Source organism: Corvus kubaryi, unplaced genomic scaffold (assembly GCF_017639235.1).
Source record: "Corvus kubaryi isolate FWS band 111438036 unplaced genomic scaffold, C.kubaryi_AGA036_p1.0 37398, whole genome shotgun sequence".
NCBI classification, from domain to species: domain Eukaryota; kingdom Metazoa; phylum Chordata; class Aves; order Passeriformes; family Corvidae; genus Corvus; species Corvus kubaryi.
The window spans coordinates 52809178-53057446 of NW_024581137.1; the positions used below are offsets into that span (position 1 = coordinate 52809178).

The 248269-nt window shown below is 41.9% G+C and overlaps 1 protein-coding gene and 1 long non-coding RNA gene across 8 annotated transcripts; both read left to right on the plus strand.

Moving 5' to 3' along the window:
* Positions 1-21533: 21533 nt before the first annotated feature.
* On the plus strand, positions 21534-24730 carry LOC121672018. Its single transcript, XR_006018725.1, has 3 exons — positions 21534-21621; positions 22687-23314; positions 23565-24730. It is a non-coding gene; the product is annotated as an uncharacterized LOC121672018 (long non-coding RNA).
* A 4962-nt stretch (positions 24731-29692) lies between these two features.
* PRKAG2 (protein kinase AMP-activated non-catalytic subunit gamma 2) lies at positions 29693-242535 on the plus strand. 7 transcript variants are annotated; one of them, XM_042044416.1, is made up of 18 exons: positions 81546-81692; positions 82621-83145; positions 83255-83311; positions 96274-96345; positions 107298-107577; positions 174930-175144; positions 195139-195220; positions 213746-213855; positions 226406-226487; positions 228027-228085; positions 229499-229544; positions 230232-230286; positions 232161-232287; positions 232969-233134; positions 233468-233505; positions 236702-236848; positions 238896-238989; positions 241419-242535. In XM_042044416.1, the coding sequence occupies exons 2-18, from the start codon at positions 83065-83067 to the stop codon at positions 241448-241450; spliced, it is 1743 nt and encodes a 580-aa protein (XP_041900350.1). In that variant the 5' UTR covers positions 81546-81692; positions 82621-83064; the 3' UTR covers positions 241451-242535. The 7 variants fall into 7 exon arrangements, with proteins under 7 accessions (XP_041900351.1, XP_041900354.1, XP_041900350.1 ...); XM_042044419.1 differs by lacking the exon at positions 83255-83311; XM_042044417.1 differs by lacking the exons at positions 81546-81692; positions 82621-83145; positions 83255-83311 and adding an exon at positions 29693-30356.
* Positions 242536-248269: the final 5734 nt, after the last annotated feature.

Consider the following 248269-nt stretch of genomic DNA (forward strand, 5'->3'; position numbering starts at 1 on the left):
AATGGCTAACATCAGCTTTGATCTCTCTCTTACAATAATTTAGCCCAAGGACTGCAAGTTTGTGTTAAACTCTTTTAGGTAAAAGCAACCTCAGCACATATGCTATCTGTTTTCTGCAGAACCATTATCCTGGAAATCCTTCTAATTTGGCCAGTTGTTGCCCACTTTGTAATTCCAGCTATTTAATCTCTTTTAATTCTTATCTATAAGAGTTTCCCTGGTACTTGGATTATCATTTTATTAATGGAATTAATAAACCTCTACTTTTTAGAGTAATTTACTGTAAGGTCTTTGAGACGTGTTTCACTTCTCAAAATTCCTGATAATAATAATCTGTTCAGCCCAATTGCTTAATAAGATCTGTAATAACTCCAAAGTGTTAACTAGTTGACCCACTTCCTATGTGCTCACAGCAAGAGACAAGAACTCATATAAAAGTCCTGGCAAGTAGCCATAACCCAAAATAATCCTGTCAGTGTGGGTTGAGGTCAAAATTTGGGTTCCCTATGTACTCAAGCACTGAAATTTCATGTCTTCTTCACTGTTGACATGTCTTGGACACAGAAATTATACAAGAGAAAAGGACAGTCAGTCACCAAAGATATTCTTTAAATCCTGCCTCATTTCTTAGATTGACCCATCTACCTCGTGAAAAAGGAGGCAAATGTCCTCAAAACCAAACAGAATTAACATGTATTATTTTTCCAAATCCAAATTGTTCAGAATAAATTTGCCCAGCTGATGTGTAGTGCTTGTTGACCAGGTGTGATAGAGAAGACTGGAGGAAACTCCAAGTGTTCTTTCAATAACTGAGAGGACTTGCATTTGTTTCAGTGGTTTCCTGTTAGAACTGTTTGCCTATGGGCTGTCTATGACTGAAGTCAGTCTGCACACCCCCTACTAGAGTTTCTAATTGGTTTTGGTTTTGTGTGGCATAAAAAAGCCCTTGTAAGTGCTGGAGAGTTTATTTGGAGTGTTTGAGGAAACAGGACATTTATCTGGGTGCTCTCAAACCTCTTCCTTCCTATTGTTACTTTTGCTGCAGACCACTTGACATGGTTTTTTGCCTGCTTTCCCAAGGAAATAAGGTTAAATGACAACTCAGAATATGTATATGGGCTTATCTGTTCTGCTGTCTCTTCTCAAGTACTTCTGAAATCTTGGGCCATATATCTCAAATTTGACAGTGGGTGGAGATGTCAAAGGGATTATATGCTAAATAGCTTTGCAAAAACAGATGTCTGAACAGGATAGATTGTTACCCACCACCAAGGAAAAGCCTGTAGGACAAGCTCACCCCACATACCCTTAAATGTATTAGGAGCACTCAGGAAAGAATCTTGCGGTTCATCTATTGAAGGCATCAATTCTGTGCTTTGGAGCAGGTGAAAAAGCAAAAAGGATGTTCAGTACGTTAAGACAGGAATAAAGAACAAGATGGGAAGATTTATAAAATCAAAAATGCTTGCCCATCTTGAATATTGTGTGGAATTCTCCCTAAAGCACCACAAAAGGTACAGAGAAAAGCAATGAACTGATTGGAGATCTGGAATGGCTTCCTTAAAAAAAAAAAGTGTTTGAATACACTTGAATGGTTTAATTTGGAAAAAGACTGTGAATGAACATGAATGTGATAATGGTCAAAAAAATCTATTGTAATAGAGAAAGTGAATTCTATGTTTCTTACAGCATTAAGATTTAGTTGTCCTGAGTGAAATTTCCAGGCAATAAATTTAAAAGAAACAAAAGAAAGTATGTTTTCTCTAGAGTTACAGTTGTAAATTGCTGCAAGTGTATTGGAGAGGCCAAAAGTATAAATGTTCTCATGAGTGGATTAGAAATGGAAATGAGAAAAATGTCAGTTGAAGCCTCTTAAGCATAATGCTAATGCAGCTGCCAGCTGAAGAAATCTCCAAGTAAAGGGGTGGATTCAGCCAGCAGATTAAGGCACCTAAATTTGGTTTTCAGTGTGTAGGTGTCTCCATGTGAACCAGATGTCTAAGCTCCCCTTATACTCAGCAGAGAATTAATGTGGGATTTAGTTACATAAATGCAGGCATCGAGTACCAGTTTAAGCACTGTGGAGTTTTCTACCTGGCCTCCTGCTCCAAGAAGCAGCAGGTATCCTAAAAAGCCTGTTCTGTCTGAAATCTCATGTGGAAGTCGTTGGTATCTCAGTCCACCACAGTTGTCTCTGAGCACAGATGGTTGGCAAGCTGAACCCTGCTCATGGTTGCACAGCAAGCTGTTCAGCCCACCTCAAGGCAGATATGTACAATCAGTGGATTCTGAACAGCTGAATAGCTCTTAGCTTCATCACTGTATTGAGTAGATCTGTATCGACTATAGGAGGAATTTGTACGCAGATGAAGACATCGGCATGGGGACGCTTCAGTCTAGGTGTCAGAATCTGTAGGCTTTGCCAGGCTGTACAGAGGGAATATTGCTTAGTTTTTAATGCTGTTTCCTGAAGTTTCCTTAGCTAGTCAGACCAGTGAGTTGATTCAGCAAGTATTGATTTAGGGGAAGAATCCAAGAGATTATGTATGAAAGAGCCATCCTAAAATACTCAGATCTGTTGGTAATGAGGCTTGTGTGAAGGATTAGTGACAGTGTGGTATATCATGGTACACGGATATGGAGTGACACGTGGAACACGGCTGCATGACGCCCTAAGCCTGGAAGATACCCAATGGCCAAGAGTTCTGGGGCAACCACAGATACTGCTGCTGACACCCAGAATGGCCAGTTCTTAAGCCATTAGATCCTGTAGCTGAAAGGGATTTTTATTTTTTCACAAAGGTAAATCAAAACCAATTTGGATGATGACAGGCTTTGCACCCTGTCATCTGTGAATCTGACCAGTTAGATCTTGTTAGAGTAGCAGAACTTGCCTAAGAAGAATTTAGGCTAAGATTCAGGGCAAAGAAATCAAAAAGAAGGATAACTAGAAAAGCCAGATGATAATTAAATGAGTTTTGGAATGTTGAATAAGTTTTTTCCTCAGTCTCTCATGCTTCAAATTATTTACATTTTCTTGTTGGAACTAAAAAACTTTTAGCACTAATGCTGTCCTCTTGGGCTGATGAAAATTCTAACAAAACAAGTCAGGAAGCTCAAGAGTTTCTTTTTTGGATGTCCTACAACAAGCTATGAAGGAGTGTTTGTGCTTTTCAAACTGCATTGGGCACCAGCTGTGCTCCTGCACATTTGCTGTTTATTGACAGAATGCCTTGATAGTGCAATAAATGATAAAAATAAAGACTCCCTTTTAGTATTGCTGGTGTCAGCAGAGCATCTGCACCTCTCAAATGTTGTGCTCAGAAAGAGACGAGAGTAAACCTAATATGTTACAATAAACAGGTTCTCTCCCTTTTCCCATACACAAGACACAGATAAGATCTACAAACCGTCTAAATATATGAACCCATGCTAATGAAGCAGGAAACAAGTAGTGAGCTGGAATGATGAGTATGTGTGATGTGTCCCTTAAATCCACAGGAATATGAGGAAGGAGCCAGTTGCATGAGATGCAGTGCCTGGGAGAATTCATAGATCTGAGGATCTTGCTAAGAGTTGTTTTGCCTTAGCAAGGAATTGCAGCACTGAGCATACAGAGTAGTATTGTCATGCTCTCTTCAATTCCCTTCACATTTTTTTCCTTCATTTTTCAGCCCAGGCTGTGTTATTTGTCTGTACTTCTTAACACTTCTTAACTTCTCCTGTAGAGTCTCTCCAGAACTGTGGAAGAGTTGTGTTTTATCTTCGAGGTGTTGCTGACTAAATTCCATCTGGTTTTCATGTTCAGAAGTTCTCACTCTTAAGATCTGGGAGTGAGATGCTACATTTTCTAGAATTTTTTTTTTACTGAAATAAAACTTTCCTTGGAATCTGTGGAGGGAGGTAATTGGCTAAACATTCTGTCCAGTGTTGCTCAACAGTGCTCAGATCACTTCACAGGCTCTGGAGTCTGGGCCAGCCTGGGCTGATTTCTTTTCCACTTTGGACTGTTTTGCAAAGTTTGAGAATGAAAACAATCCCATAAACCTAAGAAATCTCCTAATTCAATTGGCTTTTTACCAACGAACTATATTAGAACTCTACCAAGAGTTTCCTTCCATCGTTGTTTCAACTCCCTGATAAGAGAAGGAAAAAGGTTTATTTGCAGAGGAGCTGAGTCTCATTATCTTCTTTTTACAGATGTGGAAGTTAAAGCACAGCAAGATGAAGTTGTTTGTTCCAGGTCATCCAACAAAGCAGTGACAGACAAAAAAATAGAACTGAGTCCTTCAGTGCTTATTCTGTTGCATCACTCTGTCTTCCTGTTTTGATGAAAACTTCTAAAATGTCATTTTCCTAGGTAAGAATGTGAGAAATATTCAGACTTCCTGAAAAGTCTGACAAAACCTTTAGTTATGTCACATAAACAGAGGTTAGATAGAGTTCAAACTGAGACTAAGGCTCAAACCCTGAATTGTGGCATTTCTGTTATACAGGTATTTTTTTTTCTTTGTAATTTTTTCTTACAGCAGGTGTAATCTTTCATAAAAAGATACCTCAGCCTCTAGCCCTAAACCTGTTGTACAACAGGATGCTGAGCCCTTTTGGTTTTTTCACTCTACAGGGTTTTTTTCTGCATTCTCAGGGATGGGCTTTCACTTTTCTAGAACTGAGAAACGCGTAAAAAAAGGATGTATGTGTAACAAGCAAAGGATGACTATCCAGTAATAGTCATAGTTCCACTTGAGATCTATTTTTCCCACTGGTTTTATAAAATTATGCTGCTTTGTACTAACTAGGGGTAGTTCCTGCTTCTCTGTAGCAGTTTTGATCACAGAGTGGTACCCTTCTTTTTCTTCTACCTCCCCCCCCCCATCCAATTTGTCTTTCTTGTCTGTTTCTATAACACATCCTAAAAAAATTTCACAGCTTGACAATTTTCATGAACAATCAGACAGTGATTTAGAAACTTGTACTTTAAATAGTTCTTCTTTTTCAGGGGCCTGACATATGTTTGCAGTAAACCTCATCTCTGTATTGTTTTTTCAAGGAAGATGTGAAATTCAGTAGTAGTTACGTTTCCTACCTTATGCACATGTGAGAAACTGCAGAGGAAATTATATTCCTATAGCTAAGAGGACAAGAATTAGGAGAAATGACTTTCAAGGCACTCTTGCCATACATCTGGATTTACTGCTTGATGTCTTCATTTGTTATGTACAGTATGTTGATAAAATTCTTTCTCCCATACAGTATATTGATAAAATACTTGCCTGTGCCTACTTAATCTGTTTAGATTAGAACCACTTGCAGCCAAACACAGTTTCTTGTTAGACAATTAAATATCACTACAAGCAGGGATGCCTGACCTCTCTCAGAATTCCCAGGCAAATCAAAAGCAAAACAAGGAAAAAGAATCCCCATCAGCAACGTACTCTTTGTTGCATCACTAACTTGTGGTTTACCAGAGAAATATGTTAAAGTAGGCTGTAAAAAACAGTATTTCTAAAATGCAAGTTTTAGAAGTGTCATAAACTTGATTTCAATAAATGATGAAAATGAAAATAAGTATTCTAATTGGTCCATATAGAACCCAAGAGCTGTGCAGTTACGTATAAATTTACTCCTTATTTTAGCATGAAAAAGATCTGTGTGATTAAAATGCTTAAGGTAATTTGGGGGCCTATTAAATTAAATTAATGACTGGAGGGAACCATTATTTCCCTATCTGAAAATTTCAAGCTCTGAAAGAAGTGAACTGCCTAAGGAAAATGGTGAAATTGGAAGATAAATACGACAGAAATCTATCCTGAATAGACATTGTGCTGTTTTAGGGAACAGCATGTTAATAGCAAGCGAATTCTGTGCGAGCTGTGAGATGCCCCCTGGTGTATTTCTGCTGAGACATTGTACATGGTCAGAGCAGGACAAAACACCAGGACAGAACACCTGAAGCACTGACAGAGGATAAGAATGTGTAAAAGGTACAGGAAGCTACGTAAGGACACAAAGCTCCAGAAGAGGGATTGGTAGCAATGTCATTTAGCATCTAACGGCCATTTGCAATAAGCAGAATTAACTGTAAGCTACTCAGGTTTAGGTAACATTTTCAGTAGTATTAGAATTAGCTGAATTAGCTGTAAGCTACTCAGGTTTAGGTAACATTTTCAGTAGTACGGGTTAGAGGATGCTGTATGGTGATGGGGATCCAGCTGGGGAACTGCTCAGCAGCATTTTATAGATGCTATAGATGGAAGGGAGGTTGGAGAGGCTTTGGAGAGCCACAGAGAACGGAGTTCCATTTTTCACCCTGATGTCTCTTTGATAGAGAGCATTGTGAGGGTTAAGGGACCCCCAAATCTGCCTGTGCAGCCCTGTTGGAATTCCTGTCACCACAGGTCACATCTGTCTTCTTCCTACTGAAAATTCTACTTGTTTGGGGCTGCTAAGAAGAGGAAGAAGCAGGGAGGGGACAGGAGAAAAGGAACTATTTCAGCAGAGGGGAAGGGAGGAATGGAAGGCACTGAGCCAAAGAGGAAGGCCTTAGAGGGCAAGGATTTCTGTTCCTATTACTGGGGTCAAAAACCACTGCTCCAAAGCACCAGTGCCCTGACAGTAATACCTGCTCCCTTTACCTTCAGGGACAGCAGTGGCTGGGCAGGTAGAAATCAAGTATGGCCTTTGTGCCTTGATGCTTGTGTGTAATCCAGAACCCTGAGCAGAGTCCCTGTGTCCCAAGTAGCAGTGCAGTGACTGCTGGGACATGCTCTTACAGCAGCCCTGGATTTCAGGTAGAACTTTAAGTAAAGTATCATTTGTTAGAGAAATGCTAGCAAGTAGCAATAGTATCTTGAAAAGGATAGAAGAGAAAGAAGTGGAAATATTTCAAGGTCTGAGATTAGGCTGGTTGGCACAAGGAGGATTTAGAAAAGTTGAGATTTTCTTGGAACAGTCTTGGCAAGGAAGAGAGAAGAAAACTGTGATTGGGGTAAGATAAATTAGAATCCTGTTGCCTCTAAACTGGTATGGATGGTTCTTCTCCAAACTTAAGTGGCAGTTCTAGATGCTAGGAAGTTGTCCTGTGGTGTTGATTATCCAGGACTTTCCAATGAATAAAGTCACATAAACCATGTATGACCTAAATATGTGTAGACAAGAGCAGAATCAAAAGCAGGTGATTTGAAGAGTTTGGCGGGGAGCTCCTGCACTATAAATTACCTGTTTAAACTGGATATTTAGTATTTGCAACTCTCTTTTGGAGGATGACTGAACAAAATGTGCTTGTTGCTTCATTCAAGCAGAAAAAGAGTATTATAAACTATTTTCATAAGTAAATTAATACCAAAAATCAATCCTTTTTGTATGCCCTTGTGATGGAAAAAAAAAAAGAGTATATAATTTTTTATCATTAAGAGAAAATACCAGTGGTTGAGCAAAGTATCTGATTTTAATGTATACATATTTTGGCGATCTTTTACTAATGAAAGTTTTGGTTCTCTTGTGGATTAAATAAGTGAGAACAGGGAAATGAGGAAATGAGGGCAAAATCCCTTTGAAGAGATCAATATTGGCTGTAACAAAATTTCATTTCAGCACTTCATTGCACAAAAATCTGTTGTAAACCAAACAATCCTGGTGGTGTTCTTACAACCTTTGTTGCCAAAAGAAAGAAGATAAAAATTTCAGCTTTCATTGTAATGAAAACCTCCAGTCCTTGTGATCGCAGGAATAAAGCCTTAAAGATTTGACAAATACATAAAATGATGGCTCATCCTACAGAGTCAAATTAAAAATAAAAATAAATGAAGAGACAAAGGGAAATGTCTTCTAGTATTTTTTAACAAACCCATTATTTTGTTTTTACAAAGACCAACTCCAGGTTTTGTTAGTGCTCAGGCTGGTAATGCTGAGCAGAAGTCCCAAATGTCGTCTGGCAGTGCACCAGTTTGAGTTAAACCAAAATGTATTAATCCATTCTCCTAAATGCAAGCTTCTGCTGTACCAGATTTTGAAACCAAGTTATCTGAGAGTTACAAAGCAATACCAGATGGTGACTGTAGGTTGGCTGGAATTTGCGGTCTCTCTCGTCTTGCCACGTTTCACCACTTGGAATATTCTAAATTATATTGTTCAGTTATTTGTCTCCTTGGCTCAGTTTTTCCTTTCTTTCATGTCCTGGACTGGTGCAATTCTTCATGGTTTCACTAGGTGGGTCCCCACAACAGCGCACTGGGGAAGCAAATTATTGAGTAGCCTGAACACACCCAGGTAACTTTATCTCCCAGTCAGCTTTATTTCCACTTTCTTTGGCAGAAGTTCAATGCACCACGTGTTTTGATGTACAATCTGGTGATCAGAGTGTTGGGAAGTTGTCATAAAGGGGCTGGTTCTTCCTAGGACTATTGCATTTCTAACTTGCCTATTTCAAATGGAATTTAAAACCAATGTGGGGTTTTTTACAGCCAGTTAGGTTCAGTCCTATCAATTTTTACAATTATTTTACCTTTCAAAGGTTGATCAGCAGTGTTACATACACCCTTCCTTTCCAAAATCAAGTAATCTTTAATGTTTTGATACTTTCTATACTAGTCAAAAACAAACAAAAAAATTCCTTTTCTGTGTGTGTGAAGTATTAACTCGATGCCTTAAAGATCTAGGCATAAAAGAACACACTTTCAAGACAATAGTAGTATAGGAGGTAATATAAAGGCTGGTCTTTATTGGAGGCCTCCAAGGGGCAGATATGGAAAATGCCCACCCCTGCATGGGGTGAATACAGTTTTATAAGTTTAGCAAATTAGCATAATTTACATGAATCACCAATTAGAAGCATAAGTGATGAAGCAATTCCCCCTTTTTGGTTCCACATCTTCTGTAGCCCCCCTTTAGATAGGAGCTGAACTTTGTTTATGAAAATGTGTATTGAAGAGCTGGTTTCTACCTTGGCTCCAGAGAGCCAAGATAGGATAGGGACCTTGGACCCCTGGGGTTTGGAGCCTCTGGAATGTGTTTTGTCTTTCTGCCTATCAGGGTAGGGAAGAGTTAGGAAAAAGTACTGGAGCTAGCTACGAATACACTAATAGGCTACAGAGCTACAAATATGTGTGTAAAGAATATAGAGAATATATAAAAGAAAAAAAGGCAAAAATCAATTCGGCATCAATTGACTACTGTTAAAAAGAAAGACGTTTTAGCTAAAATCTTCAAAAATTTTCTTTCCAAGTGTTTTGTATGTGTGTATTTAACACAGAAAAGTATTTACCCCCTAGACCTGACCAAAACTCAACACAAAGCTTCAGATCTCTGTATCCCATAATGTCACATAAAGAAGAGAAAGGAAAAAGAAATCATATATTACCAATATTTTTAATGTCCATGGTGCTCTGACTGAGGAGGCAAGTGTCTTCTTTACTGTTTCAGGTTGTCTTCATCCGGCAAAGAAAGAGGATCCTTTAACCTGCAGAGAGCTCTGTACTGTCATGTCCAGGCTGTTTCTGTCATTCAGACTTGTACACCAAAACCCCTGTCCCTTTATAGTGTAGTCTGTCTTAACTGACTTAACTTTGAATAGTTAACTCTTACTCTGGGAGACTTACCTAAAGATAATTTCAGTGCCCACTTCTCATATCTTGTCACTTACGGAATGAAATCAAAACAGACAATTTACATTATTGTGAGGTTTGGGATTACTTTTTCTTCCTCCTTTGTTGCCTGCTTATCCAGACTCACTAAGTGAATCTATTTCATCTGCTTATTTGACATGATTAGACAATTCATGTGGAAGCCTATCAAGAAGCACAAATTTTGATTGAACTGAAGGTTTTATTCCCTGTGATTTATGTTGAAAGGGCAAAAAAAGGTATAGAAAATTCTTACATTATGTATTACAGAGATAAACTGAAAATTAAAATTGATTGTTTTCTTGGTCAGTAACCAAATCACATTAAATAAAACTCATAGTCATTATTGATTATATTTAAAGTCAGAAAATCTTGGTTTGTCAAATGGAAGATGAGAAAGGCTTTCATAGTACAAACAGACATGGTAGTACTTTATGTCAGAGATCTGGCTCAAAATTCATCCTCAGGAGTGACTATAACATCTGATTTCTTGTTTTTAGCAAGTAGGTAGGTAGAAGCTTCTGTGTTTTACCCAAACCAGTTTTAATGGTCTGCTTGTCCTCATTTTGATGGCAAGACCCAACTTGGAAAAAAAATAGCTTCTGTACTGTTTTAGTTGACTTATGTCTCTGAATGGTGGTTGTGAGCTCCAGTAGTTCTCTCTCCATTATCAAGCTTGCATCAGTTACAATCCCCCTTCTTCAACTGCAGTCCAGATCTCCATTTTAGGCTGAGTGCAAAAGCTCTAGGAATCCCAGGCAATGAAGAGTGGTGAGAATTCCAATAAAACCCTGACTGATATTTGGAAAGTGCTTTTGTGTCTGAATCTGAAGGCTCGATGTGGGTAGGGGGATCTCATGCTCTCCTGGAGTAGAGTCACCCTTCTGTGTCCCTGGGCAATGACCGCAGTGTGGTGGGAGTGCTCATCATTTCAGCTTGCAGAGTTACAAACCACACAGCCAGACACACTATATGAGGTTGGTCTGCTCACACTTGTCTGGCACCATCATTTCCTCTGGGAAAATGGCAAAGGCAAATAGCAACTTGTCTCTTTGCATGTAGGCGTGAGCCTCCTGAGAATGCAGAATTTGGCACCGTGCGCAAGCGAAGTTTAAACGTCCTCAAGCTATGAGTTGTTGACAACTTCTCTCAGAATAGACATAAACTACTTAAAGCAGTTTTGATGCTGCCTTATCTCAATATTACCTTCAAAACTTATCATGATTCCCAAGTCACTAAGTCACCCTGACCGGGAAAATGTGCCTGTGGCAAAGGGTGTTAACATTTGCATCGTCCCACTTGTCTGCAGGCAAAGGGAAACAGCACTTACAGCCTCATCGGGATCCTGGGAGAAGCAAGGCACACTCCATTAAATGCTTATGTCTTGCTGCCCCACAGTGGCTGTGTTTACAAAAGGAATAGTCCCCACAACAAAGGCAAATGGTGAACATTTCAAACAGCAGCAGTTTCTCAATGAGATTATCAGCTCTGCAAAACAGGCATTGCATTTGCACAGTTCCATGTTTGCTACACTGAATTTGAATGCAATTAAGCATGGCTGGTGTTGTCACACCTGAGCTACCAGTGAGGGACCTGTCCCTCCTTTAGAGGAGGTAGTATAGAAGTGCCAAGTATCACTCTTGGAATGAAATCAGGGGAGGGTAAAGACACCATATAAATATTCCAAGGCCTCTTGAGGCTGAGAGTCAGCAAGCAAACCTTGGCTACAACACTGAAATTCTGAGAGTTGTTAACGGAGGATTAAAGTGGCAGGCATCCTCTGGGCTACAGCAGGATTTAACAAATACCTGTGAATGAAACGTTCGAAAGGGACTCCAAGGCAAAGCTCGACTGCAACTTGGAGTGTGCACAGAGGGAAAAGAGAAAGCAGTCCAGGATCATGTTACTCATCTGATTGCAAAGGGCTCTGTTTTCAGCACTGCCCCCAGGGCTTTACCTGATCTATCCAAATAAGTCTGCCCTTCCCACCCTGCAATCATTCATACATAAACAACTCTAAATACTTTTCTGACTGTTCTGCCAGCTTCAGCTCTTCTTGCTTATTCAGTGCCTGCTCTCCTGCCAAAATAACAAACTGAGCTCATGTGGGTTGTGGTTGGGGGCAGAGGCAGGCAACAGTGGTCTGCTCATTTCCTTTGTTTTTCATGTTTCTCTTTGGCCTTTCCTTGGGTAGAATCCAAGGGATGGATCATTGCTGGTTCCATCATGATACAGAAGGAACAGACATCACTTTTCAAACAATGACAGCTTTATGAAGCTTAACAATCTCAGCCAAATGATGCTATCATCAGTCATGTCTTTCTTCCCAGTCCCTGCAGGTGACTGCAGCTGGCAGGAGATCTTTTGACAGTCAGATTCTCTATGTTATCTCTTTTGGACCAAGCCTTTTAATAATTGGACAGGAAGATCTGGGAGAGATATGCTGTTTCAAGGCATAAATAACATTGTGCTGAGCGCTACAGAAAGCTTTTATTTAATGTAGTTTGATTTGGTTCAAAGGTGGTCATCTGGTTTGGGTTGCAACCATGGTTTCTGTAGATTTATGCTCAGTTTCTTCTTAGACTACTGACTGTCATACACAAATCATTTCACTGTGCCTCCTATTCCTCAGCTCTTCAGTGGGAATAAGAAGATGTTCTTGACTTACAGGACATGGAGATAAAGAGTGATGGGACAAGGAGTTTGTGAAATTTTCTGATTTTCTAGTAATAGAGATCCATATACACGGGGCTGAAATGCCAAGAGTCTTTGCTACTAACAACAAAGAAATGTGGAGAGTATTGCTGGTACCCTGCCATCAAATCATGTGTTCCACCCCTATGGAGAAAGCCAGACCATGCAAAGTTGAAACTATTTAAGCTCTCAGAGATTGAGTGAACTTAAGTTTTGGGTACTGTGTCTGACAAAGTCACTGTGATGATGACTAGTTATAAGGAAGAAATGTTTTACAATGAGGGTGATGAGGCACTGACACAGGTTGCCTGGAGAGGTGGTGGATGTCCCATCCCTGAAAACATTCAAGGTCAGTCTGGACAGGGCTCTGAGCAACCTGGCCTGATTGAAGATGTCCCTGCTTTTTTCTGGGGCTAGATAAGCTTTAAAGGTTCCTTCCAACCCAAACCATTCTATGACTCCGTGGTTTAAAGAAATTTAATTTTTCAATTTCCTTTTTGCCAATTGTGATGATTACTCAGACCTTCATTTTAGGTCACAAAGTACTTTTGATAGTGATCAAGTTCACCTTTTAATCCGCAGTTATTAGCCCAAGGCTGTTTTTTTGCTTCCAACACACCAAAAGTATTTACCTAAATGAAAAAAAAAAAAAAAAAAAAAAAAAAAAAAACCTCGACCAAGGACACAAACACATTCATGTTTGCCTTTTTTTATTCTGCCACCCTTTTTCACAAAGGGGCAATTGCAATGGCCTTTTCTGGAATGTAATCTGGGAGGTGATTTCATTTTTGCTGTGGTAAGAGGAACAGCACAGTCCTAGCAGCAACAGCATCCTGCCAGCTAGTGCTGCCACCAGAATATCAGCAGGAACCCTCAGCCTGACCATGAGCAGTTCCCCAACAGCTACGGATCAGGGGTAGCATTAAAGAAGCATTAGATGGTTTGACCTATGGCATTTTATGATACTCACTTGCTTCCCAGAAGTCTGGGAGGCTCTGGATTCCTTGGCGTCCAGCTGAAGCAGGAAGATAGATTAACTGAAGGACTGTTACTGTTTTGTCTTGGGTGAGGCCTTGTGGGCAGCCAGCTGTTTTATTTTGTGTATTGCACAAAAGGTTCCTTTAAATCTGTGTATTCTAGGGATGAAAGCTTGGAAGTGAGAGGGTAAACTGGGATTTTTTTGTCTTTACACAGCAGGCTTCACTAGCCAACACTGTTGGCAAAAGCATACAGAAGAGAGAAATTCCCTCAGAGCAATGCTCATGCACACTGCCCTGTCATGTAAAGTTTAAACCAGAAGGGTCAGTCCAATATGGTGCTAAGGGCCTGGTTATAAAATTCTCTTGCTGCCTGTCCCTAGCTGTTACAGGTCACTGTTTGAGCCCTGTAACATGCTGAACATATTAAAGTTCTGAAAGTCAGGATCCAAAAGTCTAATGCTGTAGCTGGACTAAAATCACCATCCTTATGTGTACACAGGGGACTCTGCTGACTTCAGTGGGTTTCTCCATAGACAAAAGTGTTCACCTAGAATTAAATGCTTATCTGTTTGCAGATATTAGATGATGGGTGTCCTCCTATCAGGAGACAGCCTGAACAAAACCAGGAGATACTGTGGGGTCAGAGATATTTGTATAAATGACACAGAGTGAGCTTTCCTGGATCATCCTTTTATAGTGCCATGTTCTTGTTACACAGTTCTTACTTTCTTTCACATTTTAGAACAGAAAAATTATTGTGTGCTCTCTGTACTACAGCTCTTTCTGCCAAAGCTGCCTCAGAACAGAAGGAAAAGACAGCTTTGATTTTCCAGCTATGGCTTTGTAAAACATTTTTGTCTGATTCAGTTAGGCTCCCAGAGAATGTTCCATGGATATGTAGCATATTATGTTATTGCTGCAGTCTATCTGTGCTAAACCCTTTATCATTCCACAGCCCTTTGAAATAGGAAAGGCTTGTAAGTCCTGGTTTACAAATGAGAAAACAGTAGCACAGCACTTAACCCCTGTAAGATTTCTCTTGGGCAAAATTCCCACATGGGAAGAGCCTGTTGCCTTCTTTGTTCTTGCCTCAGACCACTAATGTCAGTGATGTGAATGAACCATGCGGGATTGCGTCCCTGCTGGAGACAGGGAGAAAGAAGATATAACCAGACCAGCTCCCACATATTTCAATAAAAATTCTGAGCACACAGTACTCTGGAAAGGTGGGTCTTAAGTGATTTGGAGTAGGCACCCTCTAACTGCCTGTAAGAAAACAGCCAGGGATTCTGCTATTTGTGTGTAAGTCTCGACCTGTCTTTGTTTTCTTACACAGTAATGAACAAAATTTAAAATTGATAAGCATATTAATAAGTTAATGATTAACTTACTTAACAATGTTGGCCTTCAGATTGCCATTAGGAAGCATTTAAGCTAATAGAGAGGTCTCAGAATTCTTATTCTATCTTCTTGGCACACCTGTCTGTCTGTACTGATCAAATCTTTGAGGTTTTCCTCACAGCTGTTAAGAGATAGAAACTTTAATAGAATGTGTACATATGTTGTATGGGCAGGTTAAAGTCCATACAGCTAAAAGAAACTCAGGTCTCAGGTTTCCAGGTTTATATATAGATATTTTTCTGATGCAACAAAATGAAAAACAAACCCATAGAGCATGTGGACCCATACCAAGCTGTGGGTGAACACACTTTAAACCCCAACACAATGTAAAGAGGAAAGTGCTTGCTGCGTTCAGGCTTCTGTCCTAGATTCACCCAGACAGTTCCAAACTGTTTCGGTTTTCCTGTCAAGTTTCTGGATATATAACTTACATAACTGACATCTCACTAATATATTAAATGAGATATATACATAATATTAGAGGATCTCACCAGTATAAGTTGAGATGTAATTTATATTGTCAGTGTAAAAAATGGCATTGTAGTTGTGACTCTCTGTCTCCAGCCCCTCCATTACTTCACTGCTCACCACTGCTTCGACTAAAACTTGCTGAACAAGTGTAGCTTTTCACTCCAGGAATTTTTGCTGTCTGCCAATGGCTTGGGCCTTGCAACTCAGTCACAGATTTCCCTTGTGACTTGAGCGAGTCCCGCAGTTGGTGTGCAATAAGTATTCCAGGAGTTTCCCATTTACCCCCTCAAGGAACAGATCCGTAATGCTGAAAGGAGTGCTGTATTCATAGGCCACCTATGTAGAATCTGTTTTACCACTAGAGAAGATTTGGGGATAAAACAATACTTAAACCCACAAGATTTTCAATAATGGAAAAATTACAAAAATATACAAGATGGGTCACTAGGATTGTGTTTGTCAATAAAGTGCTTTCATAGTTGTTCCAACATCTCATCCAGTAAAAGGCTGACACACTGATTAGTTTCTGCTGTCTACATCAGTTGGCTCCCCTAGAAAACTTGAGAGCTGCCTTTTTCATGTCCTTGTGATAAAGAGGTTACTCAGAGTCTAGAATAGCCGCTCCAACCTGAAGCAGAATATCTCGTCACCAAACCCTGAGAACACTTTCCCTTATCTCTTACAATAGGGCACTCAGATTAATGAAGGAGATAAGGTTATTACTGTACTCTGTAAAATGCCTTTTTTTTCTGTTGTACGATTAGAACACATTCTTGGTTTCAGTTTTGAATTAGTTTTGGTTTTGTTTGGGGTTTTTTTTCTTCTACAGGTCCTTTCAGACAGGGTGATAATTTTTGCAAATCATAGCTTATAAATATGTGCAATTCATAAATAATAAATTACTATTATAATTCCACTTGAAAATGCAGCTGAAATTTGCTCATTTTTAGGAATTTGATGCAATTAAATTTTTAACAATTTAATGAAGATAAATGGATGGCAAAAATGGGAATTGAAGTTTTTGGAAAGATAGTTTCTAGGAACTCTTAATTTCAAAGGCCTTTTTCCTTCTTAGCCCCTCAAAACCCTGCTTAGCAGGGAGATGGGAGAGTTTAGCCACCAGATATATTAAACACAACACTCAAGTGTTCTTTGTTTCAGTGTGCAGGGTTATGTATGGGAGTGTAGAGCCCTCATCCCTCTATACCTCTGGTGCAACCTTTCTCAGGTGTTTTTACTTTGATGTGACTTTGAACTTGGTACAGAATAAATACGGTCTCAGCACGGTGTGAAGAGCAGTAACACAGCCCTCCTTGCATTAATATTGCCTGTACCAGACACAACAGTACAAAGTTCAGGCAGCTTGTTGAAGGCTGAGCTGGACTGTTCTGATACGATTTTCTTTATCTTATCAAAAGTCCCCCAATGAGCTGGTGAGTCCAGGCTGTTTCTCGGTCTCTGGTTCCTTGGCTCACTCTCTGTCTTCAGGCTACATGAGTCAGTTTGCTGTTCTCTGGCTACTGTTTTCTAACTATCTGCCTATTTTTTCTCTGGTAATTTTTATCTGTAACTATATGTTAGGAATATTTTGGTTCACAAAACTCTGACTTGCCTTAATCCATCTCAGAATAAAACATTTCTCTCTCACATTTTCCTAGTTCTGTCTCCAAACGTAGCCACAAAAATTTTGATTGCTATGTGTACTTAGCCAGGGCATTTGGAGTTCCCTGCCACCTCATTTTCTATGCACAAAATCGTATTTAACTTGTTTGCTGCTTCCCGACTTACAAATTCTACATCCTCAAAATGATGATTGGATATTAATTAGCAATTTCATTTTCACAGGGACAGTCAGAGCTGTGGTCAGCACCAGTCGCCTGAAGCCGTGGGTTGTAAACTTGGCCCATGACACTTATTACATCTCTCTAATCTGAGAAACGTTCAAATCACAGTTTAAGACCATTACAGACAGTTTGTCCAGACTGAAGTGAGGCTGGTGGGTGCATGTCAAATGCCAGCCTGGGACTACTACAAAATAAAAATCATTTTTCATATGTTTAGTTCCAGTTTTATTTCTCATGATGTGTGGCTAGTGGCTCATTTCTTCTGAAAGGCCTGTCTTTGGCCACTTTTCAGCTGACCTTATAAGATTGCACTATGTGTCTGAAAAACCAATTTAAAAAGAACTGAAATACACTTCTATTATATATTAACACGTGTCCTTGTAAAGAAAGGCCATGATCTGAGTATGCAAAAGCTAATAATTGACCAACTTGTGGTGCCATACTATTTGTTCTATTTATTTTCTTTGCAGAAAGCATGCAAACTCTTTGCAGGGACACTAAAAAAAATCTGTGGAATACCCACACCAAGTTTAAACAGGCACAATTTAAATGTTGAGCAATGATTATCAGTGTTTGTCACCAAGGCTGCAAAACTCTTCTACAAAAGAGAAAATTTAGATTTTATAGGTTAATAGTAGTGCATGAAAAATAGGTTTACTTTGGCTCATTTTAAGACTTTAAAAGAAACCCAACTGAAGATCTAATGTGACAAAGGCACATGAAACGACAGGTTTGTGGCTTTGTGTTACAAGAAACAAGTTCAGCATTTGACTTCAGGAAGTTTCTGAGGGCACTACGAGGTGTCCAGCATTTACTCAACTGTGTCTGCAAACCACTCGAACACTGAAGCTCAACAGTGACATTTGACTCAGAGCAGAAAGTCCTTGTGGTCACCTGGGGGGGGCAAAGAGGACAATGCATTCCTGTGTCAATTGTAGTGGCAGAGGGGACATGGTCTGGAACTATCATGTCCAGTGGCAGCTGAGAACTGATTTGGCCTCCACCCTTGTTTGCCTTCTTTAACTTATCTGCAGTCCTTTGTAATCCTTTTCCTCCAATGAGAACTGTCCTGTGCCCCGGAAATATTTCACTTCCACAGATTTCATACCACAGGACTATTTCTTCCCTAAACTACTTTTACCACAATAATCTTTCATAGAATCATCAGCATAGAATAATAAAATAGCCAGGGTTGGAGGGGACCTTAAAAATCACCCAGTTCCAATGTCTCTGCCATATGCAAGATACTTTCCACTAAACCAGGTTGCTCAGAGCTCCATCCAACCTGGCCTTAAACACTTCCAGGGATCCACAGCTTCTCTAGGCAACCTGTTCCAGTGCCTCACCACCCTCACAATAAAGAATTTTTTTCAGTTTGAGGCCATTCCCTCTTGTCCTATCAGTACATGCTCTTGTAAATAGTCTCTCTCCATGTTTCTCGTGGGCTCCCTTCAGGTACTGGAAGGCTGCAATTAGGTCACCTCAAAGTCTTCTATTTTCCAGTCTAATTGGTGTAATTTTGAGAATAATTTTGGGTTTCCACGCTCATAGTGGTACCACACCTTCTTTGGCTTCACGGTACTTCCACGTGATGCCAGAACCTCTGGAAAAGTCTCATAATGTTCAGAACTATCTCACAGTCTGTAGGACTTAGGTTAAAATTAGTCACTCTTGCCTTTTCTCAGTAATTTTTGGGAGAACTCACCTTTCCTTCTGGGCAAGGATGTACATTCTGGGAAAACATCAGAGGACTTGGAGCATTTGTATAGTAAAATTCTATCCACATTGTTGTAAGGGAATAAGGGTCTTTCACCCAAATGAGTACATTCTTTAATTCAGTTTATAACTCACAATGACCATGAGAGATGAGCTAATCTGTGGTGCTTCCAATTCCAGCTTTGTAGCTTGAGAGCACCAAGACTGAAGGGTTACATTTTATTTCTCTTACTTAGAATTAAGCTGGGAGCCGTATTTGAACAATGTAAGGACAGGGCAGACCCAGCCCTGGTATCCAGCTGAGAATTGGACACTAATCTTTTGGTAGTCATACCTTATTTGGCCTAATTCTGAGATTAACATTTACATTCTGGGTGGGAACATATTCCAGTCACCTGTTATTACCCTGTTATCATGCTGAATATAATTATTTTCATTAATATGTTGCCATTATCTTTTTTGCCCGTTTCTCATTGAAAATCTATTCCTTAACTTACTTGCTCTTATACTTAAGAAATTCTTCCAGTTCTAAATGTTTTCATGCCAGGTTTTTTTACATTTTTTCGTGCAGCAACTTTAGATTTCAGCTTAATTGATTTGACTGAGAACACTCTGAGTCAGGCTGATGCTTTTTGAACAGTTTATAAATCTGTAATTCCAGTGCTCTCCAGTTTTCTTCAAGGAGAAAGTACGTGTTTCCTCCTGCCCAGCAATCCTTTGATACCAAGAGCTACTTACTTGCTTAGAGCAATTCTTCAGTTTTGGGAGTTTGTTTTAATTTTGCTTTTGCAGCTTGAAATATGTGGCCTCTCATAGTAGATATTAAAGAGAAAACCAGCACATACTACCCAGGATCAACTTTGCTACTAATTGCTTACTCAGAGGATAAATAATGAAGCAGCTTTGCTGTGAAGAGAATTAATGAGGGGCATTATTTTTTTATGGATAAGAAAATTGCATCATTCACTCAACTTTACCATTGAAGCTGTAATTTTTTGTGTGATTCAGTGATAAATATTAGTGTGACCTTTGATGCGTACTTGTTTGGGTATTGGGATTCCCTCAGCTTCTCCTTTAGTGCTAATGAGCAGAATGCACTAAAAATATTTTTCCTGAACTTGCCCATGAACTTTCATGGGACATCAGTGCTCTATTGGGACTAAGCCTTTGCTAAGGGATTACTGTCAGGTTCTGCAGACATAAATGGCAAAAGTTGTTCTCTCATCTCCAAAAAGACTAAAATAAATTGAGTTTCCACTTGCAGGAATGGAAGTCTTGCTGATGAGTTGAATGACAACAAACCTCACGGATTTGAATATGAACGGCATAAATGTTTGTCCAAATACTAAAAAGTAAATTCTGAGTATTAACTGACTAAGAGTGGCATTTGACTATTCCATTAAATCAAACACATTGTACCAAGTACTTTGTATTTTATTTTGCCAGTGGGATAATATTTGTTTAATATGGATCCTCAAGTCCTGATAAAAACAAAACTTCCATTACAGTAAGATTGCAGGATTAGCCTCAGCTTTAGTAATTAATGGCCTGCTTCCAGCAAATTTCATATGGAATGCTTCAGACTGGTTTGAGAGAAATGTGCCACAAATGTTTATGTTTGCATATCAGCAATTCTGTATCTTTAAGATAGTATAAAATTAGACCTGTTTATGGTGGGTTTTTACATAGGAGTGGTTCTTCTATATTCTTAATTAGTTATACATTATTTAATTACTCTTATAGTGTATGCAATCAAAATACAAATGTATTACAGTTCTGATTTGAAGTTGCCAGACATAAAATGCTTGTCATGATAATCTTCTAGATATTAAATATCAGTTCAGATATTCATAATTCTGATAATTCTGAATAACTGATAATTTTATTCATTCACACAGTAGAATAATGTTCAGTAGAGCTTACTACTGTACAGTAAAAATATCTTCCACATGATCAGCCTTGTGCCAACAGGAGTAGTGTGGATGGGCATGAGGAAATTTGACAGGAGGATGACTGCTCTCTCTCTCCTTTCACCCAAAGCAGCTTATCAAGACACACTGGACTGCAGTGTGTACTGCAATACTGCAGCACTGAGACTCTTGGGACCACTCACCTCATGGTCAGCTCCCAGTGGACCTGGGTCTTGTGTAGACCACAGTAATGCTGGGCATAATGAATGTATTTCACTCAGCTTAGAGAGCCTCCCACATTTCCACCCACATTTTTATGTGTACCAGAAAATAAAAGAAAATAATTTTTTATTTCACTAGACAACCATAAGGTCAAGATTATACACTTTCTGTTGTCTCTGAAGCTTGCAGAGATGCTTGCAGAAATCATTTGCATCTCACCTGATCCAAGACTTCACAATTTTTCAAGTCATGCCCCTGCTCTTCACTCTCCTCCAGTATGTAAATCCTGTGCCATCCCTACATGGGATTCCTGACTTTCTTGCCCTGTCATCCAGCAGTAGCACTTTTTCACACTTTGTGGCAGACTTTCTTGGTCTGTAGAAGTGGATATAATCTTGACATCTGCTCTTTCCAAGCAGATGTTTGTATCCCATGTCTCATGATTCCAGCAGGCAATTGCACTGTATTGATGCTCACTTTCCCAGCACTTTGCGTGAGCTTCTGACTGTGTTCTCATGCACTAAAACAAGAGAGATTCCTGCTGGTTGCTTCTGTTTGTTTGGCTCTCTAAGCTGACTGTTGAAGAAGGAGTAAAGAACACAAATAGGGAAGTCAAATTGACTTCAAATAACCTAAATTCAAACTGTTGTTCTCTGTGCTCTCCCTGCAGAGTTGAGTACCCAGAGAGCTGAGAGGACTGGCTGCTTTCTGCTGGAAGTTAAGTTGGCCCAAAATGGGGACCTATCAGTTACTATCTACAAAGGTAAGAACTACTTTCATTTTATGGAGGATATTCAGCAGAAAATACTCTGATTGCATGGCCAGCATAACTCTGAGGATTCATGTTAATTACCTTGTACCCTTCATATGTAAATTCATGCCTATCTAGGAATATTACAACTATAACCTTTTCATCAGTAACAGAACACAATCAATTAATAATTTTGTTTGTTCATTTTGCCATCTGTCCTCAACATCTGGAAGTTCTCCTTGAGCCATTCCTTTTCTTTAACTCACTTTTTACCTTCAATGTATCTGAGCTTGCATGTCTCTCTAATGTTAACTTGCAATTTTTCATTTAAAGACTCTGAAGTCCACATACTTTGCATAATAAGACAATCAAAATTTTAATCAAGAATAAAATAATAATCTTAATGAAGCTACACTGAATTATATTAACTATTTTTTGGATTCACTGTGGGGACCACTTTTATGTTCTAGGGCCATTTCTAGATAGCTGTTGCTTCTAAAGATCTTCTGATAAGATTTTAGACCCTCTTCTTAAGAAAAACAATAAAAATAAAATGATTTTGAGGTATTTTGTATTTATAAACAAAAATTCTTCCTGACATGAAATTATGTTATTATAAACCTTTCCTTACTGTCATTTTCTCCATTTTCTAACACTGTTAGTCAGATCCAAAGCTATTCTCCTGGCTTTAGAATCTGACTGCATGAAATTTGTTAAATCTGCACTTGCTATGTTATAAATATATACTTATTTTGTAATTACATCAGTGCTATGGTTATGTACAATCTGCAGTCTTTAACTGGATATATCCATCACCATTCATGTGTCAGAATGTTTTGCTAATAATCAAGACCCTTGGTACCTTCATCATTGTACATCTGAGGATTCCTCCTTGTATGGCTCATTTTCTGCCAAAACCAGGAGTAGTATAGTGGGAAGGAACTGTGTTGGTCTCTTCCTATGGAAGTGGTCTCCTGACAGGCATTGAAAAGACTGAAGAATAACTTCAGTTTAGTTTGCAGAGAGCCCAGGCATGCAGGAAAGCCAGGAGCTAACATTTCCATCCTTTTGGAACAGGTCTGAGCTGCAGATCTCGGATGGTACAGCAAGGCTTTTAGGAAAACTCTTACCTCTCAGACAGAGCAGCCATGACCAAGCTTCCTACTGGCAATGACCCCTGACTGGTGTTAATTCCTGAACCATGCCTTGGCAGTGTCTTGGAGAGCTGCAGCAGGCAGCCTGAGCGAAAGCTCTGCAGGGACTGTGAATAATTTAACAATCAGGACAGTTCCAGGACAGTGCTCAGGCCTGTGCCCTGGTGCTCTGATTTGCTGGTGGAAATGACAGTTCTGAACCACCTTTCCAACCTGTCACCTTTTGTCCTGGGGAGATGGCATCTTGGATCTGCATGGATGCACACTAAACACCTGCTCATCATGATTGCCTGTGCCCATCACATCACACATGGAAAAGCATAAAAACAAATCCTGCAGCACCTCAATTACACAGAATAGGTACCTGGGATTAAAGAAAGTGTTGGCGTTGTTGCAAACAAGCCTACTTTGGAAAGACTGTGCTCTTAATACAAGAGAAATACGATTTATTTATGAAAACAAGGAGGAGTTGCCATTCACCTTTCATGCTTTTTAGATGTTTGGTTTTTGTTGAACACATGTTGTGATACCCATAGGTCCTGGATACCAAGGTGAGTAGCCAAGCAAAGTTTTGGTGCATTCTGATCCTCTGGAAGCCATTGTGCAGAAGAGGTTTCATATCACTCTGCTCTTTCTTCCTGTTTTTATTCAGTCCTCTGTCTCATCCATAAACTATCACCTCCTCATTGATCCTTCACACATAAGATGGTTCCTGGGGCTCTCCTGTTACGAGTTAATACCATGTGAGATAACATGTTTGGATTGTCTTACAGCTGTTGCAATTTTGCTTTCCCTAAACAGAGTCTTGCCACAGGTCACAGGTCTTAGCTGGAGGTCAAGTGGAGGAACACTGTTACAGGTGTGTTCTGGGACACTGTGCAACCAGTACCTTGCAGCATAACAAATTTGAAGTTGAACATGCAAAAATTATTTTCTTTGAGATCTTACAGACCATCCTGGAGTCGACTGCTTATGATTGCTTTGGAAACCTCACCTCTTTTTTCATCTGCACCATCAGGCAGTAACAGCTGATGTTTTGGGACAGTCTCACCCTCTTCACTCCAGAAGGAAAGTGGTGTTCCTGCCCACTGTCCTGTCTGAGGCCCAACACACTCCATGCCAAGGAATAAATTCTGGTATTATCACACAGAGAAGGCTCACAGAAAGTGTGTTTGTAATTCTTCAGCTCTCTGAATTCTTCCCAGTTCACTGGGAAGAACATGGAAGTACTTTCAGATTCGCGCTGCTGAAAACACTTTTTGTTCTTATGTCCACACATATCTGGTAGAACCACGTCTCTGCCTCCTTTAAATGTTCTTTTAGCTAATGTACTGCATTATGCATATTGTTGGAAAAGAAAATGAAAAGCAGACTCCTCTTGAATTCTATCTGTAATTCTCTGTGTTAATTTGCACAACTGACAAAAATCACTCAATATGGGAAATGAATCTTCTTCCACTGGTTTTGCATATAATCTGTTATATTAAATTTTGATTGAGGTTATCTGTCTAACTTGTAGGCCTATATATGCAAATCAAAAGCTCAAAGTATTGTGTTTGGCTAACAGCCAGAAATTCTGACTCACAATCAGTATAAAATACAAAAGAAATTTTTCTGTATCAGTAAGGAGGAAATTAGATACTTTAAAAAGGCTTTGTCATTTCTTCTATGACTCTTAAGCACTTAGAAAACTTCAGGCTGAACAGCATCATTCCAGTTAATGGAAATTTTTTTATATATAGAAACCAATATAAAAAAATAATGTCTCATAAGGTACTTCAATTATTGGAAGGCTCTCCTGGCTCTCAGAACCAACAGAGGTTGTGTGAACTTTGAAAAATCAGCCTCAAGGTCTTTTATCAAGCTGTTGTGGTTCAAACAAGAAATGTGTTTTTCATATTTGTACCTAGCCAGGTCTCCCAGACACTTTCTAGCAGAGATGACAGAGAGTATTATTCTTATTTTACTCTTACAGTGTAGAGATAAAAATGAGAAACAGAACTTACCTGTCAACATAGTTTACAGAACAGTGCTGGCACTAATGCAACCACTCAACGGGGTTCAGGTCACAGCACCATGCACCCATCTCATTTCCTGCACCTGCATCTGTTCCTGTGGGGTCAGTGCTCTTCAGCATGAGGGAAACCTCGTGGGGATTGTGGCTCTGGAGCCATGAAGATGGGACACAGTAAGGCAAGCACTGCAGCTTCCAAACAGGGAGCCTCCTGCTAATCCTTGCACCGGTGCCCGTGCCACAGCCTTCTGTGTACCAAATAAACCCATTCCATGAACCTACTCATTTTCAATGAAACTTTTTGATACCCAGGATCAGTTGTCAAGATAGAGAAGATCTGCAAGTGAAAAAGGAAGTAAACTCAAAAAACTGCCCCTTTCTTTGGCTGTTTGAGAGAAATCAACAGTCAGATTAAATTAGAGAAACAGCCTAGAAAGTTCCTATGAAACTGCTTCTCTCTCACTTCCTCTCCTCTGCGTTGTGGTCCGGATGAGAAGACATCACAGTGACTCAGTGGATGAAGCAGTGCAACAGCTCCGGAGGGAGTGACCAGCGCCCAGCAGAAATGGTGTGACAGGAAGGAGGGAGCTGTAGGGGAGACTGTGCTGCTGAGCTTCAGGTGACAAGAGAATTCATTGCAGTAACCACTCACGTACCAGAAGGTGTCTGACAGCCTGGAGAGGAAGCACAGCCATCCCTCCACACAACCTTATCTTTCAGCATAAACATTTGTCACTCTTTGCTGCTGTTATGTTCCTGGGGACCTTCTGGGGACAAGAAGCTCCTCTCATTAACCTCATTATCTCACCTTGCTTCAGCCACTCAGGCTTTCCTGGCAGACTTGCAATTTCTCTTGCAAATTTCCCCATGGAAGGCAATTTTAATTGCAGTTTTGCTGAAAACAATGCAATTTAGCTGTCTACAGGAATTTCCTCACGTTGAATCTATATTCTATTTGGCTTGAAATCTGTGCCCTGCACTGTGCTAAGTGTCAGCAGGTAGCAGGTGAGTGTGGGCAGACAGATGTTGGGGCTGTGTCCTCTCTGGCCTCTACAGAAGGCTTGTGCAGGGACTACTGCATCCCAATACTGCATCAGGTTAATTAGATTTTTCTGGGAATTAAGTTAAGGAGCCCTATGCAGCAGGGTCGAATTCAATCTAATAAATGTGTTGAACAGAAACTGAGCAATTGACTTCAAGTGCGCTCAAGGAACTGAGTGGCAAATTGGAGAACAGAGAAAGATGGAGAACAAAATCAGAAGGATGAGAACAAGAGATGAAATGTGAAAAGAAAGGGACAGGCGGAGGAGGAAGTGCAGAGACCAACATGAACAAATATTAACATAAGATGAGAATAAAGAGAAAAACTGCTGCAATGAAGCACAGGTAGGTGCTGGGATATTGGATGCCAGTAACAGCCAGACAAGGTCTTGGGCATCCAGATTTCAAAATATCTTGATTTTTACAGATTTGTCTCTAAATCCTGAAAGCATTTTAGAAAGGTTTGAAAGTCCCAAATAAGAATATATATATACATATCATTAAAAAATAATGTGGTTGATCTGAGAAATCATAATATTTATCCTGGTATGGAATATGCACATGGTAGGAAATTTAGTTCCCCAAAATGGGACTTCTGCAGGGTTTTGTGCCTAAAATATACCTACAGATTGCATGTGTGAACAATCTACATTAAATGCTCACAGTAAGATTAATATGTCATCTGCAGAGGAAAAATAATAGTTTTTTTCACAGATAGCTTTTTTTTCTCTAATACAATGATATTACTAACAACAAACTTTAAAGCATTACCAAAAAATGCTTGTTTTAATAAAGATTTAAAACCCACCAGCAACTCACATAGCTCTCTCCATTCACCACTTTTTTTAGACACACTTTTTCATTTAACCATAAAGTCTTTAAAAAATCTCGACATATTGCATGTGAAATCTCAGCACAAAAGTTTGCTGGTGACATATTATTTTCCTTACAGCAACTATAATCGATATAACCAAGGCTCAAAGCAAAGTTTTATGGCTATTTTATAAACTTAGGAATGTACTCAGGGAAATTTATTATGGAAAAATTGACTCAACCTGTATTTAAGGATTAACTATGGCAAGTCCTGTGGCAGGGTGTAGCCCAAAATGTGCTGCTTCTGCTGAGTTACAGGTAGGGCTGAGTTACAGTAATGAGTAGCATTCAGGTGGTGTAGGGGAGAGGCAAAGTGTGGCTGGTGTGTTTGAAATGCTGTTCTGCTTTGCCCCCCCGAGAGGTCATGAAACCTGTAAGTATTTGGGTGGTAAGTGTGGCTGCCCCATCCCTGGAAGTGTTCAAGGCCAGGCTGGGTGGAGCTCTGAGCAACCTGGTCTAGTGGAAGGTGTCCCTGCCCATGGCAGGGGGGCTAGAACCAGATAATCTCTAAAGGTCTCTTCCAATCCAAACCACTCTGGGATTCTATGATATTCTCCAAAGTGTTTTAGTACCCATTTGTCTCTGAAATTAGTAATTCAGATGCTTACCTGCATCTGAAAACATGGTTGTTGGTAGTCAAATTGATCAAAATAACTTTAAATCTCATTAAAAGATTACAGTGTTGTTTGTTCATATACTGCCTACATTTATCCATGAAAGACAAAAAGCAAAGAAAGATAAGAACATGGTGCCTTAATCTCTGAAATAATTGGTGATTATTTTATAGCAGGGTCTTATTAACACTTGATTTTACAAGGAGTCAAGGTCCTGAAGTCTAGCAGCTGTAGGAGGATTTTGGCTTTGTTTTGTTGTTTGTTGTATTTTTTGTGGTTTGTTGTTTTTTGGTTGTGTTTTGTTGTTTTTTTTTTTTAATGTGTCTCTAATCCTCAGAGCTGCAATGAAAAGTTTAAAAATATGACTGAAGGATCAAAGGTCATATTTGAGATCTTAGAGGGTCAAAGGAAAAAAAATAAGAATAATCCCTTATTGTGGTATTCTGAAAGTTATAAACATGCTTAAGGCAATATGCTGATGGAGAGAGGTTGATTTGTGGGTTTTTTAGGTTTGGGAGTTTGGTAATACTGTCTTTACGTCACTTTCTGAAGCTTCTTTTACAATAACCACAATTATTCATATAAACAATCTAAAAGAAGAAAAAAATAATTTAGATTTAAAACACTAAATGTAGAAAATAAATTATAATATTGTGGGAAACAATTTTGCATAAACAAGGGAAAGGACTATTTATATGGTAGATTCTATTCCACCTTGAATGTTTGCTAATTTAATGAAGAATGGCCAGGAGATCTGCTTGCTTGCGATAACCAATGCTAAAATCCTTCTAAAGAAATTCTACCCTTTTCTTCCCTAATTTCTTAACTTTCAAGACCACAGTAGCTAGAAAAATATTGTGACAGTTTTTTTCATAGGCACGCTTATTAGTAATTTTTTCATTTGTTTATTCCAGTCATTCCCATATCCCTTGGCAACAGCACTTTGTTGGCAGAGTTCATACAAATGCTGGGAGAAAGCAGGTTTTATAGACCCATTCACATCCCTTCCTGACCTGGTGTCAATGTTGTTAACCCCTCTCTCATTTCCAGGTCTGTTTCCTTCCATGATATCCTGTAGGAACCTATAGGACAGTTGTCTATTACATTAAGAAAAGGGGTCACATTTTTATTTAATTCTGTATGGTTTTAGAGAAGTGGCTACAGACTTCACACCTGACGGAGCTTTGCACCTGTTAAATACAGAGACTTCCATAAGGAGGGAAATAAATCTTAATTCTTGTATTTCTTGATGATAACCACTGCAACCCTGTATTTTTTCAGAAGATTTTTGAGGAAAACTCTTCCCCCTTCTCTCCTCAATCGTTGTTTTATAGAATCCTCTGTGATTTGTTGGGAGCGATTACAGTGCAGGCTTTGTGAATACATACACGCACGGCTTTGAACCCAGGGAAAATCTCAGTTTAAGTGCTGTGATCAAAGGTCTGTGGCTGTAACGGGCTTGGTCTTATCCTCAAATTCAGTCCGTGTAAAAAGGTGCAGAGATCGTCAAGGAAAGAGCCACTTCTAAAACAAACTCTCATATTTTGATGCAGAATGTATGCTTGTTTCTATGCGTATAGAAACCACCTGCTGTTCTAAAGAAAAGACACCTCTCTCTCTGCTGTCCCGGACTCTCAGCCCTAGTGGCAGCCTGGCACCAAGGGTGGCACTGCCCTGGGTCTGCCCTGAGGCAGCAGAGCAGCCACAGGTGAAGCTTTTCCTTCTCTGAGACTCTGTGACGCCAAATCCATTCGCCCGCGGGGGCCGAGCTGCCTCTTTCGCTCGGCTGAATTTGCAAGCGCGTTGAAGGCTTTTTGGAGGGAGGGAGCGGAAAAATCTACGATCAGGAGTGGACTGCGGCCCTCCTGGGCTTGGCACACGTTTCCTCTCAGCCCGGGGGGGGGGAAGGGCAGCGGGGGCTTTGCCCAGCGGGAATGAGCCTGGCGGGGCCCCCTCCTTGCCCAGCGCCATCCCGGGGCCGCTGCAGCGGGCGGGCTGGGCTGCGGGGAGCGCGGCTGGGAAGCGGCTGCCTCGGGGAAAAGAAATAACCCTCCCTGAGGGCACGGCCGGGAGAAATCCTGCGGGGCGGGAGGCGAGGAGACAGCCTGGGAGGTCGGGAGGGAGAGGAACCGCGCCGCCTTTGGGCGTTTTTGGCAAGGTGAAACCCAGCCTTTTCGCCCACCTCCGTGCTCCGGCAGCCCGGGGAATGCAGGCACAGCTCCAGCTCCTCTCCCCCCGCCAAGGGGCCGCCAGGGCGGCCCGGGGCGAGCGGCAACCGCGGAGAGCGGTCCGACTGCGGGAAAGTTGCGTGGTGCTCGTTTTGCAGCTCCTGGGGACCCGGCCGGGCTCTCGGAGCGCCCGGGCACCTCCTCCCATCCTCCTGCCTTCCTTCCCTCCCTCCCCCGCCCCCCCCGGCTCGGGCTCCCCGCGGGAGTCCCCGCTCTGCCAGAAGCGTCGCCCGCGCGTCTTCCCCTTTTCGGGGTTTTGGGGGTTTTTGGGTTTTTTTCTCTCTCTCTCTTTCGGTGAGAGTGCGACCGGGCTGGACGAGGGGAAGGAAACTTTCTCCCCCCCTCCTCCAGGATGCTCCGGATATTTTTGAAAGGGCGGAAGAGTGAGAAAGGGAGCAGCGTCTGTGAGGGCATCTCATGCTCCTGCGAAGGTCCCCCCTGACACCTCGCTGCTGGGATTAAAGACCGGAGCTGGAGAAACTCCTCCCCCTCCCTGGCTTTTCTCATCTTCCCCCCTCCGCTTGCCTCCCCCCCTTCCCGCTTCCCCAAATTTCCTAAGGCCATTAGGAAGGGGGGGGGGAAAAAAAAAAAAGAGAGAGAGAGGGAAGAAAAAAGAAAATAAGGAGCCTGGACTAACTGCGGCCCGTGGGACGGTGGGGAGAGGTGGAAGAGGAGCCTCCCTCTCCAGATCCATCGCTCAGCACCGCGCTTGGGTGAAGGCATGGGAAGCACTGCCATGGACAAGAAGAAGGATGCCTCCAGCAGCAGCAGCAGCAGGAAAAGCTCCAGCCACAAGAAACTCATGTTGCGACTGCACATCCCCGTAAGTGGCTCCTTGCTCTTCCTCCCTTTCGGCAGCTGGCGTGGCTTGGGCATGTTTTTCTCTGACATGGTGCGCAGCGAAAGGCAGGGAGAGGTGTTTCCTGCGCCGAGCTCTGGAGCTGGGGCATGCTGGGCTGGGGGTGCACTCCCGCAACAGGCGAGTCCTCCACATCTGGCGTGGGCTGAAGAGTGGGGTCTTGGCCCCCCGTGCAGTGCTGGGAGCTCAGGATGCAGTGTCCGTGGCACGGAGGAGTATCTTCACTATCCTAGTTTCAGAAGTGATTCTTACTCCCTGCTGTACAAGTGCTCATGTGCCTTGGGCTGTGGGTTTGGCTCAGTTGATCTCACCCAGTTCCCTCTCACACTCGCAGCACCGTTTAGCAAAAGGTCTGTTCACCCCCAAACTCCGGTTTCAACATTTCCAGGTTCGGCTCCGGGAACTGTCCCTGCCTGTGGCTGAACCCGGGTTTAATCTGACTCTTCCCTCTCTCTCAAAAGTAATCCACTTCTGAATTTCCCAGGGCTGGGCAACCCAGAGCTCGCTCAGATTTGGATCCAAGCAGTCTGGTCATTGCCGAAAGAGCAGGGCAGTTGTATTCACAGTGGAGCAGACTAGTGAGCCATGCAGTCTGTTCACCAGCTCTGTTTTGTTTTGTATATTCCACTATAAAGTAACACACAAGAAATTAGAGTATATAGATACGGAATAACTACAGATCAAAAGTTTCTATTTCTAGTGAGTACTAAAAGGCTGACTGGCTGCATCTTCAGAATTACATGCCTCTCAAAACTTAGGTTATTAGTTTTTTACTATTAGATTATTTTACTACTAGGTTGTTCTTGTGATCTATGTAGCTATTAGTTTTCTGTTCTCAGTCCTGATGTACTTTTGGTTTCAGTGCTTCTGGCAAGAAATGACAAAGTCCTTCTATCTTTCCTGTGCACTCTGTGTTTTATTGATTGTTGGTGTTTATGGTTTTTTTGTTTATTAGTTTGTTTTAAATCTCATTATCTCAAAGTGGGAAACAGTTCTACCCGTGTCTCTGCCAGGCCACCAAGGAGCAAAAAGATATTTCTGGTTGTAAGTTTTTCCTTTGTTTTAGGAAAAAATAAGAAGTCAAAGCAAATTTATTAGGTGTCTTGAGTGTGTGGAATAAAATGGAGGAAAAATACATGACTCTTCTGCAGATTTTATTTTTCTCTGGGGAGGAATGCAAGCCCAAGAGCACAAGCCAAACTTCTGGAGCTCTGAGTGCATTCAGTACTAGAAGAAAAGGGTCTGTTTCTGCTAACATGGGTGTTGCCTATGTATTTGTGACAGAAGATTTTAGGCAATAAACTTTACCATGTTGCCAGTAGTACTTCACAATAGGGATGTAAAATACCAGCAAATAAAATGTACCACACCAAAGCACCACTCACCCTGTGCTCATTATTCCTTCCCACCCTGCCTGCAATATTGTCTCTGCCATCTCTTTCCACTGCCCCCCCCCCCCCCCGACTCAGTCTAGCCAGAAACTCTTGTGGCAGCTGCATCCCCACTGCTGCTCCCAGGAGCTGCATTTTCTGCCTGCTCAGGAGCCATAGGTAGTTTTGGAGTGTCCTGTGATTGTTGCAGGATTTTACACCATCCAACTGGTGTTTTTGAAATCCCTGCTCACCACCAGATATCTGTGACCACACCAGAACTTAGAACAATTTTCCTCCTTTTATGGTGTGAACCTAACATGAAAAAAGTACCTAAGGAACTCCTTTGCACTAAATCATTATTGATAGAGGAATGCTAACGTTTTTGCCTAATTTTCTCCCTAATCCGTGGACAACCTTTCTTTATGAGTGTTGCCTTAGTTCTGTCTTGGATAGAGCATTTTTAGTAGTGGGTCATAATTTTTCATGTTCATCCATCTCTTGGCTTTTTGCTCTGCAGTTTGTCACCTGGGTAATGGCAGTGATTCAGATACAAGCCTGCAAATGCCTGATGTTGCACTGAAGTCAACATAAGTTTTGTTGTTCACCCAGTTGGAAGTGATTCAAGATTTAGTAATGAGATAACACCTTAAATCCTTCCTCTCCATCCCCAAGATATGATCCTTCTCTTCCATTCTACATCGTTCTAACATTCCTTAAATGGACTTTGGGCTGGCCAGGGTCTTTCAGGTTGTACGCACATTTTTAGTGGTTTTCTGTAATCTGGCAGAGTTTGAACATGGCTGTGCTGTAAGAAAGAACATTTTTCTCATTCTCTTTACTTGACAGTGGAATCTGCATTTGAAAAGATCTGTTTAGACTGTTTTTTTTTCTCTTTCATAACGTTGTCTTGGCTGTTGTTTTGAAGCATCATTCCTATTATTTCAGTGGCGCCTGTCAGTGTAGCTGTAGTTGTCAAGGGAGCTTTCACCAGACAGTAATTTTTATTTTGTTCATCCTCTTCTTTGTGTTTCTGAGATCATGTTTATTGCTGAGGCATGTAATTCATGCTCATTTGGATCTTCAAATTAGGAACAAGAGAAGAGCTAACAAGGTCTGAGTAGGAGAGGAGAGAGGAGTCAATTCTGAAAGAGAAAGCGATAGGACAGAGAGGTACTGTTGTGATGCAGGCTGGCCTAAAACATATTTATTGGTCACGTAGAAACGCTGACTGAAAAAGTAATACATATTGTGAAAAGAAAAAAAAAGGTGACGGATGCAAAATACACTATAATTAGGTTAATTAGAGGATTGTGGAATAATAGGGATTTCTGAAAAGAAGGTTGTACACATTTCTTCTCTCTCCCACATAGTTTGTTTTGGGTCTCTCTTTGACAGTGGGAAAAAATGGATCTGTTAAAGAAAGCTGGTTTGTGGTTGCAACACTCCGGGTTTTCTCAGGTACATCTTTCTCAAGGAAGAACAAGACATGATACAAAAAACCTGGGAACACTCTATTTTCACCTTCTTTCTGTGCCCAGTCTCCTTCAGCACAGGTGGGTGGTGCCTTGCCTGTCCTTCTGGGGGTGGTGGAGGATCACTAAGTTCCTGCAGGTTGGCTTTCCTCACTGCTCTCATCTTCTGTTCAGTAGCCAAGAATAAAGAAGGGGCCACTGTATTCTGTAGTGTGGCAGGGAAGTGTTTGCTGAATGGCTGGAATGATGGAACATCTTCTTGGTTGGGTGTTGTTTTATTTGTAAATACACAACTGACTTAAACTAGTAATTTAGATGGACAATAATATAATTGCAGGAGCCTTTGTAAAGGTCCTGTCAACCTCTGTCTGTCCCACCAGCACATTCAGAAGTCTTGAAATTAGAGATGCCTAAATGGAAAATTCTGGTCTGAATATCTTTGAAAGCTGCTACAGTTTTAAATAGAAACCTTTGCTCTCTAAATGCATCATATCTGTAATATGAAGGCATTAGCATTATAAAATTCCTTTTTAAGCCATTACAAGATAATGCTTGCACATTGCTTTGAACATTTTAAAAACTCTATTCTGAGATGGGATGCAATTGTCTGCTGAGTAGGAGCTCACAGCAGTGAGATCAGAATGTTCTTTTGTCATTTTGCAAAATCAATCTGTTCTAATGTTAACATTGCCATTGTAGGCCCTGGTGCTGCAAAAAAAAAAAAAAAAAAAAGAGATATTCTGCTCTTGTTTACTTTGAATTTCATCTGGGATGGTTCAGTCAGTACCAGCAAAGTTGTTGTATTTACATGAGCGCAACTGACAGCAGAACCTGTCTCAAGAGCTTCACTATGCCAGGTGCCAAGCACCCACTGCTCTTCAGCAGGTGGGAATTGCAGGAGCTTGGCACTTCTTGGATTTTTCTCAAATACATTGCAAGGTGACTTTTTATTCAAAAGAACAAAGAAATTTTGTCACAATAAGCACAAAAGTAACATCTGTGAATGAATATCAAAACATCTTCAGTTCAGTGAGGTCGCTCTTGCCTCTGGTATTTCAGCCCTGACAGCAGAGTTGATGCCCTGGAAGGATGTGGTGGGAGATCAGGATTCTTTGTTTTCAATGTCACACAAAGAAACATCTCTGGATACTTTCTCCCATTTCTTTGTCAGCCTCTGTGATTTTGAAGAGACTCCTCAATGTCAAAATTTATTGCTGTTTCCAGGCTGGGTGTTACGTTGGGATGCCAGGCTGAACATCAGATGGCTTAAATAGTTCTAACCTGATAGATGACAGTGATGTTCTGACAGCTACTGTTGGCTGAGGCTCTGCCCCTCCATCTTGCTTTCCACACTTGCAAAGTCATTAATGGCTGCATGCCTAATAAATCACTGTGAAATGATTTTGTTCTGTCACAGTTTTTGCAGGGTGCTTCTTGTCTCCCGGTAATTGCAGGGTGGGCTGATGAGAACAGCACTTCAGTCTAGGAATCGCTTTAGGAAGCTGCAGATGGGGAATAATCTAGTGAATTCTTTCAAAGGTGAAAAGAAATCAGCTTCCAGTGTGATCTAGGAATGAAAGAAATGTTTGTTTTCTTGGTAAAAGGCGGTGAAGGGAGAGAGACAGGGGAGAGAGAAATGTTTCTTGAAAATTAAATCTGCAACTGTTCTCCCTCTCGCTCTCACAGGGTGGGCTGTGAGTTGTCCTGAGCCTCTGTGGCCTTGAAGTTTAAATTTGGATTCCTTCCTCAAGGGCTGATATATTTAAAGACAGGAAGGGGCGAGAGGTATTTGCTCAGGAGTGTTAAGATGGCACTTTGAATTTATCTCAAGGATAAAAGAAAGGATTCATGTTTACAATCATAACAGCTAGCAATGCAATTAAGGGAGCTCTGAGTCTTTTTTGTTCTAAAGCATAACACAAACAGACCATCAGCTTATAGAAAAGTGTGGTGTCTTATAAAACATCACTTTTTGTAGTAGGAGATTATCCTAAATGGTCTCACCCAACCTCTTAGACCGTATTTGTTTATTTGTGAGCCTGTGAGGACTTTGAGCTCAGAGGAATGCGAATTTCCTTGGAGAAATCAGTCATGAATGTGGAAGGAACCTCACAGAAATGTGGATGGTGAGACTTTTGGCCTCAGGGAAGTTTACACCATGCTTGTATTGGGAATTAGTGGAACAGAAGAAGAGTCATGCTCCAGAGGGATCAGGAGTGAAGTTGAGGGTAGTGATCTCTACCTAGGAGGTTCCAGCACCTGTTCACAGACCCACAGGGTTCAGCTTTTGCTCAGCTTCACCTGGGCACCACATTGCATTCAAGGGAGCTACACAGATATGACTGAAACCAGAATTCAAACCTCATTTTGTTGATGGTATACGGACAGTCATGGAAGTAGGTTGGTGTGCCCAGGTGCTGGCTTGGCAGGGCTAATGGGAGCAGAAAGGAGCCAAAAACTGAGTCAGCATTGGTTGCCCAATCTGTGGACATTCATGTTGAGTGAAGTAACACAGGTGGTTCCCATCCCTTTGAAGAAAAGCTGAATTTCTGTCAAAAGGCATCCCATGCACAGGGAATAATGAAAGAGCAGAGTTGGTTACAAGAGAAATGCAGTATCCAGGAAGACATCAACAGCAGACAAGAGATGTCACAATGTGGGCTATTTTACCCTAGACCGATCACCAGGCTTTGGGAATTGGCTCCAGGCCTTGATCTGGTTGCAGGGGGCTGCTGTCTCAATTTTCTACTGTTGCTTGCACTGTAGGCACCCTTGAGAAAGTGTTACAGTCTCTCAAACAGGGAGACTTGTGCATGTCTTCAAAGGCTAAAAGTAAAAGATTTCAATCTTGAATGGAGTGTAGATTTTCTACTGAAAAGGAAAACATATGTACACACATACATAAGGAATATAAGATGCCATCAATAAATATAAACTATTATTGGTTGTTTGGTGACACAGTTCTGTACTGCTACTGAACTATTTCTCATACTAGCAGTGAGCTAAAACACTGATGTATGTGACAATTTCTGCTGCAGAATGATTTTTGTGTTTATTCTTTAGGTAGTTGTAGAAACTGGAGTGTAATGCTTCAGTTTAGTGTTTGCTTCTGTATTACTGTCTCTCTTAAGTTGCTTGCATATAAATACATATGAAAACTTTAAAGCATGAAAGCATTATTTACACAGTAGAGAGCCGAAACTTAACACAGTATTTCAGTTTTTGACACTGAGGATTCATAGAATGCTTTATAACATCCTTCAAATTTTCATAAGATTTAGCTTGACAGTAAATTACATTATGTAAGCGTGACCCAGTGGGATGCAGAGCAAATGCATTGCAGTGTGTGTTTCATGGCTGTCATTTATTTCACACACCGTGACTCTTCAGACCTTATGGTCATTATTGCAAAGGGTGCCTGTGACGTTCTGCTCCAAAAACAGAACCTGTGTCATAAGATGAAGACTTAATCTATTTTTGTGACCAGGGTGAGAGAGCTATATGCCTTTTTTTAAGCTGCTGGAGAACACATTCATACAACTGGCGATTCATTAGGTGGAAGTGTGTGCATTGTCTGCCATGTTCTGAAGCCCTTATCGTCATTTATTTACAACAGGCGTTGTGCACTTTTCAGTCAACTTTTCATGTCAGTAATGCTGCTGGAACAATGAAAATAAGAAAATACTCTGTTTCTGCAAGCTGAAGGAAGCAAGCCTCTCTGAGTGCTGCCTGACAACTCTACAAAACACAGGACTTCCAGTTACAGACTTACCAGGGGTCATTTATGAATGACTGAAGTTTGGGTCTCGTTTGTAGAAGCTACATGTCTGTTGTTTCCTTTAGAAGAGGTTGGAAACGTGTTTTCCATGGAATTGTAGAAATCAGTACCTGGTGAGCTAGATTGGGGTAAAATCTGAGTCCAAGCATGAAGTAACTTTTCAGTGAAGACAAGTTCTCCATAGAAATGGGATGGCTTTAGGAATGTGGTGGACTAAACAGGTGCCATAAGCAGTGCCTGTTGCCTGGCTAGTGGAAGAAATGGATTGTTACCTGCTTGCTATTTATTTTGAATGGACTGTACAAGGAAATCTGCAAAGAGGAATTATGTAGAGATTGCTCAAGTGTGTCACTCTATTTTTGCTACCTAGCCTTAATCCTTGGCAAATTTCCACTGGTACAGGACTGTTCTATGCCTTTAAATAGGTGTGCATTTAATGTGTTTGCTAAGCCTGTGTTGCCTTGCTTTTGGCCATGTGGATTTTAGCAGGTATAAGTGCAAACAAGTGTTTTTACAGAACCTTGGAATTGTTGAGTTTGGAAGAGAGAGAGATCTGGAGGTTGTCTAGTCCAGATGTTACTGCTGACCCGGTGGTCAGCTAGAGCACGTTGCTCAGGACTGTGCCCCATCAGATTTTGAATTTCCCCAAGGATGGAAACTCCCTGGTTTCACTGCTCTGACAAAACACACTCAGGCAAGTGAAAGTTCCTGGAGACAGACTATTGTTCAGCCACTACACAGGCACATGGAATTGAACTCCACAGTTGGTTGGATCTTGTTCCAAAGGCATAGAGTCAATCTGAGGAGTGAAATTGGATTTGACTAGTAGGAGTGTAGTGTAGAGACTTCTGGGAAAAGGATTCTCTGAGATGGATGTCGAAACTGGAGGCACAATAGTCCCAACAAGACTTGAGAAAGAAAGGAAGAGTAAGGACGAGGTAAAAAAAGGTGCTTAGTCAGTATTCTTATGCTGTGTATGAGTTTGCCAGCTTCTCAGTAGATCATTGCATGTTCTGGAATGTGGTTTTCATCATGTGTTGTCATTCCTTTTGCATAAATTCATTAGAGGGGGATTTGCTGTTACTATTAATCATGGCTTCCGTGTTGGAAGTGTGATCTAAACCAAGAAGCATGAGGAAAGACAGTTCCGGGCTAAGAGCACTAAATCATCAGCAGTCTGAGTCTCTATCTGCTGTATGGCCTGAGGGCAGAGGAGGCGTAAACTGTGCACTGATGAATGGCTGAGGCTTGAGGTCCACAAAGAATGAACTTTTAAAGTGTTAGTGTGCCACACTGAAACACCAAAATGTCTTGTGGGATCTTCTTTCCACCCATGACTGAATGCTGTTAGATGTCTGTACATATGTTGGTGAAGACAGACTCTCTGAAGAATTTTAAGCCTTGACAGATTGTATTGGCTGGAGGAGGTGTGAAGAAACAACTTCATCCCTGCAGTGCTGATATTCAAGGAAACGACTGGAGTTTAAGCAACTTTTCCCATGTTGTATAGCAATGTGACAGTTGGATTCCTGAAGTCTTCAGACCCAGTTCCCTTACCTTAATCGTAAGCCAAACCTTCTTCCTATGGTATTTGTTCCAGAAGGATCCATGTATAAGCTCAACCCAAGTCAAACCCATGTATAACGTTAACCTGAGTCAGCAGTCATGGGAAGTATTTTTCCTTTTGCTTTTTGAAAATATGTGTGAAGTGAAAGCATTCCAGTCTAATGTCTACAGACAGTCCTGCCATGTCTTAAAATAACACTCTTAGGCCTCTTGGCAGCCTGATCAGGAAGCCCAAGGATTGAGGATATTAGATAAATTAGAGGAGACTATTTTAATTTCCAGCATCAAAAGTGGTACCAATGAGTGTGCCTAATTATCACACACTCCATGTGGTTTATGTGGTTGTTGAAAGCTGTGAAATGTTAGTCTTTTTATTTTTTCTGTATGACTGGTGGCACATCAGTTGTAGAATTCTTAAAAAAAGGCATCTACAGCCATTTCACATGTAGTCATCTACATAGTCAAGAAAATGGGGTTTGGGTACACCTGAAATGGCCCTTTACCAGCCATGTTCAATCTACAGCAATCTCCAAAGAGTTTGCAGGCATTCTGTCTCCCTTCCTGCATTCCACTGACTTGTCCTTCCAGTTGCTGGAGCTGGGCATTCTCGAGTGCTGCTGTCAGCTAGAGCAGGAGAGACAATACCAGCATGGTCTCAACACCATTATTAGATGCTCCTTCCACTAATTCTGGATGAACTCTACATTTTTATGGGGAAATGGGGAGATTCTGCCCTTTGAAAAGTTGAGCCAACACTATACATAAACATAAAATTTATAGCCTGAAAAGAACGGGAGGTAGATGTTATTCAGCTGTTCTCTTTGCTCTTTATTTAGTGAGTTGGTGTTAAGGGTAAATACTAATTTAAGAGGCTTCTTTTAGTTGAGTGGTGATTAATTATACATTTTACTTATATTTTTAATGTGGTTTAGAATGACTCTATGTGCTTTAAGCTGCGCAGAGGCAGGAGAGTACATGCCAGCATTTTTCTTTATAAAGTAAATCCAGTAATTCAAAAAGTGCAATTACTTGAATTCCTTTTTTTTCTGTATTGTACTAAGAGTTCTGGCTCTTTTCACTGCTGCAGACCTGTGGACACATCATCAGTTGGCATCCAAAAGTTGCTGTTAAAGGACCTCTTCTCATTTCCAGCTGTAAAACACGAGTCAGTAAAAGAGGAAATGTCTTACTTAACCGTGTACGGGGTGGGCTCATCTCCATTACTTAGTCAGACAAAACTGTTTTTCACCAGTATTCCTCTGCTGTCCTGGTGGACCTCGACCAGTAGTTACCAAGGCAAGGGAAGCTGCTGTTCCCCAGCTGGATTTCCCAACAGACTGTGTGCATCCTCCCGTCCTCCTGCAGTGCTGAACAAAGGATGTTGCCTTACAATGCCTTCCCACTTAGCCAGTATGTTTTATTTTCATTGTCAGAGAAAATGCGTGGTAACTTGGTAAGCCTTGGTAACTCATTCGCTTTTGATGCCCATCTGTCTGTAGTCTCAGATCCAAAAATCTGCAAACAGCAGATGACTCAATTTACTTGAAATGCCATTCACAAGATTAAGCCTGGAGAAAAGAAAATAGGTGCTAAGAAGGCTAGTAGCTCAAAGAGATGAGATTTTCAAAGGAATTTAGGCATCTTAGGTTCCTTTACAGCGTTTGAAGATCCTGCCAGTCCATTTGCATCAGGATATCCTTAATTACATTTGAAAATTAAGCTTTACATCTTTCAAACTTTCAAGATGCTATTCTTCCCTCTTTGCTATTTATACCTGCATTACAAACAGAAGCTGCTTTCCTATTTTTCCACTTCCAGTAACATTCTCTTGTGCCTGATAGCTAAAATGGAAAAAACAAACAAACAAAAAAACTACAAAAAAAACCCCCAAGTCGTAAATTGTTTTTTTCAATGGAACAGAGATTGAAAGTAATACTAGGAAGCAATTTGGGAAGAGATAAATAGCAGCTGCTCTCTTGATGATAAAGACTGAAACTAATACTGATACTTGGTGCATTGCAATCTGTTGTGACACACAATAAAGTCCGTGTTTGTTTGTCTTACATTTGACTGAAGGGACCAAGTATTACATGTGACAAAGACTTCAGAAAGAAATTTCTTTTCAATGTAACTTGAGAAAAGTCTGCAATCATTTAAAATTGTGAGAGGATTTTTTATTTATATATTTTTTTACCCGGGTAAACTTTAAAACTTTTATGAGCATTTAATGTGTTTGAACTCTCTGTGGGTAATTATTTGAAATTTACTTTCAAATATAAATGTTTTAAAATGAAAAAAATTATATTTCATTGCCATAATCTGCATATACTGTTTTGTCAGCAAGTTTATGAAACAGAAGTATTTGGGTTGAAGTAATCAAGGAAGAGGCACACATGTAAAAGAAAAGGCTGTAAGATCAATGGCATTTTAATGGGTGAGAGTTGTGACACACAAGCTGAAATCTGGAAACTTACATCTGGGGATCAATCATCTTCTCTTGGAGGAATGATAAAATCGAATTTCTTGACTTCAGCAACAAAGTGAGAGAAGATACTAACTACTCACTCTATATATTTCTAAAAGTTCGTTTTCAGAGGGCAATAGGTTCCTTTGTTTGTGTTTTATGGTCTTGAATGTTCTGTGCACCTGACTAGGTTAATTTAAAAAACAGGTAAGGACACGAGACCATATGAAGTTCAACAAGGGGCTGGGGGTCCTGGTCAATGGCAAGCTGAATGTGAATCAGCAGTGCCCTGGAGTCACGAGGGCCAACAGTCATGGGGGGCATCAGGCACAGCATCACCAGCTGGGCAAGGGAGGGGATTGTCCCGCTCTGATCTGCACTGGGGCATCCTCATCTCGAGTGCTGGGAGCAGTTTTGGGAGCCACATAACAAGAAAGACTTTAAACTATTAGAGACCATCCAAAGGAGGACAATGAAGAGGATGAAGGGCCTTGATAAGAAGCCGTGTGATGAGCAGCTGAGGACACTTGGTCTGTTCAGCTGGAGGAGAGGAGACTGAGGGGAGACCTCACTGCAGTTACAACTTCGTGAGGGGCCAAGGAGGGGCAGGCACCGATCTCTTCTCTGTGGTGACCAGTGACAGGATCTGAGGGAACGGCCTGAAGCTGTGGCAGGGGAGGTTTAGGTTGGATGTTAGAAAAAGATTTTTCACCCAGAGGGTGGTTGGGCACTGAACAGGCTCCCCAGGACAGCGGTCACAGCACCAACCCTGACAGAGTTCAAGCGTTTGGACAACGCTCTTGGTAACATGGTGGAATTCTTGGGGATGGTCCTGTACAGGGCCAGGAGCTGGACTTGATGTTCCTTGTGGGTCCCTTCCAACTCATCTTATTCTGTGATTCTGTGAAGTTCAGAGCCTGTGTGTATGGAGGAAAGCTGCCCTGTGTGCAGCTGTTTGCTCTAAACTGAATACATTCCGTGTGTATAGACAAGCTGGCAAATTGCTCATGTTGCAGAGAAATGAGCCGTGATGGAAAATACAATAGATATTTAATTATTTCAGGGGAAAACCCCATGTTATGAATATCCTGTGTTTTCATGTCACAAAACAAACAGAGCAATGAGCTTGACCTTAGGCTGTTTTTATTTCTGGTGGTTTTTGGTTTACAAGGCTTAAGTAATTTAAAGTTCAGTCACCTGGGCTCTTGTGATAAGGGATTAACACATTTTGACTTGAGTCCTACTGTTCCAGATGTAACCAGGACTAACTTCTTCCTTGCCTCTGTCTGCTTCCCTGCATACAGCCATTGCTGTAGAAGGCCTCCAAGTCATGTCATGTCAAATAATGCATGGTCTTCAGAACTCACTGAGGGAGAGAAAAGTCTGGGAACAATGTGAACAGGCACAGCCAGGCACTTCCACTAATTGTTGATGTGGACGATGGAACACAAAAGCAGAAGAAGGGAGGGGGAAATGGAAATGTGTCTTGGTGTGGAAACGACTGTGTAAAAACAAATATGTCTGGACTTGCTTATTGGGAATGTAAATGTAGCACAGGAGAACTCCCACGACAAGAATCCTCTGCTTTAGTCTGCCCCTGCCAGATAATTTTAGAAGGTTTCTTTTTTTATTTATTTGCCGTAGAGACTTTTTGGGCTATTTGGGGTTGTGGACTTCAGCAACCTTGAATTGTAACAGGTAGTTGTATTTTACTGCTGAGCTAGCTTGAAAATGTCTGTGAATTTTTAGTTCTAGTTATTTCATATTGCCTAAGTATTGGAAATGAGAAACTTCAATGACTTAATAATGTAACATGCTAGTTGCATTCCGAAGTATATCATGCTGGAGTTAAATACATAAGTAACTCTCTTCCATATTGTGTACTCTAACCCAAAGCAGGGTGGAGTGATTTGCAGATCAACTGTATAAAGTAAATGAGGTAAAACTGTATATTTGGATGTGTGGGGAGGATTATTCATAATGGAAAACCTCAATTTCCTCTTGAGAACTGTTGTGCTGAAATACCTATACTGTATTTTCTTTAAACTCAGAAACAAATCAGGTAAGGCAGTGATGAAGAGAGTTGATAGGATGAGCCTGAAAATGGAACATTTATCCTATAGAATGGGAGCTATATGGAATTATGAGCAACTGAAAATGAAATCAGTAAATTTAGTGAGATTAATAAAGTAAAATGAGTAGATTTATATTTTGCTACATGGTGGAAATTTTTCTACACAGGTAAGCTACCAGCCCATGCTGAGATTCTTCATTCCCTGGAGATGTAAAGTTTTTTTTACATCAAGAAGGCAGAAAACACAGGTGATGGACAGGGCACTTGCATGTTCAGGCACATGCCTGAAGGATGATCCTACCTATGCTGAAAAGTAGATATTTCTGCAGTGAAATGCAACAGCTGCAATCAGCACAATGCAACACAACTGGTAAAAATCCAAATGCTTACTTTGTCCATTTACTAAATGAATTGCAAATGTCTGAGTGAACTGAGAGCTATTATGGAGGCAAGAGGAAAGGGAATAGCCAGCAGAAACACCAATTTGTTGATTATATAATGGATCTGTTATTAGTAACTTGATCATGCCAATGCAATTGCTTTTTCTCCAAGACAGATACTTGTTCTTACCAGGACTGATTGAAAAGCACTCTGATTATGCCAAAGTGTGTTTTAAATGGAAAGAGGGAGATGGAAAACTGTTTAACAGTAAAAATATGATTGCTGATAGCATTGCAGAAAAGTGACAATGCAGAAAGGTAGCATGATTTTATCCAAGCAGTTAGATTGATTCCTTTTTAGTTAGAAATACGTAAATGCAATGCTGTGAAAATTATCACAAGGACAGCTGTGAAGACCGATCGTGGGTCAGAGTGAAAGTGAGTTCATCCTGTGAAATTCATCACAGCAGTCCATTGTGGCACTTCTATTTCGACAGGCAGGATTGGCCTCCTAGCAATTACCATTGAAAATATTTATCATTGTAGTGTGGAAATCTGACTTCCTGGCATTGGGCTGGGAACTTCATTTCATGGTAATCTCCTGAACATCTTTGCTGACTAAGGCTGATTCTGAACATGTTGTCAAAAGATCTGTTTCTCCACCTTTTTCCCAGACTTCCAGTTTTCACATCAGATTTCTCTTTATTATGTGCTCCTATTTTTGTAATCCTGTGATTTCCAAAGGCCACTGTAACCTCCACACAAATAATATTCTTTATTTAAACTTCTTTATTGTGTGGGTGACCACACACTGGGACAGATTATCCAAAGAGAGTGTGGAGTCTCCCTCCATGGAGATATTCCAGAACCGTCTGGACATAGTTCTGTGCCATGTGCTCTGGGACAACCCTGCTTGAGCAGGGAGGTTGGACCAGATGTCCCTCTGTGGTACCCTCCAACCTGAGCTGTTCTGTGATTCTGTGAATATTCCCTTAGCAGTTTTCCCTGAGTCAAAGGCACTAGTGCTCTCTCTAGAGTTTCCAAAACCCACCACAATCACAAAATACAAAGAAAAAAAATCAGGCTCACAGAAATATATAGGATCTTTATGGAAGGGATTTTTAGATTTGTTTACATCCATGAGACATGGGCAAACTTTAGGGGTGAATATCTTGTTTTTCAGAATTTTGGTGACTTTGTCTGCTCACAGGTGGAGTACTTAAACACTAATGTGTGCCACAAGGTTCCTGCTGTTTCCTGGGGGATACCCACAATTATCATTTTAGGGGATTTAAAAATTACTTTGAATGGCTTAGGTAACCCGTTCAGCACAGAGCACGGAGGAAGATCTCCAGCTTCCTGAGCTGCTCACCACTACTATGCTGAGTGCCATTCTGGTGTTATTTGCTTTAGCAGGAATATTTTCCCTGTCATCACTGGAGTTGCTATGGACAGTGGGGTTGGAACTAGAGACACTATTTCTGCATGGGATGGAAGTGTTAGGATTTCATTATGGCTCTGTGCAGGTTAGAGGGAGGGGAGAAATAACCACCTAAAGCTTGTGAGTGTATAAAGTATAAGTGAGCAATATATGGTGTACCAGAAATATCATGGATACCAAAATATCAGTATTTTTGGTTTTGATTTTGCAGTAATTCCATTTGACAAACAACCGATTTTCTTCTAGTTGTTCTGGTGAGAGCTTTCTCTCCTTGCACACAAATTTTACAGCTCTGCTTACCACAAGTTTTACCACATGTGACGGGATTGTGCAAAGTGTTTGATATAAGAGAGCTGTGATGGAGATGGGGGAGTGAAACCAGGGAACAGTGGTAATATTTATGGCTAATGCTATGATGCACCCTCTCTGCTATTCTGATTGCGTTACAGCTCTAATTCTGTAGCTGTGGTCCAAACGGGGAGACAGGTAAGAGGTTGAACCCACTGTGAGCCAGGAAACCTACAATATCTCTTTTACTTTTGGCCAGATGCCCAGACCAGAATAAATACATTCAGTCTTTCTCTTTCACATCCCTGTTGTAGAGACAAAATACAAAAATGGCCAAACAAAAATCTGACAGACCATATTTTGTTTATACAGAGGCTTGGTAACTATAAGAGATGAAGAGACAGTTACAAAGCTAAGCCGTGTACTTTAAATGGATTTATAACAGTCATTTAAATAAAGTATGCCTTTGTGCTCAGGCTGAGAATTTGTAAATTCAAACTGGTTTATGCATGTTTGCATAATATATGAGGAGGTTTTATGTGTAGTACATATACTTGGCTAGATGTTTTTGTTGTTGGAATGATCATGGTGATTTAGTTAATGTTGTTTTCTTTTCTAAGCATCATCTCAGAATTTATCATTATTTCATTAATAGAAAAAACCCTTCTTTTATCTGTCCTGATTTGTACACAAGGCCAGTTTGAGGGAAAGCGTGACTTTTCTGAGAAGCTTTCAGGAGTTCCAAGAAGGGTTTATTTCCATCTGCAAATTAATTAAAAATAGTCCTTTAAAAGTTCATATTTTCTTTTCTAGGATATTCTGTTACTCAGGCCTTCCAGCACTGCTGTCCATGAGTCTGATGGTGCGTCACTTTACAGAACTGCTCAGAAAAAGATCTGTGACACCAGTGGAGGGACAGGACTTTCCTCTGATGGCTGGAGCTCGAGTTCTTGTTCCGGCACTTTGGTTGGGCTTCACAGGAGGTTTATAGCTTTGGGAAGGAAACTTAATTATATGTTTTGGCAGTAGCCTTAACATTTTCTTGCTCTTTTTATTGTTGGGAAATTACATGTAAAGCGACTGCAACGGGTGCAACGTATTTCTGTATTTTATGTATAACTTCAAAGAAGAGTGAGCACAAATGTTTATCTCAGCTAAGTGTTTTCCAAGTACATGTATTCATTAAGCTGACTGTAGAAATTCAGTCAAACATAAGCTCAGCTCTTGCTGGTAATTCATTAAGGGATTCATCTAAAACTTTGTCCAAAGCTTTAGTTTCTGAATCAGGTCATGAACATCTCATTTCCTCACCAGTCCAAAAATACACAGTCAATTTGGTGGTTAAAGCCAAGTTTAACCAGACTGAGCAACAGTGTAACCTCCTAACCGCAAGCTTGCTTTATCTTGGATCCATGTGTCAGGGCTGAGGAGGAAGAGGATATCCTTGGAGTGTGAAACATGGCAGTTTTGACCCTGACACCCTGATGGCTTTATTCTTCACCTTGAAGGGAGTGTGTAGCCCAAACCAAGCGCTCGCTCCACTGACCTTTGGGTGGTTCATTACTTGGCTGGGAACAGAGTGTGTAGAGTAAACTCTGGAGCTGATACAGACTTTTGCATGTGAGAAGCCCTGAAGTGCTTTAGGAGTTATGTTTTGTCATACATGACTGACATATAGATAGCTATCATAGATATCTGGGACAGAGATCACGAGGTGCTTTGCTGGTGTTTAGCAGTGCTAGGAACATTTATGCAGGAATTCAAGGAAGTTATTTCATCTGGAATACATGATAGGGAGGACTTTGCCAAAATCTGCCAAGTGTGGAACAGAGTTTGGAGTAAAAATGCATTTTCTGAAGGAAACTGTTGTGAGATCCTGAATTAACACAAGAAGTTTGCTTCTCTGTGTCTGGAGAAGAACATGTTTTTGTTCATTCCATGTAAACTCAAGTTCCTCTGTAGCACTTTGCCTGTCTGCACTGGCCCTGGTTTGGAGAGCTTCCTATGAACCCAGTAACATCAGTGCCCTGATCAGGAATCAGGATCAGGAATGTAAAGTATCACCAATCATTGAACTGTCAGTTCTTGGATACATGCAGGATCCTGGTTTTTCCCCAGTCTCATCTTGTTATCCACGTGCTATTCAGTTTATCCTCTGTAGATTGTAGCTCTTATCAGACAAGTGTGCCTTCTAATATCAACCTCCTGTGCACTCAAGCTTTCACTTACACCTCAAACACTGGGAGACCTGATTTATTTGCTCTTGCCAAAGAAGTGGACCCTTGGATGATATCCAGGTTATTATTGATGGGGTATTTGATCCAAGCATTTCTTTTAAAACTCTCCTCAAAAGAAAGCCTGGGGAAGAGCCAACATAATAACCCTAATGCACTGCCCCCCTCTGTGTCTTTCCTTCTGCAAATTTTTAAATGTTCAGGAGAAATGCTTGAGTTAATGTTGTCCTAGAAATATCATTATTTCTGATGTGAAGCTTGGAAAGCAAAAATTTAAGAAGTAATTTGCCCAAGACCATAGCATGCTGGAAAGTAGAGCTCAATGGCTCCCTAGTCTTGTAACTAAGCTAAAACTCATCATGGTTAAAGCCAGACCATTGTAGGTGATTCAGCACTGCAGATGTCTTGGCCCACTCTACTCCTGATTCCGCACTGGCTGTGTATGGAGCTTTCCCTATATAAGATCATCCATAACATGGCTCCCATTGGCCTCAGGGGTTTACCTGTGATGAGGTCTGTTGCCAGGCTCCTGTGTCAATACATTTACTGCCTTCAGTTGTGGACAAAGTCAATTTGACTCACTTGAAGCAAAATCAAAGAGCACCATGAGCTTATGGCTCCCCATAAAACATCCCTTCCCTACCATTCACCGTTGTTACGGCTGATGGAAATAAGCCAGTGTTAAATAAGGGGTGGGAAAGCATTGCCCTGCCTGAAACTGAGTACAGCTGCACTTTTGTTACTCAAGTTATATGCAAGGGCAAGCAGTGTTTTGGCATGCTCTGGGCTCCTAAAAGCACTGCTGGGGCAGCAACGGAAGTTACTCCCACTATTTTAAAAGGCAGGTCACCAGTCTCCCAAAGTTTCAGCAGCTGAAGCCTCTGGAGAGCTGCCTGTTCCCTAAGCCCTTGGGAGAGCTGAGGAAGAGCCTGTGCTGTGTAGTTCCACCGTGGGAACTGTGGTTTGAACCTGCAAGGTTCAAAGCAGTTCAGAAATCCCCCAATGAGGGTCTTTTATTGTGGGTTTTTTATTGTAATAAAAGTAGTCTGCCTGATGGCTGAGACAGGTGAAAGTTGGGATTGTGATGGTGGCTGGTCAAATGCTGGAAATACCAATGCTGTGTATTTCTAGGTGGCCTTTCCCATCCATTTTCAGGAAGTTGGGGTTTTTTTCTTTTCTTTCTCTGTCCTTGTTTACTTGTAATTTCATTTTAAAAGCTCTTCCTTCCTCTTTCTGGGCTTGTCTTTCAAATCTGTTAGAAAGAAATTTCTTTCAGATTCACAGAAACAGTGTTTGCTTGCTTGTATGTTTTCCCAGGCTGTTCAGTAGGTTACAAAGATAATTTCTTCTTGGTTAGTTTACATAGGTAGGATTCTCTTGATTCCCTTCTGGAGTCATTATACAACCCTTCATCAAAACTTGGGACATTTGAAACTCTTAAATAAGCAGATGATACATTTTTATGAGCAGTATCCCATGTTTGTCATGTATATGTGTTTGTGGTTGTGCCTGCACACACCCATATTTCCATGTGTATTTTTTGTATGTAGTCCTTGGGGCACATCTCATCTGAGGCTTTTGAGAATGACCGGAACTGTGGCATTAGGGAGCCAGGATTTCTTATGACAAGTCTGGTATGTTTTGATGCAGGTGTAGCCAAAGAAAATGGGTATCACAGCCTGAATGTGGAAAAGGCCACAGGTTGTGTACCAGGCTCTTTCCAGACTTGGAAAACAGGTCAGAATTAGCCTTTCTGAATCATTGTATATTTTTATGTCAACCTTCACATTATACATAGAATAACTCCTTTCCTTTGTCTGCAGCCCTTCCTCATCTTTCAGTCATTAGACATCAGAGCTGTTTTTCTTCTGGAGATTAGTCAGTTATTGGGTCTCAACAGAAGGATCAGAATTTCTTGAGCCTAGAAAAAAAATCCTAGAAATAATAATTATTTATTTCCTTTCTTGCTCTAGAGGATGCATAAAGCAAGAAGGAGCCTTTAACCTGCCATTTATTTCCTGCTCCTGTAGGAAAACCCTTTAGGCAGTACCATCATATCTTCCCTGCAATAAACTTCATCAGTCTGAAAAGTGTTGATGTTGCTCTCATTAGAGCTTTCCTCCAGAATGTCACTCTTTTTCCCCTTCCTAATTTCCAACCTCAATTTGTGCAAAATAATTTTCCATTTTCTAATTGCACCCACAAAGTGCCCTTTATCTCTTGTCCCTTGTTGATGTTTATGCACCTTATGTAACTGTGGAGAAGGATCACTTACACTATCAGCTGTCAATTGCAGAACCAAGTAAGCCAAGCCCCTTTAGTCACGTCCCACGAGAGAGACTCTCTGTTCTTCTCATCATCAAAACAGCCTTGTGGTGCACCTGTTGCCAGCTGAATTAATCTGTCCTGAGCAGATGACCAGAACTGTACACATTATTCCAGATGAGCTTTCACAGTGCTTATATACATCAGTATGGGATTAACGCTTTTTATCTGTTCTGGAGGCCTCATGATGCCTGTTCTGTGCTTTATCCATAGGAACATTACCATGATAGCTCCCAGTTAACCTTTTGAGACAGGTACACTTCAGTTTGTCTCTATCCAGCTGTTGAATGCTCAAGTTTTAGACAAAACTACAGCCCTTGAATACATAATTGCGGGATTAAGGATTAAACTAAAAAAATTAAATTAAATTGATTAAATTAAACTTATTTCTGTTCCTCCACTTGTTCATATTATCCAGTCCTTCCCATGAGAGATCCTCATGTTTTTGTTAGGGAGTGAGCCCAGTACCTTGGTATCATCACCAAGGTGCCTATCTTAGCTTAAACACACTGTTACTCTTGCTGTTTACCCAGGTTTCAGGAAATTGTTTCATGGAAAGATTATTGCTTTTCTTTGCACTTGGGACTTGAAATTCCTTGTTGTCCTCCAAGCTGCCCAGGATGTCAGCAAGAGAGAGCACAAGGGACTTCCCCTTTTCTCAGCAAGGTTAGCTGGCACTTGAGTGGCAAAGAAAAACAGCAAGAGGATGTAAAGTGGGTCACAAGGGTTTTCTGGGTGCAAACTAAATCTTGGCAGAATTATTAAGAAATTGAGGTGTCTCCCACAGCTGTCTGGTTTATTGCTAGGCCAGAGCTGGGCAGAGTCTCACAGAGATGGCACAAGACGTCTACCAGATTTCATGGTCATAGTGACAGTGACAGATCTTTGTGATTCAATATTACATTTTTTATTTGACAAATAATGTATTTTCCTAAATTTTCCTTTTTAATCTTAATTTTAGCTAAAATTTAGCTTAAAAAAATTATAAGGGAACATCTGTCAAAGTTTGTTGAATTACAGCCCACTAAGACGGGAGATGTTTTCTAAGTTATTTGTGTAGCCATAGGTTGTATAGCCTGTAGACCTCTTGTTGCAGAACTGTGAGTGAAAACAGATCAGTTTTGTGCAGGAAGGCAAAATAATTATCTGACCAAGTTATTAGCACAGTTTACATGTTTACATGTTTAGTTAGGACTACATCTGTCTTCCTTGCAGCAGTAAAGGATGATCTAAAAATCTAAAGCTGTCTGGAGCTTTAGATTTAGAGACAGTGACTAGAGCCAAGTGGATGGACTAGATGTTGGGTGGTTTGACTAAAACAACGTGACCTTTGGAGCTAAACCTGCTTACATTTTGTCTCCCTCTGTTTAGGGTAACCTGCTTTCCACACTTTTGTTATTGATCAGGTGTATATTTCTTGAGAGAAACTGAGCTCATGTAAAGTAGAAATTGCTGAGATTCTTTTTCAGGGTCTTCTTCAGCTGGCTTGAGAGGTGCTTGGAATAATTTTTGAAGTTTTGTTTCCTTTGTTTTTTATGCTACACTTTATAAACTTTCCTTATTCCCTGTTTCCCTGACCTATCTCCTTATTTATTTCTTAATTTTATTTTTGCTGTTTTCTCTGGTCTCTTTGAAGGGCATGAGCTGTCCTTTTTCAGTGGTGATACTCAAGGGAAATAAAACGTTAATACAAGATCTGGGCAAATAATGATTCATTTCCAACAGTGCTACCAGCAGAATTGGCTTTCAGCTGTGTTGTGTGCTGAAAACTGATGACTTACAATTGGCTAAAGCTGACGGTGGGGCTGGAACAGCTGTGGTACAGCAGGGCAGCAGAAACTTGCAGAAACAACCAGTTTTGTTACAGCTGCAAAAGAATGTCGTTTTCGTCCCCTCTTGTGTAAGCAGGTGCTCCAAAGGTTTTCTTGTGCTCTTAAATACCTACTGAGAAACAGCAAGATTTCAAGAACAAAGCTGTTTGCATGTATGTAAACTTACATAGTGAAATGTTTAGGTAATTGATTTGGTAATGCTTAAGCTTTAGTAAAGTGTGGGGTTTTTTCTTTTCCTCTGGACTTAGTGCTTGTGGTAAAATTACTGGATGAACAGCCCTGTAGTAGTCCATTTATCCGGGGAGCAGGTACTGCCTGGCCCCTGGCCTGGCATTTCCTTTGGCTCACCTCCCAAGATTCCCTGGAGAAGGAATCTGTCTGTCCACCCCACCACCATCTTGTGGAGGTCAGAGAAGTTAAGCTTTGCTGAAAGTTGTGATAGTTTTGTGTTGCGGACTCTGGACCATGCAAAATTCAACCAAGTACAAATTCATCTCGTGGCAGTGAAGCTGATTTACGAGGGCACTGTCAGGGAAGGCAAACCAGCTGCTGCTCCTGCCTGTTATTCCTACCAGCTCCTCTTTCTGCTCTGTTTCTATTAGGACCAATGTTCTAGCAGAGAGATAGAACTCTTCTTCTGGGAAAAAAATATTTTCTTCTGGGAAAATGCATTGGTTTGGTTTGGTTTTGTTTTTAGCACTACCTAGAGTCTTTTCATCTGTGCTGGTGATGTTACTGCTGCTTCCTCTGCGGCTGCAGCGTGCACCCTGAAATGCGTCAGTGTGTTGCCATAAATGCTGAGCGCTTCGTTGTTTCCTTAATCCGTGCTGACTCCATCGTTTCTGGGTATTATCGGGAAAGTGCTCACCTCGGTAGCAATTACACATGGTCCACTGGACTTCATGTTCTTGCCTGCGTCACCACATGAAGTGGTGTTAGAACTGGTGAGATCTTCCCTCCAAAGAGAGAAGAAAACAGAGGGGAAGGAAGAGCGTAAGTGGCTCTTATCAGCAAAAAAAGAGGATTTGTTTTCGAAGGCTAAGCTGCTAATGCTGAATGACATAAAGAAAGAGATAAGAGAGCTGCTAAGTCTTTGAGGAGGGTGGTGGAGACAACGTGCTCCCTCTAAGGAGGATACAAAAGACAAAACAAAGCAAAACTGATACAGTTATGGAAAGAAAAAGTAAGCCCCTCCAAGAGGAAGCTTAGCAGAGAAGATGGGCAGCAATCAGGAAAGTTGTGATGTCCACATCAAGGAAGCCAGGGCCAATAGAGGCTGGTGAAGATCGTCCTCCATGTAACAGAGGTAAGATCCATAAGCAGCAGGAGAAAAATTTAAAAGGTAAGGGCCCTAATTTTCCTCACCTTCCTCCAAGCTATTTTACTATAGCTGCACTGTCTGGAAGAATTACTGCATCAGGATGGGTTGTTTCCATATAAACTCCCCTGGCTTCCAGTGGTTGATAACAAATAAGCTTTCATGACCAAAGGTAAAAAATGTCTTCTACTGATATAATTTTTTCCAGAAACAGAAAGAAGTATATGAAATAGCAGAGAATGATATCCAAGACTGCATGTCTTTCTCAAGGAAAGGTACTGAAGAACCAATAAATGGATTTGAGTATTTAGCTGGGATGCCTAAATTACCTTCAGAAAACATTAGAAGTAAGAAAAAAATTTTGCAGTGTGATGAGATCAGATGAACAGCCTGAAGCAGAGGTGGCAGAGTATCTGACCTTTGTTCTTGGATAAGTAGCTGCCAGATTACCTGTGGAATGAGAAGCTTCCAGTAAACGCTGTGGTGAGATACCTTTTCGTTCCTGACAAACCTGAGAACTTTTTTTAAGAGTCAACCAGGATGTCTTGAGTAATGTCCTGATCTTTGATGTAGTTATGAGTGGGACTTGGTGAAAAGAACTGGTGGAAAAAGCAAGACCAGCTGGCTTTAGGAATTCACCAGGCTCTTTGGAGTTGGTGATGTCTGTTACTGAGCCATTTTACCTCATTTCCTAACAATCCTAGTAATAGTGGAAATGGAGATCTGACACAACACAGCCATACACAGCCTTGTGTATTTTGGTGTTTCCCCCAGATTAAGTTTATTTTAGCAGTCTGAAATTTTGACACGGGCATGGTCTATCCTTACTTTTTGCCATGGATTTTGCTGTATTTGCCATCTGAGCTTCTAGTGTGCTGGACAACACAAAGCATGGCTGCTTCAAAACATAATAGTCTACTTGTTATTAGTAGATTGTTTGTTTGTCCTCAGGCCTATTTATAAAAACAGCCCCAGGCAGGGAATTCTGCCAGCAGCCCAACCACTAAACAATTACAGATCTTTTCTCAGAGCTGTGTTTTCCAACCTATGCAATAATTCAGCAGCAAACCATAGTCACTGCTCACAAGTGTATGAAAGTAGCCATTTTTCTGTGTGGCACTGTTTTTGTTGGTTTTGAAAAAATAAAAATAGAGTCTCAAAAGGTATCCCTGTTCATGCTAAAAAAATACAGAATTTAGCTTACAGGTATTGCTGCCAGTTTAGTAAAACCAGGCCCAGCATGAGATGCAGAACTCAAAAATAAGTCAAAGTGGTCAAATAGATATTAATCTAAAACTACACATAGGCTGCAAACTCAGACAAGGCATTCAAGGGACTGGTGCTCATAAAGAACCAGGCTTTCCAGCTCCCTCCTATTAGGTTTGAGAAAAACAAAACAAAAAACCTAACAAAAAAACCCCACCACTACCACCAAAGCCCAAAAACAACTCTGAGGAAGAAGATCCAGGTAATTTTGAAAGGACAGTGTAATATCTGGTTTTACTGGTGCTATGCTATTTCATAGATTTCAATTCACAAGTGTGACAGGTGGTTGATTGGGTTTGCATGGTTAGTGGTGTAATGCGGATGAGATGCACCCTTTAATTAGTGGATATGAAACTATAGGGAGCAAATTATAGTCCCTTGGTGGCCAAAATGGGATAGAAGGAGGCCTAAACATTTGGTGTTGTTCAGACTGCTGTAACAGCATAGCAAGAGTATTTTGTGAAAATAGCCTGATAAACAAGTCAGTAGATGAGTCTGGTAAGTCTTTTGAAAGGTGGGAATGGTCAAATGAGGCTTTGGGGGGAAGTCCTCTCCAATGGAGATAACTTTGCATGAGGCTGGATCACTTCTCTGTACAAAGTTCAGAAGTCATGAACCAGAACATCTCTGCTCAGAGAATGTGGGTTTGTTAACCAGATTTGTTGTGTTTCAAGGGTTTGAAATGTTCTTTCTGCACTTGAAATACGTGTCTGTGTTTGCTAGATATGACGCAAGGTTTTGGCAGTTTTGTACTTGATTTGTAATTTAAGCCTTAAGGAAGACCTCGAATTTGGGATTTAACCCCAAATCACCATGAAACTTGTTAGGTTTTTAGATATTGGGTTTTTAAAAACTGTTATTTTATTATTATTTTACTTTATTCTTCCTTGGAGGGAAAAAGAAAGCTAATCTGCCTGGCCGCTGCCATGGAGAGGTGTGGCAGGGACAATTTGTTCTGTAGATAACTTAGGCCTGGCTTATATGAATACACCCTTGAAACGTTCAGTCCCTCTGCTGATGTCTCAAGATTGAGGCAAATCCTGAAGTAGCTTAAGATTCAACTCCTCTGCAGAGGACAAGGGTTGGAAATGCAGAAACCCTGTGTTTTCCTGTGTGCCTGTGAAAACATGATCTGTTAAAGCTATGACAGAAGCAGAGCCACTGCATCTCCAGCACATACAGCAAACTGTAGGGATATGGAGCATGGATGGTGGAAGCTCAGCGTTGTCTGCTGCTTGTCCCACACACCAGCCTGGGAATGTGGTTGAGAAAGGTTGTATTTTAGGAGGCAAACTCTGTCCACTCCTCAGGTTAACGAAAAAGACCAAATATGTCATGTTTTGGATGTCATGGCTCAAAATCTAGTCAACCATTACTGAAAAGTGTCTATGAAGTGTCTTGAACTAGGAGATGGGGGAGAGGGAGAAATCCTGTAGCATTTGTAGAGGCTTTTCTCCTATGGCTGGTTTGCTTTCTCAAATGCAAACTAGTATATAGTATTGTATTAAGGAGCAGAGGCAGACCTTTAACAATAAAGTTTTAAATTATGCAAAGTTAGCAGCCTTTTTTTTTTTTTTTTCTCCTTCCCATCCCATCCCCCCTGCCTTTTGCCTTGTCTTCTTTAGAGTTTAAAAACGGGGAGCAGCAGAATTGTAGCTTTCGGTCTCAGTTCCTCCTTTTTGCACAAAGCCCTTGTTGGATTGCCCTGATCTCCCTCCCTACAGAGTATTCAGCCACTCTTCTTATAAAAGGTTAAGATCTGATGGTGTTGAAACCTCTTGTTTACAATCATTGCAGAACTGTAGTATGGAAATTTCCATCTGCAGCAAGATTAAAAAAAAAAAAAAAAAAAAAATCCCCGCTGCTTTTGTGAACATTTGGATCCAAATAAAGAAATAGCGCCTGAATCAAGCATGTTAATTCTGATTAGCACATACGGTCTGTTCAGCCAAAGAGGTCTAAGGTAATATTCCCCATCCTCTGAAGAAATTACCTTGCTCTGCTCCTCCAGGAACCACTTGCAGAGGTACCTAAACTGCTCTGATAATCATTGTATTGAGGTCCTCTAAAGTGCAGTGCTGCCTTCCTTAGGGAGATAAGATCAAGGTAAAAAATTACTGATTTTGTTGCCAGCAGTGGGTTAATTTTTCTTGTTATTTAGCTCTTTCACCTGTTTGGGCAATGACATGTGCAAGGATATCAGTGCTTTTGGAGAGTAGTGTTCATAGTGCAAGATGCCTGTGACAGATTTAAGTCTATGATTTGATTGTTTTGGGAAGGAAAAAAAAATGTGGATCCTACAGGCCTTTTGGAGAAATCAGACAGTTAACTTCTCTAAAAACAACACCAGTGCTGCTTGTGTTTCACAGACTGTGTTCTATACATTTCCAGTATTACAAGGGGTGTAATTTCACGTAGGACTTGGATTTTCCATATCAGTTCTGAGCACACACAAATAAAGCACCCATTGCCCTTGCAGCCACAGCTGCCTCTCCTGCTTCCTCCACAGCCCAGCAGGGCAGCAGTTGTGTAGTGTTTACATTGGGCACAGAAGGGTACACTGCTTGCATTTAACACTTGCTTTGAAGACTTTGATATTTTCTCTTAACGCAGCAACAGTTATTTAAATTCTGGGGTTAAGTTCCTGACAGAAGCAGATGACGAAAAGCAGACTTTATGACAAAATGCAGGGTTGTGGTTTTGGGAAGAGGTTCTTTCCTAAGCTGATGCTTTTCAGTTGTGTGCATGTTAAGGTTTGTCACTGGGCCAGTCTGAGAAGGAGCATTGGATACGTTTGTGAAGCTCTTCTGCTGGTGCATGTGCTGCTGAGAGGCAGGAACTGACTGATCCCTTTCTTGTGGGCTGAGTGCTCAGTGCTCACTTGAGCACCCTTGGCCACTGCCTAATGAGCTCAGTGATCTCAGCATCTTCAGGCTGCTCTAAGTGACCGTGTTTTTTGCGTGAGAGCAAAATTGAGGGTGTTCCACTTCCTCCTATTTTGCTTTTGGGACAAGTTATAATTAATCTTCTCTTGCCTTTGTGAGCCCTAACCCAAAGCACTGCACAAGCAATAATAATCAAGGTTAATAATTCAACACTATAGTGATTTATATTTTCAGAGGCCTCTACTAGCATTACTCAGTTAACTGTCGCAATACTTTTATGTGTTTATTTTTTATGTGGGGAAACATTTTGCTGAAGTGCAGGGCTGTGTTGAAAGCATGAGGGAAACAAATGGTGGTATTGGGATGGATTCCAATAAGGCCTTTTGCCAGAATAAGGCAGGATGCCTTGAGTTTACCTGGCAAGGGAGAATATATGATAATGCATAACCTCTATACCTGCTGGGAAGAGCAGGCATCTCCCGACAGCATCCAAGGGGGCTGTGCTGTACGTGTTTTCAGCTGTGCACTGACAGCTGCAGGTGATTTCCTGTCAGATAACGTGGAAGGTGCCTGGCTGGCTCTCTGCTGCTGTGTTGATCACTTGCAGAGGTGTTCCCCTCGTGCTCATTAACTTGCTGGTGCAGGGCACGCTGGAACAGTCAGGCGGAATTTGTCTGGGGGAAAGAGGAAACGCTGTAAAAATCGGGATCAGAATTTACTTTTAATCTGACTGCCTTTGGGCTGCCAATCTCCACGTGAAACAGTATCTGTGGCACAAGGAACACTTCAGTGACTGCTTTTAGGCTGGTTGGTTTTGTTTATTTTCAGTCACAGAGTCGTTCCCCTGGCAGCATCCCTGTGGTAAAGGCAGGTGGACATTAAAAAGGAGAATGTGGATATACAGATGAAATGCCAGTGTGAACAGTATTCCCACCTTATAGCTTGGGTTCTGGATCTCTGGATCAGGTCTGCCCTGTCTCAGGGTGCTTTTCTAAAGGATGCTCTGCAAGCTCCTGTGTGTCAGGATACCACCCTTGTGCCACTATTGAGGTTGGACCAGGGTCACGCCAGCTTCACCAGTAGTGGGAAAGGCAGTGAAGTGGGAGGAAGGTTTCTGTATTCCTTGCTATTCCTAAAGCCATGGCTTCAAAAACAACAGAAAAATCCATTTCACAGGGTTTTTTTCCCAGGCTGTTCCATTGTTTTTGTTTGCATTCACAATCTTCCTAGTTTGTACAGAAAGAAAAATCTACAGTGGAAGAGAGAATATCTTAAAAATGAGAAAAACCCACACACAGCTCTGCGGGAGATCACAAAAAGTTTTCCAAGTTTAATTGTTGCAGAGAGATGCACTTGTAAGGTCCACCTGCATCTGCATGGGTGGCTTTGCCTGGTAAAACAGGGGCACGTTAGAGGCGGAATCCTGGCAGTGGTCAAGCCAGTGGGATTTTTGCCAGTGATTTTAATCAGAGCCAGAATTTCACCCTAGGTCTATAATCTTATGTAATCTCCCTTTGAAGTCACATGGATTTTTAACCAATGTCTTATATAACACCAAAGCAATTCACTGTCCACTCAACAATGTCTGTTTTCCTGCATAACCAAAACGAAATGTTCCAAATATGTCTTCCAAAACCTGAGATGAGATTGAATTTAAAACCGTTTGTTTCCCCCTTGTTTTTTTAAATATTTGGTGTTGTAGAGTCACTTTGGTGTTGTGGGCGGAGTCTTCTTTTAAACCCTTGGTCTGACCTCACAGCTAAATTTTAAACTTGAGGTTTGTGATAAACATGTATGTAGTTCCCTTCCAACCTGAAGTATTCTCTGTTCTCACAATCCTGCTTTGGATTTTAGAGAACTGCCTTTCAGGCTCATTTGTTGGTTAAGAAACTGATAGGCCGCTGAAAACACAGTTTGTCCCATTAAAATGAATATAATTATTAACCCTAATAATTCCATGTAAGAATTTGAGTTTGGGGGTTTTTCTCTGCATATTTGGGGTCCTGTAGCCACTGTCTGGCTCTGCTGAAACCTGAGGAAATTCCATTTCCAGTTTACATGGTCCCAGAATTTCACTCTATCATCAATGAAACATCTGAGACTTTTAAGACTGCAGATTTGTCTTGAGCCTTCTGGAGTAAAAAAGAGAAGGTGAGATGAAAATACGTTCAGTACAGTAGTAAAATGCTTCCATGCCAAAGACAATTAGAGGAGTATCACATAAACCACTATTTTGAGGCAAGAACTCCTGTGTTATTTTGAAATGAGTAGTTTCTTTCAGATCTTAAAAATTATGAATATCTGGAGTTTTTCAAGACAAGGCTGGCTAAAGCCCTGTGCACCCTGGTTGAAATTCCCTGTTGACCCTACTTTCAGTAGGAGCTGGGTCTAAAGACTTAGAAATTCCTTCCCCTTTGAATTGTTTTATGATCTTGAATCATGCACAGATCTCCTTAAATAAGCACTAGTAAATCCTTGTCAAACACAGACTATAAAGCATCAGGTGATAGTACACAGTTTGTCTTTCCAGTGCAGATTGTTTTTAAATTCTGTATTTACGCAGGACTGAAAGCTGGATTTTTGCTTTGCTTTAATAAAAGTCAGAAGGTGTATCAGTGACAGAGACAACTCTTAATTCCTGACCTGATGGCCTGATAATAGTCTTCCAGGACTGAGGAGTTGTAACCTACATCTGGGAAGATTTTATACTCCCCAACAACAGCATCTTAATTCACAAGTAAAATTGCTGTTGACCTGGTTTATATACACATATTTTAATTTAAAAACAGTTAAGGAAATCTTTCGAGCTGTATTAATCTATTTTTATTGTCAGTTTAATGAGTTACCTTTTTTACCTTACAGCAATACCTTGGTGGTTTGGGTTTGTTAAAAATAACCGGCTGACAGTTCCTGTTCTTTGTGGCTTCTTAATTTGTGTGATTTTTACCTTAGTAATTTTTTTAACTGTTCATTTCCTTTCAGTTCTTTTCTTAAAAGAAAAACCTCTGCAGATCAGTCAGGTTTGAATGAACTTGCAAGTATCTGACTCAACCTAAATTTGCTGTAAAGCACATCTTTGTAAAGCCATTAGTTTTCTTTATTGAGGGTTAACTTTATATTACTTTGATTTAAATGCTTCAACCTGGGAATTGTTTCAAGTGGCAGATTAAGAGGTTTGTCTAAAGTACTTAGGAATGCAGGATTTGCAGTAGCAGGGGAAATAATTTGTCAGTTAAGTCTGGTAACCTGCCTCCAGCAGTTGTCAGTCTCTGTAGCCTTGGTGAAAATTGGTTCTCTTTTTCTCAGCATCCCTTGTATAATTGGGCTGGTTACTTGTGTAATGCAGTATAGGATAACTGTGGGGAAACACATCGTGTTTTTAAAGAATAATTAAGCTATTTACACTGCAAATTTGACCCATATTTTAAAATTTTGAATTTGGTACAGAAAGTTTAAGACTGTAAACCTGGTTTTTGTTCCCCTTCCCCCAAAAATGGACAGAAGGCTTTACTCAGTTTTCTAACTTTTCTGAAGTAATGTATTTTTTCTATAGAAGTCAATATAGTTCAGAACAAAAGAGTGCATTAGGCTTAGTGATGTACCCAAGAACTACTTTAAGACAATAATTGGTAATCAATAGATGACCAGAATTAGAAATCAGTGAATCAAAATTTGTTTGGTTGAAATAAGGCTGCATTTCTAAATGAGAAGATGACCATGGACTCAGTACCACTTTTTGGGATCCATCATTAGTAACCTGAGAGTTAAAATCTGCATCTGATATTTGGGATTTGGAGGCCAAAGGAAGCATGTCCTGCTCGCGTGACTGCCAGCCCTGACCTGTCACCACAGTGGCCTTTCCTTTTTGTCATCCTGAGGCATGTTTTCATCAGCCTGTGACAGAAAAATGGACATGTAACATTATAATCTCTCTGTCTAGCTCCCAAATGACAGCCAAACAGGAAGGTTTGGGGATTTTTTTCCCCATTTCTCTTTTGTCTGTTCAGAGAGTGCAGGCTGTAATCAGTTATGTGGCTTTTCTTTTGCATCATGAATGTCAGCACCTGAAGGAAAATCTTAAATTGGCAAGCTCTGCTATAAGTTGGACAGGTTGTACCATGCCTGTGTTTCTCCAGCTAAAACAAAAGGAGTAAAGAATTGTGTTGAAATGAAAGCTTTACATTTTTGGCTGCTCACTTCTACGTTTGTAATAAAACACTTTTGAAGACAGTATTTACTGCTTTGATACTAATCAGGGCGATGTTTCTGTATCTTGAAACTCCAAAACTTGCTTAATTATTAAATGTCATACTATGCCGGGGTCGTATTTCACCCTTGCACTCTCAGCAACTCTTTATTATATATATGTTTTCACAGCAAGCCCACTGTGGTGGAACAGGGCTTTCCTCAGTGTTACCCAGACAGCGTGTGAAGGAAAATCCGTAAGCAGCAGAGCAGACAAGAACAGTGCTGGGATTTGGTGTTACAGTACAGTGACAGCCAGTTCACATCTTCCAGCTCCAGTCTTCAGCCAGTTCCATAACCCATGAGAAGATGAAGAAGGGTGTGTTGGCTGAGGAACATTAATGAGTCAGGCAGCTTTTTGCTCTTGAGCCTGTGATTGACTTTATGGGCACTCTGTGCTGTGTTCTTACTAAATGAAATGGAAAGTGTTTTTGCGTTTTGCAAGAAATGCTTATAGGTAGCTGAAGTGTTTGATGAGCAGCCTGGGTGGGATCTTAGCCTGCTTGGAGCATTTTGCAGTGTAAACATAGCATAAAAAATAGATCTGATCAGAAAGTCTACTTGACCTGTTTGTGAGTTGAACTTCGCACTTTTTCTGGAGCTCTCTTTCCTTCAGGTTATCCCCAAGTCTTGCTGAAGGGAAGGTACAGTTTCTGATTAAATTATGCCATGTTTCTGGTGCCAAACAAGAGGACTTGAGATGCAAAGGTTGGCACCTGCAGGACCTTACCCATTCACTGTGGGAGCAGAGGATGGCCTAACCCTAACTTCTGTCCAGCAGTCTCGCCTGAAGTTCTGAGTGCATAGGGAAGGTGGATTCGATGTGGTTGAAGGAACATGAATGGCTCTCAGTATGTTTGTGTCTGCTCGTGTGTTTCAGGGATTGTTTTCTTTGTTAATTATGTTATTTATTGGAAACTATAGACTTTGCATGGAGTCCTGTTTGTGGAACGTATGTATTCTATACCAGGAATAATTCAAATAGCTAAACACTGAATAAAAGGCAAGAAAAATTATTACAAGTTTTGTGTTTATTAATATATTGAAGACTGTAGCATGTGAGAGAGCTATTGGGACACTTAAAACCAGGACTATTCAAATATATATTTTTGTTTGCATTTGTTATATGGGGTGAAGGGAACCAGATCTGATGTTACAAAAATTATATTTCATTCCTGCTGTGAATCATCAGTTCATGATTGTCTGTTGTGAGAGAAAACAGTTGAAACTAGAGCGGATTCAGCCTCAATGAAATCAAAGCCAAGGTCTTAAGCCCCATTGGTGTGACACACCCTCTGGAAGCATTGGCTTCCCATTCTGGACCTTAGGAGATCACTCAGTCCAGACTCCTGCATTAAAGCAGGGTAGGTGGAGCGGGACTGGACTGAGGCCATGGATGGCAGATAGGTCACAAAAATCCAACAGGATCAATGAAAAGAGGGAATGCCTGCTAAAGCAGCACATGGTACTTCCACAACCAAGCCTCCCATCCTGGCCCTGCACACACACAGATGTTCAGGTTGAAGCTCTGCCTCTGCTGAATCCAGATGGGAGGAGGAGATAATGCTGCAAATTCCCTTATCCAAGACCACCTTTTCTGTGAAAGTGGGGTGTGTGGGATGCCACAAAACTCAGATGCAGCCTCCAAAGCTACCAGACCATCTCTAGATAAGCTCTTTTTGATAGAAGCTCTTTCTAGTAAGATCTACCACCTTCCAAAGCAGCAGGTTCTTCAGCATCCCTTGACTGTCTCTTAAACTTTGTGACGGGTTTGTGACAGAAAATTATCCCTGCTGTCCAACCTAAATCTTCCTTCCTGTTAATTAAGTTGATTTACCTTTGTTCTTGGGTTAGTGACCATGGAGAGTATTTGACCACTGGCATGTTTATTTCTTGTCTTCTCTTTCCTAGTCTGGAAACCCCAGTTCTATCAGCACATAGACCATATGTGATTGTCCTCCTCTGGTTCTCTGGACTGTTCCATTTTGGAGCACTGTGTTTTGAAGAAGCTGTGGACAAACAAGATCTAAAGTTAGACTCACAAAAGTCTTATGAAGTGGGAAAATTGCCTGTAATGCTGTCTGACAGCTCTCCTAGTAGTGTACCTATTTGGATACATTTGGGGTTTTTTTGCAGTTTCATGTCACTGACTCATTCTCAAGTAGTTTTCCCTTTTAGCAGCCTGGCTAATAGCCAGCTGTTCCCTGCTTCATATTTAGGTGTTGCCTCCCTTTTTTCTCTAACCTGTTGTAGTTTATAGTATTTCATTTCATGGATGAGGATCTTTTCTTGGTTTGCAAGATCACACTGGTTACTCTTGCTGTCCTTAAAAAAGCTCAGAAACCTCATGCAGTCTAAATAAAATTATTTAATAATTATTGTGAACTGTCTTCTCAAAGCAGTCATCCAGGTGATAAATAAAGCACTGCCTACAACCAGGCCAACAGTGATGCTATGCAGGAGACTTCCAGCCTTAGTGGCAAGTTACTAATCCCCCTGTTGAGGGCTTTTTGAGGGGACACTTTCACAGTGATTTCTATCTGTAGCTTATTTCTCTAATTTGGTTATGAGAGTTTCCTGTGTGGGAACGTAAGAAGTTTTACAGCATTCAAGGCATATCACATCTATTCTTCCTTCTGGATTCACAGACTGCTGCTTCAGATTACATTAGATGAGTCTGTGATTTACTCATAACCTACCTATGTAAGATATTTCTCTTACTGTCATATGGCAACAATTCACTGGTCCCTCCAAATAATCCTAAATTACAGAATAGTTTTGTGCCTCCTACTCTGTAATTCCATCATTTGGATAATCAAAAGTACCAGTCTGAGAGAAGAAAACTTCAGAGCAGCCATTTATTTTATTTTTTTTAATACATATTTTTGGAAGTTTTTGTTTACTGCCTGTATATAAATTGAGAAAAAAGAGTTAAAGATTTTCTCTGCAGACCTCAGTGGTCACACAGGTGACAGTACGGCTGTTACTTGAGTGGGCAGAAAGTGCTTCTCATACTGGTGGAGAGCAGAGCATTATTTTCTTTGGAGACAGGAGTGTTTGAGAAGCTTCTGTACACTTTGTTTTTTCTCTTTATGTGCTTAAGAATGACCAAGTTTCGTATTATTTATTATTATTTTGTATTATTGTTGCCAATCTAAGGCTGTTCTGTCATGTAACACGTCTCTAGAAATATTCTCTGCTCTGACACCTTACAGCATTTGTGTATAGATGATGTTTTCTTGAGTAGCTTTATTTTTTAAGGGTTGAGTACAAATGTGTGTTGAGTACAAATACAAATGTGCCATTTTTAAGTTTTCACTGGGTCCAGGTAAACACAGTAAGGGTCTTGAAAAGACCCTGTTGATTTGTGGCCTGGGGGATCTGGAATGTGGGAAAAAATCTAGAAAGGGGCTCTGGTGAGCAAAGGAGAGGAGAGCAGTCCTGTGCTAAGCAGGTAGGAAAAGTGGGGTTTGTGGAGCCAAAAGGTAGCTGTGGAGTCCTTCCTTGGATTGATTTGAGCATTTTTGGTTACAAAAAACCCAAAATAAGCACAATGCTTGGCTGTTACTGTGAACAATAGTTTGAAAACTGCTTCTGTGTGTGACATATGAACTGCAGAGCTATTCTGGCTGTGAAAGAAGTGTATTGCTAATCAAGAATATTCCCAGAAAGCCATTTCCCACAATCTGCTGGTGCATTTTTGTTGTGTTGAACAAAGAAATAAGGAGCATGTGTACATATTCATCCCTCTGGACAGTTTCTCAGCCTTCACAGAAGTATGAGCTTTTAGTTTGGTTTCTTTTTTTTTGAAGTCCATAATTCTGTAACAGTCCCTAATCCTCACCTTCCCAGTTATCCAGGTGTGACCATTTTTACTGATAGAGGCAGCCCTGTTAGCAGCAACGCTGAACACATAATATTTAAATTTCTCAAAAAAAACCATTGCCACAGAAAGAAAAATGTAAGTACAATTAAACTTCCTTGGGAAAGCAGCATCAGTGTGGGCAGTAAAGGAGTTGTTGAAGTGGTACAATGTGGCAAACGCGACGTTGATTTGATTTAAGGCTCTAATCACTTTCCCTTGCACATGAGTCTCATATCTGTTGTTAACTTTAATGAGACTTACGTGCCAAGCCTGCAAGGAGAATTGGTCCTTAATTCTCCTCACTGCCGCACTGTTTCATTAGGGAGCGTTTCCATGTCTTCCTGCTGAAGTTTCAGTCAGCGGCACTGACACAGACACAGTCCTGGCGATGAGGAATTCTCCTCAGATCTGGGAGCTGTGGTGAGAGAAGGGCTTGGGTAGATCCAAGGCTTGTGCCAACAAGTGCATGACTAAACATCTAAAGCTCTTTAGCTCCTGCTCTCTCCTGCAGTGACTCTGGGTGAATGACTTTCTTTGCCTTTTCTTTCCTTAGTTTCCAAAAAGGAGCAGGATTTGTCCTTATCTCCTAGATGAAGCTATTGGGAGGATGAATCAGGGCGTGTTTGCAGAATTCTGGGCATGAAAACTTTTATTTCAATGGTACTTCTTACTAACCCCACCAGCATTTCTCTGAACTTTGATGTTAAGCTTTGGCCTATAAATATTGTCTGTGATTGCATAAAAACGAATACCAGGTGAGCAGCTTCACCACATTTTGCAGTGGCTTAATGAGTATGTTTATAGTAATGATCTTATTAACCCAGAGTAATTGAACAACAAGCCACAAATCAGTCGCAGCCTGGAAAATCCTAATTTGGGACCATTTTCTGCCTCCATCTGCATAACATTTTTAATATGTTGCTCTTCATTTTCATGCTAATTTGCCCTGTGTGTTTCAAAGACTACTTCAGCCTGTTGGCAGCTCAGGAATGGGAGCAGGCCTGCTGCTCCTTGGCAGCAGGTGAATACCTTGGCCCTTGAAGAGCCTTCCATAGTCACATTTCCCCAGCAGCTGGCAGTTCAGCCAGGCCTCTTTGCTGCAGAGCTTTTCTGGGGGAAATTCCTGACTTATTTACAAACTTCTGAATAGCGTTTTGGCTTCAGAATTTCCTTCTTCTCCCAGCACCCTGAGGTTTTGTCTGCTGGGCTGCCTTGGCTCCAGAATTCAGATCTTTTTGGCTTGAAGGTAGCATTATTTAGGAATTACTCAAAAACCTTTCAACCATGTAGGACAAACAAAGAGAACCAAATTACCATTTTAAGGTGTTGAGGTACTGCAGGAAGGTAGGTTGTTTTTCCTGGAGTTGTTCTTCGTTGCTATAGTTGATGCAAATATTCCTTTAGTTTTATGTAATACTATTTGTGGTCAAAAATATTCATGGATATCAGTAGGGAAACATGACCTGTGTGGGGCTTGCTGTTGTTGGCAATGTAATGCAGCCTCTGGGTTGCTATTGATATTAATAAATGATATTGTTAGCAAACAGTATTTGAGGGTTGTCAGTCACTGGGAGGTCTGCTGTGGGTCATTTTGGGCTTTCTTGGCTCCTTCACTGGCAAAGCTCAATGTCATTTGGGATAACATTAAACTGAATTCTCTAAACTAACCCTGCACTTTTTCAAACTGAAACTGCAATTCCTGTGAGTTGAGCTGGTGACAAGTCTTCAGCAAAAACATGTATTCTGTTTTTCACTAATTACAAAGCTCTAAGATCTCCTAAGTGAAACATATTGAGTTATATATGGGCTGTCAATCATGTTTTCCTTTGCTCATGCTGCATTCCTACATAGAAAAATAAGCTAAATTATAGATTGTCACTTCCTTTAGTAGCTCTTACAAGAAATGTGCACACCTCAGTTGCTCAGCCTCTGGTCAGTAATGATGCCTCTAAAGCTTTACATGGCTGTCTGACATGTTTTTCTCACCTTGTTTTTGTGGATATGGATGGTAACTTTGGGATTTTGCCTTGTTTTTCTCATACACAACTTTACTGGGGTGTTTGGCTTACAAAGCCATCAAGAGGCAGGGAAATTCTGAGAGCATTTCTGTAACAGCTACTGGCGAGTACATATTGCAAATAATAAATGTGGGCATTTCAGAATGGTTTTGCTCTGTTGGTTTAGATCAGCGTAAACAGGGGATGGGGATGTGTCTTTGTGAGGACCAGTTCATGCGGTTGTGCTCGTTTTTCATCAGGATACAGAAGGAACCCCTAGAGTCACTGAGAGATACCTCTGTAGCATTCACTGGAATCCCCAATAAGACTCCAAAGGCAGGAGAACCTGGGATGCCGCTGGCAAGGCCTGCAGGAGTAATTCATGGGGTTCTGTTGTGCTGCTGTCAGGCTCAAACAGGAGTCAAGCTTAAGTAGCTGATGACTCCCTGACGTTTTTTGGTCCAGTTGGATGTGCAGACCTCCCGTGGTTGATGGGGTTCTCCCCACACAGCCCTCTGGAAGAAGGTGTGTGAGCTTGAGGTTTTAGGTGGTGATAAGAAGGACTGAGATTTAACAGGATAATCCTGCCTTTCAGCCCCTGAAGGACACAATTTACTTCATAGGCTTGACCTACATGGCAACAACGCTCACGCTGAGAAGAGATGTAATCATGCTGGAATATGTGCATTTTAGGATGTGTTTGGGGTAAATTGTATCGTATATGTGAAACTAGAGTGTGAGCCCAAGAGACAGGGAACAGATACCTAATGAGGATGAAGGTTAAAGACTGAGTTTTATATGTGTGTTAGTTGGCCAAGCAAAATTGTGAAAGGGCAGAAATAAGAGGAAGCAAAAGAAGTGGCAATTAGAAATGCAGGTAAATGTGTTATTGCCAAAAATCAGCCAGCTGAATTGGTTGCAGTGTATCAATAGTTTAGCTAAATAAAATGAAGTACTCCCTAAAGTTACACAGTTTAGTAAACTGCAGTGCATTGTAACCAGATGAAGCCAGTTTTTACATACCCGCTACTGGTTAAGGCAAGAATGGTATTGCTGAGATAACTTTCTTTCATATCGGAAAAAATTCCTGTATGATGCTGCTTGGAGACATCTGCTTTTGCACTGGGGGAAAAAATAGGTGTTTGCGAATGGAGTAATATAGAAGAGAAGACGTGTTCCCAAAGTAACAATACAATTTCTTAAATAATTGAGAAATACTAAAAGAAAAAAAAAAAAAAAAATTGAAAAATTAAAAATTCTTTTACAAGTTTGTAAGAACTGTGGTAGATTCATAAGACAATTGAAATATGGGAGGAAAAAAAAAAGGAGAGAAAAGAAAATGAAAGCAAATTTATTCCTGTTTTATCTTGGGATCCCATACTTCTCTCTTCTGTTGCCTGTTTTTTTATCTCAGCTTGTTCCTTCAGTGAAAGCAACAAATCAAAAAGTTTTGATTAGAAGAAATAGCAACAGAATATCAAAATCAGTCGAAATACATTAGATGTTAGTACAGTTTTGGGATGACACGCTGGCATTATCCTAGGGATATTGTGGATTTTTTCCCCCAAGGGCATCTGCTCATTCCCACTTAGGGGATCTGGTGTGGAGCTGTGAAGTTCTTACTGAAATGTTGTACAGCTACAAAACTGGGCCTAAAAAGCTGAGTTTGCTGAGATGGCTTTGATTTAACCTTTCTGTGTGTCTGGTAGAAATCATGATCCCCTGAGTGTGGAGAAGGTCATTCAGTGCTCACTGTGAGAGCATGGGATGTGTCTGACACGTGAGCACCCAGGCAGTGCTGCTCAGTGTGATGGGCTGAGGCAGAGGGACTGGGGCAGGCTGCCCTTTAGTGCCTCTGTGAAGATCCACACAGCCCATCCCTGCTGAAAAAAATACTGTGTCCCCTTGAAGGGGGAAATTTCGGCTTCCATTCCCTTTCACAGTTAGTCTCCTAGGCTCATGGTGGCTGGGATTTTTTCTGAGGTAAAATGGTAAGCGAGAAATCATCTGCATATTTTTTTCTTTTTTTTTCTTTTATTTTTTTTTTTTAAGCTAGCTGACAGCTGATTTCCTTCCTCTTTCTCTTTGAAGATCTGAACTCTTCTTTTGTAGTTGTTTGTTGAACTGCTGGCCGAAGGTCTGGTACAGTTCTCAAACCTTTGCAGCTCTGTGGTTACAGAACTTATTCTAAGATCTCAGGAACTGCGAACTCACGCCAGAAAGTAAACAGCTCTAACAGCAGTACAAAGAGCAGGGTTTTCTTTATTCTTTTGCACACAGATTGGTGATTGCCAAATATCCGCATCAGGTTTGGGGCCTGAATTGCTTGAGCTTGTGTTTGAGATTTCAAACAGAAACTGTTCATGATTAACATAGTGCAAAGCATGTATCTGTTTCCAGTTGTTGTCTTCACTAACCTTTTCACAGTGCTTTGAGCTTCCTCTTTGGTCTTCATGAGTTACACAAGGACTTCTCCGTTTGAATTCCTCATGGAGAGATAAACAGGAGGCAGAGAAATCATACTAGACTGGCCTTGCTCTCAGTGCCTTGCTATTGGATTTCATAAACCATTTGTTTAAGCATGTTTGTCTTTAGTGGTTACCATCTCTGGGGTTGCTTTAGTTGGCAGAGGTACCTATCTGTAGAGAACATGCTGTGCATTACGTATGCCTAGTGCTGTTTTATGGACTATCACAAATCAAAGAGGATTTGTTTGAATTTCATTAGATGCTTCTGGCTACCCCAGTCCAAATTCATGTATAAGGCCTTTATTTAAAAATATTCAGGAAGTGTTGAAAGAATATTGGTAAGGTTACAAAGTCAGTGCCTCAAAAGCTGGGAAATGTTTGGACACAAGTAGCTTGTCCAACTTAATTCCTTTCTTTTCTGCAGATCCATTAGGGTGCCCATTTCTAAGCCTGTAAGCTACCACTGGAGCTGTGCTAAGGTACCCTGCCAGACCTTCAGCTTTCCTCATTGACACTGGGATACTGCTGGTATCTTCTCTCAGGGCAGAGGAGAGGATATGTCAGTCACAAACAGTAACATCTTTTCTGCCAAAGGACTCCAGGCAAATGGGTGAAGTGTTCTCCCGTAGAGTGCAGGCCACATGTGGATGCTGTGGCAGATGTCAGTCTTGTGCCCTCACCTGTGCCATCTCAGATGGCAATAAGGACCTCTGTTTCAGCCACTGAATGCCACCCTTTGTATCTGTTTACTATCCTGGGAATTTAAACACGTGGTCATATGTAGGCACTTGCGGTGAGACACCTGAGCTTAGGTGTCTCAGTCTTAGTTGACTCCTGCCCATGATGTCAGTTTACCCAGTCCTGTTGCTTTCTTCAGGAGGAATTGATTCTGTTTAATCTGTTGGAGGTGGGCAGGAAGTGAAGTCTCTTTTGCCCATTCCCCATAAAGCTGTCTCACTCACATCCTATCCACTGTCTCTACCTCATGTCTGCTTCTTAATCCCACTTTCCATTCTGTGGGTGTCTGAACTCAATTTCAGTCTCCTTGTCCAGCAAGTATTAGATTCTATCCTCTTCTTCAGTCCCTTTCTCCTTCTGAGATATTCCCAGGCACCATGGCTGCTTACTAGTTAGACTGGCCACATTATCTCCCACATTTCCTCTTGTCTTATTTCAAGGAGGCCAGTTTTTCAGTCCCACTGCTGCCAGTGCTTGTCCAGTGTAAGCATGAAAGTCCCTGTGCAAAGTAGTTGAATTTAGGTCCATTTTTCTATAGAGAACAGAAACATTTGCTTTATGCAGTCTGTTCTGCCAAGTCATAACTCTTAGACCCAAACCAAGGAGGAGCTAGAAATCTCCCTCTAAAATTCACCTGAAAATTGTTTCTTATACAGAAATATTCTCTGCAACATTTTTTGGAATGCTTAAATATTTTGGCTGAAGTTTTCTCAGATAGTTCCTCTTTGGGCAGACACAGCTTTGGAAAATTTCTGCTCTTTCTCATTATAGTTTGGCAAGGCTTGAAGGCAACTTAAACCAGGTTGTTAAAATTGCAATTGCAAAACACTAGATTCAGATGCAATCCTTGTTTCGAGCATGTGTCCGTAGCTGTAGCCATACATCAAACTTATGACTTTACAACTAGTTTTGTAACATGTTAGAGGTACTGACTTGCTCTGCAGCTTTGTGAGTAGCTGGCACAGAAACTGCCTCTTAGTGATTTTCATAAGCTGGAGAAATTTAGTAGTGGAGTAAGATCAATATGGACTGCTCTGCATTGTCCTGTTACCTCATTTCCTCAATGAAAAAAAAATAAAAGCCATGAAATTGGCCAGAGAGCTTAGCTTAAACTGCTGAATGTTTGTGGTTATATCTGGAGGAACAAGCTGATCTGCTGGTTGCTTAGGACAAGTTGAATGTCTCAGAAAATCTGTGTGCAGTGGCACTGGTTGCCATGAGCTGCAGGTGTGTGCGAGGATGTTTGTGAGAGACAGAAACTTGGAGCTGCATCCCTGAAGTGCTGTGTTTGCTTTTTGTTCCATGTGGATGATGCCAGTTCTTTCCAGGAGGTTCTTCTCTGTCAGCATTGGTAGTTGCCATCTCCAAAGGTTTCGTGCTACAAGGATCTACAGAACATTTATTACACTCTATATGCAGGGACCCACTACAGTCCAGAGCACATCACAGCCTCCAGCAGAGTGTCACTGAAACCAAAAGCCACCACCATAATGTACTGCAGGAAAGGGGCTGGAGTAATCAAGACTGCCAGCAGCTTTTTATTCTGAAATTTACTTTCCCAGCAGAAAGACTTTGTTAGATAATTTTCTGAGGTGGCCCTGGAAACAGGACCACACAGAAAAAGATGAAAAACTACCAAACAAAGCACTTTCACATCGGGGCAGGAAGGAAGGAAGAAGAGGAAATCCTTTCTGTCCCAAACAGCTCCATTTGTTTTAACCTTGAGCATGTGAATCACCTTTTCTTCTCCCAGTGATCCAATAATCAGTTCATGCAAGAACATTATGCTTGTCCCTTCAGTACATGAAGCTCAAGCTCTAGCACTAAGTTAGACTAACCTCTTTGTTTTTGTAAACTTGAAGTGAGGAATGGATTCAGAAAGGTTAGCCATGTCAGAAACTAGTGGATGTTGTTGTTGCTCAGTTTTCTCTGGATGGTCCTGAAGCACTTGTCTGGGCAAGCTCTGGCTTGGAAGACCACAGCTAAATATCACAGGCAGGTTAAGGCTAAGACATTTTGAGGGATACTGGCTGCACTGGCTTTCAGCTGGGATGTAATCTAGAGTCTGACATGACGTCTGGATCATTTCTGACTGGAGTAAATGTTGGACTTGGACCCGGGGAAGGAAACTCCATCCTGGAAATGCACTGCTAATATCTCTTTGGTGGTAGGAAAAAATCAGCGTTCCTGTAGGCAGCCATATAGCCCCCTGCTGTGCTCCTGACAATGTTAGGATTTGCCCAGGCTCACTCTTTGGACAGGATGCCTGTTAGGAATACGTTTGTACAGAAGAAAGGGGAATAGTTATTATTCTTGCCTAAAAATAAGCACAGTATTGAGCTTCATAGTGCATTTAAATATAGTCCAGTCAGTGGTTACTTCCTTCTGTGCCCTTGAAATCTAGCATTTGAAATGGTGTTTTCCAGGCAGTTGTAGGGGTTTAAGTTTCTTCTTCCAGATGCTTTCTGCTTCCCTTCTTCCTGCCCTGGAGGAAATAAAACAAATTAGCTCCGTATCTACTGATGCTCGAGATGTTGTCAGTGTATTACACAAAAATCTGACTTCACAGAGTAGATTCCAAAGGCAATGCAAGGCTGCACTGCAAAGTTCAAGTTAGATATATTTCTTTTATTCCTTTCCCAAAAACAGTGCTTGCTGATAAACGTTCAGTGAAAATCTGTACTGATGCTCTGAAGAGAGGTAATCAGACTCTTAAAACTAAGGAATGAGTTCTGTATGGAGAAACCTTTAGTAAAAAAGCTTTAGCTGAGGTGGAAGCCAGTTTATTACACGTCTGTGTGCTGTCAGAGTTTCAGCAGGAGGTCCCTGAGGCCCTCCTGCAACTTGTTAAACGGGCATATTTCAGAAGCATTAGAGTGGAAAGGTGAGGGACTGAGAAATCTGCTTTCAAAAGCTGCTTTGCAATCAAGAGAGGCAGTGGTCCTGGAGAAACAAATATCTTGAGCTGTACATGGATGGAAATGTTTATTCTATTTTGGGACAGTATAACTGGTATTTTATGCCACCCTCATAATCGTTCATTTCAAGTGCTAGGAGGGGGTAAACCCAGGGGTATTTTTTAGCTGCAATTCCTCCCTTTTTTTCTTCCAAAATAGCTGACAACTTATGCATTCTTAAGAAATTGCTGCTAATAACACACAGAAATAGTAATTAACATATCCTAAAATAAATCAAAAATTTTTTTCAGAATATATTACTGGACTGTAGGGGAAAATTATCTTTGGCAAGAGCACTACAGAGGTATCTGACAACAAGGGCAAGGTTGAAAGCCTTTCTGGAGTTGTTTGCAGAGCCCTCAACCACTGGTTATCTGTTGATCAAGATCCAAAGCTGCTGTTTGTCATACTTACTGGTGGTGTTGTGGCCAAATGATCTCTCAGGTTTCTTGGTGCTTCCTTATTTAATGCCATATCATTATCTTTATATCATAATTTCAGTAAACAATAATTGTTACTGTATGATGTTCTGTTAAAAGGTGGTACCTCTGAAGAGAGTGTAGTCTAAAAAAACAACAAAGAATAGCCAGGAGGGGAGAAATGAAAACAGAAGAGATTTTAGGACAACCATTAATGATTTTTCCTTTTCATGATAAATAAAGAAGAGTTGTGGTTGTACCTGCTTGCTCTAAACTGATAATCCTGCATTTTGCAAATATGGCTGCACAGCCTGGTGTGGAAGAGTGATTCTTGCTTATAAATCAATGGAAGTATTATTAGATCTTGTATTAAGTCTATGAGATCTCATTAGACCTGCCACAGCAAAGCACATTTTTGCCCAGGACCATGTGGGGAGTCAGCTCAGAGATTGGGACTGGGACCCATGTCCACCACGCTGGTTCCCACTGGAAAATGTGTATAGGTTCAAAAGTACTAGGAAAAGAAGAAAAAGACATTTCATGGAACATGTAAAAATGTGCTTTGAATTACTGAATGTTGCCAAGAAACAAGATTTCAGTCTTCAACCTTCAAAACAGATGATCCTGCTGTTTATGGGACGTGTTCCTGTTCAGAAGCTGCTCTGGTGCTGACAGCTGGAGGGAAGTGGTTGGGCACTCGCAGGGGGATTTCTGTCAGCTCAAAAGCTTTTGGGCTTATGTTACCCAATGCAGCACTGTAACATAGTGATTAAAACAAACACTGTATAAATGTGGTATTTTGAGGTATGGAACTGGTCTTTCCAGGAGATTTTCAAGATGTGACTGGACAGGGTGCTAGATAATCTCGTCCAGGCTCCTTTTCCATGAAAGGTTGGTCGGGATGATCTTTTGAGGTCCTTTCGAACTTGGGCTATTCTATGACTTGGGGAAGGTTGGGTCAAATTGGTTGACCTTTTAAACTGATATGACATAATTACTGTTCTGATTGCAATCTGCAGTATTTTTGCAGCATAATTCGTAGAATCTCCCCAAAGCAGGTTTGGGATTTGTGGTGCTGCCCCCAGTGGAGTCTGGGGCGTTTGGGGCAGGTTTGGAAGCCCAAGTGTCTGTGGAGGACAACTTCAGTGTGAGGAGTCACACAAGTGATGCTTTGTGTGTAGGTTGTAGTTGTTGCTGCTATTTTATTTGTGGGTTTAGGTCAATATTGTGTCAAATGTACAAAGTTTAAAAAAAACACCATCGCTTTTTCTTCCAGTTCTACAAAATGCTGAAAGTATGTTAAAAAAAAAAAACAACTCTTCCTAGGTAAACCTAGTCAAGGTTTGATTGAGAGAAATGACCCATCAGCCTTCAGGGCTTGCTGGAATTTATCTACTGGGAATAGAATGTGGATACTCTGCCAACCTCAACCTCAAAGTCATCCTTCGTCATTTAAAATATAGACTAACAGGGAGGCCACAGAAGGTGGGAAGAACTAAAAATACTCACCTGCAACCATAGTTTTTATGTGTTTATATATATGTGTGTGTGTAATTTTTCAGATAGATGTACATATATTCACACACATTATCCTCCTATTAATCAGGATCAGGGTATGAGTAAAATTAATTGACTGACAGTTTACACCCTTTTTTTGTAAGGTGTAAAGGTTACAGCCTTTAAAAGAATTCCCCTTTAAAATTATTTCATTAACCTCTTAAGTGAAAAAAGCCTGTTTTATATACATGCCTGTTTGGGGTTAGTGATTGCTTTGTGTGCAATGTTGTCTTACCTTTAAAAAACCCAACGCAGACAAACAAAAAACCAAATGAAAACCAGAGTGCTGAAGAAATGGACATAAGTGTTTCTTCTGACATGATCATTTGTACTTGTATTTGATTTCTTAAAAGTTTTTTGGTTCTTTATTAGCTGGTTTCTTTACAATCAAATTGCATTCACTTTTCTTTAGGCAAATTTTGTGTCCAGGATGTATTTAAAGTGCTGTTGTCTGTGGTGAGAGACTTTGAGAGCACACTTCTGTTTCCGGTGTGGGTAGATTATTTTAAATTATTATTTACATGACCAAATTGGGAAGTAAAACCTAAACTTGTGTATTGTGTATGCTCTTACTTGGGGTTTGGTGTTTTTGTTTTGTTTTTTTTTTTTGGTTGGTTGGTTTTTTGGAGTTATTTTGCAAGTAAGTCCCTGTGGTGGTAATCAAATATTTGTTCTTAAAATAACTGCACTCTCACTGGGTGCATCCTATATGCAGAGTTGCCTTTGGGGGTTACATAAACACTGAACTTTTCTCATAGATGGCATCTATTTCAGAGCTTATCACCACAGGGCTTCCACTGTGCTTGTGGATGCCACAATGGAACAGTGGGGCTTTGCCTCCGAGCACTTTGCATCTTTTTGGGGAGGGGGCGTGGCTCTGCTGGGAGGGTCCCTGAGCTGCACCGCAGCAGAGGGGAGCCGGTGCCACCAGCCCCGTGTGACACATGTGCTCTGACACCAGCCTTGTGGAGCATCTTCCTGAGAGCTGGGCAACCACCAGTGCTGTGGGAGCAAATGAAACAGCTCTCAGGGCAATGGTCCATCTGTATTCCAGAAATCCCTGTGATCATCTCTAGCTACAGTCTGAAAGTCTTGACTGCTCATTCTGATAGGAACCAGTGTAATTCTGTGGATGTAATTATTCCTAGGGTGTTCATGCCAGTCTGCAAATGTTCATGTGGCTCATACCCATTAGATTCAGCCCCAACTGCTGCATGTGTCTAAATTAAATTGAGTGGATAAACTCATTTACATCTTTTTTTGATTAAGCTCACAAATTCTTTCTGGTGAATTTGTAACTCCGAGTCAGGTTCTGCATCACAATGTATTTAAAAGTATTTCTTTCCTGGCAGTGCTGACCTACTTTAAATGCTGCAAGGTGCTCTTACCTCCTTTTTTTTTTTTTAACAGCCAGCTGATACCAGCAGAGATCTTTGTACTTGAGCTGCTAAACCTTTGATGACATTTTAACTGTTCATTCCTATATGTAGGCAGCCACTTCATCCTTTTCTAGGTGGGCCTTTGCTTCAATTCAGAGTTAATGGTTACTATTTATTGCACACCTACAAAAGGTAAAACCTACATACAGCAAAGTTGCTACGTGCACAGAGTGCCTTAGAAAGCCCAGAATGCCTGACCTGAAGAACATACCATCCCTAGCCAGGCTGTGCAGAGATGTGAGGACGTGGGTAATTCACCTGGGCCCTGCAGGCAGGGGGACAACTTCAATGAAATAACTCAACATCCAGCACAACAGTCGAACCTAAGTCATGAGGTTCAAAGAAAATAAAACATGCTGTGAGCGTGCAAGAGCATCTTAATTCCAGGATGGGTGTGCTGTGATGTTATTGTAGCGGGATGTTTTCTTTTGGGTAAATAATTAGTGCTCTCCTGAGAGCTGCAGATGTGCTGTAGCATTGTATGTTCTCCACCACAATCTCAGAGCCAGTCTTAAAATGTTACAGGCTGCTCAGGTGTGGCTGGGTTTATGTGCAACTAATTACCATCTCCTTTTTCTCCTTCCTGCCTAAATTTTCCACCCTATTCCCCTGGCTTTTTTGGTACTGACTCCCCCATCCCTGTTTCTGGCACAGCCCTCAGCAGCAGTGTGTGTTGCCAAGGGAGGGAGCACAGAGCAGCCCAAAGGCAGAGAGATGGAGGAGGCAGCAGAGCTGAGGCATCTCCATTCAGCCATGTTGCCACTGCTGTGTCTTCATGGAAGTGCTGGTCCTTAGAGATCCCACTCTGGGACCAGTGAAGCTGAAAGTCATATTGGAGAATTCACATTTTCATAGATCCCAATACCCTTTGCATGCAGATATAAAAGGATTTTATGCTGAAGCCTGTGGTCAGAGTTCTTACCCATAACCCACCAGATCCTACTTTCCTGTGGTTTTCTCCCACTTCTAGATGCTGCAGTATCATTCTTCTGTTGTCTTGTGGGACTGTTTCTGGCCCACAAAGGGTGTTTCTCATCCAAGCTCTTAAGGGATACACTAGAAGCAAGGTAAGACCCATCCTGTGTCTTTCAAAACTTCTAAAAATCAGTGTCTTTGTAGAGAAGGTAAGCAGTGGGGGCTCTGAGCTGGTCCACAGTGCTTAAATCTGGTCATCCTGAATCACCAATTGCTACTGATTCAAAACCTCCCAGAGCATCACTGATACCAGTGTGGCAGCCCCTCTGAATGCCTCAAGCAAAGCTGAATGAGGCACCACCGAGTCACCACCAAGTCCCTGACATAAATTTTGCTTTCTGGTTTATTCATCCTCAGAGACCAGGACATCTCTGAGGAGTTTCACCCACACCACAGAGGATTATAGTCCAAAGTGTTGGTCCTTCACTCCCTAAATTATCGAACATCATGTCCTAGCTCAGACTTAGTAATTTTCCCCAGGCACCCAGAGACCTCCACTGACCCCAGACACAGCAGAGCTCTGCACTGGCACCTCTCCAGAAGTGTCTTCATCCACCTCCTCCCCACCATGATACAGGAAAGAGGCTCCATCCCTCCATCTGTGAGCTCTAGACTGGTGGGAAGGGCAGTGGGGTCCATGTGGAGCAGGGCACAAGGCTGCTGTTGTGCAGCCTCCAGTACTGCCTTTGTATGAACAGCTCATCATTTCAATGTCATTTGCATTTGGGTATATTTGCAAATGCAGAGGAAAAACCCCTCTGTGTGAGTCCTGCTGAAGAACTAGATTTGAAAATGCAGTTCTCCTGCTTTTGGTAACCAAACTGGCTGAGGCATCCCTGGTGCAGTGTGATCCATCTTCATTGCAGAGGCTGGCAGGGTACTCCCTCCCCCGAGAGAGATGGGTGATTGCTCACTGGGCTTTGATGTTTCTCACATGGATGTTCTCCTTCTGGCTTGTCAGCAGTGAGTCAGGAATCCCAGCTACTTGGTTCATTGCTTGATAGATCATGCCGAAAAATTGCACGGAAAAAACTGTGGCTGTTTTGAGATTAAAAAAGGAGTAAACTGGATTTTGTTTGTCATGGGGTATTTTTCTCTGCTCCTCTCTTTCCATTTTGTACCATCTCGATCACTCTTCTTTGCAGTTTTCCCTGATTTGGGGGAGTGGACTCCACAGTTCATCCCTACCTCTTACTCTTGGGGCTAAATGTTTTGGTTTTTTTCTCGTACTCCCTTTTGCAACTCTTGCAGGTCACAGCTGTCCTTTTCCAGACATCAACTCTTGAGGGACTACTTTGGGTGTTCTACTAAGAGCTGATGTAGTTTATAGTGCAGTTTAGGACTTTTTTCTCCCTGTTTCGTCTTCCCCTTGGGCTCTGCTGGTCTCCCAGCTGCTGCTGTGGCTTTCCCTGCCCTTCAAGGAGTTGCTTCTCTCATCTGAGCATTCCCCAGGTGCTTTGGCTTCTTTGCTGAAGGCTGCACATCTGTATTGCGTGTTGCTTTTGGTTGCTGCTCCTCATGCTCAGTAGGAGTGGGGATAGGGCAACCATGAATGTGATGGGAGTGTTGGCTGTAAAAATGTAAAACATATTTCTTAATTACACACTGGACAAAAGCCCTGCCCTGCCATGCAGAGCTCTGGCTCACCATGCACTTCAATAATTGCTGTATCTGCTGTGTTCTGAAGTGATATCTTCACAGACAGAAGCTCCATTGATTTCAAGGGACTGTTTGCCTTGTAAGAAAAAGAAAACTATAATGGAAGCTGGCTCCATGAACTCGTTTAATTTATTTAGTACTTACAAAACCACCAGATCTTTGTGGAAAATTATGGAATATAAATAACAACAACCAATAGCCAGACATTTTCAGTCTCTTCTGGGAAATTGTGGAAGGTTGCTGTACTGCCAGTTAGAAATTTATGATACTTTAGGCTTGTACTTGGACCAAAAAGACGAAATAGAGTTGGTGTTTTGGAACAGTTCAAGGAAATTGTGCAGGAATTATGTGCAGTCAAATCTGAAGTTGATTGAGAGGTCTGGCTCTGAATTTTTGAAAACCAGAATCATTAAACTCTTCAAATGGAAAAATAAACCAGTACAACAATGCCTGTTTCAGTTGGGCAAGCAATTCTGTAGCTTTATGCTGGTGAAAATGTGACAGTCATAAATCTGCTTTCCTCAGAGTTTGGTCTTTGGGCCATAAGTGAGTGTGTGATTCACAGACCAAGGCACAAGCAGGTTTTGGTGATTTGTTTACCCTCCAGCATTACTGCCTGGTAAAGTGTGAGAATCCTACAATCAGTCCAAATATATGAGGGATCTAGAGGTGCTCTAAAAGGAACTTTTTTAGAAAGACATAGATTTATATGAATAATGACTGCTGAGCTTGAGACACAAGGACTTAAGAATTGGGGGGGGGGGAATGGAAAGCATCTGAAAAATCTATTGTCATGGAAAGTTGAATATATAAAGCATTTTCTGGAACATCCTGAATTGCCCTTAATATATAAGGAAATGAAATCATGGAATTTTCGATCCCTGTTCATAGAGACTCATAGAACTTGTGGATAAAGTATGGTTGAAACTTTGTGTGATTTCCCATATTGCACCATCTTGTGCTAGATGATGGGCACTAACTCACTGCTGCTTTTAGTCACAGAGCCTTAGCATCTCTCAGAGGGCACAGGCACGTGAAATCCCAATGTGAAACAAGGTATTTATTCAGAAATTAGTTGGTTTATCTCAGATCTTCACCACTTGCTTACACAGCCACATATGAGCCCAGGTATTCAGGATGGAAATATTTAATAAAGAATATATAAATATTTACATAAATGTGATTTGGACACCTCAGGGCTGTAGATTCAAAAATCACTTGGACTGCTTCGGCAGGACACATCAACATAAATGCAAGTAGTCATTAAATAATGGTAAGAAATTATAGCAATAAAACCTTCTTGCCTATTTTTCATCCCAGAAGGGTGAGAGAAAATGGCAAATTATTCAATGTTTTTAATGGTTGTCAGAAACTGGACAGAATCCAAAACCTAGTTCAGCAAATATTTATGAAATGGTATCTAAACCATTAACTGTTCTGCTTATCTGAGATGTAGTTGTGCAATCTGTTTCATATTCCTTATCCAGAGGTGGGGAGGAAAAGGCATGTTTTTGAGGTAGAATTTGTGCCAATCAGACTTTGAGACCAGAAGCAGTTTTAAGATTAATTTTTAAAAAAAAACACTTTAATAGGTCTGGATGATTCTTGAAATTGGCTACATCAAACTGAACCCTGTGAGTGATTTGAAAGGGATGATTTAGAAATATGAGACATTTCCCTGGCTGTTAATGCCCCATTTTATTTGATCTGATCACTAATCAGAATAATCCTTAGAAGTTAACTGTACAGAGAAGCATTTGACCTGAACTGTGCTTTGCAGGAGAACCTTTTTTATTCCAATATGAATCCAATCCTCCCTTTTACCCTCTCTGGGTCAGCCACAGTTTCCTTCCTTTCTACTACAGCTCAAGGAGGAAAGACAAAATGGTTTTGCTTGCTCCAGCTGGTTGACTGGTTTCTTTTGTACCCCTTAGACAGAATTTAAGAGGAAGCTTGTTTATTTTCCTGAACTATTTGTACATGCTGCATGCGTAAAATATTCATTTAGCTGGGGAAAAACCTTCTAAACACTAAGTATTTGTTCATTTCGATGTTAAAAAGGGCTGCCAGTGATCTTGTCTTAAAATGATTCAAGTAATAGCTGCCATTTGTGAGTGAACACTATGTACCATTTTCAGCTTTTTTGCTCCCAAGGGCCTTGTGTTATCAGAGGCACTTAGCACACCAAAAGAAAGGAAAGCAGTGGATGGTTCCTAGGATGTGCTGTCTGCCTGGTGCACAAGGGATGTCAGCTGGACCTCATCTCTTTTGCTGCTCAAGAAAAGGTACTGCCTAGCCTCAGTGATATTTATTATTTGATGTAGACGGAATTAAGGGCAGTGTTGGCTGCACCCAGTTGCAAAAGGGTGAAGCATCATCCAATAAATGGGATTAATAGACTGAGTGATGTGTAAGCCAAGTCCACTTCACTGATTTAGTGACCTGGAGTCATCAATTAAAGCAAGCCCTCCATCTTAGAGAGTATTTCAGTAGATCATCACAAATGGTATTTTGAGATGACCAAGAAAGGATTGGCAATGCTCTGTGGCTCAGGATCTGGCCACCTGTTTCTCCAGAGAGGTGCCAGTTCATTGCATGGTATTTTGATACCTCTGTTCAAGTACTGGAAGCTGCAGGGATGACCTTTCCGCCTTTTGCTTTCTTCTGCTTTATTCTAGCAGAGGTGTCTTCATCTGAGCCAGCCTTTGATAGCATCTTGGCCAAAGATATGTCCCCATGGTCTGGGGAGTGTTTGCATTGCCAGTAAAGGACACTGTGAGACTGGTTGGTGAAGTAATCAAAGCTGAATGTGGTTATAAAAGAGGGATTTATCTTGATGAAGAAAAAAACTCAGATCCCCACCATCCCTCAGCTCCTACAGGGAGAGTTTGCATTGCTCTGCTAAGCACTTGCTCATGTGGTGTCCTTTCAAAATAGCTATTATCTTTTTTTTTTTTTTTTTTTGGATGGTGATACTTTTGATGATTATACTTTGTGCTCAGGCACTTTATTTTCCCAATGAGGTCTTTATAATAAATTAAAAAGTCAACCCTGTTTGTGCTGCAGATGGGAAAACTTAAGCCCAGAGAAATAATGTGACTTTTGTGCAGCTACAAAGTGGAGCTGTGGTTAAGTGGGGAATAGGGCTGTTATGGAGCAGCAGAGACTCCAGCCTTGAAAATGCATTTGCTGCTCTGTGCTTCCTTCCCCCAGGTATTCGATACTGATGCAGACGCAGCCTCAGTCATCTGAAACTTCTGCTATTGAAAACGGGATCTTTTTCTTCCCCCTTCAGATCGCATTAAAAACGCCTGCGGTTATTTGAACCCTCCGACTTGCCCTGTGCCCCCTGAACATTTCGCTAATGCACCCAAAGCGGTGCTTAATGACCTGCCCGCGCTGTCCGAGCGCTCCTGCCCCCGCCCGAGTTCGTGTGGCAGGTTCTGCAGCCGGGGGGGAATCGAGCCCTGCGGCGATGCCCGAAGCGCTCCTGGCAGGGAGCCCGCAGCCGGGAGAATCCCGCCCGCCTGCCTTCTCCTGCGGTACCCACGGCTCTGCCATCCCCGCGCCGTGCCGCGATGGGAGGCAGGAACACACCCAGCCCTGGTCCCCATCTGTTGCAGCATCGGCTCCAGTAGCAGAGCCCGAGATGTTTAAATGCGCTTGCCTTTAGGGAAAAGCTTTCAATGCAGTTCTTCGATGGACGTTTCCAGCCAGACTGCAGGATTTTTCAGAGCTGTAAGTCAGAGCGGGGGCTCGATTGTCGCTGGGTTTCTCTGGATTTGATTATCTTTATTGTTAAATTTATTTATCTTAGCACGGGAAAATAGGTTTTGCATTCATTTAGGTGGATGCCCGAGTGCACTGCAGGAGTCTGCCGAGAGGCAGGAATTCTTCAGGCTGTGTAAGAAATGCATGGTTCTTGGGTATTTTGGTGTTTTCATCGTGTTTTGTCTCTTTTTTATGCATGACTGGCACGGAGCTGTTGTACTGTTTTTAGAGCATTTAATTACAATAGATACTCCAAGGCTGAACAAAATGTTCTTTTATCTAGTTAAAGAATGTAGCTTGGGTTTGGGGTTGTTATTTTTTTTTTCCCTTGCATAACTTTTCGTTAATGTTTTGGAAAGAGAGATTATCATTTGGGGGGTGTTCATTTATTTTCAGCCTAAAACCATCTGGTCTCTGCATCCTGCAATGCTTGGTTTCTCCTACTGCTCATCTCAGAGCCTCCTGAACTGCTGAGCAACTAATTGCCATGGCTAGCCACTGCAACCCCAAATCACAGGTTTTCAGGAACTGCTGTTTTGCTTAATGATTTTAATTTGGTATTTAATGAGGTTTGTTGGGATAAAGAGATATATTACAGGCTTCATGTGTTCCTCCTTGCATTTTTTCCTTTTGATTACCAGAATTAATGCTGAACACATGCAATTTGCACTGCAATTAATGGATCTGTGAGATAATGAATGTCCAAAAGGGATGAGGCGACTCTGTCCTGGGATCAGAGCCTGGAAGGTTTAAAGATCCTCCTTTAGTGGGGTGATGGAGAATAGCAAATGAAATTTAATTCAGTATAAGATGCAGGGTATTTTGCCAGCATCTTGTGTGTTTTGCTTGTTGTTCCCTGTGTTGTGGGCCACAGGAGAGATGACGGTGTCAGCCTTTGGGGAAGAGATTTCACCCTCAGCTCTGTCCCCTGTCATGAGTCCAGGAGGGGCTGGAGAGCAGAGGTGGTGCTGACTTGGAGCAGCCCTGGGAGGTGTGAGGAAACTGGAGTTGCTGCAGTTGGGAGCCTGGGGGGCAGGATTATCTGATGGAAGAGGGAATGATGGGCAGCAGGATGAAATGGATCCTGCTGACAAGGGGCCAGCCCTCAACTCAAAGGGAAGAAACCCAGCAAAAGAAGACTTGGTTGTACTTCAATTTAGTACATTTTTATTACTGGGAGTGCAATACAAATGTATTTATTTTTTAAAAATGCCCCGGTTTGAAATAAACAAAAAAACTCACCCACCCTCCCAAATCCACCCCATCAGTCTGTACAAGCATGTCTGACATTCATCAAGAAGAAACTAAGAGAATTAAATGCAATATTGTTGCAAATCTTTAAAGGCAAAACACCGTGTAGATGGAAATCACCTGTAACCAGAGTTTGCTTCAGGCAGCCAAGAGCCCTCGGGTTTCCATCAGGAGAAACAAATGCTCCTGTCATTTCAGCCTGTTTTGCCACCCAAGTAGGGGCAGTGACAAGCTGATTTGAAGACAAGAAATATTTAATCATGTTACATTTAAAATAAATGGCAGTTAAAAAACTGTAAGAGCTTGTTACTGTGTCTGTATGCACATATGATTATATATGTTTCCCATATGCATTGCCCTATATGAGAGCATGTTTTAGATGTGTGTAAAAATACTGATGCCTTACAAGTTGAACTCTGTCACATCTACATCTGGGAGGACACAGTCACCAGGGGAGTTTGTTTCTGCATCTCAGTTTAGGTGTCAGTGCCTTTGCTTTTAGAACTGATGTGTATTTTGATGAAGTTACCCTTTTTGTGCTGATGCAAGAGACACTTTCCTAATAGGCATTTAATGATTTCTAGTGCCTGATTGTGGTTCTAAGTCCAATTTCCATTTCTAATAGATCTCAAAATAAGTGTTAATAAAACTTGGATGTAAATATATACTAATAGTTCTACAGCTGTTCAGTACATATAGATAGAAATTAATGTTCCTGATGAGAAAAAAATACCCAGTATTTTAGGGCCATATTACTGGCATGAACTTAATTTTTGGTAGTAATGAAAAATAAAATTGTTATTCTGAATCAAAATTTCCTGCTTGTGGATTTAATTTGTCTTGAGGGGAAAAAAAAAGCTTGGCTGTGTTTTGCTTAGTTTTGTTTCCTTCTTGGGTGCTCATTAATTTCATGGGAGGTTTTCAGTGATGCTCCTTGGCAGGGTGGGTGTCTGTGCCAGGCTGAGCTGCAGGCAGGGGCTCTCCCTGAGCCTTGGTTTGGTAATTCCACTGTGAGCTTTATTTTTTTGTGACAAACGGGTTTGGTCTGTCTGCCACATGGCTTGGAGCAACAGCCAGTTCTAAAATGGCCTCTCCCATGCCAGGCTCGTACTCTGCCCATCTGTCACCGTGTCCGGGGTGTCCTGCTAAGTTGGAAATGTTTCCCACACTCTCCAAGCAGGATCAAATGCTTCTTGACACATTTTGATGCACAAACTGTCAGCCAAATCAAATGCAGATTTGCCTGTTTCAGCTCACCAGTGCCCGCTGGGTTTCCAAGCCATTGCAGAGGGCAGAAATTACTTTTGGCATATGTGGATAACAAGCTTAAGTTTTCAGTTGGGTTTCTCTGAGCGTGTGTTTGCTTGTCCTTTCTCCACAGCATGTTCAGATTGGTCCATTGTAACTGTGGTGCTTAAATAACCTCATGAAGAATAGTAAGATGGCTAAAATCAGAAGACCCCTGCTAAAGGAGTCAGAATATGATATGGCTCATTTCTAAGGTTTTCTTCCCCACACTGAATCTAACCTAGGAATAATTTCTTGAAAAAAAAAATTTAATGAAGTCATAGTCTTTGAAAGAAGCCTGAAGTTTACTTGGGGAAATATCTTTCTCAGAATTTTAGTACTGCATATACAATGCTTAGAAAAAAACCCTGGGTATGTGTCATTTCTTCCCTTTCCATCTGAGGATTATTTCCAAACCAGACCCACTGCAAAAATTTATTTTCAGTGGTGGCTATTTCTAGTGTGAGTGAGTAATCCCTTTGTTGTGTTCTTCTGTTTGTCTCATTGTTCACAAGATTTTCCAGATGGGCAAGTATTTTATCCATATTTCTTCCAGAGATGGTCACTGGTGTCTTCTAACACCTTCTTCCAAGCAGAACTGTGGTGCTTTTTGAAGCACATCCCTTGAGACAGACTTTAACAAGTGACCAGGGCTTGGTGTGGGTAGGCCTGGAAGTGTGGTATTTACTATCCCTTGGACATTGCCAATTCTCTTAACAAACATGCTTTTTCTCAGAAGTTGTATAGCTGGCCTGTTTTCTTTAAATTTTGTGGGTTTTTAGTTGGACATGGTGGTTCCTTCATCTCACTCCACTGGACACTCACACCATCAGAGAGTTAACCCTGTTTTCTGCACAGCAGCCAAAGCTGTGCAAAGAGAATGTCATCTTAGTAACACTTGGAAGTGCCCACAGAGCTTGGGGCCTCATTATGCTCCCACTGCAGGGATGCCTGGAGCATGTCTCGACAGCGAGCAAATCCGTGACTGAAACTGGGCTGAAATGATCCCAGCCAGCCCAACACCGGAGCTCGGAGCGAGCTCTGCTGCCGGAGTGTTTGCTCAGCCTCCTGCGGGGATGGAGCAGCCTCCCCAGCCCGAGTGTTGTCATGGCTACGCTGGTACCGGTGTGTGGAGCCGGGGAAGGAGCCGGAGTAAAGCACGCTCGGCACTGCCGCGTACACCCTAGTAAGAGGCAGCCCCTTGTTTGGACAGCTTGCTTTCTAAATAAAGGGGGGGAAAAAACCCGAACAAAAACAATAAAAACCAACCAACCAGCCAACCAAAAAACCAAAAAAACAACAAAAAACAAACAAGCCCCCCCCCAACCAAAAAACAATTAAAAACCAAACAAACCCACAGCTTGATTCCCACTTTATAGGCAGTAAAGATGGAGAGGTGAGATGCACAGTTCACTTATCCTATGTTGAATCCTTCAGAGTATAAGCAAGTTGTCTGGCTTCTCCCCTACCAGGGAAACAGGAGCAAATTGCCCATTGGAGATGCTGGCTTTCACCTTCTCTCTAGGCTGGACAGAAAGTGTGGAGTAGATGACAAGTGACAGATACCCTTAATGCCTTCCCAGATGTAATCCAGAAAGCCAGAGCAGGCAATGAAGGCCTCATCACTGAAGTGCACTGATGAAGCTGTTCTGGATTGGATATGCAGTTTGTAAAGTGCTCTGGATTCCCACAGCATGAGTGATGTATTGTAATTTATCAGTGTGCATGGCACTGTTAACTGAAAACTTAGGAATGGCACAAAATCTCAGTATCTCTTAGCTCAGTCAGGGGTGGGACCGAAAGGACATGAAGGCTGGGTTTGGGCAGAATGCTGTACTATGAGTGTGATAAAGTTTTCTGGGTTGTCCCTGAGAATTTGAGCTTTCTTCTGTCCTTGGGGGCATTTTATGTTGCCAGCTTCAGCAAAGTGCACCTTTAAATAAAGAGTTCAGAGGGTAATGAATGAAGACATCCATTCTTTTGGGAAAAGAAAAACTAGTTCAGCTTACAAAATCAAGCATATTGTATTTATTGGTTTCTTTTTACATGTGGTGCTAAATCTGTAAAAAAAGCTGTAGCAAAGTGACTGTAAACTTTATAGATGTGAAGTTGTTCTCTGTAGCTGCAGAATGATATAGGAAAATGTGTCAGGAAAGCACCAAGAGGGGAATCTTTCCTCACCATGGACTCCATGTGCTGTCTCCCTTTGACCTCCCCCTCAGGTCTTCAGCACACGAAGCACAGAATCATCTTGTTCTTCCTTTCCTTCCCTAATTTCCTCTTTGCTTCTGTTTTTTTTCCCTTTCTTTTTTTTTTTTAGTTGAGGGACTACTAGGTCAGAGCAGGTCCCTCACTTGCCTGGCTTTCCAGCTGTAAGCTTTCTTCTAATTGTCAAGATTATTCACGGTTATTGACTGACAAGAATGGAAAGAGGAGACAACAGGCAGCTGTCTTCCTAAATGCAGTGAACTGGAAAAAATATTTTCAGTTTGAGTATTTATGGCAGAGATATTTTGCCTGGTGTGAATGTCACCTTTTTTAGTCATGTATATGCAAGGGAGAACCCTACAAGTCCTTCTCAGATAAGGCCATCAGTTGGAGGTTTTCAGTTTTGATTCTGTTCTGTTTTACTCTTCCTTGAGGAAATGGTTTTTGAAGAGATTTGGCCAATAGAGAGTGGGGAAAAACATAAAAAATGCAAAGCACAGTGACTTTTAAAGTAGCTGAAGTGTGGAGATGACTTAGTAAGCCTCAGGATGATCCTTGTGTTGAATCCCCTTCAGATTGTTTGCTCCTGTGCTGCAGTGGCTCAAGTGTTTTCATTACATTATGGCAAAATCGTCTTTTGTTTCCTGCAGTTCTGCTATTTCACTGTGGCTGAAGTTGTGTTTTGTAACAAATGCTGGCTTTTCTCTGCAAATACATTGGGATCGTGTGTCTCATTTATGTAAGACAAACTCATAAGTATTGGAAAGCAAGTACGAGTATGTGCCATCCGAAGGGTAACATTTCCAGTCTCCTGCAGTCCTTCCTTAGAGTCTTAATTCCCTCATCACTCACCTAACCACATTTTCCAGGACTGAGGTGTGTCATCTTTTGCTTTTACCTTCTGTTTCTAAACTTTGGGTGCTTCTTGAATGAAATGTCTCGCCAGAGAAAGGTTGTCTTTGGCTGAGCACCCAGAAATAGCACTTAATAATGGGTTTGTATGTGCATCCTGCTGATGTCACAGGGACTATTGAGAATTTTGGTTTCCTCCCTGGCATGCTTTCTCTGCTGTTCTCTCACTTTCTCTCTCCCTCTCCTTTTTTTTAAGTGGCATTTCATTATTTGCCGGTTCGCTAGGTTGTCCATCTGCTGTTGTAATAAACACGCTGCCAGTCACTGCTGTGTGGTTCGTGGTGTGAAGGAGCTGACAAACCAGGCTGTTGCGTGCTTGGGGATCGTAGTCAGGCTTTGTCAGAGTGCCTCTATGCTGCTCTGTCACTTACTGATGAGATGGAGAGCAGCACCCTCCACCACAGCATTGCCATACAGCCCTGAGCTCTCTGCGCATTATAAACATGGTGGGGCTCCAGGCAGGAGGGATTTCATCCCATCCCAGGCTGTCTGTGCTCAGCTCATCTGCAAAGGCTGAATCACCAATGAGATATGGTGGGGTTTCCTGGCAGGAGAGCACAAGGCTTGAAAGAAAACTGCATTTTTTTTCTGTAAACAGCATAGGAATGTGTTCTAGTGATTTAAGTCTGAGATTGAGAACAACACAAAAAAAAAATCCATGCTCTCTTGGAAGTTTTTCTGATGTATCTTGTCTACAGCCTCAGAAACAAAAACAGTGAATTTGCTGTAGATTGCTGGAGATTAATGCCTGTCAGGATCAGTGAAGAGTTTCAGAAATTAAGAAGGTTGTGCTGGATGCTGCCAGTATCCCATGATCAGGATAACTCAGGAAGAACAGCTTGGAAGACAGCTGTTTTCAGGGAAATATCAAAGAATTACTGGTTTCATGATTCTCTTTAACCCCTTCCCTTTGAGATTCTTAGTTTTAGCAGCTTTTTCTGCCCAAGTGGGGGCAATCCAAGCTGAAGGACCTGTAGTGAGAACAGGGGAGAAGTGGCTTCAGTAGCTCTTTAGGACCATGTCCATTTCTTTTTGCAGCTGAAAGAAATGCCTTTAAATTGCACATAGGCTGGTTTTCTTATGCCAAGTTTTCATGTGCGAGATTTTTTACACAGAACATTGAATAATCACCTGATGGATGGGGATTTTCACATATTGAAATCTGGATTAGATTTCAGTCAGCCATTACTCCATAACCTTTTAGATAGCACCTCTTTGAGACTGAATATTTCCCATTTGTTCCAGGCATATCATTTAGGGTGGCTTACCCTCTGTTATTTTAAATCTGATGCTGTATCCACCTTGAAGTGCACACAGCTGGTCCTGCACAGTCACCCAGTAACCCCTGGACTGTGCTGCCTCTGGAATCTTCATGCTCTGGACAAAATCATAGGATCATTAAGGTTGGAAAAGGCCTCTAATATCATTGAGTTCACTGCTGACCTGCCATCTCCACCATTTCTTCTTGTCCTCTCACTTGTTTTGGGAGAAGAGACCAACCCTCACCTGGCTACAACCTCCTTTTAAGGAGTTGTGGAGAGTGATAAGGTCTCCCCTGAGCCTTTTTTCCTTCAGGCTAAACTTCCCGAGCTGCCTCAGCTTCTCCTCATAGGACTTGAGCTCCAGACCCTTCCCCATGTCCCTTGCCCTTTTCTAGACACTCTCCAGCACCTCAGTGTCTTTCTTGTAGTGAGGGGCCCAAAACTCAGCACAGGATTCAAGGTACAGCCTCACCAATCAAGTCTCTATATCTTATTTCTACCATCTCAAACTCTCCAGACCTACACTTTTGGGTTTTGGGGTTTTTTTTAATACAAATAGCCTTAAAAGTAATAGCAAACACATAAATTGGAATAGCTTTGTGCAGTACAAAGCTGGCTTGCACAAATCCAACCAGCTTTGTACATCTGTTCCTGCCCACTCCCATTGAGTCATACCGAGACTTAGTCACCATCATCCTCAGTCTCACAGTACAACTTATATATTTCTCTCCAAAACACATGCTACAGTCTAGATGGCATGGGGGAGTGAGAAAAGCAAAGCAATGAGCAACCTACTCCTAAGGGAATAAAGGAATGTAACAAGTCTTATTATACTTTACTAGAACTGGTATATCAAAACAACAATAACAAAAGGACAGAAGTTTCTGTGTATGTCAGTTTTGAATCTTTCCTTGTGCAATAATGGAGTGATTTGTTATAAATCCCCAAAGGCTTCTAGATAGGATTGTTCTCAGAAAAAGACAATTTTCTATTCAAGCACAGCTACCAAGCTATGCCCTCTATTCCATGGAGATCAGACTGTGGATTCTGCTCACAGGCTATTAGCATATGTAGCATAGGCTTGTAATAGGTACGAATTCAAGGTTGATCTAAAAAAAATCTGCTGGTGTGCAGAGTGCAATGAAACAAACTGTTCACAGCTGATGTTAATAAAAATCCCGACCTTCTTTGTCCTTGGTAGGATACTTGAAGTGCTCATAGCTCAGTAATATCAGCAGAGGAGAAGACTTTGTTAAGGTATGATGCTGAAGAGTGCAGCTTTTAGCAATTTTTTGTGAGATCAGAGCTCTTGTCAGCACTCAGCTTAATTCTTCTGTATGTTGTTTTCTTTGTTTATTTTATTAAAGGAGCTGTCTCCCCATATTGAAAAGCTGCCTTAGTAAAGTGTCACCTTCTGCTTGAGTTATGTTGTAAAAAGAAGCTGTAATGTCTGGCAGGCATTTCACATCCTTAAATTTGGTGCAATCCTAGCACATATATAGAACTTAGTGAGGCAGAAAAATAATGCCTCAAAGGTGACACCATCCGTAGTCAGGACTGTGTGATGCTACCCACACTAGGACTCTGAAGTTGTTTATAGCTGAGGAACCCAGACTTTCAGCTGAGGTTGGTTATGGGACTACCACAAAGCTCTTCTGACCTGAGTCACCTCTGAAACGTGGCCAAAGAGTTGACCATGTTCGTGGGGACCCACCACCGTGGGCACAGATTTCACATCCCCGTGTTCACAGTCATTCCTCATGGTTGAATAGACAGTTGCAAAAGATGCCAGCAGGGAGCCGTTTGTGAAATATTCTTTTGATACCCAGCCCTGAAGTTTTGGACCACTGTCGAGTGGGGCCATAAAAAGGTTCTTCTTCCACCCAAAACATGTTGGAAATTGGTCTCTGGCCTGTCAGTCACAGCATGCCCCAGCCCTCGCTGGCTCTTTGGCTTCAGCCCTTGCAGAGAGGCTTTATCGGCCTGGCTGCCAAAGTAGCCTTGAAGTGAAGCAATAACACAACAAGAATCCTGTTTATTCTGTGTTGCTTACTGGATTCAAGGCTTTAGTGGTCTGTTATTTAAGTGGGCAGCCTCTGCAACAGAATTGTTGGAAACCCTCTTCTGACACCAAGGTCTCCAACTGCAGCAACCTCCAGACCAGCGTGTCTGGGCAAGCCTTTTTGGCAGGAATTCTCCCCAGTAAGGAAAGAAACAGTGAAACTGTCTGGAAAAGGTGAAAAATGGTTTGTCTAACCAGATCTTGCTCCTGCTATTGACTATGCTATATATATGCTTTCTGCATCCTCAAATGTGGTTTTCCTTCCTATTCTCCAAAATAGTTCTGAGAAAAGCTTCTTTGTTTTCTCAGGATATCAAAGAACAAAAATTTTATTCTTACTTCTTTTCACATAATCCCAAATATTCTGATATAATAGATGCCAAAGGAAAAGGAGCTGGAATTAAGAAGAGTCATCCTCTAGATGTAGGGGTAACCCAGACCAGAATCATGCTAGAGTTAGTCTCACCTTTTGAGGAGAAATTTGTGTGAAGAATCTGTAACCTTCCAGATATCTGTTGTTTCCCCAGAGGAAATAGAGAAAGAAGTGGTAGAGAGGATAAGTGCAAATACAGACAGAATAATCCTGACTTGCACTGGAAAACCACCTGTTGAGTACGTGTTGTGGGAGATTTCCCTCCCCAAGAGGGAGCCTGACTGGTGACAGGAGCACTGAGCCGTGGTTCTGCTGTGTCACAGCTCTGCTGTTCTCCAGGAAAAGCTTTGCTGTCCCTAGGGCTTTGTTCTTCAGTGAATATAACAGGAGCTGCCATGACAACCTCTTGTAAATAAGAGTGGATTGAAAACAAAATAAATCTGAGGTGGCTTTGTGGCTGTAAAGTAAATCTAAAGTGCTTGAGAGGTCATTTTTTCTAACGGGATGGCAGGAGTGATGTCTGGCTGTCAGATGGTGCAGAGCGTTGGAAGGACTGACTAAGGAGCACAAGCATGACAGGAAAGCCAATGAAACTACCAAAACAGCCTTTTCATACTCTTAATTCCAGGTTAGCAGCACTTTACAGGGGTGATCACAGACTGTGGTCTCCGCAGAAGTTGTCTGTCCAAGGTTACAATGCAGGACTGATGGATACAGGGCATGATGCTGTTAGTTTCTCAGCCCGGGCTCTGCAGACTGAAAAACTCTTCCTCCTACCAGGATGTCACTGTGTGCCTTTGATGGAAGTTTTAAATGTCTCTGCAGAACCATGTGGTTGTCCAGGGCAGTTATTCCAAGTGGAGTAAAGCAGAGCTGGAGAGCTGGAAAGCTGTCTAAGAACAGCTTCAGTCCCTGGTTACTGGCAGAGAAGCCTTCAGTGTGTATCTGTTGGCATCAGATCAGAGCAGTCAAATCTGTGACAAGGGCAAGGGTTGCACCATTGGTCTGTCAAGAGTTCTGTGGTGTTTTGCAACACTTTTGGAGCAGGTTTTGTTTGTTTGTTTGTTTGTTTTTTTAAGAGTTAATGTATCATCAACTGCATCATCACGTGTTTCTGGATGAAGAGGAACACAAGAAAGAAATTGATATATCTATCTTTATTCTGCAGAAATACTCATAAAGGGAAAAAAGACACCTAATATTTCCTTGCTTAACCAACAGATTGGAACTGAGAGAGCAGTATTTGTAGCCTGGTATTTGATATATGTATTTTGTTCCTTCTGTGAATGGATGCCTTCATGTATAGAATCCCATGAGAGATGAAGAAATTGTTAGGTAGCAGTTACAATTATAGACTTTTTCACAGGACTAGAAGTACAATTATTACCCACTTTGAAATGTTCAGCAGTGCTGTATTAACAAAGAAAGGTCTTATGCTGCCCAGAAAGCTCCAGCTCCAGTTATTTTGGCTTCCAAGTGGAGACTTGTTCTGGATGTAAAGGCAGATGAAGTCAATACCTCCATGATAGCTGAGAGTTACAAATCAAAATAGAGTTGTCATCTGGGTTTCCTGATACTTTTAGACTTCAGACTTTAATATATATGGCTTTAAACTTAGAATTGTAACTGAGAACTGAAATTTAGCTCCGAGAAAAATAGTTGTATCTACCTACCCCTCCTGGTTTTGAAGGTTTCTGCTCAAATTAGACATTTTGGTTTCATTCGTGGCAGTTCTAGATTTTCTGAACAGCTTTTTCAACCCTGTTTAGTAGACACATGTCCCCTTCAACCCAGTTTCTTCCATCCAGTCCCCAGCCTTCCTAAACATGTGGTTTTCTCCTGGAAGTTACACCAGGGAGTAATACAGGGGTGCTAATATGTAGAGCTCAAAAGAGGTTATTTTCTTGATTTATTTCATGAAAAATGACTTAGCTCACATCAGATTCCAGGTTCTGCACTACTGAAGATGGGTAGAGGAAAATGTTGGTAAATCCTTTGGCTAAATTAAAGTAAACCCAAGGGGATATGCTGTTGTGTAACTTTCCATTAGGGTCTTAAACATCTTCACAGAGATTCTTCTCTTCAGTCCTGCAGTAGCATATGAAGTCATAATAATAATAATGATGATAATCTGTTTATTGATGCCATTTATGGCTGAATAATTTTTATATGGAGTAATTTTAATCTTAACTGCAGTGCCTGGTCCAGCATCAGTCAAATCTTGGTAAGAGTGAAAACCTAAACCAAACAAGTTGCCTCTTCCTTTGGTTTTGAGATGTTTCCTTATGTTTTTATTTGCAAACAAAGGTGATGTGAAACACAGATGCCTGGGCAAGAGGGAGCTGCATAGTTGAGCCTTTGTAGATAGTTCCCATTGAATGTGTATAGACAGGGCTGAGAGCAGACAAATTTGTCAGGAATACATTTGTTTGGGGCCTAATGATTTGGGGACAGCTTGGCCAAGCCTGGCTGCTGCTTTTTTTTTTTCCTTTTCAACTTGGCATGAATTACTCCCATGTGTTTCAGTTCCAGTAATTCAATATTTTGTTCCTTATTTTTGTTGTTCATTATGTAACCAGAATATTTTCAAACACTTGTAAGAATTATGCCCGAGTTATACACAATTTTTGAGCATATTTTGAATTTAGTATGATTACACAAAGCAATGTGATTAGACCTGTGGCTGTTCTGAATTCTGAAGACAATCAAGCCCTGCAGACTTCATGGATGGTGCTAATTTGTAATTAAGCTCTGTTTGATCACAAATTAGGTTTACGTGAAATTGCTATTTATTTATATTTTGAACTCTTTTAAATGGGTGCAGATGTGGTGGTTGAGAAGCACTGAATCATTGCATGGAAAGGGTGATGCCTCGCATCTGGGAGGTTTTGTGTTGGGGAGGTATTCCTGACATTTAGGACCCAAGACAGTTCTTCAGCACACAGCATTAGGCAACCTCATGCTTCTGGTCACAGAATTGCTCATTATGTACTTTTCTGATCAAACAGATGCTAAACTTGACACTAACATAATTTCCTTATGCATGTGGAAAGGAGTTCTAAAAACCCTGTGGCTGGAACATGAAGTATCATAAACAGAACAGACGGCAGGAGGTGGAATATAATTGCAGTTTGTTTTTGTTAGTTAAAAATGAACATGTGTGCTTTTCTTATGGTTTTATTGTCTTTCATCCTGCAGAATTGGGTGCTCCTCTCTCATTTGTGCAAGTGAATTGATTATTTCCTCCCTGAGCACCATGTCAGTTTTCTCTGTCTTTTTTTCAGAAGTTACATATTTCTCAGAATGTTGACATACTTTCATTCTGGCTGTGTTTATTGCCATAAATACTCTTTAAGATCATACATCCCACTAAAGGCAAGATAAGCATTTGCTGAGCAAGTGGATGTGTTTATAATTTCCTACCAATTTTTCTGTGGGCTTTCGGTACCTCCCCTTGAAAGTTTTAACACAGGACTTTTGACTTTGGCTGTGCAGGTTGTTTTTGATGGTGATGTGGTGCAAGTGCTGCTGAGGGCTCCATGTTCACTTGTAACTTACATCTGACATTGTTTCATAGCCAAGGAGAATGATCAGAGTCCCTGTTGTTGCTTCCAGCAATTGCCATGGGTAAAGCAATGGGCACTCTGGAAATAGATCTGTGGGCTTCAGTCATGGGATGCTCTGAGGGAAGGAAAAAGGCATTAATAAAAGACATCAATTTTTCTTCTCTGTCCTTGCAGGATCTCAGCTCTTTTGCCATGCCATTCTTGGACGGTGATGTGGAGAGCACGGACAAAAATGCTTCTCGCAAGGTAGGATATATCCAAAGCTTCCCCTTCTTTGCAGTGCTTGAATCCCTTGGTGGTAAACACAGTTTGTTAGGCTTAAAAAAGCCTGGGTTTTCATCTTCCCTACCATACCATTAACCTGTTGAGAGTGGTGCACTAAGGTGAATCCAGTGGCTTTTGCAGACCTTACCGTGATGATGCTTGTGCACTATAACCTGCAAAGGATGCAAGCTGCTGCTGGTACTGTTGTAAATGCAGATGTTGTGTGTAACACAGCTGTAAAAGAATGAGCTGATGTTGCATAGCAGTATTCTCAGGAATATTGTTAGCTTACAAGATCTGTGGTGATGCTGCAGAAAGAGTCACTGCCCAAAGGAGTACCTGTGGCTGTTGGTAGGTTTTCCTGGAATTGCCTCCTGATGGTTGCTCTCTGTCTGTGGAGGCTTTAACTGTTCACTGTCCTTGATCTCTCTGTCCTTGGCACTGGAAAAACGAACTGCCTTCATTTGCTGAAGCCATAGTGATAGAGCCTTCCCGTGAACAAAGTAGAAAGGTTCCTCCTTGATGTGAGATTAACTCAAGGTTATCCTTGGAGGCATTGATTTGTTCTTCTGATGCTATTAAATTAAGCCAATGTAGTCGCAGAGTTGGCTTGCTTTAAAAAGGATTAGGGGAGCACATTCAATGGAAAACATTAGAGATGGTTATACCAATCTTCAAAGCAATAAAAATGGTGGGTGGGATCTGTCATCTTCAGGTCCTGGCCTCCTCATTTTCACAAAGCATTGAAGTGCAAGCTGGTCTGCTAAATGTAAGCCTCCTACCAGCCACGTTCTGAGCTTGGCAAAGAGGGATTCTCCTCCAACCCATAGACAACCCCGAAAGCTACCAGTTTGACTTGTCACAGTATTTACAAAGCTGTGGACCTCCATGATCATTAAACCTGCTGCAATCCATTTGGCAGAGAGTCTGCAGATTTAGTTAAAGGCAGGAAAAGCAATAAATATCTCTTTACTGAAGCTGATCTGCATCTACAACAATAATACCTTAGCTCTGTTGACAGCATGAGTTTCTATTCCTTTGCACCTCACAACTAAGGACAGATGTTTTAAGAATTTCTGCAATCCATCAGCAATTGAATATGTTTATAGCATTGGCCTTGTTCTTTTCTGTATTGGATGTTTTAGACTGAGGTAGGAGTTGCTGATGCTGGAGAACCTTTGTAGATGCCAGGGAAGCTCAAACATACAGTGCTACCAAAAGGTGCTTGTTTGGAGGGTTTGAATAAAGTGAACAATGTGATGGTTTTGGAAAGGATAGTCATGCTGGAAGAAGGCAGGGGTTTCTAGCTAAAACTTGATTTTTTTATTTACCTGCTTGCCACAAAGAAAGGTGAGAAGAATGCATGAATCTCAGTCACAAGGAAATAATGCGCCAAGGCTAATTGCACTGATGTGCAGAATTACGTGGTATCATTTAATGACTTCCACTCTACCATTCCTGAATCCTGCTGTTTTCTTCTAACTGGTCTCAGGACTCTCTTTTCACAAAAGCACAGAACCATTTAGGTTGGAAAAGACCTCTGAGATTATTGAGTCCAACCTTTGACTCATCACCACCTGGCTTTTGAGGAGTTCATGTCTGAAGAGGAACTGGAAGAGCGTTTCAATAGTTGCTTCTTTTTTCGTAGCACTGGTAAATTCTGGGGCAAGTTCCGCTTATGGAAGTGCAACTGACTTTGGAATAACCATGGAACTGGGGCTTAAAATCTGCATTTTTAGCTGACCTTCTTGACTGTGTAAGAGCCTGAGGTTTTTTCTACCATTATCCTTGGAGCTCTGTTCAACACATGCAACAAAATAGTAAGAAGGGAGCTGGCAGTGCCCCACTTCTGATAAAAAACCAGATCATCTTCTAAAACTCATTGCCACACATACCATCCTATATATTGTTTTCCTCAGTGTGAAGTATGGGATTTTTGCTGGTAGTTAATGATGAGTAGCAGCAGACTGCAGCAATTATTTAATTCTAACTAAAAGTTTGCCAGTCCCCACTGCTGATACATAAAAAAGTCCCCAAGCTACCCTTCCTTTTCAAGGAGGAGGGCTTTTCTTAGTTCCAGTTTGAAATCACCATATGATGTGTAAATTTTGTCTATTAAAAGTCAGTATTTCTCAGTAGTTTGGCTTTTTCCATTCACTTGTCATGTTGGAGACAGGCAATTCATCAGGGATGTCTCTCTTCCTGCACTTAACTCTTCTGTCGCCTGGGCTATAGATCAAGAGTAGTTCACAACCCATCTTTCCGATCTGCCTTTAATTTAATTCTCCTGTTCTTTTTGAAAGGCTTTTAGAAACTGTATTAACATTTTTCACAGAAACTCTCAGCAGTTTACCATGCAAGTGTCTCTCAATCATTATCCTGTGACAACAATCCTCATTACACAGCTAGGAAATTCAAGTCTCGAATTATTTGTTCAGGTTCACGTAGGAATTTTTTGGCAGCGGTGGTAAAGTGACACACATTTCCTGAATTTCAACCTTAATCACTTCTCATTAATATGTCTACTATTATAAATGATGTATTCTTCTCTCCTTAATGACTCATGGCAGGAAGAGGATAGGGATAGTTTTCACCCTCCTCCTTTGAAGAAAGAGAATATAATACTGTGAAGGGTCTTGTGTAGAAGTGTTTGGCATGGTGTGATGGAGAAAGGTGCCTGTGACAGATATTTTTGCCCTTCTTATTGCCAGACAAATTGTCTTAACACTCACATGGGCGGCTTTGTCTAAAGCAACTGATATTGCTGACTGCCCCATGCTCAAAGGTGGAACTCTCCAGAAATGGCTTAAATTCTTCCTGCAGAGAGAACTTACAGGGTCATTAAAGAGAGAAATAAAAACAAGGACAACTGGGAGCTGAAAAGCAATCAGATTTACTGCATTTCCTCAGCCTGGGAAAAGACAGTGGAAGAGGGGCAGTTTGGAGACCTGGAAAATCACAAGTGATTTGGAGCATCATTCAGAAAATAATTCTGGTACAACAGGGCAGCAGTCAGGGATGAGTGGCCCTCTGCACCCAAATGCCTCTATCAATTTTAGAGGTCTTAACACCTTGAATGTTTATAGATCTTTCATCTAAAATGTAGGTTAAAGGATAAGGTGCAGAAATTACAGGAAACAGATAGCCATTGGTTTCAAATGAAAGCCCAGGGTTGTGAATGATCAAAAAGAAAAAAAAAATGACACAGGAAACTTGTCCATGGGGAACCAGCTAGCAAATTATAGATGGAGGAGGGAGGAGGTGGGAGAAAAGACCTTTGAAGAATAATATTGATTAATTTATTTATGGAAATAACGGAATTGTCATAAAAATGTAGACAAAAGCTTGAAAAAGAAGTATGCATTAAAAATTCTTTTCTCTCTGTGGGAAAAAGCTGGTGAGATGTTTATATTAGATGACAAAGGTGGATCTGTCCTATTAATAGCCTAAGTGTCTTTAAAGCACAAGCTGTTAAAGTAAAATATTTTAAAATTAAATCCAAACAACTCTGATAAAACACTCTTGAATGAAGTGGCAGAGCTTTCTCTGCCAAGTGTTGATTGGGAATAAATCATGGAGCAGAGATGAAGATTCACAAGACTGCTAAAAAGGCAATTACTGTGTTAATACATGATGTTTGCAATTAGGATAATGTACAGGTTTGTCAAACATTAGTCCTGCGCAAAACAATGAAATAGCTGATGTTGGCTAGTTAATGATGCTGTTACAATAGACTCATTTGGATTTAAATTAATTGTAAATGGTTCTTTTTGAATAAATGTGGGGGTTTAAATGAGTTATAAATTTGGTTGAGAAATGTCATAGTGTGGGTGTCATATATATCGAGAAGTAGCACAAGTCATTTTGATTTAAGAAATTGGAATGAGACTGAACAAACATGGAGCCTAGTAAATGAATAAAAACCTGGCTGCTAAAATAAATGGAGACTACCAGTGGAAAACTTTGTTTATAGGCAGACAAAACATTCTGTTGCTATACTATATCATACCTTATCAGTGGCTTGAAAGATAGACAGACTCATTACTGGTACAGTTTTTGGTTCATACAAAAATGAGAGGGGAGAGAGTAGTAAATTCTGAGCAAGAGACTGATGAAGAATGACATGACTCACTTAAAACACGTTTTGCAAACAAACAGCCCATCTCAATTTTGCCAACTGGTGATCAGTTACCCCTAGGACCATCTAATGCAGACTTCTTGGGAAGTTTTTCACGAAGCCTGGGTTAGATTTTGAGAATAGCTATAGGTAATCAGCTGTTTGTGGATTCTGGATGTGACTCAGGTGAAAGGATTAGTTTGGGTTCTGGAGGTATAAATGAAGGAATAGAGTGAAAGTAGAGGTTTTGTTATGACTGCATTTGGCACTAACTCACTGTTCTGCTATCAGCAATGCAGGGAACTGTTGGTAAACTAGAATCAGACTGTTGGAGAAGTAACTTCAATATTGAAGGATTCCAAGGAGTGCTTTGTCCTGCTTCTGGTCCCAAAATAGTTTTCGTTTTGTCCAGTGACTCATGGGAATGGCACGAGCAACCCCAGAACAGGGAGGAGAAGAAAAAAAACCACCACATTTTCAGCCCCTCCTTCACTGGAAAATAAATCTCCTTTGGATTTATTTTTTTCAGAGTCTTTTAATTGTCCATTTTTTATGAGCAGTGAAGATGGGGAGCAAGTCCTGGGTAGTGCCACATAGGGCACATATTGGCATAGGGCACCTGCAGTGGATGCAGGGAGCCTCAGGGCAAGGGCGTGTCGGACAACCACTGCACTGTGATGTGCACGGCTTCTCCTCATCCACTGCTTAAAAATAGATGTAGTTAGGGATTAGGAATTGGACAGGGAGCCAGCCCTGCTCTCCCCTTTCCTAATGCCTGCTTCTGTCGTTGAGCAGCCCTGCTCACTGCTGGAAACCTTCCCCTGACCACGTGTGCAGCAGTGCCGAGTTCTCAGAGCCTGCCAGAGCAGCCAGCATCATCCTGTTGTATTTTAATCTGGGAAAGTGTCATTGTACTTTAGTTTTGGGAAGTGACATCTCTGACCCTGTAAAATACGATGTCATCTCAATTGGTACAGCTCATGCAGAACAAAAGGGACCTGTGGTTGTGAATGTGAACACTGGAAGAGCAAGTCCTTCATTACCTTTCAGTCTAATGAAGTCAGCTCTTGTGTCTCTGTGAGCTCTTTTATTCCAGCAGAATGAGAGAATCATCCAATTAACTTTATCAAAGGACTTTTTTGTTGGGATTCAGTGGAAGGGCAGGAAACAAGTGCAGACATCTATCTGGTGTATTGTCTCTAATTGTGTTTACTGTCCCTGTCGAGGATGGTGGGAGGTAATTCCTTTTCTGTTACTTGCATTTCAAAAAATTTTTAAGTGAAGAGGCAAAATAAAGGTCAAATAACTCACTGTTGTTAAAGCAAACAGAACTCCATAGTGCTCCATAAATGTTCTCACTATTCAGAGTTGGAGAAAAAGGGAACAGAGCTCAGGAGCATTTTATAACTTTCACTTAAATTCAGAAGTATTTTGAAAGGCTATTTAGATTCAGCCCATTTGTATTTGACAGATTATTTTTTCAGCCTGTTCTGAGAAATAAAACTGAATTTACCACAAACTGAACCTAAGCCAGAGATTTTTCAGAGAGAGCATCCTCTGGGGAAGGCTGTGTGCTCAATCAAGGATCTGTTGCTGGAGCACCCTTGGCAGGAGAGCAGAGGGGATGGCTGTGAAGAGGTGCTGCAGCAGGGGCACAGGCAGTGCCTGGATTTCCAAAACAGTCTCTGCCTGTCCGTGGTCAGGGTCTTCTCAGCAGAGCTTTTTCATTTTTCTGGGCATGTAGCTTTGGCAGGACACTTCTCTTCCCTGCAGTTCAGTGCTCCTTAAGTTCTAGGTTGAGACCAGAAATTTCTTCTTAGAGAGGACTTTATCTGGCAAAAAAAGAGGGATCAGATTTCCAGTATAAAACAAAGGAACAAAAATAACAATGTTGGGAAAATTTCTGCCTGTGGCAGGGCTGAGATGGTGGTGTGAGGATGATGAGAGACCAGTTTGTGGGGAAATATGAATAGTTTGGTATCTTAGCCCATTGCACTGGGGATTATCATATGGTAGTGATTAAGTGTTGTGCACTTCAATATTTCTTGTGAAATAATGAAGAATTGCAAGCCAGGTAAGAAAACAGATAAAGGAAAAGATTGGTATTGAAAGGATGAGTGCTGGATGGAGGGACAGAACTGGTGGGGTTTCCCCAACAGTCCTGGGTCTTTGCCAGTAAAGCTGAGACAAAAAATAGAAGCACAGTAACCAAAGTTGTTGAAGGTGCAAAGAAAGGTGTTTTTTTAATCATAGGGAAGGATCTTATACAGGAAGACCCGGATGACCTTCAGGATGGATAATTCTTACCAGCACGAGATAAAAGGTTGTTCACTTGATGTATGTTAACCAGAGCAACAAATAAAAGAGGTCAGGGAGTGTTCTCTTCACCTGAAGATGAAGGGTTTGGGCACAATCCTGTTGAAGAGCCAAACTCTAGGCTAGGAGAAAGGAAGAAGAGATTAGGAAGAGAGAAAGATTCCATCATCCAGGTGAAATGACAGGGGCAGCTTTCATAATCTTATTCCTTTTAGTAAAATCTTCCAGAGCTGCTTGACTTGGGGCAAGTGCCCCACTATCACTTTATATTTCACTCAAAAAATTGAATGCTAAGTTTACTAAATGCCAAGCACTGTGAGACGTGTCTCATTCTGTTGCTTTGTTTTCAGCAGTGGATTGTTCTGGATGTATTTTAGAAACATGCCTATGATTACTTAGTGTGTACAACAGGGCAAAGTCTCTCCATGGTCCCCAGCCAGGGATCCTTTTTGTGCTCCAAAGCACGAAAGCTGATAGCAACTTAGAGCATTTTAGGAGATACTTACTCAGTGCTGTGCAAGGTGGCCAGTTCAGCCTTGAACAAGTGCAGTCAGTCACTACAACCAGTGCATCTGATGTAGCACAGGCTCTGCTCTGTTGCTTCACCTCCCTGGGGAGCAGATTGCTCTAGGCTGAGAGTAGGGTCACCAAGCTGCTAATTTAGCCCAAAGCCAGCTCCACTGTTCGCTGCAGGCATAAGGTCAGGGGCTGACATTTCTCTCCAAAATAAGCAGTTTTAAGGTCTAAGGAGTCCAGGGTTGGGCAGAGAGCTCAAAGATCCCATATATGCTCTGCACAAAGCCAACACAGGAAGTGTTTTGTTGTTGGTTGGTTGGATTTTTTTAATTAGGTGAACAATCCTAGAGGAAGTTTTCAATTTGCTTGATTAGATTTTATTTGTGCATTTATTAGTATTGTACTTGTATTGTGAGTTTGGATTCCTTATCTCCAAGAGGCCAATTATCTGTTTGGGATAAAATGAGCCATATCACTGTGAGCGTTTTTGTTTTTTTTAGGTGTGTTTTATATTTCTGCCCGTTCTCACTTTACAGCTTCTCCTGGACCAAAACAAAGTGATTAACAGTGGTTACTAATGTGAGAAACCAGGGTGTAATACTTTTATTTTGCTACTACAGCTCAGCTGGGGGAATAGTTATTTTTCCAAGGCACATGTGGGAGTTTTCAGCCCACCTGCCTATCATAGCTTCAGGAAATGAGTCCAAAAAGCATGAAGAACAAGCTGATGAATGATCTAGCTGTGTAACCTGCCTCTAGCATCACTGCCAGAGTTGTCACACCGAGTCTGCATGGGATGATGGGGTTTATTCCACAGCAAAGATTCTTCTTCATTCCCAGCTGAAGCATGAAAATGAACATTGTCTTACGACTTTTGGATATGCTGTGATAACTTGCTGCTGATTTTACTTGCAGAAGCACCTAATAGTCTCTTTAAACTTGCAATACATTAGCCACAAATGATATTCTAAGCAAGCAATACTGTTGTAATTCCCCAAGCAAAATCACAAGTGTTTACCCACCGTGATGGTGGGTGTAACCTGTGTGTAATTAACAGGCTGAGGAAGAATTCAATGTAGTAATTTCCTTTAATTTGGTAGTGTGCACATGTGTATTTAGCAGTGTGCCCCTGGTGCTCTGACAATTAATTAATTCATCTGCCTGGCACAATGGAGTGAAGGCAACTGGTTGTGATTGCAATAAATAAAAACACCCCACTGCTTCTGCTCAGAATTTGAGAACGATTTGCTTTTGTGCCTGACTTGCATGTACAAGGGAATGCTGACCTTTTTGACAAATTGTTGTTTGACACTTCACATCTCTAAAATTGCTTTAGTGTGTAAGGACACCATAGTCCTTTTGAAGTTACTCCTATCAGTGTGTCATTTTAACCAAACAAGCATGCAAAAAAGATAACGTGAAGCATTAAGGACAGTGCCAGAATGAGCTCCTTGGCTTTACAAATGTCATGGCTTGTCATTTTAGGAAAAATTATAATGAACTTATCATCCTGGAAACACACCTAAACTACAGTAGCAGCAGCAGATTTGTATTATTATTAAAATAAACTAGAAAATGTTCTTATTCCTCACTTTCAGGCAGTAGATTTGGCAGCAGACCTGTTAAAATTGCAATGGAGAAGGAGGTGCCATTGTGCTACTTGGTTGTTTCTTAAACTGTGTAGTTGTGAAGAGAACAAGGCATAAGTAGTCTCAGGTGATTTACAGATGATATTTTAGTAAAGTTAATGAGCTTTTATGAGAAAGCTATCACTTTGGAACTGTTTTACCCATGACAAAAGTGCCATTTGTTTATTAGTTTCCTGTAGTGTAGTTATTATTCCAGCTCTCCGTTGAGGCACTGTGCCCTATTATTCTTGATAAATACTCACTGGGAGACAGTCTGAGTGCTGGAGGACTTAGAGTGGGAATAAAGGAGGTACAGTCCTCATGGCAGAATAGATGTGTAATTCGGATTTTCAAGACTGCACACAGCATCCATGACAGAGCTGGGAGGCAAACCTGAGCCTCAGGCAACTGCATTAAGCATGAAACACTGCTTTTTTCTCCTCTTGTGGAGACTGTCCAGAGTCTGTTGTTGCTTCTGGTAGTTGCTATTGCTTCAGTTAGAATTGACTTATCTTTTTCAAAAACTTCCCCTTGAGGGCAACTGCTCCCCTAACTTATCTGTAAAAGGACACGTGTATGTTTGAGACATTTTTGCCCACACTGTCAAAAACAGGAATTGAGGTATAAAAAGTTGTTCTGTCTCTTGTCAGACATCTCTGTGCTGTGCAGAGGAACACAGAGCAGAATTCATCATCTATCTAACCAGGGCTGTGCTGGCACAGGTCTGTGCCCCTCCTAGTGACCCACGCTATTTGTGTCCATCTCCCAGACCAGGTGCCACTTGCCCTTTAGGTTAGAAACCTTCCCAAAAGGGAGACTGTAATCTCTGCAGGCCTTTCTGCAATTCCACACATCAGGACATGCTCCAGGTCTGTCCCACCCCAAGTGGAAAGAGGAGCTGGTCCAAAGTGCATTGCAGAAGACAGAAAGAACTACAAGAAGTGGGACCCTGGGTTATGGAGGGAGCAGCTGTTTGGCCATTATGCTGCTTGTACATATTTCTACAAGTGTTTTGGAGCTGTGAATAAACATTATTTTGAAAAGAGAGTTATTTGCATGGATTTTAAACTCAGCTGACCATTTTTAGCTGGGTTCATACACACAAGCCCTTCACCAACCCAAAGGAGAGCATGTGTGCCCATGAGGTTTCCTTTCATCTAAATAATCCTAATGCAAGATGCTGTTTCTCCCTAAAATGACTCCCGTGGCAGCAATGCCCTTATCTAACTGGACTGACACACATCAGGAGGCATCTTCACAGGCAAGAGCTGCTGCCTGCTCTATCCCTCCTGGTTTGTGTTGAGTAATTGGGCAGAGAGGAGCAGGCATGCAGAGGGCTGTGGGCACATCCACCTTGGCCTTGGCTCAAGCATTCCCCAGTGACCTGAACCCCACTGCTGCCTTCTGCCAGGAACAGAGCCCTTCATTCATGAGAAATGCCCCCAGCTAAAACAGCAGCCTTATACCCACAGAAGTACTTTGTGCATCCAGAAGGAAATAAACTTAATGTATAGCCCAGGCACGTGCAAATCCCACAGACATTTTGGGTCAGCTTCTGTTAATTGTATGGGGGAAGAATTTGATCTCTGCTCCTTTTTTTTGTTTGTTTTTCTGTGTTCTTTTCTCTCCCTCACTGGGTGAGCCCGCACAGTGCAGAGCTGTGTTGTGCTGTGCACAGATATTTACACTGCTGGAAAGCCAGCAGAGGTCCCAAAAGGGATACAACTGTTAGAAAGGTCATATCCCAGCTCAGGTAATTAGCAGGAGCGTCGCCACACTAAAATGGTTCCTCTATTTTTGGGATAGGAGGTGCAATCCCACAGTTGTGGCTGTGGCTGGCATCATGGAGACCTGTCGGGCACTTGGGGACTTGTGTGCTGTGCTGAGTCACATCATGGGATGGAGGTTTAAGTACTGTGGGTGGGTGCTTAAATTCACGAGGAAGACTTTGGGGCACCGTGTTTCCTTAACCACGCCCATTCACCGCCTTAAATAAATTCATTGCCAGTCATCTTTCATTTGTCCAGGGAAGGAAGAGGTATGTGTAACAAATAAGAGCAGTAGAAAAATTCCTGCATTATATGTGTGATAATAAAATGTGTGCACACATTGAAATGGTTTTGTGCAATTCAGGGTGTCTTTAAGAGCAAGGGGGAGCATGAGGCCAGAGAGGTGACACACACACACACCTGCATGTCAGTGGAGGCAGGTGCTGGGGAAGGTGAGCTCTGGCTAATCCACCAACCCAACAAACAGGAGTTGCCTCTGTTGGGACAAGTTCAGAGATCCTGAGAGGCCTGAATTGAACTGAATTAATGGTGATTTTTCTTTTTTCTTCCTTCTTCTCTCCTCCTCAGGTGGATGAAAGCTACTCAGCTGGCAGTCCTTCAAAAGGCATTTTCTCAAAAGGTCTCCAGAACCGACCTTCCAGCCCCGTTTCTGCCCCTGTGAGATCCAAACACAGTCCTGGCTCACCCAAAACAGTGTTCCCCTTCCCCTACCAGGAGTCTCCCCCACGCTCCCCACGCCGAATGAGCTTCAGTGGGATCTTCAGGTCCTCCTCCAAAGAGTCTTCCCCCAATTCTAACCCGTCTACCTCTCCTGGGGGCATCAAGTTTTTCTCCAGATCAAGAAAAAGTAAGAAATTGCTCATGTTATTTCAGGAAGATACACGGTACCCCTGGGCTTGGCCCATTCTTTACCTGCGGTAGTGAAGTAAGTGCAGATGAGGCATGTGCTAACTGTTCGTTATCTCTTTCACTGACCATGTGTTGTGGGTTTCTGACTTGCTGGCTATTAGGTGTGACTTCTGCAGGGCTATGGACACCTCAGGGGCACCTACCAGGGCTGAGGATGGAAATCACACTCCTGAGCTTTGCTTAGAAATCCTTTGTCCATGTTAGTGGGAGTTTTCTGGGTGGTTTCTCCAAGGTTGGTTGGACATCAGTGCCAGGACATGAGAACAGCTGGAGACATTCTCGGGATGTGTGGTGGAGGTGGGCACTGACATGAGGTCACTCAGGAGTTACAGGTTCTGTAGACCCCAAAGGGAATTTCAGCTGTGTTTTTAAATTGGTATTTCTTTGTCCTGTTGTAGGAAGGGAAAGCATCCTTTACTGGACAGAAGTAAATTATATATGTTTCCAGTCAAATGAGCATTAAGGGGATATTTGAGCTCCTCTGCAAGAATATGAAAGGCATAGCAAACCTTCATGTTTCAGAGCAGTTACTTTGTACAGCTTTATACTGGGTACAGATTTTAGCTTTTCAGCAGCCTGTGTGCTATTAACCACTGCTAGAACTCAGAAATGATCAGGATTGAGAACGTGCTTCAATTTTAAAGCTTTCTTACTGAACAGAGGTTCCCAGTGCTGGTCAACAAACCAAACCTGCTCTTCACAAGGGGTTAGTGACTGTGGGAAGGAAGCAGAGTTACAGGGGAAAGAAAGGAATAATATCTTACCACAGAGGGTGCTGGATTGTCAGACCAGAGTGAGTTTTCAGTCTGTGAACAGAAGAGATAATGTTAAATTGTTGGCAAATCTTCTGTGACGATGTAGGTACAGAATTGGTCATGCATATACTTGTGTTGGGCTGTGTGTTTCCTGCAATGTATTGATAGTTTTCAGTGATTTTAAATAGCAGAGAGGGACCTTCTTATTTTTCTTCATGAGAATTTCTCTTAAAAACCTTGGCTTTGATCAGAACAAGTCATTTCATAGTGACTTGTGCACAAGAACACACCAATACAAACCAATATAGGATTTTTCTTTACCAGAAGTGCTGCTGAAGGTTAATTGAAATGGTATCTTTCCACTCCTTGCTTCTCTCTAAAGCACCATCAGGAGATTGAAAGTAGGAGTCTGTGCTTCTGAAGGACTTAGAGAAGGCTCTAAACATCTGTTCAAGGACATTTGTTCATCCCTGCTTGAAGTTCAAGTGTGCTTTTTATGCTCCCCTCTTGTTCAAACTTGACAATAATTAAAATCCATTTAAGCTCTTCTTGCTAGTCCACATAGATTTAAATATTGCCCCTAAATATTGGCAGTGTTCTGCTGATGGAGTACACAGAGAGGGGCTCTCTGCTGCATGAATAGCAGCAATTTAGACTGCAGAGCAAAGCCATCCTGGGACTTTGTAATCAACTTATCTAACCAGCCAGCACTATTTAAGTCCTAGCTAGGTACAACAGAATATTAAATAAAGGAATCTTCCAGGAGTCAGCAAAATCCTTTTGATAAGGTCACATCACTGCCTCAGGACCAGGCTTGGAATGGAGCCATGCTATATTTGAGCTAACAGAAAATACCCATGACCCTGCTGCTCCGAGAGCCTTGCAGGAATTGCCCTGGGCTTGGGTGCTTGTGGTCTTTTGTTCCTAAGGCAGGCAAGACAGCCTCTTGGAAAGAATGTGCTGATTTTAATTGGTGTTTAAATTGATAACTCTTCTCTTTCCACAGCTTTTGGCAAAATAGAACATTTCTTACCATGCTTTCACAGCATTTAGCTCTCTTACAGAGGGTCTAATCTGTAAGGTATCCTAATCTGAAGGTATCCTTCACTACCATGTTAAAGTAGGTTTTATTCAGAACATGCTAAACGGGGCAGTAATGAACTGCACTCTTAGAGTCTACTATATTTTATTAACTTTTATAGGATTTTATTTAGCAAAACGTTTTCAAGACTTCTGGAAAAGTATGGGTTAGCATTTCTGCTGTATTGTTATTTTTTTACAAGCAATACTTCTGCATTCTGCTACTTTGCAAATAGAGTAACCCTATGTACTACAGAACAGTAAGTTAATTGGTTGTGTGCCACTGAAAGCAAAGTCTCTGTGGCTTGAACAGCATTTCCTGAGAGACAAGACTTCTTAGATGCTCCTTAGACCAGATACCTCAGACTTCTGCAGAGATGCTGTGCTGAAGAGCTCTGAGAAGAGCTAAGCCAGCACGTGGCTCCACATTTCTAAAGGTGCTTAAATGCTTCACTGCTGAAAATTGTCACAATTTATGTGATTAAAATTCCATTTTCTCAAACAGCTTGGGATACCTGTGTAAAAGTGAATGGAACTCAGGTTGCTTTACCAGTTCTGAAACTGTGAGTGCATTGAGATCAGCTGGACTTGCTGCGTTTGCCTGCCTTTACATCCCTGCTGGTGCTGGGTTAATTGCATTAAAATGAAAATTAACTCTGTGCTGGACTGCACTGGGAGGATCACCAGCAGGTCAAGGGAAGTCATCCTCCCCCTCTGCTTGGTACCAATGAGACACATCAGCAGTGCTGGGTCCAGTTGTGGGCTCCCCAGTACGAGAGAGGTGGGGACATACTGGTCCAGCAAAGGGCCATTGCACTGCGGTTGCTGCACGTGGTGTAGGGGGAGGAAGAAAAAGGAAGAGAAGCCTTTGTGGTGTCTTCCTAATGGGGTTATGACAAGACAGTGCCAGGCCCTTCAGGGATGGCCAGGGAAAGTGCAAGGGTCAGTGAGGGAAACGCCAGTAATGTGTAGGAAAAATGTCCTTGGAGGGGCTGGTATGGCAGCAGGGGTCCAGAGGGGCTGTGAAATTGCTGCCCTTGCAGATTTTAATAAATTGACTGGACTAGGCTCTGAGCACCACAGTTTAAAGTTGCTCTGAGCAGGGATCAGACCAGAGATCTGCAGATGTCCCTCCCAGCTGTGGCTCTTCTGGGAAATTCTGCACTTGAGTCTTCCCTTTGGCTTTATAACAAATCTGTATTTTATCCAGGCAATCAGCAATTAAAAAAAAAAAGCATCAAATAAAAGTTCACAGGGACCTGGAGTTTGTTTTTGTCCCCAGTTTATCTGAAAGGAGTCTGTGCTGCACTCCTTTCCTGTCATCATGAGCAGTATGTGGGGGAAAGTAGATGCAGTCTTTGTTTTAAATAACATACCCTGTCTTCCCTCCACTTCCTACTCCCACACATTGTTCAAAACATAGACTAACCTGTTACTCTGCATATTCCCTGTTTTTCTTGGAAGCAACTTCTTCCTCGCTTGTTTTCATTTTAAAGACTATGTGTGGTATTCGCAGCTCTTGCTTTCCCATGTAGTTGCTCTTTTCCCAGCTATGTTATTTTGCCTTTTGAATATACACAGTTTAGGAAGGGCTGGGGTAGGACAGTGTTAAACCAGAAAGTGATTTGCAGATGTGAAACTTAAAATATTTTCCACTGCAGGCTGGGAGTTTAAAGGTTTTGCTCATCTTCAGTATTTTATCACTGGTTTCGACAATATCCAAGAGCTCATCTTTGTACCTTTTCTCTTTGGTTACCCCAGTTCAGTATCTGGTCATAACCCCACAGGTGTGATCTGACAAAAGATTTGCCTTGTAAGGCAAAAATACCTTCCCACAATATGTACTTGGCTGCCAGCCACTTCAGGTAGTTCTTAAGTACAGCTTTGAAGCAGTAAATGGCTGGTTGGGGCTTCACATTCAGCATCCCACCTTTGTAGCAAATCCACCTCAGCCCCCTCTGGAAGAGGCTCTGAAGTGACGTTTTTGGGCGAGGTGTGTGCTTGGCCACTGGTGCAGCCCCTTCAGTCTGAGAAGTTCCCTGCAGAAAAATCCAAGACAGCTCTTTGCATGCTGGGTTTCTGCACAAATGCTCTGAAATTTAATTATCAGATTTATTTAATTTTTCATTTATTTTTTGTCTGAGAATTTCTTTGCAACAGCACTGTTAGACTGACAGCTGAAAACTGAATATGGGTTGAGGGTGAATTAAGCCTGGCTTTGAGGTAGTGCAGAGGGCTTCTTAGTGCTGTTCCCCTGCACTGTGATGCTTGGTAGATGCATCCCCCCAGTGCTGCCCACCTTCAACCTCCCAGAGCCAGGTGCCTTCTGCAGGTGGAGATTGGCTCCAGCACCTGGAACCAGAGCTGGCTTCAGCCTGCAACAGTCCAACACTGTGTGTGTATATCAAAGGACAGGAAAGGTGATTGTGATTAATTGGGATGAACTGGAAAATATTGGACCTGAGCATGACATCACAGCATAGAATAAGAGATGGATACTGTCCTGGTTTTGGCTGGGATAGAGTTAATTTTCCTCTAGTGGCTGCTACAGTGCTGTGTTTTGGATTCAGTATGAGAATAACATTGGTAACTGCACTGGATTTGTGTGGCCAGGTTTTGGTGGGGGGGGGGGGACTACAGGAGTGGCTTCTGGGAGAAGCTGCTGGAAGCTTCCCCCATGTCCAACAGAGCCAAAGCCAGATGGCTCCGAGAAGGACCCACTGCTGGGCAAAGCTGAGCCCATCAGCAACAGTGGTAGAACATCTTTAAGAAGGGGAAAGAAATCCTGCACAATTGAGGATGTACAGTTCAGTGCCACCACCAGCAGCATGGGCATGCGAGCAGCCATGGAACATTAAAATAATTACATTTTAATTGGATATGAAAAAATAAGTGAATTAATATGACCTGTAGCTTGCAGTAGGCTTCCACAAAGCTGACACTGATTCCACAGGTTTTCTTCAGGGACAACAGGAGGAAAGGGTGAGTGAAGAGGTGCAAGTTGAAGTCTGAGGTGCTGTGAAAAGTGATTTCAAAATTGGCATTGTGGAACTGCTTCCCAGTTTGCTTTAGGTTGGCTCAAAACTGCATGAGCTGCTCTCATGAGGCACAACTTGGGACCTGCTGCTCCAAGACACTGTTGAGTCCTGGCTGCAGTGGGAGGGCATTTCCCATGTGTATCACTTTTGTGAGAGGTGTAATGCTGGGAGAAAGCAGTGACACATGTCAGTAAAGCAAATGGAGGTGATCCAAAGTAAACACTGGAGGATGACCTGCACTGGGAAGAAACACAATGCAGATGACACTTTTCTTGTGTGAGCTCTCCCTTCACAGCCAATACAGGTACTAATAAATGAGAACAGCTTTATTTCACCAAGTGGAAATTAGGGAGCTACCCCTGCAGATAGGCTAAAACCAAGTACCCTGAACACTTTATTAAAAATAGATGGTAGTATGAAATTTCAGTCATTAAAATGTAGCTTTTCTGATGGGTCTGGGTGACCCATTTGAAGGACATCAGTGCTGCTTCCCCTTCTGAAATAATCAGTTCAAGTAACAGCAGTACTCATGACACATTAATGACGCTGTCAGTTTTACCAGCAACAGGAAATCAGTTAAAAGGTTTCCATTGACCTGAAGCCTTGGGTTGTGGTGCTTGGGAGCAAAAGATAAATTTAGCTCAGAATTAAAGGTTGCTTATGGAACTTTGAATTGAAGATTACACAGCATTCGAACACCTTGATGCTGGTGGTCAGATTTGAATCATGGTGAATTTGCACTGTACTTGAGGAAGGAAATGTTCTTCAATATAAGGTTTTAATGTTCTGCTTCCTCTTAATAATTTTTCTCCTCCTGAAATTCAACCCTATTAACTGTGGTGCCTAAAGTAATCAATAAGGAAGACTCCTGGTGCCCCCATAAAAAGGTCCAGATGGTATTTTTTTCCAAAAGACTGTGAGAAGAAAGGCAGAATGGTTGTCATATACCTTATTCATTCGAATAATTTATTTTCTTGGAGAACATCTTGTGGTTAGACAATGCCCTCTGAGAAAAGCCTGTGACTACTAATTTTTACCCATAGATGGAGCAAGTAGCTCTCATTTGCAGTAACCCAGGAAAGAAATTGGGAAAACCCTGCCACACTGTTGCCAGTTTGTGCTATGATGCCTTGAAGACCTTTGGATTGTGGCTGATCTCTGCTAAAATTTTTCTTCAAGCATTAGACTGAAGTTCATCCTTTCCCAAGATTTTACTCCATATTTGTGGTATTTAGGTAACATCTTGGAGTGAAGTGACTTTAGTCCAGGACAGGCTGCTGTGGATGGATGGCTGCTGGGCACAGACATTTCATGTTCCCTTTGGTCGAGCTATTTCCCACCATCACTCTTCGGGAATGCTTCCCTGCAGAATGGCACCATGCAATGGGGTGTCCTTCCTCGTGCCGGCTGCTGCAATCTACATTTGGATTTTTCTTTGCTAAACCAACACATTCCTCCCATAGTCTGGGAGCCGCCCAGCCTTCGGAGCACAGCTGCAGAGACCCGTCAATTCCAGCCCGCACCAGGACTCTGAACAGCTGAGGCCACTCCATTTCCAGTTCTTTTCCCTTGTTCACAGTCTCCCGGCTTTCTGAATGGGCAGGCGGGGGGGATGCCAGGGGGAAAGGGCAGCTGTGATTTCTGGCTGTGACTACTATGCAGGACAAGGGTACCAAGCTGGGGAAGGACAGGTCCACCTTGGGAGGGGGATGTAGACTCTTCCACAGTCATCCCATAAAACCTGGGAAAGGAGAAAAGCTGTTTGTCTTGCTTTATTTTTCAGTACTGGTATGCAAGGACATCTAATCATCCTTTCTGAAGCTTGCTTTGCCCTCAGAGGCAGACAAGAGGACCAACACTGTTCATTTTGGTCTCATCTACACTAGAAAAATGACTTTTTGTGGACAAAATGTGTCAGCACTGCTGCAGCTGAGCTGGTGCTGCACACATGGCCAAAGACCAGCCACGTTCAGCACCATTTCTCCTGCCAGTTACTGACATCTGCTGTCAGCAGCAGATGATTTGTCTGCTTAAAATGCACCTATGGTGATTGTTCTTAGTTTATTTGGAGATATCTTTCAATGTGCTTCCCTTTTCACCTTAGTTTTCCATGGTCAGTGTTGTCTGCATGGGGGGAGTACATCCAGTATGCTTTTATATTCCTGCCCTCTCTGTCTAGGCAAGAAGGATTTTTCAGATTGTCTTCAAATTCCTAATGATTTATATGCAATCATTAAAAAAAAAAAAGGAATTTTTTCAGTCTCTAACTTTCATTTGGGGGGTATGGGACAGACCTGCGACCAGATTCATTTCCATTTTCTATATCTTTCCTGGGGTTTCAGCTGTGGAACATACTACAAATAATCAAACTTTTAAATAACAACCAAAGTAGTATTTCTTGTGATGTATGGACAAGACCTTAGCTTAGTATTTGATCTTTTAGAGACTGCTGCTGGCATGAAGGGGAAACAGAAACTGCAGTTTGAGCATCTCCAAAGGCTGAGGAACTGCTGCTCTTCTTTGTGTCTTTTGATAAAAGATGCCTGGAGGGCATTGCTGATTGCAGGTGACTTTTCCACACAGGCAACAACGTAAGCAATACTAAAGCTAAAGAGAGTTTTTTGCCGTCTTAAGCTGTCTAATCACAGGAAATCATTTGGAAATAAATTATTGGGGACGTTTTTGAGGTTGTGAGCTGTTTATATTTAACTATCTGTATTTTACAAATCCAAGAATACATGTAGGAGCAGACCTTCAATTATATGTCCATTTTCCATTTTGATCAATCATTTCAGAATTTGGTCCCTATGCAAGTATTTGTTTATAAGTGCTGGAGAAATCCTATTTATTTTAGTAGGTTTGTTCACACATTTAAAAGTACACTTCTTTTCCTTATTCTAAGTGAATGTTTGTCATAACTCCACTGAAAAATCATTGTGCATCCAAGCTTTTTTGCTATGTGGTTGGAGTCTGGAGGAGTAATAATGACCTAAGATATCAGATCCAAGCTTTACAGATATCATGGGTTTTCAGCTTCTTAGATAAAGTGCCTGGAGAATGCCTCAAAAATGGGCAGAGTAAAAATGATAAATGTTGACTCAATCAGTTTTCTGATCTGGAAAAATATGTAATGAAAGAACCTGATCACAAGGCAGGAAAATGCATGGATTGAGGAATAGTGTGTGTAGTAGAGTGGGTAAAATACTGTTAAATCCCAGGCTCAGGCCAGCTCTTAAGTAGCCCTTCTTGGGTCAGTGTGAGTTATGACTGAGCTTGGTCTGATTTTAAGAATAAAATAAGCCCCATAAAAAATGATGGTAAATTGCTGTGCACTGTGAGAGTCAATAGGGCAAGGAGCTGATCACTATCATGTCTCAATTAATGGGCTTTGTGGAAATGAGCCTTTGCTTTTTGCAGCCTTTGGGGCTGTGAAAACATCTTGGAGGAGAGCCCTGCTGGTAACCAGTGGTTTGACTGAGAGGGTTTTATAGACTTCACGCAGACTCTGCTACCTGCCCACGTGGTTTTCTGGATTTGTTCCCTGCTTTCACATGTACATTTTCCCATGGACCATAAAGCCAACTGAAGGTAACATTCCCATTTGTATGGCAAGTAACCACGGGCAGGCACTGCAGTGTCACAGCTGAGCTGATGAACCTTCACATGAGCTTCCAGCAGCTGCTTTAGCAACTCCTCACTTCCAGCAGTCACTGGCAGAATCCTGAACTGGGCAAGGAGAACCTGGATCATCTATTTGGATTCACTCAGGGGCTGGAACACTTTCTACTTGTATAGTGATCATCTGACAGTGGAGTTGTCATTAGCCCATTTGATCTGTACAGCAAATTTAGAAGCAGGTTGGTTGGTACTGGGAGGAGGAAATGTGGAAAAGCAAAGAGTAAAAAGTATAAAGCTCTGCATGGTGCCAGGTTTAGGATTTTTTCCCCCATGGCCATACCAAGTCAAATAAATGTCAGTCTGAATTAGGAGATCTAGGAGGAAGCCTTTTGTAATTGCAGTTTGACAGAGGTAAAACTTTTGTGTAATTCCAGCCTGTGTCACTGATCTAATTCCTGTTCTCCCAAATCTGTGTACTGCAGCTGAATCTTTCCATGCTGCTTTCTCTTTGACCAAAGTGAGCTCATGTTTCCTTTGTCAAAGCCAAAGAGAACAGAGATGCCACTTTTTAAAATTAATTAGTTTAGGATTTTCTAGCCCAGTGAGTTAATTGATTTGAGGTTTATTGTGAGTAGAATAATAAACACATCAGCTGGAGGAGGCTAGAAGTTCTTAGTTTAAAATGACAGGCAAGGTCTTTTACTCATGTCAGAAAACAGGTCTTGGGTCTAATTTTTGGACACTGATCTATGAACAGTTCCCATCCATCAGAACCTTTCAATAAATTTGTTTGATAATCCATCAAAACTTCTGACAAGCTTACCTGGCACAGTGTGGGATTTACTGAATGAAGGACTGTGCAAAGGACCCAATTCAGGTTTATAAAAGCCTTTTATTACTCACAGGCACTCACATGCATGTTAGCCAGAGGTCCAGGCTCCCCAAATTTTGCACCATTTTGTGATTTGCCCTCTCTCTGCTGCATCAGTGTTGTATGAAATGGTTTGTGCTGCTAAGTGGGGGTGTGTGGATGCTCCACAAAAAAGGTGCAAAGGATGGGGCAGGGAGATGAGAATTTGTGGGGGTACAGTGTGAAGCTGGAGTAAGGAAAAATGTTGTCGTGAATGTGATTTTGAGAGTAAAGCCCTGAATAGAAAACTTTCTGAAGGGAAGATTTTGGTCTGTGGAGTCATCTCTGATTATACATCTCTGGCAATAATCTGTAACTGGTCTTCTCACACAGTGCTTCCCCTTTGGTCTGCTTGGGTATTAGAATTTGTTATCCAGCTGAACAACTAAACCAGTGTATCTACAGAGCATTGCTGAAAGATCCAAATGTCAGAAATTAACTATTTATGACAATCCTAAACCATTTACCAGTGGTGACTGCTAAATGACAAACCTAAAGCCAGCAGAGACCTTACAAAGGATCCCTATGCCTGGGATCTCTAAGATGGATCAATAGACTCAACCACCCTCCCACCAGGGAAAGCTGGTTCTAGAAAGGGCACCAAGTGTTAAATGAAATCTAAATTTTCCTATTTTAGTTTTAAAACAAAACAAACAAACAAAAAAAGGGTTGTGGATTTTTTGGTTTTGATTCGTTGTTGTTTTGGATTTTTTCTATACAAACTTTCTGCTATGCCCTTTCCTTCTGCAGTTCACACAGTATTTGAAGATTCTTCTCTATCTTAAAATAATTCTTGCCTTAGATGATGAAAATATTAATGTGTGTAGTTGATATGTGAAACAAGTACTCAGAGCCTTTGATCATCAACCATCAAAACACCTCAGTTCTTTAGTTAGATTATTTGGAAGCTTGCCTTGGGTTTCCTGTAAGCACACTTTATTGGTTGGCAGCTGTGGTGGGTTCCTTTGTAGTTTGTTTCTTGCAGCATCTGCTGCTGCTTACGTCTCTCTGAGCCCCAGATGGGAGCGAGTGCAGGGCTGGGAGCCCTGTGTGGGCGTGTGACACGGTGCTGCGGTGACAAGGGCGTGGGAGCAGCTGCTCCAGACAGTGCCACACTGTGCCAGCCCAGACTGCACCTCCCTGGCAGCTCCTACAGGATTGTGAAACATAGGTGCCCTCCTGTGGGCATCCCACTGCTTCTCCTTCTTGGGTGGAGAGGCTGGGATTGCCTTGTCTGCCTGGAGGTGCTTTGGCTTAGGTTTTGAGCAGAATGCTAAGAATCTTTGACTATGCTTGCTGTTGTTTTGTTTTGTTTTGCTTTTTTTTTTCACTTCTAAACCAATTAAAACATCAGGGACTAAAAGCATCCTGCCCTCCAAACTGTAATTTCAGCATTTGTTCAGGAAATCAACTTCTCCTCCCCTCATCCCAGGAGAGTTTGACGTTGCCCTCAGGTCAGGATATGGCCCTCCATATCAAGGTAGACATTTAATTGTGTTGGTAAATGCATGGACCATAATACAATTAATTTTTGGCTGGGGAACACATGTGAAGGTAAGCCATTAATCAAATATTCTTCAACAAACACTGTTTGTTGTTTGGGAGTACAGAGCATTTCATTTCAGGGTCACTGTGAATGTAGCTGCTTCATTGCCTGCCTGAGCTGGGCAGAAGGTCTCATGTCAGATTTGTTTGCTTAACCTCAGTATAAGGTTTCCATAGCTCTTCAGGTTTACAATCTTTCCATGAAGCTGTTTAATGGCAGAGAACTGCACTTGGCAACCTGAGCTGTAGCTCCAGCAGGATGATGCTGTTTGCAGTAAAGCCTTTGCTCCAGTTCCTCTCTCACACTGATGTGGCCTGGAACACTGAGCATCCAGAGGCCAAAACTGGCTTTAATCCATGTGAAATAGAGGTGCACATCCAAACTCTGCAAAGGTCAAGACTTTCTGGAGAGAAGGTGAAAGAATTTCACATGAGCTAATGCTTAATACAGGAGCAAGAGTGGCAAACAGTGCCCGTGTGATTTATTCTGTCTTTAGCATCTGTATTAGTGCTGCCTCCTTTGTGTGTGGTAGAGAAGGGGTGAGTTTGGCCATGTTCAGTGCACCTTGAAGGATTTCTGAAAGACAAGCACCAATGGCAGCTGAAACATGTATCCAGGTGATAGAAATGGGCTTTTGGCAAAGGAGTCCTTGGCGAGGCAGCACCAGCCTAAACTCGTTCAGGAGAGTGAACCTCAAAAATAAATGAGTGGTTAGCTGAGTTTTTTCATCTTTTAGAAGGAAGTATTGCCTCTTTCAGCAAAGCTAGTTAAAATGTGCTTCTACCCCTGTGAAGATCAAATTCTGCTCTGTTACGTGTATTTAAATACATTGGATTTACTATGTCTGACTTCTTCAGAGTGGCACAGGGGAAGATTTGATCATTGGGCGCTGAACACAGTGAAACAATTTCCAGACTTGGGTGCCTGAAATTAATAGTATATATCCTTGCTGAGCCATTTAAGCCAGTTGATCTGAAGAAAAAAGCAAAGACCTTAAAAAAAAAAAGAGAGAGAGAAGAAAACCAGAAATATTTTGGCTAATTTCAGCAATATTTGCTCATCACCCCAATAAAGGTGGTGAGCAATAAGCAATAGTTTCCTACATAGGGAGTCTAAGCTTTGCAGTATTGGGTTTTGCCCTTAAAAGCCAGAGGAAAACCCTTACCTCTAAAGCAATCAAAGGGATAAATAGTAAGTAGTGAGGAGTATTGCTGATCTGACATCTTGTATATTTGCTGGTGTTCACAGAAATCTTTCAAACAAATGATGGGGATTAGTGCAAACCCATTTGCACAGCTGTCTAGATTTTGTTGGATCAGAAGCCCAGTCTGCAGAAAAATAGGTGGATTATCAGCAAATTCTTCCTAATGGCAAGGGAAGACAGGTAGGGAGAGATGTTCTAAATTTAGAGAAATGGTCAGATCCATGGCTGTGGAGTGACAGATTTGGGCTTTGTTGCAAACGTTAAGAACATTTTTCTTTTTCCCTTTTTGTTGTAGAAACAAAGACTAAAAAAGAAGCCAAGATTTAGCATTTGTCTTAATTTTAGTAATGTATTTAATGAATAGCCATGCCTTTGGGATTCCTTTGTGATAGGCCAACTTTAACTTGATACTTGTTTAAACAAAGTGGACTTACACTCTGGTATTATCCAGCCACTGGAGTGAAGAATGTGTAAAATATACTAGATTATGAAAATACAGAGAAGAAGATTATCATGTCTTATTTCTGCGTGTTATATGGAACAGCTGCATGTAGCAACAGTCACACATATCCATGCTGTCAGATAAATCCTGAAAGATAAGGCTCTCCTGATTTTTGGGTGGTGTGGGGGGTGTGTGGAGCTTCTGTGCAAGGGAGATATCATCAGGGGGTTTCTGCCCCATGCTGATGTGTCGCTTTTTCATTTAACCACAGAGTTTAGGCATGATGGAGAGAGTTGAAATCTCAGACTTTTCTTTAAGGGAGAAAGCCCCACTGGACACCCAAGGACGGTGGCTACCTTGGAGTTGTCCCCAGCCTCAGAGAATGGTGCTGGAGGAGCACGTGGCTATTCCAGAGGTGAAATTTGGGGTAAGGCTCCTCATTCTCTATGGCTGTGCTGAGGGGCTGGAGAAGCTGTGGGTGGCTGCAGTCCCCTCAGTGACCCCAGAGAGGTTGTGCAGCGCCCAGGAGGCCACAAGTTAGAGAAGAGAGGATTGAAAACCCTTTGGAAACTGGCCTTAGGTCAGCTCTTGTTCCAACTGCAGTTTCTTGGCATGGGTTTTGTTATTAAAGACATGTCACTGCAATTAAGTGGCATTAAAGTCAACCGAGCTGCTGCTGAGGGCTGAACAGAAGTCATACTGCTGTTAAAGTCACCCATCATTTTGGGAGGAGCTTTGAGGCAGAGTGTTTGGAGCTTTGTTTGGAGAAGCTGGAAGCCACAGTGGCTATCACAGGAAGCTCCTATAGCCCCTCGGTTTGGAAAACCAGGATATGGGGACAATGAACATTGTCAGTGGAGGAGCTTACAAAGCAGAACATGTGAAAGATCTGTGCTGCAGAATGGGAAACTTACATCCAGTGCATGCAGCTGCTTCCCTGGAGAGCCCAGGCAAACTCAGGAAGGGGGAATGCCAATGGAGCATGGACCTACAGCAATGGTGCTGGGGCTTTAGCCGTATTTGTCTCTAGGCAAGAGAGCCTAGAGGGGATCCAGCTGCCCTGGGCTGGGCGAGGGCTCTCACCTGTGCTTGGAAAGGAGAATTGGAGAGTTTGATTCCCAGTATTCACACCATCATTTTCACCCCTTTATTACATTTTGTGTTTAAGAAGATGTGTGCAGCTGGGAGGAGGCTTTTCTTGTGCACAAGCGTGTTTTCAGCAGGAGCATCCTGGCACTGCCTCCATGCACTGACTTTTGCGTCTTCAAACACATCCAAGTGCTCTGATGGTTCCAGCAACATCAGACTTGGGGAAGGCAACAGCAAAAGGCATCACCACAAAATGAGCCTGTTGAGTCATCTCCAGCCTTTCTTTCCTCTGCCTATCACTTTGTCCATTCCAGTTTTAATGGTGAAAAGAAGAGACATTTTTAAGAGCTGGTTTCTGCTTCAAGGTTTCCATCTATTTTTTGTCAGGGTGAAGTTTTTCCATGTAAAATTTTTTGACAGTGCTTAAATTTTAGGATTTGGAGTGCTACAACAGGAAAATGTCTTCTGCTCCCCACAGAGCTGTTGAAGCCAAGAGTGTCCAAAATCTCACGTCTGCTACCACAGTAATGAGAGGGAAAACAGGATTATGTTGAATAGATGAACCTCACATGTTCACACTGCGTTGTGCTTGGGATCAGTTGGGAAGAGTTATGAGATTGTGGTTCATGTTCTTGTTGCATTCAAGCTTTATTTATCCTTCTGAGATGATACAGTCATGATGTTTAGTGTTAGAATATATGGATTTGTTAGGTTTTTTTTTAATGAAGAACTGGAAGAGGAAGGAGAGTATGCCCTTTGCTTCAGCATGGCTAAACCGAGTCATTCCCTGCTGCAGAGGGGCTCTGCAGGAATGGGGCACTGATGTTTGGGATGGCATTGCTGAAAGACCTGCTTGCATATTCAAATCCTGTGACATTATTAAATAAATAAATCAAGTGACATTAAAGGAAGTATCTGAACAGCACATCCTTTCCTTTGGAAAATAACCCTGCAGAGTGCTGAAATCTGCTGCTGTGGGGCACCAGGATAACTGTGCATCATTCCTCACTTGGGAACCATGTCAGGGACCAGACTGGAAAAATTGTCTGCAGTGGATGTTTTTTACTTCTCTGTCATCTAGCTGCCAGGAAGAGGAGTTTAGTGCTGTATTTTGTATATGCACTGTTTCTGTTTCTGCATGAAGCTCTCTTAAGTCTTTCCAAATTCTTTACCATAAAAGATAATAAAACACTACAGTACTTCATTAAATGGCATCCAGAACTCTTCCAACACTAAGGCACAAATCAGATTGGGAGCAGGACAGCAATAACAGGAAAGACTGTGGAAAATTCACTTCCCTTTGGAGTATCTGGATTTTTGCCATCAGAGAAAACCTGGAATCCATCCACTGTAACAAAAAATTAGCAGGTACTTAATAATGTGCTTTTTTCCCAAGACTCCATGGATACCCACCAGTAATGATTTACTGTAAGCACTCCATGAAAAGCAATGTTAAATCCTGCTGCCTTCTGCTTTGGAGGTCACAGAGAGACAGCTGAGCAAATCTCAGCAGTGGCAAATACAAGGCATGAAATACTGTCACTGGGAAAGAAGGAGCCAAGTCTTAATCACATAAGCAGATTCTCATATACTTTTGCCATGATATTTTATAAAGTGTTTATATAACTGAAAAGATTAACCTGGAGGAAAAAAAAAAAGCTAGAAAAAATATTTTTTATGGCTTCTTATTTATGGCTTTACTATGGTTGAGGAATTAGTTTGCATTTTACAAAGCCAAAAAGTGGGGGAGGAGAGAGAAGGAGGGATCTGAGTAAGGAGAGATATTTGCACAGCTCTCAAAATATTAAAGAAAACCTAAAATCCCAAGGAGTTACTTCTGTCAAATGCAGACACGCCGGCAAATCCGAGGCTGGAGCAGGACTCAGTATCCAGGCAACGTCAACATTTTTTGTTAAGCTACTGCCAGTGCCACTGACAGCTTTTGCCATTTTATGGTCACATTAAAAAAAGAAAATGCCTGACATCACTGAAATTCTTAGAAATTACTTTCTTATCCATCCAGCAGATGTGAGGCTCGGCGACACACAGCACATGCACAACTTGCAAAAATTCCGAGGGAGAAATCCTGTGATGAGTTCATGGCTGGGAGCTTGTTTTTCTCTCTAGACCTGGCACTTCGTTTCCCCAAAATTTCTTATCCTCTCCCTTGGACACAGATACTTGCTGTGGATTAGGGAAGGAATCGTGTTCAATTAAGCCCTTTATAAACAACTTCTGCCACTTCACTGAAGGCTGCAGGATTAGAGGAGCCCTTTGCTGTGCTAAAGAAGCCTCCATCTCTTCTTTCCTCGTTCGTTTTGCGTGGTGCAAAAGCCAAGGAGGTAAATGAGGTCAGGAACTTAATGAATATGCTAATAATGTCAATATATGAGGAGAAGAAGCCCTTGCTTTTGCAGCCTTAAAGGGGTAAGGTGGGACTGGTGGGCACAGAGCAGTGCAGCCTGGTGGGCTCAGTGCTGTAAAGAAAGGACACTGGTTTGCAGTGTCCTCGGAGAACCACAAGTGGTTTTGTACTGAAGTTGTTAACACAGTGAAGCCAAAACTTTTCTTGGAGCTGAGCAGTTAAAACTGTTGAAGAGCCAGCTTCATTCTTCACTGTGGACCAACTCAGGGAGCACTGAGTGCTCTCCAGGCATGGCTGCATGTTTTGTGCCCTTGGAGCAGAAAGTAAAACCATCTGTCACTTTGGGAAGTGCCTGGTGACAGCAACCAGGGCAAGGTTGTGAAGACACATGGAGCTTTGCAATCATGGAGGGGGGTAACACAAAAACCCAGTAAAAACTTGCTGCTGACGTGAAGATGTTGAGCTCGCTGCTGGCTAAGTAGCTAAGCACATTAGGAGGAGATGCACAGGGAGCTGCTGAGCTGCAGAAAGTCCTTTGGGCTCTGCTGGTGCCCCACACGTTCCCTCCCACGCCGGATTTGTGCAGGCTCAATGTGGCAGGTTTGTGCAGGCAGGGGGGGTAAAGACTGGGACAGGAGCATCCCCTTCTGCTCCCACTTTCCCCAGAGCTCCGTCCATGACCCTGAGTGGATCTTCTCCATGTTTTGGTGAAGTTTCATTAATTCATGTAGTTCAAGAGTGTGAATTTTGTAGTAGGTGACTGTGAATAGGGAGGACTGAAGGGTGAAGGGGGAATTTGAAGGACTGACTTAGGCTGCTGGTGTTGAGGGCTCTGATTCAAAGATCAGCAGGACCTTCCTAGTCAGTGCTGTGCTTGGCACAGGAGCTAGTGTCATATCTTTTAACATGTGCAGGAAAAAACCCACTTGGAAATTAATTTAAAGACATCTTGACAAGCTCAGTTTTGCTGGCAATGAGCCTGGGTTTTGCTACTGAGACCAGTGGAAGTTTGGTCTCTTGGGTTGAGGGCTGGTGCTTTCCACCCTGCACTTATCCCACTCTGAGCAATTCCTGAAGACACAGGAATTTTGCTGTTTGCCTTTGAACACATAGGCTTGTAATGGAAATAGGGCAGAAAATAAACATGAAGGAATGCCAGAAACCTGTGGTCACTGTAAAAAACTACTTCATCTGCTGTGGGTCTTTATTTTCTTTAAGATTTTTTATTAACTTTCTGGTTAATAGGAGTAGAGAAGGGATTAGTCTAAGCATGAGACTCTTGCAGTGCAGTAACATCTGAAAGCAGATTTTCATCTGAAGCTCTCACAGAGAGCTTCACATTTTCTCTCACAGAAAACTCACAGATGTGAGTTTTCCCTGGTTGTGCAGTTGCCTGATAGCAGAGTTTAGAATGAAACCAAAGTCTATTAATGCACTCAGTCACATTTCAGTGCTTCTTCCTTCCCTCCTCTGCCCTGTCAGTATTTTATTATGACTAGAAACAACCTACTTGATTTAAAGGAATATGTGTCTTGGAGAAGTAATTTTTGTTTGTGTCTGTTAGCACAGAGGTTTTAATATTTTTTTGCTCCAGTGACGTGCTTGCAAATGAGCTGAGGGTCAGATTTGCCAGGCTTTATTGCCAGCTGCCAGGTGATGATGGAGTGGGGTTTTTCCACAAATATGTAATAATAACAAAAGTGTTCACTCTGAAACATGGGTAGGTTTTTACAGGCTGTTTTAGGCAACCTTGACTCTGAGAGCCGGAATTGCACCAGGTGGGATTATGGAAAGCTCATAAGCCTGGGTTAGAAATGTGCCCATGAGAACAGAGGCACCTGAGTGAGGGACTAAGGATGCAGGAGGCTTTTGGGGCAGACCAAGAAATTCAAGAGTCTCTGCTGCTGGATATATGCAGAGCTCTGTGACCATAACACCGAGTTTCTGCTTTGTTTCTTGATGTGGAATTTAAGGATTAGTAACATGAGAGCTACTTGGTAGAGTGCTTTCTACTTTAAGCACTGAAGCCACTGCATGACCCTTGACAAGATTTGGAGACCTGATGGCTCTCTATAACGAATTCAGGTCATCTGTGGTACTATTTTAGATCATTTTAAAACTACTTGACAAGGTACAAATAGTATTGTGATTAACCCAATGTATTGCTAAGCTAAGTCACCACTGAAAGAGATGCCATGATTCCAGAAGCCTCTCCATTTGAGGCTCAATGTGTTTTGATGAAGTGAACAGGGAAAGATGCTGGCTGCAAATTACGTATCAGCTGGGATATGCCTGAGCACTGGTCATGATTCATAAGGGGATCCTAAAACATAAATGACCAAGGAAGCATTGTGCAAGGAGTGACAGTGGTGTTGCCTCTTCCCCGCTGTGCCTCTGGCTTTCAAGCAGATCTCCAAGGATGTGGCTGACAGCCTTTTCAGTCTCTATTATTAGCTGTTGTGAAAAGTTTCAGACTATTTTTTCTCCTGTCAGGTATTTTGTGTTGCAGACTGGCAGAGTTGGCTTTTCCAGGAATATTCTCTTGCTGCCTTGTAGCTCCCAGGTTTCCAGTCCTTCTGTCATCTTGAGGCATAAAGACTCAAAGCTTTCTCTAGTTCATGTCTGTGTTGGTCCCAGCCAACCCACTGAGATTTTTCACACAATCCTAAAAATAGCAACTCTGAACTTTACAGCACTTGGTATTTTCACTCATGCAATGAATGAACAGAGAACTTTTCACCACCCAAGCTGTTCCACACTATCCTTTGATTCACTGTTATAATGGGATTGTGGCTCCCACAGTCACAGCAGCTTTTTAGCTGGATGCTGTGGATCCTTTTTTCCAAGTTATCTGTCTGCCTGTTACACGAATTGGTAGAATCACCAAGAAATGGGAAATACTTGGGTGGTTTCTACATCACTGTAGAGAGCAAAACAATCCAGTTTTCCCTTCCACGTCCACTGTCTCTTTCTTTATCCCTTCTGTACCTTTGGAGATTGTTAAGGTGCTTCTGTACCACCTCAAAAAGCTTCAGGGTCTGTCTTTCTCACTGTGCTTTCACCTCTTCTAAAAAAGTCAGTGAAGTTCCTTTTGCTATCAAAATTGCTCAGTTTGATCTGGGTTCAAAGAATCTAAAAAAAGCCCCATTAAAACAAACAATAACAAAAAAACCTGGAAAAAGAAAGCAGAAATATTTTCTCTTCCAGACCTCATGTGTGAGATAATATATGTTTTTTTTCCTCTGTATTCCTCTCTCTCCTGGCATATTTGGAAAACTAATTCTGGTAAACTCTTAATGAAATGACCACCTCATAAACAGAGTGATTTAACACAGCATGAAAAATATGTCCTTGCATAGAAGGACCAGAGCCATTGAGTCCAACAGACCCCTGTCTTGTTCTGTTCCTGGCCAGCCTCATGCCAGAGGAGGTCTGCTCCCTGCTGCTCAGGGACTTCTGGAAAGTCACTTCTCCCTGTGCAAAGAAGCTTCAATCCATGGCACTTAGCTCCCTTCTGCTGAAGGTGAAGAGGTGCTGTATGAGATGGAGCTGGTGGTGGTTCCTGAGATGTTTATCTTGAGAAGTTAACAGAGCTGGTTTGCCAGTTGTTCAGTTATTATGGCATTAAAGCATGCAAAGCACTTGGCTTTATTCCTTTGCTTACAACTAATGATGCTTCTGAATCATTAATTTGTAGCAAAAGGAAAGGTAGAAAATAAGGACAGATGTTGCGGGTTTTTTGTGGACTTTTTTTTTTTGCATTTAGGTTTTTTTGGTGCAAATCTGGGGGTTTTTAAATCTTTTATTTTTTTTAAAGGCCTGATGAAGGTCTACTGTATTTTGCTAAGGATGGCTTGAACAAACAGACGAAGGGAGCTGCTGCAATGCAAAAAGACTGTCCAGGGGGGTGGATTTCAGTGCAGCCCCTGTCTGCATACAGAGGATTCCTCTCTTTCTATTATATTCCCCTTGCTGGAGCAATCCCACTTGTATTAAGAATGTGGTGTTGGGTGATCTTGTAGGAATTTTCCCTCTTGGCATTATTCCTGTCTTTAGCCCACCAGGACGGAGTCCTGTGTGATGTCCTTGGCCATTGATGTAACCAGATTGGCAGTGGCTGTATAATTAGTTGAAGTCCTTCCCATGGATACCCAGGCTAGTCCTTGGGATTTCGTGAGCTTTGAGCTTGAGTTCAATGAGGAGTTCAGCTCACTGCTACAAGACCCTGCTTTCACTGCCAAAAAAAAAATTGTGGCAACACCTATAGGTGACTTCATCATAGGTTTCAGGTTCTTCTGCACCATCACAGCATCAAAGAGCAGGAGAGCCACACGTATACTCCTTGGCCCTGGAGATTCATAGGGAATGTTTCATTCCTCTAGAAGTTGCTGATCTCTTGCAGCTGAACTATGAGGTCCATTTTTAATCAGTGAAGAGCAGGAGAGTCATCAGTGAAACTGCTGGAGCCAGGAATGGGAAAGGCTTTTCAAGCCTTACTGAAGCACTTAGCTTTTCAAGGTGTGGTTCAATTTTCTCTTCAGTCAGCATTTCTGTGTTGTCTCACATGCCTAACAGGATGCTGCTGACCACTGTGTCTGACTTTATGTTAGTAATACATATATAACATACATGTCTTTATTTCACCCACTGTGGCATAGGAATGGGTCACTTTGGGGTGACTGCCACCCCAATGTTGCAGTAATCATAATTTTGTATTGTAAGAGAACACTTAAGATTATTTTCAACCAAAAATAGCAGGTAATACTATTACCAAGCCAGGACAAGAGTCTTTTATTGTCTTATTTTGTATGTCAGCAGATTTCTGGCTTTTGCTGTCAGATTAGTCTGCTTCTTGCAGGGAGCAGAGGGATACAGGACTTGAAATGGCTGAGAAATCTCATAATCCCATCTAGATTTTAGGATGAGGGTGTTGTTTCCAGTGTGCACTCTTGTCACTAAAGTTGCATTTTGGGATAACTGTGCCAGTCTGAACGTTAAAGCTGCAGTAAATGGGTGTGAAGCTGTGTCACTCCTAATGCTCCTGCCACCTTAGGAATTGCAAAGGCATGGCTGTGCCATGAGGAATGCTCACTGGGTTTGTGTAGGGATGACATCCAAGGACAGCTGAGCACTGGCGCAAACTGTTGCTAATTCAGTGAGTTTTTCTCTTCTCTCCAAATAAATCTCCAAAAGCAGAATCAGTGGAGGTCCATATTTTTGTAGAGTTATGATGCTCTGATTTTTTAGCCTCTTATGTTTCATGGCAGCTCAGTATGGGATAGTTGCAGGAATTTCACTTTTCGGGTCATTTCACTGGCCATCCCAAACATATCACTTTTTTGGAGCAATTTCTGTCTTTATTCATTAGCTGACATTCCCTTTACAATCCGTTCAGTGCTGGTTGTAAGATTTTAATTTAAACTGAAGGGGTTATTTTGTTCAGCCCTACAATGCCCATTTTAACTTTAACATCATTTAATCTGTTCCAATTCTGCATGAGAAGTGAAGAAGCAGGAAAGAAAGAAGGACAAGAAGAGAACAAAAAGGAGATTTGTGATGTTCCAGTGAATCCTATCTCCTTCTCAAGGTTTTGTGGATCAATATAGTTGAAAGGCTTGACAGAAGCAAGAAGAAAGAGAAGCAAGAAGAGATGAGAAAAACACAAGTGGAAAATGCTTCTAAGGAACTTACTATCTCTGCTGGTTTTTTTTTCATAAAAGTTACTGCTGAGATGTTTTTCTTTAGCTGAGAACTTACTAAATTTTAGAAGTGGTGTTGTCACCAGACATCTTGTACTTCTTGGATCAAATACTGTTTTGGTGTTTTGAGCACAGCCAGATTGTGATGCATTTAAAAACAGCTCAGCTTTTCACAATAAGATCTGAAATTGCTGAAGAAGTGAGTGCTGGAAACATATGCACCAAGTTTATTAGAAGGATGCGGAGAAATGATAAAATTGTCATTTGGATGGTATCATAGTCATCAGTCCCAGCTTATTGCTCTTCTGGGATAGATGCTCTGAGTCTGAAATAATGTTTTTCTTACTAGATATCACCAATATGCCAACGCTACCATCACTGTTCCTCCTATTCCTGCTGGTTTGTGTTACAAGCTCTGGAAAGGTAGGATAGGAAAACATCACAAAGACGCCAGGATGTAATTTAAAAGTAATTTACCAGGAATTCTGGGGAATATAGTGTGCACCTTAGGGGACTGCTAAAAAGAAGTGAAATTAGCTTTTAGATTTTTCTGACAGATTTTTCAGAGATTTAAATCTTTCTTAATGTACAGTGAAAGCAGCATGAAGTAGTATTAGAAAAGGGGGACGAAAACTTGTTACAGGGAAACACTTGGTTATGATTATGGGAAGTAATTGAGCCCAGCTTGGAGTCATAAACTTGCAATTCTTTTATGGGGTGTGAGCTGGGCTTGGACCAGATGGAGAAAGTGGTAGTTTGTGTTTCTCTTTGAAAACATGGGCTGCATGCTCTGTTCAACCAGCCTGCAAATGGTGTTTGGACTAAACAGGCTTTTTGTTATGGTGCATTGCATCACCTGGACTCTTTTTTTAGAGCAAAAATCTCCTTTACATATTTATTTGAATGGTTTTTTGAAATATTTTCCACATTTTCTATTTATATGAAATATGGTTGCAGTTAAAATCAGTCTGGTGTTGTAAGACATGTAAGCATATGCCAGCACCACTGACAGCATTCGAAAATGTTCAGTTTTGCCAACATCATTATGTAGAGCTTAAAAATAGAAAATTAGAAAAAAATCCAATTTAGGGAAAACTTTAAGGACAACATGGCAGAGAAACATGATTCATGTAGAAGTGCAAGCATGATTCATGCTTTACCTTTCTGAGCGTGGATCTGAACTTTATTTCTCTTAGCAATGACAAAAACAGAGGGCATTTTGAACAAGGAAATTCTCAGCAACAGGGAAAGGGAAATACTTGGTTTTGCTGATTTGCAGTCAGCAGCCAGTTCAAACAGTAATTGTCACTAAGGGGATACATATTCCTCTTAGCCTTCCTGTTTTGAGCTAAATGAGCTCTTAAATTTCGAGGAAGAAAACATTGTTTTTTCCATTTTCACATCAGAATAAATTAAATAGGACTAACTGGTCCCCATTGCCTGCCCTGTGTTCTGCTGCTGCATTTTTATGTCAGGCTCAAGCTCCTGTTAAAAAGGCAGCTGAGGAAATGGTTTGAAATATCAGTATTAAAGTATTTTCACCATGGCACAGAATTTACACCTCCATGAGATGGATGAATCAGTTTGTGTTTCAAAGCTCTGATGGCTGCACTTGTTTGGTACGATGGCATCTTCCATATTGTCTATCTGGTGACCAAATCTGAACACTCACCCTCAATTCTACCTTCTAGAACAAATCTTCGTGTCACATCCAGAGGATAAAAGATTTTTGTTATGTTTGTGCCTGAAGAGTCCTGGTGAATTACTGGGGGCAGGTTCTTTTATCCTAAGAGATGGAGAACTTAAAAGCAAGGAGCATCAAAAAGGGGGAGCCCAGCCACTGATGGGGCTTTTTTGGGCTCAGGTCTGGTGAGCTCTGCAGATACAGTGGGACTAGAGAACTGCTTCACACACATACACCAGTGTTTGTTTGCTCCCTCCCTGAAAATAATTTTGTTAAGCTGCCCACTGCTTGCTACCTCTCAGAGTGAGTTTGTGTAGGATTTTTGGAAGGGCCCAGTGTTACCCTTACGCAGCTAAAAAACCATAATACAGGATAACTAATTGGGGAGACTTCAATGTAGCTTGACAAGAGTCCATTTCATGGTTGTTTGGAAGGGATGGAAGGGATTTGTGTTTTCAATCTCCAGAACATAGATGGCCCCAAAGGAACTCTTTGAAGCATAGCTTTTTATTATTAGTTTTACAAGATCCTTGCACTGGAAAAATTAAGATGTAGTACCTGGTGTAAATGTGCAAGTATCTGCTAGACCATTAGCTGTGGGAGACAGACTGATTATACTCAAAACACTTAGTGCTTTTTTAACAAATTACTGTGAAAGTCAGTTGTTAAACAGTGTTGTTTCATTTTCTAGTAGCTCTGTGTAGAAACATTAGAGTCTTGCTGCTTCCCTTAATAAGGGGAAATGAGCTCTCCTGGTGCAATGGCCCTGCTTGAAAAGGTCATCAGCGACTATTTATCCTTGGTTGCTATCAGAAAGGGGGCTGTTTCCATGCTGAAGCAATAGCAATTTGTTTCATTCTCATTAAAAAGGGATTTAAATTTTTTGCTTTCTGATGACATTAAGTCATTCTTAGCAATCCTTTGGCCACCGAAGAATGAGGAATGCTTTTATAAAAGAGAGGCCGCTTGAGGTTCAGACTGCATTGGTGGTGTAGGCAGCACTTCTTGTGTCTTTGGCCAAGTGAAAACTGGAAAGGGAACTAAATAACTGTTGTCAAATATGCCAGGGGTGACTCCGGATCAGAAAGGAACACTTTGTTCTCAGTGTGCATGTCCCTCTGTGTGCATGGTGAGTAAGAGAAGAATGACTAGGCTTAGTAGGCAGCAAGGAGAATCCAGGTTTGGTTTTGGGGTGCTGGTTTTCAAATGGGAAGTACTTATGGAAGTAGGTTGAGAATCAGCACATGAAATGTGCTTGTGGGGAGAACCAGAGCTTGTCCCACTGCAGCTGCTGTCTCAGTTGCGGTGCCATGATCGTGGCAGAATGCAGGGAGGGGACAGTGCAGATGAAGTTGCAGAGGTAAATGTGGTGGTCACACAAAGCCAGATGGGGTGTGCAGAGCTTAAGAGTTCTTACAGCTACATTAAACCAAATACTGAAGCTAACACAGACACTTTCCCATGCTAACTCCTCAACTCGTTGCTCCATTTGCTTCTCCTCTGTGCTGGGTGAACAGTGAGCCTCAAGGGAGAAGCTGGGGAAGGAGCTTTGTAAACACACTCTGCTGACAGGAGATTTTATGCCAAGGATTGTTATTTGGTGGAAAGCATCAGGATTTTCACTTGCAGAACTGAAACAGGGGCACAAAGATGAGGGTAAAAGAAAGTAGGAGGACTAGTCAGGAGGGATAAGTCTGGGAACAGCTCCATGTTAATTATCATTGTGCCTCACTTGGAGATCAGTTCAGAGCCTTGTCTGGAAGGTAATGAAGTGTCTTGGTAATAATTTGATTGTTTCGGTTGCTAGGTGGAAGAACAGTGGTGTCCTCTGTACTGTCCTCTTCCACGTTCTCCATAGGGTAGACTTGGGGAAGCATCTGGTAGCTGAAGATGGCAGAGGAACCTCCTGTCACCTCTGCACATATTCTTGGAGTCCCCTAAGTCCCAAGACATCCTTGCATTAATGCATCTTTTGGAAAAAACAGAGCTTGCAGGGACTCTGTGTTGATAGAGGCCTTTTCTGCAGTAGTCATGGCTGGGTTTTGTTTTCCTTCCTAATGATACTAAGTCCCAGAAGCAATCATGGGCACAAGGAAAAAGGCGTGTTTCTTTGTAGAGGAAAAAGGTGATATTACCTTTAATTCCACCTAAGAATTAAAAAGATAAGACTCTCATTACTCATACAGGGTTCGATTTTTGAAAGAGCTGAGCCTCACAGTCTAGTGGTGTCCGGAGGAAAGGCTGATGCTCTGTGATTTTAAAAAAAGCTTTTGATTTAACAGAGCATTTACTATAATCTTAGGAAGGTTGGCTGTGATGCTTTGACCATGCCTTGGATCATGCTTGCACCCCTTTCCAGATGCTCAAGATCCAGCCCACGATAATCAAGCCTTTCCTAAAATAAACAGCTCTTATGTACAGACTCAGAGCCGAACATCATCATACAGCCTGACTGATTGGGATGAGCAACAGCCTCGTGCATGTTTCTCATTGAAAAGACCACGAGGTGGATTTAGCCGTGTTACAAACAGCTGTGCTGGTGCCTTTTGCTTTGCAGACAGCAAATTTGAACAGAGCAATCTACACTGAGCACGGGGATGGATATGTGCAGCACGGGGAGGGCATGTCACAGAGAAACTCCAGTCCATCACTCCAGCTATGGTTTCCAGAAAGTATCAGCCTTCTTTTTATGAATTGGCAGGAGCTCGATCCCATGAATCCATTAGTCATTAGCTGTGGAGGGCCGGGCATTCCAGAGCTCATGGACAGTCAGCTGGGCTCTCCTGTCACTCCCAAGACCCAGCACACATGAATCAAAATAGTTGGGTGATGTCACGTCACGGTGCCAGTGCGCCCGGGACGCTGCTGCCAGGAATTGTCTGTCCAGGGGTGGTTTCCTTTTACAGCCTGTTGAAAGAGTCATCATGCCGAGCTGCACATGACAGTTCCCTTCAAGAGGGCTGGTGGCTCCTTCGCACAGTCAGTGTTTTTTAAACAAGGGAGCTTATCAGGTGGCTCCTGACCTTTTCCACATGAGCTGATCCACTGGAAAATGTTGTTTTGGTTTCCGAGGCTTCTGACAGCTGATGTATAAGACCTCTGTGGCTGCAAGCTGGGCAGACTTTGAACTTCTCCCTGTGTCCACACAGACGTGCAGGACAGTTACTGTATGCCAGAACTAAGGCTGGAAGTGCCTGGCAAGCAAGGGTCGGCAGCCTGCTGCAGGACAGCTCTCCACGAAGACACAGCCAGGCACCTCAGAGCTGAGCTGCTGGCCAGCTGGACTTCTTTTGCAGCCACACTGTCTTTCTGGAGCTTTATTTTCTCACAACTGGGCTTTTGGTGTAAGCCACACCTCTCCTTGCCCCTTGCGCTGCTCTTTTTTCTCCAACCCCGGGCATGAGCGACAGCTGCTGCCACGCGAGTGCATGTTGCAGCTCATGAAACGTTTTGGCAGCTTCAGAGGGAGCAAGAAGAGAAAGGAGCGATGCAAAGTCTTGGAGAGGCGCCACTCCGACCCCCACGGCCTGTCCGGTAAGGACCCTCTGCATCCAGAAAGGAGGGACTTTGCTCTTCGGGAGAGGGTGGTAGTGAATAATTGAGCAACAATGTTGTGCTCCCAATTTCACTGACTGAACCGTGCAGTTGTTGTGTGGAGGTTATTTTGGTGTTGGTTCGCACCAGAGATGAAAATCTGAGCTGACACCTGTAACACACATCAGCCATAACCTTTAGGACAAGAGTGATGGTACAGGAAGCTTTACAGTGAATCCTATGGCAGTCAGAAGGGGCTGTTGCCTGATGTCACTTTAATTGAACAATAATAACTAAGTTCTGTTTTATCTATTGAAACATGAATTTTAAATAGAAAACTTTTCTTATCAGTCCCATAACGAATGCATTTAAAAACAGCTTTCTGATAATGCAGTTGTCGATATAATTGCGTTTGAGTTGCAATTAGGGACCGTTCTCTCTTAATCAAAAGCTTTTCCTGGTCACGGAGTATTAAATAGCTCCAGTGCAGGTGCTGAGTTGTGTGTGTCAGAGAGTATCTGTGTGTCACACAGGGATCAGCTGGTCAGGAGAGAAGGGATTTTTCAACAGGATCTGGCTGTTTTCTTAGTAATGGAGAAATACCAGTTTTAATGCATTTCCTATATAGACTAATGGTAGCTGGTTCTCTGAAGACCATGAGTGTTACTGAGCAATTCTGTTCTGTGACTAAGAGGGTTAAAACTGATGTTACACTGAATCAGCTGAATAAGGCTCAGTTTAGAGAGGCTGATGTGTACAAAGGGTAGGCAAGGCTCTTTTGCTCTCTATTGATCAGGAGTCACTGTGTCAAATCCAGCAGAATGATGAAGGTAGGAGTAGTGTTGGACCAAATGGATGGTGTGGAGACATATGCGTACATTTAGTGATGAGGAGTTACAACTGTTGGATGGGTGGCTGCCCAGGGAGCTTATTTTTCTACTATTTAATGTTTTGCAGTTTATTTAGTGATGGGTTGTGTCATTTTTAAGTTGTAATCCTTGCAAACACTTCTCCTTTTGTTCCTGTTGTGTACAGTTAAGTGGTTTTAAATCTAAACCTGTGTACTGTGTCTTGTTTTGCATTTCCCAAAACCTACCTGAGGGTTTCTGTGAGAGTGGTAGGAAGGTCAAGGCAATGTGAATGAGAAATGACCCAGGTCTTTGTAGTTTCACAGTGTCAGCAACATGCACAAAGACAGATCACAGAGTTTATGCAACAAGAACAGGAATATTTAGCTTAAAGATTGCCCAGACATAAAATGCCTTCCCAAATTTCTAATTAAACACCCTAAATTCTCATGTAGATAGAAACATACATGCAATTTGTTGATTGAATGTTGAATGGCACGTTGGACCACTGTCTTATTGTGGTTTCATCAACAGAGGGAATAGCCAATATCTGCAAAAAGATTCACTGCCGGAAGCACTAAACATGGTGTTGCATGTCTGCTTCCCCTGAGTCTAACTCTAAGCCCTGTCCTCAACTCCCTTCATGGAGAAAATAATTTGTTCTGCACCAAAAAACCTGACTATACGAACTGTACCATTTGTGGCAGAGTTATATAAAAAAAATTGGAAGTGTAATACCAGCAGTGCCAAAACATGTGCTCCTTATTTTCCTCATTCCCATTATTCCAGATTTGTAGCCCACTCCAGTGGTACACAGCGAGCACCAGGCAGAGTTTTCTGTACAGTTTTTACTCTACAGGCTTTGCAGATGCCATTCTTGTAAGAGTGTGACCAGGTCAGCTCCCTGTGCTGCCATCATCAACAGAGAACTACTGAGTCACAAGAGTGGGAAAAAGCAAAGGGGATGTGTCCAGGTTACTTCCTTCCTTGGATGCTCTGCTGCGGGGATCGCCTTTGCCATCCCAGCAGAGTCTGAGTTCCTTTCAAGAAATGGGTTAACACACTTAGAAATGCCTTCCCCTCATGCCCCCCACCCCAGTGGCCTTAATTAGTTGCAGGGAAATGTCAGAACAAAAGCTTTGCATTATTTGCTACATTTAATCTGTATCCTGTAGCTATTAGGCCTCAATAAACACTTTCTGAGCAGATTTCAAGGGAACTGCTGGCATTCAGCAGGTGTTATGATCAGTATTAGTGTGTGCAGGAGCACTGGTAGCAGCCAGGCTTGGTGGCTCCTCGGGGTTGGTCACAGATCAGCACATCCCATTTGGTTGTCATCTACCACCAGGGGTGAGAAATGAATGACAGCAGCCTCCCTGTTGCTCAATGAGCTTGGATTGTATTCAGAAAAGGGGTGGAAAAGAAAACAAGAGGAAAATATCCCCTGATGCCCCAAAAGGGGTAATCTGACACCTGGACTGGTTGAATTTGAAATTTTTCATTTTTCTTGTCCCATTCTGTAAAGTGTTTTAAGGAAGAATCCTCCAGTCCTTGTAAATAGGATTGGGCCAGTGCAGCTTCTTGGCTTCCCAGGGGTAGATGCCATCAGGCATCTAAGATCTCAGCTAAGATTATCAGCTAGTACCATTCTTCTGTGTATCCGTTGAGCTAAACCCCATCCCTCCGCTGCACCAGTGCAGAGGTTGCATCCTGGTGGAGAAATGAAGAGTGGCATTGCCAAGGATGGTCATCTCTGTATTTCCCTGGGTTTGGAGCCTTACAGTCCTTTCATTCCAAGTGAACAGCGAGGGGAGACCTGAGTATGGCCAAACAGAAGCAGAGAACACACAGAGAGGGAAAGGAGGAAAACATGAATGAGCACCAGGAGCAAACGAGAGCAGAAGTGAAGGCAGAGATCCCACAGTTTGCTCCAGGAGAGGAGCAGCCAACAGGGAGACCTCGAAGCTTGAGCTGTCCACCAAACAGCAGGGAAGCTGATTTATGCAATAGGATTTTGGCAGGGCTGAGGATGGGGATTACCCAAAATTTCTCCAGTGTCTAGATCACCACTGCATAGTTTCCTCCTTCCTCTTGCAGTTGCGGTGCAGGGTTCTGGCGGTTTCTCCTCCTGGCAGCTCTCACCACAGCTTGATGTGTTGTACATGGATAGGCTCTGTGGCGTTTCTGAAGGGGAAAAATTTTTGACCCCAGAGAGGTTAATTGCTCTACCCTTTAAAGGACACCATGTATTCCACAAAGGACTGTGTGACATATGCAAAAGGAGTAATGTTTAAAGTATTTTTTCCCTACCCAAGCCATGAGTGCCCAGCAAAGGAACCCTTCTGCAGCACATGTGGCTGCTATGAGCCTGCACCTGGGCTGCCTTGTGCTGGGCATTTAGCCTCAAAAAACTCCTTTAGGAGTCGTTTAGCTGCTTGGAAATGCCCAGGAACTTCTCCTTGCCCATGCTGCTCCTCTTGGGGTTTGTTACTTTTCTCAGGTGGCTTTTAATCATCAGGTGCCAAAGCTGAGCCCCAACAAGCCAGGTCCAAGGGGCTCTAAGCGACCCTCAGTGCTGCCTGTCAGCACCTGTTGTGTCCCACCTCAACAGCACTCTTGAGGATAATTTCCCTGCCAGTTGTTATAATTAGGTGCATATTAGGACTAAATTAGGAGTGAGCCTGCTGGATGTCTCAGACCCCAATAAACACATGTGCAAAGATGCTTCAGCCCCGCCATGTGCATGAATCAGGCGGTCCTGGAGTCGCTCCATAACTTGCTTGATGCACGTTTTATCTCATGTCTCTGAGAACCACCGTGGAATGGAATCACAGAATGACAGAATCACCAGGCTGGAAGAGATCTTCAAGATCACTGAGTCCAACCCATGCCCTAACACCACCTCAACTAAACCATGGCACTGAATGCCACATGCAATCTTTCTTTAAACACATCCAGGGATGGTGACTCCCCCACCTCCCAGGGCAGACGATCCCAGTACTTCATCACTCTTCCAGTAAAAAACTTTTTCCTAACATCCAGCCTAAATTTCCCTTGGTGCAGCTTAGGACTGTGTCCTCTCGTTCTGTCAGTTGCTGCCTGGAGAAAGAGACCAACCCCAACCTGACACCTTTTAGGATGTTGTAGAGAGTGATAAGGTCACCTCTGAGTCTTCTTTTCTCCAGCCTAAACAACCCCAGCTTCCTCAATCATTCCTCAGAGGGCTTGTGTTCCAAGCCCTTCATCAGCCTTGTCACCCTCCTTTGGACACTCTCAAGCGCCTCAACGTCCTTCCTGAACTGAGGGGCCCAGAACTGGACACAGCACTCGAGGTGCAGCCTCACCACTGCCAAGTACAGGGGAAGAATGACTTTCCTGGTCCTGCTGGCCACACTATTCCTGATACAAGGGGAGGGGCTGCTCAGGCTCTAGAGTGCATCTGGGAGGTGCTGTGGGGTATCTTTAAATACTCAACCTAAAGGGAAATGTCTTCCCCTTTCTGTCAAAAACTCAAGGGGTTTCTTCCATCTCTTGTCATGGTCCTTCCCAGACCCCTGGGGTTGGGTGTGAATGTGGATTGTGTGTTGAGCAGAGAAATTATGCTCTTCCTTCTCAACAATGGAGATGTGGTGACTGCCTCCATGACGTCCACATGCAGGTAATGTGCCGTGGTATGTGACCAGCTTGCACAGCTGTCCATGGGCGGGACTGACACCAAACCAAAGAGCTGGTGCTTCACAGCCTCTCCAAGTGGAATGAATACCCAGGGGATAATTCAGCTTGGCTCTCATCACAAGCCTGAGAACAGGGAGAGAAAACATGGGAGAAGTGCCGGGTGAAAACATGAAGCACAGAAAACATGATGGAGAAGCAATTGCAAAAATGAAACGGGGCTTGATCTCCTTCTCTTCCAGTCTGGAGAGCTGCAGCTCACCCAGTGCTTCACCCCAAAGTGGGTGGTGCTGCACGTGGGAGGATCAGAGATATTTATTTTTCTCATTCTAGTGGGATGTTTTTGTTATGAGGCAGTGGGGGAGAAATCATAGTGAAAAAAATTCTGAAGAAATAAATGAGAGTGAAGGAATTGCTGCATGTTCCAGCACTGCCATAAATGACCTGAAAGAGCAAAATCTGTTACTCCAGTAAAGCAGCTTAAAACCACCATCATCAGAGACTGGGCATGAGAAACTGAGACAGCTTTGGTTTGTTAATGATTTTCTCTACTGGTTTTCATGCTCTGTTGAGCTGACAGTGATTTTAGAAGATGTGCAGCCCCAGCTGATCAGTAGTCATTAATCTTGTACTACAGAGAGCACCGAGACCTGGAAGCTGTGAAATTTCTATAGTTGGTTGTCGGGAAGGAGAAAAGCAGTGACAAGTCTGATTAAATATCTGAGACTTTTTAATTTGCCACTTTCTGCTTCCTTATAGTCACTGTCCTGGTGCTTTCTGGCACCTCCTGGCTTTGTGCACAGCTTTGAGGCATTCTGAATGGGGGGAAAAGGACTGTGGCCGTGAAGCAGTAGAAACAGCAAGGTATTTTCAAGCAGGTACCTGTACATTCAGATAGTAATAAACCTTATAAGAATACACTGATTTGGTGGAAACTGAAATGGAGGTAGATTGAGCAGAGTGCAGCATCCTGCCTCTGCAACCCTTTGCAGGCTTAAAGAAGATGTAGTCTCTGCCCTCACGATGAGTTGTCCAAGAATGCAAATTCTCTGAGTAATTTATTTTCAAAGAAGTTATTTTTGCCTGAAGGGCAGGTTAGACATGTAAAAATACAGTATGTTCTCAAGGCACAAATTTCCAGATCAGTGCTGCAAATGAATCTGCCCACGGACTCTTCTTCCCAGTCCTGCTCCAGGCAGCTCTGTGTGTCTCATCACAAAGTTTGGTCAAAAATATCTGTATTACTATAAATGACTGAATTACTCAGCACTGACATGCTGTTGTCAACAACATGGTGGGTGAGAGCAGCCGTGCCAAGCCTCCCTTTTGATGGGCTGCTTTACAAACCGTGCAGGTTTTTGGGCAGGGAGATCTCCAGTCTGGGAGTAGTCCATGTGGTTCTGGTCCTTGTTGCTGCTTGTGGGTGCAGTTGTTTGTCCCCCAGACACAGCAACAGCAGAAAGACTAAATTTTTTACTGTCTGAAGGACACTTTCCTGTAATTCTGCAACTATTCAAATAGTGTTATTTGAAAAGCAGGATAAATGTTATTCCTGAAAGAAAGAAATTAAATACAAATCTTGGGATTGAATCTGAGCAAAGATGTGAAATGCAAGTATGGGGAGGAGTTCATTGAAGTGGAAAAGGACAAACTGAGATAGAAGGAAGCTGGATACTGACTGTGAGTGAAAGAGGGTGCAGATCCTGCCTGTTTCTGACATCATATGATATTTATGTATTTATCAGAATTTCCTTTTTCCACCCTCTCCTTCTGTTATTTTCAGGTAACAAGTCATTTCTGATATGTATGTAATGCTGGAATACTATCTCTGTTACTTCTGATATAAATAAATATCTGATTCATTTTTGAGGCTGAAATAATGTAGATAAGACTTTTATATGTGACACCTCAGTTTAACGAACACAGCCTGGAGTGCCTTCATGATGGATGCTGGAGGGTCACAGCCTACATGCTAAAAATCACTGGAATTACTCATTTCCATGCATCCTCTCTCATCCTTATTACACCAGCTGGGAGTAGCATAGAGATAATTTTTTCTCTGTTTTCGCTGTACTTTCCAAGGGTTCTCACTTCAAAAGAATATCTGCATGAGAAGCTGTTATCCTAGACTGACTTTCTACTTATTTGAATGTGCTAAGCTAGACCACAATTTATTTATACTCCCAGGCATCCATATTACAAATCCTGTTGCCAGATTTTAAAAGCAAATTTCAAGCCCAGGTCTGTTTTCACGGCCTAAAATTGCACTTGACAGTAGCATTTAGGTAGGTGGGTACTTTTGTTTAATTAGAAATCAATGTTTTGGACTATTGACTCCTTGCTCAAAGTTTCAGTGAATTGCCCAAGAGTGCAATTTCAACGATGTTGTTAAGGCAGTTTGTTTGTCAGATTTAGTGGATCAGCAAATCCCAGGAATTACCAAGATTCAGCTGTTTTCTACTTTCACCTCTATTCTTGTCCAACCTAAAAGCAGTTCAAGGACTTAAAAGTGCTCTTAATGCTGAGACTGAATGCCTTGAAATTGTTTCAGCCATTTGATTGTCATTCCAGAGTCACACTGACACGTGAAGGCTTCGCTCTTGGGAGATGAAGGGCTCCTCTGTGAGATATTGTGGTGCAGCTCGCAGGCTTGGCTCAGGGGCCTGAACTCTCCCTGCTGGAAAGGTCACACAGCCTTACTTGGTTTAAGGACAGACCCCAGTGCTTGCACCAGAGAGTTCCCATCCTGTCCTTTTTCTGCTCCTCCTTTGATAAAGTTGGGGCCATTTAGCTGGAGGAGGAGTGATGGGATTAGCTGACATTAATTAACAGCATCCTGTTGTTTCTTCGGAGTTTTTTCCAGGCATTGGAAAACAGCTGCTTCCCAGTGCTCTGTTCCCTGTGGGGCAACAAGGACCCTTTTGACACACTCGGGGCTACAGTCACCGGATGTTTAACAGATCCTGCCCATCTGGCCCCATGGTTTTATTTCAGTCAGAGCAAGAATGATGAGAGTGAAACCAGGATCCCTGTGACAATCCTGCCTCCCCTGGAGGGCGATGCTCCTGGAGAGGAACAGATGATTTGTGACATTCTCACTGCTTGCATAGAGTACAGTTAGAGATGATAAACAAGAGCAAGGCAATAAATCAATTTAAGAAATAAAGATGAGGCAGAAATGAGGTAGCGAGTCAAACTGAGACATGAAGGAGATGGAAAGCTTGCAATGGCAGGGTTCTTGCTGCAGCAGTCACAACAAAAGTTGGGTGGGTGTTCAGAGGTGAGGGTTGCATCAGTCTCAGTGAGAGAAGGACTGAGTTGAAAGGATGAGAAGCTGGAATAAGGCATATAATTGCATTACTGAATTTAGGGATAGTTAACACCCAGGGATCAGTATGGGGACTGCTAATGTTCGTCAGGGACCTGGGTGGTGAGGTGAGCCTGCAGCAGGACATGCTGGGTCCTGACTCCCAGTGAGTCAGTCACCCTAGGACTTGGGGTTGTGGTGGATATAATCTGGAAAATGATCCAGAAATGTGCTGGAGCTATCAGTAGGTGAAGCACATACTGGGCTACATCAGGAGGAGTGAAGCAATCCAGTCTAGGAAGTTTTTATCCCACTCCACCTTGGCCTTGTGGGGCTGCACCTGGAACAAGGTGTCCAATTTCTGGTTCCCCCCCACCTGAAGGACAGCAGAATGCAGGGAAACTGGAGAGGGTTTTCCTGGAGGACTGTCAAAATGTCTTTTGTGACCCACAGCAGATGTTTTGGGTTCTGTGAGGAGAAACTGAGAAAACTGGGGGGGATTTTTTGTCCAGCAGAGAGAAGACTAAGGGGCAATTTAATAGCAGCTTGAAACTGAAGGGCAGTTTCAAAGGTGATAGAGCCAACTTAGTAGTTGCAGATGGTAAAAGAAGGTGGAAAAGGCAAGAGTTTATGGCTGAAGAGGATCAGATTCAGGCAGCAAAAACTCCCTCAAGAAGCTGGTGTGGTACTGGCACAGGTACCTAGAGAGGCTGTGGCCTCCGTCCTAAGAGATTTTCAAGACTCTTCTAATCAAAGCCATGGTTGACCTGGTCTTGGTTGATCCAGACCTGTTTTGAGTGGGACATAGAAGAAGAAGCCTCCAGACATCCTTTCCAATAACATTTCTATGATGCTCAATTGTTCCGTTACAAGGAAAGCTGAAGTTGCAAATATTGTGGCTGTACATTCTTTCCCACCCAATTCTCAATGCAGGCACAAAATTGTTCTTGTTTTTGATGAATATTCATGGACAGGATGACTTCTTGGTAGATACCAAGCTGGTACAAGCTGGCCGTGCTTGTACAGCTGATTTGGAGAACGGGACCACTGTGAAGCCCAAGACCAACACCAATACATTTATTGGGCCAACGAAGGCAGCAAGATGTGTGTGTTTCCTATGACAGGCACCCAGGCTGCCTTCTGGCTGTTTCATATGCATTAAGCATCACCCTGAGAGTCCAGGGCAGTTTTTAATGTCCCCTGAGCTGAGCAGTGTCTGGGCACCCCCAGCTACTGCCCCACTTCAGGGAATGTTAATTTGCGCCTGAGGAGTTGCAGTGGGACTCAGTTTGTATCAGCTATGTGTCACTATAGCAACTCCTCACTTAACCAGTCCCTGCACTAAAAATAGATCACCTTGATCTCAAGGAAAGAAAACCAAAGGAAATCAAAAGGGGCAATGATAGCAAGAGCTGTAGAGTCAGGTATTGACTGAAGTCTGGAGCATTTGAAACCTCTTAGGATTAATCTGTCACATAAAACAAATATTTCAGGGGAATCTGTTTTTCCAGAAACTCCTCTGTGCCACTGGGTTTGAAGCTTTCGCAAAGGACATGCATGACTTTTTATCAGAGGGATGTGTTTGCAGCTGTCACCCAGCACATGGGATGTGAAACCCTGTGGGATGTTGTTTAGCTGGTTAAACCACATAAGGGGACTTATCTTCCCAATAAGCAGATCTGCAGCTCTGTCACTAGAGCTGATAGCCTCCTGTGCTCCTGTATATGAGTTATCAAAATCCCTACTTGTTTATGAAATTGTTGCTGGTGTCTGCAGAAATCTGTGAGGGACCCAAACCTGAAAAAAGATGAATGCTGTTGGCGAAGTCGCCACTATCTCACATTGCAGTTAAGGGGAGTTGAGTGTTTTGGCACCTGATAGGGACAGGGCCCTCTGTAAGGGACGTGCAAATGATACTTGATCTTATTTTTCCTCCAAACCCAGCTAGTGCTTGCATCTTATCCTGGTGAAGATAGGGCAGTAGGTGTGACGGTAAAATAGCAACAAGACTAAAAGCTTGTCAAAGAACTACAGAATTAACTGAAAATGCTTTTGATGGGAGAAGAACAGAATTTGCATAAAGACAGCTCATAAATCACAGGCAGTACATATGATGCTCAGGAAAGGGTTAATTTAGCTTCTAGAGATGACTGGAATTAGTATCATGTATTCAGCATTATCAGTCAGCAAGAGTTTTCTTTGATAAAGGGTCAGATTATTTTAATGACCTTTTAGGGCTGAGAATTTGCAGACATAGCTGATACTGAAATGTGTAGGTGCTTAACTGCCCCTGCCCTGTATATACTGATTCTTGTTTCATTTAGTACTATAAATTGTATCTTTTACATTTAGTTAATCTTCCAAGAACTAAGATAGGCAGCTTTCAATGCTGGCATGCACCTGTGCAGCAGGGGAGGGTGAGAGATGGCACCAATCCCCATTCCCTCCATCCTTGTCAAGTTTACAGCATATTATTGGAAAGCAAAAATGTAGCTTTAGTTCTTACTACATTTTTTGACCTCACTTGAGATCCACTGCTTTTACACAATCTGAGGATCAGACCCATATTCCTCACCTCTCTCTTCACCAGATGATCTTTTTAATCAGCTTTGGAGCTGTGAAGGAATTGCATTGCAAAGTTATTGGATATCCTAAGTGTATTCCCAAACAGCAGACATGGAGGCGTGAAAATAGAAATGTAGGTTTTGCAAAAAGAAGAAAATCATTCATTGAAAAGGTCCTGTGATGCTAAGGCCATAAGCCCACCCCAAGAATGACTCCAGCCCTCTGTCACTGCATTTTGGGGAGCAAAAGCTTCATCAACGTTTGGATGAGTATCTCTAACACACAGATGTTAATGAGGAAGAGATGAGAACAAATGAACTGTACATATCATTCAAAGACTTGCACAGGCATAGTCAACAAGTCTTCTGGAGATGCTGGTTGCCATCACTCGAGGTGACAGTGCTGTATTTGCCAAAAGGCAGTAGTTCCCCCAAACTGCAGAGTTAGTGCCATTAAATGCCCTGTCTAGTGCTTTTAGTCCCAGCTCCAGCCTGGCAGCAGATTTGGCACAGTTACAAAATTTGCTATAGGAAAGAGCAGGGTACCCACTACCAGTATTCTCCTTCATGACAGTAAACTAGTTTTTACCTCTCTTAGCTGGCAAGATGATTCTGCCTCTAAAGAGGCTGCTCCTTCCACTGAGATGCAGAAAAGCTCCCCTTCATACCCCAGAGCAGGTGACAACTTTCTCCTGCTGTCAAGATTTGGGTTTATTTTCTTCCTTTCTAATAGGATACAAGAGTTTTCCTTTCTATCAGCCAGGTCCTTGTTTAAAACTTTATGGAGATCCTTCCTGGCAGCGGTAATAGGAAAACTAGAGACTATGTGAAGTCTGTTTGAAATTAAAACTAAGGGCTGTAAAACAAAGGTCTTATTGTAAATCATTATAATTTTTTCTCAAAATAAACACCAGTCTAATACAGAGCACAAAGCAAAGCAGCAAGATACCCATATAAGAAATCCCAGCAGCATAAACTAACCTTGAGATGTAGGACACTAATACAGAAAAACCGTAAAATACTCTGATTGACAAAACTAATCCTCACTGAGGAGACTTGTAGAGAAATTATGATATTATGGAAGTGAAGTGCCAGCTGAAATGAAAGCCTGAAAAACAATGAATGAGCAGCACTCTTCAATATTTAATTACAAAACTCTCTGGGAAATCAAGAGATGCTGCTTCTCTGTTGTGGGGAGCTGGTGAGTGGTCAGGACCTGAAATGATACACCTGGTGCTTGCTCTCAACCAAAAATTAGATCTGTGAGGCTCATACATGAAGGGAAAAGTCAGCCTAAACTAGAAAATAATTAGACTGAAGAAATCATACTAGTGGAGGTTTCTTCCTCCGTGTGGCGATGTGGCCTCAGTCTCACTGCAGCTGCCAAGGTGGGTTTGTGTCCCTGCCTCATCCCTGGATGACCACAAAGACCTGATTGTGCCTCTGCTGCAGTCCTGCTATGCAAAATGACTCCACAGAAGCCAACTTTAAGTTATCTAATTGCCAACTTAAAGGAGAGTAGCAGCTTCCTAACTGCCCAGTAATGGAGTTCATAATTCACCTTGCTTCCCAGGCAAACCCTGCAGCTGTGCTGACACGGCGTGTCCAAGTGCTGTGTTTAAAGGTGACTTGGATCCATCCTCTCTGCATTGCAGGCAGGACAATTCCAGCTTGCTTTTTCCTCCCCAACTTCTTTCCTAATAGGATTCAGGAATCCACCAGGTCTGATCCTCTCACTGCTGTTGCAATATCTTGTAACCATAAACAGGCCACGTAAGCTTGGACTTGACTCCTCACACTTCTGAAAACAGCAGCCTGAGCCCCTCATCCTAGATTCCAAAATAAGCACAAAAAGGAGGATTTGACCTCAAAAGGCATTAAATACTCTGCAACAGTTGCTGTTTCTGAAAATCAGATTTAATGCCTAATGTCTTTTTACCCCTTCTTTTAAGACCTTGTCACAGACTCTTGACTAATTGGAGCAGCACATATCGACACACTTAGGTGGGTGAAAGGTTTTGGCTAATAACATGAGCAACTCCTTGTCATTGTGTTATTTGTTCGGCTGTAGATCGTGGAGTATCTCTAAAAGATGGGCACCCTTAGTATCATTTCACAAATGGTAGAGTTTAGGCTGTAGAAAATAAGGTGTTTTATCATAACCATCGTGTGGATGGCACTAGGATAAAGGCATGTCCTGCTTGGGTGTGAGGTTACATTACTATTTTTACTGCTTTGAAACTTACTTTCAGTTAGAGCACAAGAACAAGTGTACCAGGTCAGGCTAATTATCCATCCAGTTCAGTCTCTTTTTGCCAATTGCCACTGACATAGGTAGTGTAAGAACAGGACAGGAACATAAAGGACATGTTTCCTATTGTACACTCCCAGCCTCCAGCACTTTGTGGCTCACATCCTAAGCTAAAGCTGATGTTTAGAAGGCTTTAAATAGTTTCTTTCTAGGATCTTGTCCAATTTCATTTCAAAATCTTAACTTCTGTCACCAACAGTGACACCTGTTCTGCTGTTTAAGAAGTATTTATTTGTATTTGCTTGGAGCTTCCCACCAGATAATTTCATCTGATGCTCCTTCCCTGTTTGCTGTCTCAAACCCATGCCAAATTTTACAGGCTTCTGTCATATTCTTTCCTTGCAGTCATATTTTCCTAAACTGAAGAGTCACTCTGTACCTTTGATCAGCCTTATCAGCCTTTTCTACATCTTCTCTGGTTTTACTGAGTCCTCTTTGAGGTTTCTCAGTAGAAACCCAAAGTTATCTCTTGCAGCATATAACTGCAGCTCACTCTGCACCTCTCTATCATGAAGCTGCCTTTGAGCACAGCCCAGAAGTGACCAGATAGACAGGAGAAGGTCACCACTGATGGCACCCTGGGGCCTGACCTGTAGAGCTTGACACAAAAGAAGGTTATTTTTTATTCTGCAGCCCATCCATTTACCTCTGTAGATTGTCCACTCTGGTATGCAACCCTTGGCCACCCAAGTCACTGCTTACCTGAAAAGAAGTGGGCTTGACCTTCGTGGTACATTTTTCTCCTATATTGATGAACAAGGAATGGGTACATTTGAGAGGTAGGACACATAAGGGGAAAGCATTTCTTGGTTCACTGATAGGATTAGGAAAGTAGCTTGGTAAGACCTGTAATAAGGATAGTCAAAAATAGTTCCCTGTCTAGCAGATGGGAAAATGATAAACCTGAAAAGTGTTATTATGTGATTTATCTATCTGGAAGATTTAACTCAAATAGCTGGAAAGCTTTTTGCAAAGAAAAGGCAGAGATCAGACTGCCTTGAAGACAATTCAACTGTGCACACAACTGTGCCTATAGTAAAATAATTCTCTGAAAAGTGGAGTTGTATATTTATTATTTCCTTGGCTTGTGTCTGACTATCTAATCAGTCTTTGTACATGTCAGCAGCACATCCATAATAAGAAAGGGCTGTGTGGATTGTGTGAACTGGAATTAGAAATGTGATAATCAGCCAAACCGTTGGAGGCAATGTAAAGGCTGCCTGGCATTTGCATTCCTCTAGCTGAGGAGAAAAACCTTATATGTGCAAATGAGTTCTTGGGGTTTTTTTCCTTCCTGGTATGTTATAACCAAATTTCTCCTGGAGCAGCACTTCCCTGACAGCGGGCCAGCTCACACTGGAGTGCCTCCATGCCTGGTTAGACCTGTTCCAGCCTGGTGGTGACAGCTGTGCTATTACTCATATGGGAGGTGATGTGGCAGATAGAGGCACAGAGATGTATATATGCCATGGAAAAATTGCTGATATATAGGTGGGCCCACAGTTTCATCATAGGGAGACCACAATTAGGATCAGAAAATCTATTTTCCCATCTGTAAAATTCTGATAATATTAATCCATCCCATCAAGATGTTCAAAAGTAACTAAGAATTACAAAAGAAGCCTCACTTTGTGATCCTCATGGTGCCTCAATATCCTAAATTGTTATCGATCCTGAAGCAAGCAATATGCCAGTTACCTGGTTATTCTTCAGCCTCAGGATTTTCTGTCTAAATTCTCCTTGGCTCCTCTCTTCCCATATTTGGATTCACATCACTGCTACAAGGTTATCAAGGTATAAGGAGACTGTAAGCAAAAGTCTGATGTTGCAGAGGGAAGGTGTGAAGTGCTGAGCTGGTAAAAGCAAGGTTAGAAGTGATGAGTAGGACAAGTTCAGCAAAGTCTGATCCAAAATTCAATAGCAGCTCTGTATGGCTACCACACCTTTCCTGGGTGCAGGAGGGGAAGTGTGGGTGGGCCACTGGTGTGTTGCTGCTCAGTCCCTGTGTTCAGCCCTGCCCATACCCAGTGTCCCTGCTTGTCATGGTGAGAAAATGAGACAGAAATAGGTGAGACTTGAAATGTAGAGCTTTTTCACTTTAAAGGTTTTTGTGACAAGAGCTGTCCTGACATACACCCCAGGGCAGACATCACTTATCAAACTATTCTTTAATGTATATACTTTTAAGCCATTCCTGGAAAGTATTTATCTATATTTATAAAATGTCAAATTTGACATTGCTCTATACATAAAGAACATCCTGCTCCCAAAAGCTGCTAATCAGCTAAATGGAAATGAGAGAGGTTTTGCATGTTTTAATGGTTTGGATAACTAAAAGATAGATGAGGTGTTAGCTCACCCTGCAGCAGGGCAGACTTCTGTCCCTTGTTGGGTTACATGACCCAACACAATCACCCTCATGCCACGAAGAGCTGGATATTTAAGTTCTCAAGGGTACAGCTTGAGAGAGGGAGGCAGAACAAACCCCCTTTATGCAGTTCTAAAGGCATAATAGGACAGGGCTGTATCCGTTTTCTGGTTTCTGAAATTCAGGCTCATTATCCCAGCCCAAACCTACTCCCTGCTCACATTGATGTTGTGTTTAGCGGCAGGTGCCAGAGCTCATCCCGGCTCCACTGGCATCTGGAAGAACAGGAAATACAAAGGGAACTTTAAGCCTGCAATCTAGGAGACAGTCTGAAGAGCTCATAGCTAAGACACTGTTCACTGATGATGGGAAACAGGAACTCACATGGGGTTCTTGGATTTATTCCATTGTTTAGTGGCAAAAGGAACATTTCAGGACAGAGGAAGCTGATTATGTTCTTTGCAATAATATTCTTCATCGAAGACAATGAGGTGTCCTTCTGGTTAAACAGAAATATGAGCTGACAAATGTAGTTATACACTTGAAAAGTAGCAAATCTGAGCTCTGTGTTGCTTACTCAGGCATTGTGAAGGATGTGAGAACAAAATAGCTGAGTTGTATTCAAATGCCATATTTTGCAGGAAAGTGATAGGATGATGCAGATCGATTCCCCCCTTGCACCCAGTCTCCTACAGCTCTTTTCAGCCTTGAGAAAAGACTTGACAGAAGAAATCTGACCCATTCAATTTTCAAGTCCCTTAGGTGAGGTTGTTCAGGAAAATGTGTTGTCATAAGAAGAGGAATTAATGTACCAGATGAAAATTAGAGTTGTGTTCACTGCACTGGTAGCTTGAGTTTCACCCCAGCTGACTCCTACTCACATGCAGGAGGTTCTAACTTCGATTAAAGCTGAGCTGCTTTGCTCAGGGGGGACTGTGTTGCTGACACTCAAACTGGAGCAGGGAGGGGGCAGCTGAATTGCAGAGGGGCTGCTCTTGCTGCTGACACTGCTCAAGTCAGTAGGACTTTTTTTTTTTCTCTCTCATTCACAGGGAAGAAATCAAATATAGTAAATCCTGGCTAACAGTGGCAGACAGCTCCTACAGGAGAGGGCAAGGAGCACAAACAGGATAAGAGGGTAACAAGGGGATGTGAGGGACAGTAGCAGAATGGTGTCAATAACTGGAGGATTTGATAAAGACTAATTGTGTATACATGCAACGTTTTTAGCGTTACTTACCCAAAACACATTTTGCCTAAATATCTCTTTTCAGGAGTCTTATTGTAGCAGTTCCAAAGAGTCTTTATGATCTATTTTCTCTCTGCCATAATGTATCATGGTCTGGGGTAGTAATAGAGGTTTCAGTCTTGAATCCCTGTTTTTTACAGAAGATGATAAGCCTCAGCCACAAAAAGATGAAGGAAGTCCACCAGGATAGATTCAGTATCAAAACCAGAACTGAAATTTAAAGTTTTTTTATTTCAAATTGCACTTCCCTGCTCACACGAAGGGGACCTTTCTGCTGGCTAGCTCACCTAGTTTTTGTGTTACAGGTGCTTCTATTTAAATTAGCATTCCTGAATTCCCATTTTTCTTGGGCTTGTATAAATCACATCACTCATTTAGTCCTGCTTGTTGCTTGTGAACAATTTGGAGAGTAGACCAGACAAACTACATCTCCTCCTTGGGTTACAAAGCAGGTAACTCAGGGCCTGGTTTGCTCAGGATGCCTTCAGCTGTATCAGTGCCTGTTTTCCACTTGCATATCCAAAGACAGTGTTTTGTGCTCAGTTATCTCATCCATGTAACTATCCTCAGGTCTCTCATAAGTGTTTCCCATGGGCAGGTGCATTTGCAGAGATCTTTGTTAATTTTTCCAACAGAAATAGTTTTATGAATGGTAGGAGGACAAACACTGACTTTCTGCTGAACGGTGATTTAGTTATTAGCGAGTAAGAGCAAGCAGACAAATTCAGGTAGAATGGGATTTTTGTTGGTACTATGTCCCTTTAAATGTGGGATTATATTTCGAGGTTTGGGAAAGCCAAATGGACACAGAGAATAATCCTTAATTTTGCAATTATGACAGACACTGCTGAGCACACAGAGAGGAAACCAGCATATTTTAATGCACTTTGTTGGCTCACTTGGAGGAAATCTGAAGGCCCATATGAGTGTGTCTGCCTCTGACACGCTGTGATGACACACAGCCACCTTACAGGTGTACTGAGTAGGCTTTAATTTAGTTAAATCAGGTAACCCTGTGGCAGGGAACTCTCTGCATAAATAGCCCAAGGTGTTGGCAGGCCTCGTGAGTGCATTTTCACATCTCTTGGTTGTGGTGCAGACACGCTCTTTGTTGCAGTCAGTACATTGTTTGCCCAGATTTTTTTGTATTGTGAAGCTTAAAAGGATGCTCAAGAAAATATTCTGCTGAGTTTCAGATGACTGGGATTGCCATTTCAGATTGGGGTGTTGATTGGGCATAGACTGCTTAGACCAAAGAGAGGGGAAATGAAAGGTTTCGATTTTGCTGATCAGAGCTTGCTGAGTGATTTTGGTAAAATCAGATAAAAATTTTCCCATTCAGGTGCTGGCAGTTCATTTCCTAAAGCCCTGTGGAAAAATGCCAGAACGGTTTTCAGTAGTACAGTGGAATCTCTGAATCCAGTGAGTGCCCTTTGCCTTAGCTAAGGCACTTGGGCAATTATTTGAATAATTTCGATGGATTTGGGTGTCAGATCAAATTTGCAATTCTTGCCTTAAGCTCTCTGTTTACCCAGCTGGCAAAAAACGTGGAAGAGTGAGCTCCCTCCTGTGAGGCTACATTTCGTAATAGTGCTGAATGTGGAGGGAGAGCCTCATTTGGCAACAAGCTCACTATATTCACCATTATCACCAATCTCCCCTAATTTAATTTAGCTGAATGATCACCATCTGATGCACATTAATATAGGATGGAGAGTTGAAGATTCATTGATCTGAGACAAATATGAAATGATGGTTGATGCATTGTAAGGCTTTTGGAAAAGGAGCTGGTATTTGCTGTCCCTTTGTTGCATCCCCCGTAAGTTTTGAATCATCCTGCAGTTCTGGGAAGGAGTCTGCAATTGCAGTATCCTCTGCTGTGGGTATTTCTGTAGGGAGAGGCAGCTGTGCTAGAGCTCATGGTCTTTATTTTACCAGTGCAGTCAGTGAGGGAGAAGTAGGACACGCAGCCAAGAGTCTAAAAGTCAAAGGCGTGCTGATGCTTCCAGAAAGGAGGTGTTGGTAGCACAAGTAGTAATGCAGTGTGTCACCAAACAGCAAAAAAAAAAACAGGAACAGGTTTTCTTCCCCAGAAAACAAGTTTCTGAGAGCTTTCTGAAAAGGAGGTGGAAGTGTCAAACTCCCAGAACAGGAAAGAAAGGAGCAGAAACTGCGAAAGTTGTTTGGCTTTTTGCTTTCTAACTCCCTGTGTTTCATTCTAATGATTTAATGGGCTGATGAAGGTACGTGGGTGAGTTCTTGGAATCTAATCCACCTATAAAAATCTCAACTGGTCCTGTCAGTGCTCATTAGCTGACATAGAACTTCCTTCATTTCAGCCTTTCATCTCATGATAGAAGAGGTTTGCAGGTGGGGCCTCTGGGTAGGTTTGCTGTCCTGCCTTCTTGGGCACATGCTGAGCATGACTCTTCCAAAAGCAGACTCAGTGTGAATCAAGCTCATGTGATGCTTGAACCTGAAATACATGAGCTATGGATCACAAACTTCTAGGGTTTTGAACTCCTGTGATTTTATTTTAAATATAAAATATATGTGACTAGGCGTTCCTGTTGTCATATGGTTTCAACACAAATATTACCCACGTTAGGCACAGAATTTTAGTTGTGTACAGGGAATGGTAATGCACAAGAGTCTAAAGCAGTGTGGCTGTACACAGTAACTGGTGACAGACCAGGGACATACCCTCTAATGATACGACCCATTGTACTTTTCAGTGAGTTATTCTGTGTCCATATGGTTTTTAATGCCATAAGTAAATGCAGGTTTTTATGGCATTAAAAATCACAGCAGAATTTCTGAGCTTAGCTTTTCAACACTGTAAAAGCTTCCTTATGTGAATAACTCACGGAGGGACTATTCATAGCAATAACTGCTTCTTCCAGCCCTAAGGATTTCTATTTTATTTTGCATAAACCTTGCCATACAGACAGGACAGGGAGCATCTGTCCTGATAACATTATGGAATTCAACTTTTTATAGGAGATAATATTGAAACATAGGCATGGGGGTGGATAAGTCAGAGCTGGCAATCAGCAGAGGGGCTTCGGGGCAGAAATGTATGGCTATTTCTTACTCCAGGATCATATTTGCCTGGGATTGGTGTTACAATTATTTTCTTCTCAGAAGATGGAATAGGCGCTGAATTTAACTTCCTGTTTAAAAAGCATCAAACTGTAGTGTTCCTTCTACATAACCAGCAGAGTTACTTTAGACTGTTTTTCAACCCTTGTTAAAAACACAGGGTTTGGCAGTCAGGCAGGCTGGGTTTCAGGATTTTCTATGACTAAATTCCTGGTACTGTTTGGAGTATTGGAGCCTGACAGTTATCTGTAGCTGTCTGACAAACACTTGCTTGTCTTCAACTGTTCTCACAGGCAGCTTTGCTTGATTTCCATGAGGGTTTTTTTGGCAGCCACTTAGATCTAAGAATACATTATCAGTCTCCATCCAGATCCCCATAACTTGTAAACCAGGCTGCACCCAGGCTATCTGGAAGGAGCAAAGGGGAGAATCTCCTCTATAGGCTGTGGAGCAGCAGAGATGATCCAGGGCTGTGGCAAGTCTTTTGATGGCTGTGGTTGTCTCTGGCCCTTTGTGAGTGCATCCTTAGCCCTTCATCAGCTGGGACCCAGCACCGCCATAAAGTTGGTAGAAGGCAAAAAATGACTTGCCAAGGCAAAGCTGCTCTCTGTGCTAAGAACATGAACACAAAGACCTTGCTGGGGAAGGTTTGAACTCATCCCTCTGCCCTCAGCCATGCTTTGGCTGGTTTGGCCCATCTCTGCCCCATCCTTGCTGCTGCAGAGGCCAGCGATGTCTCTCACAGAGCCTCTCCATTTCCTGCCCTTCCCAAACTGCATTTGCCCGGTTTTATGGATACCTTCCACCTCTGCATCCAACAGGTTTTGCCATGACAAGAAACTATGTGCTAAGTTCTCAGCACAGAGCAAGAAGTGTAAAAACAGGAGGTTTAACCTCGGGGTGTTTCACCCAGGCATGTCCCAAGCCCAGGTGTCTCTCTGTAGTGAGTGGTATAATATTTATCCCATTGCAGCGAGGCTGCCAAGCCACGTGGCTTGGCAATCGGACATGGAGGCGGATTATTCTTTGACATGTTTAGAGAGGCACACCTACCAGGCAGCATGTCTGCCCACATTTGAAAGAATCTTGGTTTAAACAAGAGGGATTACAACATTCAGTGTTCAGTCTCAGGCTGCAGCAGTGATTTCAATTAATTAAATGGCATTGGGACAAGTTTGGGAGTTGTGTAAGAACGTAAAATCGAATATAAAGGAGTCATGGAAAGGCATCTCAGCACAGCTGTGAAATGAGTGAGGCACCTTCACTGCCCCGTTCTGTTGTGCATTTGGGGCTAAGGATTTAGAGAATTACCATTTTATGTAGTGGCAATCAATTAGACAAATATTGCATTGATTTAAAAGTATTTCCACTGGTTTTGAGATTCCTCTTGCTGACTTCTGATGGAGCTGAATTCATAGTCCTTCCACTGACACAGAAAATACCCTTCATACTGGCTGGTAGGATTGTAATTGTTTTCTCATTCTCCGCATTACTGGTGTATAAATGCTTCTATTTTGACTAGTAAGGGAGTCATTTTTTTTTTTAATATCATAGATACTTCCATTTCAGTTTCGTTACCACACCCTATGGGACATCAGAAAGAACAGCTTGTTATTCTTCTTTTTTCTTAGACATGCTTTATACTAAAGTCCCCAAAATTTGCTTCTCTAGTATAGTTTTATGCATAGAAAATCTGAAATATGTCCAGTCTGCGTTTTTACATGGAATGGTTGCTCTAAAAACCCAAGTTATGATTTTTTTCAATTTCCTTATTTACATGTGTACACATGTACAGATACAAGTACAGGCAGCTGGAAGTTGGTAACCTGTAAATCTGGTAACAAATCAAATGTCACAGCCAAATCAAAACACAGTCCCTGACCATGACTGAAGTTGTCACACAGATTTCTGTAGGAACTAACGCATGCATGGAAAAGACCAATTATACGTAAACTGGGGCAAACCCCACCCCCCATCCTGAATACAGTAGTTCAAGTTCTTTTGAATTTTAAATTCAATTGGGGAATAAAAGTGGCAGAGACTGTGCAATTCAGATATGAGCAACCTGCTCTAGAAGTTACTCTGAGGCAGGAAGTGCATGAGTAGATATGCAGAGTGAGTTGTTAACTCTCTTGGAGTCCAGATAATGTTTACTGGAAGTCTCTCTATTGATTTTTATTGGGATTTAGATCAAGACTTTTCCTTGAGAGTGAAATGAGAGAAGGAATCAATCACAAACCATTTCCCCTTTTCCAAAATACAGCTTCACTAAATAACAACAACAATTAAACAAGTCAGCTTATTGTGGCTTGTTCCATCAGTTTTGAAGATGTGGAGCACACATTTCAGTGTTGCTAAGACGGTGTCATATTCTATTTTACATTTTCCCAATATTGTTTGTATAAAATTCAAAAGGCTTCTTAGATATTATAGCATGATATAGCAAGTCATAAATCATCACTGTGTGGTAGGTAAGAAATGTCCCCAGGATTCACAGAAAGGGAAGCAGAATCAGAGGAAAATAAGATTGTGGAGCTGGAATGCTGTTTAATTTCTCTTGTTTTTATATCCTATGCCATTATTTCAGTTGAACATTTACAATTTTTTGTGATCATAACTCATAAATTGTTGGGTTTATGATCATATTATGTACAATGAAAGTCTGATTCTTGCTTCATAAATAGGTACAAATCAGGAGTAAGTTGAGATATTTCTTTTTCATATGTGTATATAAATGAGAAAAGAAATCAAAAGTAATTTATGAAGCAGAATTACCAGTCTAAATTTATTGCAGCTTATTGAATCCGTAGTCTCTAATGTCCCTGGCTTCTGGAATCATGTTACTTCATAAAAGCTTTAATTTTCTTTCCTTAAAAAAAAAGGAAACAAAAATAAAATCTTATTTTTTTATTTTTCTTCTTGGAATTTATAGCCCAAGTGGAGAGAAATATTGGAAAGACTTAATGTCTCAAAAGAAGAAAATGCACATAGGAATCCTGGCATTTATAGGTTTAAATACCATGACACTTTGAGGGTTGAGCTGGTGATTTTTTGTGGCATTTGAAACCAGTCTTAGTGATGAACACAGTATGTGCACACAAATGTTGTGTTCATCACGGTAGGACCATATGCATTAAAATGTCTGCATAGTCCCAGTGGACTTTTGTTTGTTGAATCCTGGGACATGGCAGTGGAAAACCAGGCAGCTAAACCAGAGGTTGGTTTCATCATCAGAGCTGCATTACACAGGCTCCACATGCACAGCTTTTGGTACAGTTCTTTGAAAATTTTGGCTCTTGGTCTGGGTTGTGCAATGCTCAAGCAAAGGTGGCTGAGCTGCCTGTGATGCCAGTCAATGAATGAGTAAAATTGGATCAGCTTGTGAAACATCTGTGTCTAATCCGGTGTTTTGGTAGCTCTGCTGTGGCCATATCAAGTCCACTTATAACAACATGGCTATTGAAATGCTGGGTTATATTTACATTTGAGAGGGGAATGGTTTGTTGGTGTTGCTGTACCTAACTTAGAGTGTGAGATCCGGCGTTTGTGCCAGGGGATCTGAAACACCCTGAGCAAAACAAGGTGTTTGGGAGCATGTTCAGCTTGGCCATGCTCTGGGGTTATGGCCAGCAGAAGCCACAGCTCTCAGAAGTGACAGTCTTCCCTTATGCATGGAGTAGATAGATAAACACAGCCTAAGAATCCAACCCTATATTAGTTACATTGAGTTATTAATGTATAAATAACCCCCTGTGAATCCCAGAGGGAATTTTTTTTAAGAACTGTTCGACAAAGGCAGCAGCTCAGTTTGGAAATCGCAGAAAAACCCACCCTCAACTTCAGCAGAATGGCTGGGGAGGGTTTTAGGCCTGTTCACAGTGGTGGGGGTGGAGCCAGCATCCTCAGCCAGAAAGCATAAGGGCCACATTAGAGGCAAAGCATAAAGATCCCCTGGGAGTAGGACTGGAGCAGGGGGAAATTAAAATAGCATATGTACTCTATTATTGAAATGTGTATGTATTACAGATGCTCATGTAAGAAAGGTTTCATGGCATTTCAGTGAAGTTCACTTGTTTCTGATTGCAGCACAGACCTGTGCATTGCAGGCTTGTTCTCACAGGGAGATCTGGGAAGCCCCGGCACCACTTGAAGTAAGGAGTGGTCAAATGAGAATCAGTTTAATTATCCAAGTGGAATGAAATGTATAGAAGATGGAAAGTAGATCAGATCTGAAAGCTGGCTAAAGCAAGACAGCTTGTCTTTAGGAAAAACAAATAAATTCATGATTAGCCATGATTAGCCACATTTCAGACTGGAGTCACCCCGTGTGTTACCGTGATGATAAGCATGTGCTTTTCCCATGAATTTCTGTGGCACGTTCCGTTTTACACGTTATCTGCAAGCTGGCCTCTCACGAAGCCAAATATTTGAGCAGGAGTCATCTCCATGGCATTGGAGGGATCCGATTAGCAACCCAAGTGCAAGCGGGGGCAGCTGAGTCAATGGCAGAGGCTGACCCCAGCAGCCTGCCAGGAACGGGCAGCTCCGCATTCCAGCTCGGCGCGGTGGGAACGCGGCCAGCCCCAGCTGCCCAGGAAAAGTCATAATTAATGCATGTCTCTGCCGAGGAACAGGGATGTGCCGGGGCCTCTCGGGAAGGAAGGGAATGCACTGGTTTGTGCTTCTGCCCTCCATTCAAAGAGCAACTTTTAACCATGGGGAGCATGGGTTTGTAAACCGAGATGTGTAGGTTGTTATTTTGGTCTACATCTCGTTGTGGATAATGCTCTACATATTTGATGTAAATGATACAATGGGTCTGACTCCAAAAGAAGTGTGTAGCTCAAGGGATAAATTGCATCTCTGTTCTCAGGGGAGTAAGAGATGCTGCTCTGGTTAAGTCTAATGCAAGCTAATTTCTGCAGAGCCCAGTATATTCTACTGCTGCTGTCTTGCCTTTGTTGGGTTTTGTTTCACATGATTAATTAACCATACTGCTGCTTCCAAGCACCTGAGACCCCTTTGAAGTTGCAGTTTGATCAATTGATATGTGTTGTGCTACAGGTATAAACAACCTTAGTGCATTAAACTGACACTTTAAGTAGTTCTGCAGCGATAAACTTTCCTAGGAAGAAGTTCTTCCTGCTGAATCATTACTCTATCTTCTTGCAAAATCTCCACCACCAAATGTTGGCTTTGGTCTTTAAAAATGCCAGTTGTTCTAAGCAAATGTATTATCACTTTTAAGAGACAAAATATGCATTGCCACATGTTTAAGGCAGTTGTATTGGCAAATACAACTCTCCAGAGAGAAGAGAACAGAAGCCTGGAAGGGATCTATACAGTGAATAATCTGCTGTAGAAGAGCTTACTGTGAGGACTATTTGGTTACTTCTTCTCTGCAAAGTGCTCGGTATTTGGGGTGGTGTAGCTCTTCCATGACAACATTGCAGAGCTGAGTGAACATGTTTGTATTTGATGCCATTTCTCCTAGGATTTGCAGAAATCTGGCTCTGTGCTTGGAGCCATCTGACCTTCCCCTCCTTTGGGAAGGCCTGCTCACACTTGGGTGATGCCACCAGGGAGAGTGATGGTGTGAGCACATTGTGCTCCTGGTTGCTCTTCCTCAGCAAACCATGGGGGCAGGAACACCATGACTGCCAGGATGCAGGAGGGAAGGAAGAGATTTGTTAATAGAGTCTGGTAATCCCCACAGGAATATAGAAGGACATAACAACGTCGCATTTTCAGCAGGAATCGTCCCTGTAACCTTCATGAGGGAATGAAATCCTGCAAGGACAGCACCTGGCTCCAGCAAGGTCCCCATCTCCGCTAGTGATGTCATCAAAGACACACATCTTCCACCTGTGCAATTGCATGATTATTTCCGGCCTTAGTCCTGAATCTGAATCCTGTTCACCAGGTGCTTTAGACCTTGGCTAAAGGTTTTAGGCCTGCCTGAAAGGGAGAGCCCAGAGCTAAGTGAAGGAAGGATGAAGTGGCTGTGGATGACTGTGAATATCAAGGCATTTCCTGCACCCTTCACTTCGTATATACTGGTGGCAGACAGCTTCCCTGTGTTCCCCACACATTTCTCCTTTCTTGCTTAATTTAATTGAGATAAATCCCCTGTGCCAGACAAACCAAAGGGCTCCAAGTGTGACAGAGGAAAACCAGCTCCACAGGGAAGGGGAGGAGGAGAGGAAGGCAGTTGAGGGAAAGGACTGAGCCAGTTTTCCTTGATCACATTGTGGCACGTGGCCGGGAATCACAGGGTCCCCGGCTGCATGTCCTCCCATCTACAGCAGCCGTCCACATGTCTGTCACACTCTGACACTGGATCTGCAGCAACTGTTGCTTCAGCAGCTGCTGGCACGTACTTATCATCAGGGGTGTTGAAAACAGAGCCTGAGCAAAATGTCATTAAAACTCCAGCTCTGGGCACCAACAAGAGAAAAATGGAGAACTATCAATATGGGATATATTTTTAAGTGCAGGGTTTGGGATATTTTCTTTTGGATTTTGATTGGTTTCAGGTAACAACCAAAGGAATAAACCAAAATATAGTTAGTAATGCATTCTGTTGTTCCTGTATGGATTTATTTCTACCTATTTCTTGCACTCTGCTGTAGTACAAAGCAGTGACTGGGAGCTCTGTAACTGCTGGTGGGACACAGGGCATGGGGAACAAGGTCACCGATTGGTGCCGTTGTGTCTCAGCAATGACAGAGTTACATAATTATGTCTGTTGAGAATCCTTTTTTCCTTTTGCATATTGCTCAGGGACTCTCACAGATTGGGCCTTGTTTACCTTGGCCATTTCAGTGGTGGGGCCCGCTCTGGTTGATACCCGTTTGTTTCTGCAGCTCTCGCCTCCTCCCGTGGCCAGCTGTGCCCCCTGCCCAGCTCTGATTATTTTCCTTCACACAAAATAGTTTTGATTCACTGTCAGAGCCCTTTATTTTCACTGTGCCTTTGTTTACTGAGATGAAGCAATGCACTCAGAGCCCAGAGTAACACAAATAATTGCAATTTTGGGGAAACTGGTCCCCCAGTTCCTGAGGTCTCAACCTTCCTGCTCCGCCTGCTTGGTACCAGTGGTACCAGCACACCCAGCTCCCACCTCATCTTGGTTTTAACCTACAGCCGGTTTTGCTGCTACTGCACTTGAATGGAAGTCAGTGCTTTCTCCAAAAACTGTTTGCTGGTTGCAAAGTTTCAGGTTTGTGGTACGAAGTTGTTTACCTCCAAACTCCAGGACTTTGTGGGGTGGCAGAACCTGGCACAATCTGTGCTTGGAATAGGGCTGAGCACTCTTTTGGCATCACTGACGTGGACAGGGCTGAGGCAAATGCTATCACAAATCCCACACTTGGCTCCACATAGTGTGAATACCTTGGACATAAACTCTGCAAGACCAGTGGCCAGCCACGTGATGGTCCAGAGATCTCAGCTGGCCTGGGCTGGTGTTCAGCTTGTACCAACCACTGATACAGCTGAGTTGTTCCAAGCTGGATCCCATTCAAGTTCTACAGAACTTCACTGAGATGCTTCATATTCAATCTCATTTCAAGAAAAAACATCAGTGCCAGCTGCCTTCCCCAAAACAGTGACTGAATTACTTTTACAGTGGTGAAACTTCAGCAGACTACATCTGTTTAATCAATGCAATAGCGGGGATTTTTTTTAAAAAAGAGAAAAAAAGGCTTCTTTTGGCCACAGCTTTACAGTGTAATGGAACAAGTGGTGCAAATGAACTGCTGAAGCCCCTTGGTGTTCCAAGAGCCCATAAGGATAAATATTAGGGTAACTTATGGAGAGCCATGAGCATTATTCTGTACCATCCTGCCCTCTTTTGAGAAGAGAACATTGCAGAACTTCGTGGCATTCTTTGCAGTCAATCTGGAAGCTCATGGTTGATAGGAGTTAAGGAGCTCATACTGCCTCTGCAGTATCATCTATTTTTCTGGAGGTATTGGGAACATAATCAACTGTCAGAAAAAAACAGAGGCTCAGGAAAGCAAAGAATGTGGTTTTCTTGGCAAGTGCAGTCTCCTAATCTTATGTCCTCAGAATCTGGACTAGAAAGACTAGACACCAGTCCCCTTTTCTGACTAGTTTTTGCAAGACCTGGCTCAGCTCATGTGCTGTCAGCCATGAACCCTTGTCTGGGTGGCTCTTTAAAGCCAGCTGGTCTTTTACCACCTGACTGATTCATTTGTGTTGAGAAGCAGCAGCAAACTCCCAGCATCAAATACATTTTTGCCAGTGTTCCGTAAACTGGGGTAATATATAGAGGTTTACTACTTGCAGAAGTGCCTGAATACTTGTCACAATGTTTGTGGAGGCAGGTTCACTCTGAATGGCTTCCTGAGCAGGAGCCCTGGGTATCTTGGGGATATGCAGACATTGAGATAGCGATGCACTTGTCCCAGAGCTGCCAGTGCTTCGAGGAGCAGGTTGCAGCCTTTACTTGCTTTAACACCTGAAAACAACCAGTTTCCCACTGTAATAGTTACTTGTTACAAAGACAAAACAGCTCATAATTTATTTTCATGAATGAGGTCAAAACAGTGCAGCTTGGGAGGGGAATGACCGGTGCAGTGGGTTGGTGATGAGATAAAAAGCTAAAAAGCCTTTCCCTGCTAGGTTAAATCCAGCTTTGGTCAGCAGTGACTGAAATCTTTTATCATTTGGCAGTTGTTCCCCGTGGCCTTTGCGGTGCTGGCTTTGCTCCCTGACATCTGAGTCAGTCCTTGCATAACCAGCCCCCTCCTCGGGCCTGCACAGGGGCTGGGGAGGTTGGCAGGGAAGCATCCGCTGCCCTTGCTGGGATCACACGTGTCCTGTGAAGAGACCTTCTGCTCTTCAGAAGGGTTCAGGTTGAATGTACTTTCTTCCAGGTTTGAAGCCCTGACCCCTGCCTGTTTCCAGCTGTCCCACTGGGCAGGGTGGTGAGGTGGAGCTTGTAGTAATCATCTGCTCCAAGCTGAAGAGCAGCATTTCAGTGGCTCTGCCGGGGCTGTCGCAGCAGCCTCACCAATTGCTCCATCTGGAGTCATCCCTTCCCCAGGAGATCTGGCCCTGCCCTCAGGTCCCTTCCTCACAGCTTCCTCCGAAGCCCCTCTCCTATATACACAGATTCTCACGGGATTAAAGCCTTAACTAGAAGAGTTTACAAGTCTTCTGTGCATTTCCTTTCCTTGACCATTGCAGAGTTAACAGAAGACAACAGGGCAGGCAGTCAGACCTCTGCCCACAGGCTGCCCCCTATTGCAGAGCTTCTTGAGTAATCGATGTGGCTTTCTTACTGACCCTTCTCGGGTGGGAAATACTGGGATCAGATGTTTAAGAGCTGTCCATGCTTCTTTTCTCTGGCACGTTAGCAGGTCAGAATTGCTCCTGCGACTGCTCCCCTTTCAGTATATAAACACTTATGTTGAAGACTTTGTCTGCATCTCTCATGCCCATGATTTTGGATACTGTGTTGTCCTAGTCAAAGAGGCAGCAAGCTTCAAGGAAGAGCCTCTGCAAATGTACGTGCTTGGAGATGCACCGAGTTTTATCCTGATGCAAAGGAAACACCAGTCTGTTCACCTTTTGATTTTTATGGCTGCTGGCTTTGCCTGGCTTCTGCAGCTTCCAGCGTGCCACTCCTCTGGGTTTGCACCTGGCTGTCTGTGAGCAGGAATGGCTCAGCCTTCCCGAGTCCAAGGACTGAAGTGATGCTGTAAAATCCTACCCCACTTTGAAATATTAACATGAGTGGGAAGTGAGGCTGGGTTGGCGTGTCAGTGTGAACTGCCTGTCCACAGCTGATGCTGGTGTGCAGGAATGAGACCAAAGTCTCTGGGGACATAGGGAGACACCTGCAAAAGATGAGAACAGGGGTGATGGAGAGGAGCAGAATGAAAGGGCAGAAGTAGATCTGCTTAAATAGATCACATTTCCCACTGAGCTGGGGGAATCTCTGGCATGGAGATGTCCTCTGTTCCAACAAGCCTGCTGTTGAGGTACTCACTCTCAACATGCCGAATCCTTTTGGCTCCTATGTTTTCATTTGCTTTATAGCAGGATGACAGCTCTGGGGAGTAGAACAAGCCAGGAATGACTGTGTCATGCGCTGGAGGCACGCTGTAATAGTGACCTGGGATGGGCCGTGGGGTGAAGCTGGGGTTGGATGACAGGGGAGGGGAAGGATTTCCTAGAGATGCAAACTGCCTGGCCAGCCCTTGGAAAAATGTGCTCTGCTAAAGGGCCCGCGTGCTCTTTGCTGCCAGAGACTTGCAGCACCACAGGGCTGCGTGTTGAGAGATGTATCAACTGTGACCTGTTGGGCAGCCAAGCAAAGAAAGCCACCCTGTGCGTGCTTTTGGGGGCTGGTCTTGCAGGTACTCTGGTGACCTGGCAAGTGGAGGAGATAGGTCTAAATCAGCCTGCAAGTGGAAGATGAAATTGCAAGAAAAAAGAAAATGTGTGAGGAATTCCTCTAACTTATTCTCGTAGCATCAGTCTGTACTGGTCCTGAAGTGGAGAGTTAGATATAACATTTTAGCAGGAAGCATGGAGGGGAGAGGAGATGGTTGGTCTGAAGACGAGGGAGGCAGATCAGAAGTGAAGAAAGCCTATGTGGCTGGGAAGGCACAGGCCAACCTTGTGCCATGTAGTTGGTGCAGAAGTGTCAGAAATGTTGTGGTCAATAGAAACACTTGGCAACAGAAACATGAAATCGCACCAGGTGTTGGTTGATCCAATGCAATGGACATCACTGAAATGTTGTCCCCTCCCATGAGTTTGAATTTCACTCATGGGCAGGTAAGAGGAATAAGATGATGCAGTTTAACTAGATAGAATCATCAAACATCCCAAGGGGAGTTTTTGTTCATTCCATGTAACTGATATTTATCCAGGCAGGAGTTTGAAGTTCCCTTTAGACTTACATTAGCAAAGTAGGGATTCATTTCTGGCTGAACTCCTTAAGTAGGATGGGCCCAAGTGTTCATGGCTTTCTTGGGCAGGTAGCATGCTTGCTAAGCCTGTTTGACTTCACAGCTGTGGCAACACCAGCATCTAAAACTCTGTAGCTATATCTTGTGGTAACCCTTGGATAGCCTCTTGGGGTACTTCCTGACTCCATCCTGAAGTTTTAATGTACAGATGTGATATTGCTGCTCTTCAACCTCATTTCATTACTGAGTATCGTAACAGTACTTTATGGGTAAGAGTGTGGAGAGTCACAGCAAGAGGACAGGGCTTAATTTGATTTTAATCTTACCCATTTTCTGTGCTGGGAGAAGAAAATAAGATGGTAACTGATTCCTCATGTGTGGACAGCGTGGACTTGCCAGTGGTTGATGAGTACATCCCAGTTCAGGGCATTGATACAGTTGTGGGTGCATGGCTGTGCAGCTGTCTTCTCTCCTTTTTCCTCCCTTGTGCCCTCAGCCAGATCCTAGATGGAAAACTCTGTCCCACAGGAGAACTTGGGTTGTAGTTTCCTGTACACTTCCAGGGGTATAAACCAGCAATGCCACTGTACAAAGTGATTCTGCTTTGCTCCTGGCCCCTTTCCCACTGCTGCCTGCCTGTGCCAAGAGGAGTGTTTGTACTGCACTGGAAAACCAGTCCAGTTTAGAACTAACCAGAAGGACGGAGGTCTGAGGTTCTTTGTCATCCACATCACCTTGAGATCTAATTGTGAAAGGCAGAAGAAAGCTGGTGCTGCATGGATCATTTCAAGGGAAGAGGAGGGGAAGTTCTGTGCTGGCTAGTGTCTAGAGAAAGCAGCCATTTACTGCACTAACGTTCTGCTAAAAGCACCATCCAGTACCATCTAAGGCAATGGAAATTATGCTACCAAGTGGCATAAGGAGCAGGAGCAGTCCCACAGCAATTTATTTTCAATCAAACAAGAGCCATGAAGTCATTAGTTATTTCTTGAGAAGGCTTTGGTAGGTGTGCTAGAGAGCACTGTGTTGTCTCTGCCATGCCATATGTGCACAAAAAGATTAATTCCCGGGTTAGCAAGACAGGAATGATGATGAGGCACCAATCTGACTCAGACACAGTAGGAAGAGGCAAATGCCACAGACTGAAGCAGTGCTTGGACTCTTGCTGAATTTTGAAAAGAGCTAGAATGAGAGATTTTTTTTTCTTTTGATGAAAGAAGACTAGAAGGTTTTAAAAAATTAATATCAGAAGCAAAGAAATGTCAAATTGTGGCTTCTTTCTTCAGCTACAGCTTTCCTGAGGATGTGGAGTACTTTGCAAATATTTAATTACTCACACCTCAGTGCCCTTGCAAACATTGCAGAGAATAAACAAAATTAAACTGTGCTGTGAGACTGGTAATCCAGCTGTAACTCTGGTGCTATTACTGGCACCTCTGGAGCTATCCTACTCATTGCAAAGTAGGAACCCGAGGCTAACATAAACCGATAAACTAAACAGAGAACAGGTCCCAGGGCCTGAGTCCTGAAGTCTCTCTGATAGCCTTATATCCTGCTATTCCCAACCTCGGGAAGTGTCACAGTGTACACACAGCCTTTAGCTGTATGCACAGTACAGTGCACATTCCCCTGGCACCAGCCCTGGAGCTGTCATGCCTACCCTGCAAATAGATACCCTACTGGTCTTTATGTGCATTAATATTCTGTCTCTCGGTTACACAGCGAGTGGATGTCCTGTGCAGATGAAATCACCCACAGGGATTTCAGTGGGGTTCTTATTTAGACTGTTCATTTTGTTGACTTGCACCTCTAATGACATATTTGTAAAATGTTTGGAGCTTTTTTTTTTTCAGTTTCCACGGGGTATTCCTCTGCTTTAGTGTGTTACAGAAATAAGGTTCATGGTTAAGGCACTGTTTTATTGCAAGCAAATCTTTGCCTCAATTACCTAATTTTTAAAAAATTTACACTGGATGAACGTATTGTAAATCATAGGTGAAGCAACAACCTACCCTGTTCTGGAACCCCTCAAGCAGCTGCTTTCGAAAAGCTGACATTTAGTGCAGTGATTAAATATGAAATCCCTAAATGTGAAACTAAGCATCAGAGCAAGTAGGTAATTACCTCCAAACTTGTCTTTATATATTGTGCATGCAGCATTCCTCCTCCCACCTTACCCCCCTAATTTTCCTCCTCTTTGCCTGCCAAAATGCAAACCCTTCAGGCCGGGGCCTCTGTTTCCCTGTCTGTCTGTGAAGAACTTTGCACGCAGAGGATGGCACCAGAAGCAGAACGTGAGTGGTGATGATTGTGGCTGTGCTTTGGGAGCTCTGCTGTGCAAAGGCAAGGAGAGTGGCAGAAAGCAGTTCTAGCAGCCTCTGGCAGAGGGCAGGGTGATGGAGGGACAGAGAGTGTTGGCCACCAAAGTGTCTCCAAAGACGGGCAACTTGCAACTTTCTGTAATGGCAGGGGAGCATTTAGCTCAGCTTGGCTCAAAACAGAAGAAAGCCTGGGTAGGACAATGGAGGTTAATGTGGAAAGCGCTGTTAAATGCCCGCCTGAGCAGCCAGCCTCTTTGCTAAAATAGAAAACAAAGTTATTTCATTAAGGGCTCTGAACACAAAGTACTCAGTGAAAGTTTAAATGCCAGGTGGTGTATTAAGTAAATAAAGGCGTCCTGCTGTAGGCATTGTTTCTCCCAGCAGCCGGCTATAACCAGCAGCGGTACCAGCGACCATGTGAATCCCTGCCATGTGATGCGGGGCTGTGCCCGGCCGAGGCGCTGACACGGCGCTGGGAAGGCAGCGGGGACTTTCTTTCAGCAGCTCCCAGTACATTGATTGATAAGGGCCAACTGCGGCACGTGGCTCGTTTGCCTGGATTGGCTTTCGCTCATTACTCATCTGGTGTGGATCAGAAACGCGGGGCTTGCACAGATGCCATGCGTCTCTCCAGCGCAGTTTGAATGGAGTGATTGATTTTCGTTTTAGTGACTTTTTAGATGGGTATCACAGCACTGCACGGTCAGGTTTTGTTCTAGCCCAGCGGTCGTCCCCCGGCAGCGGCTGCAGGATGTCACATCCCGTTAGCGGCAGCCCCGGGTCTGTGTGCAGCAGGAGCCCTTTGAGAGGTGGCCCTCCTAAACTGCTCCTGCTCTGCGGTCAGTGGCAGGACAGGGGAGTTGCCTGGTGAAAGTGAAAAGCTGGTATTTGCAAACTTCCTGACCCCGTGCTCTGTGGGTGATGGATGCACAGGAGGGTGAAGCATTCTTTGTTCATGTGTGCCCGACCCTCCTTCTCCTGCTTCTCCTCGTTCTACAGGATGTTTGTTCTCCCACCAGGCTGTTACCTGCTGAGGATCTTTGTTCATACTTTTCTCCTCTCAGTGGCACTTTCGCTGGCAAGGTACATGTTGTTGGCTGTGTTTCTGACACTGTCTTGGCCATAGCCATCTGGTGTCTGATGACGTCTTGGTACTGAGTCTCTCAGTATAATTACCATGCCGAGTTAATTGTTCGTGCCAGCCCAGGCACTTATTCAGTGACTACCTCAACCATTACCAGGACCTCTTCATTCATCACCTGTCAGGCTGTCGAACAGCAATGGAATGTGCATTTGGCTGTCTCAAAAAAAAGCCATTCTTTGCCATCAAGCTTGTGAGTGATCCCCCTTTCTTTGCTCTGAATTATTTGGCCGTGGTCTTTTCTCCAGTATTTGCAAGACAAAGGAGAAGCACTGGCAGAAAATTAGTAGTTAGAAGCCAGGCTGGAACCTTGCTGCCAATGAGAACTAGAAAAAGCCCATTGGGAAGGATGCTCTCCACCAGGATTTCTGGTCTCTGCTTGCTGTGTTTGGATCTCATGTGTTTATTGCTTTTTGAGCTGATATAATGTGTCAAGTCTCTTCAGATTTGGCGAGTACATTTAAAAAATGCGAGATAATCAATGTGAGGTTCTGGGCAAGGTGGAAGATCCTCTGTCTAATCATCATTGCAGGAGAGATCTGCAGTAAACCCCTTAAAGGATACAGCATCATCTCTTTTAAGGGATACAGGCAAGAGTTTCTGCTGATCAGCCTTTCCTCATAAAGGGGCCTTGAGATCTTCACAAAGCAGCACAATTCTCAAAACCTGCTAATTAAGCTCTTCAGCTCCTGATTTTCTCAGTTTTACGAGGAAAAGGTGTTACATTGCAGATTCCACAGATACAAGTGTGGTTTCAGCACATAAATAGACCACAAGTAACAGGCTAAATTCTGGTAACCAGTGGGGCTTTGTCTTTGGTTTTACAAAATGAAATAACGTCTGAAGCAAAAGCTGGAGCTTTCAGGGTCAGGTATTTCTGTGGCTTAGACCACTTAAGAAGTGGTTTCCTTTACTGTGTTAGAACTACTATAAATAAATTTGATTTTTTAAGATTTTTTTTTAAGTGGCAGAAATCTACATTTTCCTGTGAAATTTTCAGGCAGCATATGATATTTTAATTATTTAAAAGGTGTATTTTTCTCTCCCTCTGATTATTGAAAAAATCAGAGTTGTGTTTTTGGAAACAAGTAAGCTTCCCATTGCATGGTGTACCCACTACATGGAAAAAAGCCATGGAGTTGTTCCAGTAAGACTGAAACAAATGTGTTTGCTAATGCAGCTGGGATAGATGCTGCTCAGCTGGAACCGGGGAGCTTGGAAGGACTGGAAGGCCTGACCATTACATGGGTGATTCCCTGTCAATCACAGATAAAAGCTATAGGGTTCAAGAGTAGGAGCTGTAATTCTTACATGGTGGGAAGCACCTGAATTGGTGTGTAAGTGACAATGTTAGATAAAACAGGAAATTTCCTGGGCAGTATCCATGCTGGGTTTTGGTACAATAACTCTTCAGATTTACTCTTCAGGCTTATTTTATTATTTTTTAAACTAACGGGTATTCTACAACATTTAGTGCCAATGTCACCAGGACTGTTTGGATGGAAACAGGCAGTAGCCATTTACCTGCTGATGGGTTCAGAGCTTTACTGCCATTAAGTGGCATTAAACCTCATTTCATATAATTTGCATTGATTTGCTTATGTGTCAGAATTAACATAGTATTGTGTCTGAAGAGTGAATCAACTTAATGAACCAGCAGCTCAACTCAGATTCACTTGTGCTGCAGGGTACTTAAAATTCAGCAGCCACAGCCTGCCACCTTCTCTGTTTCACTGCCAGCTGAGAATGCAAATGAAAGGACAGTGTTGTCCTGGGAAGGAGTCAAGACAAAAAGTTTCACATGGAGACACTGCAAATGGAAATTCCTTTTGGTTTTTTGTTTTGGGTTTGTTGTTTGGTTTTTTCCCTGAGAAGTTTGACTCTAAATGGTAAATGAATATATCCCTTTATATAAACTTGGAAAACTCTTTTAGCCACAGTTTTATGTATTAGTAGTGTTGCTATTTGCTTGATTAGGTACAGGGTGAGAGAATACTGACGTGTGATTCCTAGGGAAAGTGCAAAAAGTGATTTCATTTTCATGGCCAGTAACTCTCACCAGTTTCAGCAATTTCATCTTATGCACACAAATGCAAAAGTAAAAGTTTGAGAGCAAGCTGCTGGCTCCATCCTTTGGGCCCTCAATGGGGAGTGTGACCCTATTACTGTCCCCCTGAAGCCAACCTCTGTACAGCAGTGTTAGCACATCCCTGAAATGCCTACCAGCATCCTTTGGGGGCAGGTGGCTCCAAAGGTTCATGGGGGCAGCAGCTGTTTTTCTTTCTGGAAAAGGATTGATGAAAAGGGAGGCGTTGGCAGGAATCACTGGGCTGTGAGAGTCCTTCCTCCCAGAAACCACCAGATGCATCCTGCCAGGTCAGGCATGAAATGTAGGTGACAGAACTCATTGTGGGTGTCACCCTGGGAATGTAGGAAATGTAGGAGGCATCCACCCTTCTTCCCTTGGGAGTACACGGATGACAACGCAACACTTCATCCTTTCCTGTTAAGGATCAGTGGAGGGCTGGTTTGGATCAGAATGCCCAAGTATGTCAGTGAAAAACTTCATCTGTGCAAAATAGGGGCTTTATTTAAAAGAAATTGTTGTAAATACCCAGAGAAACAAGTGAAGGAAGCAACACTGATTTTATATGTCTGTGCCCAGCTCCATACCAGCCAGTGCTGGGTGTGACTTGAGCCAAAGGTATGGGCACTGCCATTCCAGCAGCACTTCCTCGGGGCTTTTGCATCCAGCCCATGATGTGTGGCTCAATCCCAGCTGAAGTTGCTCACATAGAAGCACAGAACTGTGTTGGGCCATCCCTGTGTGCTATCACTGTCACGGGGAAAGCAGCTGGAGGCAGCCCCATTCTGCTCAAAGTCTAGGCTATCCAGTTCTGTTAGGATCTCACATACACATTCAGTGTAAAGTTGTGATATGAAAGTTGTTTTGCACCATGTATTCATGTGAATTTTATGAATGTTCTTATTCATATACATATTCAGTTATGCAAATATTAGTACTTACGATTCATCAATATGGAGACTACAAAGTTATCCTCTTTATTTGCTCTTGTTTTGTCCTGAGAAAGGTAATGTGAGAATGAGTCAGAACAAAGCAAAACTCTCAGATTGTTTCAAAACTGGATAGGGTTAATCAATAGGAAATACAGAATCATTGAATCATTTAATGTTTTGGGTTGGAAGAGACCTTAACGATCATCCTGTTCCAACCCCAAAGGACAACCTTAAAGATCATCCAGTTCCAACCCCTTTTGTTAGCCAGACACACAGCAACCAATCTGCTAGACCTTTTTCTCTCTTTTTGATTTTTTTCTAAAATTCTTTTGTGCTCTGAAGAAAAGAAACAGCTATTCAGTTTCATAACATGAAAACACCACATTTTGTTCATATTGTTACCAGAACTAGTAGGGTTTGTAGCCAATGTCAAAGTTTGTTTCTTCCTCAAAATCCTACAGACATACTGAATTGTTTCCGCTTCATTATAGAAGAATCCAGAATTGTTGCCTAGTTTTCACTGCTTAATTGTTTTAAGTACATTCTCCCAAATAAACTGGTTTTAGCCATGGGATAGAGTTGTATCTTGTTTCTTCACTGGATTCCTTCTGCTGTAGTAGAGCAGGGCACCTACTGCATGTACAGATAATGATATATTTACACCAATGCTGCTGTTCAGTTGGCAGTCCAATAGGACTAAAGTTAATACAAAGTCCTGTTACTCCTGACCTGATTATGGTCTGGAGATATATTACAGATTTTCATTCTTTGATGTGGAAGGCTTTTACAAAAAACTTCATAGGGTTTAGGGTGTTAAGCTGTATCACAGCAGTCAAAAGTATTTCGTTTTAATAATCACAAAATATTTAATATTTCCTATGTGATTATGACTTTAATCTCAGTATTGTACAAATGTAAATAACATAGATACCACAATAGTGCTATGAGGTAGGCTTCTAAAAGACTGAAAAGCTTAATTACATTATTTTATCAAGTACCCTGCAAAATAATTATATTTTTTCCTCCAACTCTGTGCAGAAACTGAGTCACAGACAAATTGAACCTCAGATGTATTAAGGTGTGCCTCACAGCAGTACTTTATGTTTGAAGTGCCTGGTTGAAACAAACAGTTCTAAGGCTCAGTGTTCTGGAGTCACAGATGCTCTTAATCCATAAAATACTCATGCCAAGTATCCAAGGCTGACATGCAAAAGGAGATTCACCACCAGTGAATGTTCTTGTAAGATGGAAACCACGCTGTCTGTCCTGCCTGGGCTGTTACACGTCTGTGATGAGGTGACAACAATTTTCACAGGATGTAAGAGATGTTACTTCCATGGTCCCCTTTGATCCCCCTGTGTCCTACGGATGTCCTCTACACTTGGCAGGCCAGACTTGCTCGGCTGCTGAGTGTGTGGTTTCTGTATGTCTGGTAAAAGCTTTTCTGGCAGAGCCTCTCAGCCCTGGAAATGGTTCTTGTGGACTTTCTGAATACATTATCACACGATGAACACATCCCAGCAGCAAGACTTTAAGATCTAATGGTGTTTTTCTCCCTTTTAGTGGTTTTCCATTTGCATCGATTACAGCTACCTCAGTCTCCAATCGCAGCACTCAGGGAACATTTGTACATCCATAAAAACACAGAGGAGCATCTTCCCCAGAACAGCTTATTTAAATTTGTCTGTAAGCAAAAACTGAACAAGCAAGTTAGGTGTCCTTTCAGTCCTTGAGGAAGTGGAACACACTCTCCAGTCCCCCTGAAATGAGCAGGGGTTGAAGACATTCAAAATGCCAGGGTGGTTACTCTCACCTCACTCCATGGCATGGCACATCAGCCAACATCTGTACCTGCATTCAACCCCAGTCTCCTCTGGGCCTGTGGCTGCTTGACTGGCAGAGCTGCAGGGCTCCTTAGGAAATTAAATGGAAGTCCAGCTGCAATTTTGGAACAGGACCAAAGATAGGAACTGAGTAGGGGGACCTTTTTGATTCCAGAAAAGCTAAATTTATCAGTGAGAATTAGGATTTTCTTTGAAGGAAATAAATACAGTACTCTATACCACTAAACCCATAAACTAATAAAACATATTAGAGCCTAATTATTTTGCAGGTTTCATGTTGAGTGACTATTATTAGAAAGTTGTCTCTTATTATGTAAAAGCCATCAAGAAAGTTTGTTTTCAGAGAAGAATAATAGCTAAAGAACAGTTACCCATATTACATGTTAATTCCTTTAAACACAGAAGATGCTAACTCTTCCCCAGATATGTCAGGAGTAATAGTTTCTTCAAGTAATAGATCCCACCCTGAGTTGTTGATGTCCAGTGTTCCAAGTCTGCCATCTTAGGAAAAAACCTCTGGTGCAGTAATCTCTGGTGGAGCGCTGAAAGCTCACACTGAGGACCCAGACTGACCATGAAGATGCATCCTTGTGTTCTCAAACTCTCCTTTGAGTGGCTTGGGATTTTATGCTCATTAATCTGCTCCCTTTTGATGGGCTTGAGTCCCCTTTGGACTAACTGATCATCTACACAAATCTATGGAAGCACAAGAAGTGAACCAAATTCAGAGGTCTTACAGCCCACTTAAAAATACATATCCCAGTTCAGCCTCATAGTTTTTATGCGTCTAAGTCTGTCCTGATTTATGCTGGCATCAGAGAACCACCCTTGGTTTGCTGATGTACGTATAACCAGAAACACAGATGTTGGAACCTGAATTTTCTAACTGGTGGTGGATGTCTGCTGGTTCTTAAATGGGTAATAAACACAGTTTAAATCTGTCTGTTCACAATTCAGACCTGCCCTAGGAACATGACCAAAAATACAGCTGGGGTAGATACACATGTCAAATAAAAACCAGGGTGCTTACAAGAGAAATTATCTGCTGCTGACACTGATTTTTGGCAGAAGATAAGATCAATCTTTCTCCTCAAAGGCTGCTGAAAACAATTCTAGTTTGTACAAAGGCTGTACAAGAGCTTTACAGAAAGCAAACTGAGGCTCAGAAGAAATATGCCCTGTTCCTTTTTGTCTCTGCTCCTGATTGTATTTTAACTGCTGGCTGAGATACTGTTAAAATAATGAAAAAGAAGAAAAAGCAACCATTAAAGCTTTTAAGCCATGTGCCATGAGATAAAGGTAATCCTGAGACTCACAGGAGTATTAAAATGACAACAATAAAGTAATACCCATGCTGAGTGTCATTTTAGAAATAAGCAGTCAGACAGGAGGTTAATACAACACAAACCTCCAGCCCTCCCATCCTGCCACTGTGCCTCCCTACAGTGGATCAGACAGTTCAACCAGCTTAAGAGTTTTAGTGGCAAGGCAGAGATTCCCTTTCATAAACAAGGAGGTGAAATCCATACTTTTAGTTTGGGGAAGTGTGATGAAAAAGTACAGGATTTCTGTAAAGCTGAGATCTCCATCTGCTTTTCACCTGAACTGATCTTCGGTCATTATTGTTCACAGCCTCTGGCCTCTCCTCTTCTCCATCTACCCCAACACAAGTGACCAAGCAGCCCACGTTTCCTCTTGAATCCTATAAGCATGAGCCTGAGAGACTAGAAACACGGATTCATTGTTCCTCGCCTCCGGACACAGGGCAGAGATTTTCTCTGCCTCCATCTCAAAGCGCAGCCAAGCCTCCCATCATGACACCAGCTCCCAGTGCTACCTCAAAACCAGTAAGTAAAGCTTGTGTCCGGTTTTCCACTGGGAAATGTACAGGGTTGTGTGTGGACTGTGTCTTGTGGTACAACTGATGGGCTGCAGTGTGTGTCCATACTGTGGGACAGAATGAGAACAAAGCCTTTTACTTCAATTTCCTTCAGAATTTGGCTGGGAGGGTATTGGGAATCCAGAGGTGTGGCTCTCTTCTGATTTACCTAACTAGTAACTAATCTTTGCACTACCTTCAAAGTGAGTTTTGCAATGGCTACAGATCTCAGCATACACTGCTGAGATGCCACCCCAGAGATGGATAAAATTTTATTTAGGATCGTCTTTTATCTCCTTTTAAGAAGAGCTGATGAGAGAGTTAGCAGCCAAAGAGAGCACATAAAAAAGAAATTCAAAGTCTAAGCTGCCGGGGTTCTGAGTTCCTGCTGCCTCTGGAGTCTGAGATGACTGGAACAGCTGGTGACTAATAGCACAAGTCGCTATCACACCTCCTGCCCCAGCTCAGAGAGTAGAAAAAGAAGGGCAGCTCTACCAGGGCATTTATCCAGCCTCCCACATAGCACAGGTGTCTTCATAAGAGTGGTTTCTTCAGTTCCTGGTAATGCATGAACTCAGCAGTTCCTGGGAATACATGAATTCCAGCCTCTGATATTCTCCAGTACTGCATGGCTCTGTGCCTCCTCCCCTCTCCCTTGGCCAGCCTGAGCTGCAGAGGCATCACTCTCCTTTTCTTTCTCCTCTGCCATTTTGCCCATTTTCCCTTTTGTGTTAATTCCTTCACATTGACTGTATCTTTCCATTCCTCTGACTCATGGAACCAGCAGACCATGACATGTCACCAGAGTAAACTACCCTGCATCTGCCTTGCCCAGCTTTTTCTCTTTTTTTCCCTCTGAAATACAAAATCTTCAACATTTTCTGTATCTAGACATCTAGAACTGCAAAGGGCATACAGGTTCACAAGGTCAGTTGCTACAAATTCTGTTTTGTTCCAGTTCTCAGTAATTTATTTAAAAGCAGGAAGTTTCCTCCCACTCACCCATGGGAAAGTTGTTCCAGGATCTGAACACAGTAACACAGCAATCCCAAAGCCTTTTCGCTTTTGTGTGAGGTACCTCCAGTAGCAGCAGCTGATGTGATGCTGAAAGCATTTGGGTCCTGGATCAGAGTTCATGTGCCATGTCAAAGTCATTCACACACATCCCATAAAACACCTGCCCTGTTTTGGGGGGCCCTTCTCTAAACATTAGGAAGTCTCTGGTTTTCAATCTCATTTTTTCATGGACAGGTTATAACTATTTGCTCTTATAATTAATGGCCATTTTCATTCATTGTTTGCTACATCCTGTTTTACCAGTAGCCAACCTTTGTTTTTTTAGATCAAGCAAGCCAAACTCTCCCTACAAATTACAGACTTTCTGTTCTTCTGCTGTGCAAAAGTAAATCATTTAAGTATTAAAATAAGTCCTACATTTGTAGTTAGGGAACCCCAGCAGTAGTTTTTCTCCAGCCAGCTCACTGCCTTTCCATGTCAATATATTCTTGGGAATATACTGACCAAACCCAAAGGTTTGTAGGATAGAAAAATGTTTTGGGTAGGTTTTAGTCAATCAGTTATATTATTTGCATATGAATGTGTTTATCTGTGTTATGCAGCTACAGAAGAGTCTTTTGTACCTGTTAGAATAGAAGTGAGGAAACAGCATAATCTTAGCACATTCCGCTGACTGAAAGACTGCAAAGTTTGTTTTGGTTTTGATTATCTGCTGATTCAGAAAACATGAAGCTGAGTACAAGATGCCAGAATAAAGAAACAAAATTCTCAGCAGGTTTTTATGAACAGTTGTGGTTGTATATGTGTACAAGAGAGAGTCTGGGGGGGTAACTCAGAATGCTGGACTCAATTCTCTCCTCTTCAGAAGATACAGAAATACATGGGATGTGTAGCACCTGATTGTCTGGTACCCTCTGTACTCATTTATGTCTGAGAGCAGTGAGTGTGCAGAGCTGCCAGTGAATCATTAGGGTTTTGGTTTACTTGGCAATAAATGTCAGCAGCCACAGATCAGTGAGGAACAAAGCTCTGGATATTTAATTTTCAACAGAGACTGGAGAGAGAGATTAGATTTGCCATTCTCTTCTAGAAGGAGACACTGTTAGAGAGAAAGGCTGAGTTCCCGCAGGAGGACATGAATCTGAAGCTGATGAGTGTTCCCTCAGGACTGCTGTCTTTCAATCCCTGCAAATTATTGACCCAACATTCCTTTGCAAATACAATAGCAGTAGACAAACATTCTTGACTTGAGTACTGTATTTCAAGCATTTCATTTATTCTGAGCTGTGTGTTCGTAAATACATCATTTCACAATCATGTGCCATAAACAAATCTGTAAGAGGCAAACTCAATTTCTTCTTTACTTACATCACCATTTGCTGGCAGAACAATTTCAGTTATTTTAAAAATACGTTATAAATTACATGATAAATGGTTTCATAGTGGCCATGCTGTTAGGTGATCAGTTTAATGATATGGAAGCTTCTATGTTGACATCTGAAATGAGAAGTTGACTCTTGTCTACAGGGCTCTGTCAACTTAAATCTCATTTACTTATTACATTGCTTAACTGGTAATGATAATGTGTGAGACCCCAGAACTATTACAAATGATTCACGATTGCCATATATATTGCAGTAGGAAAGAGGAACCCTTGGACCCAGACATGGAAATATTATTTTAAAAAAACCCAAACAAATCAGAAGAACAGATGACTATAGGAAGATGCAGTATCAGGACTTGGAATTGGTCTTAGCCCATTCTTATAATTGATGGCATTTAAAGCTGGTTCTGAAATTGTTTTTTACCTGTCTGAGACTCAGGTGCAGAATGGTTAAATCTGTTCAGTAAGAGAGAAGACATGGAGGGAAGAATAAAAATACTTATTTCCCAGCAGATATAACCAAAACCTTTCATGTTGTAGTAGCACTTCCAACAGCGGGTATTTTGATGTGATTTTTAAGCCTTTGATTCGGGGGGGGGGGGGGCGGGGATAAATAGCAGGAGGCAGTTCCTCACAGAGGGAGATCCTCCTTCAGTGAGTATGATCTCAACACAGTACACAAAGCTAAGCAATTAACCTCATGCTAAATGGGTGTCTGTGGTAATCACCAAGGTCTGGATTTATCCCGCCTAAGTTTAGAAACCTATCTGAGCTGCTTAAGCTGGGAGTTCGGTAGCTCCACTTGTCTCTGTATCCCCCAGAGAGGCATTTGCAGAGGATGAATCAGATCCCCAGGGGGCTGAGGAGCCTCCGGTGCTGACTGTGAAGGGATTGACTGACCGAGGCACGCTTTAGATGCCCAAAGCTGGAAGTGCTGGGGCTGTCACACACCACTGCAGCAGCTCTGTCAGGCTCTCCCCTGCGTGTGTGGGTGTTCCTAGTGGCTGAGTTAGAAGGTTATAAAGAGAAATTCAGCTGATAAGAGATCAAAGCTGTACCTAGAGATTACTGTGCGCTGCATTAAACGGTAAAGGAGCAACTTGATTTTTCACAATGCAGTTCAGGACTCTGTACTTTGGCCTTGTGTTGTTTGGATGGTGTAACCTTCAGGCAGTAAGTGGTAAATGATAACTCTTCTCTAGTGTGACATTACGAACCATGAAAGGAATGCAGAGAGGTTGCAAATTCAGTAATGAACGTGTTTGCGCCGTTTCCACCTTGTCCATATTTTGAAGTGGAGTGTGGTACATTGGGCATTATGTGGCTGGATCCTTTTCTTTCATCCTTTCTTCTTCCCCTGATGCATGAGACACTGTGAAAATACCACTATTCCCTGCAAACACAAGCATTTCTGTGGTACCTCATTTCCTGGCCCTTACAGGTTTCCCCTTTCCCAACATGAGAGGAGCCCAGGCCAGAAGGTGCTGGCTCCAGATTGGAGTGTTGTCCTTGAGGTCTCTTTTGGTGGAAGACAAGGCTGGGGCTTCCTCTGCTTGCAAGAAGTGACAACGGCAGAACATGCCTACAAGGGGTCCTTTCCATATGATTGTGTAGTGAGCCACTGTCCTCCAAATAACTTTCAAGCCAAGTAATGTCCCAGAGTGTTCTTAACAAGAGGAAAAGTCAGCCAGAAGGTAGTCAGAGACTTACTCTTATCTTGTGTGACTGAGTCCTGTTAAAACTGCAGACAGAGCACACAGAAGGGAGTCTGGTCTGTATTCATTTTGCACAGTCCTTGCTGGTCCAGCATATGGGAGAGGAGAGACGTAATGTACAGCTGGGACTCTCTTCCAGTCCTGGATAAAAGGGAGAAACCAGATTGTTCCTGCAGCTACTCGCTTGTTAAACACTAGCGCTTCCCTGCAAAGCTATTCATGCTGTTTCTTAGCCAAAATGTAGTAAACTCCAAAACAGGGCTGTTAACTTGTTCAGCGTGAGAGGCTGTTACATCACACCCTGTGCTGGCAAGGAGCCTGGGAGCCAGGATGTGTGCAGCAGGTCCTTTGGTTTGGCTCTCTCCAAAAAGCCACCTATCAGAGCTCCATAATCTGCTGGGTGAGTAAAGAGATTGAAATTTGATGAAGAGAACAGAAAAGTGTTCTTTGATTCTGAGGTTGTCTTAAAAAAAACCCAAAACAGTACAGGCAGGGGATAAAGGAATCCAGTTTTCCAACGTACCAAAACTCCTTATTTCAGCATTTGTGTGGTTTAAGGCAGTGTATGAGAGTGCCAAGACATTACTGAGATTCAGCTGTGATTCACACCACAGTGAACTGATCACCAAAATTAGAGCCCAAAAGGCTCTCATTTAGCAGTGACAAAGCTCTGGCAGTGCTGGTGTGTCCAGGCTTCTTTTAAGTGCCTTAATAGCAGCACTCGGGTAGGTGCTTGTGTTCCCTAAGAGATCCCAGGGGCTCTAACAAGCTATCCTTGCTTAATCCTTTCTCCCTATGGGAACTGTTGCTATCCATGTGAAAATGTGTTTAAATTTAAAATATTTCTCCAATAGTGAGCACATTACTAATTAGTTGCAAACCCAGTAAAGGAATCACTCTGCGATGAGCTCTACAACAATTATGAAAATACTCCTGGGAAAATGTTTGGACCCACCTGATTTTGATTTCAGTCTCCTTTGACAGAGCATCATGCTGGCTCCACTGAATCGAATATAAATTCATAGGAGAATTTTTTAATATGGTTGGAAAGTCCGTAGTGAGATTTAGTGCAACATAAAGAATAAGTGAACCAGCTCATTTGAATCTGAACTTTACAAAAATAGAAAGCTTCAGCTGTATCACACTTTTTAATTACAGCTCCCATTTTTTTAATGTTCTGTTTCCCCACTTCACTTTCTCCCTATTAGCCATATCTTTTGTATCCCATTTGGTGGTTTTCTCCCATTTTAGTATTTAGAATATGCAAAAAGCATCTTGTTTTCCCTTTTATACTGATTTGTTGGGTTTTTTTTTTAAAGCTACTTACTTGTTTTAAAAGAAAAAATGTTCAACCACAACCTCCTGAAACACTGGTGTCCTCATATATTTGTATTCTGGTTGCAGTGTCCAGATTCATGCAATCAGTCTTACAATGCAGAGAAATTTTATTGCATAAAGATGATTTTTTCTGCCCTAAGGAAATGTGCATCTGTGTCAACTTTAGGCTTTTTCTGCAGCTACAGAAATAATTTAATTTACTATCTATGGGTTCACTCAGTGGAGAATTTATTTTAATGACATGAAGTCCTACCATTCCTGTTCCTCCTAGTCCTAGATCAAAAGGAGGAAGGTGAGGTGGAAAGGATGAATATCCAGCATGCTGAGTCCAATCAATTCCCAGCTGCTTTGACAGCTCTCATGAGGCTATAAGTAGCTAAGGCAATTAAAAGTAGAGCATCTCTGGGGCTTTTTAAAGATACTCATTGGTACTGCAAAATCATGACCCCAGCACCCTGAAGACAGAGTCAGTAGCTTAAACCTAAATTACTTTTATCACCGTAAATCCTGCACTATGCATGGTATAAAAAGGCTAAACCTAAGGATCTGGCCTCGTGTGTCTATATAAATAGATACCTTTTGGTTAAGTACCATGATGTAAGAGAGTGCTGGAGGGACAGCCTCATGTTACCCATTGAACTGATTTCTCATGGCACTTTTTTTTCTGAATTTTAGACTTGTTAATTTAATAAGCATCCTGTTATTCTGCTTAGAAGATCAGAACTTCTGGTAAGAGTGACCTCCATCAGTGATTAGAAGCCGGATGTCTACTCTGTGATTTAATATAAAGCTGCAGTTTCATGCAGGGTCAGTGACAGTTTCTTACCAGCTGTATCTGGGCAATTTTGGAACACTGAAATTATCCACCATCAGGGTTGTTAATTCATAAAGCAGTAGGGATTATAGACCAAAGTTTTTCCATGAGAATGGAAGAGAGATACACAGCTTTGAACCTGTTTGGTTGTACCTTTCCTGCTTCTGGATCAGACTAGAGGGAAAGTGACCTAAGAATAAGGAAAAAATTCTTATGGAAGGGAACTCCTAGAATTCCTAATCATCTTCATCTCCCTTAACTCAGTTTTGTCTGTATTTTATTTTTAGATGCACTGTCTTTAATGGCCAACAGATCTTTAAAGAATGTAAAAGGCTGGTTGATACCAGAAGGAAATTTTCTGTGTAAAGCAGTCGTATTCCTTTCTCACTTCCTCACAACATTCCCCAGTGCCTTCCTCTGACTGGATGAAATAAACTGGTGAAGTTAGGAGAAATAAAGGAGACAACCCAAAAAGGGCTCACTCCTGTTTGCCTTCTTTCTCTCAGCTTTCACATTTTATAGTGTCACTACCTGCTTGTGCAAGAGGAGAGCAAAACAGCTCTTTAAAAATGCAGCTGGTTTGTTTTTTGGTTTGTTTTTTTTTTCTTTTAAGATTACAATCAAGCAAGTTTGGCCATTTGAAAGTCAGCTGCATGGGCTGCTGACTCAGAGAAGGACTAGATACCATCTTGGCAGCAGCTTGGAAAAATGTTTCCATTGTGCTGGTGAAATGAATGCAAAATATTTATTCTTTGAGCTTGTTCACAACAGCAGCTCAGTTCTCAGCTGGAACTGAGGGTGGGGCCATGTGGAAAGCATTTGTAGGAAGACAATAATGATTTGTACAGGGCCCAAGGTGTGCATAATCTTATTTTATGATTAACAAAGGAGAAGTCTCCTACCATATGGGGTTTATAAGTTGAAGCGTAAACCAGTGAAGTAATCAACAGAGAATAAAAGAGATAAAGTAATGGAGGGAGAAGGTCAGCAAAACAAAGGAAGGGAGCAGAATTCAAGAGGGGAGGGATTACTTTAGTCTTTTTGCATGTTTAGGGTTACAGTAAACTGCCAGTGCTAAGGTTAGTACCTTAGACTTTTGAAATTTTGATTTATCATACTTTGTCACTTGCAACTGCACAAGCCAGGGCATCTGTGGTATGTAGAGAGTCTTCTTCCTTGTACCTCTGAACAGAAAGTTATTAACTGCTATTTTGTGGTATATGAGCACATATGATTCAAGCAGAAAAATAAACATGCTTTTTGCCCTGGGGACCTCGTTGTCCAAGAGCCTGATCTAGCAAAACAGGCCAGGCAAATTCTAAAACTGTAAGAAAGCATTGGCTTAAGCAGGGTTGTTCCTAAACACTACCTCCAGTGCATGCCTGCAGAAGAGATTTTAAGTGTAGCCATAACAGAGTTAGCAATGACAGAAGGCACTGAGGAAAGGTAACCTGAAGGTTACAGCACTGGGTTTGGTTGGGGTTGCTATGTATTTATGTTGCTGAATCTCAGGTGCTGTTTTGTTCTGGCTGATGTCAATGTGGTGATGGCCTTGATCCAGGAAAACACTTAAATATGTGGTTGGATTTAAGCACAGTGGTAGCTCTGTTGGAGTCAACAGTACTGGAGCACTTAAAGCTAAGTGTGTGTCAAGTCACTTTGCTGGATCAGGGTCTTTGTGCAATTTTTATGGTCTATTAAAACATTTAAAAATGACAACAGCAGGTACTGAAGATGAGAAAGGAAGCTGAAGGACAGAGGATGAGAAAAGAGGAAAATATTAAAGGTTCAGAAAAGAGGAGAGGAGAGGAGAGGAGAGGAGAGGAGAGGAGAGGAGAGGAGAGGAGAGGAGAGGAGAGGAGAGGAGAGCTCTTGGTGACAAATGCTGCTGACTGAGTGGCAGGGAGGGTGGCAGCTGGAAGATGGCTATCTGCCTGCTGTTGTGTGTCTGGCATTTCTTTGGGTGTCAGGATTGTATTTACTTGGAAACATTCATGGTGTGTCCTACCTCAGGACCGAGCTCCTTGTGTAAATGGGAACAGCTACAGATGGAGACACAACTTATGAGAGAAGACACCTGACCCCTTTCCTATCCCTTTCCCTTGAGGCTGCCAGAAACAACTGCACAAAAGTACATCCCAACAGACATCCTGCACACAGGAACAGGACACTGCCAAAGCTGATCTCTTAGGAAGCACTGTGAGGAATACAGAATCACAGAATCATTCAGGCTGGAAAAGACCTCTAAGATTATTGAGTCCAACCTTTGACTGGTCACTGAGTGCCACATCCAGTCATTTCTTGAACACCTCCAGGGATGGTGACTCCGGCACCTCCTCGGGCCTCTTTTCCAATGTTTAACAACCCTTTCCATGAAGAAATTCCTCCTGATGTCCAAACTGAACCTCCCCTCATGCACCTTGAGGTTATGGCCTCTTGTCTTGTCACTGGTTGCCTGGGAGCAGAGCCCAACCCCACCTGGCTGCGCCCCCCTGTCAGGGAGCTGTAGAGAGTGATAAGGTCTCCCCTGGAGCCTCCTTGTCTCCAGGCAAAACCCCCCAGCTCCCTCAGCTGCTGCTAACAGAACTCACTCTCTAGACCTTTCTCCAGCTCCACTGCCCTTCTCTGGACACGCTCCATCCCCTCAATGTTTTTCTTGTGAGGAGCTCAGAACTGGACACAGCACTTGAGGTGTGACCTCACCTGTGCTGACTACAGAGGGACAATCATTTCCCCAGTCCTGCTGGCCGCACGACTCTTGATACAAAATAGTTGCCACAGAAAGTGCACAACTGTCTTTCCTGGAGTATGCCATGAGGGCATGGCTATGGTACAATATAAACAGGTTACTAAGTAGTTTCTTCGATCATCAAAGATTTTATAGGTACAGAGGTTACACTCTGAAGATATGGATGTGTTCTTCAACCTTCTTTTTCTCATGACCTCGAGCATTTGGTTGTTGCTGTTTCAGGGAAGAAATCTTGGAATTCACTGAGGGTTTCAGTTGCAGAGTCATTAAGGAAAGCAAGAGTTTAAAGAGGAGAAAAATAATGCCAACAGCTGATCAAGGAGACCTGGCTGCAACCATCTGCACCATCAGAGATTACTTGTGCAGCCCCAAGTCACTTGGTCTCTCAGTGCCTCAGTTTCCCATTTATAAAAAAATGGGGCTACAGTGCTCTAAGTCAGAAATGTTCTAGTGATAAATACATTAAAAAATTATACTTAACTCAGATATTTTTTGAACAGGAGCTGCAAGTGGCTTAAGATAAGCTAAGCATAGATAGAATCTGTTGTGTTTAAAGTTTGTAGCAACAAGCTTTTACACTCCAGGCTGTAACTGTGGCCAGGAAGCCCTCATGTTTTCAGAGCACATCAAGATTTACACAAAAGATCACTGTGAAGTCAGCTGCTCTTCTGAGCCCCAGGGAGGCATGTCAAGAAATAATTTCAGCTCTTCGCCGACATTTAACTACAGACTCAATCTGCATCTAAGGTTACATGCTGTGAACCCAGCATTTGACATATCCACACTGAAAGCATCCACTGCCCATGACTAAACTTTTGTATCTGCATCTCTACCAGCTCTGCAGGAACATGAGCATGGTGGCTGGCTTGCTGGAGGTGTATCCCTGCTCCTTAGTGTGGAACTCATTTCACTTTTTTCAGTTCTACTTCCTGGAATACAGGGAAAAGCCTTACCACTATTTGCATGTCCCTTTATGATCTTGTTTGTAGTCATGAAACATTGAGCTCAGGTGCTTGATACGCTTCTTGCTCAGCACAACCCTTGTTTCAGCCCTTCCAGAGCGTGTCAAACCACAGAACCAGCACTGAACACAATCTGGTTTCACTGGCAGTGTACCTGGAATGATTGGAAGGATGTAGTTAAGAGGCTGTTAAAAGGGAAAGCATGTGTGGCAGAAGGAAGATATCCATTGCATGTTGCTGTCATGGCAGATTATTTTGTGCATAGCAATTAAAAAAAAGAGGCAGCACACAAAAATGAGGCCTGGAGTGATCAGCAGTAATCTGGAATGAATTCAGGAAGGTTAGGTTCCTCCAGCTATGCACATTCAGTGCCATCTGAAAAACAGCTTTTAGTGAAAAATTAATTTACTTGGAGATTACAGGTCAACCATAGTCTGTATGTTGAAGGAAGTTTATTAATATGTTGGGGGTTTTGTGCATAATAGCAGCTACTGTGAGATAACAGGCCTCACAAGCTGTAGTGGGGCCCCTGATAGCATTCATGCCTCGAGTTTGTCAGCTGCAGGGTGGGCTTGAAATCTAATGCAAACACACAAGCCCTGAGTGCTACAAGGAAGTTCTCCTCGGTGTTCAAAGTCTTCCTAGAACTTCACTGAAAAAATACATCATTATATTTGCCTGCCTCTTTGAGAGAGCTTCCAAAAGCTCCTTCTGTAGCTCTCCTGGGATTCTCAGTTGTGGTGAGCCCTGCAGAAAGTGCAGAAAGTTTCCTATTTAGCTGGAGTTACCTGCACCTTGAGGCACAGCAGCTCGTGCCACAGAGGGGGTTATTTGTTCAGTCCAGGTCCATGCAAATTTCTTGAAGTTTTATTGAGGTTCTGGGTGACTCAGCTCTGAGCTGAAGGTTGTCTGTATTTCTCAGAAAGCCACCCTTGTAACTCTGCCCTACATCTGATGTCCAGGTTCAGTAGATCTGATTCCAGCCTTTCAGAACTGCTGATGGTCATAAAAATGACAGGCTGGGAGAGCTGGGGCTGCTTGGAATGGAAAGAACTTCAGGGAGACCTTAGAGCACCTTCCAGTGCCGTAAGGGGCTACAAGAGAGCTGGAGAGAGACTCTTCACAAGGGCATGTAGTGACTGGACAGGGGGAAATGGTCTTAAGCTGAAGGAGGGAAGGTTTAGAATAGATTTTAAGAAGAAATTATTTACTGTAAGGCTGGTGAAGCGCTGGACTTGAGGTTGTGGCTGCCCCATCTCTGAAAATGTTCAAGGCCAGGTTGGATGGGGCGCTGAGCCAACCTGGTCTAGTGGAAGGTGTCCCTGACCAGAGCAGGGGGTTGGAACAAGATGATCTTTAGGATCCCTTCCAACCCAAACCATTTTGTGATTCTAAAATTACATTTTGATGATGTACTACAAGTAGTTTACTAGAATTTTGCATAGTTTACTCAAGCCTCAAGTGTGGTATCAATTAACTTCAGGCTTTTATGGGGGAAAGTGTTTCATTTTAAGTTTAAAAAATATCACTGAAAGCTGGTGTAATAAGTGTTCACACAGTGAAGTCACTACTCATGAGTGAGCTTTGAAATATAACCCTAAGATGAAGAAAGCAAAATGGTAGATAGTAAATGTGTTTATTTGAATCAGATTTGAGTATTTTTTTTTTCATTTGTTATTCTCAGTGGCCTCGGTTCTGCAGATTACTCATCAGTACTCTGGCCTCAATCCAGCTAAAATACTTAAGTAAGTGCATAACTTTAACTAACACGAATAATCCTGTACTCAATGCCAGCAAATGAAGACACACATCAATATGGGCTCACTTTCTTCTTTTCCATTCACTTCAACTTAGTGGATGCTTACCTGTTTTTACCATTAGTAGCATCTTAATCTGTTCTGTTTGTTTAAATGTACATTTCTCACAAGAAAATATCTACTATATTCAGGCTTAGCACCTGATTGCTGCAGCTCTCTCCCGCAATAATTTCCCCTTGCTCTTAACTGAGCCCCTGAGTGTGATGAGAGGTTGGTCCTATTTCAAAGAGCCTAAGGAGCACTCAAGCATATGTGTAAAAGCAGCTGAAGTCTTTTTGAGCATATACAGTAACAAATATTTACTACAAGAACACTTAAAAACTCTGGAAGAGATAAAAACCAAGTGGCATCCCTGTGTTTGCAGTCAGGTAGAACACTTGTGACATCTGTATTCGTAACAAACTCAGGTTGGTTCCTCACAAGTGCTTGACTTCTTTGACAGTTGTGTTCAAAAGGACAGGATTTAAATTGTTGGGCTGTTTGATTAATAACATGTCACACTGATAATTTTGATTTGGACTCCACCTATACTCAACATGAGTAATCTGAGGAAGGAATGCTGGCCACAAGGGCTTGTCTAGAGAATGCCTCTGATATTCTTGACTCAAAACTCCACCTTAGCTGAGTAGCAGAGTGATACAGGATCAGACACACAGCTACAGATTAGAGGTTATGTAAACAAATCCTGACTCTTCTCCACTCCTGCCTTGACTTCTCTCTAAGAATTTCACTTGGGATCTAGTCTATTCCTTCATATTTTCCTTTCTTTGAAGTTTATTTTTCAGAAGTGCTTAACTCTTCTCTCACTGGGACCATTTTTTTTGCCTTAAACTGAGGTGCTGGAGGACACTGTTTGTGTGTAAAATAGGTTGTTTCTGGTGTTAGATCAAAGGAAGTTTTGTAAATCTTTTCTGTTCTCAATTAAGTCAGGAACAAAACTCACTGGGATTAAAATGCAAGTTCATTTCCATACAGAAATATTTAGGCAGGGCTCACCACTAAAAATGTGAAATCTCTCTGCACGTTCATTTCACGTATCTCCAGGGTAAGGAGATTTCAATACTCAGTATTGCAGTGGGGAATCAGTAGAAAAGAATATTGTCCATTTCATCATCTTTCCTTGTGCAGAATGCACTCCAAATTTCCTTTTTTTTTTTTTTATTATTAATGATTTGGCTAAAATTTATTGTTGTTCCATTTATGTTACCCATTTGACCTGCTAAAGATCCTCAACTGCTTATCACTAACAATTAACTCTGTAAAGTAATTAATATCATAGCTACTGTTATGTGGGAGGATACCTGTAGCAGGAGGCTCGTTATAAAATGTAAAAGCAATATACAGTTCTTCTGTATTCCATGCCAAAAGGCTCCTGCTTTGGATCACTGTGTGAGTCATATTCTGATGATATTGGGATGAAGTAAAAAAATCCTTTCAGGGTGGAGTTCTTATCCAATGGTAGACTCTGTCTGAGCTGTTTCGAAATGAAATCATTAGAGCTTTTTCAGCCTCACAGTAAATACTAGAAATACATTTAGACTAGATACTCTTGCTCCCTCACTTTCATATCTGCTGCAGGACAGGTGTGCCCCTAATTCGTCGAGGGCCTCTCAGATTAGGGACAGAGCACCCAGCTGAATCCAGTAAGGATCCAGTGGGGAACATTGTCAGTGACAGGCTTTTTAATGGGGCTTGGTTACCCTGTTCTAAACAAACTGTAAAATCTGAGCCACCTTCATTACACACAGTATGCACTGATGTGAGTAGAGCATTTAATATTTCAAAAGCCTTTTAAGACCAAAGCAATTTTTATTGCATTCCTTCTGGATATGGGAAATAAAAACCCGAATCCAGTATTTTGTATGAAGCATCCCCTTCCTTACTGGTTTGTTTGGTGCTGGAGCAGACTTTCTTTAGAATAAAAGGTAGAAACTACAGTTCCTGCTCAGCTGCTTTGTTCACTCTGAGCTTTTTGAGATGAAGAGGACTCCGTGTCAGACCAGACCCAGAGCTCTGTGCTGGGACCGTATCCTCAAACACCCCACAGACTCAGGGACTGCCACTCCAGTCAGCATTTGTACCACACAGGTGGCATTTTCAAACACAGAAGGGATCCAAGCTGGGATCCTGACCTCAGCCTCACTGATTAAAGTGTTCTCAGCTGTCATAAACCCACCGGTATCAGTTACCACACTATAGCAAAAAACAAGTAGGAGTTTAATTTACAGTTTAACCAGCAGATGAAAACTTTTTCTCTCCAATAACTTGTCCTTTTCCACTTCACAAACCAGGCTAAAGTAAACCAAAAATAAGCAGGAAGTGTTCTAAATTAATTTTGCACAGATTGCAAGAGAATAAACATATTTATGACATACATTTGGGAAAAATGGTAAGTTGTTCTTTGACAGTTCATCAGGAGAGGAGTTGTTAACTACTTCAGTTGTGTAGAACTGTAATTGTAGTACGGAGCAGTAGCAAATGGTGGGAAAATTACCATTCGTAGTTTACTCTTGCATTCAAAATGGCTTTGCCTTGATTTGCATTTAGATGGGAATTCCTTCTGTTGCTCTTCAATCCATTAGGTTTTATAAGGTAAGTAGCTTTTTTTTTTCTGAAGTGCTGGGAAGGGCATTCAGTTTTACTGCTGAGCTGTGCAGGTGGCACCCCAGCATATCCATATTCAGCCATCAGGAAAGAGAAAGGCAGCCTTGAATTTACCTGGAAATGCCTATTTCTAAATAAAGCACAGGTAACACTTTTGTTGCAATGCCTGAGTAAGTCTGTTCCACACAGAGTTGTGACTTGCAGCAGCATTTCTTTTTTTAGGTTATTCATTCTATTCCTACCTAGTCACCAAAGACCAATATGTAATCTTTATTAGTACTCAGACAATATTTGCTTTAGAATTTTTCTCTTTCAGGATTAAGGCTACTTTTTTGAAGGAAGGGAGAAAAAGAAAATTTACATTTGTATTAGATGCTTAGTAAACTGGTTTTTGTACATAACGTACATATAAAGAATTCTCATTGAATTATCATACTAAGACTATAAATATTTTTCTAAAGATTGGACAAATATAGAAAATAAAAAAAAAAAACAAGTCTGGAAGGGACATTAAAAATTCATTTTCCCCCATCAACACAATCAACTATATGGAAATAATAATGAAAAAATGAGATTTTTTTTAGCCTATTAATCCTCCTGTGATGAAGATTTTAGAGTTTTTTTCAGCAAAACATGCTGGTGCTTCACTTCTGTTGCATTCAGAAAGTTCTCCCAAAGTCCAACCTAAGAATTCTTTGCTAAAGGCTAAGTAGATAACTTCTCATCCCATAACCAGTGGACGCAGAAGATAATTAATCATTTTTCTTCTTGCAAAAACACATCATGTTTGGAGACTGTTGAGGTATTTTCCTTCCGTCTTCTTTTTTTTCTTTTTTTTTTTTTTTTGCCTTTGTAGATGAAGAAACTGGGATGTTTTCAAGTTCTTCTTTACAGGTCATGTTTTCTGAACACCTAGGTCATTGCTGTTCCTTTTTTTAGACTTAGTTCATTCTTCAGTTTAATCCCTAAAACTGAATGCAGTATCCCAGCTGGCATCTAACCAGGGAATGTGTAGAACAGATGCTCCATGTCTTACCTTTAACACATTTGTAAATAGTGTGATTTTTTTTTTTAATTTCCAAGAAGCTGACATTGTAGTCTCACATTTAGTTTCACTCCCAGGTCTTTTCCTTGCATGACTTCTGAAAGTCAGTCCTTTCCCATTTTATTTTTATTCCCACACACAACTTACCCATATTAAAGTGCATCCTGTTTTTCAAAGCACTGCAGCAATTTTCAAGATTATTTCAAGTTCTAGGGCTGTCCCTAAAAGAGCAGCTTCTTTTACCACTGAGTCACTGTGAGTCATTTGAAAATGTGGTCAGATTATTCATTATTTCTTCATCGAGCCATCGGTGGAAACACTGAATGATATTAGACAGAACACAGACCTCTGTGGAACCCTCTCTTAAGCCCTTCCAGTTAGATAAAGAAATCTTAGTACCTTCCTTGAGAATATTGTTGTGACCTTTAGCAGTTGTTTCACCCAGACAATCTGGTTTGCTTGTGTGTGTGTCAGGCAAGTGTCAAAAGTCCAGTGAACTCACACTGCATCTGCTCCCCTCAGCACTTCCAGCCTGTCATTAGAGAGACTGAGAGTGCCTTGGCTTTGGGTGCACACCTTGGCTGTTACTGATGATCCTTCTTCCCTTTATCTGCTTGAAATGGGGGTAGTTGTTCTCTTACACATCCTGGAATCAAAGTTACACCAAAGAGTGTAGGGCAAGACGACAGGAAACTATATAAAAAATGATGATCTGCTGATGTTAATCAGGGTTCACGTCCCTGAACCATGGCTTAAATACTTAGCATGTTCTTATGATAAAGAATGATGTTCCTTCAGTAGGACACAGGACTGAAAGGACTCCTAGATTATCAGAAAAAAGAAACAGAGATTATCAGATAAGCTTTAATGTTTTCATTATAAGTGCATCTATAATTTACAGGACTGATTTTACTTCCACAGAGTATTAGTCACTCCTCACTCCCTTTACCCTAGGAAGCTAAAGAAAACAGCCAAAGTAAGCAGTTACCAATTAAAATTTACATTCCAGCCTTCCCAGAAATCTTAAAATCTCTTTTGTTTACATCTACCTTTTATGACTTTTGCTGTTGTATCAACCATGAATTGTTTTACTTTGTCTCTACAAAGATTGATGCCACTGCTGTATTAAGGTTGTGTTGTAGGTCTGTGAGGGTTTTTTGGCATAAATAGCATTCCTGTAAAAATGTGGCAAACAAAAAATGTATTCAGGCAGTTTTGGGTTTGCACATATTTCTCTTCTTAACTTTTCTCTCTAGCATTTATGCTGCCTGGCAGTATTTAGGATACAAGCGTGTACTGTCCTGTTGCAGTGGGTATCTCAAACAGTTAAAATGGGTTACCTGATACACTCTGATATCAAATTTTTGAAGGATAATTTGGATAAATCCCTTGGTTATAGTTAAGGGAAACCTTCTGTGGCAGTAGAACAAATAGGCACAGAAAACCCAGGTAGGAAATGTTGCAATATATAATATCACCCTACTGGAAATTACAGGTCCTTTTAAGGAAACATTTTTTCTTTATCTTTACCCAGTAATCCTTGTGTAAAATTACAGAAGGAGTTTGTATAGAGACAATACTGTTGAAAAGATCTTCTAATTTGTCTAATCCTGTCCACAACGAACAGGACAGTGTGTTGACCATGATTTAGGCTGACTTAAGAGTGGGTTGTTCCCAGAAGGTGTGGTCCCACTGTCACTCCTGCCCTAGACAATTTGTGTGCCAGTGCTGATACAACTAAACAGTGAGTTGGATCAGGAGCTGATCTGGATAAAACCCAATCTTTTCTTTTAGTCCCTTTGGTTTTCAGCTGCATCAGTTTCCTGTTCTGAGTCACTGTGTTGCCTACAAGCCAAAAGGAGCCAGAAAGCAAAGTGAGGAGCAAGAGGAACGCCATGATCAGCAGCTTGTGCCAAAATTGGTTTAAACAAATCGTGAGACTGCAGGCACATTGAAGGATGGGGTTTCAGCCTTTAGTTCTCCATTTCCTTTGGGTTTCTTTTTTGAGCAGTGTGGATGGTACAACATGTTTCCATTACAAATCTCTGTTGTATATTAAATTACTGTCTTTTTATTATGCTGAGTTTCTCATAGTACTCTTGGTCTGGATGTAGATTCTGCCACTGTAAAACCCCAATCTTGCAGTGAGCTCTGAGGTTCACAGCACAGTGTAGGCTTAACTGACTTCTTATGAACATATCATGTTCTGTAGCAGGTGAAATTCAATGCACACCTTTCAAGTCTCAGTGTCACTTCCAGCTACATTTCCTCATGGCTAGTGCTTACTAGATAATTATGGGGAGTAAATAAAAAAAAAAATAAATAAACAAAATCAAGGCAGTTATTTCCAATCAGATAGGTCATCTTCTTCTCTTCCTTTGGTTAGGAAATGATGTTAAAAATTCTTATCACTATCAAGGTACACGATAAGGAAGATAATTAATTTAGAGCTGTTACAGCTAGCTCACAGAGATAATTAAAAGCTTCCAAAGCATTTTGATTAGTAGGCTGAAAATATTATAAATTAATATGAACTGCTCTGGTATCTTGTGTGAGTGGTCAGTTAGAACATTTACTGAAATCCTGTAAGTGTCTTAAAAATACACCTATGAATGAAATACTCTAGAATTTTATTTTCAAAGGATCTTTACAGTAAAGAAGAACTGGCTGTTGTTAACTTCCTCATATATCCTTAGAAGTGTCCTTAGAAAGAGGCAGCTTGGGAAAAGAAAAAAGCTGTCACCAACAGTTAGTTTTCTTGCTTGAAGCTTCACTGGACTTGAGAAATTACAAGACGGCTTTCTGTTTTCCCATAAATTTTGGCACTCGCTCCCCATCATAGTTTTATTTTCATTATCTTTCATATTTCCCTGCGTTTTATGCACATTACTGTGCTGTCGTAGGTCTAATCAACCTTCCCTCCTTGAAGGGCTTGCTGAACTTTTGAAATGTGAGCTTCCCCTTGGGACCAGTAGGTTTAAAATGTTCCCTGATGGCTCCTGTGACTCCTTTGGAGTACCATCCATGTGTGTCTGCCCACAAGATCTGCTGCTATTGCCAAAGAAATAATCTGTTTATCCCCTTCTACAGCATCTGTGCCTGAACTGGTCGTGCTGAGCTTCCTAAGCAGCCAGTGGGGACCTGCTCATTACAGTTAAGGAAGCCCAGCTAAAGCTTACCACACCTCACCGTCAAAATAAATGTAAATGACGAATCTATTTCGAATATTTTCTTATTTCCCTTGCTTCTGCCGTAGCCTGGCTTAGGGGCTCTGATGCAGATTTGGGGGCAGTAAATCCCATCCCTCGTAAACGGAAGCGTCCCGTGGTGTGAACCTCGTCCTTCAGTCTCTGCTGCCAGGGCGGCTTTGGGAGGGCAGAGCCGCGCCGCGTACCCGGGAGACGCCGACATTCGGGCTAATCTTGAATTGTAACTTAATCTGGAATTGTTTTAAATGGGAACGAGCGCGCCCGTGCCCAGAGCGGGTACCCCGGGATAGAGCGGGTACCCTGGGACAGAGGGCACCTCGGGGCAGAGCGCGTATCCCGAGATAGGGAACACCCCGGGATAGAGGGTACCCCGGGACGGCGGGTATCCCGGGATAGAGGGGTATCCCGACATAGAGCGGGTGTCCCGACAAAGAGGACACCCCGGGATAGAGGGGGTATCCCGGGATAGAGCGGGGACCCCGGGATGGCGGTACCCCGGGACAGACCGGGTATCCCGGGATAAAGGGCACCCCAGGAGCGGGATAGCGGCTCGGCGCACTTGCGGGAGCTCCCGTCACACACAGGGGAAACCCCCTCAACACCCCTGCACCCCCCGGGGGGCAGTGGAACCGTCCGCTTCGCCGCCGCTGCCTCGCAGGTGAACGCGCGGGAGCGTACCAATCCCCACTAGCGGGGGGAGAGAAGGGTTTCCCCCGCTTCACCTTCTCTCGCACTCCTCTAGTCCAGAGCAGCCCGGAGAACAACCAAGCCTGAGGAACGGGATGCGAGAGACAGCGGCCTCGGCAGAGCTCTCAGGGCACTAAACCTCCCCCTCCTCGCCCTCCCTTTTCCACGCGGAAGTGGTAGCTCCTTCCCCCTCCCGCCGCTGACCAACGGGCTTGACTGCAGCAAAACGGAACGTACCAACCGCTCCGCCGGGGGGAGGGGGGAGCAGCGAGGCGTGGCGGGAAGCGCCGTCCTGCGAACGGGCGCCTGGGGAGCCGCTCCCGCCGAGCGGGGAAGAGGCGGCGCCCGCAGGAGGCACGGCCGGGGAGCCCGGGGGGAGCCCGGGGCTTCACCCGGGGGTTCATGGGCTGGGGGAGGGCGAGCCTCGGTTCCTCCCCCCGGTTCCTCCCCCCGCGGTGTGTGCGAGCGGCAGCGTGTGCGGAGGCCGAGGGGCAGCAGCCGCCGTCCCGCCTTCCCTCCCCTCCGCCCGCTTCGCGCTACCACTCCCCGCCCGATGCCGCCGCGGGGCCGGTGAGTCCGCGCCTGGATGCTCATCTCCTTCTCCTCTCTTCCCTCCCGCAGGCGGCGGCAGCGGCTCCGGCTCCCTCGCAGCTCCCGGCCGCCTCCGAAGGGATGCTGGAGAAACTAGAGCTCGAAGATGAAGGTAAAAATCCACGGCAGCAGCGGGGGGCCGGGGGCGGGCTGGGGACACCCACGCGCCGGGCAGGGTCCGGGCGGGGACACGGGAGCGGGGGATCCCCGGCGAGGAGCGGGGGATGCGCCGTGCCCAGGCCGTGTCCTTCCGGGGCGGGTCGCAGCCTCGCCGGCCGCGGAGACAGCCCGATGCCGCTGCGGTGCTTTTGTGCCCGTGTCGTTCCCGTTGCGGCGCTTTTGTGCCGGTGCCGCCGCCGGGCCGTGCCCGATCCGCGGCTGCCGCCGGCTGGGTCCCGCTCCGGGGGAACGCAGCCTTCATGGCACCCACACCTCCTCCTCCCCGTAAAACACCCGTTCTCCTCGAATACGTCTGCGATACCAAATATAGACTTTGAGAGCAGTGATGGAAAGCTCTTTCAACTAAAGCTTCTACTCCGTATGGCAGCACATACATCTGTTCAAAGCGGCAGCTGTACACTGAATTTTCCTTATGTGGCTGCGCTCTGTGGTTGTTCTTTGCTGTGCTCTGAAGAGCTGCAGTTCTGACAGAGTGTGCTGTGCTTCACAGGGCAACTCCTGGCAAGTTTTTCCTTCTTGCAAGCACCAAACCGTGCTGTGGGAAAGCGTGGATGTTTTTTTTCCTCCAACTTGCACCAAGCAGCCACTTTACCTCTGAAAGATCTGTGTTGAATATCTCGAGCTTTCATTTTCAGAAAGGATTAGCTTAGTGGATGCAAATGTGGATGCATGGCTTAATCTCTATGCTCAGCATTGTGAGGTGGCTAAGACTTCATGGGATGTGTTTTTCTGTAGTTGGTAACTCCTATTGTAAAATGTAGGTTAAATATTTAAGGAAAACTTTGGAAATAGCAGGCTGAGTCATTCTGTGAGAAGATATATCTAAGCTTGTATGCTAATAAGGCAGCTTCTTGGTTACTAGCATGCTGCCTGCAGTTGTGGGACTGGTCTGGAAAAGTAACACCTTTTATTTTAATCTTTCTGTGTGAGAGAAAAGGAAGCTCTTAACAATTGCATTCTTTGAGCTGCCTTTTTTTTTTTTTTTTTTTTTTTTGGAGTCCAGACAGAGTTTGAATTGCAATGAAATGCTTGTGCCTTTGTGCATCTTGAACATGCTTAAGTATGAGTATTTGGTGGGGGGGATCTGGTACTAACTTGTAGGGGTTTTTTTCCTCACACTGTTTAACTATTTTTGGTTAGGCATTCATGTTATGCTTATGGAGAGGTACAAAGTTACCGATTTATCTATTTATTTTTACATAAAGCTTGCTACTGTGAGATACAAGTTCCTAAAACCTGCTGAATCATTAATAGTTAAGCCATTTTAAAATCTATTTTAAACATCTTACAAATGTAAGTATCTGGAAAGGATCTCTAGGTTAAAAAAAAATCTGAAACTACAAACCTTCAGTTTTGAAACACTTTTGCACTTTTAAAAGTATAACATAGGGTTATGTGGAGACACTTGATAAGAGTAAAGATCTACATGTCTTCTAAAACCCTGCAATAAAATAATCTGAATTCTTTAGAAAGTTTAGTAGTTTCAGATTTTTTTTTCTGACTTTCAAGCTTCTGTTTTGCTTTGTCTCCTAATTTGTTTAGCTCTAAAGTGCAGGCTTTGCGGATGCTCACGCTGGGTGGGTGAGAGCAGTTCAGGGGCCTGTCAAAAGATCATGTCTAATAGCAAACCTCTGGCCAGTTTAAAGTAGGGTGTGAGTTTTGAAAGGAAGCAGTCACCTTATTAGCCTTTCACACTAAATGAGAACCTGGCTTTAGGCCTGATTTTAAAGCCAAGTGTAAAGGATGTAGAGTGCTGTATTCAGAACCTAGGATGTGACTAAAAGTGAGAGTGTGAATGTCAGACCAAACCCTGCTGCCCAGAGTGCTTCTGTGTGAGAGGGCCCAGAGAAAGAGACTCATAGAAAATCGAGATGCAGCTGGAAATGCGGCAGCTTAGTTGCAGTACCTGTTTTATGACCTAAATTTTTGCACTGGTTGCTGTCGTTGTATTTGTGCTAATATTGGGGGTGGGAGAGTAAAATGACATCTGAGGTGTTCACTTTGTTGTTGGATGGCAAGTGGTAAGTGCTCAGAAGTTGAGAAACACCTTAGAAATCTTGATAAGGTTTCATTAAGTGGCTGTAGCCAAACTGTAACTGATGGATCTTTTGTCAAACTTAAAGTTTCTCTTCTGACACTTAAAATTGTGAGTTGAATGAGAAATTTGAGACTTGTTTTGGAACTGCTTTCCTGGCTTTGGAGTACTTGCTCTTGTGAGCTTTCCAGTTCTGTATCCATCAACAGTTGCTAACTATTTTGTGTATCAAATTATGCTGCAGTTTTGTTGAAACAGGGAGCTTAATAAAAAGAGCTGAAAAATGAGGCTCAGTGTGTGCACTGAATGCCATCCGGTATGTGAAATGGATTTGTTTGTCCCTGTCCTGAAAGGTTACACAAATGAGAATGTGAAAGGACAGAAGGCATTCATTTAATTTGGATTCTAATTAAGAGAGTGAAATTGAAAAAAATGGTGCTAGAAAGATTTATGATCTATGTAGTACTGTAATGAAATATGCTGAGTCTGGCCTGATGATGTGACTTCTAAATAAAACAGTGCTGTCAATTGAAGAGCTGTTTTAATTTTGTTTGTATAAAAAGAATGCATATAAACTGGTTGGTACCTAATTAGCATGGACAGTATTAGATAGGATGTTATTGTTGCAGAGAGAAGTGCTGGTCATGTGTTTTGCTTAAAACATATTCATATATTTGGCTGAACTCTCTAAGATCAGCATAACTTCCTACTGGGTGGGTCACTGGTTCTGTCTAGGGCTGGCTTCATGATGTTGCTTGGGTGATGTGTGAGTCTGTATCTGAGTGAGATGATGTTAAACAGCTCCAATGCACCACGGCTGAAACAGGCTGCAGGCTCAGTATGTGCACAGAGGAGAAGGACTGGATAGGCCAGGGATATTTATTTTATTTAGGGCTCCCTAAAGAACCTTTCTGCAAGCAGCAGTCAGAGCAGGAAAGGAAAAACTCCCATGTAAGAAGTCCAGAGTCTCTTTTTAACTGAAGGGTGCTCAGCTTAAACAGAAAACTTTGAGTAAAATAGTCTGAACTCATCCTGCTCATCGTTCCTTGGATGGGAATGACCTACCTACATTTCCTCAAAAAGTGTGAGAGCTACCTGTTGATGGGTGTGGAGTTTTTCATTGTAGCCTGAAATACAGTGCTGAGACCTCTCATGAAGGTAATAAATTATCAAAAACTGGTTATCTTCATACATATAATGGGTTTTCTTCTTAAGCTCCAGTGTTTGTGCAGTAATGTTTCTATAGTAAGATTATTTCTGCTTCTGATAAGTGTCAGGAGTGGTTCTGGGTTTTCTTTTACGGATGATATGATGAGCTTGGAAAAGGACAACGAGAAATTATTCCAAAGATCTCATATGAAAAAGGACTTTAGTTAATGATTTACACTTACAAGCTTTAATTTGTTAAGCTGGAATTCCATAAATGGTTGTGTTCCAACATCTACCTGTGCTGTGAGAGGAGAAACTAGGGTAGAGTAGCAAATGGATGCCTGTCAGGTGTATTGATTCAGTGGGTATAGTTTTAGCATGTTATTTTGGAAACCAGTTTTGTTGCAATGTTGTCTCTTACCCATTTTAAGCTCTTCCTTCTGCTCACGTTGAGTAATTAAGTAGTAGCTGCTGAAAGCAGAGTTAACTACTTTTCTGTAGCATCTGCAAACCCTTTTTGGAGGTGTTTTCTGCAGACTGAGTTAATTTAATTGCAGGGTTACGCTGTGTCTGTGCTCAGTTCCTAGTCTGGAAAAAGGGAATTCTGCAGAGTGTGTGCAGCAGTTGTAGCATCAGCGTCATGGGACCGATGTGCTCCTTCTTGAACGCTCTACTTCTCTGGATTGTTGCACAAGCAGCATTTAGACATTGGATAAACAGTTGGCATTAGAGTGGAATCTCTCCTAGGAATGCTCTGGCCTTCATCTCACTCTCCCTGAATCATGCATCTCTTCTGTTACCTGCTCCTTTCTGGCTGTCCTTTGAAATAGGCTTTCACCAGTAATTGCATCTTCTCTTCACTGCTGTTGTGTCTGGGGTCATTCCTTCCCTGCTCTGCGGGTTTTCTTACTGTGTCTTATTAAAAGTAGTTTCTTGAGCTCTTCCTGCCTGCCGGCCTCCCACTGTCAAGTGAATATCTGAATCAAGGTATGAAAATAGATGTCACTCTGGGGCCAAAAATAATTAAAAGAAGCTTGTAATAAAATGCATGTTAATAGGCAGGTTGGGTTTTGTTTCCTTCTTAAGACTGAAGGATCAAGTGCTTGGGTTAGGAGGTGGTAAAGTTAAGCCATTGTTTTGCAACTGTAATTAATTTCTAATAAACATTCATTATGTGATTGTTACAGCTGATGCTCTCTGGCACATAGAAACAGCATTTTACCCACAAGATGTGCTTTGAGATACCAGGGGACACGGTGATAGTGATAAGGGGGTGTTTTGTATTAAGTTTTCCGTAGTTTAGAATCCTGAGTGAATAGTAAGAAATTGTTAAGCAGAGATGATAATTGGTATTAGTAGATTCATAAAATCTTTCCTATGATCTACTTTCCAAAGTAGTTAAAGAACAACATATGTGGAGTATTCAGATGTTCAGCTTTATTCGTTTATGCAAGAAATCATGGTCAAGTGCTCCACCGTCCTAGGCAACCTTGTCCTTTGCCTTCCAGTTGGCTATATAGTAACATCATACTTTTTTTTTTTCCCCTCCAGGAGATTTCCATCCTCAAAGTTTAAAGGTGAAAATTATGTATAAAGTGATACGTAATTAAAAGTATAAAACTTTATTGAGCAGTGCAAGAGAAGCTATTGAAAGTTTGTTGTCTTCAGTGAAGGCTGTTCTGTGATCCACACAAGAGTCTTTATCTTGTGCAAGTATTGCAGGGGGTTCATGTGAGCCCAGTGCACACTGTCTCCAAACAGTCCTGTTTTCCTACTCCTACAGAAGATACAACTGTCTTATTCTTAACATGGTATTTAGCCTTACAGTGAGGAAAGCCCTACTCTGTCTTGACTAGGAAATCCATTTAGCAGCTAAAGTTTGCAGTCTTCCTCAGGAAGCAAAAATTTTTAAGCCTTACCCATCTAGGAAGTGATGTTTTAGTACAGCAAAAGATACATAGGACATGCTTCAAATCTCTGCTTTGGGTCTTGAGGGTTGCAGGAGCTTCTTGATGAGAAAGCTTTCATAAAATTTTAATGTGGTCAAAACATGTATTTTCCCTAACTTTTTTGTGGAAACAGTGAAGCCATTCTGGCTGAGACTTCCTAGAAAATGCTTACCATGGCAGAGATTCCATGTAATTGCTTTGGCAAAGCTGCAGGGAACTGAGAACAGTTTTACAGGAAGTCTTGGGGCTGATTGTGTCTAGCCAGTGTTGCACCTGCATGATTTGCGAACATTATCTTCTGAGTGAAAGCCATTGTTGGCCAGCAGCTATCCCTGAGAAATATTGGGACAACGAGGTGTTCTCTTCTACTTGGATGATATTGCTGCTTCAGGCTATGCATATGTGTTAGTGTCTGATGGACAAGTACTGATTTACAGTCACCTTTACCAGCCACTCCTGCTGGTGTTGTCACTTCTGTGTGCACCAGATGAGGGCCAGCATCAACTCTGGCAAGAGCTTTGCTGGTCCAGAAGCTGCTAGGTTTGATAGTGGGGCTGTCACAGCTGGTAAGCAACTGCTTGATAGGAGGTTGAAGTCTTTGGCCAATATCATCTCAATTTCCTGGTTGGGAGGTATTGAGTTCACAGTGTCTTGGGCTTGAGCAAGGATAGACCTGGAAGATGTGATGTGACAGTGTCAGTGTGGCCTTGTAGGTGACTCCAGAATGCTGTTTGTTACTTGTCTCTGACTGCTTTGCTGAGCACTACCAGGATGGAGAACGGTAACTACAGAGCCCTTCCCTTAAGAAACTTCCTAGGGGGTAGTTTCCAATGTTGTATCCAGTAGACTTCTTTAATGCCCTGCATGTATGTGGGCAGGGCAGTACAGATGAAACAGGTAACTGTCTTGGTGGTTTGATACCCTGTGCTGTTAAATTTGGCTAACCTGATCAAGTCAGTGCTCTTGGAAAACCTACTGCCTTGGGGCATGGCTGAGTTCTGAATGGAGGTGACTTGGTTCAAACTGTAATAATGCCAGTGTGACAGGAATGACAGCAGAATATTTGCATCAGTTGGCTCAATCTAACTGTTGCTAAACAAGCATAAGAAATGTTTCTGCTTATTAATCATCTGCAGCAGATGTGGGTGTTCTGTAAGATAGGACTTTTTTTGTAATGTGCACTGTGGTTTTGATAACTGAAGGGTGCATGATCACAGCATTTGGAGCCTGAAGTCATGACACTGACACCATTTCTGCTTTTTGTTAGGAGCTTGATCTTTGGGTAGCAACAATCTGTCTGCAGGTACTTTGTTGATTTGAGTATTTTTAGCTTCCAGAATGTACAACTGTATTAGCATTGGATGGGTTTGGGGAAGTAGGTAAGTTTGAAATGCAGCATTTCCAGAGTAAGTACAGGAGCTGATGGCACTGTTTTTCTGAACAGTTCTTGTATCTTGAAGCAAAATGTTCCTCTCCATACTGGGACTGTTTGCCTTGGATGCCTGTTGTGGTAGGCTTTACTGTGGCTCTTCTATGAGTAAAGAAGACTGACAAATGGAAAACCTGGCAATTCAGGGGGAAATCCTTCTGTGGAAGGGTTGCACTAATGGCTGGGATTAACATAAAGCCCAAGCAGTTTAATACAAGCCCAACTATGTTAGAGCAAAGTCAAATTTGTCTTTTAGGCATCCAGCTTGGCATCTGGATGGAGCTTTGGAAAGCTTAAATAACCTTGTCCTAAGAGTGGACCACACCTAAAAGGTTTTTGAGTATGATGTGGATATCTTCAAGGTAGCTTCTGAATACTATTTGAATAAAACTAACTTGGTTTTAGGTTCTTTCCTCCTCTGCTGAATTTTTTATGGATTTTACAGTTTCAGTGAACCAATTGGGTGATTTTACCAATTTTGACTGTGGCAGAAGTTAATGGCGCTGCTACATTTTGTCTAAAAAGCAATTTGCCTGTGCTATAGACCAGTGGTTTTACTTGTGATGTGATTTTTCTTTTGCCTTTTTTTAGGGTGTTTCTTAAGTTGTATTGGGGTTTGTTTTGTTGGGTTTTTTTAGTATATTTTATTTTTATGATATTATTTTTATTTTCTCTTTTTATTGTGATGGAATGTTTCATTCTGACACTGGGCATTTTAAGAAACAGAATCAGAAAGGATTTCTTTTGTACCGTTCCCTCACACTGTGGTATCCTTTTTTGCTGCTTATTTTGAATATCTGATGATTTAAAGACAGAGAGAAAAAAGATGTCTGAGATGCTGGACAAGGGAGCAAACTGAAATAGACACAGAAAAAGGCCATTTATGAGGAAAACATGAAGCTTTGCTCACTTAGCTCAGTAGAAGGAAAGCCAAGAAGGGATGTGGTAACACTGTGTGTATGAAAACATCTTGTAAGGGATGGGAAGGGGGTAAACACCAGGGAGGGAAATTAGATGAAGAACAGCATTGGCACAAGAATAAATGGATATAAACTCTTCCTATAAGAGCTTTGAAACAGTATTCTGACTTCCAGCATGGTTACTGTAGGATGGGTTGTAGGACAGACTTTAATGCTTTGACCCGGTTCAGGATGGAGCGGGATCACTCGGGGAAAGGGATTGTGTGGCTGCCTTTGACAGAAGTCTGTGAATGCCGGAGTGCAGAAGGTGAATGCTCTGCTCTACACAAGCAGTTGCATGGATCTCTCCTGCCATAGTCTTGCTTGAATTTCTCTAGTATAATTTTGAGTCAGTTCCTGAAAAAAAAATAAAGCAAAAAGAACCCCTCCAAAACTCCAGTGCTGTTCTGTATGGATGTCGTGTCAGCTCAGAGGAAGGTCAACTTTGGGGAGAGCTGCAGTTTAGCTGTGGTATTTAGGAGGGATCAATAAAAGCTGTAAAATGGGTTCCAGAAAACTGTTTCCAAATCTGTTGTGTTGAATGTCTGTTGGAAGTCACCTGCTTGAGTTAGGGAGCTGTTGGTTCTTTCTCTGTGTAGCTTCAAGCTACACTTGCTGTAGGTAAATCTCCTAAGGGGTGTATTGGAACAGAACACTTGATAGTCTATTAAAGCGTGCATACAGAGTCAAATTTTTATAAGAAATGCCAACAATAGCTATTTAGAGGGTGTTGGCATGCATGGGGGGGGAAGAAGAAGAAGTGTGCACGGGCAGACTAGAGAGAAATGAAAATGTAAATATGGAATTATTAAAGGCTTCAAGTTAAGATATTGTAAGGATCATTCAGGGTTTGAGATCAACATTTCATTAGACCTCACAAAACTGTTTCTTCAGCAAACATAGTCCAAAGCCCTTATGGCTGAAGTCTTAAAAAGTATTTCTTCCTTAAAGTGTTGATACTTTGAGTTCAGTCTTCAGTGGAAGATTGCTTCTAGATTAAGTATTTGCCCTGTTCTGTAGGGATATGGCTGCAGCTTGTGAAGATGCTGTGTGCTCATTTTGAAAATGCTTGTCGTGTGATTAATGCTTTGGTTAAGCTGTGTGTTTAGGTTTGACTAATTCCTAGAAGACTTAAATGACTATTTCTTTTCTAAAAGTGTGTGCAAATTGTGTATCTAGTAGGGCTTGGGCTTGTTTTCAAGATACAGCAAAAGTTCAAATTGTTTACTAATCTTCCAGCAGAGATACAGGCTGGTTTATTCTCTCATTAATCACATACCTTAAACTTTCCTTGAATCCAACTCTGCACAAAGTGGTTGCTGATATTAATATTCAGAAGTTTAATACCATTTTTAGTTTCTTGCGTTTCGTGTCTCGCAATCTTGAAGAGCAGGCCCACATTCCAGACAGGCGACATCTTAATTTAGATCTTTGCTTGGGATGCTTAGGGAAAAATTGTAGTGCCTGTTGTCAAGGGAAGATCTTGAACATGTTTTAGAAAATTCTTCAGGTCATCTTATTCTTTGTTGTGGTGAAAACCTTAGAAGCGTTAAGGTTGCAGGCTGAAGTTGCTGCCTTTATTCACAAAACCACAGGGATACTTTTCTCAAAGTACAAACCTTTGACCAAAAGTTGATTTAAGAGATACAGCACTGTTTCAAAAGTATTCAGTTGGACTTTTGATACTGTTTACCAGTTAGTTCCTAAACAAGGCAGCTCTTGCTTGTACACAAATAAGTTTCTCTGCCTGCCTGGACAAGGAACTTCAGAGTTACTATGATTAGCTCTGGAATGTGGAGTTTCTTAAGCTGCCCATCACTTTTTTTGTCTGTCTCAAATCTCAGTCATCATTTGCTTATCCACACTTCCAGTGGAGAGCTGGAGTAAAACAGAAGCATTAACTTCTCAGCCCAGTTACCACGACTTACTAACGCCAATAATGAGGAACAAAATTCAGTGCAGGATTTTGAAGCGTGCTGCAACTGTAAGACTGCAACACAGTCCGAATCTTTCATTGTTTCAAAAAAGCTATTTGTATCAGTTTTCTCTTACAAGTCTTAGGTACTGCAGGAATTTGAAGACATGTGGGTATCTAAACCTCAAAACCAGAAAAGTGGATCTTTTGAAGTATTGTCAAGAGCTAGTAATTCCTTTGTTCTAAGCAGGATGTGCTTTTGTAGACACTTGTCTCATTCCACATTTAGGACCTTTCAGGAAGGATGTTGTACAGTGTCCTAAGGTTGCTTTGTTCTGTTTAACCAGCTTTTGGAATGCAGTAATAGCTCTCTGACACCTGTGCTGGTTTTTTTGTTCGCCTATTTGTTTAAGCAAACTGCCTTTTCTTCCCTACTTCTGCCATAGCAAATTAAGTTAATAACGAGGTACATCTCTCTCAATAGTTGTGATATTTAGTCACTCCATAATTTGCACTCTTCCAGTTGAGTGTTTCTTTCAGATTTTGATGTTTTCTGAATATTTGTATTATCTCCAAGTCACTTATAAATTCAGTTTGAAGACATTGTGAGGTTTTAAGTCTTGAAACCATTTCTAACTCTTACTGCAAGCTCTTTGAATCATGGTCTGTTCCTGTTTTGAAGATCACTAAAGAGAATAAAATGAATAAAATGAAGTCCTGATCCTCTGATACTCTTTTGGACTGGGAAGTATCAAACTACTGGTAGAAGCACTTCCAGATTGACTGGTAGAAATGTAAAGTCCTGCAGTATGACCTTGTGTGCCTTTCTGCCTGATTTGCATAAGGTGGGCCTTGCAAATGTTCCAGCTTGGGGAAGAGTTTGAACTGGAGTCCATCCATGTCTTGTTAAAAACACACCGTTGTCATCCAGTCTTGCAAACCCACTGAAAAAAAAGAAATATTACTAGTTTTGCTGCAGCTGGGATTGCTTGTTAGGCAGCTACCATGGGGTGATTCTATCTGTCTTTTCCTCATGCAGTAATATCTGTGCTTGCTTTGAAATCAGTGTCTCAACCATACTGTGATTTTTTATTATTATTTTTATTTTGTATCTACTTTCTTTTTCATCCAGTTGATCATTTTATTCTGGGTAAAAACTGATTAGTCTGAACTGTTCCTGACACAGCCATGTTGACTTTCTTCATGGCTTTTGATGAGCTGCCTTTGTAGGTGCTTACAAATACACTGTTTTTAATAATGTGCTTCAATACACTCCTAGGAATTCTGACTGCATTTGAATTTGTTTGGCTTTCCTTTAGACTGGTACTGTATCTTCTCCTTCATGAACGTGCAGAGTTGAGGAATGGTTGCTTTTAGCTAGGGTGACCCCTGCTCATATACGTAATAACCTGTGGTCTGTGTATGAAGCAACTCCTTGTGACAAGGGGAGAAAACATCTCAATTACCTTGGTGACCTAAAGTGGCTGAGCAGTTGCACCGACTCTAGAATTCAGAGAACACACTAAAATGTGTGCAAAAAGAAAAAAAGTAGGTGCACACAGGACTGAAGGTTGTGTTTGAAAGTGTCTTAAGCAAATCTGAATGTAGTTCTTAAACATATGTTCTGGTTTCTTTTAGCTTTTACTGTTATTAGAAGGATTAACCTTCTTCTGAAGACCTGAGCAACAAGACAGTGCATTTACTTCTCTATTCACTGTTATTTATCTGTTCATGTACCTGTTCTCCCCTCTTACTTTGTGTGCCTCTGGACCCTCTTCCTATTTGCAGGATGAGGTGCAGTTAGCAAGAGAGAGCTCACTTACTCTGTTGTTGTTCCTGTGTTCACACGTCTTTTTTAAGTCCTTTTCCTTTGTCACATCATATATCCATGCTGTAATATGCAATTGAATTAATCTTGGAACACTGAAGAAGCTCCTGATACTGATCTCTAGCTACATTTCCTATCACTTCTTTGTATCAGAGTTTTTTATGTCTGTTAACTTGTTGTAATCTTTATCTGCCAGCTCATGCATTCCTTTAGATTGGAGTGGGAAATGTTCAATCTGCAACATCCATATTGACTAGCCCGTGGCTGCATGAATAATGCTACTGTGTAACTTCAATGTGTGGTCTTCCAGGATATTTTAAAGCGCTTTGCAGTTCTCAGAAAGAAAAATAAAGTCTTGTTTCTGTCTCTACATTCTCTCTTCCTGTTCTTTGCATTCAAAAGCCTTTCAGCTTGTGATGGAGTTATCAACTCCTATCGCTGTCATCCTATTATTTCCTATATATTGGACTGTATACCTGTTTTTTTGTTTCCTCTGTGTAATTGGAAGTAGTCCATTGCTAGTCTTGGCTGCCATCTCTGCAACAGTTGTGTCAAGCCTGTTCTAAAACTTCTGGGGTTGTCCTGTGTAGAGTCAGGAGCTGGACTCTGATCCTTGGAAGTCCCTTCCAACTCAGGATATTCTGTGGTTCTGTAATTTATCTCCTGCCATATAGAGTGGGTATCCTGGTGACCATCCTGCTTTTTCTGTCTTTTTTTACGACTTAGTCTTACCCTGTGGCTGATTACATGGGAGGTTGTTTTGGTGGTGTTTTTTTCTTTTTCTGAGATAAGTTTCCTCATGAATAAACAGAAATCAAATGATACAGTACAACACAGCTTCTTTTCTCTTGTGCTTGTTCTTCTTAAACTATGTTAGTATTCCCTTCCTACCAAGTCTGATGTTGATTCAGCTTCTGGTGTCTGGTTTCTCATCCACTGTTTGCAGTGTTCCTGGCTCTTTAGCAGACAGCTCAGCAAACTCAGCAGCCATGCTGCCTTACCATTACTTTGTGACAAATTGCATTTTCTTGTTCTCTGACAGCCCTTTGGTTCCCAAGTTTTCTACTGGGTATACCATGTACATTTTAATTTGTATATCATTCAAACCTAGCTAAAAATCTGCCAAATGAGCCGTATTTGTCTTCTAGAAGGTAGGTCGAAGTAAAGCTCTTGTTCATGATCACAGCAACATCCTGTACACAGTGAGTACTGCATCCCTCTGCAGAATCTCTGTCCCTTTGCTGAGGAATGCTGATAAAATCCTGCCTGGACATTTGATTCCCAGAACATTATTCTTGAAACCCTGCTTCATCCAGATGCCTCCACTTCCCTTAAAAGCTGTGTTTCAGGGCCTGTTGGTGAGGAATAGTTTATGGTTCCTTCTGAGTAGTGTCACTGTTGCTCTTGGAGTGGATGAACTGTATCCACTGTGGATGTTTTTTCCAGATCTGTATTATGTTAGTGACTTATACTAGAACTCCTACAATCTCCAGTACTGTGAAAGCTGTGTAGGAGGTTTTCAAGGATATTAAGGAACTCCTTCAGTAAATTCAGAGCAGGAATTATCAGAAACTTTAAAGCCATTTTTGGTGACAGCTTTCAGATAAAACCGCAGTCAGAAGAACAATTTACAGGGTTGATGATGTCTTTTACCTGTTGTATTCTCTGCCAAGGGTTATCTCTAAAAGGAGGGAGAGAGGGTAACTTGTCCTGGCTTATTGAAGTGATTGCTCACCCTGGTGTCTTCTGGCAGCATTTGGCACACCTAAGCTGATCTTAGATGTGGATGCTGTCCTTGTCCTGTGTAGCTTCTAGTGTAAGAAAAGGGCAGGAGATAAATAAATAGATATATAAAAAAAAATATATATAAGTCTATATATATATATATATGTATATATGAGAGAATACTATAGAATACTTCGGTGTAACACCTTTCAATACAGTTTATCTGTATAATTACACCAATAAATTTGACTTAATGTATTGCAGTTGGATCAGTTCCATAGTAAACGTTGTGGTCTCTAATATTTTAATTCTCTGGCATCTGAAATGTGATACTCAGCATATCACATGACTTCTAAAATAGAAGTATGGCTTGGAGTACCCTGAAGTGCAGATATGTATGTGTGCAGTAAGAGAAAATGAAGTGTGTTTTCCACTAACGAGGTTATTTAGTACAAGTGAGAACATTGCAAAACTACATTTCTACTTCCCCATTTCCTTTTGTCCATTGGATCTGGCTGAGGGGAGATGATTATGCCAATAGTAGTCAAGGTGAAAAGTAGTGCTGGGAGCTGGGAGTGCTTAGCTCAGCTCCTGCTGCTGTAAGAAAATCCTAAGCTTTGTAAGTTGCACAGTTTCTATGCTGATTGTTCTTAAAAAATCAGAGGGAGTGGTGTAATTACTGCGTACATTTGTGGTTTCTGTCTTCCTCCAAGCTGTTCACCAGGCCGGGCAGTTATCTGAGTGTATTTTTTTACATACTGCTATCTGCTGGTTTTTCCCTACTTTTAAAAAGGCCTTTAAAAGTTGGCAGTTGATTTCATATGAAGCTTGGAGAAGTCAGTTATACAAACAGTTGTTTAGGTTAATAAGAAGGTTTAGGTTCAGAAGTTTGAGTTCTTCCAGTGACTGAGGCTTGCCAGAGGTCCCAGCACTCGATCTAGCCATGAGGACACGGATGCTATGGGGAGCTGCTGTGGCATGGTTGTGGTGGAATTAATGCTTTAAAGAAGGTGAGAGAACCCACCCAGCCTCTGTGAAACCTCTGTCTTCCTTTCAAATGCTCCTGAAACCAATGACTGAACTTGAAATATGACTGGATACCAGGAGCATAATACAGCTGTAACATAAAATAGAATAGAAAAGGTAATGATGTTGTATTGTTGAAATCAGGAAGCACATGTGGTCCAGGATCTTGTTGTTGGGCCAGCCCAGTAAGAACACAGCCCAGAAATGCAGGCTGTGGCTTGCAGTAGACGCTTCTGAGGAAGTTTCTATAGTTCTTTTATGTTGCAGTATTTGGAAGCTTTTCCATAAGTGTTGACATTATATTCCTATTCTCGATCTGCAGGCACTTCTTCCTTTGTTTGTTTTTCCCTCTCCTCTTTTCTTCTTTTGAAGGCCTTGAGTTTCTGAGGGGAAAGCTACAGTAGGAAAGTGCCGTGCGTGGTGGCAAAGGTATGAGTGGAACTGAAGGCATCTGTTCAGTAGATTTCTGAGGAAATGGCTTCAGCAATGCTGCAGAAGTTTCTGTGTCATTCATGAGTATTCAGATGGTAGTTCTACCTTGGAGCTCTCTGAACAGACAATTATTCTTAGTATGGAGTCCCACTGCAATCTCTGAGTCAGTATTGTTGAATAATTAATCTGTCAAAAAAAAAGCTATGATGTTCTTGTAAATAATATTTACTGGCTGAAATAAAAAACAATAAAAACCAAAAGCATCTGTCATGTTATAGGGAAGGCTGGGAGAAAGGAAGGAAGTAAAAATCATTTTATTGAATAGGATTTGGGACAGAAATACAAATAGATTGATCTTCTACTCTTCAAAGGATCTCTAACAGTAGGAACAAATAAAATGACAGTGCAGAGAATTTACTCTGTAAAAGCCTCTGTGACAAGGTGCTCAACTTCAGGTGTCAAACAGGGTTTATTTGTAACCTTCGGATGGCGTCTCTTTCTGCTCTATTAAAAATCACAAGAAACAGCAGTGGGAATTTGGATATTTTTCCCTTCACCTATGGCTTGGGGAAAGGGGGTGCACATGGGCAATGTCCACTTGCAAAATAACTTTCAGATGAATCTTCAAAAGGGAAGCTTTCCTGAACAAGCATCCCCATGGAAATAAATACACATTCAACTACTTATTAGTGGATTCTTCTCCTGCCCGATCCTGCTCTAGATTCAGATGCCTCCTGCTGGGAATCTGCTCTGTGAGCCAGCTGATTTCCAGAGCATGAGCTGTAGCGAGCTGAGGTTTGGCTGGAGGCAGTTCTGTGTTCATACCTCCTGCATGTTGGGCAGATGATCTCAGGTGCAGATCAGAGATGACGTGCGGAGACCGAGGGAGGTTGTAAGTCAAGCCAGAAGGGATCTGTCCATGTCTGTCTGAAGGAAGTGCTGCTTTGCAGGTGCTGGGTAAAACTGCAGAAGCTTCAGAAAGAATGGGCATTTATTGGGAAAACAAATAAGACTGGAACGAGAAACTAAGCAGGTAATAAAGTAGAAATATCCTCATGGAGACGAGGGTGTTCTTACTTGATTATTTATGTTTGCAGCACAGTGGTGGTTGGATACAACCCAAAGCAGCAAGTTTTTCCTCAGGAAGGGGAGAGAAACTGTAAAGAAGATTATGCCCTGTGCAATTGTGCTATGCAGGACAGATGGGTGTGAGTGCATTCCTGAGATGTGCTGAGCCTTTGGTTCGGGAGACCTTTTTCTGCATTGAACAGCTGTGTATATACATAATACACAATACCTGTACAAAGATTTGGGCTGTGGCAGCTGTTTGGTATCCCCAGGTAGCTGAAGGTGTTAGAAGGTCTTAAATATCCTTTCCAACAGGCACTTGATGGAGTGGTGTAGGACATGAGAGTTAAGTCAGTGGTGCTGATGTTTTGCATGTTTAGTTAATAACTAATAAAGAGGTGCATTGTACTTATTTATAGTATAAGGATGTTCTGTAGCAATAAACCTCAGTTCCAGCTGGACAATTGGATCCTTGTCCAGATCCTGCTAGAGTTTCCTAGCTGTTTATGGGGGTGTTAACAGGGCTCACAGATGGTTGTCTCCTGCTTCTTTTAATTGTAACTTTCCAGTCAAAATTAAAGGGAAGCAGTTGCTTTGTGGTGTCTCCCCTGAACTGGAAGACAGCAGAGGGTGAGATAACACTTCACCAGTCCTGTGCATCTGGGTGGGGATTGTTGAGGTCCAGTTGAAGTTGTGTTTGGAGGGTGGGAATGTTTGGTAAGTGAGAGGAGGGTTTATGGGCACACCTTCACTGTGCTGATCAGCATTCCTGGCTGTGGCTACTGTGAACAGCCTCCCCTGATTGAATTGTTTGGGCTCACAGTTACTGTGCTTGTTATCCTGATGCATTTGAAATTTGTTGGTGAGTTGGCAAGACTCCGTGGAGCCATGGCGTGCTCTGAGTGTTCATTTTTTTCAGCTAGTTGTTCTGTGGTTTATAGAGTCGTTGAATCACGTAGGTTGGAAAAAACCCCTTGAGACCATCAAGTGCAACTATTAACACCAGTCCCATGTCCCTAAGTGCCACATCCACACCTTTTTTGAACATGTCCAGGGATGGTGATTCCGCTATTCTGGTGGACTTTGAGGTGTTTCTATGTGTGTTTCTACCTATAATATCTTAGTTGTTTATGAACTTGAGATTGAAGTAAGTAAGGACTCTGATACTGCACAGAGGGACTGCACTTAGGGTTGTAGAAGCAAACATAACTTTCTAAAGACCAGACTTACTGGTCTGTCATTTCAATATTCATGTAATATTGTTTCTATTTCTTAGTATCTCGTCCCCTCTCTGCTCCTAATTTGTGTGTCTGAAAAAATAACTAAACAAAACTGACACAACAAAAATCTCTGACAGCTCCATTGCAGACAGTAATTAATTTCCTGCAGACAGTAGCCCTTTATGGTATTGCAGAAGTTAGAGGATGATAAGTGGTAGTATATTATAGACTTTACAAACTTACAAACTACTTTTTTTAGCTCTCCTATACATGCCCTTGATGAGTCAGTACCCATTCCTCTTTGGGATCACCCCAAGAAGGTGGCTTCCTACCAACATTGTCCAAGTCTGTCTGCCTAATCCTTTCCCTCTCAGTTACCTCACATGGTTTCCTAATTTCTTACCAATTTTTCCAAGTTCCTTCTATTTCCACTTCTGGTCCTGACTTCTGTAGGAACATAAATCCAACAAATATTTTTTTTCTTCTTCCACTTCCTCCATTTTGGACACTGTCTTCTCTATTCCTATGGAACTTCTATTCCATGTTGTTTGTGTTTCAGTGGGGAAATAGGCTTTGTTTGTTTGTTTGTTTGTTTGTTTTAAGAGTAATGGGAGTAGGAGATGAAGGACTTGGTTAGTACATAGAGGCTGGATCCTGGAGCAGCCACTTGTAGGGGAGATCCAGCTTTGCTTCTCTAAATTTGGACTGAAAAGCCTGTGCTGAGCCATTTGGTGGAAATGACAAATAGTTTATCCAGAGCAAGATAACTGATTTTGAGCAAATCTAGCAAATGAGAATTCTGAGTTTTTAATGCCCTAATATGAAGTTCTTTAATGATCAGTAGGTATTTCAAGGGGTTTTTTACTTATTGTCTTTTTTATTCTGTTCTTCCAAAGTTTAATATATGATCAAGTTTCTGTGGATTATTACAGGGTCTAAAGGGTACTTCTCTGATGGAGGGATTATCCTTGACCAAGTTCTAGGTACCTGCTGGAAAGAATGGAGGGCCAAAGTGCTTAAAAAAGAAAAAAGTTAATGTACCTGAGCATATCTGGGGGTTGTATGCATATGCATCTGAACTCTGGCAAATGCAAAGGAGATTTAAAGTAATATGGACTGGATTGCATGTCTGTGCTATAGACATGCCATGCTACAACTATTCCAGCCATGTGGATCCTGTTTTTGTAAATAAAGTGTTGGATTTGTGATGCTCTGTTTAGCCTGAAGAAAATGAAGCTGATTACAGAACCTGCCTGCTGCTTCTTTAGAAAATAGAAAATTACTATGTGGCAGTGGAACAGGCAGAGGTAAGATTCAAGAAATACTAATTTAAGGAGCTTGAGTTAGTCAAGCCCGACACTACTTAAGTTTCCAGCTATCTTCTCTGTACTTAACTAGAGTTCAGCTGCATATTCCAGTAGGTTGCTGTTGGGGGGAAAAAAAAAAAGGGTATTTTAAAAAATGTAACTCCTCAGTACAGAAGTCCTTTCTCATCAAAGAAGAACAATGCATTTTGTCTTTGTTCTGTTTAATCTGAAAGGAAAGATGAGTCTGAAATGCAAAGTGCAAACCTGTGACTGTCTGTCCAGATCTGAAAGTGTGAATTTGACTTTTGCCTTAGGGTTGTCCTTCTGCGGTGGTGTTCAGTTGATTTGCCATGCTTTTTATTGCTCTTTTTTTAAACGTTACTTAAATAAAACAACATAATGTTTTTACTTGCAGCACTTGAAGAATCGGAAAGTGACATTTATGTGCGATTCATGAGGTCACACAAGTGTTATGACATTGTTCCAACAAGCTCTAAGCTTGTTGTTTTCGACACTACGCTACAAGTGAGTATACTCCTTTCAGTCTGCCTTTGCTTGCAGTTCATTTTTTTTTAATGTTTCCTGACTGTTAAATGAAAGCTGATCTCTTGAAGAGAAGCACTGCCATAGTGCTGTGCTTTGACTGTACAAAACTGTATTGTTTCAACTGTATCTTTCATGTTATGCTAGAGGAGGAGTTGGGGGAAAGACTTCCTAGCAGAACAGAAAGAGAGGATGTAATTTGTTCTGCAGTTGGAATCTCTATCAAAATAAAAATTTCAAATGAGCCCAACTTATATTGGCCTCTTCATGGCTACCTGAATCTACATAAAGACATTTGATGTAAGATCCTTGTGCAACAGCTAGAGAGTACCCAGGTGCTATGAGTCTGTTCCTGCTATACTGATAAGACAATTTAGGACTCAAATGGATGGCTTAATTATGCAAATTATTACATTCTCCAGAAAATTTTTGTTTTCAGCTTCTCATTTTGCATTTAATCAGTAAATCATCTGCTAGACTCTTGGCTCTGTCTGAAGAGTTTGTTTGCCAAAAGAAGGCATTAGCTGCCTGCTATAGAAGCAGACTAATCTGTTCTGCAGTGTGGTGGAAAGCTGTGGCTTTCTTTGTTTCCTGTATTTTGCAATTGGTATTTTTTTGCTTGCTTTGGTTTTTGCTGTTTCAGTGTGTTTTTCCTTGTAAAGATGCTCCAATTCTGACTTAACTAAGCCCATTAAGTAATTTTGGTCTGGAATGTACTACTCAGACCTCACTTTCCACAGTCAGAGGCAGCCATGTAACAGATACTCGTTCCCAAAACATTCACAGAACCGTCTTGTGTATCAGATAATTGTATATAATGTTGGATTAAGTGCTGTGATCTGAAAGGTGGAAAATCTGCATTGACTTTTTCACCATCTTAGAGGGGGGAAAAGTTCTTCAATGTTTCCTTTCTTCTGCCTGAAAGAGAGGATGACTGTCAGCTCTTGAGTAAAAAATTCAGACCTCTTTGATCTGAAAAATCAGATTTAGGATGGTGGGGTTCGCTGTACTCTTTCAGCTCTTCTCAAAGACTGTTGGCCTCCTTTTCATTCCAGGGGGTGTTTTTTCCTCACACCATGAGATGGCATGCTGGGAGTTGGTGCCTACAATGGGCATCACCCATGGCCTGCTTTGTCAGTACTCACCTGGGTCAAAGGCTTGAGCCTCATCGCTGTTGCAGGTGGAGAGATGATTGTTCTTTATTCCATTAACCAGTTAATCTTGAGGCCCTTGGGGCAGGCCACTGATTCCTTTTGGAGTCTCCAGATTTCTTGATGAATTAGATCATGCCAGATACCGGTTTTCATTGCTGGAGCTGTGTTGAGATAATGCTATTAAAGAAGTGAGAGATTCCTCCCCAGCTCGTGAGCCAGTGGGAGGTAACACCTGGGGAGACAGAGTGTGAGTGAGTGAGTGAGCCTTGTGAGTTTTCACCATAAAGGAGAGCAGGTGACTTAATGGTGATGGAAAAACTTCCACCAGCACTTCACCAAAGTCCCTGTCTTAATTGGCATCTCCAGTGATGGTCATGGATTACAGCTAGAGGAGAACAAGGTATGCCTTGGTCTGTGATCATGGAGTCATATTCTCAGTCTGCTTCTCCAGGTGTTTGAAAGCAGGGAAGGGAAGTCTGGAGTTGCTCATTCAGATGCTAGTATACAATAAATACAGACCAAATCTTGAGTTTGTATTGCTGGTGAGGAGCTTTTTTCCCCCCTCTAAACTGCTTTTTTTTTTACTTTGCACTATTACATTTAATCCATTTGCATTACTTTTAATTTATAAAGTCATAATACTGTAAAGCAGGAGTCCTCTTCCAGCATGGGCACTGTCCTCCAACTTAGCAGATTTTGTGAAACTGTTTAAGAAAACACTAAAAAGGTAGATCTGAATGATTACCTGGCCTACACTGCTAGGAGGTCTTTTAAGTATTTCCCTTTGGTTCTTTACCTGGCCCCCTGTGTTCATGTGCCACCATCAGTGTCTTCAAACCACATTATGGTCATTCAGTTTGATTGGTGTGGCTGGTGCAGGAACGTGTATGGAATGCAAAAATAGAATAGCTTCTTTTGTTTGTCTAAAACAGCCGAATAATACATGGTGGAGAATTAACCCAATAAGGGTGGGCAAATAAAACTTCTAAACTGTTCTTTGCATTTTAATTTTTAATGTAGAAAGTATTTATTGTCCAGTACTTCAGGACTGTGTATCAGTTCATATTTTGAAAACACAGCTCTGAAACATTCAGTGTCCATGAATCCTCTCATATGGATATTTGTCTTTGCTGGGTCTGTTTCATTCCTACCCACATCAGTGTTTCTCCTAATTTAAAAAAAACCCAACCAAACAAAAAACATCCACCAAAAAAAAAAAAGATACAGTGCCTTGAAATAGTTCTCCAGAGATTTGAATTCTGGTTTTGAATAATGTTAGAGCTAAAACACACAACATAAGGGCTCACTTTCTGCCTCCTTTAATAAAAGCTGGTAATAATCAATGGAGGAAGAATTAAAAATGGAGCTGGGTTGAGTTCTCGTGGCATCCTTTGAAAGATTCTGGATTTTGGATTTTTGTTTGGCTGCAGTATCCCGTCTCCCTCTGCTGGTCAGCGATCACAGCACACATGACATGTTTCTACCCTGGAAAATTATTCATGAGATACTGTGGAAAGTATTCTAAACCTATTGTTAGCTGTGGGAAAAGTGGAGATATTATCCTTATATAATATCCTTATATCCTTATATATCCCTCTATAATTATATATCCTTATATAATGTGGCACCAGGTCATACCACTGAAGCAACATTGATTCATAAAAGTATATGTTTAGTCTCAGTATCTGTGAGGGAATTAGTGTAAAGTTTCATAAGGAACCTTGTTTTAGCCCTAAGAGAGGGGATGGTGAGATGCCCTTACACTGGAAATAAAAAGAAGGCTTTAAATAGCCGAAATAGCAGCTAATAAAGAGCAGGATGGGCTGAGTCTCTTCAGCCCTGCTTATGTGTCAGTCAGAAGGCATGGGGGGCTTGATTCCAGCAGCTGCCAACAGCTCCCAGTGCTGGCACAGCACGCTGGGCTGGAGTGTCCAGAGCACACGTGTGTGTTTTACCTGGCACCTGCACGTGGCTGGGACAGCTGCTTGCACCTCTGCTGGGCATCAGCTCCTGTGGTGCAGGAGAGCTGTGCTTCAGCAAGACAGTGTGCCCCTTGGCACACAGCATCCACACTAAATGAATACAGCGTGCTGAGCCCTGCTCTGTTGGCCTGCCTGAGGCCAACTAGCACAGCCCAGTTTGCCTCAGTGAGGTTTCGCTTAGGGCTGCCCCAAAGCAGGATCTGCATCCAGTCTACCTGCCTGGAGTGGTGCCTATTCCATGCTGAACCCTGCAAGTGGCAGATGTTGCCTGGGGAAGTGCTGGCTGGCACAGTTTCTTTGATTTAGACTGACAGTGGACTGTTCTTTCACCCTTTCAGTTTATTAATACTTATTTGCTCCTCATAATATTTATAGAATCATATTGAACTTCATGACTGTGGCTTTCCCCTGCCTGTGACCCACAACTGCTCCTTGTTTGTGACAGGCTGCAGCCTTTGGCTTTTCCCAGGGAAGATGCTATTGCTTGGCACACATTAAAGAAACTTCATAAAGTCTGATCTGACCAGGAAGGGAGTCAGGAGACAATTAGATGTTATGAGCTTTCCTGTGAAGTATGGAAATTTGACTGTGGATGGTGGGGAAATGGAGCAAGTTGCAACAGTGTGCAGCTCACAGTGGATAAACTTTCTCATCTTTTGCACACATCTCCTGAGATGCAACCAGGAGAATAAACCCTTCACAGCCCCTAGCAGGGGTGAGGGGGTTGTCCTTTGAAGGGCTACTCTAAGCATTCACTTACTGCTCTTCTTCATTCTAATTATGCTAAATATAAATATGGATCTGGATTGTCTTTATAATAGACCTCAGGAAGTCACTGAGCTGAATGAAAATTTACTGCTCACCAGCTTGTGTCTTCACACAGCATTTGAGCGCTGTGCAAGTGTTCATGCATTTAGTGTGCAGATGATCTGGAGAAAGGAGGAGACACCCAGGTCTGCCTTTCCTTTCTTTTTGTTGGTTTTAACCTGTATCAAGTACATACAGTGACACAGCCATTGGATCTTTTCCTTTGATGGAAAACAATTCCTGTATTAAATTCAAAGATGAATGAAATACAACACTTAGTTCACATTCTATCTGTCAGGTTACTTTGTCTAACGTAATTTAATGTGATTTCAATTTTTCCTTGTTGCTGCATGCATCTGGTTGTTTTAGAGACCAATGCATTTCCCCCCCACCCTGAACTGTATTAGAATTTTTTAAGGAAATGCCTCTTACCTAGCTTATAGCAATCTCTGAAGCTTAACTCCAGAAGCTTTCTTAAGGCCAGATTTTTGTCTGACCTTGAAAGAAATGTATTAATTTGTTGTGGCTTTGCGCAGACTACATAAAGATGAGAAGGATTAGCTTGTTTTCTAGTGCAGAGCAATTAACCCTTGAAGAGGAGCGTAGAAAGTGAATGTAAGACAGGGACTTCCCTGCTTTGTATCAAGCAGCAATCTGCAGTCCAAGAGTGATCTGTTAGCAAATGTAGTGGCTGTGTCATGTGGAGTTTGCATAAGCTCTCTTTGGGTCAAAAGCTCTATCTAATCTTTGACTAAATGATATTCGTGCCTGTTACGAGTCAATTTGGGTTTTAATAATAAAGCATATGTGGCTTTTGCTTACCGTGACCTTGAAAGTGTTTTCAAAGCATTTGTCCAGCACTTCTTCATAAACTAATAAAAATCATGTTTATGTGTAAACAGTCATCAGAATAAGCTTTCAGAATCCTGAAGACTCTTTCCTTTTATTTCCTTCTATATGCTGAAGAAATCTTTGTGTGGCTTGGTTAAATTATTTAACCTGTTTGTTTAATGAAATTACCTAAGTTGTTAATGGACCAGGTGCTGTTGTCACCAATGCAGGATTTTGTCAGAACCTGTCACGCTAGTAAGAGCTTAAATAATTTTCTACCACATAACTAAAAAAAAAAATTTTAAACAATGTTCTGGAAACTTCTTTAGTGATTTGACAAGCTGGCAGTAAATATACCTGGTAACTTCTGCAGCACATACAATGGATTCAGCATTAGAATGGAAGAGGATTTGTATTTCTCTCCCTTGTGCTGACTGTATTCAGTAAATGGATTTATTATTCTGGTTCCCTCCAGGTCATTCTTGACTGGGGTGTTGCCTCTCGCCACGGTAATGAGATAAATCAGGCTTCCAGGAATAATGCTCCAGAATGATTTGCTCCCAGAACCGCACAGCAGACTCTGGGTCTGCTGTCACACAGCTTTACAAAAGGATTGACTGTCTGTTCCTTAGTTGGCTTTGAGGTTTTTCCCTGATGAAGCTGCTGCTGTCTGCATTTCTGAGGAGTGTGAATAGCCCTCCTTGCTTACACTGCCCACAGAACTGTAGGAGAATCATCTAATTTAGCTTTTAATCAGCATGTGGGCTGAGGCAGTTGAGCAGCCACATAAAAGCTCCCTTCATTGAGATCAGGCTGGAATCAGTAGCATAATATGGCAAGACTGTTGGGTTTTTTCAGAGCTTCTCCTGTTGCTGGTATACAAGCATAGGAGTTTAATTCCTGCAGCTCTCAAAACCAATAGGAAGTGTTCATTTGTGGATCTCGGAGGAATGATAAGTGCCACTTAAGCAGAAATTTCTACACAGGGTGTGGGTAAGGTGTTTGTGCTTGCCTGAGTGAAAGTCGTATACCATTCTTCTTGCCTTCTCTGCCCCATCACCATTTTTTGGATAAGATCTTAATCTGGGACAGAATTTCTGTGCCCTTCCCCATGCAGTTGTTGCCACTGGCTCTTCCCATCAGATTCACCTGATGTTCCCTCTTAGCCCATTGTGGTGTGCAATCTGACAGCAGAAATCTACAGTTTGGACACATTGACACAGAGTATCAGTGCCAGTCTTGGTTTGGTGTCTTTGCTGGACTGGAACCTTTTCATGGGAATGTGGTGTGGGGAAGAATTCTGCATGTGGACATGACACCTGCTCCTTGGGGAAAAATCTGGAACAAGTACATAGTTTTAACTTGAGAATAAGACTCCAGCTGTGACTTCTGGGGTTTGGCTTGAGCCTGAAGGGTGGTATTAAACCATCACATCTTAAATTTTACTAAGCTATGGCCAGTAGAAGTGCATTTTCTACCAGGAGTGTTCCCTTTGCACCACCTGTGAAAGAGAAATGAATTTTATCTGGTTTCATATAAGCTTTCCAAAATTCAGCTGGAGCTAGAGGACGAATGTTTTTGGGTGAGGTTTTTCAGATGTTGAAGCAAATGTAGCCACCCTGTTAATAAGAGATCTGTCCAATGTTTCTCCAATCTGCTTGGTAAGGTAAAGGAGGAAATTCTACTTGATATGGTCCAAGACCTGGTTGTCCCTCGCCCTGGGCAAAAGTCTTTATTGTCTTTAAGTAGTCTCTTTATTTAGTCCTTTCAGAAGGAAATGCTTCTAACAAATTCATAGACCAAAGAAGAGAATAATTGGAAAATGAATTTGAATGCAGCAGTCATCATGCTGAGATGGTTGGTTGTGTTTAGTCTCCCCAGACAAATCAGTTTATAAAAACACTGAATTACGTAAATGCACTACAAGAGAGATTTTTAACTTTTCAAAATAGCTCCTTTACAAGAGTGTAGTTCTCTGTAACTTAAAAAGAAGTCTGGATTGGGCATCACAACTTTATTTGAAGGAAAAAAACAAGGAATTGAAAGTTAAATACAGTTCCCAATGTGAATTGCTTCAAAGTGAAAGTGCGTGGTGGGTTTGGAGAATATTTAGTTCATATTGCTTTTGTATTATCAGGATGATAATTGTGGGATCTGGTGATGAATGCAGGAGTCCTCAATTCCAGCTTAGCTCATAGGAATAAGTCCTTTGAAGGTGATATCAACAGCGAGGAAGAGAAGCACTGTCCAAAGAGCTTTCTGTGGCAAAGCTGTGTTTTCAGCTTACTAACGTGTGTACAGTATGTTCCCAAATAATGTTTCATGGGCTCTGTTCAGGTGGCAGTCTCATACAGAGGAAGCACTGCCTGAAATCCTGGTGATGTGAGGGAGTAGCAGGGGAGATCTGTTGTACACCTGTCTTATGCAGCAAGACAATCAGCTTTACCTGCAGGAGTTTCTTCTTTTTCCTCGCTTGGAGACCTGCCAAGGTTTGGGCAGCCAGAGAACTTGTCATGCTGCTTAAAGAAATACAGTCTTGTTTGTGTTGGGCTAGAAACTGTTGCCTCATTCCTCATGTTTTCACATCAAAAGCATTTGGGAGTCAGTTGGCTCATAAACACACTTGAACCAAGGGAATAAAGTGTGGGTTGCCCAGGTTTTATGCAGTACAAAGGTTGCAGCAGAGCCCTGATGATTTTCCTGTTAAGACAAAGACCAGTTGTTCTACACTGTGTCTTCCTACTTGGTAAGAACTATTGAAATGAGAGTGTTTTGCCTCTTAAGGAGGAATTCTCAGAGTAACTTTTTCTTGCACCTTCATGCTCTTAACAGTGAGAACAAAGTCTGTGTCTGGAATGACTTTGCCACATTTGCTCATGCTGTGAAGATAGAGATGAAGCTGTTCTCCTTTGAAAGTATAGAACTTTTTCCCCTTTACAAGGGGAAGCCATTGAGAATCCTCCTCATGCCATGGTGTTTGGTATTTAGAGCATGTGAGTATATGAGTATAGGAGTTCAACCTCCTGCTTTAGTTCTTCAGCTGTTCTTACCCAATCTGCTAAGACTGGATGCCTTCCTCTTGTAAATTCCTTTCAACTACATGTCAAACTTAGTACTTTGTTATGCTAGGAAAGGTGGTTGTTTCTCAGGGACTGCCTGAATGATTTGGGTTTGATACTGTGGTCCACATGTGTATTTTTGGAGGCATGTGTTCCCTCTAGTTTTGTAGTCCTTAAAAATAATTGTAAAACAAAACTGGGAATTTGTCAGCTTAATCAGTGAAAATGATGATGAATGTTGTAGATCACCTTAGAGCATCCATCCATCAGGAGTCAGAGATGATAAAAATGTCAAAGTTCAGCTGGGTCTGATACTGCTTTTATGGGAGCTCTGTGCCAAAAATTAGAAGAAGGAGCTTCTTCCTTTCAATTCTGATCTGATAAAATACACATTTCCTGGGGTTACATTAGGGGCTTTGCAGGCAAATGCCTGGTGCTGGCTTACACAGTGAAAGATGAGGCAAGAGAGGTCCATGTTTATCATCCTGCCCTTGGATGGCAGCCGCACCACAGAAGCTCTGGCAGGTTTTTTAGCACTGTCCTTGCTACTGGACAATCATTTGCATCATCCTCTTGCTTCATATTGGCATGTCTGAAGGTGCTCTGTAGCTTTGTTGGTTATTTCTGCTACCTTTGAGCCTTTTCATGAGGCACTGGTGCTGAGTTGTGTCTGTCAGCTCAGTAGGATTCTCTGCTCAGCTCTGACCCTTTAGCACCAGGAACTGTGACAGCTCTTTTCTCCCAACAATTTGTCAAGGACATGAATCTTTTTGCAAGGCAAATGAAGCGAATTACTGCAACGGCAGCAGTCACCCTCCTTGCCTTACGGAACAGTCCTGGAAGACAAGTCTGAAACCACTGGTTACTTCTGGACATAGTTACAGTTTTCATAACACAGTGTTGGGTAAAACAAACGTGTGTGTGTGTGCTGTACACACACTGAATTTTTGGAAAAGACAAAAAAGTTTTCCTTTCAGGTGTTTCCCTCATTCACAGATGTTCACTGAAGAGAGCATTTCTGCAAGGGCCTGTAAAATCACTGGTATCTCATAACAAAGGGTGTCCCTTTCAGTGTTTCCCGTCAGTGAGGAAAAACTTATTCTCCAGTCTGGTGAAATCTTCTACTGCTGTTTCTGGTTTCACTGCCCAATAATCGAGTTATTTTAAGAGCTCACTAACCGTAAGGGACAAGGTTTTCCAAATATTCTACCCAAAATAGGGCTTTTATGTCTGGATCTCTTGCTTTCTTGGTAATGACTGTTGTATTGGAAGAGGCTTTGTCCTCCTTCAGACTTGCAGTGGAAGTGTTTGAATGGTGTGCAGAACAGTGACCTCCAGAGGTTCTGTCTAACCTAAATTAGTCTGTTTTTTTATTTGTCATATTCACAGTGTAATAAGTTCCTGTTGTGCTCAGTGTAGTGTAATAGCAGCTATTGTTGAGGTGATCTATGGTATATCTAGGATTTAATTGCTGTGTTCTTTTGCTATAATGTGACTCTTCTACTTAGGGGCAAAATCTTGGAGTAGACAGTCACACAAAGGGGGATTCCTCATCTAACTGTAAATGTCTAGACATCTTAGTGAGGGGGGAAATGGCATCTGTGTTAATCAAGTTAATCCCTGGGGAAGGCTGCTGAGTCATGCCCCAGCTGACAGTGAAAAGTCCGGTGAATATGCGAGGTCAGGGTAAATGTCAGAGTGACCTCTACATTTGGGCAGATAAATCCTGTTTTTAGTGGTTCATTGTGTGTGTTAGGACATGGTTAATAAAACAAAAGTGCTTTGTTTAAAGAGTGTTTGTACATGGTGTTGAGCAGCAACAAGCTATGGGCTCTGGCTGCTGAACAATGGGTTTGTGAAGGTCAGGCCAGTCCAACACTGTGGAGTCAAGAATAAACGGCGCTGTTGGAGGTCCAAAGATGGGACATGGTGGAGATGTTCAAAGGCTACTAACCATATATCATCAGAAAGCAAGGTCCTTGTGGGTATTTTCTGCATGAACTTCACTGAAACATCTAAAAGTGCTGGGCAGAAGCCCAGCTCCACACCCCGGTGCTTTGGCTGACCACCAAGCAGTACTTGGGGCAACTGAAATTGGTCAACCACAGAAACTGCAGGAAAGTGTGAGTGGATGAGTATATGTTTGTGCTTGCAAGCAGTTTTAACAAATAAGAATTAAGTTGAGTTTTTGTTTTGTAATTATCTTACTTAAATAAGGGACAAGTATTAAGAACTGATGGCATTGTTACTTTATTTAAAAGATGGCCGTGTAACACTTTCTACAACTGAAGACAACAACAGCAGTGTCACTTGAGCTGTGGTCTAGGAGGACAGCCCAGGGGGTTGAGTTTAAGTATTTCTTTACTAAATGTGGGTGATTTATTCCATCAAGTGTTTAGTATCCTAGTGGTTAAGCTAAGATCTTGGTCTTTTATGAAGGATTTAATTCTGAGCTGTCTTAGTAGCTGTATCTGTTCAGCAGCCCTCAGTTTTTCCAAAATGTGTCTTTTAAAGCGAGACAAGATGGAGCCTAACTGAAGATTCTTGTGATTCTTGGAGACAAATGATTTGCAAATAAACAGGATCAGGGCAAGAACTTATCCTTTGAAGAATTCTTTCTTTTCCTTCTGGATTGTCTACAAGCTCAGCATCTTGAGTAGTATCTTTGCAGCTGTCTCTCTTGAGAATCTCTCTTGATTCTTTTCTGAATCTGAAATAATACCTCAAATTTGCTGTCTCACCCATCTGAGCATGGTGCTAGGTGCTGTTCTTTGCTGCTACTGTGTCTGGGAAAGAAGTAGTAGCAGAAATTTAGAGACTGCCTGAAGTGCTGTAGTTGGCTTTCCACACCTTTTCTGCCACAGGCATTCCTCTATTCCAGGTTATCAATTACAGGGTTTGTAAACTTGCTGGAGGAGTTGTGTTGCATGACGGCTATCTCAGAGAAGGCTATTTCCCCCTGGCCTTAATAGATTAGCTGTTCCCTTCTTGCTCTGATCCAGCCTGAACATCTTTCTCTTGTGAAGAACTGGGGACATGAACTGACAGTGACTGTGACCTCACGTGATGGCTCTTGCTGGGGAAAGATACCAAAGCTGCAGGCTCAGGGTTTTGGGCAGTATGAGTGTCCTTTCCCCCTTTTTTGGGGAAGAATGGTTAGAACTTACTTTGCTCCGAGATGGAGTTGGTCTGTGCGAACTCACATCTGTCTCGTATCTGCTCCCCAAATGGCTCACTGCTTTTGCTGCCTTAACTCAAAGTGTGATGCTCTTATGTGGGAACACTTCATGTATCTTGCCTGCAGGGTTTCTTTGTGGTTTCAGTCTTCCTCATGAGTTAGGATGCTGCTGTGGTGGATTTGGTAATGTTTGTTAGCCTGACTCCTCCTTGTGTCAGCGGCTTGGCTGAACACCTCTGGCACCTTTCTGTTTAACCATTTTCTAGATAAATGCTATGTATTTAGTCTTGTGGCCCTGGTTTTTCCCCATGTGGCTTCTTCAGTTTCAGTGCAGTTAAGGGATGATGGCTGATGGTTATTCCTGTTCATTGGTGATATGGCATCTCTGAAGTCAGGAGGCAACTTTGAAGACTGTCATCTGCTGATGTTTGGAGGGTGGATGTGCTTCTCATGGTCAGGGAGAAAGCAGTCAGGCTGTGTAGACGTAGCAAGAAATACAGGTCACTGCCTACATTTTTCTTTGCCACTACTTTATTGAATGCTGATTCCATTGACTGTGAAGCCCTTTTATTCCTAAATCTGTTGTGGAGAGGATCCCCTTGGCACATAATTTAAAGTAGACCTTTAAGATACTGCTGTGAAATCATGATCTGTTCAGATTTTAGTCATCAAGCAATTGCAGTTCTCTGTTATTTGGACTAAGGACCAATTTAATGGATATAGAAATACAGATTGGTTGTGTCCTAGTTTTGTGCCGGGTCAAGACCTGGACAAGAGCCATCACTTCTGTATTGTGTTTTCCATAGGAAAACTATTTAGGGGGGTGGGCAGGACAGGAAGGATGTCATGCTCAAGCACATCACCAGGAGATCAGGATTTTGAGGTGCACCAGTGCCTGAGTCCTTCAGAGAACCAGAGTTTACAAGGAAGTGTTTCTTTTCAGAATGACACCATGGCCTTGTAACCTCTCATTCTGGGGAGGATTAATTCATTAAAAAATTGAAATACTTGGTTGATTTCTTTAGCAGCAAAACAGGCTAGGTAATTCTTTTAACTCTCAGTTATATTTAAAACAATCAAACAATTTTTTAAAATTTGTATAAATCAGGTGTCTAAAAGCTGTAGGGGACATGAAACTGCTATTGTTTCAATCTCATTTTTTTAACAACTTGCTATAATAAACATTGACTAGGACGTAGCACAGTCTTCAGGTGTTAAACTAAAGGCTCCCTCTAGTTTATGGATATATCAGAGGCTTTCATTTAGAATACTCAAAAAATAAAAGAAAAACAGATTTGGTTTTGCTAAGCTTTTTTCTAGCTTTTTAATCATTTTAAAAGTAAAAGGCTTAAGGGCTTTTTGTTTGGCATTTGTGGTTTCTGTTCTGTTTCGAATGCCAGCTACCTGTTTATACTGCTTCTGATTTTTTTCTGGGGAGAGGGGAAATCCTTCTGTTGGTGTCTGGTATGCTAATTCAAGGCAAAGATTTATTTAGTTTTCCTTTTCTTTGTTTGTTTGCAGGTAAAGAAAGCCTTCTTTGCCTTGGTGGCAAATGGTGTGAGAGCAGCTCCACTGTGGGAGAGTAAAAAACAGAGTTTTGTAGGTAAGTAGTTCAGACATATTTCAGGATTACTTGGATTTCCAAGGTGCTTTATTGTTTCAGAAGGTGGTCTGAGCCTGGATATCATGTAACATCCTAGAGAAATAACTGGCAAAGAGAGTTTCTTTTTCCTCCTTGTGAGGAGTGGAACGGTGCCAGCTTTCACAGCGTTTCTGTGCCTTGAGAATCATGATCCATCTTCTAGGTCCCAACCTTCTGAAATTCAGTCTCTAGTATTTGCATGTCACTGTGTATTTAAAAATGAAGGCAATGGTCACAGAAAGGAAATTTGAGAACAGGAACTATAAAGAGAGTAATTTCATATTCCAGTATCCTAGTATGAGTGCAGTACAAGCCTGTCTCTGTCTGTGCTCAGTAAGGTGCACTAAGGATCTCTAAAACCAGAACTAAAGCTACAGAGGTGTCCCATGTTGGGAGGAAAACATTAGACCTATGTATTGCTGTTTTTAAAAATCCTGTCATTAATTGCCACAACAATAATCTTACAAAACTAGATCTCTGTTGCATTTAGAAAATGGGGTCACAGTGGCAGTGACAAGTAGAATTATATGTACTTCTTGTGACCTGGAACATAGGCTGAGGATTCCTGGAAGTGAATGGTAGATGCTTAATAGAGCATTTGTTAAAATACTTTAAATCCAAGAGGGGAGGAGCAGTAGTTTCTTGCAATACACCATAGGAGTGCTGTGGTTTTTATTTTCATTTCTTTTCATTTCATGTTCTGTCTGTAACTAAGCTCTACTGGTTTAAAGCTGACCTCCAGATTAATTTTTCCCTTCCCCATTTCTTAGTTTCTTTAGTTTAGATGTAAGCGTAGTAAACAGTGGAGCAATTGCATCTTCTCAAATCTAGAACTAGAAAGCTCAAAAAAGATAATTATTTTCAGGCAACTAGACTAATCATCAATATTATATTACATAGCTTGGTGTTGGTGCTTAAAATACATATAAATGATGGATGTGCTGTTTTTTTCTTTTGAAAAGTCACATTTCAATACAGACCTTGAGGATTACCATGGAAATGATTGAATGAAGTTCTGTAATAAGTAATAGTCAAGAAAAATGTATTATACTGTTCCTTCATTTGAGTCTAGGAGTCTGCCTGACTTGGCAAGTACATAATGAAAATGTGTCTTATTCAAAAAGAAAATGAAAGGCAAGAGTAGTTCTCCAGCCTTGAAAGATGTTCTAAACCCGCTCTTTTCTTTACATGCTTTTGGGGGTGGATGTGGCCTAAATTCCAGGGGTTTTTTGAGTCAGATTGAAAGTGAGGAGAAACACATAGGTTATAATTTTGAATATTACTTCAGATGTGTTTTTATTCTTAAACACTGTGTCAGTGTGAAAGTGAATAGACGTGGTTTTGAAATCCTGCTGTTAAGTAGTCCAATACCAGTATATTTTACATGGATTTAACATTTATTATATTATATGTTGTGAATATAAATTGAGAAAATAACTGAAAGTTCTGTATGTTAAGCATATATCTAAAGACCTTTTTTTTATATATTGCTTGTTACAGGAATGTTAACAATTACAGATTTCATTAACATACTGCATAGATACTATAAGTCTCCAATGGTAAGTATGATGTTAAACTATAATTTGATCATTTGCCATACAGTACAGAGACTGAAATACCTGAAGGGTTTAGGATGACTGTCATTATTATTTAAGACTTTGGATGGTAACTTACAGAGGCTTGGATGCTGTAAAAAATTACTGTTCTTGGAGTGATGGTGTAGAATAAACAAGTCAAACTAGTTAAATATATGCAAATATTTAGTTACGTGGCTGAATTGCACCATCAGTTGGAGATCTGTTGACTTCAATTAACTGTAATTTGATATTCCCATTGGCAGTCAGTTGATGAAATTCTCTAGCTTGCATGTTCATACAAACATTTACATCCCTTTCTTGTTCCTGTCAAATCACAATTCCCCCTCTACCAATTAAAACATATGTACTATGTTGTACTAGCTAAAAAATTCAAGAACAGTTGGATGGAGCAGACATCTCATGTATTTGCCTTCTCAAAGCTCATGTTACTTTTTAATAGTGAAATTCTCATCAGATGCTAGGAGCGTGGTGCACTGTCCTTTCTTCATGTTAAAGAATTATTTTTCTCTCCTTGGGGATTTACAAGGAGTAGGGGGAGGAACAAATGAAAAGTGCTTGCACACTGGTAACTTCTTTAAAATTGTTTCCATGTTGTAATGACCCTCTACATCAATATTACTGATTTTTCCATGAGACTTTACCTAATGAGTTGTCACTCATTTACACTGTGTAAGGTCCTATTCATGGGTTCTGCTTAAACTGGCAGCAGTAAGGAGAAATAGCTGAGGAGTGACAATATTGGACTTAAGTGACTGATGCAGTCTTCTCTAAGAAAAATAAATGACTGTTCCATCTGGGAATGCTCTCATCTTGATAGATGAAATTATGCTGAAAATATAATTCTTACAGTATTTTAGTCATTCTTTCTGAATGCATCAGGACATACAGTGTGAAGCACATTGCTATTCATGTGCTAGATAGTATCCACCGTTGAATGATGAGAAATACCCAGGTACTTTCTCCCTAAAGAAGTGTTCTTGTTTGTTAGTGATCAGGTAACATTAATCTGTTAGCATGAAGAAGTCAGGTGATCAGGGTAAGCTTGACTGGTGTGGGTGTGTGAGGAATCACCCAAGGGATGCTTGTTTTAAGGTGATGCAAATTACTGAGGAGATGCCTTTGAGTCCAGAAAAGAACTGGACTGCAAACCTAGGCCAGTAAAAGGCTTTCCTGTCCCCTGCAATGATAAATCCAGGATTTTAGTTCTGCATTGGGCAGGATTGCACCCTTTCTTCTTGTTACAAGAAATGTTGTGTTGGACTGTTCTTATTCTTGTTAGATTTCTGGCAATGAAAATTTTTCAGGTGTTTACAATGTTAATGATGGATTTAAAATTACATTACTTCAAGTTGAACTTCCATCTACCCGTTGTAGGTTCAGATTTATGAATTGGAGGAGCACAAGATAGAAACCTGGAGGGGTAAGAATATTTACTACTTGGTTGATAATTTACTAGGTTCTGATGTTTTTCAGTATAGTGTATTTGTAATTCATTGTAGACTTCACATATTTTTTAATGAAAGCAGAAATAGTAAAAGCTTCTCTTTGGGCTTCTGTTCCTTATTTTTCTATCTGAAACAGCAATGGACTGGTGATCTGGGCTGTATAACATTTTGCCCCTCATTCGTGGTTCATACCAGCTGGCTCTTTAAGAAAGGGGAAAAGCAAGTGGAGTGAGACAGATGTGGAGTGGGAATGAACAGAGCTGTGCCCGAGTGAGCTGCACGATGCATCCAGAAATCCATACAACATTCTGGGTGTGAACACAAGTTCTGAATGCAGGGAGGCAGCTCCGTGTGAAAATAGACTGTATCCCATGGAATGATACAGGGAGTGCCTGTGCTGCAGGCACTTACAGAACCAGAATGAGTAAAGAATTATTTGCTGTGTTTACAGTGACCTCTGCTGGTATCAAGCTTAGTCCTGCTTTTAAATTTTATGTCTTTTTAATGTCAATATAGAGCACTGTGCATAAATGGTAGAATAACTAACTGTAAATTGCTATCTGCCACTTAATTTTGTACGAATGAATTAATGAAATGCTTTCATAAAAAAACGTAATGTTTTTGTGTGAAGTGGTAACAGTTTATTAATTTTCTATCCACAGAGCTTTATTTACAAGAGACTTTTAAACCTTTAGTGAACATCTCCCCAGATGCAAGGTAGGATTTCGCTGTTCACTCTGCTTAACTTGAAATACACTAACGCCATCTCAACACTGAATTTAAGGCTTCTTTATGTAAGAAGGAACAATTTATACTGTAAACTACAGTACAGTCATGAAGGACTGTCTTTTAATAAAATTGAGAAGGGGTGAGAGCTTTTTATTTATTGTGAGTAATGACTTTTTGGATTATCCAGAGAAGGGAATTTTTAATTGAACTTTTGCCTTTTATCAGCATAACTGTTCTGGTAAATAAACTAGACATGGATCAAAATTAATTACTCCAAAATATGCAAAACAGGCAATAGGATGATGCTTCAAGCTAGCCTGCAGGTCATCTTTGTTTCATGAAAATAAAAACTTTAGAGCAGTTCAGCTGTCTTGTTCTCAGCAGTCACAGTAATTGGAAACTTAAAGTGCTTTTCAAGGCAAGTAACTTTCCTTAACTAAAGGAAAGACAGTATCTCTCTGGTTTGTTCGGGTCTGCCACAGGGCTGTGTTTCTTAAAATATAAATGACTGTCCTTCTTGATGGAAGTTGAAAGAAGTAGTTTTTAAACAGTCATTATGCCTTATTTACTAAATAATTTAAGAGACTTAGTTGATCACTTAAATCTTGAGTACTACTTAATTGCTGAACTGGAGGGTGAAGTTCTGGTTCTTGCTTTCAGTTTGTGGACTGGGATTGTGCCCTGGCAAAGGCAGCTGGTGAAGGGAGCTGTAGTGATTACACTGAAGTAATGATATGCTGTATCCTCAGTGGAATTGCCATTTAGTCTTGAAAAAGTCATTCCATCCAGTCATGAGGAATGTATTTTGAATGGTGACAGGTTGCAAAGAATATCCTTCAGACAACAGAAGAACTTTAATTGTTTTCAGTCAGAGGTGCAGCACGAGGAACCTTGCCACAAAGAAGATGCAGTAAAACTTTTATAAAAGGTTACAGCAAGTCAGCTTCAGACCTGATCCAGAGGTGGGCTTGGGTTCTGTGACAATCAGATTGCAGCACTTAAATGCTTAGTCCAGGAGTGGAATCTGCAGCAGTGGGGGAATCTTGGCTCTGTGTACATTCAATGGGGCTATTTCATCCCTGTGATGGGCTCAGAACACACAGCTTGTGTATGGGAAGAAGCCTGCTTCAGCAAGTAGGTGTTTATCAGAGTTTTACCAAATTTATTACTTGCTAATTTATTGCAGTTGCTGGTCAGCTGCTTTTTCATGGTCTTACTACAACCAAGGGAAAAAACAAAGTGTCACTTGCAAGATGAGTGGACTTGCACAGGTTGGAGTGTTGCTAAATCCCAGTCTGCAGTGCATGGGAATGTTTTAGATCTCCTAAGGATAACTTTTTTTGCCAATCCCCAGTGATAATTCAGTGAACTGATTAGATAATTGTTTTGGGTTAATTGCATATATGCACGTAGTCATAAAAATGCTCTTTGTGGAACATGTTACAGAAGTTTGGGATTGAGATTCATTAAGTGCAAGAACTCTGTTTTTCATTTTTTGTTTCTGAACAGAAAGACCCATTCTGAGTGCAGGGATACTGCAAGCAAAGTACTTGCTGGAAAACCAATTTACACTTGTGAAGAAATATTTCTGCTATACTTTATACCACAAAATGAACTTTCCATCTCATTTTCTTAATGGATTTAGATTTCCATGAGCATATAGTTGTTGATGTGTTGCAAAACAAAAAGCTGCAAAAGTTAATTTGAAATCCCTCAACTTCTGTTTTTTATAACATTAAAGATAATGCAAATAATTACCACATCTACTTCATGTGGGTTTGTAAATGTGTGCATATATATCACATGGCATTACTTGTTGTTAGCTAGAATTCATTAAGAAAATAAAATGTTTTTCTCCTCAGCCTTTTTGATGCTGTATATTCGTTGATCAAAAACAAAATCCACAGATTGCCAGTTATAGATCCAGTCAGTGGAAATGCACTTTATATACTTACCCATAAAAGAATCCTCAAGTTCCTCCAGCTTTTTGTAAGTATTTAAAGCTATGTTGTGCTTAACTGATTTTTCCCCACAGTAGAATGTAATTAAGTAATTAAAGTCTTAGTGCAGAAATTTCTTTATGGACTTCCATATTCATTGTGTCTGTGTGTATCTTTAATTGGTAACAGGGAAATTAGAGCTTCGTGTAAGGCCCATATTTTACCTTTACTTTGTTTTAGTCCTTTAAAGAAACCTAAACACTGAGGACTTGTCTGTTGGATTAATCTGCTGTCCATTCTGGAACATCTCCTTGGCTTCAGAAGCTTGTTTCCATGAAAAGAAAAATGAATTGTCTTCCAGAGATGAGATTGTCATTACTTTCTGTAGTAATGTTAGTCACAGCAATGAACAGGAGGCCAAACCAAGCAACAAGAGTTCAGAATAAATATTCAGATTAATGCTTTTCTATCTTCTCTCTCCAGTTTTAGTGGGAATGACATAGCTTAGGATCTACAGCTTTCACTGATGTGTTACTGCAAAAAAACCCGAGCGAAAATCTTAGTTACATTGTCTTAATTTAGAGCTGCTTTGAACAGAAACTCCTTAGGTCTGAGCTTGTTTGGGTTTTGTATTAATCTGGTAGCAGGAAACTGCAGTGACCTGTAACCATCAGTTGGAGTCTGCAGATGGATGAATGTAAGTGTAAATAATTCCTTCTGACTCCCCTAGATGTCAGAGATGCCAAAGCCTGCCTTTATGAAGAAGAATCTGGATGAACTTGGAATAGGAACATATCACAACATTGCCTTCATACATCCAGACACTCCTATCATTAAAGCCTTGAATATATTTGTAGAGCGAAGGATATCGGCATTACCTGTTGTGGATGAGTCAGGTGGGTACAAAAGTGTGGGAACAAAAGTGGTGCTGAGCCCTGGATTGATGCTGGGGTGGGGGAAAAACACAAGAAAGAGTCAAAAAAAAAAAAAAAATCAATAAAAGGCATGGGGGAAGAAAGGGAATATAAAGAAATACTTAGGCAAAGTGTAGGTTGATGGGCTTGGAAGAATTTTATTATTTGATAGGTTGTTTGGGGTGTTTTGTTCAGTCTTTCCTGCTTGACCTGTCATTTCTTTCTGAGTAATTATAACAGATGAAAGCAGGAAGCAAGAAAACGGATTTCATGTTTTAAGCGCTTTGTTAAGTTTTGTTTTTCTTTTCTTTTTAGGAAAAGTTGTAGATATTTATTCCAAATTTGATGTAATAGTAAGTATATCTCTTAAATTCTACTAAATACTTTATATGTAGTAAACGTTTGCAAATTAATTTGGTAGTATGACAATTTTATTTTATTCCTTAGGGCTGTAGTTAACAAACTGAATGAAAGAGATCCAAGTCACCCTGCACGTCATTTTTTTTTTCTTACTACTTTTATTTTAAGTTATCCTTAGTAGTACTAGTTGCACACAGGCTCCTACTGCTCTGGATGTTACCCAAAATTAGATCTGGCTGGGCATAATCCAGAGGAGGGGATCAAAGCTGGTGAAAGGGCTGGAAGGAATATCCTATGAGGAATATCTGAGGACTCTGGGTTTGTCTGGTGTGGAGAAAAGGAGGCTGAGGGGTGATGGGCTCATTGCTCTTGAGGCTTCCTGGGGAGGGGAGGTGCAGAGGGACGTGCTGAGCTCTTCTCCCTGGAATCCGGTGGCAGGACACGTGGGAATGGTTCAAAGCCACACTGCAGGGGCTTTACATGGGACATTAGGGAGCATTTCTTTGCCAAGAGGTAGTTGAACGCTGACCAGGTTTCCCAGGGAGGTGGTCGATGCCCCAAGCCCGTCAGTGCTCAAGAGGCCCTTGGACAGTGCCCTTAATAAGTGCCTTAGCTTTTGCTCCTGCCTGGAGTGTCAGGCACTTGGACCAGATGATCACTGTAGGTTCCTTACAGCTGAACTGTTCTGTTCTTTTTGTTTGTTTCTGTTTTTGAGTGAGGACTTCCTTTTTCCAGCTGCTGCCACGCCACCCTCTGTTCTCAAAGAGAATGCAGGTTTCTCGGTGCAGTCTGAGTACTTTGTACAGCTTGACCTTCTCAGGGATCTAGAAACCACTTGGCCCATTCTTCTGTGTCTCTGACTGCAGTCTTGCATCTGTATTCCTTCTGCTTTAGATCTAATCCAGGATGCTGTTTCTGTATTACCCTCAGGATTCCAGCAGCACAGTCAGATTCATGCCATGATTTACCAGCCTCCAAGGGCAAGGGCTCTTCTATTCTCATGGCTTTCAGAAACTTGAAAAATATTTATATATATTTATCCCTGTCCCCTCCTAGCTGTGTGCACCTGCTTTCTAATTGCAGCATCTGACAACTACATTATTTTCTAGAGACTTCACTGCCCAGGTTGCCACCAACCAGCTGCACTAATGAGGAATCCAGATGTCTGAAACCCTGCCTAGAAGGCCTTCAGTAAAATGGAGAATAGTCTCAAGTGGAAATACTTTAAGCTTATAAATATCTCTGGCTGCAAACATTGTTCTTATTACCAAAAATTCTGTGCTATCACTGCTCTTGCCTGTCATTTCTAGGCATTTGTCTTTGTTATTTGGGATTCTCTACTGTGTAAGATCCTGTTCTGCCATAAAAACTTGTCAGGGAATAGGCAGTAGCTATAGAGAGAAGGACCTGATCTGTCAGAGACAATCAAATTTCATGGTTGGTGCATTCAGTGTTTCAATTTATTTTGTAACTGTATTAGATTTTGAGGCAGGACATGTTTCCTTCATTTTCCATTCTTCTTCAGAGAGACACCAAAAGGAAGAGGGTTCCTTGTGTTTTTCACATCTTTCCTCACTTTAAGTGATGAGGCAACAAAAATTAATAGGATTTTTAGAGATGTTGGATCATTTATTTGGAAAAATATGTATTGGGAACTGGAAAAAAAACCCCACACCACGAAGATACAATTTTTAGAATATAATTGTTTGCTCCCAGCTAGTAACATGGGAAAGAGTTACAGCATCTATTGATTACTTGGGATTTTCCTCATATGTCCTAGTTTGCTTATTAAGTTGGGGGGAAAAGATTCTATTCTTAGAAGAGAATCACCTCTGAGCTTCCAGGTTTTCATCAGTCTGCTTCAACCTGATCTTCAGCTTTAAAAGAAGGAAACAAAACGTAATCTGAAGTGTCTGATCTGGTCTTCCAATAAACATAGAATTTCCAAGATGGTGATTTTTAACTTTAACCATGTGGCTAACATGCTTACTTGGTGGTTGAAGCTATGCCTGTATATACAGCTGGCTAAGTTGATAGATTTCTGATAGATTTCTTTCATTTTGAGAGTTCTGAATTCATTTTCAGGTTCGTGATTGGAGAAGCCTGGGAATGGAGTGATGTATAGAAATAGCTTTATATTGCACTAGTTATTGTGTGTAGGGTAACTTCAGTTTGCAGAGGCTTTTTATGTCTTCTCAATGTCCTTCATTAGGACCTGGTTAAATGAATTAACTAAAATTGCTTTTATCTTCATGATCATCTCAAACCTGTCTTGTCGTGCTCGGTGTAATTCAATCAAAAAACTTGACCCGAGTATCTTTTAGCCAAAAATTAATTTAATTTTATTGCTTGGTCCAGTGCTTTCATTTAAAAGCTCTGTCTTTGTTCTTCCTTCAGTGTCTCAGCAGCAAAATCAGTAGGCCAGGGTGTGCCAACACTGCTGAAATACCACTATGGTCTCACATACAGAAAGCTTTTGCAGGTCTAGACAGAGTCCCCTCACTGCAGGCACGGTTCTGTTCTTAAAATGAAAGTTTAAAATGTCAGCTTTCAAATTCTTTTAATCTCTTCCTTTTAGTGGTGGGGATGGAATTTCATTTGTATTATTCTTATAGTAGTTACTAAAATACACCCAGACACACAAATTGTCATCAAATGACAGCACCAGCTGAGTCCAGGAGAGGGAGTTTGAGCCCGCAAATTAGAAAGGTGAAGAATGTGAATTTGCTCTCCACTTAGATCTCAGCCACTGACATCTACTCAGTGGGTGGTGTTCAGAGCAGTTGGTGTCCTCCCCTGTCCTGTTAAAAACAAACAACAGAAAAATTTTATATTCTGTGTGGTGTGAAATCTGAAGAGCTTCACCTTTACATTTGCTGCTCATGACAAAAGCAGGATGAGTGACACCAAGCCAAAGATCAGATACAAAGTAAGATTTTCACTGGCCTAATGCATATCACCAGTTTCAGCAATTAACCCAGCATGTCAGGTGGTGTTCAGCATCATTGTGTTTGACAGTTCCCAGAATCTGAAGCTGAAGAGCATCTGCTTTGTTTAATATGTTATTTGGAATGGACTCAGCTTAGACCAGAAATGCCTATCTACTTGATGCCAAAATATTTAGTTTATTGAGTACTTTGTTGCTAAGTACTGAGCTGTCTGATGTGGCCTGGGTTTGTTTTTTTGCAGAATCTTGCTGCTGAAAAAACGTATAATAACTTAGATATCACGGTGACACAAGCCCTACAGCACCGCTCTCAGTATTTTGAAGGTGTTGTAAAGTGTAGTATGCTGGAAACACTGGAGACCATTGTGGATAGAATAGTGAAGGCTGAGGTGAGTCCCTGCACAATAAGTTACAATTTGTGTTATGAAACTGATAAACAGTACAAATTTATCCTCTTTAAGTTGTTTTGATTACTTGGTGAAAGTATTTTTTAATAATTACGTCTGTTAGGTCTCAGTCTGCTCTCTAGATTCAGATTTTAGATGCTTACAGGGATGTGCAAAAATATTATACAGTGTATCTGTAATAATATTCAGTTATTTACATTTCTGTTTACTGGCATTAACTAAACTGAATGCAAAGCTTTCCCAAGTGTTTTCCAAGCCTGCTATAAGTTTTGGAGACAAATCATTTGTTAACCTCCAGTTTATAGCTTGGCTCAGGAAATGTATTGGGTGCAATTCATTGATACATATGGAATACTGCACTGCTCTCATAGAAATGCTGTGAAAGGGCCATAAAGCAAATTCTTGTGAGGAAGCCTTCACTAACTGCTCTTGTAAATTTTGTATCTGTGTGCTGTCCATTCTTTTGGTGCTGTTTATCTTGTTTGTTAGTTCTGGGAACTTCCTTACACACAGAGGTGAATGAGTTTGTAGGTTTTCCTCCCCTGTAAGGCTTCTCTGCAGCAGAAACTCAATACTCCCAGTTTCAGTCATCTCTGTGGTGTGATCAGCTCCATTTAGATGCCTTAACTTCATCAATTACAAGATTTATTTATTTTTTAGGGCTGTAACCAGGCATATAATTGATAAAAGGAAAACTTCCACTTTGTTAACAAGCCCTTAGAACCTCCATTAGGCAATTTTTTCTTGTAACTTTCTGCATTTGCTTGAGCTTCCTCCTGAAACAGAGTAATTTTAGCACTGCTGATACACAGATTTCAAACTTGGATTATTTTATTACTATCTTAAGATGCTTTAGACATTTGGGTTTTAAGAACAACTCCTACCCTCTCATTCAGTCTAAACACAGATTACATGTAAAAATGAGTCCGTCAAAACTACTACAAAGCTATTTTTAGCTGCCAGCCAACTGCTTGATCTTACAGGCAATTAAACAAATGAAACAATTACATTGTCCATTTTTCTTGAATTCATTACACAGAGAGAGGAATAAAATGATTAAACATGTGCATATGCAGAAACTAATAAGCCTGTCTAAAATATCACCAGCATAGTTTCCTCAAAAATAAAACATTTTTTCTCAACTTAATAGCGAAGAGAGATAATTCACATGGGTAAAATAAACATGTAGTAGGCTCTAAACTTTGGACAGACACTTTCTGGTTCTGCAGTGGCTTTTCACAGCTTTGCACAGGCCAGTGAGCCTCAGGATACAGGAGTATCCACCTAATTTCCTACAGTTAGGACAAAAGTTTTGTAGTGTCAAATGTTCCATAGAAGAGGTTTGTAAGGATAAGATGATTATTTGAAAATACAGTCTTACTGTTGATAATCTTTCTTCCAAGTTGTGTCCTTGTGTTTATTTGCATGGACAAATTGAATCCTTTTTCTGTCTTAAATTGTTTAAAACAAATTGTTTTAAAACCAATCTGGCACTCACTTTTCATTGTGTAGTCCTGTGAGAAAAATAAAATTAAAACCAACTCAGAGATGTCAAAATACAACAAGTTTTAGTGCTGTGCCTCTCTGCTGAGAAAATTAGGAAGTATTTTTCAGAAGGAATTCTCACTTCATTACTGTATCTAATTTTTTGGAGATCATAGGCTGAGTTGGGCAGAGGCTGTAACTTGAAGAAAAGTGTTTGATGTGAGTGCCACATTTTGAGAGCAGAAGTATTTTCAAGACCTAGATCTCGACTTACCTGTCACTTCATATCAGATTCTGTTGCCATGTCAGCTGGCTGTGTGCTTTTTAAACATGCACTATTTTCATTTATGTAGGGCAAGCATGTTTGTGTTGCTGTGAGAAAATTGCTGTTACTGACATTTTGAACCATTTTGGGTTTTTTTTTTCCTACTTGTCTTCATAGTGCTTTACTTTAGGGGTTTTGTTTGTTTCTTTATTTGGTTTTCTTTGCTTTGTCTACTTTAAATCAAGAAAATATATCTCAGACTCTTCTCCCTGCTGGCAGGTTCATCGTTTGGTGGTAGTGAATGAAGCTGATAGCATTGTGGGTATCATCTCCCTCTCTGACATCCTACAAGCTCTGGTACTCACACCTGCAGGTATGGATCTGCCCTCGGGGCTTTGCCATGAGGCACTGGTGGTGTGCACACCCTGCTGGCTTTCATTTATTTCACTGTGATAAATGTCTGATTTTCAGCTTCTGTTAACTGATTATAGTTCTTAAATGCACAAGTCATTTCAGGAGAAAGCTGATAGAATATTAATTATCAGTCTCCTGTTCACTGAGGAGGGCATGCAAAAGCTTCGTGAATGTCCCTGCTGTTCACGTGTCTTTTTTTCTAGAGAAAAAAAAGGGTTTGATTAATGTTTTAACAGGGTGAAGCTGAATGTATAGACAACATCTACAACAGGGCACCTTCCCCACCTTCTGAGTTTCTGTACTCTGGCCAAGTGTGGGTACAGCTGTGTTTTCCAATAAAAAATCTCTTATTGGAGCCTTGCTGTTGTCCAGCTATGCTGGGGGTTTTTGTTGGCACAACTTAAGTCAGAGATGGCACCTCAGCTCACCAGAACTCTTCCAGTAAAAAACTCTGCTGTGATCCAGTTAAATCTCTAGTGATCAATCTAAACATGATCAGGTTCCTTTTAACAAGAGTATCCAGCAATAGGTTTATTTCTGCTACTTTTATCTAGGTTGTTGGGGGTTGGTTTGATTGGGTTTTGTTTGGTTTTGGGTTTAAGTTTTGCCCAAGTTCTTAACCTGCTTTATGTTCTTAATTGTAACTTCACTTTGACCACATCAGTTACTTCAGTGTCAAAGCCTTCAAAGCAAAGCCCTGTTTTGGCTCTGTGAGGAAGGCAAAATGTCGTGAGGATTATCACCATTTTGCCTCAAAAAAAAAAAATCAGACAAATAGAGCCAGATACATCCTTAAAAAAAAAAAAAGTCTAAGTGTACCTTGTTTAAATAGTAATATTTCTGTTCTGAAGAGAAGTAATCGGTGATACTGCTGGAGGTATTAAACATCTGGTTCCTTTTAATGACCTGGAAGAGCAAGGAACCCAGCTCTGTGTGAAAGTATGGATGAGAAATCAGCCCAGAGGTCTGGGTCAAATGGAATCCTTGCCTGGAGAAAGAAAATGGAGGTGTAAAGACAGGCAGCTGGTGCTTCTCCAGGCAGAGAAAGGAGTTTCATCCATTACTGGAGGGTAGAAGGATCCCAGGAGAGCAGAATTTAGTGCTAATGGGGCAAAGTTCAGACAGAAAAGATGCATTTGGATACTGACAGCCAAGAGCTTTGTTGTACTTGGAATTACGTGGACACCTACGTTGGAGCTCTGAGCTGATCTAAAAGTGCTCCTGAATTACTGCAAAGGGCAGTTCCTGCTCCCACTCTGGGGCAGCCCCACGCTCTGAGATCCCTGAGCTGCTGTAATTCACTGAGCTAACAGGAAACTGAGCCAGCAAAAAAAGCTGCAGTTTTGTCAGCCTGGCACACTGAACCTGCCCACAGAACAGTCTGGTACTGAGGACAGGGGTTAGAGCAACAGAGAGGGCAGGATTATGTCACTGGAAGGGATGAGGGAAGGTGTTTTTGGGGAGCAGTTGAGCATTAGACTGCATTTCCTTCCACAGGCAACTGCCCAGTTTTAGACTAGAATTTGTCTCATGCAGGGAGGATGTCTGTGATGTAAATCTGATTTGTAGAGTATGAAGTGGGACTTAGCTCCTAAGAACACCAGATAAATCATGTGTACAGTTCTCTTCACAGATTGGAAAGGAAAATTTATTGACTGGCAGGAATTAAGACCAGCCTGTGTTTGGGAAAAAATTAGCAGTTGTGGTGTGAAAACTGGATGTATTTAATGAATCTTTCAGTGTTTGATTATACATTACAAGTAGCAACTCCAGGGTTCTGGCAAGAGATTCTTGCTCTGTAGAGTTGGATGCTGAAACCAAGCTCACCATAGGGTTCAGTCATTGCCCAGCATGTTTAAGTACCTGGAGAAGAGATGAGATGCTGCACAGTCCTGCTGGACAGGTCTCTCAGATCCCTGCTGTAAGCAAAATCTGCCTCTGAGCCAGGAAAAATGGATCCATCAACACAGTGTAGTTAAACTGAATTCTTACATAGTTTGTGCTCAAGCAGGACTTATTTTTTTGGGGCTATTGTGATGATTAAGCTTGGCTCTAGGCTGAGGGACAGGTTTGGGCTGTGGGTTTTTAGTTGGGAGTTTTTAAACTAATTTTTTTTTGTGCTGAGGAGAATCTTCAAAGGCACTTGGAGTAACTTCCCAGAAGGGTTACTTAGATTTAGCAATGAAGTTAGAGCAATGCTGGTCTCAAGGCCTCCCTCGCTCTGTCTCACATTGGCATTTAGCAGTCCTGCAGTTTATTCTTTATAAATGTTGCATCCAGTACTCAGATTCTGGTAATGCCACCAGGGAAAGTTGCAGCAGTTGGAATGAGCTTTTCCAGTTCTGTGTGCCCAAGGAAATCACAGCTGTCTTCCTCTTCTGTTCCCAGGTGCCAAACAAAAGGAGAACGAGAGCGAATGACTGCTGTGAATGTACGTGTGTGTAGGAGAACTTGAACAAAGTTTCTGGGTCGTTTGTCTCAAGAGCAGTGACTGCAATCGAACAGAGCAGGATGGTTGAGAATGTGTTTTGGGACTTAGTGATGGATGACGAGTCTCTTCCCCCCAGTGATGTCGCAAAAAAAAAGCAGCATGACAAAAGCTTATGTTAAAATGTAGGCTCGTATTTCAAAATGTCTTCAAAACATTTGCTGGAAGACTTCACATGATGTCCTTCATTAAAATGCACTGTATTCTGAAACTTTTTCATTTTGTATTTGACAGAAGTCACTGGTCAGCAATGGATATATGTGACATAAGGCAAGTGTATGGCATATTCATATCATAGTGCCTTATGTCAAAATACAGCAATATGTCATCACTGTTGCCCATCACTGTCAAAGGAAGTGTTGTGCTAAACGAGACACTGTATTTGAATGTGAAAGTCTTTAAACCTAAAACCAAATCAGTTTCAGTTCTCATTAGATTTGTCATAAAAGCTGTAATTTGGGTATCGCTAGACTTCTTTAAAACTTCAATGACAGTTTTGTGTTCAATGTTGCATTCTGAACTGAAATGTAAAATGAGACTGATTTAAAAACAGCTTTATTTATTTTTATTTTCATGACAATTTTTTACACATCTTTGGTGGATAGCTAAAATTTCACCATATCCATTAATAAACTGTTGATTGTTATACAAACAAGTGGGAGATTTTTCTCATTATTTAAAACTGTGCAGTTGCAGAAGCTGCGGCCTGTTCACCAGTCTGTGTTACTTGAGCTGAAGATTTCGGAAGCATGGATTGAAAGTGCTCTGTACTGTCATGCACAGGCACCATGGAGGAAACGAGGTGCCAGAGGACAATATTTTCACCTGTATTAAAGTGTAAAATGATGTTTGTACAATGAAAACCCGAAACTTTTTATTGTATATGATTTGTACAGAAGCGGAAGAGTGAGGAAAGTATGGGGTATTTGCTAATGTAAATGTACTGTAAAGTTTGAAGATGAGACTTTTATAATTGTAGATTCTTGTAGATGGAAGAAATTAAACCCTACAACATCAGTTTGGTTTTAGCAGTTCGTGCCAAGTTCTTTCGCATGTATGGATGTACGTGCATTGGGATTAGTGCAAACCAGGAATAGGAGCATTCTTATTTTTATTTGACTTTAAAGGTGGCTTATGCTAATGAAATACTGCAGGCGGGACTTCTGTACTATGTTTCCAGCCTGAATACTGCAGTGGAATAATGCAGGAAAGGGCTACATTATTTTTTCATTTATAAACATGGAGGTAAAAGGTGAACAGTTTTCAGTTTGCTTATAAAATGTAAATGTATTAGTAATAATAGTAATGAAAAACTTTCTTCAGAACTTTTCCCCTTTCTACAAGAATTTAAATTTTTAACTAAATGTGTGAAAACTTTTTTCTTACAGGTATCTTTCATGACCAAAAATATTCCTGTAGTACATGATGGAAACTGTTCACTTAGACATTCTCCCACTTTCTTATGTTGTGAAAAATACTGTCAGGTCTTCTCCAGCACCTTTTCTGACTGGGTAAATACTGACTCTGTTCCCTGCAGTTCCTGATGGTGTTGAATTGGAGCAGCTGCTTTGTCCTAACAGCAACAACCTCGGGGTCTGGTGCTCGTTGCTGCCATCAGAGCTGACACCAGCCCAGCTCTGGTTATCTCTGTGTGGGAGATGGAATGATTGAAACTAAAAATAGTGGCTCTCGTTCTTTGCAGGGTGTGTGGAGGGGAGAATTTGTGGTAGGTAACTCTGATTAAGGGTAAGTGGGCAGCAGTGCTACCTGTAAATGCCACACAAACCACGTAGGTGCAGCTTTGTGAAAGCCAGGGTTCTGTTCCAGCACAGGGCACTGCAGCTTCCTCTGGGACATGGGATGGCAGGGAGTTGCCCAAAAGCATTGTGAGATCTCTCTGTCACTTGCCTGCATGAGCACATTCTTCGGCCCTCTGGTCAAGCTATTTTTAAAGATAAGGGTTGAACCACTGATAACTTTTTAATACGTATTTTATAGCACAAATTCTTCTGTCCCTGTTCCATGCAGATGCTGTGTGCCTGCCTGCATGCAGCAGTGTGCAGAAAGCCAGAATGAATTTGCAGTTTTCAGATAACCACGTACAGACTTCTCATTTTCACATTATTACAACTGCCGTTAAAATGTTGTGGACACAGGACTAACAAAATTATGGAGAACAGCCTCCTCAGTGGTACAAAACTGTTTAGAGAATTTTCACCCTTTCTTTCTGGAATTCAGCTCTGAACTCCGCATCTGTGAGTGGCAGAACCGTGGTGTGACCCCACCAGCACGAATAAACAGCAGTGCCATCAAAATGCACTCTGCTTGTGCTGGCACGAGTGCCAGTGCTGATGCAGTAAACAAAGCTAAAGAAATCGTGTCATTTTTAATACAGATCAGTTTTCTACAGAGCTAGAAAAATGCGTGTTCCAGCATAAGGGAGGGACAGGAGTAAGTAAATGAGGGTGGAGAGAGGAGGGGTGACTCAGCAGCGCTGCCGCATGTTCCAGATTAAAGGGACAATGTAACTAAAGCTTCAGTCTAGGGCTCTTCATGTAGCTCATTAGAGGCCTCAGCCATGAAAAAGAATTAATAAAATGTCATTAGACTCCAGTTCTTGTGTATTCTCCCATCTGGACAGGCAGCAAGCAGTACCTATAGATCTGAGACCACAGCAACAGCTCCAGAAGCTCCTTTTCTTGCCACAGACGGGACCATGCTGCAGATGGAGGTGTCAGTAAATGTCCCCTGTGACTCCTGAAAGCCTCTTCGGTAGTGCAGGTGAAGAAATGGGTTCTATTTTAACCAGCAGGACTGTAATAACATGTGATTGATGCCTTTGCTTTCCTGTGCATTTCCTTGCCCAGCAATAGATGTCTGTGAAAGATAATTATTCTGAAGGGCTTCTTTGTCTTGGAAGGGCTTTTACCTACTCTGGATATTTTTAGCTGCTTAGGTTTTAGCTGCTTAGGAAAATGTTTCTTTGTAGACTTCAGCCCTCAGTATTTTTCAGTACCTAGAGATGCTCTGAACTAAGGCAAAATCACCCTTTGCTGACATTGATGAAAAACATTTTCCTGTTTTACTTCTGGAATCCTTTAGGTAAAAGCTCCAAGATCAGACAGTATTTGCTGTTTGCTAGGAACTGAAGTCTAACTGTTGTGTATCCAAGGCCTATTCATCTTTTACTAAGGGATACTGTTGTGCTGGGAATGTTGGAGTAAACAGAAAGAACAAGCCTTTGATTTCCAGGGTCTGAGCTCTTGTCCTCGTGGCAGACAGGAGGAATCTGACTGAAGCAGTTCCAAGACTCCACATGGAGAACACTCCTTGCCATTTCTAGAGGGAGCATAGCATAAGTTGGAGTTTTTCAGTTTTGGTCCAACTAGAAGTGAAACTACACATGCTTAATCCTGTCTCACAGCAGGCCCTGTAACTGCTCCCACTGAGCTCTCCAGGCAGCTTCAGAAGGAACCAGTTCACTTCTAAAGTTTCTGGGAACTTTCACCCATATTGAACACTTATTAAGGGTAATTTCCAGAGGAAAATGCCATTCAGAGTAATTTAATGCTATCCTTGTACTCACATAATGCATTTATGCAAAAAGAATGTTCTGCAGACACTGCTCTTTACTCTTCACTTTAGGTCTTAATTTAAATGTGGTTTTGAAAGTCACTTTCTTGGTACTCATTTGTTTTCTGGTGGTTGCAGTCAGACCTGTTCCCACTGAAGTGAATTGGCAGGAGGTGACCTGTACTCACACATCAAACTCAGTCCTTCAGAAAAAACCCTATGGAACGTGTGTCCCTGCCAGCTGTACACCAGGACCTGTAGGGCACCAACCTGTGGTGTCAGCAGCCCCTCTGAACTGAATTAGTCCCTTAATTTGCTTCTGCTAACATTTTGCCAGCGTTTCTATCTGAATATTGCAAAATACAATCACTGTGAAAAGGCAGGAGGGAGCAGAAACAAGTGCACGGCTGAACTGAATGTACTTTGTAACCTCTGTGGGCAGCTAAGGCTGTGCTGTGCCTGTGGAAGCACGCCCGGTGCAAACACTGGACACACTTCAAAACACTCCTCGGGAAGGTCCCGCTTTGCTGAAGGACAGAGCAGGTAATTGTGCTGGTAATTGCTGCTGCAGGAGTTGAAGGTACAAGTCAGAGCTGTTCTGTGTTTGGGATGTGAGAAGCTGGCTGCCTGTGGGTTTGCACGTACTGGATTAGCATAAAATACTTGGCTGTTGAGTTACCTTTACTACATGAAATCTATTACGGTTTTTCAATCATGAGGGAAAAGTAGATACTGGCAACAAAAGAAAAGTCATGCTCCATTTGTCCAGCCTCCCTCAACATCCTGATCTCCCCACAGACACTCACTCCACCGCTGCTTGCAGTTTTCCCCTTTGGTATCCCCTTTCAGAACCACATCCGATGCGTTGCATTCTTTGACCATGCCGTTATCTCATTTACAATAACATTAATGTCATTGATCATCTGAACTGATCCCAAGGCTGCGTGTGATTTGAGGGAGTATCTGGCAGAGGGAGACAGGGAAAAGGCCTGGGGCACAGCCAGCGCAGAGGCACACAGGGTATGGCGCTTGTCCCAGAGTTCTCTGAACTCCTTTGTAGCTCAAAATTTGCAGTGTAGACATAAGGAGGCTGCAGCAGGAGCAGGGAATGTACAGGCAGAGCCCTAATTCCTCATGCTACTGATGCTATGGAATGCTGCCCTGGGAAAACACAACCTGAGCATCACACCTGGATTCTTCTAAGGGAGAGAATTTCAGCAAAGGGGTACTTGGTGTGGGAGGCTGTTCAGCCCTAAGCACACAAAGAGTAAGAGTTCAGACAATGCCTGGATTAGACACCCACAGCCACAGGTGTGCTGTCCCTGTGCTCAAAGCACTCTAGGAAGTGTTTAGATTTCACCTGGGCAGGAGAAATGCAATGACAGCCTTACCACAGTCCAGATCCTCTCATCTCTGCTTAAGCTACTGCCGCTTGAGTACCAGTGTCCCAGAGTGCTGCCAAAGGCCATCAGTAGTGTCAGCCAGCCCTAGAGCATGGAAAAACAACAAACTTCCCTGAAAGCTCCGTATTTGCCTGTATTCCGAGTGTCCCAGCCAAGATAAAATGAAGCACTGATGTGATCCTGCTGGAGTAAGTATTAGCCAATTCTTTCCAAAGAAACCATGGAAAAAGAGGAAGTTTAAGGTTTTTCTTCGAAACAAACCCATGCCCAGGAAGGATGAGTTCTGTGTTCCTGCTGACAAACATCCTAAGGTGAGACAACTCCATTACAATTTGAGGCAATAAAAGGGGGTGGGGGATGGAAACCCTGCAGCACTGAAACCCCCTAGACAAGCACAGAGCCAGGGGCAAATTAACAGAAACCAGATAAATAAATAGACATGGGTCCAAAAGGTGAGTGGGATAAGAAAAAGTAAGGGAAAAGACCTAATCAAAAGAAGTGGAGGGAACAAAACCAGAAACTCCCACAAGTGGAAAAAATGCTGATGCTCACCACTCTGAGCATGTGGAGGGGTACAGATATATTTTCTGAAAATACAGATTAGGTTTCACCAGAGTAAAAAGCCCAGCACCAAAATACAACAGGCAAGTAATTAGAGCTATAAGGAGATGGAAGTTGAAGGGATAACTACCACAAACATCAGCTATTTTTCCAAATCTATGTATATCATTGGAAGGTAATTCTTCTCTCAGTCCTCTCAGTCTTCTGGCTCAGTAAAAAGCCCAAATTTTGGACCATGGCATGGTTCCAGAGGGAGCAAATGTAAAGATGATGGCACAGCTCCAAGGGTTGCTTCTGCAGGTTTACAGCTACTGCAATCCTCATGTCCTTCATAAACAATTGTCTTTTTTTAAAAGACACAAGACAAAGAGGAATATGGTGCTGTACATCAGGCAGGGCTGTCCCTCTGCACCTCTTGGAGAGCTTTGAACAGGATCCCTGTTTACAAAGGCTGGATTTCCACAGGCTGCTGCTTTTCAGCAGGCCCCCCAAGTCCCTGCGGGGCGATGCTCGAGGGCTGTGATGAGGTGGGAATCTGCGCTGTAGTGAGGGGAAAAGAGAAGCTGGACACGGAAAATGAGCACGCAGAGTTATATCACCACAGCCATCACTGAGAAAGTACAAAACCCCATGTTTCCTCATGAAATGACTATCCTTCCATCATGTACCTATGCACTGAAGGCTGTTATTCCTGCTGTTATATATATATACCAGCACTTGTCCTGTAAAACCCCATAATCCAGAAGATGAAGGGTATAATTAGACTATCCCAAAAAATGCAGCTATCTCCTAAAAACCTGTCTGCTCCTCCAGAAGCGAATCACTTTTGTGTACAAATGGCTTTCTTTAGCTTTAGTTCCCCGCCCTCTCACCAGGTTAGATGAATATGTGGGAATTGATGGGTGAGATCAGGGAGAAGCCAGTCCATGTCACTTAACATCACCCAGCTGTTAGGTTGGTTTATTTGTACCCTGCCATAGTTGCGTGTTAGGTATCAGTGTTCCCCAAAAAGACAAGATGCACATTGAAAAAAATTACTTCTAACTAACATTCATTTTTCAAAAAATTGTGGAAAGGGTAGACTATTAACCCAAGGTGTTCAAAATCAGTAGCAGAGGGGGAAAGTACAACTTTCCTGTTCTTCATGTCTTTCTCCCTTAAATTCTGCATCCATTAGGTGTTAACAGTCACCAGCAGTACATGCAGCTCTCTTT

Excerpts from the sequence above, each read along its gene's own strand:
- PRKAG2 (XM_042044416.1), top strand. The coding sequence starts at position 83,065 with ATGCGCTTGCCTTTAGGGAAAAGCTTTCAATGCAGTTCTTCGATGGAC. Across the intron at positions 226,488-228,026 it reads TAAAAAACAGAGTTTTGTAG|GAATGTTAACAATTACAGAT; the intron begins GTAAGTAGTTCA and ends TGCTTGTTACAG. Across the intron at positions 230,287-232,160 it reads AACATCTCCCCAGATGCAAG|CCTTTTTGATGCTGTATATT; the intron begins GTAGGATTTCGC and ends TTTTCTCCTCAG.